The 252,597-nt window shown below is 44.2% G+C and overlaps 3 protein-coding genes across 6 annotated transcripts in view; 2 read left to right on the top strand and 1 right to left on the bottom strand.

Annotated features, from left to right (window-relative positions):
- The window catches only part of PTPN9 (protein tyrosine phosphatase non-receptor type 9), a 40,345-nt gene extending 889 nt beyond the window's left edge, over positions 1-39,456 (top strand). Inside the window, exons 2-13 of the mRNA XM_056572709.1 lie at positions 12,380-12,523; positions 14,014-14,103; positions 16,470-16,606; positions 20,721-20,826; positions 21,228-21,338; positions 21,551-21,873; positions 25,770-25,860; positions 28,007-28,076; positions 29,163-29,241; positions 29,326-29,476; positions 32,279-32,486; positions 32,629-39,456. Coding sequence (XP_056428684.1) covers positions 12,380-12,523; positions 14,014-14,103; positions 16,470-16,606; positions 20,721-20,826; positions 21,228-21,338; positions 21,551-21,873; positions 25,770-25,860; positions 28,007-28,076; positions 29,163-29,241; positions 29,326-29,476; positions 32,279-32,486; positions 32,629-32,795 — 1,677 coding nt within the window. The 3' untranslated portion in view covers positions 32,796-39,456. The remainder of the gene's footprint in view (positions 1-12,379; positions 12,524-14,013; positions 14,104-16,469; positions 16,607-20,720; positions 20,827-21,227; positions 21,339-21,550; positions 21,874-25,769; positions 25,861-28,006; positions 28,077-29,162; positions 29,242-29,325; positions 29,477-32,278; positions 32,487-32,628) is intronic.
- A 54,092-nt stretch (positions 39,457-93,548) lies between these two features.
- Positions 93,549-185,168, top strand: SIN3A (SIN3 transcription regulator family member A). 4 transcript variants are annotated; one of them, XM_056572707.1, is made up of 21 exons: positions 93,549-93,704; positions 114,210-114,421; positions 116,277-116,453; positions 117,140-117,246; positions 118,630-118,909; positions 122,843-123,109; positions 129,912-130,064; positions 130,347-130,505; positions 131,779-131,868; positions 132,157-132,275; positions 132,445-132,655; positions 133,705-133,821; positions 134,699-134,937; positions 135,110-135,293; positions 137,417-137,999; positions 138,712-138,881; positions 162,804-162,977; positions 163,641-163,733; positions 183,060-183,154; positions 183,466-183,664; positions 184,333-185,168. In XM_056572707.1, exons 2-21 carry the CDS (start codon positions 114,242-114,244, stop codon positions 184,561-184,563), a joined length of 3,828 nt encoding a protein of 1,275 aa, XP_056428682.1. In that variant the 5' UTR covers positions 93,549-93,704; positions 114,210-114,241; the 3' UTR covers positions 184,564-185,168. The 4 variants fall into 4 exon arrangements, with proteins under 4 accessions (XP_056428682.1, XP_056428683.1, XP_056428681.1 ...); XM_056572708.1 differs by lacking the exon at positions 93,549-93,704 and adding an exon at positions 94,709-94,860; XM_056572706.1 differs by lacking the exon at positions 93,549-93,704 and adding an exon at positions 94,915-95,028 and having other exon boundaries at positions 131,782-131,868.
- Positions 185,169-193,330: 8,162 nt separating this feature from the next.
- On the bottom strand, positions 193,331-220,056 carry ANXA2 (annexin A2). Its single transcript, XM_056572704.1, has 13 exons — positions 219,934-220,056; positions 209,399-209,457; positions 207,289-207,391; positions 203,677-203,771; positions 203,022-203,135; positions 201,192-201,282; positions 200,059-200,138; positions 199,478-199,537; positions 198,877-198,970; positions 198,675-198,770; positions 196,506-196,564; positions 194,763-194,885; positions 193,331-193,503 (listed from the first exon to the last, which is right to left on the bottom strand). The coding sequence occupies exons 2-13, from the start codon at positions 209,444-209,446 to the stop codon at positions 193,444-193,446; spliced, it is 1,023 nt and encodes a 340-aa protein (XP_056428679.1). The 5' UTR covers positions 209,447-209,457; positions 219,934-220,056; the 3' UTR covers positions 193,331-193,443.
- Between the last annotated feature and the right edge of the window lie 32,541 nt (positions 220,057-252,597).

Genomic DNA, 252,597 nt, shown 5'->3' with positions numbered 1-252,597 from the left:
TGGAGATCTGGTCTGATAGGGTGTGGTCTTGTCAAAGAGAGAGTCCGTATAAGAAACTCTAATGCAGTGGTCTTCAAACTGTGACCCTCCAGATGTTGCAAAACTACAACTCCCAGAATGCCCGGACAGCCGTTTGCTGTCCGGGCATGCTGGGAGTTGTAGTTTTGCAACATCTGGAGGGCCACAGTTTGAAGACCACTGCTCTAATGTATCTTATTAGAGAAAAATGCCTCTTTCTATACCATAGCCACTTCTCTTCCCACTTGCACCAATCACTCACCCTCAATTCCCTGCAATATCCACCTTAATGGTCTATTCACACGTACAGTATTCTGCACAGATTTGATGCGCAGGACTTCAAGCTGTGTTCAGTTTACATTGAAATCTGCTGCAGAAAATCCTGCGCATCAAATCTGTGCAGAATAAGGGACGTGTGAATAGACCATTAAAGGGGTACTCCGTCGCTTAGACATCTTATCCCCTATCCAAAGGATAGGGGATAAGATGCCTGATTGCGGGGGTCCCACCGCTGGGGACCCCTGTGATCATGAACGCAGCACCCCCGTTAAAATCAGTCCCCGGAGCATGTTCGCTCCGGGTCTCGGGTCTGATTACCGGCGACCACAGGGCAGGCGGCGTGTGACGTCACGCTCCGCCCCTCAATGTAAGCCTATGGGAGGGGGCGGCAGGAGGGCAACAACCAAGCAGCAGGACCGCTACCTCCGCCTTTGTGCAAGGAGGAGCACTACCAGAGCCCTGCAAAATGACCTCCAGCAGACCACAAATGTGCATGTGTCCACTCAAACGGTCAGAAACAGACTCTATGAGGGCCTGACATCCACAGGGGGAGGTTGTGGATGCAGGACGTTTGGCATTTGCCAGAGAACACCAAGATTGGCAAATTCGCCACTGGCACCCTGTGCTCTTCACTGATGAAAGCCGGTTCACACTGAGTACATGTGAGGCTGGGTTCACATCACGTTTTCAGCTATACGGGACCGCCGGTATGTAATTCAGTTTAATGAGCCGACCAGAGAGAAAAGCTGACTCAAGTCGGCTCACTTTTGGCCCGTATGCGGTTCTCCCACCGGGTTTTAGCTCCCCCCCAGCCATATGTGGTCCCTTAGGGCTGAAAACTTGATGTGAACCCAGCCTGAAAGAGTCTGGAGATGCCGTGGAGAACGTTCTGCTGCCAGCAACATCCTCCAGCATGACCGGTTTGGCGGTGGGTCAGTAATGGTTTGGGGTGGCATTTCTTTGGGGGGCCGCACAGCCCTCCATGTGCTTCCCAGAGGTAGCCTGACTGCCATTAGGTACCGAGATGAGATCCTCAGACCCCTTGTGAGACCATATGCTGGTGCGGTTGGCCCTGGGTTCCTCCTAATGCAAGACAATGCTAGACCTCATGTGGCTGGAGTGTGTCAGCAGTTCCTGCAAGAGGAAGGCATTGATGCTATGGACTGGCCCACCCATTCCCAAGATCTGAATCTGATTGAGCACCTGGTCTGATTGAGCATCTGGGACATCATGTCTTGTTCCATCCACCAGCGCCACATTGCACCACAGACTATCCAGGAGTTGACGGATGCTTTAGTCCAGGTCTGGGAGGACATCCCTCAGGAGACCATCCACCACCTCATCAGGAGCATGCCCAGGTGTTGTAGGGAAGTCATATGGGCACGTGGAGGCCGCACACACTACTGAGCCTCATTTTGACTTTGAGGACATTACATCAAAGTTGGATCAGCCTGTAGTGTGGTTTTTCACTTTTTGAGTGTGACTCCATATCCAGACCTCCATGGGTTGATAAATTTGATTTCCATTGATAATTTTTGTGTGATTTTGTTGTCAACACATTCAACTATTTAAAGATGAAAGTATTTCATACTATTAGTTCATTCATTCAGATCTAGGATGTGTTATCTTAGTGTTCCCTTTATTTTTTTTTTTTTTTGAGCAGTGTATTAAAGTTTAGTTAGGTGAGTTACTCTTTAACTTAAAGCACTCAGATGCAACCAGTGGTCCCATGCTCTGGCAAATAACATCCAAAAAAAGTTAGCTGTACTATGTGTCAGCTTGACAATGTATGTTTTTGATAACATTTTTGTTAAAGGGGTATTCCACTGGAAAACATATTTTTTTTTTAAAATCATCTGGTGCCAGAAAGTTAAACAGATAAAATTGACAGCGGTGTCAGCAGAGAGCACTGTGGTCAGACAGAAAGGAAATTCAAAAAGAAAAGAACTTCCTGTGGATCATAACAGCATCTTGTAAGTACTGGAAGGATTAAGATTTTTTTAATAGAAATAATTTACATAATCCCCGCGTTATAGATCGGGAGCGGACTCATGATGTACACGTACGTCATGGGTCCTTAAGAGGTTAAAGGGGTACTCCTGTGGAAAACTTTTTTTTTAAATCAACCGGTGCCAGAAAGTTAAACCGATTTGTAAATCACTTCTATAAAAAAAATCTTAATCCTTCCAGTACTTTTTATGGGCTGTATACTAAAGAGAAATCCAAAAAGAAATGCATTTCCTGTGATGTCCTGACCACAGTGCTCTCTGCTGATCTCTGCTGTCCATTTTAGGAACTGGAGAAAATCCCCATAGCAAACATATGCTTCTCTGGACAGTTCTTAAATGGACAACAGAGGTCAGCAGAGAGCACTGTGGTCAGGACATCACAGGAAATGCATTTATTTTTGGATTTCTCTTTAGTATACAGCCCATAAAAAGTACTGGAAGGATTAAGATTTTTTAATAGAAGTGATTTACAAATCGGTTTAACTTTCTGGCACCAGTTGATTTAAAAAAAAAAAAAGTTTTCCAGTGGAGTACCCCTTTAATGCTGTCAGTATTTTTTTTTGGGGGGGGGGGAGGGGGGTGTCCAAGGACAAGTCAAAAGTTTTGATTGGTAGGAGTCTGAACTCTCAGACCGCGACCAATCTGTGCACGCCTCTTTTTCCGTCTCGCTGCATGAGACAAGCCCAGACTGATCAAAACATTTTTTAATAACAATGACACTTTAAGGCTATGATCTATAGAAATATAAAAAGAAGAGCCCTAGATCAAAGGCTGTTAGGAATCTCAATTTTGTATTTGCAGTTACTGCTTGGATTCACCTATAGCATAAATCCAATAATTTCATTATAGGGAATCTGTCATCAGTATCACCCACAGGGTTATAGTGTGTGTAACACAGATGAAAATCCTACTTCTTGATCTTCTGTTCATGGCTATATTCTTTGGTAATCCCAGCCTTCTGGATATGGTAAATAGCCTACTTGGTGCACAGTGGCTTCTTCATTGTAACACCTCCTCCCTCTGTGTTGAGCCTGCGATGTTGCAGAATGGAGCTCCACTCTGCAGCATAACTTCTGTCCTCCTCATGCACAATAGCCAAAGCATTGCAAGCTTATCACAAAGGGAGGCCAGCATGTACAGATCTTCAAAGCACTGGACAACACCGTGCTAGGGGGCTAATTACCATATACAGAAGACCAGGGATTACCGAAAAATGGAGCCACGAACAGATCGATAAATATAATTTTCATCAGTGTAACCAGCACTATAACTCTGTACTAACAGGTTGGTTTTGTTGACAGATTCCCTTTAATATATACTCGCTAAACCTGAGCTCCTTTGTATCTGCTAATACAGAAAATCTTTCTTGCATGGGCATATCATGTCACTATAGACCAGGTGGGAAATACATCTGGTTAGCAGAACTAGTTGTTAAAGGGAACCTGTCACCTTTTTAATTTTGCCCCAATGAAATAGATTTATGCAGCGGAAGTCGGTATACTATGACTTTCTCTGAAATGCTCTGGCCATTCAGAGAAATCCTAGTTTTAGGGTACGTTCACACGCGCAGATTTTTTTGCGGGATTTCCGCTGCGTATTTGAAAGTGAGCGGGCTCTTCTCGGCTGTCCGCAGCAGTTTTCCGCGGCGGAATTTACGCTGCGGAAAATCCGCCACAGTCCCTACTGACTTCAATGGGGCTTGCGGCGGATTTTCTGCTGTTTACATTCCGCTGCGGAAAATCAGCTGTGAACAGCCGAGAAGAGCCCGCCCACTTTCAAATACGCAGCGGAAAACCCGCAAAAAAAATTTGCGCGTGTGAACGTACCCTTAGGCTAAGTTTCTACTTGTTTTTTTGTCCTGCAATTTTTGGGTTGAAAAAAATGCATGGAAAAAAAAGCCTGAAAAAATGCCAATGCAATTTCCTGCGTCTGGCGTTTTTTCTGGCGTTTTTTCATCTGTGTGGAAATTGCACGTTGGCATTTTTTTTTGGTACCCAAAATTTGTGGGGTACCAAAAAAGGATGCAGTAGTGATGGGAAAAATATGTATTTAACGAAATTTTTATTTTTTATAACAAAATTTTAATACATTTTTAATAAAGTGTCTGTGTTTCACTTTTTTTCTCTATTTAAATTTTTTTAGGTAGTACAACTACTCCCAGCATGGAACAGACTGTTCCATGATGGGAGTAATAGTACCTGTACTAATAGACATATCGCCCTGGATGTCAGTCGTGACACCCGATGCGATCGTGCATAATATAGCAGAGATGCGGAGCGGCAGTGCCGGAGATCGCTGTGACATATGCATACATCCAATTGTGCGAACGTGTCGGATGATTGGACGTATGTATACGTCCTATAGCTGGAAGGGGTTAAAACTTCAAAACTTTATTCAGGCTTTATTAAAAAGCTAAATAATAATAAATGTGGATAAAAAAAACATAACTGAAACTTACATGTTGTTGCTTTTTTTTTTTTTTTCTACTTTTATTATTATTTGCCTTTATTACATAAGTCTGAATAAAGTTTTGAAGTTCTAATATCATTTGTTGGGAGCTGGAGGATCATTTTGTGTCTCCACAAACATATAAAGAAGCAGCAACCTGACTATACAATTTATTTATGTTTGGTTCTAGTGATCAAAGAATTGTCCTACACTGGGTTGATCATATCTGTTCCCCCATTTGTAACCATTCCAGTTAGAATTGTATTTAAGAGAGATGTTCTTAACATTCGTTCTGTCACATGTCTGATGAAGGGATCTAATAGCGCTTAAAAGCTTGCAATCTATATCCTCTGTTAGCCAATAAAGGTATCATCACTACTTGTCTCCTATATTTCGTAGCAGCTTGTGCTACTCTTCACATGGCAAAATAAAAATATTGCGTCCACAGACCTACAAAGTAATGTATTATTTCTCTCTGTGCCATCATCACTATGAAACTGTATCAGCAGTTTACTAGCGATGTTCCAGGTTACAGTTTCCCTTTCATAGCAACATCTGCATGGAGCTTGTATGTTCCTGCTTTACTTGTTCACAAGGGGTAAAAGCAAGTCACTATTCATTACTCTTCTCCCTTCCCAATCTTCCTTGTTTTTTAATGTATATAGTTATTTCCTTTGGTTTTATGTCTGTGTGGTGACCCACGGTGATGGCGGGACCAGGGAGTGTAGCGGTGTAGGTTGAGGGGGCAAGATGGTATTAACCCCAGGGGCAAGGTGTTATTAAACCCTAATGTTCATGATGCCAAAGTGGTTTTTGGGTTCCAGAACCACACGAACGGTATCTCAGCTATTCCAATGGCTAGGCAGTGGAAGAAGAGTCCACAACCAAGTTATGGTTTAACAGAGGCTTTACTGATTTAAGACACGTGTTATTATCTTCACAGCTAGGCCAGAATCCCAGAGAGGTGGTCAGGAACACAGAAGGACCTCGCAGCATGCTGGGACCAATTATACTTGTAATAGACTTTAGATAGTTGACTTGAGGCTTGACTAGACTGTAGATGTGACTTGAGGCTTGACTAGACTGTAGATAGTGACAGCAGACACAGACCTGACTTACTGGAATGACTGTAGATTTGAGGCCTTCCAAGTACTGGACACGAACACTGAGATCTCTGGTGTTTGCTGGTCTCAGTAAAGTGAAGAGAATTGTAATGGCCGCCCCCTTATATTGAGGAGGGGGGGGCTGAACCAAGACCCATTGGTCAAGCTACGGGTCATGTTAAACTGGTGCCCTCTGGGTAACATTTGAAACATAATCATAACATGTGACATTTCACAGGTCCTTTAGACATTTACTGGAGTCCTCCAAAGGTCCTTTGTACTTACTATACATTGACATACTGACTATAATCCTATTACATTAAATAACACTATAACAGCAGGGGAGACACTGCAGGAGAGCCCCAGGTCACCGAGGGACTCAACATGACAGGGCCTAAGTGTAGTGCAGGACCATGTAGTGCATTACATCTGCTTGTGTGGAGGAGGTGGGAGGTCGATATTGCTGTGATATTGGCGCCGACATATTCTCTTTCAATTGGTTAGTTGTTCGTGGCAACATGGGTTCTATGTTATCCACATAAACCTTTTAATTGTTTATAACGTCATGCTATGCTTTCCGTGTTATCGTTATGTGACATAAAATTTGTGAAAAACCAATAAAAGTTTAAAAAAAGAAAGTTTCCCTTTCATGGCAACATCTGCATGGAGCTTGTATGTTCCTGCTTTACTTGCCTCACAAGGGGTAAAAGCAAGTCACTATTCATTACTCATGCAGCACTTACCTACCACAGTGACCTGCATCTCCCATTTCAGAAACTTCTGGTCACGCACTTTTCTTCCCTTCTTCATGCTTCCGAGATAAGAGCTGCCCGCTTAGCCAATCATTGACTGATGTGGGACACTGCTGCGGCCAGTGATTGGCTAAGTGGGCATTTCCCATTTTTAGTTTTACAACATGCCCGGCAAAATGGGAAAAAAACTAAAATAATATATATTATGCCAGAATACGATTTTAAGTGTCCATAATCTCCTACAATCTTTCCTCATGAGTGCTTGCAGAAGAGGAATTAAGCAAGAGCTCCACGATTGACAGGGACTTGTGATTGGTTACATTTGTAGGTGCCTGCTTCTGATAGTGTAGATTAGTTGGTATATAGAATACAATAGGTGAATCGATTTCCTCTTCCTTAACCCCTTAAGGACGAGCGCCGTAAATGTACGACGCTGCTATGCGTCACTTAGCGCACAGCACCGTACATTTACGGTGATCACCACGTCTCCAGACACGGTGATCAGGCCAGGATTGCTGCTGTTATCTTACAGGAGCCATCCCAGCATATTGCCCAGGGGGGTCCTGAGACCCTTCCCTAGTCGGCGATCGCCGTGATTCGTCCGTCAATTCAGACCGGCGAATCACACTGTTTTTTCGGGCAAGTCGGTTCTCTGGTGACTTGGGATAGGAGTGGGGTGGCAGGGGTGCCACCTCCTGCTATGCCCTGCGATTGGCAGGGGGGGGAGGGTGTTAAAGTTGAGATCCCCCGCTCTGCCCACACCTGGAAGGGCCAGATGTTACAGAACTACAACTCCCAGCATGCCTGGACTGTCCTGTCTGTGCATGCTGGGAGTTGTAGTTTTGCAACATCGAGAGGGCCACAGTTTGGAGACCACTGTGCAGTGGTCTCCAAACGGTGCCCTTCCAGATGTTGCAAAACTACAACTCTCAGCATGCCCACACAGTCCAGGCATGCTGGGAGTTGTAGTTCTGTAACATCTGGCCCTTTAGATGTTGCAGAACTACAACTCCCAGCATGCCTGGAAAGTCTAGGCATGCTAAGAGTTGTAGTTTTGCAACATCTGGAAGGGCACAGTTTGGAGACCACTATACAGTGGAGTCCAAACTGTAACCTTCCAGATGTTGCAAAACTACAATTCAAAGCATGCTTATACAGTCCAGGCATGCTGAGAGTTGTAGTTCTGCAACATCTGGCCCTTCAGATGTTGCCGAACTACAAATCTCAGCGTGCCTGGGCATGCTGAAAGTTGTAGTTTGGCAACATCTGGAAGGCCACAGTTTGGAGACCACTACACAGTGGTCTCCAAACTGTTCTCCTCCAGTTGTTGCATAACTACAACTCCCAGCATGCCCCCAACATGAGGCACACTGGTTGGGAAACATTGTCTGTTTCCTAACTCAGTGTTTCCCACCCCTTGTGCCTCCAGCCGTTGCAAAACTACAACTCCCAGCATGCACTGACAACAGCTGGAGGTTTGCCCCCACCCCCATGTGAATCTACGGGTACATTCAAACGGACAGGGTTTTACAGCGAGTTTCCCGCTTTAAGTTTGAGCTGCGGCAAATTTTATGCTGCAGCCCAAACTCCCAGCGGGAAACTCACTATAAACCCCCACCCGTGTGAGTGTACCCTAAAAACACTACACTACACTACACCTACACAAAATAAAGAATTAAACACTACATATACACTACACACCCTTACACTGTCACGCCCCCCCCCCCCTAATAAAAGTTAAAAAATGTCTCGTACGGCACTGTTTCCAAAACGGAGCCTCCAGCTGTTGTAAAATAACAACTGCCAGTGTTGCCGGACAACCATTGACTGTCCAGGCATGCTGGGAATTTTGCAACAGCATGAGGCACCACTGCTGTAGGGTATTTTTGGTGGTTTAAGCAAGCGCCATGCTTGCATCCGGGTCCACCCCTATGCAAAACCCTAATTTAGGCCTCAAATGTGCATGGCGCTCTCACTCCGGAGCCCTGTAGTATTTCAAGGCAACAGTTTAAGGCCACATATGGGGCATTTCCGTACTCAGGAGAAATTGTGCAACACAATTTGGGTTGCTTTTTCTCCTTTTACCCCTTATGAAAAGGTAAAATTAGGGTCTACACCAGCATGTTAGTGTAAAAAAAATAAAAAAATAAAATATATATATATATATATATATATATATTACACTAACATGCTGGTGTTGCCCCATACTTTTTGTTTTCATAAGAGGTAAAAGGAAAAAATGACCCCCAAAATTTATAACACAATTTCTCCTGAATTCGGAAATACAGGGCTCAGTGGTGAGAGCGTGCTATGTACATTTGAGGCCTAAACTGGTGATTTGCACAGGGGTGGCTGCTAGTCACAGCGGTTCTAACTTAAAAGTAAAAAAGAAAACACCCACATGTGGAAACTACACCCCTCACGGATCGTAACAAGGAGTATAGTGAGCCTTAAACACCCCACAAGTGTTTGACAAATTTTCGCTAAAGTTGGAAGACGTGAAAATGAAAAATTTGATTTTTTTCACAAAAATGCTGGTGTTACCCCAAAGTTTTCTTTTTCACATGTTACCCCAAAATTTGTAACCCCATTTCTTCTAAGTAAGGAAATACCCCTAAAGTGCTCTGTGGGCGCACTACAGGGCTCAGAAGAGAATGAGCACCATTGGGCTTTAGGAGAGAGAATTTGGCTGGAATTGAAGGCCATGTGCATTTACAAAGCCCCCATGCTGCCAGAACAGTGGACCCCCCCACATGTGACCCCATTTTGGAAACTACACCCCTCACGGAATGTAACAAGGGGTGCAGCGAGCGTTTACACCCCACAGGTGTCTGACTGATTTTTGGAACAGTGGTCCAGGAAATTTGCACAGCCCACTGTTCCAAATGCTCACTGCACCCCTCATTACATTACGTGAGGGGTGTAGTTTCCAAAATGGGGTCACATGTAGGGGAGGGTCTACTGTTCTGGAAGCACTGGGGCTTTGTAAAGGCACATGGCCCCCGACTTCTATTCCAACCAAATTCTGTCTCCAAAAGCTCAATTGCACTCCTTCTCTTCTGAGCCCTGTAGTGCACCCACAGAGCACTTTACATCCACATATGAGGTATTTCCATACTCGGAATAAATGGGGTTACAAATTTTGTGGGGCTTTTTCTCATATTACCCCTTGTAAAAATGAAAAATTATTTTCACGTCCAACTTTAGTAAAAATTTGTCAAACAACTGTTGGGTGTTAAGGCTCATTGTACCCCTTGTTACGTTTCTTGAGGGGTGTAGTTTCCCAAATAGTGTGCCCTTCTGAGCCCTCTAGTGCACTCACACTCACTTACTCGAGAGAACTGGGGTTACACATTTTGGGGGACATTTTCACCTATCCCTTGTGAAAAGGAAAAATTAGGGGTAATATCTTCATTTTATTGAAAAAAATAAAATTTTTCATTTTCACATCCCACTTGCACGAAAGTTCGTCAATCACCTGTGAGGTTTTAAGGTTCACTATACCCCTTTTTACGTCCCTTGAGGGGTGTCGTTTCCCAAATAGCATCCCATGTGAGTGCTTTTTGTTGTTCTGGCACCATGGGGGCTTCCTAAAAGCGACATGCCCCCTAAAAACCTAAAATTTCAGCAAAATTTGCTCTCCAAAATCCCATTGTTGCTCCTTCCCTTCTGCACCCGCAGATTACTATACATCCACACACAAGGTATTCCCATACTCGAGAGAAATTAGGTTACAAATTTTGGGGGGCTTTTTCTCCTTTTACTCCTTGTAGAAAAAAAATATGGGTCTACAAGAACATGTTTGTGTAAAAAATGAAGATTTTGAATTTTCGCCTCTATTTTGCTGCTATTCTTGTGAAACACCTAAAGGATTAACAAACTTTCTGAATGTCATTTTTAATACTTTGGGGGGTTTCTATGATTGGGTCCCTTATGAGGGATTTCTTACAGAAATACCCCTCAAATCCACTTCAAACTTAACTAGCCCCTGAAAAATTCAGATTTAGAGTTTTTCGTGAAATTTTGGAAAATTGCTGCTATACTTTTGAAGTCCTCTAGTTCAAAAAGTAAGAACATGTCCACATGATGCCAACATAATAGACATATTGTATATGTGAATCAATAAATAATTTATTTATGTCGTATTTATTTCCTTACAAGCAGAAAATTTCAAAGTTCGAAAAATGTGAAATTTTAAAAAATTTCATGAAATTTTGGAATTTTTCATCAAGAAATGATGCAAGTATAGACAAAATTTTACCATTAACCTAAAGTAGAATATGTCACGAAAAAATAATCTCTGAATCAAATTCATAAATTAAAGCATCCTAGAGTTATTAATGCTTAAAGTGACAGTGATATTTTCAAAAAACTGCTGCATCCCTTAAGGTCAAAGTGGGCTGCATCCAGGGGTTATCCAGGAAAAAACTTTATTTATTTAATTTTTTTTAAATATCAACTGGCTCCAGAAAGTTAAACAGATTTGTAAATTACTTCTATTAAAAAATCTTAATCCTTTCATTACTTATGAGCTTCTGAAGTTGAGTTGTTCTTTTCTGTCTAAGTGCTCTCTGATGACACGTGTCTCGGGAACCGCCCAGTTTAGAAGAGGTTTGCTATGGGGGATTTGCTTCTAAACTGGGCGGTTCCCGAGACACGTGTCATCAGAGAGCACTTAGACAGAAAAGAACAACTCAACTTCAGAAGCTCATAAGTACTGAAAGGATTAAGATTTTTTAATTGAAGTAATTTACAAATCTGTTTAACTTTCTGGAGCCAGTTGATATATATATAAAAAAGTTTTTTCCTGGATAACCCCTTTAAGGGGTTAATGTATAAGGGTACGTTTACACGTACAGAATCTGCTGCATATTTTTGCTACATATTTTCTGCAGCAGATTTTGCTACCCATTAAGGTTAATAGGTAGCAAAATCTACTACGCAAAATATGCAGCAAAAATATGCAGCAGGTCCTGTACGTGTGAACGTACCCTAAAAACGAATGTAAAGTAAGAGCGGTGGGTGTTACCTAAAAGTTTTTACATTTTCAAAAATATAAAAGTTGATATGACATTTGACCGGTTGATAGAAGCTACATCTTGAGTTGACTGTTCCGCCTTTTTATACAAAAGGAATCATTAGAATTTTTATTTTTATTTTTTTTTGCATTTGTACCACTTCTACATAGGGTTTAAAAGTCACAAATTAAGGTTTATACCTCTAGCCACTTTTAAAAAGGAAATGTGGGCAGGGTTTAGTGATCTGCACTTAATTAATTAGTCACTTTTACTCCAATTTACAGTAGTTGTTGTGTATTAACCATCATTTGTAATAAATCTGTCCCAAAGTCTTACATTTATGACTTTGCAGTCAAGTTACAGCAAAATCTTGATATTTTTGACAATGTCTGCATATGAGGTACAGATGCCAGTTTTATATGACTATATGTAAATATTGTTTTTGTCCTTCTGTTCTTGTTATGGGCAAATAATGTCTTTTCTATGCATGCACCATCCGCTGTCTGTCAATCTTCAACCATAATACCTATTCCTGTCACCGAATATCACTTGGCACCTCACTATTCTGCCAATTAATCATCTACTCCAGTGCATCATGCCATTCAGCCAGTAGCATATATAGACAACATGCTGTTTATCCCTCGTTGTCACTATTTATGCCTCTATTTCCCAGCATTGTTTACTGTGTGCTGTAGAACTCCCAGGCCTTCCCAGTCTCGGATATTTTTACTCACCCGTGTTTTTTTTCCCAGGCCACTCAGCGGTTCCTGCACGAGATGAATGCCTGGACTTCCTTTCACTCTGTGCCCCCTCTCTCCTGGGACGTTGCTGTGAAGTTTCTAATGGCAAGAAAATTTGATGTCGTCCGAGCAATTGAACTTTTCCACTCGTACAGGGTAAAAGATTGAATGTGAAATGTTTATTTCTTAATATTTATTCTTCACATTATATTCCATATATACATTTCATGTCAAATTACTGTGTTATTATCCTGTTTTAAATAGTTTTTATAAAATTTTTAAGATAATACCAAAAATATTCAAACATAGAGGAAAAAATGACAAAGAGAATATGTTTTACAAGTAATTTCTCATTATGCTTTTCTTGGGTTTTCTATAGGTTTCTTATTTATAGTCTCTTTGTAGTAACTTACTACACAGATGGTATGCCATGCTGGTATATTAATGAACTAAACTATTCTGTGTGTTTCTATAAAACTGTGTTAGGCTGCATGCACACCACGTTTTGTACATACGGGTGCCGGATCTGGCGGGGGGAGGGGCAAACCGGGCGCTCCCGTATCCCAGCCGAACCAGCCCGTGACTCCATTTACTTTAATGAGCCTACCGGAGTCAAACAGTGACTCCGGTCGGCTCAGTTTTGACCCGTATCCGGTTTCGGACCGGACCTAAAACCGTAGTATACTGCGGTTTTAGGTCCTGTCAGGAAACCGCATACAGGTCAAAACTGAGCAGAACGGAGTCACCGTTTGACTCCGGTTGGCTCATTAAAGTAAATGGAGTCACGGGTTGATTCGGCTGGGGTACGGGAGCGCCCGGTTTGCACCCCCCCCCCCCCAGATGAACGGCACCCATATGTACAAAACGGGGTGCCGTTCTCCTGGGGGGGAAAAAAAAAGTTTTGTGTACAATGACTGTATGATGTGTATATATTTTAGTGATCCAGACTTACAACCTGTATTATAGTCCAGATCTACTTTCCTGGTTTCTGTTAGTTGTACAAAAAATTGTGGTCGCCAATCTGTGGTCCTGGCTGTCAGGGCATACTGGAATTTGTGGTTTTGTAACATCTGGAGGGTCACAGATTGAAGACCTATGTGCTAAAACAAAACTGTTGACCTGGAGATGGAGAAGACAATTGCTTATGGTCATTGACTGGACTGGAGAAATAATAGGTAATAATTATATTTAATTGTACAGTGCCAACAGATTCCGCTGCGACCCCAACAGATACCTAAACCAACAATGCTCTGCTTTTTGGTGTGTGCATTTATATGGGAATGGTGCCCTCTGGAACCGATCAGGCGTGGTGCGGAGAGAGGAGCTGCCCAGGCCAGTGGTAGGGTGGCCAGTCAGTCCTGCATTGAGAATGGCACATCTATGGAGGGGGTGGGAAGGATAAAAAATTAACAAGAATATTATGGATTGGTTGGGAAATGAGTTTAAGGGCAATAAAATGAATAATGAGCCATTGGATATCCTGAACTTCAGGGGCCAAGGTCAATCGGGCAAATTTCTAGTAGTTTATCTACCATTTGCAGACCCACATCTGCTAACAGAAAAGAACACAGTATTGTTGTATATTGCATGTCAATGTTATAAAGTGTTTTTTTTTTTTTCATAATGACTATATTTGTGTCTTCCAGGAGACACGTCAGAGAGAAGGGATTGTAAGACTAAACCCACTGAAGGAGCCACTGCTGTCTGAGTTGCTAAGTGGAAAGTTTACTGTGCTGGTGAGGCATTTTTTTTGTTCTTCTTTTTTTTTCTTTGTTTTATTGAACAATAAAAAAATCAGTAAAAAACTTGGTGGAACGCCCCAACAAATGTGCACCGATAGAAAATTTGTGACTACAGTATCTCACTTAGGGAAGCAGGTTACGTTTAACCCCTTAACAACACAGGACGTAAATGTAAGTCCTGGTGCGGTGGTACTTAACGCACCAGGACATACATGACCGTGAGCATCGGAGCGATGCTCGGGTCATGCGCGGCAGGTCTCGGCTGCTGCTAGCATCCAGGGACCCGCTGGTAATGACCGACATCCGTGATCGTACGGATGTCTGCCATTCACCCCTCAGATGCTGTGGTCAATACAGATCACGGCATCTGCGGCAGTGCGGCACTTAATGTGGATGATCGGATCGCCCACAGCGTTGCCGTGGGGGTCCGATCATCCATAATGGCGGACGGAGGTCCCCTCATCTGCCTCAGTCTGTCTTTCGGTGTCTCCTGCTCTGGTCTGAGATTGAGCAGACCAGAGCAGTAGATAGCCGATAATACTGATCAGTGCTATGCCCTATTAATAGCACTGAACAGTATTAGCAATCAACTGATTACTATAAATAGTCGGACTATTAAAGTGTAAAATAAATAAATAAATAAATGAAAAAAAGTGAAAAAATTTAGAAAAATTCCTTTCCCAATAAAAATCTAAATTGTCCCTTTTTCCCCATTTTACCCCCAAAAAGTGAATAAAAAAATAAATTTTAATACATATTTGGTATCGCCGCGTGCGTAAATATCTGAACTATTAAAATATAATGTTTACGATCCCGTATGGTGAACTGCGTGAACGTAAAAAAAAAAAAAAAAAAAGTTCAAAATTGCTGCTTTTTTTTATAACATTTTATTTAAAAAAAATTGATAAATGTATTAGAAGTTTTACATATGCAAATGTGGTATCAATAAAAAGTACAGATCATGGTGCATAAATTGAGCCCTCATACTGCCGCTTATCCGAAAAAATAAGTTATCGGTCAGCAAAATAGAGGGATTTTAAACGTACTAATTTGGTTAAAAAGTTTGTGATTTATTTAAAGCGGTACAATAATAGGAAAGTATGTTATAATGGGTATCATTATAATTGTTCTGACCCACAGAATAAAGAAAACACGTCTATTTTACCATAAAGTGTACAGAGGGAAAACAAAACCTTCCAAAATGTGCAAAATTGCGGTTTTCTTATCAATTTCCCTACACAATTAGTATTTTTTTGGTTATGCCATACATTTCATGGTAAAATGAGTGATGTCATTACAAATGAATACTAGTCACGGAAAAAACAAGCCCTCATACTAGTCTGTGGATGAAAATATAAAAGAGTTATGATTTTTAGAAGACGAGGAGGAAAAAACGAAAACGTAAAAATAAAATAGTTGAGTCGTTAAGTTCCAAATGGGCTGAGTCCTTAAGGGGTCAAAGGTAGTACATACATTCCGGACATATTCTGGATAAGGGCATCAAACAGCAGAGAATAAAGAAATAACCATGTGTGAACAAACAGGAGGCAGAAGTGCATCTCAACACTATCCTGACATTATTACACTTAAAGGAGGGTCCCTAGTCCCATCATGTAGTACATGTTACGTTTAACGGCTGTATCTGATTACGCCTAGGGGAGGAGGCGGGCCAGCAAAGCATCCCTAGCTGCTCGGAAGGCAGACACTGTGTACTGAGTGATGGCGAAGGAACACCAGGTCCCCCACACCTTGTTGAATTTCCCGGGGCACCCTCTGTGTTTAAACACCTTCTGCTTGAAATAAATCACTGTATTCACCAGTCACCTCCATGCAGATAAAGTGGAGGGGGCGTAGGTCCATCCACCTCAAAGTTATAGTTTTCCGTGCCAGGAACAAAGCTTTCCTCATAAATATTCTAGTGTGCTTTTCCATTGGCATGGACATGGACAGAACAAAAATCAGCACCATTATAACATCACTCCAAAATGAGGACACAAATGGGCAGCTCCACATGAGGTGGCAGAAGTCCACCCTTGGAGAATAACAGCGATGACATGTGTTCACTGACAATCTACCCATACGGCAAAATCTAAGGGGGGAGGTTGCTGCTGTGTATGACATATAACTAAATAATGTTATTGTTGGCAGCAGGGGAGACTGTAGTATGAGATTACATCACTCCACTCTTTCTCAGATATAGCTTACATTGTTAGGGGAACCCGGGGGTGTTTGGTGACATTAGATGTGTAGAGGTGCCCCTAGGTGAGACTTACTTTTAACATGAGCTACAAATCTTTGCTTAAGTGATGCTTAAATCATGTTAAGATGAAATTGATATATTTTGCCACTCTTTCCATTAGAGTGTACGGGCCCCTACTGGAGCCTCCATTGCGATCTTCACTGCTAAACTTCACCACCCAGCAAGAAAGAACAGTAGAGAGGTGCAGCACACCGTACTCCAGGCTCTCTTCTACCTGTTGGACCGTGCTGTGGAGAGGTAAGAGAACCAACAGTAAACACACCAGATAGTACCGTACATTAGTTCTGCTCTATACACAAAACAGCTCGTGTTTGCTAATGGGAAAATTGCAGGGTATTCATAATCCCAACAGAGGAGATCCTACAAGCTGTCCAGTAGATAGAAATTGGGACCGTGAAGTTTTCACATGTTCACATGGGCCTGCTTTAGCCTCCTAAGACTGACTTTGCTGGGGGCAGCAGTGGAATGATATTGAGAGAATGTTCTTGGACTACTTATCCAAGAAGTAATGTGCTAAGCTGCCACCCGACTTATGTTACTTTCAGGAGGCAGACATATAAACTACAAAGATGGCCCCATTTCTGAACAAAGTGACCACATAATTAATTTAGGGTAAATTTACACAGGAGAGTACTACTGCAGGTTTACCTGTGGGTTTGTGCAGGAACGTATCCACAGTGGAATACAGTAGCAGGCATTTAATAGCATATAAAGGTCATTCACATGCTGCAGCAATTGCCAAATGACAATTGAACTGTGGTGCTAATTTTAAACTCCCAACATATTGATTTCTATTGTGAATTTGCACCATGTTTCATCCTTCTCAAAGTAGCCAGGTTGATATTTGCAGGTAAAGTATGCACCAAAATCCACATGCCTGCCACATACCGACCTGTCCGTATATAGTGTCTGTTGTATTTCAAAATAAAATACCTATTACAAAGAAATGGAGTGTCTCAGCTGGACCACGCTTTCTCACAATAAAGGGGTATTCCACTGGCCAGCGTTCGGAGGTAAATGTTCCGAACGCTGTTTTCGCACTGCGGGGGTCGGCTACGCCCCTCGTGACATCGCGGTCACACCCCCAATGCAAGCCTATGGGAGGGGGCGTGACGCTTGCATTGGGGGGGGCCTGAGGGGCGTGGCCGACCGCCGCAACATGAAAACAGCGTTTGGAACATTTACTTCAGAACGCTGGCCAGTGGAATACCCCTTTAAGGTTGTAGGTCAGGTTGCACAGTATTCAGTCAAATGTTATAGCTGAGATAAGCATAAGGTGAAATCCTGTACTACACAGTGTCCATTGAAAGGAATAGTCTTTCCTATAATGCATGGTCACATTGGGTCTACAGAGCAGGAGGCACTTGTTTATGTTTCCATAACCCAGACTGGACAACAATAAGGCATTCCCTTTATGAGATTTATCTGTATTCAGACATGCACTTATGATTTTTCCGGTCATGCTTACAAAAAATGTTAGAACAATTTTTCATATAAGAGATTTACAATGTAAATGCCCCCTTATAACTGCTGCATAGTTTTTCAAGACCTATTAGGTGTTCAAATTGAAAGAAAATGGACACATATGAAAAAGTGAATAGGTGGAGCTAGTAGACATAATCAGAGTAATCTTCTGTCAATCCATTGTAGGTGGTAATACATAAGGCTAGTCTGGCTTTAAAAGGAAAGCTGGTAAAGAGTACAGAACCCCTAGAGAATTCTGATGAGTTGGGAACTTAAAGGGGTATTCCAGGCCAAAACTTTTTTTATATATATATCAACTGGCTCCGGAAAGTTGAACAGATTTGTAAATTACTTCTATTAAAAAATCTTAATCCTTCCTATAGTTATTAGCTTCTGAAGTTTTCTGTCTAACTGCTCAATGATGATGTCACATCCCGGGAGCTGTGCATGATGGGAGAATATCCCCATAGGAACTGCACAGCTTCCGGGACATGAGTCATCAGAGAGCAGTTAGACAGAAAACAACAACTCAACTTCAGAAGCTAATAACTATTGGAAGGATTAAGATTTTTTAATCGAAGTAATTTTATAAATCTGTTTAACTTTCCGGAGCCAGTTGATATATAATAAAAAGTTTTGGCCTGGAATACCCCTTTAAGCAAAACACACAGAAAAAATTCAGAAGCAGCACATTATAAACAATATGATGATATAACATCGGCAAAGCAAAATATATCTATTGGATCAACCTGAAATTATGTGTGTGCGAAATTATACCAAAAGGCTGAAAAACATGGGTGCAAATAGGCAATTGGCATGATAGGGCTAGCCACCAGGATTCCAGACATACCTTTTTTTTTTTTTTTAATCCGTATACTAATTAGTCCATTAGAACATCTCAAATAATGTATATCACAATTCATATTAGCATATTAACATCATTATGTCCACTTAGCCTGAAAATTAAGTACCAAGTACTCTACTCCAAAAGCATTGTACACCCAAAAAGAATGTAGAGCTTACACTTGATTGCATCTAAAAAACCTAAATTGTATAAAACATAATTTAAAATACAAATGAGATTTCACAGACAGGGTTCACCAATATAAAGACATGAAGCTTAGGGCCCAGTATTATTGTATTGTACATGGCATTATACCATAAATTTCTAGACTATCGATAGTTCACCAAAGGTATAGGATATCTTGTGCAACAGTACACCAATTATTCTATGCTAGATGTGGGATTTTATGTGGCCAATATGCCCTCAGTGTGAAAAGTATCCCTTCTTAAATCCTGGCTGGCCCACTGAACTTTGATCCTACTAGTATATTTACCAAATGCATGGATACCCATGAATCCTAAATGTGCTCACCCATTGTACTGGTTGCCGCACTGCTCCACTACCCCTCCGGATTTAGGAAGGGATACTTTTCACACTGATGGCATATTGGCCACATAGAATCCCACATCTAGCATAGGATAATGTACTGTTGCACAAGATATCCTATACCTTTGGTGAACTAGCGATCGTCTTGGAACTTATTGTATTGTACATAGCATTATACCATAATACTGGGCCCTAAGCTCCATGTCTTCATATTGGTGAACCCTGTCTGTGAAATCTCATTTGTATTTTAAATGATGTTTACTAAAAAAAATTATTTTTTTTAGATGCAATCAAGTGTGAGCTCTAGATTCTTTTTGGGTGTACAATACCTTCTTTATCAGCATAGTCCTTCCCAGTGCCGAAATATAAGCTTTTTTGTTATCCGGCTTAAAAGCTCAGGGGAAATTCCCCAGCATGGCAAAAGCCCAGGTAAGTCCAGCCTATGTCCTCTTCATCACTGCCCCATGGTCCCCTTGCATCCACTTACCCAATTTGGCTGACATATAGATAAAGAGGACATGGGCTGGACCTGGACTTTTGCCATGATGGAGAATGGCCCCGGGCATGTGACCCTTATTTGCATAATAACAAAAAGGCATATGTCTTGCCACTTAAAAGGACTATGGAGATAAAAAAGGGTGTGCCCAGGACAAGATGACTTGCCCTATCTATCTATGTGCTTTTCACATCCCTAATTTCTAGCTGATAGGTCCCCTTTAAATTAATATAGCTAACTTGCCCCTCTATACATTTAATGTATTAATAACAAGAGTAATATCAATAAATGAGTATATTTATTGTGTCAAAGAACAATCCGTAAATCTAACGGGTCTAAATGTGTAATTTAAATAACAAAACACAAAGCCTGGAAGTAGATGTACTGTATATGTGTGTATGTTTACTGAATATATTGTTTTTGAGGTCTTCAGGTAAAAAGTCAAGTGTGTGGTGTACAAGACTGAAATGTAACTGTCAAACTAAAGGAAACACTAACCTAAACTAATACAGAAATATACCACCTCAACTTCCCATCAAAACAATATTACGTCTATTAGCATAGCTTTTATAGATGTATCATTATAGGTGTATTTATTGGGGACCATTCTTTCCTAAATCATTTGCATGTTGTGTTTGTTCACTTTTGTAGTTATTGAACTTAAAAAGATCTTCCATGGGGGATGCTACCTTTCTTTTAGATCTCAGTGACCAATTACATCTGTTAAACCCTTTATCGTGTCAGCTAAAGAATAGGCATACACCTAATCTTCTGTATAATAATGGGATGTCAATGGCCAAGGATGCCCCAAATGTACTAAAGTGTTTTCTTTATTTGATACTTACGTAAAAGTTTTGATGTAACATAATGTCATGCCAGCACACAGCTCACTCTCTTCCTATTGGTACTTACAACCTGAGGATATGGGTGATTAGTGTTACAATATCCGAGTGCTACATGTTTGTTCAGTTCTAGACTAGCATAGTGCACTCTCGCTGCAGTGTCGACACACAGAGAAATGGCCTGGTGTTTATCTATGATATGGGGGGCAGTCAGTACAGCAACTTTGAGCTGGAATTAAGCAAGAAGATCTTGAGCCTGCTGAGGGTGAGTGTATTCTTCATTCATCCATTTGCCCTGCTAAACACATCCTTATTCCAAATCCAAGCTAGGACGCCCTTTCATCCACATTTTCCATAAAGTATGAAAGCTTTTGCTAGTTTTAGCATTTGGCCCATCCGAACTATCTGTAAAAGAATGGACATTTCCTACAGGTCACATTGTTCCAATCCCCAATGAACTGTGAGAACATTTTCAGTAACTTCAAACCCATGTTGTAGCTCACATATTTTAAACATATTTTCCACTGACGGAAATATTGAATCTTCTAAAACAAAGTTCTAAAAGCTTTACATAATCCTAGTTAATTTGCCCAAACCCAAAATGCAGTCATAAACATATATATTCTTGTTGTTTGTTTGTGAGCAATGTCTGTGTTCTTATGTTAGGGTGCATTTCCTGCTCGGCTTAAGAAAGTCCTGATTGTTTCTCCTCCAGTCTGGTTCAGAGTTCCATATTCTATTATCAGTCTACTACTTAAAGAGAAGTTAAGAGAGAGGGTAAGTCTACTATATTGGGGTACACTTCCAAACAACATTCACCCACATTTCACAGTACATCTACAAATTTCTAATATTTTGTCTTTTATGAGAGTTTGGGAAATGTTTATTATTATTATTTTTTTTTTTTTTACAAAATCTCCTCCAACTTAAAGCTTTATGTATTCCTTGCATCCTTTTGTACATAACTAACAATATGTTTCATCCTTTAGGTGCACATGGTGAGCATGGGTGAACTTCTTGAGCACTTGCCTGCACAGTGTCTTCCTGAGTCTCTAGGTGGCTTACTTCCATGGGATCCTGGTTCATGGAACTGCCTTCTCCTCCCTGCCCGTGCCGGAAAACCAGATCCTCTGGATGAGGTGGTACTGGTGCTGGCAGATGGGCAAAACGGGAGTGTACATAAACCAATGGCAGGAAGCATGACTTTGTCTGAGCTGAAGGAACATACCAGCTCTTTAGGGAGACGTGGAATTTATGATGAATATGAAGCTATAAGAAATGAGCAACCAGAGGGGACATTCTCAGCTTCAATGTAAGCACGAAGAAGGTCTGCTATACAGCAGGTGAAATAAATATTGAACACTTCACAATTTTTATCACTAAATATATTTCTAAAGGTGCCTTGACATTTTCACCAAATGTTGGTAACAAACCATATATATGTGAAACCAAGTAAGTAATCCATATATACAAATAAACCAAAACAAATAAGTTCAGCAATAAGGTTATGTATAATAACGTGAAATGACACAGGGAAATTTTTTTGAATTATTTAAAAGGAGGTGCAAAAAGACACGGAAAGCCAAGACAACAGCTGAAATCTATCAGTAATTAAAAAGCAATTAAGCCCCTTGTCAGTGCTTATTAATATCAGCTGGTTCAGTCCCAACTGATGGCCACAAAAAGGTCTTATTGCCAAGGTGTCACATAAGACACATCTCATAATCATTAAAAATAAAGAGCTGGGTAAAAATAAAGACCTTTGCAACCTAATTGTTGCAAAACCTAACACTGGTGTTGGTTACAGGTGCATTTATAAGATTCTAAATGTTCCGTGAGTACTGTTGGGGCCATAATAAGTAAGAGAACAGACAATCATTTTACTATAAATTTGCCTCGACCAGGTGCTCCTTACAAGATTTCTGACAGAGCCAAGGGCCACTTGTGAAGAGCTTTAAAGGGGTTATCCAGGAATAGAAAAACAGAGCTAATTTCTTTAAAATATGCTCCCCCTCTGTCTCCAGGTTGGGAGTGGTATTACAACTTGGCTCCATTAAAGGAAACTGTCAGCAAGTTCACCCACACTAAACTCAGTACATTGGGTTATAGTGTGGGTGAACAGGAGTCTGTAACATGCTCACTTACTTAGTAAAGTTTTGTTTAGGGCAAGTTTGTGTCCTCTAAAGTGTCTGCCATCCATCCCGGTTTTGCATGCAGCAGGTGGGTCCCCCGCCGGCAATCTCACTTTGGGTTCCGGAGGCAGGCGCCCAATTCCCCCCCCCCCCCCTTGTTGCATATTAATTTCTTGTTTCTCCACGTTCTAATGACGTGGCGTTAACCACCCCTCCAGAGCGCTGCGATCTGGCTTCAGTGCGCATGCACGGTTTTGTTTTACACGGCTCTCTGTCCTGATGACGTGAGAGCTGTGCGTCTCCAGAATCTCTGCGCCGTGAAACTGCACATGCGCTCTGAAGCCAGATCGCAGCGCTCAGAGGGGCGGATAACTCCACGTCATTAGGACGTGGAGAAACAAGAAATGAATATGCAACAAGGGGGCGGGATTATGGCACCTGCCTCCGGAACCCAAAGTGAGATTGCCGGCGGGGGACCGCCTGCTGCGTGCAAAACCAGGATGGATGGTGGACATTTTAGAGGATGCAAACTCGCCCTAAACAAAACTCTACTAAGTGAGCACATGTTACAGACTCCTGTTCACCCACACTATAACCCAATGTGCTGTGTTTAGTGTGGGTGAACTTGCTGACAGTTTTCCTTTAACTTCAAACTGAGCTGCAGAACCACACCCAACCTGGAGACAGACAGGGAGCTTTTTTTGAAAGAAATTGGCTCTTTTTTCTATTCCTTGATAACCCCTTTAAAAAGATCTGGATTTAACAGATACTGTTGTCTCAAAGAAAATAGTAAGTAATTTACTTACTAGAGATGTGCGAAGTTACAGTGATTTGATTCGTCACAAACCTCGCGGCTCGGCGGTTGCTGACTTTAGCCTGCATAAACTAGTTCAGCTTTCAGGTGCTCCGGTGGGCTGAAAAAGGTGGATACAGTCCTAGGAGAGAGTCTCCTAGGACTGTATCCACCTTTTCCAGCCCACTGGAGCACCTGAAAGCTGAACTAATTTATGCGGGCTAAAGTCAGCAACTGCCGAGCCGAGAAGTTCGTGACGAATCGAATCACTGTAACTTCGCTCATGTCTAGCACTTACTATGGCCTGTTTTCTCGCTCACCACACAAGATTTAATTGCTGAATAAAAAGCATGTTCAAGTTCATTTAAAGTTTGCTGCACAACATTTGAAAAAGCCAGTGAAATACTGTGAGAATATAGTGTGGTCAGATGAGTGCAAAATTTGGATGCCATAATCCACACTATGTTTGGAGGAGAAATGGCACTGCACATCACCCTAAATACATCATACCAATAGTGAAGTTTGGAGGTGTAAACATCATGGTGGGGGGCGGCTTTTCAGCAAATGGTACTTGCAAACTTCACATAATTGAAGGATAAAAGGGCAAATTTACTGAGACATTTGTGACAATTATTTGCTGCCATCTACCAGGATAATGGAGATGAAACAAAGGTGAATAAGAACACAACCAATGAAACTCTCAAATTGATTCCACAAAAGAAAATAAAGCTGCTAGAATTGCCCAGCCAGTCACTTGACTTGAATCCCATTGAAAATTTTTGGAAAGAACTGAAGATCATGATTCATAGAAGAGGCCATTCTTGTGTGGAAGAATGAGCCAAAATCAAACCAGAGCAACGCATGCGCCTAGTTTCTCCATACAGTAGGCACCTTGTAGCTGTCATTACCAACAAAGCCTTTTCTAGAAAGTCTTAAATAAATACCAGGACGCGTGTTCAATACTTTTTCCCGGTGTCATTCCACATTATTACACATAACTTTAAGTTCTGAGCTTTTGTTTTGAATTCTTTGTATGTATGGGTTACTTGTGGTGTTACCAACATTTAATGAAAATTTCATGTCGATAGCACCTCTGGAAGTATAGTGACTTGTACAATACTTATTTCACCCGCTTTTATATATGAGGTCCATCTATATGTTTATATATAAAGTAAGGACCATTCACATATTAAGTATGTGGCCTTGTTGGGCAAAATGAATATTTAGAAGTATAGTGGTGTGGTGAACCTTCTGACAGGTCAATTTTATTAAAACTGTATTTGGAGAGCAGAAAGGACTACAGAGAGCACAATCACATGCAGAAGTCCATATATTACAATCCAATACAACAGTTCTCAGTATTTTTCAGTGGCTGTAGCTGTAATGTATTTTGTTACTGACAGGGTGTGAAACTAAATAAAGAATGAAGTGTAGTAATCCAATAATGTAGATAGAAAAGATTATAGAAAAGCTTGCACTCACCGTCTTCTTAGCTTTTCATGGCACCAACATTCTGTGTGGCAGGGAGATATTCCGATGTGGGCGATCAGAGGCTAACAGCCGTTTTCGCACTCAGCCGTGTGCTTCTTCTGGCCTCAGAGGCTGGAAGAAGCACACGGCCTACATGACTACTTAGCCCAGAATGAGCAGAGATTGACATAAATAAATAACAGGTTATACTAAAACTAGTCCCACAAAATTATATGAACCTGCTCAGCTCCTGCTGTTTTATAAAATAATGGCCCTGATTTTCTTGGAGTGGAGTATAGTTTTCTTTGTGGGTTTTAATCCCCTATAAGTATTTTTCCACAGTATTTACTAAGGTTATCCTACGTTTTGCACTTTTCTCAACATTTTGCTTTTTTTAAACATGCTCTGGTCTGCAGGGTTTTCCTCTGCTCAAATCCGCCATATTTTCTGTGGAAACCTTAGTAAATATTTTGGGATTTTTTTTAAATGTCGGGGCCACACCGATATTGGCACAAGTATATTGGGGGAGATTTATCAAAACTTGTGAGAGGAAAAGTGAGCACTTGCCTATAGCAATCAGATTGACTAATTTGTTTTTAAATTGGCCTCTGAAAACAGCGATCTTATTGGTGTCTATGGGCAGCTGCTCCACTTTTCCTCTGCACAGTTTTGATAAATGTCCCCAACTGTGTTTCTACAAAATCCTGCGCAAATTTTCCATCATGTCCAATAGTAACACAGGATATCACGCTTGTATCTTTGGAATTCAGTTTTTTCTTTTCTATATAACAACTCCCTCTGCTCTGTTTATAGGGCTGTCGTGAATCGGGATCGGAATCGTTATGGAGATGTTCCTTGTCTAGACCAAACAAGAGTCAAATTAAAACGTGTCAACTGGCATGACGTAAATATCAGTTGTTGTTTAAAAGCAAGCTTGTGATCGTAGATGGAGATTTAGGTTTTGTCTTTTACTGATTGGAGAAAAATGTACAATATAATTTATTATACAGTTTTTTTTTTCTTTATTAGTATAGTATGTACTGGTGTGGTCAAAGAAAGTGAGATCACTTTGATCATAAAATCTATTTTAAATAAAAATGGGACAGATGCAGGGACTACTGCTGGAATACTGTAATATATATATATATATATATATATATATATATATATATATATATATATATATTTTTTTTTTTTTTTTTTGCATTGAGCTTGACTGCACGAGGTACAGTTTAAAGACTTGGCCTGCTTTAGGGAGGTGTACAGTAGGCACTTAAATTTTTTTTTTTCCAAGATTACAAATTATCTCCTGTTGAAGGTGGGGGAGGCTCAGCACACAAAGGTGTGTTTGCCAGGAGCACTTTGCCATCCAGCATCTTTTCCTGCTTATTCCTGCCATAAAATGTGGCTTATGATCACCAGAAGTCGCAAAAGGGACTCTTAGGTCTTGGTCGTGCTGTCTGTCTTCCCCCACTCCCCAACAATGGCAGTGGAAACTCCATGCTTCTTGTCCTTTGGTCCTCCAAAACTTAAAACAGACTCTTGAAAAGTACTTTACACTGAATGCCACAAAAGGTATTACTCTTTGTACTGGTGAAACATGGTGCTTGTTTCAAAATGGAGAGAGAATTTAAACTTACACAGTTACTCTGTGAACATTCCTCCACTGAAGATGTACAGTTGGCCCTCTTTAAAATAGAAGACTGCTTGCTCTCTCCTAATGGAATGGGCAAAGCTACTCTCGCCAGATGTTAGCGACACTTTTATGAATATTGCAATAAATGTGGCAGGTCACTGGCTTGGTCACTCTGTGCTCAGCAAGATCAGTCTTATATCTCTGCCATTTCCTCCTCTTCTTAAACACGTCTTCATCTTTCTGAGGCTATAGGGGGAGATTTATCAAAACCAGTGCAAAGGAAAAGTTGCCCATAGCAACCAATCAGATCGCTTCTTTTGTTTTGCAGAGGCCTTGTTAAAAATGAAAGAAGGGATCTGATTGGTTGCTATGGGCAACTGGGCAATTTTTCCTCTGCACAGGTTTTGATAAATCTTCCCCATTGTCTGTGAATTTTGGAACTTCTATCCCTCTTCTATATGCTCTTACTTGTGCTTATCAGGGTTGCCTACTTTCACTAAAGTGGATGTTGAGAAGTTGGAGTCCCCTCTCTTGCAAGCAGAATTATGCCAGGCCATTACTCAGATGGGGAAGGCACCAGGAGCGGACGGTCCTTTCCTTCCATTCCGTAAAGCAACGCTTGATACACGGAGTCCCCACTTCCTATCTGCATTTAATTATGTGGCATAGGGACTTCCTCTTCACTTAGAAGGACAGTATACAATGTGCCAACTACCATCCGATTTCCTTCCTTAATGTTGATTTACAGCTTTTCTCCAAGATACTGGCACTAGACTGTCCACACTCTTTAGATCTGTCATTTACTCTGAAAAGCAGGGTTTATAATTGGGTAGGATGTCTGGCACAAAATTACCAGGGAGGTTAACCTACCTAGTGAACAATAGCTTTTAGTCATTGGATAACCCCTTTAACATCACCTAGTTTGCCTCATTCATTGCATTATGAAAACCCTATTGTTTCTAGCACACCCATGAGAGATGGTTTGCTTCTAGCACCCAATTCTCAAATGCACTGATAATTCTAGAGTTCAATGTGAGTAATGGTATGTAATTAACAGCATGTCCACTATAAGCTTGGCTTGTCTACATGTAACAACATATTTAGCTGTTAATATGATTAATGAAGAGTAAGTAGTAAAACAACAAAATTAAAGGGGTATTCCAGAACAGTACCTAAATTTCCCCGTACATGGAGAAAAGTCGACACACCCTCTCCATGCATTGTCTATGGGAGTGCCAGAGACAGCAGAGTGTGATCAGACACTTATCCTCTATACTGTGTATAGGGGATAAGTTCTCAAACGCTGGATAACCCCTTTACACTTGAAGAACCAAATATTATATGAGCTATACTATAATAAAAAGGTGTACTCCAAGCTTGCATATGATCTGATATGGATACCTTTATCTTTTAGCGCTCAGACTATATAAATGCCAGTTTTATGGATGGATACTTACAGAAGAACATGTACATTGGCACACAAGGTAATAAATAAAATGTCTTGTATTAATGTCAATTAGAGATGGTTAGCTGTGCTATGTGTAAACCTACAATCACAAATACATCAATATCTCCATGTAATGGCCTTCTACATGGTGCCTGTTGACAGACCTCCATAATATGGGCTCCTCCTTGCTCTGGCTAATAGAGTAGGTAATATGGAACAGGATTGTCCTGATGGCACATCTTTGTTTGGTAATTTAACCCCTTAAGGATGCTTGTTTTTTGCACCACCAATTGTACTTTGTAATAACATTACTAATTTTACCATCAAATCTACAGTGAAACAATAAAAAATTATTTGCAAAATGTAAAAAAAAAAAAATTAAAAATCACCATTTTGTCAATTTTTGGGGCTTCAGTGTCTACGCAGTGCACTTTTATTAGGAAGGGGGGTATTAACATTTATTAACTTTTTTATTTATTTATTTTTACAAATTTTTATTCATTATTTTAAGTTCACATAGGGGGCTATAACACGAAATCTTGCTATTGCATACACCATTGATTATTGTTATCAGCGCTTCAGCAGCCTGCACTTTTAAAACTGCCGATTGGATGACCAGAGGCAGGTAGTGACCCTCTGCCCATCCACTGAGCTGATCAGGACACTATGAATTCACCGTGGTGGTCCTGATCAGCTAACGCATTTAGACTTTGACTGCGGCATCTATAGGGGTAACTCTGGACATGAATGGGGATGTTAGGCATTAGCCACAGGTCTATGCAGAGAAATGGACGGATCTCTCAGACGGCCAGTGCAATGCCCTTTGCTTCCCTGGCTAATAACTCACAATCGCAACAAGTCTCAGGAGTGAGACCTGTTATGATCAACCACTTCTGGCATCTCTCATTGATATGTCAAAAGTTGTTTCTAATGACAGTAACATTTTAAATCTGTGTCAAATTTATTAAACAGCCTTAGCCAATGCGGTAATTCTGGTGTATACTGTGTAAGAATGAAATAGCTTTAGTAAATCTGGGCTTAAATGCCTGGACTAGGGAATAGGTAGGATATGTTTCTGTGCTCTAACAAAACTAATATTATATAAATGTTTGTTTTCCTCCAGGACCTATGGAAAATACATTTCAGGATTTTTGGCAAATGGTTTGGGAGCAGAATGTGTTGGTTATTGTTATGACAACACGGTGAGTTATTAAAAATGGTGTTTAGGAGCTTTCTGAATATTTTTGCCTTGAATTTGATTTTCTTAATCTCCATTTACTGAACAGAGTTGAGGAGGGTGGTCATCGAAAATGTGGTCAGTATTGGCCTTTGTCACCAGGATCTATAGCTTGCTTTGGTACTGTGACCCTCACAAACAAAGCAGCTGAGAACCACCAACATTACAGAAAGACTACTCTGGACATAAGCATTCGCCAGGTATTACCTTTTTATCTTGAGAATTTTATTATCTAATAGATTTGTGTAATTTGGTTTGTAGTCGTATACTATGAGTACAAATATGGTGTCACAAAATAAGATTGTTTTTTACTAAATTAGTGTACAAAAGTGTAAAAACATTATTAAATATTTTTTATTAGCCAAAAACACAAAACACACATATATAGGGGTATAATAAATGATGAAGTTGGTTAGTACTGACACTGTGTTACCCTCAAAAAATTGTTATAGGCACCATATATTGCGACTCCCTACATTGAAATTAGCCAGAAAGAGAAAATTGGAGTCACTAAATCATTTTAAAAAAAAAATATTTATTGGTATGCATTAACCCCTTAACGACAATGGACGTAAATGTACGTCATGGTGACGTGGTACTTAGCTCACCATGACGTACATTTATGCGCCGACATGATCGCGAGCACCGGAGCGGTGCTCGTGTCATGCCCGGCAGGTCCCAGCTGCTATCAGCAGCCAGGGACCCGCCGGTAATGGCGGACATCCACGATCGCGCGGATGTCTGCCATTAACCCCTCCGATGCAGTGATCAATACAGATCACGGCATCTGCGGCAGTGCGGTACTTTGGACGGATGATCGGATCGCCCGCAGCGCTGCCACGGGGATCCGATCATCCAGCATGGCGGCCGGAGGTCCCCTCACCTGGCTCCGGCCGTCTCCCGGGGTCTTCTGCTCTGGTCTGAGATCGAGCAAACCAGAGCAGAAGATCACCGATAATACTGAGCAGTGCTGTGTCCTATACATAGCACTGCACAGTATAAGCAATCAACTGATTGCAATGAAAAGTCCCCTATGGGGACATAAAAAGTGTAAAAAAAAAATGTAAAGTAAAAAAGTTAAAAAATTTGAAAAATCCCCTCCCCCAATAAAAAATTAAAACGTCCGTTTTTCCAATTTTACCCCCAAAAAAGCGTAAAAAAAATAATGAATACACATATTTGGTATCGCTGCGTGCGTAAAAGTCTGTACTATTAAAATATATTGTTAATTATCCCGTACGGTGAACGGCGTAAACGTAAAAATTTTTTAAAAAGTCCTAAATTGTTGCTTTTTTGTCACATTTTATTCAAAAAAAATTTATACAAAATTTATAAAAAGTAAAACCTAAGCAAAAGTGATACTGATAAAATCTACAGATCATGGCGCAAGAAATGAGCCCTCATATCGCCCCATATACAGAAAAATGAGAAAGCTATAGGTGGTCAAAATAGGGCAATTTCAAACATACAAATTTTGTTAAAATGGTTTGAGATTTTTTTTAAGCGATACAGTTATAGAAAAGAATATAATCATGGGTATCCTTTTAATTGTATTGACCCACAGAATAAAGAAAACATGTCATTTTAACCAGAAAGTGTACAGCGTGAAAACAAAACCTTCCAAAATTTGCTAAATTGCGGTTTTCTTTTCAATTTTCCCACATAAATAATATTTGTTTGGTTACACCGTACATTTTATGGTAAAATAAGTGATGTAATTGCAAAGTACAATTGGTGACACAAAAAAAACAGCCCTCACATGGGTCTGTGGATGGAAATATAAGAGAGTTATGATTTTTAGAAGGCCAGGAGGAAAAAACGAAAATGCAAAAATAAAATTGGTCTGGTTCTTAAAGCCAAAATGGGCCTGGTCCTTAAGGGGTTAAAAATACTGAATATGTTAAAAGAGAAAACGGCATCAACAAAAAAATCTAGCGACATCACCGGTACATCTGCCAAACATGAGATGGTAGTAGTGGGTGTATATTAACCACAAAAGTGCATATAAACGTATATAGATCGCAGCAAATGGTACACAATGTAAACTGCATGAAATAGCTACACAAAGATACCCACAAGAGAGGTGGGTATCTTTGTGTAGCTATTCCATGCACTGATGCAGTGTGTTGTGATACAATGCTTGATGGCACTTTATGCATATGGCACTTTACTTTATCATGTACTGTAAATGATTGTAGTTTACATTGTGTACCGTTTGCTGCTATCTATATACGTTTATATGCTCTTTTGTGATTAATATACCCACTACTACCATCTCATGTCTGGCAGATGTACCGGTGATGTCGCTGGATTTTTTTTTGTTGATGCTGTTTTCTCTTTTAACATATTCAGTATTTTTAATGCATACCAATAAATATATATATATATTTTTAAATGATTTCGTGACTCCAATTTTCTCTTTCTGGCTATAAATATTTTTAATGTGTAGCCTTTTTATTTGTTTTTATTTATTTCTCCTTTAGTAATTAACTCATTTTATGTGTATATCTAATGTAAATTTATTTTAGTGATGAGAATATATAAAGGGGTTGTCCGGTGAAAGACACCTTATCCTCTATGCACAGGATAGGGAATTGTGGGGTCTGACTGCTGGGACCCCCGCGATCACCAGAACTGGACCCTGGCTGTCTGAGAGAACTGGGTGTTGCACTCGGGTCTGTTCGGTGCTGCCATACAAATACATTTAGTGTGTGTCTGGTCCCATTCTATTCTATGGAGAGGGGATAAAGCTGTCTTTCACTGGACAACCCTTTTACATGAGCGAATGTATTATGGATGCAAGTCTTGGACTGACCCATGTGTCTGACAGATGTATGATGTGAGATACAGTCAGGACTTGCATCCATAGATTGCATATAATATGCTTGTGTAAAAGCAGCCTAATATTGTGTATGTGAAACCTTTTATTTAAATTATAGCATCATTTATTTTAATCTTTCCTGATAAAAACATGAATTCTTTTCTAATATCTCATGGTTCAGGGTCGAGAGAAGAGGCAGATCAGTCATCTGCAGTTCCTAAGCTGGCCAGACTTTGGGGTTCCCAGTTCTGCTGCTGCTCTTATCAATTTCAGAGATGCTGTAAAGAAGGAACAGAAAAAATTGGTCAATGAGTTAGGAAACCAATGGAAAGGTTCTGCAGGTGGTCCCCCAATTGTGGTACATTGCAGTGCAGGAATCGGAAGGACAGGTACTGGGCCAAAATACAGTGGATGATGGCAGGATTGATTGGAAATACATTTTTAAAATTGCATGCGTAACAAAAGTAAAGCCCTAGCACATGTAAGCACAACAAAGTAAAATTAACATTGAATGTTATTATTACCCTCCAGGTACTTTCTGTACGCTGGATATCTGCTTGTCCCAAATAGAAGATGTGGACACCTTGAACATTCAGCAAACAGTCAGAAGAATGCGGAAACAGAGAGCATTGAGTATACAGACTCCGGAGCAGTACTACTTCTGCCACATGGCCATCTTAGAACATTTTGGCAGCTGACATAATTACCCTGCCCTACCCACTGGTGCCACTTCGTGTTAAAGAATCAAGGACCAACATTAGGGGCCAAAGGCCTTAATTACCTATGGGTGCTGCAAAGGCAGATGGGGAATCCCAGTTTATGGCTCCTATGTAAAGCAATAATATTATGCTATTTGTTTTCAGGAATCACACAGTATAATACTCCAGGCACTTTCACTTGTTACAGACATACTAAATAAGTATCTAAAACCGATTACAAATAGCGCTGTTCCATAATCATTACACTATAATCAATGAATACATGGATATTAGTCAAAATATAAAAAATATATGCATGTGAACATCTGATCTATCATACACAAACAGATACTGTACACATAAATTTACACACAACAATGACCTACCCATGTACCCATGACCATTATCATTCCAGTTATCGTACTGCTTGCATTACACACAAATATGAAGTATACAGTACTATTCAACTTATACTTGATGTGTATACCACACAGTGGACTGCTCTCTTTTTACTTTATTTCAGAGATTTCCTAATATCCATGGTCTTGGGTTAGAAGCTGAAAATTTGACCACCATTCCTTATCTGAAGCACGACAATAATACTGTACCTCAAACACTTAACAATCTTCTCAGCTAAAGTGCCATCTCACGCTGTGTGAATTGTCTTGGCTGGAAATATCACACAATGTTTTTTACTTGTGTACCATAATCCAATGGGACCAATCACATAGAAAAGAGTATGATATGCGAAATGATAAGGTATGGCAAATATAAAGTAGTAATGGAGATATAGACAGGTTTGTTTTTTTATTCAGGGTTATGAATGTGATGAAAGTCCTTTCTAGCAAAATGGCCTGCACTGTTCTGTTAGCAGTCTAGGATGAACAGAAGCATTAGCAGATATATGTGTATATAAATGTACAGACCTTTGTCTTGTTTCTGATTTCTTTACTTGTGAAATGTGACTTTTCTTAACTGGAAATGGGTGGAGATGGGAAATAACAATCATTTATTATCATTGCAACACCAAAATGAAATGCTAAAATATTGTAAACAATATGTTCACTACAAGAAATATTTGTTGTTTGTTAAAGAATTCCACCTTGACAATGTAATATGGTTAGTATATGAAAGGTTGTTTTGTACTTTATATAGAATATTTAAAAATGAATGGTTAGCAGTGAAATCCCTGCCTGTTTATAGTCAAAGATACTTACTGTATTTTATGGATATCTTTTTATTTGTATTCCCCATGAAATAACAGTTCTGGAGCATCTTTTCTTAACACTCAGCATTTTGCAATGATGTAATTATTCCAGTTAATGACAACTCTGTGTCACTATTACCCTTGTCAATAGGATGCTTTTGTACACAGTCAGATGCTGTAAACGTTGACTTGATAGTATTAAAGGAGTATTCCAGGTTTATACATCTTATCCCCTATCCAAAGCATGATGATGATTGCAGGGGTTCCGCTATGATCTCGGGCCGGGCGCTGCCTCAGAGATGGGGAAGTGACGTCATGGCCACGCCCCTAGTGATGTCACGCAACGCGCCTGCCATTCAGGTCTATGGGAGGGCGCGTGACAGCCGTCATGTCCCCTCCCAAAGACATGAATGGAGGGAACGTGGTGTGACGTCACTAGGGGGTGGGGGCGCGGTGTCACATCACTAGGGGTGTCGGCATGATATCATGTCCCCGTCTTGGAGGCAGCGCCCGGCACAGAATGCCGGGGGGCTGCACTGAGATCATGGGGGTCCCCAGCGGCGGATAGGGGATAAGATGTATAAAAGGACATTTTTTTTCTCACCGTAAAATCTCTTTCTCGTAGATTTCATTGGGGAAACAGACACTGATGGGACACAGGCACTGATGGGTATATGCTCTTGCCACTAGGAGGCGCTGACTCTTGGGGAAAAAAAAGTCTGGAAGTGAGGTAATCAGTTTTATCACAAAGCAGTAGGAGAAGCCAACAAGAGATATGTCCGAAGGACCCTAGAAAGGAATCCCAGGATGGGACGTACCAAAGCAGTCCCTGGGGTGGGAAATAACCGCCAGAGAAGGGGAAAGAGTCCGGAGACTGAACCCCATACACCTGCAAGGCTTGCTGGCGAGACCCTCAGCCGAGAGATAACCGGGGCCGGGAAACTGAGCATCTGGAAGCTCCACCACCCATGGAGAAGGGCAAGTAAGCCAATAGGAAGAGACCGGAGATCAAAAGTCTGCAGAGAAACATAAAAAAAAAAAAAAGTGTCTCAGAGGCACGATGGGCCATAACCATCCAGGAAGGATAGAGGAAACCAATTCCAATGAAACTAAGGAACCAGACGGAGGACTAGCCCGACTGGTAAACACAGAGAAAAAGGGGGGCAACAAGAGAACCCCATCAAGCCAATTGAAGAGAATTTGGCGAGAAAACGCCAGGGAGATCAGCATATGCCAGGAAGAAGGCGAGCATGGAAAATGGAGACCAGAAACCTCTGGAAAAGAAAAGGAAGAGAGACTAAACCGTCCCGAGAGACATGATGCATCTAACCGATGACCCGGACTGACAAGCTTCAGGTTCCAGATCACCATCTCAGGGTTACCGCTAGAACCTGGGAGGAAGAGCGGACCCAGAGTGTGACAGAGCCAGAACAGCAGTAAAAAGCCCAGCGAGGGAACGACGTCCACGCATAGGGTCAAGTTGAACCGACAGGCAAAACCTGGCTGACCTGACAGCCCTCTGTGCTGGGAGTACATGGATCCCGAAGGAGAAGGAAGTAAACCGGACGGACAAGTACCTGAACATCCTGAGAAGAGCATCCCAGAATACCGGAGCGACCGGACGTGGGAATTGGAGGCTCACAGTTCTCCTGGAAGCCACAAACCTATGTGAGCATTCCCATCTTCAGTGGAAAGCCCCAGGAGACGTACTGCCATGTCGGGATAACACGTAATGTGACTGAGAGAGACTGCCCCACAAAGGAGATTGCGGAGAAGAACTGGACAGGAGTGTCACGCATGCCCGAGACCACCACATTACAAAGGCCCCAAGAAAGGTGAAAACCATCCAAGAGATCAAGGCACGTCACTGCTGCCTAGGAGGGGGTCCCAATGCATAAAAAAAAAACCCGCCCTCGCAAACACGAGTGAGGAAGGGATGGACAAGGATAACAAACCTTGGACCCAGCGGACCAAACAGATGAGAAGACTCCAAAACAACAGCCCAGTCAGGGCAGGAATAGAGAGGGAGACAGAGGGAGCTCAGCTGAGACTCCCAGGGTCAGGGCACATGAAGGTCACCGCAGAAGACTGGTGTGTCAGTGCCGCACAACTGACACCGTTAAATGGAAGGATGGACACACCCATCAAGGGAGTCCCCACCAGGAAAGAGGAGAGCAAAGGCAGAAACCATACAACAGATGGTGGCCAGACCGGCTATGGCCGAATCACACAAGACTTTTAAACTCCCCCAGCAGAGGAGAGTGTCCTGGCGGAGGTAACCAGAAAATGGGCAAAGTGCTAGGCTGCAATAGTAGGCAGTGAACACAGGAACATAGACGGCAAAATCCCCCTAATTGATCTTAGCCTAGCAGGGACCCAGGTAGATACTCCACCCATGAGGGTGGGGGGGAGAGAGAGAGAGAGAGCTCCATACTGGCAGTTTCTCATTGGAGGGAGAACCAAGAGGCAGTCATGGGTAACTCCGACATTGCCCGTGCCGAGCCCCCTAATCTCTGCACACCCCATGTAAGGGGGATTAGCAATGGTACACCAGGTACCATATGAGCATGCTAAACACCTCCCCATGGTAATGGGAGAACATACTGGGTGACGACATAAAACCCAGGAACTCTGTGAAAACATACAGCGGAATGGAGAAGTCCTCTGTGTCCTGGAGGGATCTGAACCCAGGACACGTGACAGGCAAAAATGTTACTATGAATGCAAGTAAGGTGCATATGTATCAGCATAAAGCAGAAGCCGACAGCATCCCCGGACCGGATAAACGATATAGCAAAGGAATGTCCAGCGCCAAGTGCGGTAAAAAGACAGATATTTTATTGTAGGATCAGCGGATACAAACTTGCATCAGGCAGGAGCCAACGCGTTTCAGACCATGACAGGTCCTTAGTCATGGCATTTTATATATACACACACACACACGCACATTTTATTTCCATGACTACAAGGGCAAGGAGAAGATCCGTGCTAATGACAGCGTCAGCAGGTCTGCTCCTCCCCTAAACACTCCCACTTGCCCCGCTGCCGGAGGGTGTGTGTCGGGGCTGAGACCCTTGTAGCGCGCGCACACACAAGGGGACCAGCAGGAGGGAGGGAATAGAATGACAACCCCTTGAGACCTGGACCACCGCCATTCTGGTTTGGGCTTTCTGGGAGGGGGGGGGGGGGTCATACTTACCCGAAGACTACAGATACTCACCCTGAAGTCTTCAACCAGCTTATGGCCACGCTGCATCATACCAGGCTAAGATAGCAGGGGCAGTGGGGGACGGTTGGCAGGAAGGGCTCCCAGACCTGTGTTTTGCCTCTTACTGACACTAGCTTACCTCACTTCCAGCGGGCGGGTATTTTACTTTTTTTTTTTTTCCTAGTGTCAGCGCCTCCTAGGGGCAAGAGCATATACCCATCAGTGGCTGTGTCCCCCAATGAAGAGCGACAGAGAAACCGGAATACCCCTTTAAAGTGTGTAGGGACATGCCCCCTTTGAAAAGAGCCCTAGGTGAGTCTCTGCTAAAAAGGCCAATATTGCCCCATGTAATAGGCCTAGTGATCAGCCAACAAAGGAGTAAATGGCTGATCGTATTGTTTATGCAGGCCTAAACATCACTCAGCCATACGTTGCCTTATGTAACCAGTAGATGTGTGGTCGACAATGAAAGTGAAGGGCCACATGAACCATCTAGAAATAATTTGTGCTCCTGAATGAGGAATGCAACTGTTTACTAAAACAGACATGGCAAAAGACAGGTGCTTTTTAGGAAGTACTGTAGCATACAACTTACAATTTGTGCAGCAGTACTGCCAGTTCCTCTGTGCTTCAGCCCTTGAACCATCAGGTTCCTCATGTTGGCTTGCAAATGTCATGATGGCTTGCAAATAAAAACTACTATGATGCCAGTTTGTGCATGCTCACAGATGTCTGCACAAAGCTGTTGTAAATATTAGCACAATCTTGGCATACAAACGTCACAACACACAAACCAACAACAAACACACCAATTCTGCAGCCAATATGAGTGGAGATAGCGCTGCTTATGATGTGCCAGCATAGTCAGCCGAGTTAGATTAAAAGGGAATCTATCAGCAGGGTGGATCTAACCTGCTGGTATGATCGAATAGAGCTTGTGACACTGACTGCACAGGTGCCTTTCTTTTTCGTCTCTGTTGCACCGTTTTGGAGAAAACTTTATTAATAACAATATATTAATTAGATATTATTATTGCTATTAATACGGTTTTCTTAACGTCACAACAAAGACAGAGAAGAAAGGAACCAGTGTGATCAGTGTCACAGGTTGTATTAGAGGATACCAGGAGGTTACTCTAGGCGATCCTGCTGATAGATTCCCTTTGAACCTAACCACACTCCATTATATAGCTGGCCATTGCCACTGTAATTCTATAAGACTTTTTTTTGCTGTAACGTGTTATAGTGAAATAGTCACAGCCGTCACGCCCCCTCACATAGACTTACATTGAGGGGGGCGAGGCGTGATATCATGAGGGGGCAGGGCTATGACATCACGATCTCCCATCACCGGCACCAGCATTCGGAACAGTTTGTTCCAAACGCTGAGCAGCGGACTACCCCTTTAAGACTTGCATGTCCAATATGATTTACTAAGAAGTATTTTTGTAGAATTGTGAACCTGTGAGGATGCAGTTTTCAGTGGTCATTGCTCAGTGTTTTAACATTGACCAAGAAGGATGCTCCTTGTTCCAAAAGTGCACGATATAAACATACATTGATTTCACTATTTTGTTTAAATACACTATGTAAATAATAAAATATTGTATATTTTCATATATTAACCATCTTTCAGTTGTATTATATGGTGAATCATTCCAAAAGAATAAGTTGGATATGTTTTATCAAATGCTTTTATGGGATTTTGTATAATTATTATAGTGTTACCTTTAAATAAAATTGTTAAATGAATGTTTAGCTGGAATTCATGGAAATTCATTCCTTAGTGCTAGTGCACACAACCTCCATATTTTACTAGTACCAGAAATAACAATAGAATGGATCTTCTCCAGTGTGTTACTTTTATCAGTATTATGTGATCTTGTACAATTAAAATGTATATTTTCATGTTTGTAATATTTTTAAATGGCCTTTCTGGTGGATTGTTAGGTGTGTAGTATTACTGAACATTTAATACTACATACTGTAAGTTATTATACAAACATTACCTGTAAATTGTGAGGCTGAAAATGTTCTTGATTTTGGCTGCGCAAACATCACATTCTCTTACAAATGACTAGTCTTTTATTATCTCTGCTTCCTTACAAAAATTGTTGTATTTCCCCCCCCCCAAGAAAAAAGTAGATATTTGATGGTGTGCCTATATTGTCTTCATTCAAGTTATTTCCAGATGTTCAAGATGTAGTGCCTTTTTGATCTGTCATAATAAAATATACCTTGCCATTGTTTTGCAGCATGTTTCTTTTTTATTTTATTTTTAACTGTCATTTTTATTAAAGGTTTTTCAAGTACACAAATCCAAAAACTAAGCAAAAACTGAAAATGGCAACAAAGGGGCCATAGCCCAATACAATCTGTGAAATACAGTAGAAATACAGGGGGCTAAGCCCAATCACATCTAGCTTGAACCAATGACAAGCAGGCAGTAGGTAAAGCCATGGCAAGATAATAAAGGCATTAAGAATCGCGGAAGGTCTCCATTACCAAAATATGGCGTACCGGGAACTACCACAGTAATTTGTGAAGTGCCGAAGTAGGCGTGTTACCACACAACAACCATTTCAGACATAGAGGATTTAAGATCCACATACAAGGAAAGGGAAAGGGGAACAAACAGTAGACAGACAGACAGACACCCAACAATCACAAAAGGCAGGGTGGAAAGGGAGCAAAGAAAAAGGGAGAGAAAAGGGAAGAAAAGAGAGAGAGGAGATCAGTGAAACGATCCCAGGACTCCCAGACCGAGAGAAACAGTGGAACAGAGTTATTGAGGGAGGCCGTGAAGGATTCTAGAGAACGAATCTCTCTCTAATACGAGCCAACAGGCCCATATGCCTGAGGAGACCAGAGGAGGGAGAGAGGGTGTATGGGGGCTAACCAAAGTTTTTCCAGTTCCATCCAGCGGCTATATGCATGGTAAGAACACCTTGCCGCAAGATGGCGTAGATGGGCAGCCCAATAGTATTTAATGACCTCAGGGACTGCTAAACCTTCCCACGCCCTGCTAGCCATCATAGTCATAGGTAGGCAATGCCTCTTCCCATCCCAAATTAAACGAAAAATGGCTGGCTGAAGGGAACGTAGAGCGGACAACTGCACCCGGACTCTCTATACAGGTTAGGGAGAGAAAGCAAGGGTCAGGAGAGCGTGAGAAGAACGTCATCTGCGAACAAGCAGATCTTAAACTCTCTGTCATGCAAAGAGATGCCAGCAATGTCCAGGTCCCCCCAAATCATGGCAGCCAGAGGTTCAATGCAAAGCGCAAAAACCAGAGGGGACAGCAGACATCCCTGACGGGTGCCATTGGACAAAGGGAAAGTCAAAGAGGCAGCATGAGGAAGTTTGGGAGAAGAGTAGAGTCCCCGCAGTGCAGTCAAGAAATTGCCCGTAATACCAAATTTCTGGAGGGTGGCGAATACAAATGGCCACCCCAATCTATCAAATGCCTTTTCAGCATCTAGGTTCAGGAGCAGTGCCTCCTTGGATCTCCGATTGACCAAGTCCACAAGATCTATAACCCTCCTCGCGTTGTCTCCGCCCTGACGGCAAGGGATAAACCCAACCTGGTCCTTATGGACAAGGGAGAGGAGAAAGGCACAAAGTCTAACCGCCAACACCTTAGTGAACAGTTTTGAAGGGCAATAGGTCGGTAACTAGAGCAATCATGGTGATCCTTACCAGGTTTAGGTATCAAGGTAATCAAAGAGTGTAAGAAGGACTGTGGGATCGCCTCCCCTCCCATGAAAGAGTTAAAAAGGGGGACAAGTTAGGCACAAGGACAGAGGAAAAGGTTTTATAGTACAGGTACCTAAAGCCGTCCAGGCCAGGGGAACAACCAGCAGGCAGGGATTTGAGAACCTCCGACAGCTCTTCCCCCGTGATGGGTGCATTGAGAACCTCCCGATCAGCCCTCGACAGAGTGGGTAGGCCGCATCTGGAGAGATAAGAGTCAAGAGTTGCTGCTCATTCCTCTGGATCGGACGGAGCTGAGAGGGAAGAGAGTAAAGTTTGGTATAATAGTCAACAAAGAGGCGAGAGATATCAGCAGAGTGGTAATGAAGAGTACCAGAAGAGTCTTTCAAAGCAGAGGGGGATTGAGCAACCGCATGGTCACACAGGTGCCTGGCTAACATAGTATGGGCTTTATTGCCTTTCTCATTAAAACATTGTTTAGCGAACAACAATTGCCGCTCCACTTTGTGCAAAGCCAGATCGCCCGAGCGGCCACCAAGCGCCGTAGCAAGGGAAGAGAAGGGGTAGAGAGCAATAGAGCTTCAAGGCGAGAAATCTCTGCGCGGTTTTCCCGGGAGCGAGCCAGAGCATCACGCTTAAGCCTGGAACCCAAATGTTATGATTCGGCTAGCTGGATGTGTATCCTCTGTGTCAGCGAGGGATTGGCGTGGACCGTGTCGGTGGACCGGTTCTAGGGTTGCTACTGGTTTTCACCAGAGCCCGCCGCAAAGCGGGATGGTCTTGCTGCGGCAGTAGCAACCAGGTCGTAACCACCGGCAACGGCTCAACCTCGCTGACTGCTGAGAAGGCGTGGGACAGAAGGACTAGGCAGAAGCAAGGTCAGACGTAGCAGAAGGTCGGGGCAGGCGGCAAGGTTCGTAGTCAATAGTAATAGCAGGAGGTCAGGAACACAGTAATGGTAAACACAGTAGTAGCTTTCTCTAGGCACTAAGGCAACAAGATCCGGCAAGGAAGTGCAGGGGAAGTGAGGTTATATGGACAGGGGGCAGGTGGAAGCTAATCAGACTGACTGGGCCAGGCACCAATCATTGGTGCACTGGCCCTTTAAATCTTAGAGAGCTGGCGCGCGCGCGCCAGGACGTGACAGCCGGGGACCGGGACAGGTGAGTGACTTGGGATGCAATTCGCGAGCGGGCGCGTCCGCTATGCGAATCGCATCCCCGCCGGCAGTCAGTGCAGCGCTCCCGGTCAGCGGGTCTGACCGGGGCGCTGCAGAGAGAGGAACGCCGCGAGCGCTCCGGGGAGAAGCAGGGACCCGGAGCGCTCGGCGTAACACCAAAGCTATACAGTGACCATGGACAATGGACTTATGGGCCTCCCAGAGGATCGCCTGAGGAGAGACCAAGCCCTCATTAGTAGTGAAGTATTCAGTGAGACAGTTCTGAATCGACTCCCGGGAAGGCAAGGATTTAAGGAGGTAATCATTTAGTCGCCAGTGGCAGGAACGAATAGAGGAAGGGGAGGAGGAGAAGGAAAGAAGAACAGGACAGTGATCAGACCAGGAAATGGGGTCAAGAGAAGCCGCAGAGAGCATGCGCACCATAGGGAGGTTCCCAAAGAAATAATCAATGCGTGTATGCAGTTTATGGGGATGAGAATAAAAACAAAGGAGCGCTCAGTAGGGTGATTGATCCACCATAGATCATATAATGATGAAACACGGATGAGCCGTCGGAAAATGGAGGCCAAGCGCAGCTGAGCAGGCGTAGGAGGTGTACCATGAAGAGAATGAAGTCCCCCCCTTAACAGGCAAGCAGAGGAAGAAAGCTTATGGAGCCTAGCAAGCACTCTATGCAGGAAAGGGATTAGAGAAGTGTTGGGAGCATAAACATTACAGAGTAATAGTGGGACCCCACCTAGAACTCCCTCAAAAATAACAAAACGCCCCTGGGGATCAAGAAAGGAAGAAGAGACTTGTAATGGGCAGGCCCTGGAGACCAAGATGGCCTCCCCAGCAGTTTTCCTGTCAGAAACGGCAGAGTACGCCTGGGGAAAGAGATGATGAAGGAATTGGAAGGATCCGGAATGGTCAAAGTGCGTCTCCTGAAGGAAAACTATATCGGCACGCTGCCCAACTAACTCCCTTTGTAACAAGTGCCTCTTAGAGGGAGAGTTCAGTCCCTTAACAAGGAGACTCACCTAACTATGGTGGATAAAGGGAGAAGATAGAAAGCTTATGTAAAAGCATACTAACAGGAGTGGCCAGAAGGGTCTCCAGGCAGCAACAGAGGGGCATCCTGAGAGCCTGGGTCACAAGGAGAGGCAGCAGAGGAGAACCACCTAAAGCAGGAGAGGAGCGAAAAAGAGAGGGAGACAAGAAGAGTCATAGGGGTGCACAAACTGACAAAGAACAGACAGGACAGCAAAAAACAAATAAAATACAACAGTTAGTAAGAAAGTAAACATTGACCAATAAGCCAATGCGGAGGCCAAGACCACCGAAGCGGACCATGGACCAAGGCATGAGCAGTCCATTGCCAGGGCCTCGAGGGGGATTATGGAAGAACACCACCAAGGGAGAACCACCGGAAGAGCAAGCTTCCTACTCCAAGACCACAGCAAAGGAACACATGAAAACAAAAACCATTGGTGACCAAAAAATGCAACAACACTGTAATACAGGGAACAATTAGCTATAACGCCGAAGCACACGAAAGGGGGGGGCACCCCTCCCTCCAGAGAAAATCTAGAGACCACAAAAGTCCAGAATCAAGGACATCTGAGGAAGGACATATGGGTGCTTTCCGCATCCTAAGGGGGAGCTCGAGGAGGGACCCCCAAGACCTTAGGGGAGGACTTCCTCTAGGATCCAGCCTGGCGGGGCCGGACAGGCTGCCACACAGGGGGCAGAGGAGGAGGAGGGGGGGAGACCATCAGATCCCAGTCCGTCATCTTAGGGCCCGGCAGCTCCAGGGTAGAACAGAAGGCCTGAAGGTCTGAAAAGGAGCGTAGAACAGCGGAGGGTCCATCCCAGTGTGTGTGCAGCCCAAACGGAAAGGTCCATCTATACGGCACATGATGAGAGCGAAGGACCTCCAGGAGAGGTTGCAGCAGCTGTCTCTTCCAGAGAGTTAACCAGGAGAGATCTTGGTAGAGTTGAATAGGGGCTCAGTCAAAGTCAAAATTTGGCAGGGATCTGGCTTTGGCCATGATGGTCTCCTTAACTTGGAAATCGTGCACACAACAGATGACGTCCCGTGGAGTGCCTGTGGCGGATTTAGGGTGTAGCGCAATATGGGCTCTTTCCAGTTTAATCCTGTGAGAGGCGGGTTCGCCAAGTATAAGATTAAAGATGGCCTCCAAAGTAACAGAAAGGTCCTCCTCACAGGTAGCCTCTGGCAGACCTCTCACCCTGATATTATTACGCCTCCCTCTATTATCTAGGTACTCCACATGAGTATGTAGATGCCCGAGAAAGTCCTTTTGAAAAGCAATAGTAGAATGCAGCTGGACAATGTAGGCTCTAGTATGATCGTGGGCATCCTCCAAGCCATCCACCCGGTCAGAAACATGCTGGAGATTTTGGCGCATGGAGGAGACCTGGCATGCATTCCTAATTTCTGCAATCAGGGAGTGGAAGTCATCCTTGGTTGGAATTTGGGAAAGGAGTTGGCCTAAATCAGGGAATGTAGAAGAAGGCAGCAACAAATCCGGGCAGGTCAGGAGCCGCATCCCACGGTGTAGAGGCAGGTGCCGATCCAGAGGTCACAGTAGGCCCAGGGGGTGGGCGAGGGGTCCCCGGAGAAGACATGTGGAAGGCGCCAGAGGGAAACACTGTGGGCTGCCTACACCTCTGCGGCTTGGGGGAGGGAGAGGGAGTGTAACAGGCAGGGAGGGGATCCAAGGTGGCAGGCGAGGCAGTTGCCGGAGTAACAGTAGCAGTCATCACCTGAAAGGGTAGTCCGGCAGGACTGAGCTCAGGGCCTTGGGCTAGAGTCTCTGTGGAGGAGGGAGTCTGCCAATGTTTCACTAAGGAGGCCCAGGATGCAGCCTCAGGAGGCTTACTAGGAGGGGGAGAGGAGTAAGCCACGCGGGAGGAGACCAGAGCAGCACTGGGCAGAGCAGCAGGCCTGTGGATGAGCCCCCTGTATCACTCACCGCACTGTCCAGCGGCACGGGAGGCAGATGAGAGCCCTCGGCAGAGAGCATCGCAGCAGGGAGAAGCTCCGGTCCTTGCGCAGCAGTGCGATCCACAGACGGTTGGGGCTGGAGAAGGAGACGGGGCGGCAGAGGTCTTTGGCGGCAGGAGTGAGGGTCCCTCCTCAGACCCCAGCAGCGGAGGGCAGCAGGCAGGTGAGTCCTTAGTGGACTGTGGAATGCAGCAGCTGGAGCGGGATCTCAGGCCCAGCACGGGCCCTGTAATGGCGGGCAGTGAGGAGGGCGCAGAGGCAGGAGGCAGCTGTAGGAAGCGCTGTATGCCTCCGGAGGTAGGAAAAATCAGCCAGGCTGGAGCGGAGGGGTGCTTAGACCTGCGGGAGCTCTTCCCCATGAGAAAGCTGGGTCACCAGGGGTTATTTAAAGATGATGTGTGGCCAGTGGAGCAGGAGCACACTCAACACGCGGCCATCTTTGTCGGCGTCAAGCCACGCCCCCCCTGCAGTATGTTTCATTCCATGTTTAATTCTATAAACCACTGATATACTGTACGGAATATCATGTAAGGGTACAGTCACATGTACTATGTGTTGCAGATTTGATCTGTGTAAGTCAAAGTAACCGCATGCATGCCGCCACACTTTCATTCTCTGTGGGAGCTGTTGAAAAGAGCCAAATGCTGTATTCCACTCTCTTCAGCTGCCCATAGACAATAATTGGAGCAATGGTATACATGCTTGACTTCCTATTTCATTTATAACAAAGACTTGGGGCCCTGTTCTGGAGACTGAGAGGGTTCTCAGAGATCGGCCCCCCTGCAATCTGACATTTATCCCCTTTCCTGTGAATTCTGAATAAGAAATTTTAGGTTGCGATACCCCTGTATGCACTGTGCAGCATAGAGCTGTGCCCAGGGATGACTGTAATGCACATTTGTTGTTGGGGATGTGCAGGGCTGGAGGCTCAATTGCAGCTCCCTGTGGAGCACTACATGGGGCAAGATACTGATTTCACCCCAGTCAGTCAAGACCTTGCTCTAGTATCTCTTTAACCTGAGGAAGTTCCATGCCATATTATTTGTCAGGACAAATAGAATCTCCTCTGATTTAAAATTTGTGTAGAAAAAAAAATGAAGTACTGTATGATAGACTGTAAGAATTTCTATTCAGATGCCTTTCTCGTTAAGAACAGAGAATTTACCTGGTACTAAGCAATATGCCTATGTAAACAATGTGGGCTCTGCAGCCCCTTTATATTGCTGATTGGTGAGGGTCCTGTGAGTTTAGTCTTATAAATCATACATTGCCCCATTAATTTTATGCATCTCCTCATAAAGCAGTGTGGTCGATTTTCGTTTGTTTCCTAGCAGCCTCCTAATAATGTTGTTTTACATGTATCATGCTGCAGTTCTCAGGCCCTGATTTAGTCCTCTGAACAATAAAGGTTATTCCACCATTAGTAACTAATTACCAACAACACTTTATTGCATAAATGATTGTACTAACATTGGAATATGGGTTTGTGAGACAGAACTTGGTTTTCCTGGTTTAAGATGCAATTTATTTATTTTTTGCTACCTGTTCCAAATTTCCTTGGAAACACACATTTGACTTTCTTTCCAGCCATATGTAGCAAAACATCTATTACTGTGTTTAGTGGGATCAGTAGAAAACTTTGGGTAGAAGTTGTGGATTTTCAAAAGATTTTTTTTATTGTAATAATTTTGTCAAAATGGGTGTGGGCTTATTCTATTAGTATATAGTCTTATTCTTAGTATATTTTTTGCTATAAAAGTGACTAAACTGAGGCAAGATCATCTCTTAAAGAGTACCTGTCATCAAACCTTATTTTCTAAACTAACTCAGATTATATTCCCTAACTACTCCTAACACCTACTCCTTAAGGGTACGTTCACACGTACGCAGATTTGATGCGCAGGATTTGATTTCTGCTGCAGATTTCAATGTAAACTAAATGACTGGACACAGCTTCTAATCTACAGTTACAAATCCTGCTCATCAAATCTGCTCAGGATCCTGTACGTGTGAACATACCCTAAAAAAAAATTCCGAACTTTTAAAAGCTCTGTATCCAACTTGTCCCCTTGCTTACATTGTGTGAGCTCCCGGCAGGAGAAAGTGGGCATTCCCCAGCAGGGGCGACTTCATTGAAGCCAGCGCGGGAGCTGTGCCTCTCCACACCCCGCACGTACTTCTGTCTCCTGCCAGGCCGGGAGGAGACCAAACTAACTGTTTTGACTTGCAGGAAGGAACAGAACAGATCCACCTAGTGACCATTTTTTCATTCACATTAAAAACCTATAAAGGTTAAATGGGCATTCTCATTTAAAACCAGTTTTTGCTATTGCTCTCATTGTGGTAAATAAAAAAAACTTTCTAACGTACGTTGTTTAAAAAAAATGAAGTTTTCTATGTTTTAATTGTGTTTAAAAAAGCTGCCACTAGGTGTTTCCCTACTTGCCCAGAGCACATTTCCCCCCATCTCTTGCACAGACTGTGGAATCCTGCTGGCCTAGCAGAAGTCCAAAATCAGTAAATGCAGTCTGGAGTGCTGGGAGGGGGGGAGGGGTGCAGTCTTAGCCAATCATAGCTCATCTCACACACTGAACTGCTCTGGGCTGTGTGTAGCAGAGTGAGGGAGGAAGCTCTCCCCTGTATGGCTTCAGATGATGTCATGCCTGCTGAGCAATATCCAGGTAGAAAACTGAAAAATAATTAAAATAAAGGCATAGGGTGGTTTATCATGATAGGGGCAGTGAACTGGGAGGATTATAAAATATAACAAATAATGAGAGGTTCCCCTTAAGAATTTTAACAGCAAGTAAATAGCAAAGTGTCTTCTAATTACATAAGGAACAATATACTAAAAGTTTAGTTTGGTAACAGGTACTCTATAATGCGGTTTGACATACTATTATGTCATGGTGGTGTAAAGCTAGTATGATTGCAGCTGATACCTGCCATCAGCGTATCAAGTGATTTTCAACATGAAGAAAAAACTATATATATAAAGACCAATTCGACCCTCCTTTTTCATTTTTTTTTTTTAACAAAGTGAAAATTAAAAATTAAATCACACAATCAGGCTAAACACCTAAAAACCTCCCTATGCCCTCCTCACCCTGCATCATTTTTACATAGTAAAGTCTACCTAGGGAGGGAGCTTTGTGTTGCTGTTATGACTAAGTAAAAAAAGATTAACGTTAATGTGACTGGGTTGGCCCAGTAAAGATTTTTGCACAATCAGAAAAATAGATGGGAGAACAGCACTGTCGTTTATTGGCAGGGATCACAAGTAAAATACAATCCACAGAGAAAGAGGTCCTCTTCTTCTGATTCAATGGTCCACTGGGCGGTACAGTCCCAGCCCCCATCCAGGCATGAGCTGTGTCCCTTCTATGTGCAGATCTGCCATGACAATATAATTCCTCTTTTCCCTGTCCATAGACTAGTTGGCTTAAGTCATATATGGAATATTCAGAATATTTCATAAAAATAATCTGGAAGTGATGCATTGTCACAGTTAGAAATCAATGTTTCCCTACCAACGAAAAGATCATACATTAGGGAGGGTTCTCAAGACAGACCACCCAAAGCAGTCCTTTCTGAACTCTGGAAGTCTAACCTATAATGTTTGACAAAGGTTAAGTGGGAGCTCCAGGAAGCTGCCCCACAAAACTGTTCCAAGAGAATCTGGCACCTCTCTGCCCAGGAACTAAAGCAGCAGCTGAGAGTTTCCTTGAGCCAACATCTTGGGGTTGGTTTCAAAGCCTTTAGACATTTTGTTTTTTCTTGAGAAAAGGATCAGAAGATGTTCATGTCTTCGAAATTGTTCTATTAGGATAGATATTTAGACATCTTACAAGGTCCAGGGAGTGAAGAGCTTGTTCTTTCTCATCAGTATGATCTGGGTAGAAGGCATGGAGTTAAATTAACTTATTAATATTCCTAAAAGTGGGTACATTAGGAGAGAAGGAAGGTAGATGCTTTTAGTAATACCCCTTAGACAAACAATGTTTGTACTGCTCATATGCTAAAAATGTCGGAAACTCTCCAATCCCCTTTGTTAATCTTTTAGCGAAGAGGAATGTTGTTTTGAGGTCAAACATTTTCCCTGACCTTTCCAATGGTTTCAAGGTCATTAAGACCACCAACAAATCCCACTTAGGAACAGGCCTGATGATAGAAGGCTTTATTCTTTTAGAGCCATTAGGAATCTCTTCACTAGAGGATCCTGAGAAATTGGCCTACCTAGAAAGGCTCACATGGCTGTAGTCTGGACTTTTAGGGTGGGAAGGACTTAAGCCTTTATCAAGCCCCTCCTGCAGAAAACCTAAAACAGAATTCAATAATCGATCGGAAGCATCCACAGGCTTATCTTGGCACCATGTTAAAAAAAAAAAAAATCTGTTTAACCCCTTCCTGCCCCAGGACGTATGCATACGTCCAAGTTGCTAGCTTGTTAGCGCAACTGGACGTATGCATATGTCCTAGTGATCTCCTGCTCTGCAGGAGTTCGCCAGCGGGACCAAGCTGTCAATCACAGCCGGGGTCCCACCGCAGCTGCCAAGACAGGGATCGCGACGGTCTCGGCAGCATTAACCCCATAGATGCCGTGATCAGTTGTGATCACGGAATATATAGGGTTGACAGGCGGAGGGGGCTCTCCCTGTCCACCAACGGTGATCCAGCGATGGGATCCAGTTAGCTTCCGTAGGAGCAGGAGGCTAGCTGATTGCCTCCTGTCTGCCTAGTATGGCAGCCTGTCAGGTACAGCCATAGGCATAGATGTACTGCAGCATAGTATAATAGGTAAAAAGTGAAAGTAAAAAAAGAAAAAGGTTTTAACCCCTTAACGACGCAGGACGTAAATGTATGTCCTGGTGAGCTGGTACTTAACGCACCAGGACGTACATTTACGTCCTATGCATAACCGTGAGCATCGGAGCGATGCTCGCGTCATGCGTGGCAGGTCCCAGCTGCTGATAGCAGCCAGGGACCCGCCCGTAATGGCGGACATCCGCAATCGTGTGAATGTCCGCCATTAACCCCTCAGATGCCGTGATCAATACAGATCACGGTATTTGAAGCATCGGGGACATTAAAATGGATGATCGGATGACCCGCATCGCTCCCATGGCGATCCGATCATCCAGCATGGCAGCTGGAGGTCCCCTCACCTGCCTCCGCTGCCTTCCACGGGTCTTCTGCTCTGGTCTGCGATCGAGCAGAGCAGAAGATGACTAATAACACTGATAAAAGTAAAAAAAAAAAAAAAAAAAGTTAAAATGTGAAAAACCCCATCCCCCAATAAAAACCTAAATTGTCCCATTTTCCCTATTTCACCCCCAAAAAGTGTAAAAATAAAAATGTTATATACATATTTGGTATCGCCGCTTGCATATATATCCCAACTATTAAAATAAAATGTTAATGATACCGTACGGTGAACGGCATGAACGTAAAAGTCCAAAATATAACATTTTATTCCCAAAATTTTTTATAAAAATCATATTAACCCCTTAAGTACGTAGCCCATTTGGGCCTTAAGGACGCAGACAATTTTATTTTTACGTTTTAATTTTTTCCTCCTCGCCTTCAAAAAATTATAACTCTTTTATATTTTCATCCTAAGACTAGTATGAGGGCTTGTTTTTTGCGCGACCAGTTGTCCGTTGTAATGACATCACTCACTTTACCATAAAATGTATGGTGCAACCAAAAACATACTATTTGTGTGGGGAAATTAAAAAGAAAACCGCAATTTTTCTAATTTTGGAAGGTTTCGTTTTCATGCCGTACAATTTACGGTAAAAATTACATGTGTTCTTTATTCTTTGGGTCAATACGATTAAAATGATATTCATGATAATGTACTTTTCTATTACTGTTTAACCAAATTAGTATGTTTAAAATCCCCCTATTTTGAAGACCTATAACTTTTTCAGTTTTCCGTATAAGCGGTGGTATGAGGGATCATTTTTTGTGCCGTGATCTATGATTTTGCTTATATAAAACTTTTAATGCTTTTTTTTATAAAAAATTTTTGGAGGAAAAAACGAAAATGGGCTGAGTCCTTAAAGGAAAACTGTCACATATTTTCTCCCGCACTATCCACCGGTATTGGTGGATAGTGCGGGAGATGCTGATTAAAATGAGCCCCACCTTGGTCTGATCCGCGCCGCCGTTCGCCCGCACTTGTAGTTTTAATCTCTGTGTATATCCGGCTGTAAATGGCAAAGGCGGTGCTTCTGCGGGCTAACTGACACTGACGTCAGCGCCGCTCATGAATATTCATCCTTCCTGTTCTCCCTCTCTTCGCCGCTCCTAACCAGAGAGGGAGAACAGGAAGGATGAATATTCATGAGCGGCGCTGACGTCAGTGTCAGTTAGCCCGCAGAAGCACCGCCTTTGCCATTTACAGCCGGATATACACAGAGATTAAAACTACAAGTGCGGGCGAACGGCGGCGCGGATCAGACCAAGGTAGGGCTCGTTTTAATCAGCGTCTCCCGCACTATCCACCAATACCGGTGGATAGTGCGGGAGAAAATATGTGACAGTTTTCCTTTAAAGGGTAGCTCCCACCATCCCTTTTTTTCCCCTCTCTGTCCCTGCCTATTTCCCATCTATCCCTAACCCCCTCCCTGCCTATTTTTTTTTTTTAACTATATAAAAAATGCAGTTTTGTCTGCCTGGTAGTGTGCTCGCTACCAGGCAGACTTCTCCAGCAGGCGTGACGGCCTGCTGGGGCTGACTTCCGCCGTTAGTTCATCTACACAGGGTGCCTCCAGCTGTTTCACCACTACAACTCCCAGCTTGCCCTGACATCTATTGGCTGTCAGGGCATGCTGGGAGTTGTAGTGGGGAAAAACTGGAGGCACCCTGTGTTAAAAACAATACATGGCCGCGGCGCAACCCGAACCCCGCTACCCCTCCCCTGAACCCCGCTACCCCTCCCCTGAACCCCGCTACTCGAACACCCCACCCCCCAGACATACCAGGACAGTGCAGCGACGGCAGGCGGGGCTGGCGTGCAAGGCCAGGGAGCAGGGGAGCCAATGCGCGCTTCTTCTGTTCTCAGCGCTCGCTCCCGCCTGTTTGATTGACAGGCGGGAGCGAGCACCGCAGTGAGTGAATTCCGACTCATTGCCAGGCTTCAATGAGCCGAAATTCACTAGGGACGTCACTGCCGAATGCATTCGGCCACTAGGAGGGCGACCCCCTAGTGGCCGAATTTAAAAGTGATTTTAACCACTTAAGGACCTAGGGCGTATGAATACGCCTTGACGTCCTGGTACTTAAGGACCCAGGGCGTATCCATACGCCCGTGGGAATTTCGGTCCCCGCCGCGCGCCGGGCGGGGACCGGACCGGGATGCCTGCTGATATCGTTCAGCAGGCATCCCGTGCAAATGCCCAGGGGGGTCATTAGACCCCCCCATGTCGGCGATCGCGGCAGATAGTTGGTGAATTCACACTAACGATCTGCCGCGATTCGGGTCATACGGGTCACGTGTGACCCGCTGACCCGAAGATACAAGGTGATCGGGGGTGTAAAATACACCCCCTATCACCCACTGTATCTATGGGGAGGTGGCGATTTCCGGCGGGGGAGGGGTTAACCGCATCTTCTTGCAGCTCTGCCCGTTAGCTGAGTTCAGTCAGCGGGCAAAGCTGCTCGAAGGTGCCAGGGACCCCCCCCCCCCCCCTGTGAGGATTGGAGCCCCCTCAGGACCGACAATCCCCCATAGAGCAGGGACAGAAAAACCCCCAGGGAAAGGTAGGAAAAAATAGTGTAAAACAGTAAAATAAAAGTAAAAAAAAAAATCTTGGCCAGGTCCAATGAATGGTACGCCGTCAGTGCAGCCGAAATGAGGACATTTTGGGGCCTCGTGCTGCACATGGGCCTGGTCAAAAAGCCAAGTGTCAGGTAGTACTGGAGCGGGGACGTCCTATACCAGACCCCGCTGTACAGTATGACCATGGCACGGAAGCAGTCCGAGGCCATTCGGAAATGCCTGCATTATGCAGATAATGTGGCATGTCCACCCCGAAGTGATCCCACCTATGACCGGCTTTACAAAGTGAGGCCGGTCATTCATCACTTTGGAGCCAAATTTTTGGAGGCCTATATACCGCTTAGGGAGCTCTCTGTAGATGAGTCTCTCATCAGTTTTAAAGGGAGACTCCTCTTCCGCCAGTATATTGCCTCGAAGCGGGCACGATATGGCGTGAAGCTCTATAAACTTTGTGAGAGTACCTCCGGGTACACTTTCAAGTTTAGGGTGTATGAGGGACGAGATTCCCGTATTGAACCCCCATATTGTTCCCCCACTCTGGGTGTTAGCGGGAAAATCGTTTGGGACCTTATGTACCCATTGCTGGATAAGGGTTGCCATGTGTACGTGGACAACTTTTATACCAGCATCCCTCTCTTCACATCCCCTGCCGCCAGATCGACGTCCGCTTGTGGGACCGTGCGGAAGAATCAGAGAGGCCTCCCTCTAAATTTTGTTCAGACACCTATGCCCAAGGGTGAGTCCCGTGCCCTTACCCATGAAAACCTGTTGCTGGTCAAGTATAAGGATAAGAGGGATGTTCTTATGCTGACCACTATTCATGGTAACGGCAGCTCACCTGTCCGTGTGTGAGGTACCACAACAACGGTCCTCAAGCCCGATTGTATTCTGGACTACAATCGGTATATGGGGGGAGTTGATCTTTCTGATCAAATCCTGAAGCCATATAACGCCATGCGGAAAACACGTGTATGGTACAAGAAAGTTGCGGTCTACTTGGAACAGGTTGCCATGTACAACTCTTTTGTACTGTACCAGAACGCTGGCAATACAGGGACATACCTTCAGTTCCAAGAAGAAGTCCTAAAGGTCCTGATCTTTGCTGACCGGGAAAGAGCAGGCCGGACTTCCCAAGGAACTGAAGTTATAAGTGCCAGGATCGTCCCAGGCCAACACTTTCCAGGTGAGGTCCCCCACACTGGAAAGAAGGGACGATCCCAGAAAAAATGCAGTGTGTGTAACAGGAGGGGGATTCGGAAGGACACCACCTATCAATGTGACACTTGCCCTGATCATCCGGGCCTCTGCATTAAAAACTGCTTCAGGGAGTATCACACTTCCATGCAGTACTACATTTTCCCTTTTCATTTTAATTTTCCATAATTTGACCCCAATGTACCAAGTACATTCCAGAGTACATTCCAAGTTTTAACCCCATAAAACCACTAAATTGCCCAAAAAACTCTCATAAAAAAAAAAAAAAAACTGATAAGACCTCTGGGGGTATTTTTTTCTCTGGGTCATGGGTCTCTGAGTCACTATCATCGGGGACTTTTTATGTTGCCTCAAATGCGCAGCGCTCGCTCTCCACCTGAGCGGGGTGCGCATTTGAGGCAACAGGTTAGGGACGGCCACACACATCACATTCCCAGAATGATGATTCAGAGTAGAGGGTTTGGGGTGGGCATATTTTTTAGTTTTGGCTATGCTCTGGGTCATCATTCTGGGAACATAACCTGTTTTATCCTTTTATGTCCCACTGTACCCCTTGTTAGTTATTAGTGTACCCCATATAATGCCCCTTTAGGGGGGGGGGTCCCACTGTTCTGGCTCCATAGGCAGAAGCTCAAGGCCTCTGACTGCCCTCCTGTTCCTCCGTGACCAGTGTGCACCCGGAGATCCGTTTTACGCTCAGATATGAGGTATGTCCTTTTTCCAAAGAAATGTATTTACAAATGTAATTTTTTTTTTGCTTTTCTGGCAGTAAATGCGACATGCCCCCCCCCCCCCCCCCCATTTCAGCAAAATTAGCAAATGTGACTCCTTCTCTGAGCATTGTAGCGCTCCTGCAGTGCATTTGACGTCCACTTATGGGGTACCTCCATACTCAGAAGAGATGGGGGTTACAAATTTTGGGGGGTATTTTCTGCTATTAACCCTTGCAAAAATGTGACATTTTGGGGGAAACACACATTTTAGTGAAAAAAATATATATATTTTTTACATATGCAAAAGTCGTGAAACCCCTGTGGGGTATTAAGGCTCACTTTATTCCTTGTTACATTCCTCAAGGGGTCTAGTTTCCAAAATGGTATGCCATGTGTTTTTTTTTTTTGTTGCTGTTCTGGCACCATAAGGGTTCCTAAATGCGACATGCTCCCCGAGCAAAATTTGCTCTCAAAAAGCCAAATATGACTCCTTCTCTTCTGAGCATTGTAGTTTGCCCGTAGTGCACTTCAGGTCAACTTATGGGGTACCTCCATACTCAGAAGAGATGGGGTTACAAATTTTGGGGGGTATTTTCTGCTATTAACCCTTGCAAAAATGTGAAATTTGGGGGGAAACACACATTTTAGTGAAAAAAATATTTTTATTTTTTTACATATGCAAAAGTCGTAAAACCCCTGTGGGGTATTAAGGCTCACTTTATTCCTTGTTACGTTCCTCAAGGGGTCTAGTTTCCAAAATGGTATGCCATGTGTTTTTTTTTTGCTGTTCTGGTACCATAGGGCTTCCTAAATGTGACATGCCCCCCAAAAACCATTTCAGAAAAACTCACTCTCCAAAATGCCACTGTTGCTCCTTCCCTTATGAGCCCTCTACTGCGCCCGCCGAACACTTGACATACACATATGAGGTATTTCCTTACTCGAGAGAAATTGGGCTACACATTTTATGAAAATTTCTCTCTTTTTACCCTGGTAAAAATGCAAAAACTGGGTTTACAAGAACATGCGAGTGTAAAAAATGAAGATTTTGAATTTTCTCCTTCAACTTGCGGCTATTCCTGTGAAACACCAAAAGGGTTAACAAACCTTTTGAATGTCATTTTGAATACTTTGAGGGGTGCAGTTTTTATAATGGGGTCATTTATGGGGTATTTTTAATAAGAAGGCCCCTCAAATCCACTTCTAAACAGAACTGGTCCCTGAAAAAATCCGATTTTGAAAATTTTGTGAAAAATTGGAAAATTGCTGCTGAATTTTGAAGCCCTCTGATGTCTTTCAAAAGTAAAAACTTGTCAACTTTATGATGCAAACATAAAGTAGACATATGGTATATGTGAATCAATATATAATTTATTTGGAATATTCATTTTCCTTATAAGCAGAGAGCTTCAAAGTTAAAAAAATGCAAAATTTTTAATTTTTTCATCAAATTTTTGAATTTTTCACCAAGAAATGATACAAGTATTGACAAAATTTTACTGCTAACATAAAGTAGAATATGTCACGAAAAAACAATCTCGGAATCAGAATGAAAGGTAAAAGCATCCCAGAGTTATTAATGCTTGAAGTGACAGTGGTCAGATGTTAAAAAAATGGCCGGGTCCTTAAGGTATATTTGGGCTGGGTCCTTAAGGGGTTAAACTGTTTTAAAATCACTTTTTTAAATTAAAGTATATAAGAGATATGTTGTAGTACTTAAGTACTACAACATATCATTTTTTTATTTCATGACAGTGCCCATTTAAGGGGTTAAATAAAGTGTAAAAAAAGATTACAAAATTTCACAATAAAACCATATACTGTCATCCCAAAAAAAAAAAAACACCCAAACCTATACATAGTAGGTATTGTCATGTCCATCATGACTTGTACAATAAATTGATAATTGTATTTATTCCGCACGGTGAATGCCATAAAAGAAAAAATAAATAAATAATAATAATAAAAAAATTGGTTCAAAACATGGAGAAAAAAAGATCAAAAGGCAGCATGAATCACAAAAAATGGTACCAATAAAAAGTACAGCTTTTCCTGCAAAAAATAAGCCCTCACACAATGGTGTTGGATGACAAATAAAAAAGTTATGGCTGGCAGAACATGACAACAAAAAAGGGGAAAAATAATATAAAAAAGCTATATAAATTGGGTATCGCCATAATCGTACCGACCCACAGAATAAAACAAATTTTTAGAGTGAATTCCATTAACCCCTTAAGGACCATGGACGTACGCGTACGTCTAAGCTCCCTGGTAGTTAAGGACCAAGGACGTATGCGTACGTCCGCGAGGATTTCGGTCCCTGCTGGGCGGGGACTGGACTGGGGTGAAATCGATCAGCAGGAACCCCGCGCAAATGCCCAGGGGGTCATCAGACCCCCCCATGTCGGCGATCGCAGCAAATCGCCGGTGAAGTCTATGGTGAACCGGAATATAATGGGGATTGCGGTTGCGAGGTAGCAGGGGTGCAACCCCTCCTATCCCTGCTATTGGTCGTATAGACGCCATCGGGACGGGGGACGGGGGGGATAACTTTAGGTTTCCCCATTCTGCCCACCCACAATAGGCGGGGCAGGACGGGGAAACCGACGGGGACCAGCGCCGGAGTCCACTTACTGCGGCGGAGGCAACAATCAGCGGTGGGGATCGCTGGCAGCAGAGGACGGCGATGCGGCTCCCTGGATCCTACGGAAGCAGGTGAATTGCCTAGCAACGTCTGGAGGGCTACAGTTTGAGACCTGTAAACTGTAGCCCTCCAGATGTTGCAAAACTACAACTCCCAGCATGCTCAGACAGCTGTTTGGGCATGCTAGGATTTATAGTTTTGCAACAGCTGGAGGGTCACAGTTTGGAGATCACTGTGCAGAGATCTGTAAACTGTAGCCCTCCAGATGTTGCAAAACTACAACTCCCAGCATGCTCAGACAGCTGTTTGGGCATGCTAGGATTTATAGTTTTGCAACAGCTGGAGGGTCACAGTTTGGAGATCACTGTGCAGTGATCTCTAAACTGTAGCCCTCTAGATCTTGCAAAACTACAACTCCTAGCATGCTGACACAGCAGTTTGCTGTCTGGGCATGCCGGGATTTGTAGTTTTGCAACATCTGGAGGGCCACAGTGTGGAGATCACTGTGCAGTGGTCTCTAAACTGTAGCCCTCCAGATGTTGCAAAACTGCAAATCCCAGAATGCCCAAACAGCTGTCTCAGCATGCTGGGAGTTGTAGTTGCATACCTCCAGCTGTTGCATAACTACATCTCCCAGCATGCCCTTTGGCGATCAGTACTTCCTGGGAGTTGTAGTTTTGCAACAGCTGGAGGCACACTGGTTGGAAAATACTGAGTTAGGTAACCAGTGTGCCTCCAGCTGTTGCAAAAGTACAACTCCCAGCATGCATGGTATGTCAGTACATGCTGGGAGTTGTAGTTTTGAAACAGCTGGAGGTTTGCCCACCCCATGTGAATGTACAGGGTACATTCACACAGGCGAGTTTACAGTAAGTTTCCTGCTTGAAATTTTTCGCAGCATCGCAAACTCCTAGAGGGAAACTCACCGTAAACGCCCGCCAGTGCGAATGTACCCTAAAAAGACTACACTACACTAACACATAATAAAAGGACTACACTAACACATAATAAAAGGTAAAACACTACATATACACCTCTTACACTGTCCCCCCCCCCCCCTAATAAAAATGAAAAAGTATAGTACGGCAGTGTTTCCAATACGGAGCCTCCAGCTGTTGCAAAACAACAACTCCCAGCATTTCCAGACAGCCACTGACTGTTCAGGCATGCTGGGAGTTTAGCAACAGCTGGAGGCACCCTGTTTGGGAATCACTGGCGTAGAATAACCCTATGTCCACCCTTATGCAATCCCTAATTTAGTCCTCAAATGCGCATGGTGCTCTCTCACTTCGGAGCCCTGTCGTATTTCAAGTAAACAGTTTAAGGCCACATATGGGGTATTTCCGTACTCGGGAGAAATTGCACTACAAATTTTGGGGGGCTTTTTCTCCTTTTACCCCTTATGAAAAGGAAAAGTTTGGGGCTACACCAGCCTGTTAGTGTAAAAAATAAAAAAAATTACACTAACATGCTGGTGCTGTCCCATACTTTTTATTTTCACAAGCGGTAAAAGGGAAAAAAGACCCCCAAAATTTGTAAAGCAATTTCTCCTGAGTACGGAAATACTCCATATGTGGGCGTAAAATGCTCTGCAGACGCACAACAAGGCTCAGGATTGGGAGCACACTATGTACATTTGAGGCCTAAATTGGTGATTTGCACAGGGGTGGCTCTGAGTGGTTCTGACATAAACACAAAAAAATAAATACCGTATTTATTGGGGTATACCACGCACCGGCCTATAACACGCACCCTCATTTTACCAAGGATATTTGGGTAAAAAAAGTTTTTTACCCAAATATCCATGATAAAATGAGGGTGCGTGTGTGCGCGTGTATACCCCGATATACCCCCAGGAAAGGCAGGGGGAGAGAGGCCGTCGCTGCCCGCTTCTCTCCCCCTGCCTTTCCTGGGGTCTAGAGCGCTGTTGTCGGCCCTTTTCACCCCCTGGCTATCGGCGCCGCTGCCCGTTCTGTCCCCCTGACTATCGGTGCCGGCGCCGATAGCCAGGGGGAGAGAAGGGGCAGCGGCACCCATTGCCGGCGCCGCTGCCCCGTTGCCTCCCCCCATCCCCGGTGGCATAATTACCTGAGTCCGGTCCGCGCTGCTCCAGGCCTCCGTCGTGCGTCCCCAGCGTCGTTGCTATGCATGGCGCGGCGCTCTGACGTCATGCACCGCGCCGTTCAGCGCATAGCAATGACGCCGGGGACGCACGACGGAGGCCTGGAGCAGCGCGGATCGGACTCAGGTAATTATGCCACCGGGGATGGGGGGAGGCAACAGGGCAGCGGCGCCGGCAATGGGTGCCGCTGCCCCTTCTCTCCCCCTGGCTGTCGGCGCCGGCACCGATAGTCAGGGGGACAGAACGGGCAGCGGCGCCGATAGCCAGGGGGAGAGAAGGGCCGGCAGCAGGGCTCTAGACCCCAGGAAAGGCAGGGGGAGAGAAGCGGGCAGCGACGGCCTCTCTCCCCCTGCCTTTCCTGGGGGTGTATCGGCGTATAACACGCACACAGACTTTAGGCTAAAAATTTTGGCCTAAAAAGTGCGTGTTATACGCCGATAAATACGGTACCCACATGTGACCCCATTTTGCAAACTACACCCCTTACAGAACGTAACAAGGGGTATAGTGAGCCTTAACACCCCACAGGTGTTTGATGAATTTTCGTTAAAGTTGGATGGGAAAATGAAAAAAAAAATTTTTTCACTAAAAGTCTGGCGTTACTCTAAAATTTTCATTTTCACAAGGGAAAATAGGAAGAAAGCCCCACAAAATTTGTAACCCCATATGTGGATGTAAAGTGCTCTGCGGGTGCACTACAATGCTCAGAAGAGAAGGAGCGCCATTGGGCTTTTGAAGAGAAAATTTGTCCGAAATTGAAGGCCACATGTGTTTACAAAGCCCCCATAGTGCCGGAACAATGGACCCCCCCCCCCACATGTGACCCCATTTTGGAAACTACACCCCTCACGGAATGTAATAAGGGGTACAGTGAGCATTTACGCCCCACAGGTGTCTGACAGATTTTTTGAACAGTGGTCCATGCAAATGAAAAATGTAATTTTTCATTTGCTCAGCCCACTGTTCCATAGATCTGTCAAACGTCAGTGGGGTGTAAATGCTGGCAAAAACCAGCATTTTAGTGAAAACATTTTTTTTTCTCATTTACACATCCAACTTTAACAAAAAAGCTCCCTGTACCCCTTGTTACGTTCCTTGAGGGGTGTAGTTTCCAAAAGAGTATACCATGTGCTTTTTTGCTGTTCTGGCACCATAGGGGCTTCCTAAATGCAACATGCCCCCCAAAAACCATTTCAGTAAAATTTGCTTTCCAAAAGCCAAATGTGACTCCTTCTCTTCTGAGCATTGTAGTTCGCCCGCAGAACATTTTACGTCCTAACATGGGGTGTTTCCATACTCAGAAGAGATGAGTTTACAAATTGTGGGGGCATTTTCTCCCATTACCCTGCACTTAACTGCACTTTAGTGAAATAAAAAAAAATAATAATTTACACATCCGACTTTAACGAAAAGTCGTCAAACACCTGTAGGGTGTTATGGCTCAATGGATCCCTTGTTACGTGCCTTGAGGGGTGTAGTTTCCAAAATAGTATGCCATGTGGGGTTTTTCTGCTGTTCCGGCACCACAGGGGCTTCCTCCCTCTCCAAAATCCCATTGTCGCTCCTTCCCTTCTGAGCCCTCTACTGCACCCGCCGAACACTTGAAATACACATATAAGGTATTTCCTTACTCGAAAGAAATTTGGTTACAAATTTTGAGAGGATTTTTTCTCCTTTTACCCCTTGTAAAAATTCAAAAACTGGGTCTACAAGAACATGCGAGCGTAAAAAAATTAAGATTTAGAATTTTCTCCTTCACTTTGCTGCTATCCCTGTGAAACACCTAAAGGGTTAACAAACTTACTGAATGTCATTTTGAATACTTTGAGGGGTGCTTTCTGGGGTATTTCTAATAAGAAGGCCCTTCAAATCCACTTCAAACCTGAACTGGTCCAAGAAAAATTCAGATTTTGAAAATTTTGTGGAAAATTGCTGCTGAAATTTGAAGCCCTCTGATGTCTTCCAAAAGTAAAATCATGTCAACTTTATGATGCAAACATAAAGTAGACATATTGTATTTGTGAATCAAAATATAATTTATTTGGAATGTCTATTTTCCTTACAAGCAGAGAGCTTCAAAGTTAGAAAAATGCTAAATTTTCTATTTTTTCGCCAGAAATTTTCTAATTTTTCACAATAAATGCTGCATGAATCAAAAAAGATTTACCACTTATATGAAGTACAATATGTCATGAGAAAACAATCTCAGAATCGCGTCACTAAGTAAAAGCATGTCAGAGGTATTACCACTTATAGAGATACAGGACAGATTAAAAATTTTTGCTTGGTCATTAAAGCAGTACTCTGGTGCAGAGTATTCCTGCTCCGTCCTGCCCGGGCTGCAAAAAAATGAAAATAAACCATCTCTCACCTTCCTGGGTTCCCGCGGAGCGCTACTACAGCTGATTGGTCCTCTGGTCCATCCTGTTCATGTTTCCGTGTGTAACGAAGCGTCACATGGCGCTCAGCCTATCGCCGGCAGCCGCAATGTTCCGCCTCGGCCGGCGATAGGCTGAGCGCCATGTGACGCTTCGTTACTCACGGAAGTATGAAGAAGATGGACCGGAGGACCGATCAGCTGTAGTGGCGCTCCGCGGGAACCCAGGAAGGTGAGTGATGGTTTATTTTCTTTTTTTTTTTTTGCAGCCCGGGCAGGACGGAGCAGGAATACTCTGCACCAGAGTACTCCTTTAAAGGAGAACTCCGGTGGAAACAAGTAGAAAACAAATTTTTTCAATCAACTGGTACCTGAAAGTTAAACAGATTTGTACATTACTTCTATTAAAAAATTATCCTTTCAGTACCACTGTATAAAACAGAGAAAATTGTGAATTTCATTTGTCTGACAACAGTGCTCTCTGCGGACACCTCTGTCCGTGTCAGGAACTGTCCAGATCCTCCTCTGGACAGTTCCTGACACGGACTGAGGTGTCAGCAGAGAGCACTGTTGTCACGCTGGAAAGAACTTCACAAATTGTAGTATATCTGTAGTATACAGCATCTGATAAGTAATAGAAGGGTTAAGATTTTTAAATAGAAGTGATTTACAAATCTGTTTGACTTTCTTGCACCAGTTGATTTGAAAAAAAAAAATTTCCACTGGAGTTCCCCTTTTAAAGGGGTACTCCACTGCTGAGGGGTTTCCATGTATATTGTGAATTTCAGGGAGTTGTGCTTACCTACACATTTTAGATGGTCTGTTGTCTTTGTAGCTGTTCTTTTGTGACCTCTTTGTTGGTAGCCAGAAGTTTGGGATTCTCACTGCTTTCTGTTGACTGGCGATTCTTCTAGCCTGTTTCATGGCGGCCATGTTGTGAGCGACACGTCACTTACTCAGCGTGTGACGTTTTCTGCTGCACCTCCTTCTGGCTGCTGCTCTGCCCTACTCCTCCATGAATATGGTAATCACATTCGCACATTTTTTTTTTTTTTTTTTTATTGAGTCATCGGTTGTGGCAGTCATTGGCTAATGATCAGCCAATAGCTGTTCAGAATGGACTCAGCAGCCCCTATCTTCTTACTTGTTGTGTGCATGTCCGTTCCTTGCTGTGTAGCATCCTTAGCAACTGACTTACTTCTGAGCAGACTCCTGCTCTGCTGAGGGACTACTACTACTCCCATCATGGAACAGACTTGTTTCCATGATGGGAGTAGTAGTTCCCCGGCTGCTGGAGTCTGTCGGCTGGGGAGGCTACATTAGTGTTTGTACTACTATCCCCATTATGGAACAGAGTCTGTTCCATGTTGGGGGGTAGTAGTACAGGGGCCGAGGGATTGATCACTTCTGACACCCGATACGATCAGCATTTATAAAGCAGGGGAGCGGGCGGCATGCTCCGCTCCTCTGCGATGTATATACTAATGTGTAAACTTTCATTTTTAAATCCCCCGGCAGGAGCCCTAAATGGCCGGTACCGAGGAGCCATTCAGGGCTCCCAGCTGTCTTTTTATACTACTACTGTGTAAACCCTAAATTTATGCCCCTGTGCATATTTATAATTTATTGGCCCCAGTGTGCATAAGTTTATCCCCCTCTCCATTGTCCATATCCCTCCAGTGGTCTTATTCCCCTTCTGCTTGCTGCTCCTCATCTTCTAGGAGTAGGGCAGCAGCAGGGACATGTTGGGCAGATCATGCTGCCCACTCCCCTGCTTTATAACTGCTGATCGCATCAGGTGTCAGAAGTGAGACCCAGTGCGATCAATCCCTCAGCCTCTGTACTACTACCCCCAACATGAAAGACTGTTCCATGATGGGGGTAGTAGTACAATCACTAATGTAGCCTCCCCAGCCGACAGCAGACTCCCGCAGCCGTGGGAACTACTACTCCCATGATGGAAACAAGCCTGTTCCATGATGGGAGTAGTAGTAGTCCCTCAGCACAGCAGGAGTCTGCTCAGAAGTAAGTTGCTAAGGATGCTACACAGCAAGGAACGGACATGCTCACAACAAGTAAGAAGATAGGGGCTGCGGAGTCCGTTCTGAACAGCTATTGGCTGATCATTAGCCAATGACTGCCACAACTGGTGACTCGATAAAAAAATGTAAAAAATGTGCGAATGTGATTACCATATTCATGGAGGGGTATCCGGGAGGAGGTGCAGCATAAAACGTCACACACGTTGAGTAAGTGACGTGGCGCTCACAACATGGCCGCCATGAAGCAGGTTAGAGGAATCGCCAGTCAACAGCAAGCAGTGAGAATCACAAACTTCTGGCCACCAACAATGAGGTCACAAAAGAACAGCTACAAAGACAACAGACCATCCAAAATGTTCAGGTAAGCACAACTCCCTGCAAGGCACAATATACATAGAAAACCCTCAGCAGTGGAGTACCCCTTTAAAGGTAATAACATGCAGCATCCTTAAGGGGTTAATGCGAGCATATGCCCTCTTGGTATGAGTCGGCCCTTGAATGGAAGAGAGTCCCCAAATCTCCTGGAAATGGGAAGGAATATGTAGGCCACTGCTAATGGACAAAGCATTCACTGTCAAAGGTTTTTGTTCCAGAGCAAAATGTCCTCACTTTGGCATTGAACCTTGTTGCATTAGGATCGAGCTCTGGCATTTCCTTTTTCTGAGTGATATGATGGAACACTTCTGGATTTATGGACCATTCCCCTGGAATACTTTAGGCTAAGACCGTCTGACTCAATGTTCAGAGATCCAGAATGTGGACTGGAGATAGATGGGTCAGGTTTTTCCACTGCTCAATTCAAGATCAATCCCACTTCCTTAAGAAGAGGTTGAGATGTCGTGTCTCCCGGTTTATATAACAGACTTGTCACCGGTGGCGTTGCTAGGGTTGGTGTCCCCCTGTGTGGTAGAGAATGGTGTCACCTGCCACACACACCATACCCTCTAAATATAATACTACCATACACTGCGCTCTGAATATAATACTACCACACACTGTACCCTCTGAATATAACCTTGCCATACAGTGCACCCTCTGAATACATTACCACAACAGCAGTAGCACCCCTCAACATCCGGTAGCTGATGCTATTACCACAGGAGGGGGGGGGGGTTTGCTGGTGTAAGATGGGGGTGCTACTGCTGGGGTGGGGGTTGCTGGTGGATGATGAGGGTGCTACTGCCCCCCTCCCTTTGGCAGTAGCACCCCCATCATCCATCGGCAGGATCATCCTCCTGGCAGTAAACCCCCCTAATCCACCAGCAGGATCTGCTGATGGGGGTGCTACTGCTGGGGTGAGGGGCTTTGCTGGTGGATGAGGAGGATGCTACTGCCAGGGTGGGAAGCATTAGGTGGGCAGCAGTTGTTCCACATTAGGTAGCATGGATTCCCCACATTAGGAAGCAGTTTCCCCACATTAGGTAGCAGGTTTCCCACATTAGGTAGCAGGTTCCCCACGTTAGGTAGCATAGTACCCCCTCCGACACACAGAGACAGACATACTCACCTGGCCTGCGCAGCGCTTCTCTCCGCCGGCGGCCCATGAGTGATGTCACTGCGCAGTTCTGCAGAAACAGGGTGCTGAGTGGCATGGTGTCACCCCAGCTGAAGACGGAGAGGGGGTGTAGCGCGGACACAGCTGGGCACAGCTGAAGACCAGAGGGGGGTGGGGGTGGACAGTGTGATAAGCGGCATGGTGTCACCCCATCGGGCTGGAGTCACCCGGTGCAGCCCACACCCCCCGCACCCCGGTCGCTACGACACTGTTGTCACATTGTCAGATCAGACCTGGATGCCATACTCCCTAATCTGAGTAGCAAAATGTATTAGAGCCCAATGGATGGCTCTCAGCATCCTTAAATTGGGGGACATTAGTATCTTTGCCCAGCACTGGTATGTGATCCAGATGGCTCCCCATCCTATCATTGTCCCCTAAAGCTAGATTATAGATAAAAGTATTCGGGACAGAGTGCACTTCTTGCTGTCCAAGGGTTCAGCCACAAGTCCCATCTGGCTGCAGTGGAAAGTGCTATGGTCTAAGGCTACTTTGACACTGCCGCTGGGCTCCGCCACAAACGTTAAGGCTCTTTTTTTTTTTTTTTGCCTTAAACGCCCGTTATTGTGACGGAGCCCAATGGGAGGCATAACTAGCACAGAGGATCCCATTCACTTGAATGGGATTCTCTGACGTCTATTATGGCGGCCGTTAGTCTGCCGGAAGCTAGCGGGAGTAAAGGCGTCGCCAGCACAAATTTTCTTCTGCTATCTTCTGATGGCCGTCACACTGACGGGCACTAACTGCAGTGTGAAAGGAGCCTTAGCAGCCAGTTTGACCTGTTGTGCATCACAGAGGAACTGAGTGGCTTTCCAACTGCGATTTATAGTTATACCATTTGTTGTACATTACAATTATTCCTGGAGGTTTTACTTACACTCTGAAATGTGTTGCATCTGTTTGTTTTATTGTATTTTATCTTTTTTTAAATGGATATTAATTGAAGCCCGCTAGTGGGACTTGATACACTTTTCATGGTGGAGATCTACATCAAATGGTTTTCATTAATTCAAGTCACTTACTATAACTTACGTTATGCTATATTGTTTACCACTGGTGTATTTTATTTCATTGATCCTCTGAGCGCTGGTTCTGTGTTCTTTTATTTTTATTAAACATTAACAAGAGTATGTGTCGTGCACTACAATGGCTCCTGCACTCACCGTTCTACCGCCGGCTTCACACTCCGATCGTGGACATCCCAGACGCGGCTGCAGCGACTGCGTGGGGCGCTCGGAGTTTGGTGGGAGGCCAGCTCTAGGAAGAGTCCTGGTTGTTCCAAACTTGGAGGCCTCTGTGCTCTTGGGAGCTTTCAGTGCGGCAAAAAATGTTTGTATCCTTTTGCAGGTCTGTGCCTGCAAGCAATCCTGTTTCCCAGTTTAACAGGCAGTTCTTTCCCCCTCATAGCTTGTTTTTTGCTCTGTTATGCATTATCAGCTATAAGACCTGATCCTTTGTTAACACATTTTATTTGAGGTACTGTTGCTGTACCATGATTTTCTGAAATCATTTTAAAAAAATTGCACAATTTTACAATTATTATGCAAATCACTGTAAACTGTGCCATATTTACCACAATTTAGGTCACTTGCCATAAAAATGCGCACTGTGCCAAGACAGCACAGCAAATAAAATTCAATATGTGAGAACATAGCCTTATATAAACAGTGCTGTGTCTATCGAAACCATGTTCAATCAACTAGATTTGCTACAGATGGACACCAAACGAGGTGTAGAAACCTCTCAAAGAGAAAAGAGAGACCCTCTAAATTTCAAGTGTTGTAGCAAGGGGACTAAATACTTATGTCAATGTGAATTGATTTTTATTACTTTATAATAAATTTGAAACATTTCTAAAATTCTGCTTTCGCATTTTAATTATGGGGTATTGAGTGCAGATTGAAAACTTGAAATGTCAAACAATGCATAGTAATTTTTAGTCTTTGAAATGGCTATAAGCCTAACATTTCTTTTTTTCCCTTTTACATTAGACCAGATACACACTCATTGGCTACTTAATTAGTTACACCTTGCTAGTACTGGGTTGAACCCCCTTTGGCCATCATTCTATGAGGCATGCTTTTTACAAGGTGCTGGAAATATGCCTTCAAGATTTATGTCCATATGGACATGATGGTATCACGCAGTTGCTGCAGATTTGTCGGCAGCACATCTGAGATGGGAATCTCCCGTTCCCCCACATTCCCCCTCTATTGGATTGAGATCTGGTGACTGGGGAGGCCATTGGAGTACAGTGAAATCACTGTAATGTTCAGGTAACTAGTTTGATATGATGTGAGCTTTTGTGACACGTTGCCTTATCCTGCTGGAAGTAGTCATCAGATGGGTACTCTGTGGTCATATTTTGGCGTGCTTGTGCAAATTGTAGCTTGTTTCCTGTTCTTAGGTGATAGGAGTAAGATCTAGTGTGATCTGCTGCTGCTGCTGCTGCTGTAGCCCATCTGCTTCAAGGTTCGACATGATAAGCATTCAGAGATGGTATTCTGCATACCTTAGTTGTAATGACTGGTTATTTGAGTTATTGTTGCCTTTCTGTCATCTGAATCCAATCTGCCCATTCTCCTCTGACATCAACAAGGCACTCTCGTCGCCCAACTGCCACTCACTGGATATTTTCTTTTTTGGATCATTTTCTGTAAACTTTAGAGATGGTTGTCATTGAAAATCCCAGTAGATCAGCAGTTTCTAAAATACTCAGATTAGCTTGTCTGGCACCAACAACCGTGCCCTTTCTTTGAACTTCAGCAAGTTGCCTTGCCCACATCTACATGGAAAAGGTCTCTAAGCCTCTGCCTGACACCTTTGGTGGCAGCTTATGCATGTTCAGTGGAGACCCACTACCGATGTTCTTAGCTGACAGGGGTACCATCTAGTATGGTCTTCTGCTGCTGTAGTCCATCTGCTTCAAGGTTTGACATGTTAAAGGGGTACTTCGCCACTGGACATGTTGTCCCCTATCCAAAGGATGGGGGATAACATGTCTGATCGCGGGAGTCCGGCCACTGGTGACCCCTGTGAACTCTGCAGCGGCACCCCAGTCATCTGGTACACAGAACGAACTCTGCTCCATGCTGCCACACCCCCTCAATTCATGTCTGTGGGAGGAGGCGTGACGGCTGTGTATTAGCCGTCATGCCCCCTTCCATAGACCTGAATGGAGGGGGTGTGGCATCTCGATCATGGAAGCCCCAGGCTGCAACGCCAACATGGAGATCGTGTGGGGTCCCCTCGGCCAGACCGCCGCAATCAAACATGTTATCCCCTATCCTTTTGGTTATTCCCCTATTATTTGTGGGGCAAAATTGAAAAAAAATGCAATTTTGTAACTTTTGGGGGCTTCCGATTCTTACGCAGTGCATTTTTCGGTAGAAATCACACCTTATCTTTATTCTGTAGGTCCATACAATTAAAATGATATCCAAGTTATATAGGTGTGATTTTGTTTTGCCCACTGCCTCACCTCCCCACCTCCTATGTTCACCAACTACCTCAATAAATACACTATCTTGCTCAAGTACAAGTGTATGAGGTTAGTGCTCCAACACTTTCTTCTTATGCGAGTTCATGATTTTGTTTTACTTTTGTTAAAAAATTACTTTTTGCAAGAAAATTTGTTTGTTTAAAAATGTCCTTCTGACCCCTAAAACCTTTTTTTTATTTTTCTGTATATGGGGATATGTGAGGGCTCATTTTTTGCACCGTGATCTGTAGTTTTTATCAATACATTTTAGTTTTGATGGGAATTTTTTATGGCTTTTTATAAATTTTTTAGGATATACAATGTGACCAAAAATACCCAATTTTAGACGTACGCCAGTGACCGTGCAGTTTAATTAACATTATATGTTTTATTTTTGTTTACATATATATATATATATATATATATATATATATATATATATATATATATATATATATATATATATAACTTTTATTAGGGAAGGGGTTAATTTACATTTATTAACTTTTTACACTTTTTTACATAGAGGACTATTTCATGCAATCCTTGGATTGCATACACTGAGAGAAATTTCAGAAAATGTGACCTGCACAACATTTATCAAATGCCCTGCAACCATTTAATAAATTTGGTGCTCCTGCACATTATCAGCACACAAAAAAAGGTGTAGAAAAATGCTTCACTTACACTACAATAATAAATGCCGGCCAATATGTCTTAAAGGACTGAAATCCTGCAGTGCCTGCAAGGTCCTCCTGCTCAACAATGCACATGTACAGGCCCAGCTGAAGTTTGCCAATGAACCTCTGAATGACTCAAAGGTTCAGTTGCAAAGTATCTTTAGACAATTGACTGTAGGTAACTTTACTAAAGCACATTTATACTAATTTACATATATGTATGTTATGTCCATCTAATTTTACTAACTTTGCTTTTGGAAATAACCACTTTAACCCCTTAAGGACCAATATTTTTTCCGCTTTTGCATTTTCGTTTTTTGCTCCTTACCTTTAAAAAATCATAACTCTTTCAATTTTGCACCTAAAAATTCATATGATGGCTTATTTTTTGCGCCACCAATTCTTCTTTGTAATGACCTCAGTCATTTTACCCAAAAATGTACGGTGAAATGGAAAAAAAATCATTGTGAGACAAAATTGAAAAAAAAAAACGCAGTTTTGTAACTTTTGGGGGCTTCCGTTTCTACGTAGTACATTTTTTGGTAAAAATGACACCTGATTTTTATTCTGTAGGTCCATACGATTAAAATGATACCCTACTTATATAGGTTTGATTTTGTTGGACTTCTGGAAAAAAATCATAACTTCATGCAGGAAAATTAATACGTTTAAAATTGTAATTTCTGACCCCTATAACTTTTTTATTTTTCCGCGTATGGGGCGGTATGAGGGCTCATTTTTTGCGCCGTGATCTGAAGTTTTTATCGGTACCATTTTTGCATTGATAGGACTTATTGATTCATTTTTTCATGATATAAAAAGTGACCAAAAATGCACTATTTTGGACTTTGGAATTTTTTTGCACGCACGCAATTGACCGTGCGGTTTAATTAATTATATATATTTTTATAATTCGGACATTTCCGCACGCGGCGATACCATATATGTTTATTTTTATTTACCCTGTGTTTTTTTTTATGGGAAAAGGGGGGTGATTCAAACTTTTAATAGGGAAGGGGTTGAATGATCTTTATTCACTTTTTTTTCCCACTTTTTTTTTGCAGTGTTATAGCTCCCATAGGGACCTATAACACTGCACACACTGATCTTTCACATTGATCACTGGTTTCTCATAAGAAACCAGTGATCGATGATTCTGCCACTTGACTGCTGTCACGATTCGGCAGGCTGGAGGTGGATCCTCTGTGTCAGAGAGGGATTGGCGTGGACCGTGTCGGTGGACCGGTTCTAAGTAGCTACTGGTTTTCACCAGAGCCCGCCGCAAAGCGGGATGGTCTTGCAGCGGCGGTAGCAACCAGGTCGTATCCACCGGCAACGGCTCAACCTCTCTGACTGCTGAGATAGGCATGGTACAAGGGATAAGGCAAGAGCAAGGTCGGACGTAGCAGAAGGTCAGGGCAGGCAGCAAGGATCGTAGTCAGGGGCAACGGCAGGAGGTCTGGAACACAGGCTAGGAACACTCAAGGAAAGGCTTTCTCTGGCACAAGGGCAACAAGATCCGGCAAGGGAGTGCAGGGGAAGTGAGGTATAAGTAGGGAGTGCACAGGTGGAAACTAATCAGGAAGATTGGGCCAGGCACCATCATTGGTGCACTGGCCCTTTAAATTGCTGAGACCCGGCGCGCGCGCGCCCTAAGGAGCGGGGCCGCGCGCACAGGGACAACACAGACGGGGAACGGGTCAGGTACGGGACTTGGGATGCGATTCGCGAGCGGGCGCCGCGAGCGCTCCGGGGAGGAGCAGGGACCCGGAGCGCTCGGCGTAACAGTACCCCCCCCCCCCTTGGGTCTCCCCCTCTTTTTGGGACCTGAAAATTCTTTAATCCGGAAGACGTCTGAGGACCCGGAGACAGGAGTAGCTTCCTCTAGGCACTTCACTTCAAAGGGTCCAAGATAACGTGGTCCCAGATAAAAACTGGGGACACGGAAGCGGATATACTTGGCGGAGAGCCACACAAAAACAGGAGGAGCTCTTCTTTTTTTTTTCGGCCTGCTTCTTCACCCGGGATGAGGCTAGTATGAGGGATTGTAGAGTCTTTTTCCAGACGGTGGCGAAGCCCCGGGAAACCTCATCAACAGCGGGCACACAAGAAGGCGTGGGAGTGGGGAGGGAGGGAAGAGGGTGAAGCTTGGCACGGGGTAGAGTGTTAACAAGACGGGGGCTGTGAGGAGGAGACACAGCATAGTCCAGATAGGCCTTGGGGAGACCAGGTAAAGGAGGAGACACAGAGGTTTGAGTGACGGGACTGGGAGCAGACGTGAGGCATTTTCTGTGGCAAGAAGCACCCCAGCTCTTGATCTCCCCGGTGGTCCAGACAAGGGTAGAAGAGTGGCGTTGGAGCCATGGCAGACCGAGGAGGACTTCAGAGGAGCATTTGGGCAAAACAATAAGTTAAATTTTTTCGAGATGCAGTTCTATGCTCATGAGCAGGGGTTCTGTGCGGTAACGCACAGTGCAGTATAGACGTAAATCTTTCTTTCTGCGGCGAGTCCTCTCTTCAGGGGTCAGGCGAGACCGATCCACTTGCATAGCCTCCTCGGCGGGAGGCACAGGGGTAGATTGCAAAGGATACTGTGAGAGAGGTGCTCCGAGCGGTGTGGCCCATGGAAGGGCCTTCCCCGGCAGGAGACCACGGCAGAGTCTAGAGTCCCCATCAAATTTGTCCGGCAGGGACAAGCGGGGGTTAGGAGCAGCCGCTCGCTGCGGAGGAGTTGCAGGAGCCGGCGGAGGAGATGGTTGTTGCTGCTGTGTCTGTGACTGAAGTTGCTGTATCTGCGGTAGCAGCTGCTGTATCTGTGACTGAAGTTGCTGTGTCACGGTGGTCAAGTACGACAGCTGGTGATTTCGTTGGGCGATCATTAGGGATTGCTGGGCGATCACCGTGGAAATGTCGTCAAGACTTGACAGCGGCACCTCAGCGGAATCCATGGCCGGATCTACTGTCACGATTCGGCAGGCTGGAGGTGGATCCTCTGTGTCAGAGAGGGATTGGCGTGGACCGTGTCGGTGGACCGGTTCTAAGTAGCTACTGGTTTTCACCAGAGCCCGCCGCAAAGCGGGATGGTCTTGCAGCGGCGGTAGCAACCTGGTCGTATCCACCGGCAACGGCTCAACCTCTCTGACTGCTGAGATAGGCATGGTACAAGGGATAAGGCAAGAGCAAGGTCGGACGTAGCAGAAGGTCAGGGCAGGCAGCAAGGATCGTAGTCAGGGGCAACAGCAGGAGGTCTGGAACACAGGCTAGGAACACTCAAGGAAAGGCTTTTTCTGGCACAAGGGCAACAAGATCCGGCAAGGGAGTGCAGGGGAAGTGAGGTATAAGTAGGGAGTGCACAGGTGGAAACTAATCAGGAAGATTGGGCCAGGCCCCATCATTGGTGCACTGGCCCTTTAAATTGCTGAGACCTGGCGCGCGCGCGCGCCCTAAGGAGCGGGGCCGCGCGCGCAGGGACAACACAGATGGGGAACGGGTCAGGTACGGGACTTGGGATGCGATTCGCGAGCGGGCGCGTCCCGCTATGCGAATCGCATCCCCGCCGGCAATGACAGTGCAGCGCTCCCGGTCAGCGGGTCTGACCGGGGCGCTGCAGAGAGAGGGACGCCGCGAGCGCTCCGGGGAGGAGCAGGGACCCGGAGCGCTCGGCGTAACAACTGCTCATGCCTGGATCTCAGGCACTGAGCAGTCATTCGGCGATCGGACAGCAAGGAGGCAGGTAGGGACCCACTGAGCTAACCGGCACACTTTCACTTTCGACGCGGCGTTCAACTTTGAACTCCGTGTCTAAAGGGTTAATAGCGCGTGGCACTGCGATCAATGCCGCGCGCTATTAGCCACGGGTCCGGGCCCGACCCGCTATGACGCGGGCACACGCCGTAGCCCCGCGTTATAGATTGGGAGCGGACACATGACGTTCCAGTACGTCATGTGTCCTTAAGGGGTTAAAAGGGGTTGTCTCAACTAACCTCCAACCTGTTTGTGGCCACCAGAGGTGGTCAGGAAAGCCAGAAGCAGCTGATGCAGTGAAACTGTGTAATTTGCCTTAATCAAACCTTTGGCTATATAGTCTTGTGAGCTACTCCTATTCAAGTCAATGGGAGTTGCACATAAAGGCCAGTCTTTTGCACCACCAATTGTCCTTTGTTATTATATCATTTTACTACCAAATCTACAGTGAAACAAAAAAAAAAAAAAAAATATATATATATATATATATATATATATATATATATATATATATTTATTTATTTGGGGGGCAAAATTAAACAACAAATGCTATTTTGTCACTTTTGGGGCTTTCTTTCTATGCAGAACACTTGACAAAAATGACACATTATCTTTACTCAATTGGTTCATACGATTAAATTTTACTTTATTTTACTACTTTTAAAAAATTATAACTTTCTGTACGAAAAGGACTTTTTTGACCCCTATTACTTTTTATTTTTCCATATACAAGGATGTATGAGGGCTCATTTTTCAAAGTCTGTATTTTGTATGGGTACCATTTTTGTTTTGATGAGATTTTTTGATCATTTTCATTCATTTTGTTCTGGTATATAAAATGACCAAAAAATACACAAATCTAGACTTTGGTATTTTTTATGCTTAAGCCATTTACCATATAATGTTATATTTTAACACGTTAAGGACTAAGGGCGTACAGGTATGCCCTGGGTCCTGGTGCTTAATCTCTTAAGGACCAAGGGCGTACCTGTATGCCCTGAGTCCACTCCCATTCTATAACGTGGGCCACAGCACTATTAACCCTTTAGATGCAGCGATCAAAGTTGAATGCCACGTCTAAAGTGAAAGTAAATCATTACCGGTTAGCTCAGGGGCTGTTCGGGATGTCTGCGGCAAAATCGTGCCATCCCGAACAGCTGTGAAACAGCAGGAGGGTCCCTTACCTTACCTCGTGGTGTGCGATCGCCGAATGACTGCTCAGTGCCTGAGATCCAGGCAAGAGCAGTCAAGCTGCAGAATCCTATGAGAAACCATTGATCAATGTAAAAGATCAGTGTGCAGTGTTATAGTCCCATATGGGAGCTATAACAATGCAAAAAAAAAAAAAAAAAGTGAAAAAGTTAATAAAGATCATTTAACCCCTTCCCTAATAAAAGTTTGAATCACCCCCCTTTTCCCATTAAAAAAAACCTGTGTAAATAAAAATAAACATATGTGGTATCGCCACATGTGGAAATGTCCGAATTATATAAATATATCATTAATTAAACCGCACGGTCAATGGCGTAAGTGGAAAAAAATTCCAAAATCCAAAATATCGTATTTTTGGTCACTTTTTATATCATGAAAAAATGAATAAATAGCGATCAAAAAGTCAGATCAATACAATGGTACCGCTAAAAACTTCAGAACATGGCGCAAAAAATGAGCCCTCATACCACCCCATACGCAGAAAAATGAAAATGTTATAGGGGTCAGAAGATGACAATTTTAAACGTATACATTTTTCTGCATGTGGTTATGATTCTTTTCAGAAGTACGACAAAATCAAACCTATATAAGTAGGTATCATTTTAATCGTATGGACCAACAGAATAAAGATAAGGTGTCATGTACGGTATAGAAACAGAAGCCCCCAAAAGTTACAAAATGGCGTTGTTTTTTTTTCAATTTTGTCTCAAAATTATTTTTCTTCCCATTTCGCCGTAGATTTTTGGGTAAAATTACTGATGTCATTACAAAGTAGAATTGGTGACGCAAAAAATAAGCCATCATATAGATTTTTAGGTGCAAAATTGAAAGAGTTATGATTTTTTTAATGGGAAGGAGGAAAAAATGAAAGTGCAAAAACGGAAAAAAAAACCTGGTTCTTAAGGGGTTAAAGGGGTACTCCCGTGGAAACTTTTTTCTCCTAAATCAACTGGGGCCAGAAAGTTAAACAGATTTGTAAATCACTTCTATTAAAAAAATATGAATCCTTCCAGTACTTTTTAGGGGCTGTATACTAAAGAGAAATCCGAAAAATAAATTAATTTCCTGTGATGTCATGACCACAGTGCTCTCTGCTGACCTCTGCTGTCCATTTTAGGAACTGTCCAGAACAGGAGAAAATACCCATAGCCAACATATGCTGCTCTGGACAGTTCCTAAAATGGACAGCAGAGAGCACTGTGGTCAGGACATCACAGGAAATGCATTTCTTTTTGGATTTCTCTTTAGTATACAGCCCCTAAAAAGTACTGGAAGGATTAAGATTTTTTAATAGAAGTGATTTACAAATCTGTTTGACTTTCTGGCACCAGTTGTTAAAAAAAAAAAAAAAAAGTTTTCCACGGGAGTACCCCTTTAACCCCTTAACCCCTTAAGGACACATGACGTTCTCATACGTCTCCATTTCCGAGTCCTTAAGGACACATGACGTATGAGAACGTCATGTGTTTTACCGGCCCCCCGCAACCATCTGGAGCGGAGCCGGTCCCCGATGCCTGCTGAAATCGTTCAGCAGGCATCGGGGCATATCGCCCAGGGGGGTCATTATGACCCCCCATGTCGGCGATGGCCGCAGATCGCTGGACAATTCAGTCCAGCGATCTGCGGCGGATTCCGGGTCAATCGGGTCTCCAGTGAGCCGGTGACCCGGAATTATTGGCTGATCGGGGCCGTCAGAGACGGCCCCGAACAGCCAGAGCCAGCAGGGGTGAGGTGGCACTGGTGCCACCTTACGATCGCCCTGATTCGTCGGCCGGATTACCGGCCGACCAATCAGGGCGCCTGCTGCGGGTGTCACTCCCGCACCCGCTCCGCCCCTCTTCCGGAGGACGTGAGCAGGTGCGGGACGTGCACCCCGGGTGCTGGGGACCCCGATCCCCGGCGCCCCTGTTGGGATCGGGGCCCCAGGAGCAGCGGCGGCGGCGGCGGAGACGACGAGGGACTGACCTGTGCGGCGAAGATCGTTGGAGGTGAGTGACAGCCTCCTGCTGTTGCTTAGCAACAGCTCCCAGCATGCAAAAAGGGCATGCTGGGAGCTGTAGTTATGCAACAGCAGGAGGCAGACCACCACAACTCCCAGCATGCCCTTATGGGCATGCTGGGACTTGTAGTTTTGCAACAGCTGGAGGCACATTCTTTCTATGGAAAAGTGTACCTTCAGCTGTTGTGTAACTACAACCCCCAGCTTGCACAATCAGCTAAAGTGCATGCTGGGAGTTGTAGTGGTGCATCTGGTGGTTGCATAACTACAACTCCCAGCATGCCCGTTGGCTGTCGGTGACTGCTGAGAGTTGTAGTTTCGCAACAGCTGAAGGCACACTGAGTTAAGTAGCAAACCAGTGTGTCTCCAGCTGTTGCATAACTACAATCCCCAGCCAAAGTAGTATGCCTCCAGCTGTTGCATAACTACAACACCCAGCATGCCCTTCCGCTGTCCGTACATGCTGGGGGTTGTAGCTTTTGCAACAGCTGAAGGCACACTGGTTGCAAAACACTGAGTTTGTTACCAAACTCGGTGTTTCACAACCAGTGCGCCTCCAGCTGTTGCAAAACTACAACTCCCAGCATGCACTGATAGACCGTACATGCTGGGAGTTGTAGTTTTGCAACAGCTGGATTCCCCCCCCCCCCCCAATGTGAACGTACAGGGTACACTCACATGGGCGGAGGATTACAGTAAGTATCCGGCTGCAAGTTTGAGCTGCGTCAAATTTTCTGCCGTAGCTCAAACTGCCAGCGAGAAACTACTGTGAACCCCCGCCCGTGCGAATGTACCCTAAAAACACTACACTACACTAACACAAAATAAAATAAAAAGTAAAAAACACTACATATACACATACCCCTATACAACCCCCCTCCCCAATAAAAATGAAAAACGTCTGGGACGCCACTGTTTCGAAAACGGAGCCTCCAGCTGTTGCAAAACAACTACTCCCAGTATTGCCAGATAGCCGTTGACTGTCCAGGCATGCTGGGAGTTTTACAACAGCTGGAGGCACCCTGTTTGGGAATCACTGGCGTAGAATACCCCTATGTCCACCCCTATGCAAGTCCCTAATTTAGGCCTCAAATGCGCATGGCGCTCTCACTTTGGAGCCCTGTCGTATTTCAAGGCAACAGTTTAGGGCCACATATGGGGTATCGCCGTACTCGGGAGAAATTGGGCTTCAAATTTTGGGGGGTATTTTCTGCTATTACCCTTTTAAAAAATTAAAAAATTTTGGGAAAACAAGCATTTTAGGTAAAAAAAATATATATTTTTTTACATATGCAAAAGTCGTGAAACACCTGTAGGGCATTAAGGTTCACGTTACCCCTTGTTACGTTCCCCGAGGGGTCTAGTTTCCAAAATGGTATGCCATGTGGTTTTTTTTTGCTGTTCTGGCACCATAGGGGCTTCCTAAATGCGGCATGCCCCCAGAGCAAAATTTGCTTTCAAAAAGCCAAATGTGACTCCTTCTCTTCTGAGACCTGTAGTGCACCAGCAGAGAACTTTTCACCCCCATGCGAGGTGTTTTCTGTATCGGGAGAAATTGGGCTTCAAATTTTGGGGGGTATTTTCTGCTATTACCCTTTTTAAAAATGTAAAATTTTTGGGAAACCAAGCATTTTAGGTAAAAAAAATATATATTTTTTTTACATATGCAAAAGTCGTGAATCACCTGTAGGGTATTAAGGTGCACTTTACCCCTTGTTACGTTCCCTGAGGGGTCTAGTTTCCAAAATGGTATGCCATGTTTTTTTTTTTGCTGTCCTGGCACCATAGGGGCTTCCTAAATGCGGCATGCCCCCCAAAAACCATTTGTCGCTCCTTCCCTTCTGAGCCCTCTACTGCGCCCGCCGAACAATTAACATAGACATATGAGGTATGTGCTTACTCGAGAGAAATTGGGTTTCAAATACAAGTAAAAATTTTCTCCTTTTTATCCCTTGCAAAAATTCAAAAATTGGGTCTACAAGAACATGCGAGTGTAAAAAATGAAGATTTTGAATTTTCTCCTTCACTTTGCTGCTATTCCTGTGAAACACCTAAAGGGTTAATACACTTACTGAATGTTTTTTTGAATACTTTAGGGGGTGTAGTTTTTATAATGGGGTCTTTTATGGGGTATTTCTAATATGAAGACCCTTCAAATCCACTTCAAAACTGAACTGGTCCCTGAAAAATAGTGAGTTTGAAAATTTTGTGAAAAATTTCAAAATTGCTGCTGAACTTTGAAGCCCTATGGAGTCTTCCAAAAGTAAAAACTCAGAAATTTTATGATGCAAACATAAAGTAGACATATTGTATATGTGAACCCAAAAAATATATATTTTGAATATCCATTTTACTTACAAGCAGAGAGCTTCAAAGTTAGAAAAATGCAAAATTTTCATTTTTTTCATCAAATTTTGGGATTTTTCACCAAGAAAGGATGCAAGTTACCATAAAATTTTACCACTAAGTTAAAGTAGAATATGTCACGAAAAAACAATCTCGGAATCAGAATGATAACTAAAAGCATTCCAGAGTTATTAATGTTTAAAGTGACAGTGGTCAGAATTGCAAAAAACGCTCCGGTCCTTAAGGTATAAAATGGCCTGGTCCTTAAGGGGTTAAGGACTCAGGGTTTTTTCGTTTTTGCATTTTCGTTTTTTCCTCCTTACCTTTTAAAAATCATAACCCTTTCAATTTTCCACCTAAAAATCCATATTATGGCTTATTTTTTGCGTCGCCAATTCTACTTTGCAGTGACATTAGTCATTTTACCCAAAAATGCACAGCGAAAGTAAAAAAAAAAAATCATTGTGCGACAAAATCGAAAAAAATACGCCATTTTGTAACTTTTGGGGGCTTCCGTTTCTACGCAGTGCATATTTCAGTAAAAATTACACCTTATTATTATTCTGTAGGTCCATACGGTTAAAATGATACCCTACTTATATAGGTTTGATTTTGTCGCACTTCTGGAAAAAATCATAACTGCATGCAGGAAAATTTATACGTTTAAAAATGTCATCTTCTGACCCCTATAACTTTTTTATGGGGGCTCATTTTTTGCACCGTGATCTGAAGTTTTTATCGGTATGATTTTTGTTTTGATCGGACTTTTTGATCACTTTTTATTCATTTTTTAATGGTATAAAAAGTGACCAAAATACGCTTTTTTGGACTTTGGAATTTTTTTGAGCGTACGCCATTGACCGTGCGGTTTAATTAATAATATATTTTTATAGTTCGGACATTTATGCACGCGGCGATACCACATATGTTTATTTATTTATTTTTTTACACTGTTTTATTTTTTTTATGGGAAAAGGGGGGTGATTCAAACTTTTATTAGGGAAGGGGTTAAATGACCTTTATTAACACTTTTTTTTAACATTTTTTTTGCAGTGTTATAGGTCCCATAGGGACCTATAACACTGCACACACTGATCTCTCATCCTGATCACAGGCGTGTATTAACACGCCTGTGATCAGTGTTATCGGTGCTTGACTGCTCCTGTCTGGATCTCAGGCACGGAGCAGTCATTCGTCGATCGGACACCGAGGAGGCAGGTAAGGGCCCTCCCGGTGTCCGGTCAGCTGTTCGGGACGCCGCGATTTCACCGTGGCGGTCCCGAACAGCCCGACTGAGCAGCCGGGTCACTTTCACTTTAGAAGCGGCGGTCAGCTTTGACCGCCACTTCTAAAGGGTTAATACCGCACATCGCCGCGATCGGCGATGTGTGGTATTAGCCGCGGGTACCGGCCGTTGATGAGCGCCGGGACCGACGCGATATGATGCAGGATCGCGGCGCGATCCCGCTTCATATCGCGGGAGTCGGCGCAGGACGTAAATATACGTCCTGCGTCGTTAAGGACCAAGGGCGTACCTGTGCGCCCTGCTCCTGTTACCGGAGATTGAAGCGTGCTCACGAGCTAAGCACGCTTCATACCCGGTGGGCCAGGACCTACAGTTAATACCGGGCATCGCTGATCGTGCCGATGCCCAGCATTAACCCTTTAGACACCGCAATCAGAGTTGATCGTGGCAACTAAATACGGGGCCATAGACCCTTATCCCCTAGGCAGAATAGGGGATAAATGTCAGATCGCGGAGGTCCAAACGCTGGGACCCCCCCGCAATCTCCTCTACAGGGCCCTGGATCTGCCGCGGCTCTCCCGTGCAGGAGGCTCTCTATGAGAGAGGCAGATATGCAACGTTCGTGCATCCACGTTGAGCTGTGAGGTTGACAACATGCGCATTAGCTGCGGTAATGCTGGGTTCCCGTACGGGAGATTGCTGGGGGTTGCAGCGGTCTGATCCCCCGCAATTTGACACTTAACGCCTATCCTGCGCATAAGTGTCTATGGCTGCAGTATTCCTTTAACCCCTTTACCTTTTAGACTGTTTTGACCTTAGTGACCAAGGCAAATTTTTATATGACATGCGTCCACTTATTTGGTAATAACTTTGGAATGCTTTTACTTATAAAAGCGCTTCTGAGACTGTTTTCCATGACATTTTGTACTTTACATTAGTAGCAAATTTTGATTGATATTCAGCGTTTTTGGTGAAAAACTCCCAAATTTTTTGGGAAAAAAAAAGCATTATTCTAAATTTTACATTTTCTGCTCGTACGACAAATAGTCATGCCGCACCAAATTACTGATTAATTCACATCAACAATATGTCTACTCTATCCATTTGATAAACATTCTTTTACTTTTTTAGAATGTTAGAAGGTTTATAAATTTAGCAGCAATTTTCCTGATTTTCAAGAAAATTTCAAAATCTGATTTTTCAGGGACCAGTGCAGTTCTCAGGTGGATTTGAGAGGCCTGTATGTTAGATACCGCCATAAATCACCCCACTTTAAAAACTGCACCCCTTGCAGTAGTCATAATGACATTAAATACGTTTATTAACCCTTTAGGCGTTTCACAGAAATATAAGCAAAGTGGAGGCGGAATATTAAAATTAATTTTTTTTGCAGATTTTCCACTTTAATCAATTTTTTCTGCAACAGAGTAGGTGTTGACAGAAAAATGCAACTTAAGATTTATTCATTGAATTCTGACAAATTTAGAAATATCCCATATGTGATCTTTGTACGTTACGACTCACACACGGACCTCAGACATGAAGGCGTGCTGTGTGAATTTTGAGGCCTACATTTAGTTTAGGATATGTTGTTGGTATCATACAAAGTTGCAGAGGTCTTGGGAGTGCAAAAATATTTTTGGGAGACAAGTTTACACTTATTGGTACCATTCTGGGTACATGTGACACTGATTGTTTATTTTTAATTACCGTATAACACGCACTTTTTAGGCTAAAATTTTTAGCCTAAAGTCTATGTGTGTGTTATACGCCAATACACCCCCAGGAAAGGCAGGGGGAGAGAGGCCGTTGCTGCCCGCTTCTCTCCCCCTGCCTTTCCTGGGGTCTAGAGCCCTGCTGCCGGCCCTTCTCTCCCCCTGGCTATCGGCGCCGCTGCCCGTTCTGTCCCCCTGACTATCGGTGCCGGCTCCCCATTGCCGGCGCCGATAGCCAGGGGGAGAGAAGCGGCGCCGACAGCCAGGGGGAGAGAAGGGGCAGCGGCACCCATTGCCGGCGCCGCTGCCCCGTTGCCTCCCTCCATCCCCGGGGGCATAATTACCTGTTGCCGAGGTCGGGTCCGTGCTGCTGCAGGCCTCCGGCGTGCGTCCCCTGCGTCGTTGCTATGCACGGCGCGGCGCACTGACGTCATGCGCCGCGCCGTGCAGCGCATAGCAACAACACAGGGGACGCACGCCGGAGGCCTGCAGCAGCGCCAATCCGACCCCGGCAACAGGTAATTATGCCACCGGGGATGGGGGGAGTCAATGGGGCAGCGGCGCCGGCAATGGGTGCCGCTGCCCCTTCTCTCCCCCTGGCTGTCGGCGCCGCTTCTCTCCCCCTGGCTATCGGCGCCGGCAATGGGTCGCCGGCACTGATAGTCAGGGGGACAGAACGGGCAGAGGCGCCGATAGCCAGGGGGAGAGAAGGGCCGGCAGCAGGGCTCTAGACCCCAGGAAAGGCAGGCGACGGCCTCCCTCCCCCTGCCTTTCCTGGGGGTGTATCGGGGTATACACGCGCACACACGCACCCTCATTTTACCATGGATATTTGGGTAAAAAACTTTTTTTACCCAAATATCCTTGGTAAAATGAGGGTGCGTGTTATAGGCCGGTGCGTGGTATACCCCGATAAATACGGTAGGTGATATACATTTTAAAAAACTGTATTCTGCAGATGTTTTTCAGAATTTTTTTAGGTCGTTCGTCATGTGGTATAAATGACATGTTAACTTTACTCTGCAGGTTGATACAATTATGGTGATACCAAATTTAATATTTTTATATTTTAGTACATTTATACCAGAAAAACTATTTTTGTAAAAATCATGTTTGTAAGTCGCCATGTTCTGAGAGCCATAACTTTATTTTTTCACCTCTTTTTGGGTGTATAATATAATTTTATTATTTTTCCATATATTTTATTATTTTTTCCCTCCCTTTTTTTATTTTTTCACGTTTAAATACTTTACTTTTTCTTTTACTATCACACTGAAATATGCTTATGCCTGTCAATTTTACACTGATAGGTATAGTAGATCAGATCAGACTCTACCTTGGGTAGAGGCTGATCAGTTTCTGTTACCATGACAACAGAGGCCATTGTCAGGCCTCTGGTTGCCATGGCAACCATCGGCACTCTGCTTTCACTTTGCAGAGTGCCGATTCGGAACAGAGGGAGCTCCCTCCCTCTGTAACCCTAGTAGATGCTGCGGTCACTGTGACTGCAGAGTCTATAGGGTTAACTCAGGATTGGAGCACAGGATCGGCACTGTGACTGTTTAAAATCATCAGGTACATGTACGTGGTGATGCAACAAGTCAGCCTTAATTACCGACTGGGCCAACTTCGCTGTCAGTTACCGGCTCTACCGTAGGGACGGGCTGCACCTCAATGTGGAGGGTGCAGCTGTTTGGGGAGAAGATGGCTAGAAGGGTGGAGGGGTGTTTAAACTAGGGACTGGGGGGGGGGAGGGAACCTACAACATAGAGGGGGAAGATAGTGTAGATAGAGAGAGGGGACTTATAAATGTACCTGGGGGTGGAGCGGAGGGAGGGGTTAGAATATTTAATAGGGATAGGCTTCAAAGGAAGAAAAAACATACACCTTTGAATTGCATGTTGACTAATGCCAGAAGGCTGTCCAATAAAACAGAGGAACTGGAGTGGTTGATGTCTGAGGAGAATTATGACATAGTGGGTATAACAGAGACTTGGTTGGACGATAGCTGTGACTGGGCGGTCAACGTACAGGGTTATAGTCTATTCAGGAAGGATCGGACAAAACGGAAAGGGGGAGGAATTTGTCTGTATGTGAAATAGGCCGCACTGTGAAATAGGCCGCACTGAAGGTCGCACTGCGGGAGGATATATGGGAGGGAAAAGAGAATGTGGAGACATTATGGGTAGAAATATATGGAGATAAAAATTTAAAAAATCCTGATAGGGGTTTGCTATAAGCCACCAAACATAATGGAAGAGGCAGAAGATCAATTACTGAGGCAAATAAACAAGGCAGCAAATCAAAATGAGGTGATAATAATGGGAGACTTTAACTATCCTGATATAAATTGGGAGACTAAGTCCTGTGAATCTCATAAAGGAAACAGGTTTCTGACTATAGCTAAAGACAATTATCTGTCCCAAATGGTGCAGGGCCCGACCAGAGGGGGCGCCCTACTGGACTTAATATTAACCAACAGACCTGACAGAGTAACTAATATGCAAGTAGAAGGATAGCTAGGAAATAGTGATCCTAATATAATACATTATAACTTATTCTTCAATAAGGGAATCTCTCGTGGGGCCACAAAAACGATGGACTTTAGGAAGGCAAAGTTCGATCAACTCAGAGAAGCCCTTAAAGGGGTTCTCCGGTGCATACACATCTTATCCCCTATCCCAGCTGCGGATAGGGGATAAGATGTGTAAGCACCGGAGAACCCCTTTAACAATATAAAATGGGATAATGTCCTCAAAAACAAGAATATTGACACCAAATGGGAGACTTTTAGGAATATCTTAAATTCTCACTGTAAGATGTGTATACCTTATGGGAATAAAAGGGTCAGAAATACAAGAAAACCAAGATGGATGAAAAAAAAAATGACAAAAATAAAGCATTTAAACTGCTAAAACAGGACGGCAGTGAAGAAGCATTAAAAAGCTGTAGAGAAAAATGTAAAATATGTAAAAAAAACTGATAAAAGCTGCAAAAATAGAAACAGAAAGACTCATTGCCAAAGAGAGTAAAACCAACCCCAAAATGTTCTTTAACTATATAAATAGCAAAAAGATCAAAAATGAAAGTGTGGGCCCTTTAAAAAAATGATGAGGAACAAATTATAAACGGGGATCAGGAAAAAGCAAATATATTAAACAAATTCTTCTCCATTGTGTTCACTGAGGAAAATGAAATGCCAGGTGAAATACAGTAAGATAAGGTAAACTCCCCAGTACAGGTCACCTGTCTAACCCAGGAAGAAGTACAGTGCCGCCTACAAAAAATCTAAATAGACAAATCACCAGGTCCAGATGGCACCCACCCCTGTGTTCTAAAGGAATTAAGTAATGTAATAGACAGACCCCTATTTTTAATATTCAGGGACTCTATAGTAACAGAGACTGTTTCCCAGGACTGGCGCATGGCAAGGTGACCCTGGGAACTATAGACCTGTTAATTTAACCTCTGCTGTATGTAAATTGTTTGAGGGTTTTCTAAGGGATGCAATTCTGGAGTATCTTAATAAAAATAAAGGTGCATATGCAAAGAGAAGCAAGGACTGGCACTACAGGGCTAAGCGACTGACACAGCGCAGACAAATGGACACAAGCTGACACAGACGAGCCTACAGCGGAGGTGCTCCATCCAAAACTAGAAGCAACATGGAGCAAAGGAAGCAAGACAGGAGACGGCACTCACCGCGTTCAGTAGGTTTATTCCATCACAGAGAGGGTATTACGGGTAGCAGGCGGGGGAGGTGGGTGGAGGGTGGTGAAGCCGGTTGAAGGAGTAGATTACTCCGATCTCCACCATACTTCGGGGGCATCACTCTTTCAAGTCCTTAGAAACTTAATTCAGCACAGTCTCCATTGTGTGCATGTCTCATGTGGGAAATCAGACCAGGAGCCCCAGACACAGTCCGGACGGAGCGGACATGCTCCCGGTACCTGGTCTGGAGCTGTCTGGTCGTCTGGCCCACATGAAACATGCCACAAGGGCAGGTAAGCACATAAACTACAAATGTAGATCTGCACGTAATTAACTGGTTGACACATATGTCAATGCCCCTTATCCTAAGATTTCTACCCGTAGACATGCGGGAACAGGGAGGACAGGATCTGCAGATAAAATTTCCTTTTAAGTCATTCTTAGTTAGCCAGGAGGACCCAGATGAACTAGGGCCTATAGTGTTCTTCTTTAGTTTATCACCCAGTGTCTGATTTTTTTCTAAAAGTAATCAAGGGTAGGTATTGGTTAATCTCATGTAAATCAGGATCAGCATCCACTATGAACCAATGGCGGCGAATCGCGTTCACCACCTGTTGGTTCATATTAGAATTGGCCATGGAGAAAGTAAACCTTCTGGGAGAAAGATTATGTTCCCTATTACTATGTAATAGAATGGATCTCTCTAGTGTTTTTACACGATTAAGGGCTTCATCTATGAGGGTCTCAGGGTATTGCCTAGCTAGTAGCCTTAGTTTGAGTTCCTGGGCTTGTACTTCAAAGGTTTCAGGGGTGCTATTGATTCTTTTTAATCGAAGAAATTGAGAGTATGGAATACTCTTTCACATGGTGTGGGTGAGAACTGCAAAAATGGAGTCATGAGTTACGTGCAGTAGGTTTACGGTACCCCTCCGTCCTGAGGGAGTCACCCTCTGCCTTTAACCTGACATCCAAAAAATCAAATTCGCAGCCCCCATACACAGCAGTGAAAAGCATATTTTCTTTATTACTGTTGTTTAGATAGGACACAAATTCAGAGAAGACAGCCTCGGTGGAGTCCCACACGACCAATTGACGTATCGTACAAAAAGTTTAATGAAGAAACGGATTGGACTGAGAAAAGACATATCTCCGTTCTAGGATAGTGAGGAAAATATTGGCATATGGACAGGAGACCGGAGTGCCCATGGCCGGCTTCCCCACCCTCCACCCACCTCCCCCGCCTGCTACCCGTAATACTCTCTCTGTGATTGAATAAAACTACTGAACGCGGTGAGTGCCGTCTCCTGTCTTGCTTCCTTTGCTTAATAAAAATAAATGTATGACCCCCATATCAGCATGGCTTTATGAGGGATCGGTCCTGTCAAACTAACCTGATCAGCTTTTATGAGAAGGTGAGCTCCAGAATGGACCAGGGCCAATCATTGGATGTCGTATATCTGGATTTTTCCAAAGCATTTGGTACGGTGCTACATAAAACGTTGGTGCATAAAATGAGAAGGATAAGGCTGGGGAGAATGTGTGCAAGTGGGTAAGTAACTGGCTCAGTGATGGGAAACGGAGGGTGGTTATTCATGGTACTTATTCTGATTGGGTGATTGTTACTAGTGTGGTACCACAGGGGTCCGTCTTGGGTCCTGTTCTATTTAATATATTTATTAATGACCTTGTAGAGGGGTTGAATAGTAAAGTAGCAATTAGAGATGAGCGAACTTACAGTAAATTCGATTTGTCACGAACTTCTCGGCTCTGCAGTTGATACTTTAGTCTGCATAAATTAGTTCCGCTTTCAGGTGCTCCCGTGGGCTGGAAAAGGTGGATACAGTCCTAGGAGACTCATTCCTAGGACTTTATCCACCTTTTCCAGCCCACGGGAGCACCTGAAAGCGGAACTAATTTATGCAGGATAAGTCAGCAACTGCCGAGCCGAGAAGTTTGTGACAAATCGAATTTACTGTAAGTTCGCTCATCTCTAGTAGCAATCTTTGCAGATGATACTAAACTCTGTAAAGCGGTAAACACTATAGAGGACAGTGCACTGTTACAAATGGATCTGGATAGGTTGGAGGTTTGTGTTGGGAAGAGGCAGATGAGGTTCAACACTGATAAATGTAAGTTAATACACATGGGGAAGAAAAATCCGGGCTGGGATTATGTATTAAATGGGAGCACACTTGGGGAGACTGACATGGAAAAGGATTTAGGAGTCTTAGTTAATAGTAAATTTAGCTGCAGTGACCAGTGTCGGGCAGCTGCTGCCAAGGCAAATAAAATCATGGGGTGCATCAATAGGGGCATAGATGCCCACGAGAAGGAAATAATTCTATCACTGTACAAATCACTAGTCAAACCACACATAGAATACTGTTTACAGTACTGGGCACCAGTGTACAAGAAAGATATAGTGGAGCTGGAGAGGGTTCAAAGACGGGCAACCAGGATAATACGGGGAATGGGAGGACTACAGTACCCAGAAAGATTATCAGAATTAGGGTTATTTAGTTTAGAAAAAAGAAGGCTTAGGGGAGACCTAATAACTATGTATAAATATATCAGGGGACCGTACAGAGATATCTCCCATGATCTATTTATACCCAGGACTGTATCTATAACAAGGGGGCATCCTCTCTGTTTAGAGGAAAGAAGGTTTCTAAACCAGCACAGACGGGGTTCTTTACTGTAAGAGCAGTGAGACTGTAGAATTCTCTGCCTGAGGAGGTGGTCATGGTGAACTCTGTAAGAGGGTTCAAAAAGGGGCCTGGATGCATTTTTTGGAGAATAACATTACAGGTTATGGATTCTAGGTCTATAGGGACAGAAGGTTGATCCAGGGATTTATTCTGATGCCATATTTGGAGTCGGGAAGGAATTTTTACCTCTAGTAAGAAGATTTTTTGCCTTCCTCTGGATCAACTCAGTAGGGACTTATTAAGGTTATAAGTTGAACTTGATGGACTTGTGTCTTGGACGACAGCCCTATCCTATCCATAGGGCTGTCGTCCAAGACCAGAGTCCATCAAGTTCAACCTAAAAATAAAAAAAGTGTGAAAAAAAAAAAAGTTAAGATCATTTAACCCCTTCCCTAATAAAAGTTTGAATCACCCCCCTTTTTCCCATTAAAAAAAAAAAAACTGTAAATATAAAACATGTGGTATCGCTGCGTGCGGCGTGCGGAAATGTCCGAATTATAAAAATTTGTTAACACAATGGCCCTCATTTACTATTCTAAACCCGACCTCTTTTGTCGGGTTTTTTTGTCGCATATTTGTCTGCGCCATGTCGCAGACATCGTGCGCCAGTCTGCGACACAATATTTTTTCCCGACGGACCCGATGTGGATTCTCCCAAACCCGAAAAAGGGGCGTAACCCGACATTTCTGAGCTTTCCCACGTATTTATTAAGGTTTCCAACCCGAATTTGTTGTATTGTTGTGGATTTTTTACCCGAGAGCTCAGAGGAGTTGGAAACCAAAACCAACAAAACCCACGTGCGACAAACAGGATGCGACATAATAATAAATACCAGGGGAAAAAAGCAGTCGGGTAAGAAAGCAAGATAGACTTACAACCTGATTTTCTTAGTAAATGAGGGCCAATGTCAATGGCGTACGCGCAAAAAATTCTAAAGTCCAAAATAGCGTAAAATAAAAGGCGATCTAAAGGTCTGATCAATACAAAACTTGTACCACTAAAAACTTCAAGATATTAATTTTCCTGCATGTAGTTATTTTTTGCCAGAAGGATGACAAAATCAAACCTATATAAGTAGGGTATCATTTTAACCATATGGACCTAAAGAATAAAGGTAAGGTGTCATTTTTACCGAAAAATTTACTGCGTAGAAATGGAAGCCCCCAAAATTTACAAAATGGTGTTTTCTCTTCAATTTTGGTGCACGCTGATTTTTTTTTCCCGTTTCACTGAAGATTTTTGGGTAAAATTACCTTACAAAGTAGAATTGGTGGCGCAAAAAAAAATAAGCCATCATATGGATTTTTAGGTGCCAAATTGAAAGAATTAGGATTTTTTTTTTTAAAGGTAAGGAGGAAAAAAACAAAGTACAAAAACTGAAAGTCCTTAAGGGGTTAAAGCTGACCACGACTGCTGCATGCCAACTATTAAAGACAGCCCCCAGCTTCTGAAATCAGCTGGGGTCCCCAGGTATGTAACAGGCTTGAGTCAGGAGCCCACTGCATACACCCTGAGCGGCACCATGACAGACTAGATCCGTTACATGTAGCATAGAGGTTACATTTTCAGCCAAAATAACAATGTTTCAGTTATCAGTTTGCATCATTTTTTACACCATTTACTGTGTCAGGCTGACATGTTATCTTGATTCTTTAGGTTGGTACATTAACAACAATAACCTATTTTTATAGTTTCCCTCGTGTTACAAGAATAAAAACTTTTTCCAAAAAATTTTAAATTGCCATTTTCTGACCCCTATAATATTTAATATGAAGTTGTTTTTGGCTCATTTTATGCATCATACTATGTGTTGCTTATCAATTTCATTTCTATTGATCAGACTTTTTGATTGCTTTTTATTCCATTTTCTTCTGGGATGTGACATGATAAAAAAAAAAAAAACTATTCTGGAATTTAGTATTTTTTTGTTTGCTCTATTCACCATGCGGGTTTTAACCCCTAAACGACGCAGGACGTATATTTACGTCCTGCGCCGGCTCCCGCGATATGAAGCGGGGTCATGCTGCGACCCCGCATCACATTGCGTTGGTCCCGGCGCTCATCAACAGCCGGGAACTGCCGCTAATTCCACACATCGCCGATGGCTGCAATGTGCGGTATTAACCCTTTAGAGGCGGCGGTCAAAGCTGACCGCCGCTTCTAAAGTGAAAGTGAAACTATCCCGGCTAGTCAGTCGGGCTGTTCGGGACCGCCGCGGTGAAATCGCGCCGTCCCGAACAGCTTACAGGACACCGGGAGGGCCCTTACCTGCCTCCTTGGTGTCCAATCGACGAATGACTGCTCCGTGCCTGAGATCCAGGCAGGAGCAGTCAAGCGCCGATAACACTGATCACAGGCGTGTTAATACACGCCTGTGATCAGGATGAGAGATCAGTGTGTGCAGTGTTATAGGTCCCTATGGGACCTATAATACTGCAAAAAAAAAAGGGAAAAAAAAAAAAGTGTTAAAGGTCATTTAACCCCTTCACTAATAAAAGTTTGAATAACCCCCCCTTTTCCCATAAAAAAAATAAGTGTAAATAAAGAAAAAAAATGTGGAATCGCCGCGTGCGTAAATGTCCGGACTATAAAAATATATCATTAATTAAACCGCACGGTCAATGGCGTATGCACAAAAAAAATCCAAAGTCCAAAAAAGCTTATTTTTGGTCACTTTTTATACCATTAAAAAATTAATAAAAAGTGATCAAAAAGTCCGATCAAAACAAAAATCATACCGATCACGGCGCAAAAAATTAGTCCTCATACCACCCTGTATGTGGAAAAATGAAAAAGTTATAGGGGTCAGAAAATTACATTTTTAAACGTATAAATTTTCCTGCATGTAGTTATGATTTTTTCCAGAAGTATGACAAAATCAAACCTAGGGTATCATTTTAACCGTATGGACCTACAGAATAATGATAAGGTGTCATTTTTACCGAAATATGCACTGCGTAGAAACGGAAGCCGCCAAAAGCTACAAAATGGCGTTTTTTCTTCGATTTTGTCGCACAATGATTTCTTTTTTCCGTTTCGCCGTGAATTTTTGGTTAAAATGACTGTCACTCCAAAGTAGAATTGGCGACGCAAAAAAATAAGCCATAATATGGATTTTTAGGTGGAAAATTGAAAGGGTTATGATTTTTAAAAGGTAAGGAGGAAAAAACAAAAGTGCAAAAACTGAAAAACCCTGAGTCTTTAAGGGGTTAATACAGCCTTTTAGATGCCATTGTGAACTTTGACAGTGGCATATTTTAATATGCCACTGTAATAAAAAAAAAAAAAAAAAAAAAAGACCACTTGGGGGCCCCATACCATCCAGAACATAATCCTGTCCGGCTGCAGCACAGGCTGGGACAGTAACTAAGGGCAGGACTGGCACTCAGACCCAGCACAGCAGATTGGGGCAGAAGTGAATGCATGGCGAGTCTTGCCTCAGACACATCCTTTCCTGAGCAGTGGATGTCAGAATGAGTGAGCAGCAGAACAGAGGGATTTGTGAGTCAAGTACATAAACATAAAAATTGCATGTAAAGAATATGCATGACCTAGTGAGTAACCTATAGTAGCATTATTTTCTCTGTGATGACAGGTACAGTTTAATTTTTAATAAGTGGATTTCCACCAAACGCCATTATAGGCAGCTTATACCTAAATAACATGAGCTATAATTCATTCTTGGAAGAATATTCAGGCACTCACGGTTGGATGGTTCATTCTTAGTGTCTTTATTCCAAATGTTCTGTAATATTCATAGCTTTATGAGATGGTATAACCGGCATTACATCCATGCTAGCAGAGGTCTGATCGCACTCGTTGAGAGGGGTCTGACGCAATGTTTCGGGGGTACACTGCATGAGTAAGGGAGCGTTCCCCCGAAACATTGCATCAGACCCTGATGGTTCCCAACTTGTGCGATCAGACCTCTGCTAGCATGGATGTAATACTGGTTATACCATCTCATGCAGCTATGAGTATTACAGAACATTCGGAATAAAGAGAATGAAATATCCAACCGTGAGTGCCTGAATATCCTTCCAAGAATTATAGCTCACGTTTTTAGGTATAAGGTACAGTTTAATAGCTGCAAGAGTTGAGTTGATCGCCATGTGCCAGTTATTAGTGTCAGCCCCCCCCCCCGACTACTGAAATCAGCAGAGGGCCACTGGGTATGAAACAGGTTCCCACTCTATATGCTGTTACTTAACCCAAATATACTTCCAGGGGCGGGAAAAAGTTAAAAGCTTTGTACCCATCTTTGTAAAAATTGTTTTTGGGTCCAACAATGGGTTCTGACTGCGGCCAGTGAGGCCACACTCCTTTCTGCTGTTTGTAGGCAGCTGGGCTGCAGGTCACATGATCTGGCCACACTTCCTGGTTCTTTTTCCAGCTTCTGAGCATGCTCAGTTAGTCAAGCTGCCAGACTGAAGGAAAAAAACCTGATGCCCACTGAACACCCTCCGGTCTCTCTTCCGTCACCATAGACATACAACGTCTACTTATCCCCTAGCTCAGTGCTCTCCAAAGCTGTTGCAAAACTACAATTCTCAGCATGCCCAGACAGCCTTCGACATGCTGGGAGTTGTAGTTCTGTCACAGCTGTAGACACACTAGTCTCCCCTATGCTGTGGACAAGGCAGCAGGGTCTCTGCACAGCAGCGAGGCCAGCTAGTCCCCATGGAAGCGGTTACATGAGGTAATCCGTACAGAAGAGTATAAGATGCGCGCACACTACTATCAGAGCCCGGCTACGTGCTGAGCCCCTATGATCCGCACACCAGCCCCCTCCACACATACTCCCCTTCCTCCTCCAGAAGCCCTCTCTGCGCTCCTTTCTTATACCAAGTAAACACCACCCGGGGGCGTGTCTCTCATGAGGGGGCGTGTTCTCAGCTTTACTCCTCGTCTTCTCGGTCACACATCACGCCCAGCACTCCGGATAACAACCACTAGCTATACAAGGAGGCGGGTCATTGCGCTTGATCGACGTAGCCTAGTAGGCGGGGCATCCCTTTTTCATTCCATTGACGGCCATTTTCCGCTTGCGCCTGCTCATTAGAGCCTAGGCACGGGGGCGGGGCCTGTAACTCCGCCCACCCCTCCGTCGCTGAGCGCTTTGTCTCGGTAATGTATTGGTTATTCCCCTTGATGGGCGTTTGTAGGTGACCAATAAGCTATCGCGCACGGTGGCGCCCTGTGCTGGGTGTCGGAGGCGGGATTTCCCCGTGACAGAGAGAAACGGGTGGACGTTTACCGGAGACCGGAACCGTGCGGCTAATCGTTGAGTGAGGTAAGATGCACGGTGCGGCCCGGGGAGTAGAGGGCAGATTAGGTGAAGGGCGGCTCCGGTACGCGTGGAGAGCTGCTGGGAATACTCGTGGGGTCTGCAAGGTGGCAAATGCTCTGGTGGCGGCGGCGCTCTGCGAGGAGACGTGCCCGGGCTGTGGGGATACGGACGGGCTGCTGTGGAGTAGAGATGGGGGCGGGCGGCCAGGAGGACGACGATAATGATGATGCTGCGGAGGAGGGTGACCGGGGCTCCACTACTATACTGTGCGGAGGCCGGGACAGCTGCGATCGGATGTCCTGTATCGGTCCCCGGTATGTGTACAGCGGGCAGCCTGAGGTGTGCTCCAGCACATGGGGACACAGCTGCAGCCCGCTACTGCCTCCATATGCTGGCCAGAGGACCGGGACCAGCGACATGTCTGCCACTTAATACCGGGCGCCACATGTGCACTCCGTCCCGCACACCATCCCCTTCATCCTCCGCGCATTGTGTAGACGGGGCTCAGCGCACACAGCTGACGCCTCTACCGGCCCAGGCAGTACACGATACACCCGCCTCTCTCCCCAGGTCACCCCGGCAGCTGGAGCTCCTCTAGTCTGTCGCTGCCGCCACCATCACCACCCACTGCTGTTCTCCGGCCTGGGCTCCCTTTTTTACCATGTAAACACGACATAAAGAGGCGTGTCCTTACTAGGGGGCGTTTTTAGAGGCATAACTACATAGGAGGCGTGTATAAAAGAGGCGTGACCATTAAGGGGCGTATCTCTTACCTATTCTCCCTTGCGCTTTTTGAGGCCGCGCCCATCTCTTTGCATGGTAACCAATAGCAGTGCAAAGGGGAGGTGTTATATCGGTGATTGACGTAGAGGGAGGGCGGGACATTCCTTTTCATTCCATTGACGGCCATTTTCCGTTCGCGCTTGCCTTGTATCGCCTGTATCTTGGGGGCGTGGTCTGTAGCTCCGCCCTTGATCCGTCCCAAGTGGTTTTACGCCTGCAGCTGATTGGTTAGTTTGCGTGATGGACGTTTCTGCCTATCCAATAGGCTGTCGCGTCCAGTACAAGGTGTCGGAGGCGGGATTTCCCCCCCTGTGACAGAGGAGGACGGGTGGACGGTTACCGGAGACCGGAACAGAGCGGATAATCCTGCTGTTAGGTACAATAGGCTGTGAGATGTGTTGCTGGATGGACGTACTCACCGGGGTGGGAGCTGCTGGGGGCGGGACAGGAATCCGCTCTGACCTGTTCCTTGTTGAGGATCGGCGGCGGGTTGAAATCGCCTCACTTATGGGTGATGTCCCGACAGGGAGAACACCGGGCAGAGGTGATGGCGGGGCCCGGATAGGACATTGTATTTCCTTCCCATGTCACTCCGGGGTACGAGAGAGGTCCTAGAGAGATTAGGAGGGGGTCACCGTGCTGCTGCCCCCATAGAGGTGCCTGTAGGTGGGTGCTGGGTGAGTTCTGAAGTGATCCCATGTGAGGAGCAGTGTGATCAGGACAGGTCGGCTGAGAAGGTTCCCTGTGTTATCCCCAATATCTGGCTCCCCAGCTATTGAAATTACAACTCCCACTATGCGCACACACATCCATCGGCTGTCCAGGCATGATGGAGGTTTTTAGCTTTGTAGCAGCTGAAGAGCCACATGTTGGAACACTGTTGTATCTGGCGATTCCTGACATGGGACTGCTGGAGCATTCCTGACATGGGACTGCTGGAGCACCATGTAGTGTGGGGGCCTGGTAGGAGACCTGCAGGATTAGACCACAGAAAAGTCCTTGACTCGTCCTCATGTTCTTGTAGTAACTGATCACCTGCACTTACCTGCTGGTCCTGCCTGTTAGTGCGGGGGGGCGCTGATCACAATATTGGCTACCTTACTTTCCAAGGTGCCAATCTTCATAGACCAGTGTTTCCCAACCAGGGTGCCCCCGGCTGTTGCAAGACTACAACTCCCAGCATGCCCAGACAGCCTTTGTAGTTTTGCAACAGCTGGAGGCACCCTGGTTGGAAAACACTGGTATATAATATGTAAATGAGGCTTGTGGTGTGTTCTCTAGACCTGAGGTACATCGGTTCTTCTAATTCACACTCCCTATTATAAATATTCTTACTCTCCCTCTTCTGCACATAGCTGCTGCGATCCAGCACTGATCTCAGTATGGCCGGTCCAGACTATCACCATCTCAATAGCTGCTACATGTAGAAGAAGAAACGTATTCATATTTCTTTGGGGTAAGGCCTTGGGATTACCAGAAAGAACAAGTGCCCCTTGAGGCTAGGGAGCACCCCCAGTGCCCCTTGAGGCTAGGGAGCACCCCCAGTGCCCCTTGAGGCTAGGGAGCACCCCCAGTGCCCCTTGAGGCTAGGGAGCACCCCCAGTGCCCCTTGAGGCTAGGGAGCACCCCCAGTGCCCCTTGAGGCTAGGGAGCACCCCCAGTGCCCCTTGAGGCTAGGGAGCACCCCCAGTGCCCCTTGAGGCTAGGGAGCACCCCCCAGTGCCCCTTGAGGCTAGGGAGCACCCCCCAGTGCCCCTTGAGGCTAGGGAGCACCCCCCAGTGCCCCTTGAGGCTAGGGAGCACCCCCCAGTGCCCCTTGAGGCTAGGGAGCACCCCCCAGTGCCCCTTGAGGCTAGGGAGCACCCCCCAGTGCCCCTTGAGGCTAGGGAGCACCCCCCAGTGCCCCTTGAGGCTAGGGAGCACCCCCCAGTGCCCCTTGAGGCTAGGGAGCACCCCCCAGTGCCCCTTGAGGCTAGGGAGCACCCCCCAGTGCCCCTTGAGGCTAGGGAGCACCCCCCAGTGCCCCTTGAGGCTAGGGAGCACCCCCCAGTGCCCCTTGAGGCTAGGGAGCACCCCCCAGTGCCCCTTGAGGCTAGGGAGCACCCCCCAGTGCACCAAGAGCCTCCTTTTAGCTATACCGTTTTTTTTGTTGCAATATAGAAACAGCGGCATGTAGAAAGATGAGGTAAAACACGGTTTTGATCAGTGTTACTGCATGAATGGGCTGTATCAGCTGGTAAGTGTGGATGACACTGCTATCAGTCCCATTTTAAAGGGATTTCTATTTTGGATCATCTCTAAGTTGCCTTTACCTCACAATTATGCCCTCCGTGGCACGTGTTGGCATCCTGTCAAAATAGGATGTGGATGTATAGGTTCACATGGCACAAATATAGTCACCTAGTAAGCAACACAAAACACTAATAAATGGGCACTCTCATTAAAATGAATTTTTGCTAATGTACTTTGTTAAAAAAAAAGTTTTCTGTTTTATTTGTATTTTAAAAGAGCTGCCAATAGGTGTCTCCCTACTTGTCCAGAGCACATTTCCCCCATCCCTTGCACAGACTTTGGACTCCTACTGGCAGCAGTCCAAAAGCAGGGAATGCTGAGGGGTGTGTGTGTGCATCCTTATCCAATCAGAGCTCATCTTACACTGAACTGCTCTGGGCTGTGTGTAGCAGAGTGAGGGAGGAAGTTCTCCCCTGTATGGCTTCAGATGATGTTACTTCTGCTGGGGAACGCCCCTTCCCAGTCTGTGAATCTGACTGAGACTGAGCAGAAAATACAGAACAATATAAATAATACATAAAAATAAAGACAGGAGGTGGTTTATCATGATGGGGGCAGTGAACTGTGAGGATTGCACAATTTAACCAGATCATGACAGGTACTCTAAAAGTCTGAATATGACCTGAACATCCTCACTAGCTACTCCTGTTGGGCCCACTGAAGTCAGTGGGGCCTGCGCCTGTTTGTGTACAGGAGCATGTGGATGTCCAACTTTAGGGTTCCCTGATTCTATAGACCATTAAAAAGTTACTCTGTGGGAAGTCAACCTATTCCCGGCAGTCAGGTAGCTTACGGTATGTGCCTGAAACTTTGTTGCTAATTTCTAACTTTTGGTTTGTTTTCTATTAAGAGATAAATTGACATATACACATTTTCTGAGCCTGGCTACTAAAAATTAAATCTAAGGCTATGTTCACACGGGGAAATGTCCACACGGAAAATCTCTGTGCAGACATTCCCCTGAATATGGAATGTGCCATCTCATAGATGGCAATGCATTCCGTGCACTGTCCGCAGAAGGAATAGACATGACTATTTTCTGTGGACACCTGAATTTGAATTTCCGTGCCAGATGTTTCTTGTGTGGAAATTCTGCTATGTGAACAGTGCAGAGGAATCCTATTGAAATCAATGGGACCCTGCTGCTGCAGAATCTATGTACGGAATTCCACACGGAAATTCTGCCTGTGAACATAGACTATTTATTCCCGGTTAGGTAATGTAGTCATTTGCTTACTCAGATCTCTATGGCAAGTCAAATGATATTGGAGCTTGGTCCCTTTCAAGTGAATGGGACTGAGCTGCAGTACCAGTCACAGCCACTAGTAAGAGTATGGCGCTGTGATTGGTAAACAATCAGCTGATGGCCAGGGCTGCTATGAGTAGGGCATATACTGACTGATCTGTCTCTTGTTGTCTTTGTTGTGTGCTTTAACACTTTGTATACCTATACCCACAGTCACAAAGTTGATCAGGAAAATGCTTTGCCATCATCTTGGTGTTGTACAGGCTTTGGTAATCCTCCTAGTGTCACCTATATAGCACATTCTCAATTGGAAATCTGTCACAGTATTGAGACCTATGTTTTTCAACCAGGGTGCACAACTACAACTTCCAGCATGCCAAAGGCTGCCCGGGCATGCTGGGAGTTGTAGTTGAGCAACAGCTGGAGGCACCCTGATTAGGAAACAATTTAGACTTTTGCCCACCCTCCAGTCATTTCTAAGTAATGTCGGAAGACACTAGAGGCTTCTCGCTTCAGCCCATTCACAGGACCTTCCTTTGACATAATGGGACTTTGATTCCACAAGGATTCATTCCTGGCTGATTTTACACATGGAAATTCTGCTTGAATCTGCTTCAATTTACTTGTGTGCGGTGGGTTTTGCTTGGACAAGTAGAAGAGATTATGCTGTGTGACATTACACTGCTTTATAGACTAGTTACATGTAGACTGGCTGCTCTACAAAGGAATTGGGGGAGATTTATCACCCCCCCCCCCCCAGAAGAAATGTTGCAGAGTTTCCCATAGCAACCAAACTGCTTCTTTCATAAAAAAAAAAAAAAAAAAATTGGTTGGTTGCTATGGCGATCAGTATCTTTTGCACTAGGCAAGTTTTGATAAATCTCCCCCATGAACCTCATTGTAGTCCAGAGCTACCGTATATACTTGAGTATTAGCTGACCCGAATATAAGCAGAGTCCCCTACTTTCACCCCCAAAACCTGAGAAAACGTATTGACTCGAATATAAGCCCTGGGGGGGTGGGGGAAATACATCATCCCCCCCCCCCCCCCTGTCATCATCCATCCTGTACGGCAGCATCAATGCAGCATCACTAGTCGGATGGTCCCTGCAGCGAAGCTGGATGCCAAGGCCTCAAACCCCCCCCCCCTCAAGGGTATTTTTTTTTTTTACTTGAGTATAAGCCGAGGGGGGCATTTTCAGCACGAAAAATTGTGCTGAAAAACTCTGCTTATACTAGAGTATATACGGTATGTTATATTTATTTCACATCAGTTTAATGCTGCAGTGTGAGGATGGCATGGCTTAAAGGGGTTGTCCAGTGGAAACTGTTAATTTACTATTGTCCTCGGATTTATCAAAACCTGTGTAGAGGAAAAGTTGCCCATAGCAACCAATCAGATCTCTTCTTTCATTTTTCACAGGCCTCTTTTAAAATGAAAGAAGCGATCTGGTTGCTATGGGCTAACTGCACCACTCGTCCTCTGCACAGGTTTTGATAAATTTCTGCCACTAAGGGTGGGTTCACACTACGTTTTGTCCCATACGGGAGCGCATACGGCAGGAGGGAGCTAAAAGCTCGCGCTCCCGTATGTAACCGTATGCGCTCCCGTATGCCATTCACTTCAATGAGCCGACCGGAGTGAAACGTTCGGTCCGGTCGGCTCATTTTTGCGCCGTATGCGCTTTTACAACCGGACCTAAAACCGTGGTCGACAACGGTTTTAGGTCCGGTTGTAAAAGCGCATACGGCGCAAAAATGAGCCGACCGGACCGAACGTTTCACTCCGGTCGGCTCATTGAAGTGAATGGCATACGGGAGCGCATACGGTTACATACGGGAGCGCGAGCTTTTAGCTCCCTCCTGCCGTATGCGCTCCCGTATGGGACAAAACGTAGTGTGAACCCACCCTAACTCCCGTCCTGCCATTCCATCGTAGCTCCGAGATCTGTTCACCAATAGCCTGCTTCATCAGAGCCTACCGGAGCTGTAGAAGGTACCTCACAGCTCTAATCTGCCAATCATTGGCCGCAGCAGTGTCCCACCTCAGCTAGTGATCGGCGAGCGTCTCTGTCCGTTCCCCTATGCTCTACAGATTAGGGGAAAGTGGTCTCAGTACTGGAGCCATGGGGGAGTGGGGACAATAGTAAATTAACAGTTTCCACTGGATAACCCTTTTAAGTGCTGCCAGGCTACCATTTTCCCTCTCTGAGCTGATCAGCTGATACATGACAGTCTGGTTAGGCTGTATTCACACCACGATTCGGTGACCGGATCCGGCTGGGAGATGTGAAAACCTGGCACTCCTATATCATAGCCGGACCCGGCCCCGTCTGGAGTCAGATGATTCCATTTGCCTCATTTTTGCCCCATATCCAGTTTTGCGACCGGACTGAAAACCGTGGTATACAGTGCTTATTTTCGTTTTTAAAAAAAAACTTGAAAAGATGAATTATGGAAGATGTTCTTTTATAATTATAAATATTAATAAAAGAATCCTTGCAAGTTATTTCAATCGCCTGCAGACAAGCAGATCCTGGAAGACAATTCAAATACTAAGGGGGAGATTTATCAAGACCTGTCCAGAGGAAAAGTTGCTGAGTTGCCCATAGCAACCAATCAGATCGCTTCTTTCATTTTACAGAAACCATTTCAGAAATGAAAGAAGTGATCTGATTGGTTGTCATGGGCAACTCTTCCTCTGGACAGGTTTTGATAAATCTCCCTATAAGAATACAGTTTTTAAAGCTGTGCACTATGCATTTCTGTCTCTAGGGGCACTGCAGGAAAAGCCTTCATTTTATTTTGGTTGTGGCTGGGCTCGGGGCTCCATCTTGTTGGTATTACAGTAGTTGTTTCTGTCCTCTCAGATCGGCCTTAATAGACATTCATTTATCACATTCCTATTAAAGGGGAAAACATTTTTTTTTATAAATCAACTGGCTCCAGAAAGTTAAACAGACTTGTAAATTACTTCTTTTTAAAAATCTTAATCCTTCCAGTACTTATCAGCTGCTGTATACTACAGAGGAATTTCTTTTCTTTTTGAATTTCTTTTCAATCTGACCACAGTGCTCTCTGCTGACACCTCTGTCCATGTCAGGAACTGTCCAGAGCAGGATATGTTTGCTATGGGAATTTGCTCCTGCTCTGGACAGTTCCTGACATGGACAGAGGTGCCAGCAGAGAGCACTTTGGTCAGAGAGTAAAGAAATGTAAATAGAAAATAACTTAAATAGCAGCTGATAAGTACTGGAAGGATTAATATTCTTAAATAGAAGTAATTTACAAATCTGTTAAACTTTCTGGCACCAGTTGATTTAAAGGAGTAGTCCAGTCCTGAAAAACCTATCCCCTTTCCTAAGGATAGGGCATAAGTATCAGATCGCGGGGGGTCCAACCGCTGGGGCCACCCCCCGCGATCTCCTGTACGGGGCCCAGGCAGCCTGCGGGAAGGGGGCGTGTTGACCACCGCACAAAGTGGCGGCTGACACTCCCCCTCAATACAACTCTATGGCAGAGCTGGAGCGCTGCCTTCTGCAATCTCCGGCTCTGCCATAGAGTTGTATTGAGGGGGAGTGTCAGCCGCCACTTTGTGTAGTGGTCAACATACCCCCTTCCTGCAGGCTGCCTGGGCCCCGTACAGGAGATCACGGGGGGCACCAGCGGTTGGACCCTCCACGATCTGATACTTATGCCCTATACTTAGGATAGGGGATACGTTTTTCAGGACTGGACTACCCCTTTAATGTTCTCCCTCATGACAGATAATGTTTTCGGAGTCTGGCTGACTAGGAAATTGGTTTTATTTACCCCGGAATTTAAATTATTTTTAATTTGTAAATTTACTCTCCGTTTTTTTTTTTCCTCAGAAAATTTTGTTTTTCCCCCAGATAGAAGCAGGAAAAAAAAAATGCTCTTTTCAAAGGCTTCAAAATGTTTTATAATTTTAAATCTCTAGCTGTTTAACATCCAGACCTCAGTGGAGGCATGGGGTGGCTCATCCCTAGTAACCAGCCTTGCACTTAAAGGGGTACTCCAGCCCCAAGACATCTTATCCCCTATCCAAATTGGGCCCAAGGGGGGCAGGAGTAGGGCTCAGGAGGCTGTAAGTATTCAGCTAAGGAGTGAATATCGGGGGGGGTCATAAATTAGGCTTAAGGCTAGGTTCAGACTACTGAATTTCCACCGGAATTTTTGCTTTGAAATTTCCGGCAGAAATTCCGCTTACTATAATGTATAGTGTAGTGAATGGTTTTCCGGCGCAGGCGGAACTCGGAATCTCCGGGCGGAAATTTTCTGCCCGGAGATTCCGTAGTCTGAACCTAGCCTGAGGAGATGTAAATTACGCTTGGGGTGTCAATATATGGCTGAGGTGGTGGGATTAGGTTTAGGTGGGTATAAATATGAGGCTAAGGGAGTGAATTGGGGTGGGGGGAGGCTTGAGACATGTAAAAACAACATTGGAATAAGGACCCCTGAGGCTACAAAATAACATAGTTTTAGTTTTTTCAATACACCTTCAGTGTATTATGTGAAATACAACAAAAAATATAAATATTGGTATGATACTGCTGATGCTGTGTGTGGTAGGCAGAACAGACACAACCGCTAAGTTTAGAAATCCCTAAATACACCCAATAGGTGCTGTACAGCCTCTGTGCCAGTGTGTCACACCCACTGACTGCATTGCCCACTCATGCTTTTCATCTGTGTATATAGGTGTGTGTGTGTGTGTGTTATATATATATATATATATATATATATATATATATATATATATATATATAATTACAGTGTTTGCTGTATTTATGTCTGTAAAATCATCAAAAAATGCACCGATTGGGCACCGTAATTTCAGACATCTACATTACGTGACCTTGATAAATATTCTGGTAAAAGGTGTTCACTCGTGGGGCTCTCACACACGCACAAAGTCTCCTTACCACAGAGCGAAGCTGCGTGCAATGTGCTGCACTTCTGCAGTGTGCTTTTTGGTGACATGGCTAATACAGTACCTGTGCTAACACCCTAAGGGTACATTCACATGTTCATTACTCATTAGTGAAGGGTAGTGAAAATTGCAAGTTACCAATGTGTAAACATACCTTATTGGTCCACTGTAGAAAGCCTATAAGGAGTGTCTAGTGGAGAATGTAGTGTGTTAAAGGGGTACTCCCCTGGAAAACTTTTTTTTTTTTTTTTTTCTAAATAAACTGGTGCCAGAAAGTTAAACAGATTTGGAAACGACTTCTATTAACCACTTAGGAACTACAGGTATGTCCTTGAGTCCCGCTAACTGGGTTTAAACCGTTCTCACAAGCGGAGAACGGGTTAAACCCCGTGGGTCCCGGTTGTTACGGTCAGCCAGGATACATGGCTAACTGAACAGTAACTTTAATGCTTTAGACGCCGCGATCCAAGTTGGACACAGCATCTAAACTGAAAATAAAACTATCCCGGTAGCTCAGTGGAGCTGATCGGGACTATCGCGACAGAATCACAATGTCCCGATCAGCTTATTGGACGACGTGAGGGTCCTCACCTGCCTCCTCCTCATCTGATCGGCGATCTACTGCTCCATACCATTACATGGTGTAGCCTCCTAAGGGGGGGCTAAAAAAAAAAAAAATTGGTAAAAAATAAGAGAATGTGAATAAGCTCCCCCAATAAAATCACCCCTTTTCCTTTTTTTTTACATTTTTAAATAAAATAATGTAATAAAAAATGTAAATGGCCAAACTATTAAAGTATAAGGCATATATAAACCACACGGTCGATGGCATACACGTAAAATAAAATACTAAAGTTCTGAAATACAAAAAATAAGTCCAAAATTTTGAATTTTTGGTCACTTCATATACCATAAAAATATTAATAAAAAGCGATTAAAAAGGCCCATCAAAACAATAATGGTACTAATAAAAACTACAGACCACGGCACAAAAAATAAGCCCTCATAGAGCCCCATATATGGGAAAAATAAAAAGTTATAGGGGGTCAGAAGATGTCAATTTTAAACATACTAATTTTGGTGCATGTAGTTATAATTTTTTTTTAAATAGTAAAATAAATAAAACCTACATCTTATCCCCTATCCTTTAGATTGGGGATAAGATGTCTAGGGGCAGAGTACCCCTTTAAGGACTCAGCCCATTTTCACTTTAAAGGGGTTATCCAGGAAAAAAAAAAAATTTTATATGTCAACTGGCTGCAGAAAGTTAAACAGATTTGTAAATTACTTGTATTAAAAAATCTTAATCCTTTCAGTACTTATGAGCTTCTGAAGTTAAGGTTGTTCTTTTCTGTCTATGTGCTCTCTGACGACACGTGTCTCGGGAAACGCCCAGTTTAGAAGCAAATCCCCATAGCAAACCTCTTCTAAACTGGGCGTTTCCCGAGACAGGTGTCGTCAGAGAGCACATAGACAGAAAAGAACAACCTTAACTTCAGAAGCTCATAAGTACTGAAAGGATTAAGATTTTTTAATACAAGTAATTTACAAATCTGTTTAACTTTCTGCAGCCAGTTGACATATAAAAATTTTTTTTTTTCCTGGATAACCCCTTTAAAGTGAAAATGGGCTGAGTCCTTAAAGGGGTACTCCGCCCCTAGACATCTTATCCCCAATCTAAAGGATAGGGGATAAGATGTCAGATCGCCGTGGTCCCACTGCTGGGGACCCCCGGGATTGCCGCTGCAGCACCCCGCTGTCATTACTGCACAGAGAGAGTTCGCTCTGTGCGTAATGACGGGCGATACAGGGGACGGAGCAGCGTGATGTCATGGCTCCGCCCCTCGTGACATCACGGCCCGCCCCTTAATACAAGTCTATGGCAGGGCGTGACGACCGCCACGCCTCCTCTCATAGACTCATATTGAGGGGGTGGGCCGTGACGTCATGAGGGGCGGAGCCGTGACGTAACGATGCTCCGGCCCCTGTACTGCCCGTCGTTACGTGCAGAGCGAACTCTCTCTGTGCAGTAATGACAGCGGGGTGCTGCAGCGGCAATCCCGGGGGTCCCCAGCAGCGGGAACGCGGCGATCTGACATCTTATCCCCTATCCTTTGGATAGGGGATAAGATGTCTAGGGGCGGAGTACCCCTTTAAGGGGTTAAAAAAAATCTTAATCCTTCCAGTATTTATAAACTGCTGTATACTCCACAGGAAGTTATTTTCTTTTTGAATTTCCTTTCTGTCTAACCACAGTGCTCTCTGCTGACACCTCTGTTCATGTCAGAAACTGTCCAGAGCAGGAGAGGTTTGCTATGGGTATGTCCATTTTAGGAACTGTCGAGAGTAGGAGCTAATCCTCATAGAAAACCTATCCTGCTCTGGACAGTGACTGACATGGACAGAGGTGTCAGCAGAGAGCATTGTGGTCAGACAGAAAAGAAATTCAGAAAGAAAAGAACTTCCTGTGGAGCATACAGCAGCATACAAGTACTGGAAGGGATAGGATTTTTAAATAGAAGTAATTTACAAATCTTTTTAACTTTCTGGCACCAGTTGATTTTTAAAAAGAAAAAAAAGTTTTCCAGTGGAGTACCCCTTTAAGGTGCGTTACACACCGCTATGTGACAGTTTATTTTTTTTTGTTTTGTTTTTTTTGCCAAATGATCCAGCAGTTGGGAGATGTGTAAATTCTTTCTTTTATATTTCTCTTTCCTTAAAAATGTATAAATTTCTGTCCTTTCTTTCTATAATGTAAGTCCCTGGGAAACGGAGGGCATATAGCAGCATTCTACGACTGTCTGCATGCGGGTGGTGGTAGTTTTGCAATGGCTGGTGGCACTGTCTGGTTAGGAAACGCTGCCATAGAGCTCCTACCTCCAGACCTGCTGTGTGGGCTCTTTTTCCATAAGAAGTCTGTAAAGGTAAACTGCGTTGGTTACTATTTCCTACAGTGTTTTTTCAAGGTATTGTCATTAATGGGGGTAAAAAAAAAATGCATATGTCTAAGGGTGTGTTCACACTGCGTTTTTGTCTTCGCTTAATGTATATGTAAATGAATGCTGCTATATGCCATTCCTTTTCCATTGACTTACATTATAAATAGAGATGAGCGAACTTACAGTAAACTCGATTCGTCACGAACTTCTCGGCTCGGCAGTTGATGACTTATCCTGTATAAATGATTTCAGCTTTCAGGTGCTCTGGTGGGCTGGAAAAGGTGGATACAGTCCTAGGAAAGAGTCTCCTAGGACTGTATCCACCTTTTCCAGCCCACCAAAGCACCGGAAAGCTGAACTAATTTATGCAGGATAAGTCATCAACTGCCGAGCCGAGAAGTTCGTGACGAATCAAATTCACTGTAAGTTCGCTCACCTCCAGTTATAAAGGACAGAAACCTTTTTTTATTGGCATACACCAGTGTTTCCCAACCAGGGTGCCTCCAGCTGTTGCAAAACTACAACTCCCAGCATGCTCGGACAGCCTTTGGCTGTCCGAGCATGCTGGGAGTTGTAGTTTTGCAACAGCTGGAGGCACCCTGGTTGGGAAACGCTGGCATACACAATAACGTATATATTTTTATTAGCGTACACAATAAAGTAGTTGACTAAGTTTTTGCCTGCAGCAAAATTAAACGTACTATGACAGGAACAAAGTAAAAAATGCAGTGTAAACCCAGCCTAATTTTACGACCATATCCCTTCCTCTCAGAAGACTTACTCCTGAACCGCGCATGTTCTGGATGCCATTTTCAATGTTTTATAAACCAAATAAAGAAGAGCAAGAGCTGTGCTGCCTTTTTCTCCATCCAGAACTCTTTAGCTGTGGTTCTAGACCCCAACCTGTACTTCACTGCTCTTCTATAGGTGATACATCCCAATGACACTGGGTTCACCTGTAACCACCAGGGGGCCCATAACACAAAGGGGCAAATCTTTCCATTATAGTTTTCCTCTTTACTCCTGGTTTTGGCTCTAAATACTGATGTAAAATGCTAGTGGAGGAGATTTATCAAAATATGTGCAGAGGAAAATCTAGTTTCCCATAGGAACCTATCAGATCGCTACTTTTATTTTTCAGATGCCTTTTTTTTTTTTTTTAAATCGACAGTTGTCCACAGCAACCAATCAGATCGCTACTTTTATTTTTCAGATGCCTCTTTTTTTCTTTTTTTTTTTAAATCAAAGAAGCGATCTGATTGGTTGCTGTGGACAACTGTCGATTTAAAAAATAAATAAGTAAATAAAAAAAAGGCATCTGACAAAAGTAGCAATCTGATTGGTTGCTGTGGACAACTGTCAACTCTTCCTCTTCACAGGTTTTGATAAATCTTCCAAATGCATGTAAACCCAACCTTGGGGTCTATTGAGCTTGTTGAGAAGCTTTTTATTCAGAATTTTTTTTTTTTTTAACTCCTTTAAAGGGGTACTCCACCCGTAGACATCTTATCCCCTATCCAAAGAATACAGGATAAAATGTCTGATCGTGGGGACCCCTGCGATCTTTGTGCAGCCCCCGACATTCGTTTAGAACGCTGAGTGCGGGTGGCAGTGGTCGCGACATCATGCCGCAACCCCTCAATGCAAGTCTATGGGAGGGGGCGTGGTGTCCATGCCCCCTACCATAAACTTGCATTGAGGGGTGTGACGTTATGTCACGAGGGGTGTGGCTGTGACATCACGACCCCTGCTGCCCACTCCAAGCGTTCGGAACAAAATGTTCCAAGCGCCGTGGCAGCGGATTACCCCTTTAAGGACACAGCCCACTTTTAATTTTAACATTTTGGTTTTTCTCTCCTCACCTTTGAAGAGTCTTAAAAGGGTATTCCAGGCAAAACCTTTTTTCTATATATCAACTTGCTCCGGAAAGTTAAACAGATTTGTAAATTACTTCTATTAAAAAATCTTAATCCTTCCAATAGTTATTAGCTTCTGAAGTTTTCTGTCTAACTGCTCAATGATGATGTCATGTCCTGGGAGCTGTGCATGATGGGAGAATATCCCCATATGAACTGCACAGCTCCCGGGACGTGAGTCATCAGAGAGCAGTTAGACAGAAAACAACAACTCAACTTCAGAAGCTAATAACTATTGGAAGGATTAAGATTTTTTAATAGAAGTAATTTACAAATCTGTTTAACTTTCCGGAGCCAGTTGATGTATAAAAAAAAAAAAGTTTTGGCCTGGAATACCCCTTTAAGACTTATTTTTCCATCCACAGACCAATATGAGGGCTTGTTTTTCTGTGCTGTGTAATGACACCTTTCATTGTGTCATAAAATATACAGCAAAGCCAAATACTATATAATTTGGGGGGGGGGGGAATTGAAAAACCCCAATGTTAATTTTTTTTATAAAAATATTTTTATTTTTTTTATGCAGTGCACTTTACAGTAAAAGTTACATGTTGTTTCTCTTTTCTATGGGTCAATATGTTTAACACAATACCCATGGTTACATAATTCTTGTATTATTGTACTGCTTTAATAAACTCACTTTTTTACAAAAAAAGTGTGAACATTTTTGCCTTATTCTGGCACCTATAAATTTATCATATTTCATATTAAGGGCTAAATGAAGTAAAAAAAAAAAAAATTTGCGCCATGATCTGTAGTTATCAGTACCATTTTTGATTTAAGATGGGACTTTTTTGATCACTTATTTTAAAAATTATATGCTGTGATCAAAAATTAGCAATTCTAACTTTTTGGGTTGGAGTTTTATGTTTATGCCATTTACCAACTAGGGTCACTAATGTTATATTAGTTTGGACACTTCAGCATGCGACGATACAGATTTGTTTTATTTTTTTTTTATTTGAAAAATGGAAGAAGGGGTATCTTAATTTGTGTTAGAAGAGTTGGTTTTTATATTAAAAAAAATTAAATAAATATATATACAAACTTTTTACGTCTCCATAAGGGAGTTTTACTTGCAATCTTCAGATTGCATAGCATTATTACGTTTTATTAGGGAGCTAGTGTGCACTGGCAAATTGCACATGGGACCTGCATGGAGCAGGTTGGGTCCAACGGGCCTGTAAACCATCAGACACCCGCATATATGTTGTGGGGGAGCAGATCAGGCTAGGGAGACTGTCACTGCGGCTTTTAAGTGGTCACTATTGATCGTGGCACTTAAGGGGTAAAATGACTCCTATTGGCCGGATTGTGAATATCCATTTACTGTAAGTACACAGGTACTAATAGCAGGAGCTGCTCTCACTTTGTTGTTGGACCACTACTCGACATAAATGTACGTCCTGGAGCGTTAAGTACCAGGACATACATTTACCCCCATTGTTGTTAAGGGGTCAAAACTTATTGTCCTCAGTGGTTTAGGTGCGCCATTTCACATGACGTGGTAGGTTTGGTTAGCCATGCCATCAGGTACGTTTACACACTGGAAATTCCACAGTAGAATTCCACTCAGTGAACAGTACCATCAGTGTGAATGGGTCTTCTGCAAGACCCGTTCACACTGCGAAATTTCAGCGACGGACAATTCCGCCGCTGAAATTGTCCCGTGCAAAAAAAAGAACATGTTCATTCTTTGCGCGGAATTCCGTGAGCACTGCATAGCCGTCAATGGTGACGGCACAGTGCCCCACGGTCCTACCGCCGAAGTATTTTCGGCAGCGGCCGCCTGACTGAATCGGAGCGGCGATTCCACAGTGTGAACATACCCTTAGACAGAATAGTGGTTGTAAATGGCCCTGAAATCTCATTCCTCCTGACCTGATACAAACCCTACATTGATTTCACTACTAGTGTATTCAGATGGGGAACACAGCAATCAGATATCTTCTCCCCCATCCTTTGGATAGAGGATAAGATTTCTAAGAGCGGAGTACCCCTTTAACCCCTTGGGGACCAAGACCATTTTGACCCTTAGGACCAGAGCATTTTTTGCACATCTGACCACTGTCACTTTAAACATTAATAACTCTGGGATGCTTGTACTTATGAATTTGATTGAGATTGGTGTTTTTTTTCAAGACATATTCTCTTTTATGTTAGTGGTAAATTTCCATCGATACTTGCATAATTTCTTGGTGAAAAATTTGAAAATTTCATGAAAAATTTGAAAATTTTGCATTTTTATAACTTTGAAGCTCTCTGCTTGTAAGGAAAATAGACATTTCAAATAAATGATATTGATTCACATGTACAATATGTCTACTTTATGTTGGCATCATAACGTTGACATGTTTTTTACTTTTTAAAGACATTAAAGGGCTTCAAAGTTCAGCAATTTTCACATTTTTCAAGTAAATTAGAAAATCTGAGTTTTTCAGGGACCAGTTCAGTTTTGAAGTGAATTTGAGGGTCTTTATGAAAATTGCACCCCTCAACGTATTCAAAATGATATTCAGAAAGTTTAACCTTTTGGGTGTTTCACAGGAATAGCAGCAAAGTGGAGGCAAAAATTCTAAATCTTCATTTTTTTTTTTACACTAACCTGTTCTTGTAGACCCATATATTTTTTTAAAGGGGTAAAAGGAGAAAAATCCCCCCAAAATTTGTAACCCCATTTCTCTTGAGTAAGGAAATACCTCATATGTGGATGTAAAGTGTTCTGTGGGCGCACTAGAAGGCTCAGAAGGGAAGGAGGGACAATGGGATTTTGGAGAGCGAATTTTGCTGAAATGGCTTGTGGGGGGCATGTCACATTTAGGAAGCCCCTATGGTGCCAGAACAGCGAAAAACACCCCACATGGTATACTATTTGGGAAACTACACCCCTCAAGCAATGTAACAAGGGGTACAGTGAGCCTTAACACCCCACAGGTTTTTGACAAATTTTCAATAAAGTTGGACGTGAAAATGGAAACATTTGATTTTTTCCACTAAAATTCTTGTTACCCCAAATTTTTCATGAGGGGTAATAGATGAAAATTTTGCCCAAAATTTGTAACCCCATTCTCTTGAGTAAGGAAATACCTCATATGTGGATGTAAAGTGATCCGCGGGTGCACTAGAGGGCTCAGAAGGGAAGGAGTCACATTTGGCTTTTAGAAAGTGAATTTTGCTGAAATGTTTTTTGCGGGGCATTTCTCATTTAGGAAGCCCCCATGGTGCCAGAACAGAGAAAAATACTCCACATGGCACACTACTACGGAAACTAAACACCTCAAGGAACGTAACAAGGGGTGCAGTGAGCATTTACACCCCACTGGGGTTTGATAGATCTTTGTAACGGTTTGCTGTGCAAATGAAAAATAAAATTTTTCATTTTCACTGACCACTGTTCCAAAAATCTGGTGTTAAGGCTCATTATACCCCTTATTACATTCTGTGAGGGGTGTAGTTTACAAAATGGGGTCACATGTGGGTATTTATTGTCTTGCGTTTATGTCAGAACCGCTGTAAAATCAGCCACCCCCTGTGCAAATCACCAGTTTAGGCCTCAAATGTACATGGTGCGCTCTCACTCCTGAGCCTTGTTGTGCGCCCGCAGAGCATTTTACGTCCACACATGGGGTATTTCCATACATGGGAGAAATTGTGTTACAAATTTTGGGGGTCTTTTTTTTTTTTTTTTTTTTTTTTTTTTCCTTTTTACCTTTTAAGAAAATGAAAAGTATGGGGCAACACCAGCATGTTAGTGTAAAAAATTTACACTAACAGGCTGTTGTAGACCCCAACTTTTCCTTTTCATAAGGGGTAAAAGGAGAAAAAGCCACCAAAAATCTGTAGCGTAATTTCTCCCGAGTACGGAAATACCCCATATGTGGCCCTAAACTGTTGCCTTGAAATACGACAGGGCTCTGAAGTGAGAGAGCGCCATGCGCATTTGAGGCCTAAATTAGGGATTTTCATAAGGGTGTACCCGGATGCAAGCGTTACACTTGCCTCCTCCACCAAAAATACTGTACGTCAGTTTTTTCCAAGCAGGGTGCCTCCAGCTTTTGCAAAACTCCCAACATGCCTGGACAGTCAGTGGCTGTCCGGCAATACTGGCAGTTATTTTGCAACAGCTGGAGGCTCCGTTTTGGAAGAACTGACGTACAAGACTTTTTTAATTTTTACTGGGGTGGGGGAGACGACAGTGTAAGGGTGTAGTGTATATGTAGTGTTTTACTCTTTATTTCGGGTTAGTGTAGTGTTTTTAGGGTACAGTCACATGGGTGGAGGTTTACAGTGAGTTTCCCACTGCAGCAGAAAATTTGCCGCATCTCAAACTTGATGCGGGAAACTTGCTGTAAACCCCTGCCCGTGTGAAACTACAACTCCCAGCATGCACTGACAGACCGCGCATGCTGGGAGTTGTAGTTATGAGACTCCTAGATGCAGCAGTGAAGATCACTTTACAGCGATCTTCACAGCTGCATCTAACACCGCCTCTGCCACTTGCCTGCTGCCCGCCTCCTGTCAGCTCCTGCCGCCTCCCTGTGTTCCCGTGCCGCTGGTCCCCGCCGCATTCATCGCCGCCATCTTTCCCCCGCTCTGCCCCGACATCCAGGGGCAGGCAGATCGGGGGGAAATGAACGTCCCGCCCCTGCCCTGCGATTGGCCGCATTGGCCAATCGCAGGGGATAGGAGGAGGTGGCACACCTGCCACGTCGCTCCTATCCTTTAGGATGATCGGGGAGGTCTCTGACAGCTCCGATCATCCCTATTTTCCGGGCTATCGGATCAACAGAGACCCGATCAGCCCGGAATAGCCGCGAATCGCCGCTCTGAATTGATCGGTGATTTGCAGCGATCGACGACAAATGGGGGGGGGGTCATTTGCACGAGATGCCTGCTGAATGATTTCAGCAGGCATCCCGTCCGATCCCCGCGGGGATCGAAATTCCCACCGGCGCACAGGTACGCCCTTGGTCCTTAAGTACCAGGACGCAAGGGCGTATCCATACGCCCGTAGTACCAGACAGGTTAAACTTCCCCAATGTTGGTAGATACACGGTAGAAGTTATTTGTTAGCTAATGCTGGTCCACACTTAAGTTCTTGCATGTATACACACACATACAAGGTATTTATATTCATCTTGCACTTGGTAAAATAATATGTAAAACTCACCATTTTATTGACTTGATCTTTACTTATTGACTTGACGTTCTTGTAAGGAGATATGAAGATCACCTCTGCGGGTGTATCCTTTCAGATTTCCAGTAGGGCTGGGCGGTATACCGGTTCATACCGAATACCAAATTTTTGGGCTGCACGCTATGAATTTTCCCCCATACGCAATAATGGTTGGGCCCCTCCCCCTTGGGAATGTATTATCTGCCCAGCGCAGCGCTGTCCCCACATCTGGGAACTAACCCTATGTTACCCGCCAGCGCTGTTCTGCCCCCCCCAAAATTAATGATCAGCCCAGCGGGGCACTACTCAAGCACTTCCCTCTTCCTCTTTGTTGGGGGCCGCCGGGTGCTGGAACTCACTGTACGCCAGTGGTCTCCAACCTGCGGACCTCCAGCTGTTGCAAAACTACAACTCCCAGCATGCCCGGACAGTCAACGGCTGTCCGGGCATGCTTTGAGTTGTAGTTTTGCAACAGCTGGAGGTCCACAGGTTTGAGACCACTGCTGTACGCTGTATCCCTATGCCCGGGCTGCAAAAGATACAGAAAATAAACTTTTAACTTACCCACCTAGGAAGCACGCTGGGGATGGGGGGAGGACAGCCGTCAGCCTATCACCGGCCGGAGCGATGCCCCGCCCTGGCTAGTGATAGGCTGAGCCCACTGTCATGTAAGAAGCCGGCTTCTACAGCGTACAGCAGTGGTCTCAAACCTGCAGACCTCCAGCTGCTGCAAAACTACAACTCCCAGCATGCCCGGACAGCGTTGGCTGTCCGGGCATGCTGGGAGTTGTAGTTTTGCAACAACTGGAGGTCCGCAGGTTGGAGACCACTGGCGTACAGTGAGTTCCATCGCCGGCGGCCCCAACAAAAAGGAGGAGGGCAGTGCTTGACATCTGTGAGTAGTACCCCGCTGGGCTGATCATTAATTGAGGGGAGCCGAACACCGCGCGCGGGTCACATGATTGGGGGGGGAGCCGAACACCGCGCGCGGGTCACATGATTGGGGGGGGAGCCGAACACCGCGCGCGGGTCACATGATTGGGGGGTTGAAAATACCGTTATATACCGTGGAACCGCCGTAAGTAAAAAAAAATAAATAAATACTGTGATACACACATTTGGTCAAACCGCCCAGCCCTAGTTTCCAGTTAAGCTCACCTCTAGGTAACGCTCTTAGTAATGCTTCTTTTACCTCTTTGCAGGGAAATCACTGGCACCCGACTATGTTTTCAGGATGAAGCGGAGACTGGATGACCCGGAGCCAGCACCATACCCACCCCAGGCACGGCGTATCACTGAACCATTTCCCCATCAACACCGTGTCCTTGCTCCAGCTCCCCCTGCTTATGAATCACAGTCTGATGCCATGCAGCCCGCAGCGGGCATCCAGTATTCTGTGACACCTGGATATCAGGTAAAAATTTCTGTATTCCGTTGAGCTTTAATAATATTGTTGCCTTTTGAGGTACACTTTCTATTTTGGAATGTTTACACAACACTTTGGGGGGAAAAAAAAAGCAAGGACATCGCTCCATATTGTAATAAAACCAAGATAAGCAGGCAATGAATAATGTTATCCCGCTTACTACAGTAAGTTGTGCAACCCATACACAACAATAGTAAAGGTGTGTAAGAAAACAAGGATGGGGTCTGCAGCCTTCCTGACCTGGATGATACAGTAAACCAGTGTTTCCCACAGGGCTGTGGAGTCGGTAGACAAATGTTCCGACTCCTCTGTATTAATATGCGAATGTATTTTATACATTCCTTGAAGGAAAGAAAGGCAACATACCTGTCATTACCACAGGACTACTGGCTGGGAAGCCAACAAACAGTCTACTGTATTGAACAGTTTGTGTGCTGATCTGCTGCTGAAGACAGGGCAGTGGGAGGATCAAGGAAGGGGCATTTATTATAAAACATGATTTCCCTAGTAGAATCCCATTGTGCGTTGTGTGCCATATAGTAAAGCACATGAAAAGCATGCTTCTTCACAGTCACTTAATGTGTTCGTTTTGTGGTTACGTGAGGCACTGCATGCATTGGTCTTTATTCTTATAGTAGAGAAGTCATTAATTGTAACTTTTTGTGAATTGGGACATTTAAACTTGCTTTTTTTTTTATTTTTTATTCCAATCTAAATTTAGTCGGAGTCGGTGCATTGTTTGCCGACTCAGACTCCAGGTACCCAAAATTTTGTCCGCCTCCGATTCCACAGCCCTGGTTTCCCAACCAGGGTGCCTCCAGCTGTTGCAAAACTACAACTCCCAGCATGCCCGGACAGCCAACGGCTGTCCGGGCATGCTGGGAGTTTTAGTTTTGCAACAGCTGGAGGCACCCTGGTTGGGAAACAATGCAGTAAACATAGTGCACACTTCATAGGAATAGACAGGAGTTCACTGGCGCTGATGAATACCACCACATAAGTTGAAGGAGCAGCTTTATTGGACCATCATGTAATGCATTTCACTGAGCAATGGCAGCTTCATCAGGCATAGCATGAGTAACAAGGTTGTGCAATATAGTCAGCTTTTAACCCTTTGCAGGTATAACAATTAACTACTTACATACAGAATACATGTTAAAATCAACATACACATTCATAAATATAATATATTATAGCATTGAAAAAAGTTATTTTTTTAAATGGGCACTGTCAGATACAAAAACTTTTTAGATGTTGTACATTTGGCAAAACATTAACCTTTCTAATATACTTCATAAGAAAATAGTATTTCCTGTTTTTTTTTAAATAGAAATCATGACTTATAAAATCATGGCTTTGTCCAAGCTGAAGCAAAGGCATGGACAAAGTCCAGTAAGGGTGGGTTCACATTATGTTTTGGCCATATGGGGACCAGCTGGGGGATGGGAAAACTGGGAACTCCCGGATCCCAGCAGCACCCTGCCCCCATCTCCTTCATTTGAATGAGTCAACTGGATGTATGTGAGGAGTTAATTTATAGCTACAAAGGGTTAAAATCTGACTGTATATTGCACTACCTTGTTACACCTGCTATGCCTGATGAAGCTGTCAATTCCTGTCCATTCCTATGAAGTGTCTTGTGTTTACATAACACTTTGGAACTTTACATTATGATGGGTTAGGTTATATATATTAATATACATTACAGAAACAAATTTAATGTAATTTTATAAAAGTAAAGTCTGCAAAGTTCTCTGGAGCTTGTAGCCAAAAGCTTTTACCGCTCACACTTATGCCAGTGGTGAATTTATAGGTTGTTTGACTTGCTTGTTATTCATTTCAGGTTTCAACAGTGCCTCAAAGTTCTGGCAGCCATGGACAAGCGGCTCTGGCAGCAGTACATGGAGCTCATCATCACAGCACCCCTGTGCCAGGCCATGGGGGCCCTGGGGTTCCAAGTCATACTCATTCAACCCCACCAGCTGCACCTGCACAGGGTCAGCAGTTCCAGAGACTAAAGGTACAAACAGTCAAAATAGTGGTACATTGCAAAATTTGCTTAAATTAGCACTATCATTAAAACTAATTTTTGCTATTGCACTCCTTATGGTAAATAAAAAATCTTTCTAATTTACTTTGTTTAAAAAATGAAGTTTTCTTTGTTTTATTTGTGTTTAAAAAAAAAAAAAAAAAAACTGCCACTAGGTGTCTCCCTACTCTTGCACATTTTCCCCCAGCTCTTGCACAGACTTTGGACTCCTGCAGGCCTGGCGGAAGTCTAAAGTCAGGAAATACAGTCAGGAGTGCTTGGGGGGGGGGGGGGGGGGGGGTTATGGGGTTCCACCTTAGCCAATCATAGCTCATCTCACACACTGAACTGCTCTGGGCTGTGTGTAGCAGAGTGAGGGAGGAAGTTCTCCCCTGTATGTCTTCAGATGATGTCACACCTGCTGGGTAACACCCCTTCCCAGTCTGTGAATCTGACTGAGACCGAGCAGAAAATACAGAGCAATATATAGGTAGAAAACTAACAAATAATAAAAATAAAGGCAGGGGGTGGTTTATCGTGATGGGGCAATGAACTTGGACAATTATATAATTTTAACAAGATCATGACAGGTACTCTTTAATGTGATGTGAAATGTTAGGTAAGTTTGCACCTTCAATGGACCTGAAAAATAATATACAGATTTTGTTTTCTTTCAGGTGGAAGATGCACTTTCTTACCTGGATCAGGTTAAACTGCAGTTTGGCAGCCAGCCCCAGGTTTACAATGATTTCCTCGACATTATGAAGGAGTTCAAATCTCAGAGGTAAATGGATCACAAAATCCATTTCAAACATTCTGCTTAAGCTGCTATGTAGACTGCAGGAAGAGTAGAAGTGCAATAGTCTTATGACTAATACAAAGGGTGTCTGACACTTAAAGCTGGAAAACTCTAAAATGCTGAGCAGAGAAGATCTGTTCTTTTCAAATGTGTTAAAATCTTCATTGTGAGCCCGATGAAGAGATCTAAGTGTGGATGAAGACTTGCAGTTAGCGAGTAGAAGGCAACTATAAACCTGTAGATTTTCTCTCCGTAGTGAACATGTATAGAAACTGAAAAGTCCATAGAATGTAGAATTGGCTTCTTATGTTTTATTGGCATGCTTATTTATTTTTTTATTTTTTTAAAGGTGTGTGTGTGTGTATATGTGTGTATATATATATATATATATATATATATATATATATATATATATATATATATATATATATATATATATATATATATATTATGTATGTGTGTGTGTGTATATACACCGTATTTATCGGGGTATACCACGCACCGGCCTATAACACACACCCTCATTTTACCAAGGATATTTGGGTAAAAATTTTTTTTTTACCCAAATATCCATGGTAAAATGAGGGTGCGTGTGTGTGCGTGTGTGTGCATGCGTATACCTCGATACACCTCCAGGAAAGGCAGGGGGAGAGAGGCCGTCGCTGCCCGCTTCTCTCCCCCTGCCTTTCCTGGGGTCTAGAGCCCTGCTGCCGCCGCTTCTCTCCCGCTGGCTATCAGCGCTGTTCTCTCCCCCCTGACTATCGGTGCCGGCGCCCCATTGCCAGCGCCGATAGCCAGGGGGAGAGAAGCGGCGCCAGCAATGGGGCAGCGCTGCCGACAGACAGGGGGAGAGAAGGGGCAGCGGCACCCATAGGGTCCGCGCTGCTTCAGGCCTCCGGTGTGCGCCCCATGCGTCGTTGCTATGCGCTGCATGGAGCGGCGCAATGACGTCACTCGGGGAGAGAACGGGCAGCGGCCCCGATAGCCAGGAGGAGAGAAGAGCCGACAGCAGGGCTCTAGACCCCAGGGCAGGCAGGGGCAGAGAAGCCGGCAGCGCTGGCGGTCTCTGCACCTGCAAAGCCGCTGCAGTTCATTGATTTAAAGCGCCCACTTTAAATCATTGAACGGCAGCGGCTTATCGGCGTATAACACGCAGGTAGACTTTAGGCTAAAAATTTTAGCCTAAAAAGTGCGTGTTATACGCCGATAAATACGGGGTGTGTGTGTGTGTGTGTGTGTATATGTATGTATATGTGTATATATATAATATATATATATATATATATATATATATATATATATATATATATATATATTAAAATTATGAATAAATTATAATTTTTTTTTTCTTTTTAATGCTCTCTCTAGTATTGACACTCCAGGGGTCATCAGTCGGGTTTCCCAGCTTTTCAAAGGCCATCCTGACCTCATCATGGGTTTTAATACATTTTTACCACCTGGTTATAAAATAGAGGTGCAAACAAATGACTTGGTGAATGTCACAACACCTGGGCAGGTCCATCAAATCACTACCCATGGTCTTCAACCCCCCATCCCGCAGGTTCCTCCACCTTCACAACCGTCCACACAGACTGCCCCTCCACCAGTGCACCCAACTCCTCCACCAGCCCCAGCAAAAATTAGCAAGGTAAGTGTGATATATGACCTCACCTTTTTTAGGATTCTCTTAGTCATCATCTGTGTTCTTGAAATAAACTAAACTCCCTCAAGTGAGGGGAAAGGCTCTTTACCTGAGAAATTTCAGCTCGACTGACATATCCTGCACATCGCCACAGCCACTTGATCTAGCATTCTGGGTGGGTTTAAGTTCTTGTCTTGTACATATCACAGTTTTTAATACTTAATGATGTGTCAGAAGATAGTTTAAATTAATGGCACTTAAAAAAAATGTTTAGGTTAATTGGACTTAATTCTTCAGCATACATTTTATTGTGTTTACAAACTTGATCTGCTGCAGATTTCAGCAGTTTTTATGTTGATTAAATCTACCGCTGATTAGTGTGAACATGCCCTTAACCCCTTAAGGACCAGGCGTTTTTTGTTTTTTGCACTTTCGTTTTTTCCTCCTTACCTTTAAAAAATAACTCAATTTCAATTTTGCACCTAAAAATCTGTATTATGGCATATATTTTTTGCGCCACCAATTCTACTTTGTAATGACATCAGTCATTGTACCCAAAAATCTACGGCGAAACGGAAAAAAATGATAATTGTGCAACAAAATTGAGAAAAAAATTCCATTTTGTAACTTTTGGGGGCTTCAGTTTCTACGTAGTACATTTTTTGTTAAAAAGGACACCTTTTCTTTATTCTCTAGGTCCATACGGTTAAAATGATACCCTACTTATATAGGTTTGACTTTGTATTATTACTACTGAAAAAAAATCATAAATACATGCAGCAAAATGTATACGTTTAAAGATGTCATTTTCTGAGCAATATAACTTTTTTATTTTTCCATGTTCAGGGGCCTATGAGGACTCATTTTTTGCGCCGTGATCTGAAGTTTTTGCCGGTACCATTTTTGCATTGATCGAACTTTTTGATCACTTTTTATTAATCTTTTCATGATATAAAAAGTGACCAAAAATAAGCTATTTTGGACTTTGGAATTTTTTTGCGCGTACGCCATTTTTTGCACGTTCGCCGGTTTAAAAAGCGGTATATTTTTATAATTCGGGCATTTCCGCACGCGGCGATACCACATATGTTTATTTTTATTTACACAGTTTTTTTTTTTTTTTTTTTTTATTCTTAAAAATGCCAGGTGATTCAAACTTTTATTAGGGGAAGGGATCATTGAAAGGCTTAATGATTTTTTTTTACACTTTTCTTATGCCATATTATAGCCCCCAGGGGGGGCTATAGCATTGCATGTACTGATCTTTACCACTGATTGATGCATCTCCATAGGAATGCATCAATCAGTGTTTTCGGCGATTGAATGCTCAAGCCTGGGTCTCAACCGGACTGCAGGAAGGAAGGTAAGAGACCTTCCTCCTGTAGTACAGCTGTTCGGGATGCCGCGGCGATCCAGAACAGCTCCCTGAGCTAACCGGCACATTTTACTTTCACGTTTAGCCGCGCGGCTCAGCTTTGAGCACGCAGCTAAAGGGTTAATAGGGCGCGGCACCACGATCAGTGTAGTGCGCTATTAGCGGCGGGTCCCTGCTTCACTATGACGCCGGGCCCGTCATGATATGATGCGGGGTTACCGTGTAACCCCGCATTATATCACAGGAGCCGGACTAGGGCCGTAAAGTGCTATAGAATAACAGCTGTATGGAAGATTTTTCAGTTGGCCAATGTGCGGTTGTGAGAGACAGTCATACACCCAAAAAGCAGAAATGTTGTATTGTTTCTGCCTTAAAAGGGTACTCCGCACCATTAGACATCTTATCACCTATGCAAAGGATAGGGGATAAGATGTCAGATCGCCGGGGTCCCGCTGTTTTGGGCCCCCGGGATCTCGGCTGCTGCACCCACCTGTATGGCTGCCACCTCACACCGGGAACGCTGGAGGCTTCGGAGATCGACCACAATAGCGGACGAGCGCGACGTCACGACTCCGCCTCGTGTGATGTCATGCCCCGCCCCCTCAATGCAAGTCTATGGGAGGTGCGTTACGGACCTCCCATAGACTTGCATTGAGGGGGCGGGGCGTGAAGTCACACGGGGCGGAGTCGTGATGTCACTTTCGTCCGCCATTGTGGTCGGGCTCCGATTCCTCCAGCGTTCCCGGTGTGAGGTGGCAGCCGTACAGGTGGGTGCAGCAGCTGAGATCCCGGGGGCCCACAGCAGCGGGACCCCGGAAATCTGACATCTTATCCCCTATCCTTTGGATAGGGGATAAGATGTCTAGGGGTGTGGAGTTACCCTTTAATGCTTGCTACATAAACAATACTATATATACAATTAAGACAATGGCACTGCTGCCTCTTGGTGTTCTTGATCATGTAATTGTTGGGAGACTGCTGGGTCTGAGTATACCGTGCTCACACCTTTATTGTACATTTACGGCACAGCTATGAAGCAGGCTATGAAGCAGCGCTGAATTCATAACAGGAGAGTTCCAGCTGCTGTCACGCTGTTGTCCACCATTAACCCTTTAGATGCTGTGAACAATGCAGATCTTACCATCACTAGGGAAAATGTCCGATGGCAGTGGGTTTCTGGGGCTCATCAGACTGTGGGGTCGAAGGAGAGCAATTGTGGCTGGAGGTATCTTACCCTCCTCTGACAAATAGGATCTGCAGTCTTGTGCAGTTTGTCTAGGCAGGCTGTACAAAAAGATTGCTAGTACTGATCAGTACTGTGTTACTACATAGTACTGAACAGTACATTGCAATACAATAATTGCTTATAATAGTTCCCTCCCTAGTTCCCACATGTTTGTGTGCAAACATGATTACCGTATATACTCGAGTATAAGCCGACCCGAGTATAAGCCGAGACCCCTAATTTCAACCCAAAATCCCAGGAAAAGTTATTGACTCGAGTATAAGCCTAGAAATAGAGGCGTTGCCTTGACAATGACGCAGAAGTACGTTGGCAATGAACGCACCTCTGCGTCGTTGTCACGGCAACGTGACTATTCTGAGGCCGGGCCCGAAGCGCTTAGAAGAGGCCTCCCCGGTGAAGATAGCAGCCCGGAACCAGTATCCCACCGGACCACCTCCTCACCGGACAGCCCTGCAGGACCGGACCAGCGCCGAGCGGAGGTGAGTACTCAGAACTAAAGGGGGTGAGAGGGGGCTGGATGATGTTGAAGGCCGCAGTGGTCTTCAACCTGCGGACCTCCGGAGGTTTCAAAACTACAACTCCCAGCAAGCCCGGACAGCCGATGGCTGCCCGGGCTTGCTGGGAGTTGTAGTTTTGAAACCTCTGGAGGTCCGCAGGTTGAAGACCACTGCGGGTGGGGGAGTTCACTCGAGTATAAGCCGAGGGGGGTGTTTTCAGCACGAAAAATCGTGCTGAAAAACTCTGCTTATACTCGAGTATATACGGTAAATGCCCAAATGTGCAAAGGTGGATGTCCGTGTGCGAGTGCATTTACAAGAGCCCAAATGTATGCCATATGTGACGGAGGGTACAGCAATAGAGAGTCCTGCACTGTATGCCATATGTGACGGAGGGCACAGCAATAGAGAGTCCTGCACACTTCTCACTCCCATTAATCTGGCACTGATCTGTATAATCTTTCTAGAAGTTTCTGGACATGGTGTGCCCATTGCTTTATGGGGGGTCAGAAACAGTAGCAGATAGTGTTTATTTAAGGGTTAAATTGGGACATCTGGATGCTTTGTTTCTAAAGCATAAATATCAGTAGAATTCCCATGATCCCACCTGTGATAGTATTGGGCCCTGAAACAAGACATTGTACCATCATGTTGTAACCATTTTGCCCATTAACTATCTGCAGGGTTAAGTCATGTATGTACCCTGTGGTTAAAGATAAAAAAGGTTGTTACATTAATGCTGTCTTTTGTATAACTGACTTATTTTATTTTGTTTGCACTTCTGTGACATTATAGTGTGGTGATTGTCTTTCTGTTCACAGCCGGTGCCATCACAGGCACATACACCAACAAATCAACAGAGCACACCAATTCAGTACCCATCTCCTCGTTCACCACCAGCACAGCCGCACACGCCAGGACCGTTGGCACATCCCACCCCAACAGCTACTGCAGCTACTCCAACCATGCAAAATAACCAGCCAGTGGAGTTCAACCATGCCATTAATTATGTGAACAAAATAAAGAATCGCTTCCAGGGCCAACCTGACATTTACAAAGCCTTCCTCGAGATCCTGCACACCTACCAGGTTAGCATGTGCAGATTGATTTGTAATCGTCGCATATTTCACAAATGACTATGTGGTAGACAAGATGTACAACACTAATGGCCCTGCATGGCAGACACAATAGTTATTCCCTTCTCTATCATCTTGGAGGTGCAATGATAGCACAACAGATATTAATGAAAACTATTGTAGGCCGCTTTCACATATAGTATTTTGTATCTGTAGTTGCTAACCAAAACCGATGTGTGTCCAAAACACAGAAGAGATACAGATCTATCCATTATAGCTCTTTAATGGGCACTTTGAGATAGAAAAAACTTTTTATATGTTGTACATCTTGGCAAAACATTAACTTTTCTAATATACTTAAAATTTAATTTCCTTTTTATAGAAAGCATGGCTTTGTCCAAGCTGAAGCACAGGCATGGGCAAAGTCCAGTAAGTGAGGGTGGGCTAGCACTACTCTGTCTGATAGTATGCCTCTGTGCTCTCTCCTGTCTGATAGTATTCCTCTGTGCTCTCTCCTGTCTGATAGCACTCCTCTGTGCACTCTCCTGTCTGATAGGACTCTTCTGTGCTCTCTCCTGTCTGATAGGACTCCTCTGTGCTCTCTCCTGTCTGATAGGACTCCTCTGTGCTCTCTCCTGTCTGATAGGACTCCTCTGTGCTCTCTCCTGTCTGATAGGACTCCTCTGTGCTCTCTCCTGTCTGATAGCACTCCTCTGTGCTCTCTCCTGTCTGATAGCACTCCTCTGTGCTCTCTCCTGTCTGATAGCACTCCTCTGTGCTCTCTCCTGTCTGATAGCACTCCTCTGTGCTCTCTCCTGTCTGATAGCACTCCTCTGTGCTCTCTCCTGTCTGATAGCACTCCTCTGTGCTCTCTCCTGTCTGATAGCACTCCTCTGTGCTCTCTCCTGTCTGATAGCACTCCTCTGTGCTCTCTCCTGTCTGATAGCACTCCTCTGTGCTCTCTCCTGTCTGATAGCACTCCTCTGTGCTCTCTCCTGTCTGATAGCACTCCTCTGTGCTCTCTCCTGTCTGATAGCACTCCTCTGTGCTCTCTCCTGTCTGATAGCACTCCTCTGTGCTCTCTCCTGTCTGATAGCACTCCTCTGTGCTCTCTCCTGTCTGATAGCACTCATCTGTGCTCTCTCCTGTCTGATAGCACTCATCTGTGCTCTCTCCTGTCTGATGGGACTCCCCTGCGCTCTCTCCTGACCTATCAGACAGAGGAGTGCTAGCTCACCCTCACTTACTGGACTATGCCTGTGCTTCATCTTAAACAAAGCCATGATTTCTCGGTCAATCTTCATTGGGGGACACCTATACTGATGGGTATATGCTCTTGCCACTATGAGGCGCTGACACTAGGAAAAAAAAGTCAGCTCCTCCCTGACAGGATATACCCGCCCACTGGAAGTGAGGTAATCAGTTTTAGCTAGTGTCAGTAGGAGGCAAGACACAGGTCTGGGAGCTCTCCAGACCTGGTCTTTTTTTTCTTCTTATTTTCTAGAAAGGGCGGTTAAGTTAGGTTTTTATCTCCCTTTTGTTTGCCTATTTTCAGGTGGGGGTTCAGGAGCATGGCGCTAGCTGTTTCCCCCCCCCCCCCATATGCGACTGAGGCACAGGCATAGAGTATGTACTGTGAACCCCTTCTCGCCAATGGCCAGAGCCTGGAGGTTGTACCCTGGGTCCGGGTCCCCCCACTGCCCCTGCTCGCCCCGCTATCTTAGCCTGGTATGATGCAGCGGGGCCATAAGCTGGTTGAAGATGCCTGGGTGAGGATAAGAAGATGGCGTCTGCAGATGAGTATGTCCCCCCTCCCCCCCTTCCTCTTAACTTGCACAGGGGGGGATGGGCTATGTTTTTGCATACTGGATCCTTGGGAGGACAGCCGCCGGCCTTTTTGCAGCGGCCTCCGCAGGAGTTCCTTTCCGGCTCACCTCTGAACAGCCTTGCTGCTCCTCTGTTCCATACTTCCCCCACTGCGGGGGTTGGCAGCGCTCTGGGTGTTCAGCCGGCATAGTTCAGGGGGTTATGGCGGCACATGGCTCCGCACTACTTCTCCCCCTGAGCCAGTGCGCTAACCAGAGGCCAGGCAGCGCCTCCTCTTAAGATTCAGGGGGTTATGGCGGCAGTAGCTCAGTCCTTCTTCCTCTGAACAACGTGTCATGCAGTTCCACCTCTCAAGGTTCGCCCGCCCCACGGGTCTTACTGCGATCGGCTTACCCGCGGCTGTGCTGAGGTACGCCTCCAGCAGTGTTAGCTCAGCCCCTCCACCATTGCGGGGTCGGCGGCGCTTTGTAGTCTGCGTGGCTCCGTGGTGTCCCTGAGCTCCAGCCCGGCGGGAGCTCTTCCAGCGCGGCCCGCTCATTACCTGGTCTCTGAGCTGTGCGGTGCTGCGCTTTTATGCTCACTTTTCCTGGCCGTCTCCGCTGCTAGGGCTCCCATGGGTGCATTTCCTTTGTGTCCCTGCAGGAGGGGAATGGTTAGAGTGTATTTGCCCATCTAACTTGGGGACTGCATCAGCACAGGGCGCTTAGCTCCCTTCGCTTCCTTTCCATGTGTTTTTATTTAACACAAAAAAAAAACTCTGCTGCTGGTCACGCAGAACATTTAGTGGCGTTTGGCGCCCTCTTGTGGCCAATGAGTAAATTGTGCCCTTATTTTCCATTTCTACTTGTGACATCCATTTACTATTACAGCCTTGGCCTGTAATATCTGTTCTTTTCAGCTTAATATCTGTTGTGGGTTGTTTTATTCTTTCTGTCTCCCTGTACGGGCTCAGACATGGCAATTTACTCTGAGTTGGTTGAGGTAGGCCTCTGGCATACCTAATTTCGGCAGGGTTCTCACTCTGTCAGGTTGTATATGTGATCCGCCGTGGCGGGTCCTTGTCAGGGATTTCACCAGCGTTACTGTCAGTGACTGTTCTGTCCCGCTGAGCGCCATGACATGTCTGTCATGTCCGCCGGTCACCCATTGGGGTTTCTTAGCTTGTGCATACCATTCTCCCTGCTCCACAGGCTGCCGCATCTGCAGCTAGCGCCCCGGGTCCCCACGCCCAGTGCATGGTCTCCCTGGAAGTGTTCCTGTGTGGGCATGGACTGGACCTAATATTATGACGGACAGTAGTCTCATCTGTCTCTCATTTCACAGCTGCTGCATTTGCTGCTGGTTGCGGTACCCCACTACTAGTGCGAGTTGTCCGATGGAGTGATCCGTTGTCTACTATGGACCCATACCAGTAGGCCAGACAGTGGTCTGTATGGTTTTCTCTGCCGCCTGTCGCTTATCCAAGGAGCTGATGTATCTGCGTCTGGAGTTCTGGTAGCTCGCTGCTAGGGAGCGATGTCTGTAGGGGTAACCTGGCGTATTCTCATGGACCCTCTGCAGGGCGAAGGGGATACAATCCACGGCTCCTCAGCCTCCCCCGATCTCCCAGGGAACGGGGTTTCTATCCATGGAGTCTAGGCCTCCCACAGCCGTCAAAGGGGCACTCATCCCGTTAGACCGCTGTCTGCACGGTCTCGCCGCCGTCCGTCTCCCATCTCAGGGCTACAGCGTGCTTTGCTGGGGTTTTATCTGCAGGTATGAGGGACTGATGCCAGTAAGCCAGACATTGTCTGCATGGTCTCCTGTTCCACTGGGTCGCCCATCAGATCGGCCACACTCCTGTGCCCCATTTCCTGTGGCAGGGTTCGAAGGAGTGACTCTGTGTGTTAAGGAATCCTCTCCAGTCAGAAGTTCAGGTATCCCACTGCCAAGGAGTTGTTCTGAGCGAGTCACCGCTTGTTGCTCCAAGGGCCCTATACATTGTGCCAAAGGCTGGTTCGCAGGGTTCCCTACCTTACCAGGTCCCTCTCTACATGCCTGCTGCTCCCACGGCTGAAGGCTGGTAACCCACTTTCGGTGTGTGGCTCTGAATGCGGGACCTGTTGTGGCTATGGTCCTTTTGCCAGATTGCCAGACACTGTCTGCATGGTTTTCTAATCCACCTGGTCTCCTCCCCCATTCCTGCCACTCCCACAACTGCAGTCCGGTGACTCCCTACCGTGTGAAACTCCACATAGTGTCTCTCTGTAGGTTCATTGGACCATTATGCCTGTCAGTCAGACTGTGTCTGCATTGTTCCCACTCCAAATACATCCTTCATCTCTTGCATCTGCGATGGCAGTCCTGGTGTGTAATACCATTAGGAAATGGGGTGTGGGCATCTCCTGCAGGTTCCAAGGCCTTTCACAGCCACAGCAGTACTCTGTTTCCCACTACTCCTGAGGTAACACTGTCCCTACATCTGCTAAGGCCCCCTGCACATGTTTGGTGGGGTGTGCCTCGGGCCTTTCTGTGGTCTTGTTTCCACAGGTCTGCGGCGGTTGAGCACCTCGGTTCTGGCATGGGGTTTGGTGCGCCCCCCCCCCCCCCCCCATGTCTCCAGGTATCCTCCCTGGGTTCCTGCGCAGGCTGGCTCAGGCGTCCGCTCTGTTGCCTTAGATGGAGCCTTCTCTCTGTTCCCACTATATAGGTGAGGTATCTGGCTGGGCCCTTGTTTTTTGGCTGTGAGCATTCTGATGAGCTTTTTGGTTTCTGTACTTGTGTGCTTACAGCCCACAACTGCTGTCTGGCTCTCTTTCTGTTTCTTGGTTGTCTACTGCTGCTCATGCATCCTTGGCACTCTCCTCTGTTGGCGGAGTTTATGCTATCGTGTTTGGCCTGATGACAGCCGGTCTAGCACCGTCTGTTGTTTGGGCCCTCCCTTTGCTCTCCTCCTCCCTCGGTGCGAGGAAAGTGTGTTCATCCTTCCCCTTGACAGTGTTCTCCACAATCCCATTCGTGGGGCGTTTTTTCTGTACCGCACTTTTTCTTGTCTTGACACGGAAGTTTGTCACTCGGAGCATTTCGCGGACGTTGGGGTTTACTTCCCTTCGGGTATAAGTCTTCCAGGAGACTCAGGAACCTCCAATTCCCATATCGGCCGCTACGATGTTCTGGGATACTCCTTTTCAGGGTCTTCCGCTCTTTTTTTTTTTTTTTTTTCTTTTTTTTTTTTCCGGCCGTTTATTCTTCCGTTTAAGTCTTCCTGGTAACTCGGGAACCTCCAGTTCCCATGTCTGTCGGGATGTCCTTTTCAGGGTGTTCCGCTCCTTTTTGCCTATTCTTCCTTCCACCTTCTTCGGGGGTCCTTGTACTCCTGAGATGAAGGGCGTTCTGGTCATCTGTATTCTATCAGTCGAGTTACTTTAGTCTCCCGGGTGCTTGCGGCAGGCCCCTGGGATAGGGGTTTTGGGTCTGCAGATGTTCCGGTCATTGATGTTATGCACCAGGCTTCTCTAGAGCTGGTTTCAGTCTCATTCCTTTTTCTGGTCTCCACCTTCTGTGCTCTCCTTCTGCTCAGGCATGCTCTGTTCTCCGGCATTTTTTCACCATGGTCTCTTGAATCGGTTGACTCTGGATGGGGTTCTCGTGCCCTTTTCCATTTTTGTTTTCCAGTCGGGCTAGACCTTTGTCTGGTTCTGTGTTCTTTGGCGTTGTGTTCCTACATTCTCCAGGGTGGTTCTGGCTCCATCTGGCTTACTAGTCGACCTTTTCTTGTATCTATATGGGCTGTAGATTTAGAGTCTCTGCGAAGCACAGTCCCTTCCTTGGCATCCTAGTCCATCTCCATGGCCGGAGGATCTTCTGGGAGCTCAGTTTATTGGCCTCGGTTATCTCTGGCCTGGGGTCTCATCCGCAGGCCTTATGGACGAGTGGGTTTGGTCTTGGGACTGATCCCCTTTTGCTAATGGTTGTTCTTCCCACCCTAAGGGACTGCTTTGGTACGTCCCATCAGTATAGGTGTCCCTCAATGAAGAGCGACCGAGAAAATATATATATTTTTTCTTTTCTTTTCTTTTTTTTTTTTTCTCGCCGTAAAATCTTTCTTGTAGACTTCATTGGGGACACCGCACCCTCCCATTTCTTCATTATTTTTTTATTTTTTTTTTGTCCGGATATCCTTTTCCGGTTATTGTGTTTTTGTTTTGTTTTTATTTTTATCCGGGATTCTTTTCCATGGTCCTTCGGACATATTTCTTTTCTCCTACTGCTTTGTGACAAAACTGATTAACTTACTTCTAGTGGGCGGGTATATTCTGCCAGGGAGGAGCTGACTTTTTTTTTCCTAGTGTCAGCGCCTCCTAGTGGCAAGAGCATATACCCACCAGTATAGGTGTCCCCCCAATGAAAGCTCCGAGAGAGAGATTTTACGGGGAGTACAAAAAATCTTCTTTTTATAAGCCATGATTTCTGTAAAAAGGAAAGAACATTTTTTTAATGAGGTATCCAAATGTTTTGCCAAGATGTAAAACATATAAAAAGTTTTTAAATCTGACAGCGCCCATTTAAGTGTAGGTCTGCATACAAGCTTTAGAAACAAAGCAATAGGACATTTTTAAACAACCAGCAGATCTGATGTAAAGTTGTTTTATTTTGGTTACAAAGGGGGGGAGGGGGCACAACACTTTTTAATGTTGTCTTAAAATGTTAGCACTGAAAAGGAAAGATCCTAGTACTAACCATAAAAACAGTTCATAAAACTGCAAATAGTGTGTAATGTACAGGGTAGTAGGAAAGTGCAAAATAGTAGAATGTGAAGGGAAAGGAAATGTGTAATCCGCATAGAAAAGCGGGGGAAAAGCCCCATAAACAATATGAGAAGTGTAATCTGTATAAATGATTGCACAATACAGACCACACGATACAGACCCCAAAAAGAATACAAGTAGTTTTATATTTTGGTGGCTACATTTTACCTGCAATATATAAATGCTGCTTCTTTTTTTAGAAGGAACAACGTAATGCCAAGGAAGCAGGGGGAAATTATACTCCTGCTCTAACAGAGCAAGAGGTCTATGCCCAGGTTGCTCGGCTCTTCAAGAACCAGGAAGATCTCTTGTCAGAATTTGGGCAGTTCCTGCCTGATGCCAATAGCTCAGTGGTAAGTTGTTTTAAAATCATTGTTTGTGTTTGGCGTTTGTATCATATTCTGCAGGTGTAATCTTGTCAGGGTTCATGCTTTCTGTGTATTTTCCTGATGTTTAAAAAGACTTTTCAGGAAAAGTACAGGGTAAGGACAGAAGCCTGCCTAAAAGAAGATTGAATGTGGAACCTGGCCACAAAGCATCATTCATTTCAGGACCACTTAATACCTTTTTACATGTACATTTGTATTCATTCGTTTATGTAGTTATGTATTTTTTTACATTTTTTCATTTCAAAGCTTTTAAGTAAAACCACAGCAGAGAAGGTTGAGTCAGTGAGAAATGACCATGGGGGCACTGTGAAAAAACCTCAGTTGAACAATAAACAGCAGAGGCCCAGCCAGAACGGTTGTCAGATACGGCGACATTCAGGACCCGGAGCTACTCCACCAGTTAAGGTGAGTCAAGTGAAATGAAACCTATTCAGATAACATTTTTATTTTATTTTTTATTTTTACATGTTTATCGAATTTTCAAAGAATGGTTTCCACATCTTGGCAAGTCATGGCTATACATCGCCACTGTAACCAAGAAAAAGTGATGATTGGGGAAGGGAAGACATAAGGCAAGAATGGGGTGGAGTGCTAGAAAGGATCAGTATTGAACATCAGGCATCAAAGTGCACTTACTATATTAAATTGGTTGTACAGTATGCTACCGATCAGTGAACATTTTCATCAATACTATATATAGAATGAACAGAAGTAATGGTTGAAAGTGACATTGAAAGTTTTTGCCATTAAGATGTTTTCAAGTAGGGACCAGGTATCAAAAATATAAGTCCAGTACTCTAATTCCCCCCTTAAAACCTGGTGTTCACCTCTATTACATGTTCTTTTAAAAATACATTCATCACACTTTGATACATCACACTTTGATTAATTCTCAAGTAGGCTCTAGTTCATAAAAAAAAAAAAAAGGATACCAAGGGAGAAAAAGTTTAATTTCCAGAGGTATGAAGCCTTTAATACCATAGGAACTGTGAATCTGTGGAACAGTCTACCTCGGAAACTGCCCACAGTCGAGTACTTCAAGGACTATTTCAACGCAAAATAATTTATCCCCTATCCAAAGGATAGGGGATAAGTTATAGATTGTGGGGGGTCCGATCGCTGGGGCCCCCCAGGATCTCCTGGATGGGGCTGCGGCAGTCTGCAGGAAGTGAAGTTTCGTCCCCAGCAGAAAGCCGCGGCAGACACGCCCCCTCCATGTATCTCTCTGAGGTACATGGAGGGGGCGTGTCGGCTGCCGTGTCATGCGGGGACGGAACGCCCCCTATCCAGCATACTGCTGCAGCCCGGTCCAGGAGATCCTGGGGGGCCCCAGCGATCTATAACTTATCCCCTTGCCTTAGGATAGGGGATAAGTTATATTGCACTACAGTTGTCCTTTAAAAAAAATCAGGATTAGACAAATTTTTTGAAAAAATAAATAAAATAAACATTTGTGCATATGTAGAATAATGATTTTGAGTTTGAAGGTTACTGATACTCCTTTTTTGCGTCCTCATTGTCTCCTCTTCCTTGGTGGAACTTACTGTACTGTACTAACTATGTAATGTCAATCACAAAAGTTCAACATTGGCAACCTCCAGCACTGTGCTGAGTTTTTTAAGATCAGTATTTAATTTTTTTGTGGTTGTTCCTAGTTGACTTTATTCTCTTTCAATAGAAGAAACCAAAAATCCTTATTCCAAAGGACCAGTCCTTGACAGATCCAAACAAACATGGAGCTGGAGCAGAGTCTCAATTCTTTGATAAGGTGACTATGGTTGTCATATACTTATTGTTATACAAGCTTGAGTTTCCTTTTCTTTGTATTTATTTATTTTTTCTGGTACAGATGTAGATTATTCTGAAATGTTATTTACAGACTTTATTTGGTTTGTTGGTTTTCAGTAGTTAGATTTGATCACAAAAGATAAAACGGAGAACCATTTGATTGAGGTCTTTCAATACTGTGTTAAAACAACATTTGTACAACCTTATTGAAAACCTATATAATATATAGCTTCTTGATAAGAGTTTCATTGTAATCTACCTTTCATAGGTCCGTAAAGCACTGAGGAGTGCGGAGGCATATGATAACTTCTTACGATGTCTGGTCATCTTTAACCAGGAGGTTATCTCTCGGTCAGAACTAGTGCAGTTGGTGTCCCCTTTTCTTGCGTAAGTCTCTTACTTACTTAGCATTCCTAGAAATTGCTCAGTTTAAGTTTTAAATTTGCATTAAAGTGAAAAGGCCGGAGTGGTAACTTACTTCATACTAAGAATTTTTTATTGTCTTATGATGACTTTGTCCTAAATCCTGCAATTTGTTTAATAATTTTATTAACAGCAAGTTTCCTGAGTTGTTCACCTGGTTCAAGAACTTTTTGGGTTACAAGGAATCTTCACATATGGAAAGCTTCCCAAAGGAAAGGAATACAGAAGGTATCGCAATGGAAATTGATTATGCTTCATGTAAACGCTTAGGATCCAGTTACAGAGCACTACCCAAAAGCTTCCAGCAGCCCAAATGCACAGGACGAACCCCGCTTTGCAAAGAGGTAAATGGGCACAGAAAGTTAACTTTGTTTTAATAAGTTGGTAGCAAAAGCACTGGTTAGTGTTCAGCAAACTTTGATAATCTCATGTGAACGTGTTGCACAGTGACAGTGCTTTACTGAGGCCAGATGTTGTTGGTGTTGTTTGTACAACCAACATGGGAAAAGAAAAAACTTTCCCTTGTCACAGATTAATAGTCTGTTAATCTTTATTTTTATAATACCAACATATTAGAGTAGAGCTTTGCGCTTCATAGAGCAGTAATGCCATGTTATTTAGCCCATAGATTACACAAGAAATTTAAAGTGTCCCTGTCATTTAAATGAAATCCGTCACCAATGTCACCTGCACTAACCTATCGGTACCAACAGGTGACACTGATGACAACTGTACTTACTAGAGCCCTGCGTTGGGATTGGGATCCCGCGGGACCCAACCCAAAACCTGCGGGTGGTCAGAAGGCTACTGGCGGGCAATCGGGCAACTATGACTGGGGGTCCCGCAAAATCCAGCAGCAGACTCAGTGATTTGGCAGCAGCAGTCTCCTGTTCCTCCTAACTGTCTCCTCCCCCCGCCGCCGTAGTGCACGGTTACAAATGGATCTGGATAGGTTGGAGGTTTGGGCTGGGAAGTGGCAGATGAGGTTCAACACTGATAAATGTAAGGTTATGCACATGGGGAAGAATAATCCAGGCTGGGATTATGTATTAACTGGGAGAACACTTGGGACAACTATAGAGATCCACTATAAAGGTATCCGGAGGGTTTACCTCTGTTTCCCTGGTGTCCATGGCTCTGTCATTGATAGAGCCTAGTCCAGCCAGGCTCTATCAATGGATTGCAGAGATCAATGGAGAGGAATGATTCCTCCTAAAAGTCTAATAAAGTGTGTTTAAAAAAAAAAAAAAAAGTTTTAATAAAAGTTTTAAAAGGCAAACATAAACCCCTTCCATGCTAAAAGTTCAAATCACCCCCTTTTACTATATAAAACATGTAAGCTTATTTTAATATTGATTGCAAAGAGATGACCTTTACCTGCCTCATTCCACAGGTCCTAAACGATACCTGGGTTTCCTTTCCTTCTTGGTCAGAAGATTCTACGTTTGTCAGTTCTAAAAAGACTCAGTATGAGGAGCACATTTATCGTTGTGAAGATGAGCGGTTTGAGGTAGGCCACAGTCCTTGTTACACAGCTTTTCTTTTGAAGTAGAAGCCCTTTTCATGCACCTGTAAGGTTTTTGGTGCAGTCAATCAAGTGAAAACTGATTTACTACTTTTTTGGGGGTACAATAGCACCCACTATTTTTTTTACACTTTCACTACCTTAAGGCACTTTGGATGTAAGAATGTCTTGTATTTTTAAGTAGCTGGCTGGACTGTATCTTATTTTCATCTCTGTTATGTAAACAGCATAGTCCTCAGCTACGCCATTTACACAACTTCGATTAATTCAGTAGGGGTTATGCAAATTGTTGTAATACAGCTGGGTTACATAGTTACATAGTTAGCATGGTTGAAAAAAGACACACGTCCATAAAGTCCAACCAGGGAATTAAAGTGAAGGGTGCAATGGGACAAGGGGAAGGGATGCAGCCCTACAATTCTGCATAAGCATTAATGTTATTATGTTCCAGGAATGTATCTAACCCTGTTTTAAAGCTGTTAATTGTTCCTGCTGTGACCAGTTCCTGAAGTAGACCGTTCCATAAATTCACAGTCCTCACGGTAAAGAAGGTGTGTCGCCCCTTTAGACTAAACCTTGAGTTGACTATTTTTGACTATTTTTTTTTTTTTAGTTTTCTCAGTCATTTGCGGCAGCTGCAAACAGGCCAGAGTGGACTGGGAAGCCATGTTTGGGTCATCAGGAATACCCCTCTAAGGCAGAGTTCACACTACTGGTGCATTTTTGCTCTTTTTTCCAGCATGGAATCCCATTGAAAGCAATGGAAGCAAAATCCATGCAGTTTTCCATTTTTTGAGGTGTGAAAAAGCTCTGTGCACAATATTATAGATTTGGCCTCTGATATTGGTTTAATTTGCTACAGCTTGATGTTGTGCTGGAGACCAATCTGGCTACTATTCGTGTTCTGGAGACAATTCAGAAGAAGCTCTCACGATTATCTGCAGAGGACCAGGCCAAGTTTCGTTTAGACAACACTTTAGGGGGAACATCAGAAGTCATCCACCGCAAAGCTCTGCAAAGGATATATGCCGACAAGGCTGCCGATATTATTGATGGCCTGAAAAAAAACCCAGCTGTTGCCGTTCCAATTGTGTTGAAAAGGTGCGTGTTGTATTAAATTGCATATAACAGAACCATGCTTTAAACATTCTGTATATTGCGGGTACCTAATGTTGTGTCGTATTTATTTTTATTATAAAAATTCTATCCACTGCTCATGTGTTTTCTGAGGCTTATCATTTATTTATTTTTTCTCTTTTCATATCTTATCCAGGTTGAAAATGAAGGAAGAGGAATGGAGGGAAGCTCAGCGAGGCTTTAATAAGATTTGGAGAGAACAGAATGAAAAGTACTACCTAAAGTCACTAGACCACCAGGGTATAAACTATAAACAAATAGACACAAAAGTCCTTCGCTCTAAAAGCCTTCTTAATGAGATTGAGAGCATCTATGATGAGGTTAGTATCCTGCTATCACAGGTGGGATGTGTCTGTATGAATCCTAAATCCTTCAGCAATATTCACTGTATAGATAGGTAAATGTATAGAAACTTCTCTTCACCATTATCTTATTAATATACTTTCATATTTAAAGTAGAATGCATGAATGTGTCGTATTCAGGGTGACTCAAAAAGGATGGTGCAAAATTATAGCCTCAGTATTCATAGAGAAGCAGGAAATGCTAGCAGAATGCTTGGATGTATAGGGAGAGGTATAAGCAGTAGAAAGAGAAGTGCTCATGCCACTGGACAGAACACTGGTGAGACCTCACCTATCATCTATCTCCAGAAGGATATAGATACTCTAGAGAGAGTTCAGAGAATAGCTACTAAACTAGTACACGGATTGCAGGATAAAACTTACCAGGAAAGGTTAAAGGACCTTAACATGTATAGCTTGGAAGAAAGAGACAGAGGGGATATGATAGAGACTTTTAAATACATAAAGGGAATCAACATGGTAAAGGAGGAGAGCATATTTAAAAGAAGAAAAACTACCACAAGAGGACATTGTTTTAAATTAAAGGTTTATGCAGTAATATCAAGAAGTATTACTTTACTGAGAGAGTAGTGGATGCATGGAATAGCCTTCCTGTAGAAGTGGGATCTGCAAATACAGTGAAGGAGTTTAAGCATGCATGGGATAGGCATAAGGGTATCCTTCATAGAAGATAGGGCCAGGGACTATTGATAGGATTCAGATTATTGGGCAGACTAGATGGGCCAAATGGTTCTCATCTGCCGACACATTCTATGTTTCTATAAGTCAGAAAACATAACACAAATGTAATAACCTGACAAGACACAGGATCTGTACACATCCTATCTATACACTACAAATGTTAAGTGACTTCCATTAATGATACGGCAGCTGTCTGGGCAATCCAGTTATGTCCAGGCACGTAACAGTATATCCTCTTATATGGACGCCACTGTTTGTGATGAAATGTCTGTGGCTCGGATGACAGGTACACGGTGTCCTTGATGTAGCTTCATAGAAAACTGGAATCTGAGTTGTAGATGGGCGTTTTAGGGCTTTAGTTCTCTGAACCAATTTTCATGCCATTGTCCGTCTCAGGCTGGGTTCACACTACGTTTTTGCCATACTGTTTTCAATCCGTTTTTTTCTAAAGAAAACCGTATGGGCAAAAAACCGGATGGAACAATATGGAGAAAAGTAAACCGTATGCGTTTTTAAACAGTATACTGTTTTTAAAAGTGCATACAGTTCCGTCAGTTTTTATAGAAAAAAAAAAACCTATACCTTTTTGAAAATTTTGTCCATTTTTAATGGGAGGGGTCTTGGGTGGGGATTTTAGGATGCAAATGCGCATGTACAAAGTAAAAACGTATACGTTTTTCCCGTATGGAATCGTATACATGTGCGTTTCCCATTGACGTCCATGTTAAAAAAAAACAAAAAAACTTAAGCGGTTGCAGTACGGTTTTTAAACCGGAGACAAAATCGTGGTCAACCACGGTTTTGACTCCGGTTTAAAAACCATACTGCAACCGCATACGTTTTTTTTTTTTTTTTTTAACATGGACGTCAATGGGAAACGCACATGTATACGGTTCCATACAGGAAAAACGTATACGTTTTTACTTTGCACATGTGCATTTGAATCCTAAAGTCCCCTCCCATTAAAAATGGACAAAATTTTCAAAAAGGTATGTTTTTTTTTTTTTCTATAAAAACGGACGGAACTGTATGAACTTTTAAAAACAGTATACTGTTTAAAAACGGATACGGTTTACTTTTTCCTATACTGTTCCATTCGTTTTTTTGCCAAACGGTTTTCTTTAGAAAAACTGATTGAAAACAGTATGGCAAAAACGTAGTGTGAACCCAGCCTCAGATGGATTGATAAATCTGGGCCAATAAGTGACAAATACAGTCTGATTTGCCCATAGCAACCAATCACAGCTCAGGTTTCATTTTACCAGAGCAGTTTGAGAAATGAAAGCTGAGCTGTGATGGTTTTTGTTTCGGATGAATAAATCTGGGCCATTGTGTTCTTGGTCTTTGGATTATTAAGTGGTTATGGAAATTTCCTATAACATCTTTGTATTTTACACAGAGACAAGAGCAAGCGTCAGAAGACAATACGGGCGTCCCAACAGGACCTCATCTCACGCTGACCTATGAGGACAAACAGATTCTAGAGGATGCTGCATCTCTCATTATCCACCATGTGAAGAGACAGACTGGTATACAAAAGGAGGACAAGTACAAGATTAAACAAATTATATACCATTTCATCCCAGATCTGCTTTTCTCCCAGCGAGGAGAGTTGTCTGATGTGGAGGAGGAAGAGGAGGAGGAGGCTGCTGAAACAGAAGATGGAGTTAACAAGAAACACAATGGGGTGGGGGGAGCTGGGGCTAGTAGCCCACCAAAAACTAAGTTGATGTTTGCAAACACTGCAGCGCAGAAGTTTAGGGGCATGGAGGACGCCTACAACTTGTTCTATGTGAACAATAACTGGTACATTTTTCTGCGACTGCACCAGATACTCTGCTCTCGCCTCTTGCGTATTTACAACCAAGCAGAAAAGCAAGTGGAGGAGGAGATGAGGGAAAGGGAGTGGGAAAGAGAGGTGCTGGGCCTAAAGAGGGACAAGAATGACAGTCCAGCCATCCAGCTTCGGCTCAAAGAGCCAAGTAAGTATACCGTCATATCTGGTGGAAGGTTGAAGTTTTACTTGTTCTTGTTTGGCGATTCCTGTGTTTTCCAACCAGGGTGCCTCCAGATGTTGCAAAACTACTACTCCCAGCATGCCCGGACAGCATTCTGCAGCCTTTGGCTGTCCAGGCATGCTGGGAGCTGTAGTTTTGCAACACCTGGAGGCACCCTGGTTGGGAAACACTGGTCTATTCCATGTCTTATCCACTTTCTTTATTATTGCACTTTCTTCTTACATGCATTCTAGATAAATATAAAAGGCAATGGAGGAGGAGGTTTATAAAACTGTAAAATACATTTTGCAACCAAGACACAGCTTTCATTTCTAATAGTGCTCTGAAAGCTGCTATATGATTGGTTACTGTGGACACAGACCGTTTTCATGAGTCTGCTCCATTGTTTCTAACATCCAGTTCCCTTCCATATGCATTTCTTACCTTTCTAATTATTTGAGCCTATATTCATGTTTTTTCTAAAACCTTATGCCAGTGTTTCCCAACCAGGGGGCCTCCAGCTGTTGCAAAACTACAACTCCCAGCATGCCTGGACAGCCGAAGGCTGTCCAGGCATGCTGGGAGTTGTAGTTTTGCAACAGCTGGAGGCCCCCTGGTTGGGAAACACTTCCTTATGCACTAGGTTTAGTAAAGATTTCTTGTGCTTGTACTTATGTCTGTTTTCTCTACGGCACAGTGGATATAGAGGCTGTGGATTATTATCCAGCATTCCTAGACATGGTTCGTAACCTGCTGGACGGGAATATGGATTCGAACCAATATGAAGACTCCCTGCGGGAGATGTTCACCATCCATGCCTTTATTGCTTTTACTATGGACAAGCTGATACAGAGCATAGTCAGGCAGGTGAGTTGTGATGCGGAGAAGCAGGTTATTGCTTCACTTGCAATGTAAACTGATCTTCAAGGAAATAAGCTAAATTAGTATCTTATTATCCAAGCCCTGGCAGTATAAAGAGCTGCTACTTACTGTGAAATCAATGGCTGGGATGTCCCTGTGTAACCTGCCAGTAGTGTATTTCTAATATTCTGACACCTAGTGGCAAATATAAAAACTGCAGATTATGATGACACAAGCCAGAAAGGCTTAAGGGATGTAAAATATAGCCACTTATGGCTTTACTCCTTTTAAGACCAAGGGAAGTTGAGAAACACCACGCCGTCGTCTCATTTGGGAGTGACAATCCGCTAAAATTCTGATTCACTGGTATAGCGTGAAACATGTATCTAAAATAAACCTCCCAGAGTTGTTGTAATATATTCAGTTAGGGTACGGTACCTATGTTATAATCCCTGCTGCCAAACCAGGGTTTGGGAAACTGTTCTTGTATCCACTGCTTTTATTCTTTGTTCTGGATAGTTTATTGTGAAGGATGCTCTATTGTACTCAGAAAATATGGTTAAAGGGGTACTCCAGTGATAATTTTTTTTTTATTTTTTTTTTTTTTAATCAACTGGTGAAAGAACGTTAAACAGATTTTGTAAACTATTTCTATTTAAAAATCTTAAACCTTCCATTACTTATCAGCTGCTGTATACTACAGAGGAAGTTATTTTTCTTTTTAAATTTCTTTCCAGTCTGACCACAATGCTCTCTATTGACACCTTTGTCTGTCTCAGGAACTGTCCAGAGCAGGATAGATTTGCTCCTGTTCTTGACAGTTCCTGAGACAGACGGACAGGTGTCAGCAGAAAGCATTGTGGTCAGACTGGAAAGAAATTTAAAAAGAAAAATAGCTTCCTCTGTAGTATACAGCAGCTGATAAGTACTGGAAGGATTAAGATATTTAAATAGAAGTAATTTAAGAATCTGTTCTGGCACCAGAATAAATAAATAAAATAGTTTTTCACTGGAGTATCCCTTTTAAGCAAGGGCACCCATTTGTATTTACTTCTAGAAGAGTTTTCTGGGACTTTCTCATTGATTGCCTCAGATCAGGAAGCAGACTGCTCAGACTGTGGTTGCTTGGGAAAATCACTCCAGTTTCTTTCTCAGATTGATAAATCAGGGCCATTGCATAGTGGCCAAGCTTGTTTACTGCAGTTCAGCTCCTGTGTACTTAATTGCAGGTAAACAGTAAGCATAAGGAACACGTGGGTGCTACCTATTTACTACAACTGGCATTTGCTGCCACCAGTTGTCATTGGAGAGAACACGGTTTATAGCCGCCTGACTCACTAGGAGGCACTCTTAAAGAGTAGCTCCCACCATCCTTTTTTTTTTTTTCTGTCCCTGCCTATTGTCCATCCATCCCTAACCCCCTCCCTGCCTTTATTTTTTTTTTTACTATATTAAAGGAGTACTCTGGAGCAAAGTTATTTTATGGCATTGCGCAGCTAGCACTAAGTTATATAATAAAGTCAATTACCTCAGTAGTCTCGCTTGCACGCATCCCCAAATTTTCCGATATCCGGAAGTACAGCCTGTCTGCCAGAATAATGAATTTCGTACCCCGTGTGTTCAGCTGACCGTGGACATCTTGGTAACGAAACGTCGCCGCTCTCATAGTCTTCTCCTCTGTAAGCCTGCCCCCTCACCGCAATCCAGTCACTCCCATCCTTTGCATATTCATATAGTCTTCGTTTTCACAGCCGTCATTGGCTGTGCAAACGCGTTAGAATATCCTCCGCCTATCAGTGCGATCCGGCCACGCGTGCGCACATACATCTCCCTGGGACCGGACATGTGACAATTGTAGTCCAATGATATCCCTGATAGTTACGCTAGCATAACTAACAGGGATATTCTACAAACGACTTAGTAACTTTTCTAGCGTAGCCTCAATTCAGAGCGCATGCGTGTGCTCTCATTGCTATATCTCCGCTGGGAGCCAAGTGCAGCGGCGGAGCTCCCTTTCATTGATGCTGGGGAATGGAGGAGGAGGGAGACAAAGATGATAGGGGTATGTTTAGGGGTATGGGCGGTAGCAGGGGGAGTTTTTATTAAAATTATTAGGTAAGAGAGAGCAGGGGAGAGGGGAGGGGAGGGGTTGAGGAGGAGGGAGGCACGGAGGGACAGGAAATTTGTAGCAATGCAGCATGGGGGATGATGATGATTTTTACGTCATCCTCCACACCACCATAACCAGGAAGTGCCAGAAAATACAGGGCCCCTCAGTGGGAGAATGGCTGAACCGATTTCAGAAATAAGTACATGCACAGAGAGGTACAGCCATGGGCAACATTTGGGGGGTATACATTTTTAAATCAGAGTACTCCTTTAAAAATGGCTTTTTGTCTGTCTAGTAGTATGCTCACTTACCAGGCAGACTTCCCCAGCAGGCACAACGTCACTGATACCTGCTGGGGGGACCGACCTCCGCCCTTAGTACATCTATACAGGGTGCCTCCAGCGGTTTCACCATAACAACTCCCAGCTTGCCCTGACCTCTATTGGCTGTCAGAGCATGCTGGGAGTTGTACTGGTGAAACAGCTGGAGGCACCCTGTGTTGAAAACAATCTTTGTTACAGCCTATACCCCGAACCCCGCCGCGCAACCCGCTCTACCCGTCCCCCGCCACACAACCCGCTCCCCCCCCCCAAAAAAAATAAAAATAAAAAATCACTTACCGAAATGCAGGGGTGCAGGACAGTCCTGCAGCAGCAGCGGCGCACATCTGCCAGGAGGCAGGGCTGGCGTCCGAGGCCTGGGAGCCAATTCACGCATCCTCTGTGCTCTCAGCGCTCACTCCCGCCTGTCTGATTGACAGGCAGGGAGCGAGCGCAGGCTGACTGAATTAGGATCGATTGCCCGGCCGGCAATTCGTGACATCACGGCAGGCTGCAGCCGGCCACTAGGAGGGAGACCCCTAGTGGCCGGTTTTCAAATATAAAATAAACTATTAGAAAAAAAAAAAAAATTATGAAAGTATATTAGAGATGTTGTAGTACATATAAAAAGGAAAAAAAAGGTTGGCGACACTGTTCATTTAAGCAATTGTGGCATCTAGGCAATTACAGTGGGTGGTGGCAACTCTACATTGCAGTTGTGGGGCACTGAAAGGGGCTCTGACACAGTTGCATGCCCGTACTCCCTCGATCGTAGTACATCCTGCAAAAAATAATGCCCCATATGGCTCTGTAGACAGAATAGGGGTCAGATAATGGCAGTTCAAAGCATTTTCAGGTGTTAAAAACATAACGAAAACCATGTGATTCCGGCATTGTTTTGTAATTGTTCTGCCCAGCAGAATGTTTTTTACATTTCTCCTTACACACACCATGTTGTACCAAACCAAAAAGAGAAAAAACATTATTATAATTTTATTTTTAAATGTCAAAATGAGTTTGAATAAAGGAATCACAATATGGAAAAAAAGGTATCAGCGACCCTGCTCTCAACAGACAAAATGCATGTACATGTCAATATCTCTGCATTATAGGAGCACAGGGGAAGGTTGTTAATTAAAGTGGGGAGTGAATAAATAAAACGTAACACTTACTATGTTTAAAAAATAAAAGAAGTATTCTGCAAATGAGCAGAGACCAGACTCAAACAACAAATACAGGGCACAGATGAGTCCAGGTATCCCATCTGATGTCCAAAATTTAAAAAAAGGTATTGAATATTACCACCTAAATAGTGCGGCCTACAATGACCTTAGAGTACATATTGTCTCACAATACAAAATTTCTCGACAACATATCTAATTTCAAGGTTTCTCCATGGTATATCTTAGTTGCAAGGTTTCTCGACGCGTTTCTGCCAAAATGTCGGCTTCCTCAGGGGAAACCCTTGCAAAGTAGCTATCAGAAAACTTAATAGCGCATTGACAATATAGATCAAATATAATATGAATATTATATTGCAGACAGCAGAGAAGCTGGGATCGTGGCTCCCTGCTGTACGCAGGTTTGCACATCACTGTATCAACTGAGTACCGGACTACTTAACTGTCTGTCTAAATAAGAAAAACCCTATATGTACTTGATGCCCTGCGGTTAAATCCTATAGCAACATGGTCTAAATGTATCAGAATGCTTGACATTATAACAGGGCTGTGGAGTCGGTAGATAAATTTCTCTATTGGCTCCATTGGGGGACACAGACAGTGGGGTGTATCTTGCTGTCTCTAGGAGGTGACACTATGGTGCTAAAAAAAAAAATTCAGCTCCTCCTGGCAGGATACACCCGCCTTCAGGCTCTGAGCTAGTCAGTTTAAGCTTAGTGTCTGAAGGAGGTGGACGTGGTCTGGATTGCTCCAGACCAGGTCTTCTGATTTTTTTGTTTTCCTAGTTAGGGACGTGTTAGTTTTTTATTCCTTTTCTTTTCTGTTTTCAAGTGGGGACTCAAGGACTGCGGTTCCCCGTCTCCCCATTGCGAGCAGGGGGCACATACATTGTGTATATGCGCTGTTAACCCCCCCCCCCCTCGCCAACAGCCAGCGCTTGGGTTGGTACCTCATGGGTCCGGGTCCCCCTATTTCTCCCCCCCACGTCATCTGGACACAAACATCGCTCCTCCAGAGGACGTTCTCTGAGTCGCCGCTTTGCCACGCCAGAGCCGCGTACTCGGTCAGGGTCGCCCCCTCCAGGACTGCCTCTACTCTCTCATTCCCCTGGTGGACGAGGCTTCCGAGTCGGCATCTGACTCAGAGGACCGCCCGGACTCAGTTGCAACGGTGAACTCATTGGTGACAGCCCAAAGAGACACCTTTAACTTAGAGGACCCAGGATCTTCGGATGTCAATCCAGGAGTATCCTTTCATCGTGCTAAGCCAGCACCTCAAAAGTTCAGCTCTCGCGCTGACTTTGACGACATTCTGGAAACCGCATGGAAACATCCAGACAAGAGGTTCCCGGGAATCAAGACAATTCAAGAACGTTATCCATTTGACAAGGTCTTTGTCACTAAGGGAGTTTCCCCTCCCTCAGTGGATCCACCAATTTCCTGGATCTCTAAGGCGACTACACTGCCTCTGGCAGATGCCGCTGCCTTCAAGGATCCCACGGATAAGAAGCAGCTGTCTCTTCTCTTCTTCCTCGACATGGGTGTCCAAGGGCCTGTCGGAGTGGTGCCAAAAGCTCCATCAGGATATCTTAGCAGGATTCCCCCCCCCCCCCGGAGGATCTGTCTGCTCTGGCTCTCCAATGCTCTAAAGCTGGGGATTTTCTGTGCGCAGCTTCCATTCAGGCAGCTGGTTGTTCTGCCTTTGCTGTGGGTCACCTAGCGGCTCTCTGCCGCTTTATGTGGCTTAAAGCTTGGAATGCGGATGCTGCTTCCAAAAGGTCTCTCACTGGGCTTCCCTTTACGGGTGGCCGTCTTTTTGGCAAACGCCTTGATGAGATTATCTCCGAGGCAACGGGGGGTAAGAGTTCCTTGTTACCTCAAAATAAGACTTCCCAAAGGAGGTCCTTCTCCTTTCGGACCTCTGGCTCCAACAAAGGGTCCGGGCAGGCGCCCTCGCGGGACAAGAAGGCTCCCTCGTTCCGGGCTCGCCCGTCTTTGAAGTCGGACTCCAACCGGTCCGGCCGTTTTGCGCCCAAATCAGGCAACCGCAAGCCCACTTCTGCATGAAGTGAGGCCCCCACCCACGGTTTCTTCTCGGGTGGGAGGTCGTCTCTTGCTTTTTCGAGACATTTGGACCTCTCACATTCAAGACTCTTGGGTCAGGGGCATCCTTTCCGAGGGATCGCTTTTTTTGCTCCCGGGCCCCCCGGTCTCCTCCTCTGGCGAAGCAGTTTCGAGCGGCTCTCCAGTCTCTGCTTCTCCAGGGGGTTATTGTTCCTGTTCCTCCAGGGGAATGGTTTCGGGGTTTCTATTCAAATCTTTTTGTGGTCCCTAAGAAGGACTGTTCTGTGGGCCCAATTTTGGACCTCAAGCGTCTCGACAATCATCTTCTCATCCGCCACTTCCGAATGGAATCTCTCCGTTCGGTGGTGGCGTTCCTAGAACAAGGGGATTTCCTTTCATCGGTGGACATTAAGGATGCCTACCTCCATGTGCCAATATTTCCAGGCCATCATCTGTTCCTCCGCTTTGCGGTACCGGAGGGGCACTTTCAATTTGTAGCCCTCCCCTTCGGTCTAGCCACGGCTCCTCGGGTCTTTACAAAGGTCCTTGCGCCGGTGATGGGCCTGTTACGGTCGAGGGGAATCTCGGTGATACCCTATCTGGACGACCTTCTCATCAAGGCTCCAACCAGAGCCCAGACTCTGTAGAATCTGGACGTCACTCTCCACACTCTGACTCTCTTCGGGTGGATGGTCAACCAGGACAAGTCAGTCCTTTCGTCCTACCCAGTCTCTAACCTTCCTGGGACTTTGCTTCGACACAGCCTCTGCCCGAATTCGGACAAACGTCTGGCGCTCCGGTCGAGGGTCCGCTCCCTTCGGACCCAGGTATCAGTCTCCATCCGCACTTGTATGGAAGTCCTGGGTCGGATGGTGGCAACTATGGAGGCCATACCTTTTGCCCAGTTTCATTAGCGCCCCCTTCAACTGGCGATTCTCTCCCGATGGAACAGGTCTCCTCTGTCCCTCGATCGTCAGATTGTTCTCCCTCGCAGGGTCCATCAGTCTCTGCTCTGGTGGCTCCGCTCCCCCTTCTTCTCCTAGGGCGGTCGTTTCTTCCCTTCACTGGCAGGTTGTTACAACGGATGCCAGTCTGTCGGGCTGGGGCGGCGTGTTCAGGGATTGGACCGTTCAGGGATTCTGGTCTCCCCAGGAGACCCTTCTTCCGATAAACATATTGGAATTTCGGGCAATTCTTCTTTGTCTTCTTCATTGGGAGTCCCATCTTCAGTCCCGTCCTGTCCGCGTTCATTCGGACAATGCCACGGCCGTGGCGTACATGAATCGTCAGGGCGGCACTCTCAGCTCGGCAGCCATGGCCGAGGTGACCAAGATTCTCTCCTGGGCTGAGAGCAAGGTTCCGGCCATTTTGGCGATTCACATCCCGGGGGTGCTCAACTGGGAAGCGGACTTCCTTAGTCGGTCCTCACCCGACCCCGGCGAGTGGTCTCTACATCCAGAGGTCTTCGCGCAACTCTGCGACTTCTGGGGCAACCCTTCGCGTCCCGGCACAATCGGAAGATCCTTCCGTTTGTGTCCAAGTCCCAGGACCCTCAGGCTCTGGCCGTGGATGCCCTAGTGATTCCTTGGGCGGGGTTTGCCCTACCCTATCTGTTCCCTCCTCTTCCGCTCCTTCCCAGGGTGCTGAGGAAGCTCAAGGCAGAGGACGTCCCCGCCATTCTGGTAGCTCCAGATTGGCCCCGAAGGTCGTGGTACGCCGACGTAGTCAGGCTCCTGGACGACACTCCACTGCGCCTTCCGCTCCATCAGGACCTGCTCTCTCAGGGTCCTCTTTGCCACCCCAATTTACATTCGCTGCATTTGACAGCGTGGCGGTTGAGACCGCGGTTTTGAGGGCCCGCAGGTTCTCTTCCCAAGTCATTCGCACCATGCTCAAGGCTCGTAAGCCCTCCTCCACAAGGATTTACCACCGTATTTGGAGGTCTTATTTTCGTTGGTGTGAAGCACAGGACTTCTCCCCGGTGACCTTCTCTGTTCCTCGTCTTCTCTCCTTTTTGCAGTTGGGGTTGGAACTGGGGTTGTCTCTCAGTTCCCTTAAGGGTCAGGTTTCGGCCCTTACTGTTCTTTTCCAGCGGCCCCTGGCTTCTAATCCTCATGTCCGGACCTTCCTGCAAGGAGGGGCGCACGCTGTTCCTCCTTATCGGTCACACTCTCCTCCTTTGGGACTTGAATTTGGTTCTGAGTGCCCTCCAGTGTGCACCCTTTGAGCCCCTTAGAGAGGGGTCTCTCCACCTCCTTTCTTGGAAAGTGGCGTTTCTGGTGGCTATCACCTCCATCCGGAGGGTGTCTGAATTGGCAGCCCTTTCCTGCCGTTCTCCGTTTCTGGTGATCCACCAGGACAAGGTTGTTTTCCGGCCAGACCCTTCCTTTTTACCTAAGGTGGTCCCGGCCTTTCATCTCAATGAGGATATTGTCCTCCCGTCATTTTGCCGGCTCCTTCTCATCCTAAGGAGCGCTTACTGCACAAGCTGGACATGGTTCGGGCTGTTCGGTCTTATCTCTCCATCACTTATTCGTTTTGTCAGTGTGATTCCTTTTTCTTCCTTACGGAAGGTCGTCGCAAGGGACAACCTGCTTCCAAGGCCACCATTTCTAGGTGGATTTGGTCCGCCATTTCGGAAGCCTATCGCTGTAAGGGGAAGATTCCTCCTTTCAGGGTTGTGGCTCATTTCACACGTTCTGTTGGCATCCTGGGCTCTCCAGAATAGGGCCTCACAGATTTGCAAGGCGGCTACCTGGTCGTCTTTGCACACTTTCTCAAGGTTTTACCGGGTTCATACTTTCGCATCGGCTGATGCTAACCTGGGGCGTAAAGTGTTGCAGGCGGCAGTGGATCGGCCGTCTGCCTGATTACTTATCTGCCCACCCAAGGGACGGCTTTGGTACGTCCCACTGTCTGTGTCCCCCAATGGAGCCAATAGAGAAAAGGAGATTTTTTAGCACTTACCGTAAAATCTCTTTCTCGAAGGATCCATTGGGGGACACAGTTCCCGCTCTTTTTGGGTTTTTCCTTGGTTCTCTGTCCGAGGGTGTGTTCAGTTATGTTTTTTTTCTTCTGGTTCTCGGACAGTTTTGGGTTTTTCCTTGACCTATTGGTCTCCTCCTATTGCTCTGGAACTTAAACTGACTAGCTCAGAGCCTGAAGGCTGCTGTATCCTGCCGGGAGGAGCTGACTTTTTTTTTTTTATCACCATAGTGTCACACCTCCTAGAGACAGCAAGATACACCCCACGGTCTGTGTCCCCCAATGGATCCTTCGAGAAAGATATTTTACGGTAAGTGTTAAAAAAAATCTCCTTGTTAAGCAGTTTTCTGTACTTCCGACTCCTCTATATTAATATCCGAATGTATTTTATACTCCCATAGACTTGTATTGAGGGGGCTGGCTGTTACATCACGAGGGGCGGAGCCGTGACGTAACTATGCTCCGGCCCCTGTATCGCCTGTTATTACGCACAGAGCGAACTCTCTCTGTGCAGTAATGATAGTGCGGTGCCGCAGCGCCAATCCTGGGGGTCCCCAGAAGCGGGACCCCGGCGATCTGACATCTTATCCCATATCCTTTGGATAGGGGATAAGATGTCTAGGGGCGGAGTACCCCTTTAAGCTAACAATCGAGTTTACAAGTTTTTATAGCCTTAGCTGAATGGCAGCAGTTTTTCCAATGGTTTACAGCTTCAATCTTGAACTATTGGCCCTCCATTCCCTTCACTTATACAAGTGTCTCTAGTCCTGCAAAAAACTTATTTACTTAATCCCTTATCAGTGAGAGGCTAGGTTACCCATGGGTTCCCTGTAACAGCAGAACACAACACTATGGAAAGTATAAGTATTGCCGCTCCTAATTGTGCGTTGCGTGCCATATAGTAAAGCACATGAAAAGCATGCTTCTTCACGGTCATTTAACGTGTTCATTTTACGGTTACGTGAGGCATTGCATGCATTGGTCTTTATTCTTAAAGTAGAGAAGTCATTAATTATAACTTTTTGTGAATTGGGACATTTAAACTTGCTTTTTCTCGGTCGCTCTTCATTGGGGGACACCTAACTGATGGGTATATGCTCCTGCCACTAGGAGGCGCTGACACTAGTAAAGAAACACGTCGACTCCTCCCTGGCAAGATATACCCGCCCGCCTGCAGTGAGGCAACCAGTTTTAGCTAGTGTCACTTAGGAGGTAGACACACAGGTCTGGAGCTCTCCAGACCTGGTCTTTTTTTATTATTTCCCAGTAAGGGCTGTTTAGTCAGGTTCTTTACTCCTTTTTGTTTCCCTTTTTCAGGTTGGCGCATGGCGCTACCTGTTCCCCCATATGCGGCTAAGGGGCTTGGGACATTGACGAAGATTCCAATGCACAGTCAACCCCTTCCCGCCAACGGCCAGCGCCTGGGGTTGCACCGTGGGTCCAGGTCCCCCTATTTTCCCTGCTCGTCTTGGGCTGTAGCAGCATGACGTGATGCAGGTGACTAAAATGCCATCTGAAGACATCTTAGGTGAGTATGTGAAGATAGGTAAGTATGTAAAGATGGTCGGGTAAGTATATCCCCCTCCCTCTCCCCTAGCAGTACGAGCAGTTGACCTTCGCTATTTTATTCATGCAGCCTCGACTGCATCTATGGGCTCAGGGGGGGGCCTGCCTTTTGACTTACGGATCGTCCTGCTGACTGGAGCCGTCCCCCCTCCATCCGATATGCGGTTCAGGCAGGGGTGCGTTCCGGGGCACTCGGTTGGCGGGAGTTCGGGGAACTATGGCAGCACATAGCTCCGCCCTTCTTCCTGCGCGAGCCGATGGGTTTGACTGCTCCTCTCCAAGGGCGCTCTGCGCCCCATGTTCCCTTCTAGCACTCGGAACTTCGGTGCCAGCGGAGTTTAGCTCCACCCCCTCCGCCCTTTCTGGAGGGGGCGCCACTTTGTACACTGGCTTCCCTGAGCTGCGGCCCGGCGGGAGCTTCTCCTGTCCGGCCGCTTTCGGTTTCACTTATCTGGCACCAGCGGTGCCTTCCAGCGGAGTTTAGCTCCACCCCCTCCACCTCTTCCGGAGGCGGCAGGGTTTTGTTCACCGGCCTCCCGAAGCTGCAGCCCGGCGGGAGCTTCTCCTGTCCGGGCCGCTTTCCTTTTCACTTATCTGGCACCAGCGGTGCCTTCCAGCTGCATTTAGCTCCGCCCCCTCCACCTGTTCGGGAGGCGGTGGCGTTTTATTCACCGGCCTCCCGAAGCTGCGGCCCGGTGGGAGCTTCTCCTGTCCGGGCTGCTTCTATTAGCCTCGGAGCTATGCGGCTTAGCAGACGCTTCCCGAGGCTGCCAGCTGATAGCGGGAGTTAGGACAATGGTGTCATTGATGCACTGTTATTAAAAAAATAAATAAAAAATCCTGCAGCTTTTTAGACATTTTGGTGTAGTCTGGACACCCTCTTGTGGCCAATCCTTGCATTGCCTTATATTTGGTTTACTTTTCAATGTTCATGCCTACGATCCTTCCTAGAGTCACTCATCTAGCAGCTGAAGTACCTGCGGCTGGCCCACCGGCGCCTCTCTACTGTGCGAGGTGTCCGATGGACTGATTCACCCATACCTGTGGGCCGGCACAACTGGTGGGTGTGATATATGAAGGACTTTCCCGATATGTCTTCAGGACCCATACCAGTGCACCAGTCAGTGGTCTGCATGGTTTTCCTCTTCCGCACGTCTCACGGCTGATGTCTCTGTTGCTGCAGTTCCGATACCCCACTGCTGAGTGCGGTATCTGGACAACTGACCCATGTTTCTTCAGGACCCATACCAGTAAGCCAGACAGTGGTCTGCGTGATTTCCTCTGCCATTTCTCATACGTCTCATGGCGGAGATGCCTGTGACTGCAGTTCCGATACCCCACTGCTGAGTGCGGTATCTGGAGGACTGACTGATGTTTCTTCAGGACCCATACCAGTAAGCCAGACAGTGGTCTGCATGGTTTCCTCATTTCTCACGTGTCTTATGGCTGAGATGCCTGTGGCTGCAGTTCCGATACTCCATGGCTGAGTGCGGTATACGGAGAACTGACCTGATGTGCCTTCCGGGCCCATACCAGTAGGCCAGACGGTGGTCTGCATGGTTTCCTCTGCTGTTTATCACACGTTTCACGGCTGAGGTGTCTGGGGTTGCAGTTCCGATACCCACTGCTGGGTGCGGTATAGGGAGAACTGACCCAATGTGCCTTAAGGACCTTAAGGCTTCTTGCAACATCTTCTTGGACCATCCCTGTCAGCCAGGCGGTAGTCCGGATGGTTTCCTACATCGCCGGTCACATGATTCACCACTGATGAATCTGCGTCTGGAGTTCCGGTTCCTCACTACTGAGCGAGGTACCGATGGTATGTATGGTTGTCTTCTGTAGATCCATGCCAGTAGGCCAGACGATGGTCTGCATAGTTGGCTACACCCCCTGTCATACTTCTACCGGCTGCTGTTCTGAGGCTGGTGTTCCAGTCCCTCTCTACCGGGTAGGTACCAATGGGATACACCGCCTGTCATACATCACATGGCTGATGTCTCTGCCCCTGGGGTTCTGGTTCCTCACTACTCGACAAAGTGCCGAGGGTATGATGGTTGTCTGGTCAAGCAGTGATCTGCATGGTTGCTGCACCATCTGTCAATCTTCAGACGGCTTATGTATCTTATGTATCTGCAGCTTGGGTTCCGGTGCCTCATTGCTGGTGAGGTGCCGATGAGATGCACTCGTCTGCTTGGTTGTCTTCACCACCTGTCCTGCATCAACCACCTGGTGTCTCTACCTTTTCGGTTCCCCACTATTTTGTGAGGCGCCCATCGGTGTGTTCCTTTCTCTGCTATGGTCCCATACCAGTGAGCCAGGCAGTGGTCTGTATGGTTGACTGCACCACCTGTCATACATCACACGCCTGATGTATCTGAGGCTGGAGTTCCGGTGCCTCACTGCTGAGTGAGGTGCCAATAACATGATTCGTCTTCTATGATCATATACCTGTAAGCCAGGTAGTGGTCTGCTTGGTTTCCTGCGCCACTTGTTACACATCACATCTCCGGTGTTTCTGCGATGGTGGCTAGTTTTCCAATACCCCACTGTTGTGTCCATAGCAAATCAGATAATCAGATTTTCTTTTTAAGAGGCCTATTCAAAAATTGCCTTTCATCAAGCATACAAAATAAGTGGAACAACTTCATATAAATATACACAGACCAACAGTCTGTATGTAGTGCCTCTAATTATGGTCTATGGCTATACATTTTACATTTATTTTTTGCTAGTCTGATGCCCTTTTCTTACAAGACACAATCGTGTATAGCAGTGTTTCCCAACCAGTGTGCCTCCAGCTGTTGCAAAACTACAACTCCCAGCATGCCTGGACAGCCAAAAGCTGTATAGGATAGGTATTCGGGTAGACATGTTAAAGCCAAATTATTGCTCACATGTCCTTGTTCTGCTATTTGGTGCACACTGATGTGGGTAGAGTATCACATAGAGGTAGCTATAGGAGAGGAATTATACAGAGCATACTGCATATGCACGCTATATTGACCCATGTGCAGTAGACACTAATGGTCGTAGAAAGGGCACTGCAGGGGTGTGGAAATTTAATAAACTACTTGACGATTCATTTGTCCAGATACACAAAATTAATTTAACCAAAATAGTCTGTTAAAAAAAAAAAAGGGCTTTATTAGTCTGTTTTTGCACTTTCTTTTTTCCCCTCTTTTCCCCTATAATCATTACTCTTTTTTTATTTTTCTACCTACAGACCGATATGAGGGCTTGTGTCAGTAGGAGGCAGACACAGGTCTGCAGGTCTCCAGACCTGGTCCTTTCCTTTTGTTATTTTCTGGATAGGGATGTATAGTTAGGTTTTACCTAATTGCTCATGACAGCACCCTTGGAGAGGACCTCCCACCACAGGACAGGAAACCTGGGAACATAAAAAGGGACACGCCTCTCCACACCTCAGTTCAGGTTTCCTTTCCTGTGGTAGGAGGCCTAGGAGCTGTCTCCATACCTCTCCAGGGGCTGCAGGTCCTCCGGTAGTGGGGCTCCCTGTCCGGCAGAAGTCTCCTCTGGGGAACAGCCGTAAGCCTGCCTGGGGGTCCTCCAGTGGGGTCCCGATAGCCCTGCATCTCCGTCCTTTCCCCGAGAAGTCCGGTACATTTAATTTGGATAAAAGTATCAAGCAAATAATTGATAAGAAATGGGAAAATCCTGGGAAGAAATCTTTTTTTTTTCCCCCCCTAAACTCCTTTAAAAGCAAGTACCCCTTTGAGGAGTCATTCACAAAGTCATGGGATAGAGCCCCGTTAATATATGCCCCAGTGGCTAAAATGACTAAGAAATTCGCCTTGCCTTTTGAAGATCTAGGAACTCTGTCTGACCCAATGGACAAAAAAGCCGAGTTCTTTAACCCCTTAAGGACGCAGGACGTAAATGTACGTCCTGGTGAGGTGGTACTTAACGCACCAGGACGTACATTTACGTCCTATGCATAACCGCGGGCATCGGAGCGATGCCCGTGTCATGCGCGGCTGATCCCGGCTGCTGATCGCAGCCAGGGACCCGCCGGCAATGGCCGACGCCCGCGATCTCGCGGGCGTCCGCCATTAACCCCTCAGGTGCCGGGATAAATACAGATCCCGGCATCTGCGGCAGTTCGCGATTTAAATGAACGATTGGATCGCCCGCAGCGCTGCTGCGGGGATCTGATCATTCATAACGCCGCACGGAGGTCCCCTCACCTTCCTCCGTGCGGCTCCCGGCGTCTCCTGCTCTGGTCTGTGATCGAGCAGACCAGAGCAGGAGATGACCGATAATACTGATCTGTTCTATGTCCTATACATAGAACAGATCAGTATTAGCAATCATGGTATTGCTATGAATAGTCCCCTATGGGACTATTCAAGTGTAAAAAAAAAAATGTAAAAGTAAAAGTAAAAAAAAAGTGAAAAATCCCCTCCCCCAATAAAAAAGTAAAACGTCCGTTTTTTCCTATTTTACCCCCAAAAAGCGTAAAAAACATTTTTTATAGACATATTTGGTATCGCCGCGTGCGTAAATGTCCGAACTATTAAAATAAAATGTTAATGATCCCGTACGGTGAACGGCGTGAACGAAAAAAAATAAAAATGTCCAAAATTCCTACTTTTTTAATACATTTTATTAAAAAAAAATATAAAAAATGTATTAAAAGTTTTTTATATGCAAATGTGGTATCAAAAAAAGTACAGATCATGGCGCAAAAAATGAGCCCCCATACCGCCGCTTATACGTAAAAATAAAAAAGTTAGAGGTCATCAAAATAAAGGGATTATAAACGTACTAATTTGGTTAAAAAGTTTGTGATTTTTTTTAAGCGCAACAATAATATAAAAGTATATAATAATGGGTATCATTTTAATCGTATTGACCCTCAGAATAAAGAACACACGTCATTGTTACCATAAATTGTACGGCGTGAAAACAAAACCTTCCAAAATTAGCAAAATTGCGTTTTTCGTTTTCATTTCCCCACAAAAATAGTGTTTTTTGGTTGCGCCATACATTTTATGATATAATGAGTGATGTCATTACAAAGGACAACTGGTCGCGCAAAAAACAAGCCCTCATACTAGTCTGTAGATGAAAATATAAAAGAGTTATGATTTTTAGAAGGCGAGGAGGAAAAAATGAAAACGTAAAAATTAAATTGTCTGAGTCCTTAAGGCCAAAATGGGCTGAGTCCTTAAGGGGTTAACAAAAAGATCTGGGAGGCGCCACAGCTTCTATCAGAACCAATGTAGCTGCTACATGTGTCGCTCGCTCCCTAAGAGTCTGGCTTTCACAATTACAATCCCATCTTGTTAATCAGATTCCTAGAGAAGATATCTTAGAATCATTACCCATAATTTCCAAGGCAGTAGATTTTTTGGCAGACTCTTCGGTAGATTCTGTAAGATTGGGTGCCAGAGCAGCTGCTTTATCTAATTCTTCTAGGAGAGCCACATGGCTTAGGCAATGGAAGGGTGATGTGGGCTCAAAAGGCAAACTATGTTCCATCCCTAGTATTGGAGATTGCCTTTTTGGTCCCGTCTTAGACAAAGTACTTGAGAAGGCTTCTAATAGGAAGAAAGGATTTCCCAGGGTCGTGCCCTTGATTCCTTTTGTAGCAAAAAACAATCCAGAAAGCCTAATCAATCAGAAGTTTCAGGACAATAGGAAATTTAACCCCTTAACGACGCAGGACGTATATTTACATCTTGCGCCGGCTCCCAAGATATGAAGCGGGATCGCGCCGCGATCCTGCATCATATCGCGTCGGTCCCGGCGCTCATCAACGGCCGGGACCCGCGGCTAATACCACACATCGCCGATCGCGGCGATGTGCGGTATTAACCCTTAAGCGGCGGTCAAAGCTGACCGCCGCTTCTAAAGTGAAACTGAAAGTGACCCGGCTGTTCGGGACCGCCGCGGTGAAATCGCGGCGTCCCGAACAGCTGATAGGACACCGGGAGGGCCCTTAGCTGCCTCCTCGGTGTCCGATCGACGAATGACTGCTCCGTGCCTGAGATCCAGGCAGGAGCAGTCAAGCGCCGATAATGCTGATCACAGGCGTGTTAATACACGCCAGTGATCAGCATAGGAGATCAGTGTGTGCAGTGTTATAGGTCCCTATGGGACCTATAACACTGCAAAAAAAAGTTAAAAAAAAGTGTTAATAAAGGTCATTTAACCCCTTCCCTAATAAAAGTTTGAATCACCCCCCTTTTCCCATAAAAAAAATAAAACAGTGTAAAAAATAAATAAACATATGTGGTATCGCCGTGTGCGTAAATGTCCGAACTATAAAAATATATCATTAATTAAACCGCACGGTCAATGGCGTACGCGCAAAAAAATTCCAAAGTCAAAAAAGCGTATTTTGGTCACTTTTTATACCATTAAAAAAATGAATAAAAAGTGATCAAAAAGTCCGATCAAAACAAAAATCATACCGATAAAAACTTCAGATCACGGCGCAAAAAATTAGTCCTCATACTGCCCCGTACATGGAAAAATAAAAAAGTTATAGGGGTCAGAAGATGACATTTTTAAACGTATAAATTTTCCTGCATGTAGTTACGATTTTTTCCAGAAGTGCGACAAAATCAAACCTATATAAGTAGGGTATCATTTTAACCGTATGGACCTACAGAATAATAAGGTGTAATTTTTACCGAAATATGCACTGCGTAGAAACGGAAGCCCCCAAAAGTTACAAAATTGCGTTTTTTTTCCGATTTTGTCTCACAATGATTTTTTTTCCATTTCGACGTGCATTTTTTGGGTAAAATGACTGTCACTGCAAAGTAGAATTGGCGACGCAAAAAATAAGCCATAATATGGATTTTTAGGTGGAAAATTGAAAGGGTTTTGATTTTTAAAAGGTAAGGAGGAAAAAACTAAAGTGCAAAAACGGAAAAACCCTGAGTCCTTAAGGGGTTAAAGTCCCTAGTTTAAAGGTAGAGGTTTCCTCTTCAATCTCAACAAAGTCTAGTTCCAAAGATCCCAAACAACGATGGCTTTCTCCCAGTGGGACGGTGTCTGTCCAGGTTTGTGGGGGCCTGGAAGAAAGTTTCTTCCAGCCCCTAGGTTCTATACACCATGAGATCGGGTCTCCTTCTGGAGTTCCAGTCTTTTCTTCCAGACAGATTCTTCCCCACTGGGATAGTGAGAGATTCCCTAAAACAAGAGGCCATGATAACAGAAATAAAATCTCTCTTGCTCAAAAAAGTCCTGGTTCCAGTCCCCTAGGGGGAGGAGGGGAGGGGATTTTATTCCCCTCTCTTCTTAGATGATGGCGGAGGTGGCAGCTTTCATAAGAACCTAAAACTTCCTGTTAGTTTCATATCTGGACGATTTGCTGATTGTATCAGACTCCTCAGAAACCCTTAATTTGCACATTCAGGTAGTTTGCTCCAATACTGAAAGATCTAGGTTGAATATGAATCTAAAAAAGTCAAACTTAACCCCTTCCAGGCAGTGCGTTTTCTTAGGCATCCTTCTGGATTCAATATCTCAGCTCCCTCTCCTGCCTCTAGCCAAACAGATCCTCATCAAGGACAGAGTAGAAATTATTTTCTGGTCTCAGGGAAGCAATGTCAGTACTAGGTCTGATGACTTCTTGTATTGTAGCAGTGAGATGAATGGGCTCAGTACAGATCCAGGATATTGTCATACAGATATCCTTCAGAAGTGGGATGGCAATCCCTCGTCACTAAACCAAAAATGTTCCCTTTCGTCAAAAGCAAGGGTCTCCTTGATATGGTGGATGAACCCCAACAACCTATCTCAAGGGGTACCTTGGTCTCCCTGGTCGGTCGCCAGTCCTTGGGGTTGAGGTGCTTCCTGTGGCCAGCTGCTCCTTCAAGGCAGATGGTTTCCTCTGATGAATCAGTCAAGTTACAAAGAGCTTTATGCAGTTTTCCAGGCAATATATTTGCCTATTCCTCAAATTCAAGGGAAGCTGTAGACGTGTTGGTGATCCCCTGGTCGCCCTTTGCTCTTCCCTCTCTCTTTCCTCCTCTTCCGCCTTCTACTCAGGGTCGCGAGGAAGCTCAAGGCGGAAGGCATCTCAGCAATTCTTGTCGCTCCGGATTGGCCCAGGCGAGCTTGGTACGCTGACATCATTCGTCTTGTTGCAGACGTACCACTGAGTCTCCCGGATCGTCCCGATCTCTCCCAGGGACCCCTCTGCCACCCAAATTCACTGCCACTGCGTTTGACGGCGTGGCGGTTGAAACCACGGTTCTGAGGGCTCAGTGTTATCCGCACAATGATCCGGGCTCGCAAACCCCCCCCTCTGCCAGGATTTATCACCAGACCCTTCTACTGCTTTGGGACTAAACTGATTAGCTAAGAGTCAGTAGGCGGGCTATATCCTGCTGGGAGGGGCCGACTTCTTTTTTTCTGTTGCCTATTGGCAGCAAGATATACCCACGATTCCTGTGTCCCCCAATGGATCCTCCTAGAAAGATATTACTGTCAGTATAAAAAAATCTACTTTTTACTAATAACATATGCTCTGAAACGAAGAGAAAAAAAATTATTTGAGGTGAAATTGCAATTTTTTTTTTTTTTTTTTTTTACGCCATTCACCTTGTCTTTCTTACATGGTAATTTCATACTTTAGGTCGCCCTGATTACAGCAGTACCAAATTTGTTTAGTTTGTCATTTTTTACTAATTTAAAATTCAAAATTTTAAATTTTTTTTTACGCCTATAACATTATTTTCCCGCATACTGGGCTGTATGAGGGCAATTTTTTTTTTGCGCCGCAATCTGTTTTATCTGTACAATTTTGGTATTTAGCTGACTTTTTAATCGCTTTCTTACTTTATTTTTTTTTTTTTTTTTGGGATATGATGTTACACAGTTCTGTGGTTTGGGATTTATTTTTACTGTGGTGTGGTTGTTTTTATTGTGTTATTATGAATTGTGATAGATCAGTGGAGATGACAGATGCTGGTGAAGACCTCGGGACTTGCGGTGATATTTTATGTTATTGCATTCTGGCGCTTTTTTGTTTATGATTACCTAGTAATATAAACATGATTGTTTCTGTGGTTACGCCATTTAGCTTATGTTAAAACAATGGTAAACACGAAAAGGTGTGTTTTGTAATTAATTGAAATGATTTGCACTTGGTAATGACTGTTGGTCTGTGTATATTTATCTGAAGTTGTTTCCCTTATTTTGTATGCTTGATACATTGATAAACATTGCTTTATGTAACCAATAAATTTTAGCTCTTTTCCACCGAAGCCTCCATTTTGGTGCTGTGGCTTTTGTCTCTTCTTTGGATTTGTATCCGGACTGGCCGTCTAGATGATTACGTGCACATTGGATGGATACAGTGCTGTTCTCTATTCCTTTGTTGCACTCATAAGAAATAATACATTTCTCTCTTCTAAAGAGTAAACTTTAGCCCCTTAAGGACCAGGCCCATTTTGGCCTTAATGGGGTACTCCACTCCCCAGCATTCGGAACATTTAGTTCCAAATGCTAGAGGCAGGCTTTGGTGGTCACCACGCCTCTTGTGACATCAATCCATGGGACATCACTCGAATCCAAGTCTATGGGAAAGGGCGTGACTCACCTCCATCCTCATATTTACCTCCTGCTGTGCCGGCACCTGCCTGCTGGAGGTCCCATTACTGTCCGGGTGTTGCTCTGGTCCGCGACTCTGCCGGGGTTAGGTGTCGGCGACATATGCTGCTGCCGCCGGGGGTCCGCTGCACTGGGCTCTCTCATGCTATGTTGGGCTGCTGGAGGCTGGCTGCGGTAGCTGTCGGGGGGTCTCCGGTGTCTGAGCGTGACTGCACGAGGGGCGTGGCAACCACCGAAGCCCGCACCCAGCGATAGGAACTAAATGTTCCGAACGCTGGGGAGTGGAGTACCCCTTTAACTTAGCTCCGGTCCCCTTACCTAGCTCCGGCCGTCTCCCGGGGTCTTCTGCTCTGGTCTGCGATCGAGCAGACCAGAGCAGAAGATCACTGATAATACTGAGCAGTGCTGTGTCCTATGCATAGCACTGAACAGTATTGGCAATCCAAGGATTGCTATAGATAGTCCCCTATGGGGACATTAAAAAGTGTAAAAAAAATAATAAAAGTTGAAAAATGTAAAAATAAAAAGTGAAAAAAAAGGTGAAAAATCCCCTCCCCCCCCCAATAAAAATGAAAATTGTCAGTTTTTCCCATTTTACCCCAAAAAAGCTTAATTTTTTAAAAAATAAACATATTTGGTATTGCCACGTGCGTAAATGTCCGAACTATCAAAATATTATGTTAATGATCCCGTATGGGGAATGGTGTAAAATTAAAGTCCAAAAATGATGTTTTTTTTGTCACATTTTATTCAAAAAAAAATTTGTAAAAAAATGATCTAAAAGATTTATACATGCATATGTGGTCTCTAAAAAAAAAAAAAGTACAGATGACGGCGCAAAAAATGAGCCCTCATACCTCCCTATATACGGAAAAATGAAAAAGTTATAGGTGGTCAAAATAGGGCGATTTTAGATTACTGATTTTGTGCAAAAAGTTTGATTTTTTTTTTTTTTAAGTGGTACAAAAATATAAAAGTATCTAGCCATGGGTATCATTTTAATCCTATTGACCCACAGAATTAAGAACACTTGTCATTTTTTACCATAAAGTGTACAGCGTGAAAATGAAACCCTCCAAAATTTTGGTTTTCATTTAAATTTCCTCCCTAAAAAAGATGTTTTTTGGGTTCGCAGTACATTTTATGGTAAAATGAGGTTTCATTACAAAGTACAATTGGTCACACAAAAAACAAGCCCTTATATGGGTCTGTAGATGGAAATATAAAAGAGTTATGGATTTTAGAAGGCGAGGTGGAAAAAAAGAAAAACGCAAAAATAAAATTGGCCTGGTCCTTAAGGTGAAAATGGGCTTGGTCATTATGGGGTTAAGGACCAGGCCAATTTTATTTTTGCATGTTCGTTTTTTCCTCCTCACCTTCTAAATATCAAAGCTTTTATATTTTCATACAGACTCATATGAGGGCTTGTTTTTTGTCTCATCAATTTTACCTTGTAATGAAATCACTCCTTTTACCATAAAATGTACAGCTCAACCAAAAAAATATTATTTATGTGGGGAAATTGAAAAGAAAACCACAATTTATAAAATGTTGGAAGGTTCTGTTTTTACGCTGTACACTTTACGGTAAAAATGACATGTTTTTATTCTGTGGGTCAATGTGATTAAAATGATACCCATGTTATATGCTTTTTTTTTTAAATAGTTGTAGCGCTTAAAAAAAAAAATTTAGTATGTTTAAAATACCTCTATTTCGATCACCTATAACTGTAGGTATGAGGGCAAATTTTTTGCGCTGTGATCTTGAATTTATTATTGGTACCACTTTTGCTTATATTTCACTTTTTTCATACATTTTTTTTTTATCTTTTTTTTTATCTTTTTTTTTTTTTTTTTGAATAAAATGTGACAAAAGAGCAGCAATTTTGGACTTTTTAAAACTTGGTTTTATTTTTTACACTTTTTATGTCCCCATAGGGGACTATTGCTATCAATCATTTGATAGCACTATTCATAGCACTGATCAGTATTAGCATAGCACTATCGGCTCTCGTCTGCTTGATCTCAGACCAGAATAGAAAAGACACCAGGAGACTGCCGGAGGCAGGTGAGGGGACCTGAGGGGTTAATGGCGGACATCAGCATGATCGCTGATGTACGCCATTACCAGCGGGTCCCTGGCTGCTAACAGCAGCTGGGACCTGCCGTGCATGATGCGAGTATTGGTACGGTGCTTTCTGTCATTGCATGGCGTAAATATATGTCATGGTGTGCTAAGTACCACCTCCCCATGATGTACATTTACGTCCATTGTCGTTAAGGGGTTAAAGGGACCTGCCAGTAATGGTCGACATTCGCGATCGCGCGGGTGTCTGCCATTAACCCCTCAGATGCTGTGATCAATACAGATCACGGCATCTGCTGCTCTGCAGTTACTAAAATGGATGATCGAATCGCCCGCGGCGATCCGATCATCCAGACGGAGGTCCCCTCACCTGCCTCTGCTGCCTTACATGGGTCTTCTTCTCTGGTCTTAGATCGAGCAGACCAGAGCAGAAGATGACCGATAACACTGATCAGTGTAGATCCGAACTATTAAAATATAATGTTAATGATACCGTACGGAGAATGGCATGAATGTAAAAAAAAAGTCCACAATTGTTGCTTTTTTTATAACATTTTATTCCAAAAGAAAATAAAAAATGTATTAAAGGTTTTAGATGCAAATATGGTATCAATGAAAAGTACAGATCACGGCGCAAAAAATTAGCCCTCCGCTTAGGAAAAATGAAAAAGTTATAGGTCATTAAAATAGGGGGATTTTAAACGTACTAATTTGGTTAAAAAGTTTGCGTTTTTTTTTTTTGTTTTTTTTTTTAGCGCAACAATAATAGAAAAGTATGTTATCATAGGTATCATTTTAATCGTATTGACCCAAAGAATAAAGAACACATGTCATTTTTACCGTAAATTTTACGGCGTAAAAACGAAACCTTCCAAAATTTGCTAAACTGAGGTTTTCTTTTTAATTTCCCCACACAAATAGTATTTTTTTTGTTGCGCCATACATTTTATGGTAAAATGAGTGATGGCATTACAAAGGACAACTGGTCGCGCAAAAAACAAGCCCTCATACTAGTCTGTGGATGAAAATATAAGAGTTATGATTTTTAGAAGGCGAGGAGGAAAAAACTAAAATGTAAAAGTCCTTATACAACATTGTACAGGGGACGAGTTGAGCAGTTGCCCATAGCAACAAATCTTTGCTACTTTCATTTTTTAAAAGGTCACTGAAAAATGCACAAGTTTTAGTAAATCTCCTTACTAGTTGTCTGGCATTTGAGCAAAAAGTTACAGAACTGGGGTTTATCTGATATGGATATAATGAAATTATATGTACAATTCATTCAATCCATTTGTTGTGGCAGGAAGGGTTATAACGTGTCTCTTGCACTTTTTGCTGATTTCTCCTGGTTTGGCTATTTTCACACCCAAAAAACGTCTTTTTTTATTTTTGCCTTTAACGTCCATTATCGGGACAGGGCACAATGGATCCCATTGACTATAATGGGGTCAGTCGTCCGGTATTGTTTTTGTAGCGGGAGAAAGACGTCACAAGCAATGATTTTTCTCCTGCTATTCTCCCCTCCTTTTCTAATGTCCACTGCCTGCCGGTTCACCATGGCGGTGTGATGGGGGACGGACTATAACTATGGGGACAGATATATATAACACTAACAGTATCTAACTAACTATGTTTATCTTCACTAAGTTTGCAAATAACTTGACATCAGTATTTATATTTGTGTAGTAAAAAAAAATAAAGTGATTTTAAGTGTTGATTAAAATGTGTCTGTATCAAGAGAAAACGCTCAGTATAGTCTTCAGACTTCTGCCTAGCTATGCAGGTAAGAGCTGCTATACATGTGTAAATTATTGTACGACTTATTTTGGGATAATAGCTGGGGAACAAAGCATTTCATAAATGGATTCCCTAATGCTTCTGAAAAATAGGTGTAAGATCTTAAATGATCGTTTCCCATACCTGTCATCACTGCATTAGACAGAAGTACCAATGTGAGACGTGTGTAGGATTTTTGTCTAGTTTCTGTTATGTGACTTGTATATTTGTTCTTTTTCTTTCATCTGTAGCTCCAGCACATAGTCAGTGATGAAATCTGTGTACAGGTGACGGATCTCTACCTCTCTGAGAGTAGCTGCAATGCTACAGGGGGTCTCCTTGCTACCCAAGCGTCTCGTTCCCTGGGTGAGGCCAACTACCAGCGAAAGGCTGAACAGCTGATGGCAGATGAGAACTGTTTCAAGGTGAGCAACATGTTACCCTGACATTGAAAGGTTCTTCTCATTTTTTCTTTTCAACTAAAAACCAGTATCGCTTCAAGAGTCTACATTAAAGGGGTACTCTGCCCCAAGACATCTTATCCCCTAATCAAAGGGATAGGGGATAAGATGTCTGATCGCGGGGGTCCCGGCGCTGGGGACCCCTGTGATCTCTTCTGCAGCGCCCCTGCAGCTGCACAGAGCGAGCATCGAGCGAGGATCACTCTGTGCAGCTGAAAAACAGGGGTGCTGCAGGAGAGATCGCGGGGGTCCCCAGCGCCAGGACCCCCACAATCAGGCATCTTATCCCCTATCCTTTGATTAGGGGATAAGATGTCTTAGGGTAGAGTACCTCTTAAAGTTACTTGTATAGTTATCATAAACCAGTTCTATAGGAAGTATCAAACATCAAATTGGCGACTCCTTTTAACATAGATATGTGTATAGGAAACTGAGATTATGTTGTGTCCATTCATTTTTTATATATATATATATATATATATATATATCTATCTATCTATCTCTATCTTTATCTTCTATATTAGAGATTTAAAAATCAAGAAATAAAATGTACCAATTACCACTAAACTCCTTAAATCCTACTATGTTTCATCCTTTCACTCTTGTTTCTTTTTTCCCTTTGTACAGTTGATGTTTTTCCAGAGTTGTGGACAGGTCCAAATAACAATTGAACTGCTGGACACTGAGGAAGAAAACTCAGATGACCCAGCGGAGACCGAGGTAAGCCCTACTCGTTCCTGAGGGGCTCTCGGTTACCGCCACCATAGGCAGGACCCCGACCTCCAGGACCTTTTGGGGAAAGGGTCACGGGGGGATATGTGTGAAAACACCTAGAAAATCGCCTTCTGAGATCAAATCACAGCCCACCCCGGTCAAACAAAACCTGCAGTGTGTGTATCTGATTTTTATATATCTGTACAGAATGTTACCAATCTGTGGTTTGTTACAGAATCCAGAGAATACTTAAATTCCAAAATATTTAAAACATTTTGGACTCAGAATCCAATTGTAATATAATAAACTTGTTTTATCGATCCAGGGTGACTTAGTGATTTGTTCTGTTTTTGTTTTATTTTCCGCTGTCTTCTCCCATTGAATCTTTCCATAATGATGCCATTCTTCATGCTCACTTTCTTCCTGAGTCACTAACCTCTAAGCCACGCTCCTTGTTTCCTCCTATACTGTTCATGTGGCAAATGAAGAAGCTGTGTAAAGAAGAGCTAACTACTTCCTAGCAAAGACCTTTTCTTCTTCTAGTATTGTGTTTTCCACAGACCCAATGTTCACTGACCTTTATTGGTAATCTTCAGATGTTTCTAGTATTTAGATTAAATTCTCATATTCCAGTTTATGTAAAGACATATTGAATAGCTGTGTAAATAGCATTAAAGGGGTACTCTGATGGAAAACATTATTTTTTTTAATTTTATTTTTTTTAAATAAACTGGTGCCAGAAAGTTACACATTTGTAAATTACTTCTATTAAAAAATCTTAATCCTCCCAGTACTTTTCAGCTGCTGTATGCTCCACAGGAAGTTCTTTTCTGTCTGACCACAGTGCACTCTGCTGACACCTCTGTCCATGTCAGGAACTGTCCAGAGCTGGAGAGGTTTGCTATAGGGATTTGCTCCTACTATGGACAGAGGTGTCAGCAGAGAGTACTGTGGTCAGGCAGAAAAGAAATTCAATAAGAAATGAACTTCCTGTGGTGCATACAGCAGGTGAGAAGTACTGGAAGGATTAAGATTTTTTTAATAGAAGTAATTTACAAATCTGTTTAAAGGAGAACTGTAGTGCAATATAACTTATCCCCTATCTGAAGGATAGGGTATAAGTTATAGATCGCGGGGGTCCCCCGGGATCTCCTGGACAGGGCAGCGGCAGTATGCTGGAAAGGGGGCGTTCCGTCCCTGCATGACGTGGCAGCCAACATGCCCCCTCCATGTACCCCATAGAGATACATGGAGGGGGAGTGTCTGCCGCGGCTTTCTGCTGGGGACGAAACTTCACTTCCTCCAGACTGCCGCGTCCCTGTCTAGGAGATCGCGGGGGACCCCCCGCGATCTATAACTTATACCCTATCCTTTGGATAGGGGATAAGTTATTTTGCGCTGGAATACTCCTTTAACTTTCTGGCACCAGTAGATTAAAAAAAAAATATAAATTCCACTGGAGTACCCCTTTAATTGTCTTCTACTGATCTGAAGTTGCAGAACTGCTGGTTGTCATAGGGATCTGCCAACAAGATAGCAGACAGACTTTTGCAGCACTGTACTGCACTGCATTCTGGGAAATCTTTTTTTTTTTTGTTTTTTTTTTTTAATCTGTTGATGTTAATTTATTGTATAGGGTGAGACGACTAACCTAAGAAGGCACATTTCCACTAAACCACAAAGTTTTGGAGGTTTGAGTGTAGCAGCTTTTACAGTTGCATGTATGTATGTACGTTTGTATGCATGAATGTATGTATGACAAGACGCAGGGGTTAGTACAAGACTAAACACCTAAAATAACATACTTCTAAGAAGAAAATGATACCGCATGTGTGGTGTACAAATCAGGATTTTATGGAGTCCTACTTAAAGTTGTACAGGGCTTTATTCTTTTAGACCTCCTTATTTATTGCAAGGTCCTAAGATCTGTGATCCTAAAACCTTACTATGTATTTTGGCTGTAAGAAGTCCAAAATTCAGAGGTTGTTCTACCTGTATGACTTTTAATGTGACCCAATAAAATCTTAGTATCAAGACTCGGCTCAGAAGATCCCGATGTCTGCACACACATTGTGAGGGTCTCTGATGCAGTGTTTCCCAACCAGTGTGCCTCCAGCTGTTGCAAAACTACAACTCCCAGCATGCTGGGAGTTGTAGTTTTGCAACAGCTAGAGGCACACTGGTTGGGAAACACTGCTCTGATGATGAGGATGTGTATTAGATTGTTTATTAGATTGAGGATTTTTATAAGATAGAAAAGTTCAACTATTTATGTAGCCCTTAACAGGTTTTTAACTTAAAGGGGTACTCCGTGGAAAACATTGTTTTTTATTTTATTTTTTTAAATCAACTCGTGCCAAAAAGTTAAACAGATTTGTAAATTACTTCTATTAAAAAAATCTTAATCATTCCAGTACTACTTAGCTGCTGAATACTACAGAGGAAATTATTTTCTTCTTTAATTTCGTTTTTCTGACCACAGTGCTCTCTGCTGACACCTCTGTCCATGTCAGGAACTGTACAGAGCAGGGGAAAATTCCCCGTAGCAAACATATGCTGCTCTGGACAGTTCCTAAAATGGACAGAGGTGTCAGCAGAGAGCACTGTGCTTGTGACAGAAAAGAATTCCAAAAAGAAAAGAATTACCCATGTAGTTAACAGCAGCTAATAAGTACTGGAAGGATTAATATTTTTTATAGAAGTAATTTACAAATCTGTTTAGATTTTTGGCACAGGTTGATTAAAATAAATAAATAAATAAAAGTTTTCCACTGGAGTACCCCTTTAAGCCAACATTTTATCCCTCCAATGAAATAAAAGAAGACTAGATTATATTTAGAAATAATCAATAGGAACGTATTGATGGAAAATCCAAGAGCTTCTATTATAACATTTGGCGTACTGGATTGCTTGGACAATAAATAGAAGGTACATTGTTTCCATTTAAAAGTATGTTCTCACGGTGTGTATACACTGTAGATTTTATGCTTTGTTTAACTATTTACTTATGTTTATTTTACGCAGCATAAAATCGGCAGCGTATACAATATGTGAACAGGCCCCTAATATCAACTGTGCCTGTACCGTCTGTATAGTTTATGGGGTTTGTGTGTGGAGGGGGTCTTATTATCAACTTTGTTAATTGATATTGGTTAAGCACAGACATAAGCCATGGATAGGGGCGTATGAAACCTACTACTTCAAGCACCGAAAAAATAAACTGCTTAAGAAACTCTGCACAAAAATCATACTCCTTTTTTATTTTTTTTTGCCCAATGAAGGTGGTGACTGACACACAGCTTCTCCTGCTTATTCTTATAGGTCTCTATTAGAAAGTTTTTGCCACCTAATACTTTAGTATGTGAATTGTATTCCATAATGATCTCAGTCCCCATTCTAGTAGTGACTGCGCAGTGGGAATCCATACTCAGTCTTTGAGTTTTCTGGAGTTGGCCTCTGTTTAGCATACGGTGTGCCACCCTAGTGAATTGTCCATTACTCTGTGGATTCTCTATACCTCTATTATGATGAGTAAACCATAGCGAATTGAAGATATTACAGGAACTGCAGCTGTTCTCCTATTGACACAAGGAACGCCAGACACTGTCTGCAAACAGTCACTTCTTCCTTATCCTTAAAGTTAAAACTGTTTCCTAGTTTCCTTCTTTAGTAAATGTATCTGCAAACAGGAGTGCAAAGCCTGTAAGAGCTGTCCTGTTGGCATTGGGAAGGTCTCTTCTTGGTAGATTTCATTACTGGCTTATAGCACCATTTACATTTGTGATGGAGCTCTAGAATCCTGCACAGCTTCTGTACCTAATTCTGGAGGGTCTTAGATCTGGTAACATGTGAGATAAGACATTGGTTATAGAGAAGAATGCTACAGCGTGAACTGGCTGAATAGATAGTACACACTATAGTAAACAAACACCTGATAGAAAAATTATATTCATTTTTATTGTAAACATTAGAGATGAGCAAACTTACAGTAAATTCGATTGGTCACGAACTTCTCTGCTCGGCAGTTGATGACTTTTCCTGCATAAATTAGTTCAGCTTTCCGGTGCTCCGGTGGGCTGGAGACTCTCTTGGGACTGTATCCACCTTTTCCAGCCCACCGGAGCACCTGGAGGCTGAACTAATTTACGCAGGATAAGTAATCAACTGCCGAGCGGAGAGGTTCGTGACGAATCGAATTTACTTTAAGTTCGCTCATCTCTAGTAAACATGTTAAAAATGACATGTAAATGGCCACAATATGGAAGTTTGAGGCTAACATAGAAACTGCTACATCGTGTAAACTCTTGCTACCCATATATAGGAATAAAGTGCATATAGTAGCTCATTGTGCTCTAATTAAATACCTGGAAACACTGACACTGTACTATAAATGTAAACATGGTAAGAAAATAGCTCACATAACAGTGATTATTGTACAAGATACTCCCCAATAGGAGGGATTAGTGCTCACTAATGTAATACTTCGGCTCCCTCCACACCACTGTTTTTGACCGTTAGGTGACATCCGTTAGGAAGATAGTGGTAGAAAAATGTGTGCATGACACGTCTTTTTCTCCCGCTATCGTTACAGGACTTATAGCGAACGTTAGGGGAATCCCATTGAAGTCAATGGGATCCTCTTTGCCCATTATAACTCCCGTTTTGCTTTGTTACAATAACTGACGTTAATGGCAGACAAAGTAGGGAAAAATAAAAAGAGCCATTAACGTCCCTTTGTAACGGAGCAACAGTGTAGTGTGAAAGGAGCCTAACAATAATACCAACCGTAAGAGTAAACCAATGTACACATATGCAGATCAGGTAAATACAATGGCAGCAATAGATAAATATAAGCTTCTCACCCATGTGGGATAGCAGTCTGTGCCCCGACCCCTATGATAGTTTCGGGTTCCCTTTCTCAAGAGTGTTCCTCTTGAGAAAGGGAAACCGAAAAGATCGTAGGGGTCGGGGTAGAGACTGCGATCTTTATTATCTATTGCTGCCATTGTATTTATATGTGTACATTAGTTTACTCTTGCTGTGGGTATTAGTATTACATTAGTGAGCACTGATCCCTCCTATTGGGGAGTATCTTGTATAATAATCACTGTTATGTGAGCTATTTTCTTACCATGTTTACATTATTTATAGTACAGTGTCAGTGTTTCCAGGTATTTAATTAGAGCACAATGTTACTATATGCACTTTATTCCTATATATGGGTAGTAAAAGAGTTTACACGATGTAGCAGTTTCTATGTTAACCCCCTTTTTGTATTGGCAAACTTCCACAGCACTTATCCATATTGTGGCCATTTACATGTTATTTTTAACATGTTTATAATAAAGATGATATGAATTTTTATATCAGGTGGTGTTTTTTTCCCTCTCTCCTCTACATGTATTATCTGATTTGTCAGGATCTCCCCTGTGTGATATACAGGATTTCTGCATCCCCTCAGGTGTGTCATGACACAAGGGAGACTTTGGGACACACTACTAGAACTTGTATACTTACTATTAAACACTAGTACAAGGCTACCTTAATATTCTGGCATGCATTCAGCACGAAGGGTAAGGCCTTATATGTAGTGCAACCATAGTGGCCAAAATCTTTACCAGTACTAGAGAGCAGTATGGTTGTGGAATGCCAACATTTTACCTGCAAACACTGGACAGAAGTGATCTCTGCTGGCTAAAGACCCATTTACCACCGGTCGATTATCAAACCTTCAGGCTCACGCATCGGTTGATCACATGGGTTGTGTGGGCCCTATGTGGTAACATGTTCTCCTGTGTAAGCGGGTTGTACTGCCGACAGTGATGGAAGTGAAGGGCCACACAACTATCCATCATTTTATACCACCATCACTCCCAATAATTGAGCTGTCTAAAGGACCCTTTTAAGCACCCATTGACTCGTACATAGTTGGTGCATGTTTTGGGCTGCTGCCTGTGTATTTTTGGTCAGTTTTTTTTAGCCAAAAGCAGAAGTGGGTTCAAAACAAAGAAAAAGGTGAAAGTCTTTCATCATAGTTTTTCTTTGTCTGCATCACTCCTGCTTTCAGATACACATACTGACAAATACTGAGGCCTTACCCCTAAGACTGTGTTCACCTATTGGCACACTTTTGGACTTGGCTTGGGTCAAATGGCAAAATGTAGCAAAAAGTCTAATATGCAATGAATACGAGAACAAGTGCTATTGAGTTCAGCATTACAGTACACTTGTTTAGCAAAATAAAATGTCCTTAAAATCCTGTGTTCAAAATGTCATATTTCCCCTCCTATAAAGTGATGGCATATTGTTAACATATGATGATTTGGAGTCCAACCTCTGGGACCTACAGTGATCCCAAGAATAAAAGGGCTTCAGTACTGACTCCGCAAATAGCTGCAGCCTCTTGGTTCTCGGGATTGTGGGACTCCATGGAGTTGGGTCATTGTAGACCAGAAACTGATGGACTATCTTAGTAATGCCCACAACTATATATGTCACAATTGCTCCCTTCTATAGTTCTTAGACATGCATTAGGTTTAGAAATTTTCGAAAATGTTAGTTTATTTTTACTAATAGTTTTAGTTTAGTAATGCAGAGGGTGGTGATTTATTGATTTCTATTGGCACACAGCATATATTAACCGTCAAGATAAACAATACGATACCAGACCTATATTAGGCTGGAATCACACATGCAGTTAAAAAAATATATAAATGTAATTCACTTTGGCATTCACTCCTGGGTTTGGCAAAAAAAATAAAAAAAAATGCATCAAAAACTCAGTGTGATTTCAGCCATCTACTTCCCTTTAAAGGTATACTCTGCTGGAAAACATTTTATTTTTTTTAAATCAACTGGTGCCAGAAAGTTAAACACGTTTGTAAATTAAGAAAGAACTCCATCTGGCAGTGAAGGTATGGATTAAAAGACTTGTCTTTATTGATAAACAGCAGTTCACATACAGATAGATGGTCTGACGCGTTTCGCCCTATGCAGGGCTTAATCGTAGACTCGGAGTCTACGATTAAGCCCTGTATAGGGTGAAACCCGTCAGACCATCTATCTGTATGTGAACTGCTGTTTATTAATAAAGACAAGCCTTTTAATCCATACCTTCACTGCCAGATGGAGTTCTTTCTTAGTATCCAGAGTTGCCGAGGGCGGTACTGGCTGGTCCGCAGCACAGGTGTGGAGGATATTCAACGCTAGTGTGAGCGGTATCCAAGTTTCCCTTTGACGTTTTTAAATTACTTTTATTAAAAAATCTTAATCCTTCTAGTACTAATTGACTGCTGTATGCTACACAGGAAGTTATTTTCTTTTTGAATTTCCTTTCGGTCTGACCACAGTGCTCTCTGCTGACACCTCTGTCCATGTCAGGAACTGTCCAGAGTAGGAGAAAATCCCCATAGCAAACCCATCCTGCTCTGGACAGTTCTTAAAATGGCCAGAGGTGTCAGCAGAGAGCACTGTGGTGTGGGGTTTTGAAAAGCACTTCCTGTGGAGCATACAGAAGCTGATACTGGGAGGATTAAGAATTTTTAATAGAAGTCATTTACAAATCTGTTTTCAACTTTTTCATCAGTTCATAAAAAAAAAAAAAAAAAACTAAAGGTTTTCCAGTGGAGTGCCCCTTTAAATCCACTGCTGTCTACATGTCAGCTAGCTCTGTGATGCTAGAATCACACATTTGACCTTCAGCAATGGAGATAAAACCGGTACATACCAATTTAGTTTCACTAGAGAATCACTTGAATAACCTTTTACACCTTGCAAGCTGCATGCAAAACCCCACAGAAAAGCTTTGATGATATTGATGCTCTCCGCAGCACGATGGGGTAAATCTGCTGTTTTACATTGCTTGACCATCCAAAGCTGTATATCTCATGATTTTTAAAGGGGTACTCCCTTGGAAAACTTTTTTTTTTTTTTTTTTTTCTTTTTTTTAATCAACTGTTGCCAGAAAGTTAAACAGATTTGTAAATCACTTCTATTAAAAAAATCTTAATCCTTCCAGTACTTTTTAGGGGCTGTATACTAAAGAGAAATCCAAAAAAGAAATGCATTTCCTCTGATGTCATGACCACAGTGCTCTCTGCTGACCATTTTAGGAACTGTCCAGAGCAGGAGAAAAACCCCATAGCAAACATGCTGCTCTGGACAGTTCCTAAAATGGACAGCAGAGGTCAGCAGAGAGCACTGTGGTCGTGACATCAGAGGAAATGCATTTCTTTTTTGGATTTCTCTTTAGTATACAGCCCCTAAAAAGTACTGGAAGGATTAAGATTTTTTAATAGAAGTGATTTACAAATCTGTTTAACTTTCTGGCACCAGTTGATTAAAAAGAAATTTTTTCCACGGGCGTGCCCCTTTAATGGAACCTGGAAAGTGTTTTTCACATCTTTGAGTAAGCTGTGAAAAGCTGCTTAGGAGTAAAATAAAAAAAAAAGTACCGTAACTAAGAAAAGCATTTCTGGTCCTTATTTTAATATATCCTATATATTAGTATATTGCAGTGTTTCCAAACCATGGTGCCTCCAGATGTTGCAAAACTACAACTCCCAGCATGCCTGGACAGCCAAAGGCTGTCCAGGCATGCTGGGAGTTGTAGTTTTGCAACAGCTGGCGTCACCCTGGTTGGGAAACACTTGATATTGTAACATTTTGTAGACACAGAGATGGGTTTTCTTTTCCTGTGTAAGTTAGTTACTCCTTATGTAAAAAAGTTTTGAACCTCTCTTACATGAAGGAAGTTTTGATTTGCTGTTTTGCTGGGTTTAGTTGGCCCTATAAAGCACCAGATCAAAACATTGGATGCAACAGATCTAGACTGCTGCGTTCTGTTTCCATTCTCAGTAGCCCCAGATTTAAGTGTACAGGCCCAAAGTTTCCCAAACATTAACGAATATCTCTATCAGTCATGACATGCTTTCCCCTTGAACATTGTCAGCCTTACAGCTTCTACAGCAACAGAATTACCATAATAAACCGAATAGATGTGAAGAGCCACAATACACCCTTCTACCCCTAACTCTGAATTGGAGGCTGGACATCACTATGATGTAACTGGAGGAAAGCTGCTTACCCCAGGCTTCCCGATGTGCACCGGAAGCAGATCTTTGCAGAAGAGTTTCACCGGTCATCCACCCTCCATTTAATGGGGGTAGCAGCATTCTTAATTTCTAAAAAAAATAAAGTGCATGCAAAGTGTCCATGCAAAATCTTACAAAATGTGCATTTTATTTTACGATATGAAAGGCTATTAGATTCATGTTGAAAGTTAAATGGGCACTGCCACTTTTGGCATGCCAGAGGTTTTTGATCGGTCGGGGTCCCGACACTCAGACCCCAAGCGATCGCTTGAAGTAGCCGGAAGAAGAATGTGCTAAGACAATTTCACAATGTGTTGTCTCTGGCAGTGTGAAGCCCGTTATTTTAGGATTCAGAATAGCTGCAGAAAAAAAATAGTGCTTGCACTGTTTTTTCTCCGGCTATACTCTCTGAAAATAACGGCACCCGATGGACCCCATTGACTATAATGGGTCCATCGGGACCCGTTATTGGTCGTTATGACCCGTCAAAATTACATCTGTCAAACTGGAAAAAAAAAAAGGTATTTGACGGGGTCTAAGTCTAAGGGATTGTTTTGGTCAGCTGCGCTCTTCCCCAGCTCTGTCTAGTGATTGGTCAGGGTCTGTACTTTTGACATGTCTTAGAGATATGATTGGAAGTAGTCTTAGCACTGATAAATGAAAGGAACACTTTAAAATCCTATAACTTTAATAGGAGGCATTTTTAGTGCAGAAACTTTTAATTGGGGCTCTTCATAATACACTTTACTACCCCACTTTTTTTTTTCCCTTCTAAATCAATAAGAATACAGGCTTGCTAACCCCCCCTCAATGGCATCTTCTGACATTTTACTATATGCCAAGGTATGTTCTCTAGATTTCATTGCTGTGTAGGATGGTAGAAGCATAGGTCGAAACAACTCTGGATATGTAGGGGAAACAAAAGTTTTAATCAATTGTTTTTGGCCTTGTTCACACTGCAGAATTTCGGAGCAGATTCTGGCGAAACAATTCAGCTCAAATTCCATTGCAGCAGTTCCAATGTTTTTAATGGAATTCTGCTGCATCGTTCACACAGAAGAATTCCCAAGCTGGAAACATCTGGGATGGAAATTTAAATTCCAACCTCTGCCAAAAGAATTAAGGTCTATGGAGAGGGCACATTTTCGAGCGGTCCTAGCACAGACACATGACTTGGCACCTCCTGTGGAATGTCGGGCCGGAAAAGTTCCGTACAGACGCTCTGCAAAAATGACAGTGTGCACATAGCCTTATGATGCCAACTCTTTTGCAACTGATGCCAACCTGGTGATCTGACTTCAAAAGCTGTGACCATGCATGTGCACAAAAATCTCCATTTTGATAAAGCCGTCTGCTCTGTCTTTTTTTTTTTTTTTTAGTGGTCTTGAGAGAAGGGCAACCTCCTCTGTAATTTCCACATGCCCTACTCTTTAAAGGGGTACTCCACTAGAAAAAAAAAATTTGGTCGCTCTTCATTGGGGGACACCTATACTGATGGGTATATGCTCATGCTACTAGGAGGCGCTGACACTGGGAAAAATGGGTATGGTGGCATATGGCTTTGCCCTTCTTCTCCCCCCCCCCCCCCCCCCTACACCCTGCTGTGTGAGGTGTCCAAAGGAATGACCCGTTGTCTACCATGGACCCATACCAGTAAGCCACACAGTGATCTGCATGGTTTCCTCTGCTGCCTGTCACACGGGTGATGTATCTGTTGCTGTACCCCACTGCTGTGCGTGGTATACAAAGTGATCCAGCGTGTCCTACGGACCCTATACAGGATGATGGGGATGCGCTCCATGGCTCCTCAGTCCCCCCCCCCCCCCCCCCCGATCTCCCAGGGGGTGGGGGCACAGTTTCTATCCATGGCTCCTAGGCCACCCCGACCTCCCAGCTATGACTTGGGGCACAGTGATCGCCTATCTGACTGTTCCCCTTTTGCCAGCACCTGGAGGTTTATCTGTTCAGCCAGGGTGTTGTCTGCACGGTTTCTACCGCCATCAGTCTCTGATCTCAGGGCTGCCGCGTGCATGGCCAGGTTTCCCGTACCTCACTGCTGGGGTGAGGGATCTGGATGAGGGTCCCTGCAGGTACATGGGACTGCTGCCAGTCCTTTGTCTGCTGGATCTCCTACACCGTCGGGTCACCCGTTGGATAGGCCACACTTCAGTATCCCACTTCTGTAAGAGGTTTCGAAGGAGTGACCCTGTGCTTTCAGGAATCCTATACCAGTTGGCCAGACGGTTGTCTGCATGCTTACTACTATGTCAGGCCAACTACTATACACCTTCCACACCGTGGACAGTAGTTCAGGTATCCTACTGCCAAGGCATGATTCCTAGTGAGTCACCCCATGTTGCTCCATGGGCCCTATATAATGCTCCACATACTGGTTTGCAGGGTTCCCTACTTAACCAGGTCCCTCTCTACATGTCTGCTGCTCTCAGACTGAAGGCTGGTAACCCACTTTCAGGGTGGGGTTCTGTATGCTGGACACAGTGTGGCCATGTCCCTATGCCAGATTGCCATACTGTCATATTACTCCACCAGATCACATCCCCAATTCCTGCCGCTAACGGGGCTGCAGTCCGATGCCTCACTTTCCATGTGACGTTCCACAAAGTGTGCCTCTATTGGTTCAGGGATCCTCTTCTACCTGTAAGTCAGACTGTGTCTGCATGATTCCTGCTCCACATACATACTTCATCTCTTGCATCTGCGCCTGCAGTCCTGGTGTGTGGCACCATTAGGAGATGGGTTGTGGGTTTTTCCTGCAGGTTTCATGGACCTTCACGGCAACAAAAACACTTTCTGTTCCCCTTTCTAAGGTTGCAACGTTGGTCTGCTAGGGGTATATCTTCCATATTGCCGGTCTGTTGGATGTCTGCGGTTTTCTTCATGTCTGCAGTCTTGGTATCCCACTACTTTTGTGCAGTACCCATGTCTGCATCTCTACATATGCTGAGGCCTCTGCACGTGTAGAGTCCACCTTCCTTCTGTTCGGTGGGGTGTGCAGTGGTTGAGCACCTCCCAGTGCCTCCAGGTATCTTTCCTGTGTTCCTTTACAGGATGGCTCAGGCGCCTGCTCTGTTGCCTTATTCTTCGCCCGAAGTGGCTCTCAACGCGGTAGGTTGTGTGTGCTTCTTACTTGCATTCGTAGTAACGTCTTGTATTTTTGTCTAGCTCCAGTGTGCAGGATTCTGATCCCTCTGGTGACACAAGTTGGCTCCTCCATACCGCAACGGGTTGTCGCTGGGGGCTACGTCCACCCGGTACTTTGTCCCGTGGCTGTGGGGCGGCATTTCCCTGCTCCTACAGTGCCTGGTGCACTTTGACAATCCCAGTTCCACAGGGGGTATGAGGATCAGGGAGCTTGGCATTGTCAGTACCTGAGTTTCATCTTGACCACCCCTTGTTTCCCCTCCACTATGGGGACTATTTGGTTGAGCACTTTCTGCTGCCATAGATGGAGCCCATCTCTCTCTTCCCACTATATAGGTGGGGTACCTGGCTGGGCCCTTGTTTTTGGCTGAGAGCAATCAACAGAGCTTTTTGCTGTCTATGTTTGTGTGCTTACTGCCCATCATTGCAGCCTAGCTCTCTTTCAGTTTCTTGGTTATCTACTGCTGCTCACGCAGCCTTGGCACTCTCCTCTGTTGAAGAAGTCTATGTAATCATGTATGGTCGGCAACAACCGGTCTAGCCATAGCCTGTTGTTTGGGTCCTACCATTGCTCTCCTCCTCCCTCAGCACAATCTCCTGAAAGGGTGTCTTCTTCCTTCCCTTTTCACAGGGTCAGTTGCGCTGCACTGACTCCATAGTCTTCTGGAGTAACCTTCCTGTGCTCGGAACCGGAGTCCCATCTGGGTTTCCTTTTGTTTACCCCTCTGTTCCCGTTGTGGCGGGATGTTTCTTCGGAGTGCTCTAGCTCCGCTCGAACCGCTGGGGTCCAAGACCGGTTAGTCTCCTTGTCTTGGACATTGCCCTAGGATGCTGTGGCATGCCTTCTTTTCAGGCGGCTTTCCTGATTCTTTGGGCCTTGGTGATGGTTGAGGTTTCGGGCATGTATAGTGATCCTGCCCAGACTTCTCTGCGATCCCATTTGTGGGGCGGTTTTTCTGGACCGCACTTCTTCATGTCTCGACATGGAAGTTTGTCGCCCGGAGCGTTTTTGCGGTCGTTGGGTTTATTTACCCTTCAGGTGTAAGTCTTCCAGGTGACTCAGGCATTTCCAGTTTCCATGTCTGTCGCTCCGGTGTTCCTGATTGCCCCCTTTTAAGGGCATTCCGCTCCTTTCCTCCTTCGCTGTCCATGTACTCCCAAGATGGAGGGTGTTCTGGTCATCCGGATTCCACCAGTCGAGCTACGGTCTCCTTCCAGGTGCTCACGGCGGGCTCCTGGGACAGGGATTTTGTGTCTGCAGCTGTTCAGGTCTTTGTTCTCATACACCAGACCTCTCTAGAGCTGGTTTCCGTCTTTCTTTTCTCACTATATGGCCTGTGTGTCTTGAGTCTCTACAGAGGATTGTCCCTTCCTTTAGCATCCTTGTCCATCTCCTTGGACAGGGGATCTTCCGGGAGCTCAGTTCCTGGGCCTTGGTTGTCTCTGCCCGGGATCTCGTCCGCAGGCCTTGCGGACACGTGAGTTTGGTCTCTGGACTGATTCCCTTTCTCTGGTGGTTGTTTTTCCCCCACCCTAGGGGACTACTTTGGTATGTCCCATCAGTATAGGTGTCCCCCAATGAAGAGCAAACGAGAAAAGGAGATTTTTTTTTGGACTCACTAAAATTTTTTCTTGTAGCCTTCATTGGGGGACACCGCACCCACCCATTTCTTCAATTTTTGGCCGGATGATCTTTTCTGGTTGTTGTGTATTTTTTTTTTTTTTTTTTTTTTTTAATCCGGGATTCTTTTCTTGGGCCCTTCGGACTTGTTCTTTGTTGGCTTCTCCTACTGCTTTGTGACAAAACTGATTACCTCACTTCCAGTGGGCGGGTATATCGAGACGACTTTTTTTTTTTGCTAGCGTCAGCGCGTCCTAGTTTCAAGAGCATATACTCATCAGTAAGGTGTCCCCAATAAAGAAGAGAGATTTTACAGTTAGTACAAAAAAAATCTCCTTTTTAAAATCAACTGGTGCCAGAACATTAAACAGATTTGTAAATTAATTCTATAAAAAAAATAAAAAAATCTTTCTTTCCAGTACTTATCAGCTGCTGTATGATCCACAGAGAGTTTTTCTTTTTTTAATTTCCTTTCTGCCTGACTACAGTGCTCTCTGCTGACACCTCTGTCCATTTTAGGAACTGTCGAGTAGGAGCAAATCCCATAGAAAACCTATCCTGCTCTGGACAGTTCCTGACATGGACAGAGGTGTCAGCAGAGAGCACTGTGGTCAGACAGAAAAGAACTTCAAAATGAAAAGAACTTTCTATGGATTATACAGCAGCTAAGTACTGGAAGGATTATGATTTTTTTAATAGAAGTAATTTGCAAATCTGTTTTAACTTTCTGGCAACAGTTGACTTATAAAGACCTTAAAGCGTACCCGTCAGATCCAACAAAAAAACATTTTTATTAATATATCACTCAGTACCTAATCCTGACCATGTACAGTGGTCCCTCAACATACGATGGTAATCCGTTCCAAATGAACTATTGTTTGTTGAAACCATCGTATGTTGAGGGATCTGTGCAATGTAAAGTATAGGAAGCTGTACTCACCTGTCCCCGCCGCACCGGACCGTCACCGCTGCCCTGGATGTCGCCCCCCATCGCTGTCACCACGTCCCTGTGATGTCTCTGCTGCCCGGGATCGTTGCTCTCACGTCGCCGTCATCACGTCACTACGCATGCTGCTCCTATTGCATGACAGGATGGCGTGCACGGCGACGTGATGATGACGATGGAGAGCGCCGGCAATGGAGTGAATCCCGAAGAGGACGCTCCGGAGCCCCGAGGAGAGGTAGGAGACCATCACTGGAGCACACGGGGCACCGTAAACGGCTATCCGGCGGCAACTGAAGCAGTCAGCGCTGCCGGATAGCAGTTTATGCGATGGCCCCGACATACAAAAGCATCGTATGTTGATGCTGCCTTCAACATGCAATGGCCTCTGAGAAGCCATCGCATGTTGAAATTATCGTATGTCGGGGCCATTGTAGGTTGGGGGGGTCACTGTACATCTAATTTTTATGTATCTTGCACCTTTTATTTTTTTTAATTACACTTTTAATTTAGCTCACTAGTATGAATTCCTCTCAAAGGGAGGGGGCGTGGCCTCACAGTGCAGATCTCCGCCCCCTCCCTCAGTATGCTTTCTGCTCACATCTCCCATAGCATTAGCAAAACTACAACTCCCAGCTTGTCCTCACTGACAGTAGCGGGACAGAAGCTGACAGTGGGAGGATATTTCCTCTAGCTGTGAGCCCTGCGCTCAAAGCTGTCAATCAAGGAAGTGTGACCATGACATGGGCGATGACTCATGGACAAAGCAGGACTAGTATGTGTCCAAGCAGGCAGGGGGGGGCAGTTGTTTGACTGACTGGCTTTTTCAGTTTGAAATACTGAAAATTTTCTTATGAAAGCAATTGCAAAACCTATTGGTTATACATGCTTTACCACATATCAAAAGTTTTTGTATCTGACAGTGCCCATTTAAAAAAAATAAAAAAAAAGTTTTCCACCCCAGTACCCCTTTAATATGGGTTGTATTCCCAAGGGCCTGTTTACATAATGTTTGAAATATCCTGAATATTAATAAGCTGTCTTAAAAACAGGATCCTTCTACCTTTTTATAGTTGTCATAGTTTATAGTAGGGATCGACCGATATAGTTTTTTTAGGGCCGATACCGATAATCTGTGGAGGTTAGGGCCAATAGCCGATAACTTATACCGATATTCCTGTATAAATTATCTGCTATTTCTTTTCCTATATCCTTAGTCCAATCACCGCCGCTGCCCCATTACCTCCCCGTCCCCGGTTTTAGAATTACCGGGGTCCGCGCTACTTCTTGTTCCGGCGGCGTCCTGAGCTGTCACTGTGTGCACTGACGGTGACGTCGCGTTGAGGACATCACTCATCATTGCACAGCGTAACGCAGGAGCCAGAATTAGCGCGGACCCCGGGAACAGGTAATTATAAAACCGGGGATGGGGGAGGCAATGGGGCAGTGGTGGGGGGGCCATTATCGGATTATCGGCAAGGTAGTTGCCGATAACGTCCAAAATCATGAATATCGTCCGATAATATCGGCCAAACCGATAATTGGTCGATCCCTAGTTTAAAGCATCACTGTCATTTGGAAAAACGATTTTGACATGTTGTCCAGGCATTTCGAAAGCTTAAATTGCACTGGGTATCAGTCCTGAGACCTGGTGTGGTCACGAGTTACAGGTGGGTGAATTGTGCAGCAGCGTGCACCTCCCTCCTAAATGGCGCCCAAATCTGACTCGTTTACTGTAGACTCTAAGGCAGTGAGTTGGCCGGGGAGTGAAGAGCGCTGTCGCGCAATTCACAGGGTTATGACTCACGGTCTCTGCGTATCGGAGGACTGAAACTACATGTTAAGTTTTTCCAAATAAAACTGATGCTTTAAACATGCTGTTTGATAGTAGTTAACCAGATGTTGTCTCTTAGTTAATAGACCGCTATACATTATTATTATACTAATTTTCGATACCTATGGCAGCTTTTACTTGCCACATACAAATTCTTTTAATACTGATGATAAATGTTGAAGGTGGTCCTAATGCTGGAGCCCTCACTGATCAGGAGAATGGGGATCCTTTACCCTTGCCAGTTGAATGGAGCTGCGGTCAAGCATGTACACTAGCACACACAATTCTATAGTTACCGGACTGCTGTACTATAGACTTTAGATGACGCAGCATTGGTCGCTGCTCTGTGTACCACTGTTCTCTTCACTTTTTTGGGGTTCCAGCATTCAGACCATCACCAGTCAGAATCTTACAAGCTTTTCTGTGGACAGGTGATAGGTTTTGATAATGGAAAAGCTCCTTTTAAAGCATTACGGTCATTTAAAAAACTTTTGACATGTCGTCCAGATAATAAGCCGCATGGCAGCGTGTGCTTTACTTCCCGGTCAGCCACTTGATCTTACTTTTGTCACTTCATAGTAGGGATCGACCGATATCGATTTTTTTTTTTTAGGGCAGATACCGATAATCTGTGACCTTTCAGGCCGATAGCCGATAACTTATACCGATATTTCAGTATAAGTTATAAGCTGTTCCCCACCACCCACCCGACCACTCAGAAGCCGCTGAAGATCAATGATTTAAAGAGGGTGCTTTAAATCAATGAACTGCAGCGGCTTTTGCGGGGCCGCCACCGCCTGCTTCTCTCCCCCTGCCTGTCCAGGGTTCCTCCCAAGTCCAACCGCCGCTGCTGCCCCATTGCCTCCCCCATCCCCGGTTTTATAATTACCTGTTCCCGGGGTCTGCACTACTTTTGGCTCTGGCGGTGTCCTGGGCTGTCACTGTGCGCACTGATGGTGACGTCGCGTTGAGGACGTCACTCGTCATTGCGCTGCGCAGCACGCCGCAGGAGCCTGAAGTAGCGCGGACCCCAGGAACAGGTAATTATAAAACTGGGGATGGGGGAGGCAATGGGGCAGCGTCGACGGACTCTGGCTGGGGTGGGGGCCGACACATTATCGGCAAGGTAATTGCCGATACCGATAATGTCCAAAATCGTGAATATTGGCCGATAATATCAGCCAAACTGATAATCGGTCGATCCCTACTTCATAGACCAGTGTTTCCCAACCAAGGTGCCTCCAGCTGTTGCAAAACTACAACTCCCAGCATGCCCGGATTCCCGGTTGGGAAACACTGTCATAGACTAATGCAGTGAAAGAGTTGGATTCCAACGACAGCCGGGAAGTCAAGAGAGCACTAAGACCCGGTTTGATCTAAGTCTAGATGACAAGTCAGAAGTATTTTTAAATGACCGTATTTTAAGCATTTCAGCCAATGCACAGATCCTTTTCTAGAGGCCAAGTGTATGTGGCTGGATAGCTGAGGGTTGTCTGGTAATAAAATCAGTAAATCTTCATAAGAACTAGAGGCATCACAGATCAGGTTATATGGTGTAACATATTGTGGGAATGGAAGCTACAGTGAGAGATTATTTGGGTGTAGTTGTGTTCTCCCCGATCACTTTCACGCTACAGGGTCTTGTGTACTGTAGTGATGCTTAGGCTGGGTTTATGCAAGGGTGATACTAGTGCATTTTTACTTTGGCAGACTGTGGGTCTGGTGACAGGTAAAGAGCTGTTATATTGGATCAATAAACACACAACCGGGCCAGTTTCTGTGTAGGTGCTCATGTTATAATGGCTTTGCTGTGCATTGTCTATAATGCCATGTTTAAAGGGGTACTTTGGTGGAAAACTTTTTTATTTTTAATCAACTGGTGCCAGAAAGTTAAACAGATTTGTAAAGTACTTCTATTAAAAAAAAAATCTTAATCCTTCCAGTACTTATTAGCTGCTGAATACTACAGAGGAAATTATTTTCTTTTTGGAACACAGAGCTCTCTGCTGACATCATGAGCTCAGTGCTCTCTGCTGACATCTCTGTCCATTTTAAGAACTGTCCAGAGTAGGAGAAAATCCCCATAGCAAACATATGCTGCTCTGGACAGTTCCTAAAATGGACAGAGGTGTCAGCAGGTGGTCATGATGTCAGCAGAGAGCACTGTGGTCAGACAGAAAAGAAATCCAAAAAGAAAAGCATTTCCTCTGTAGTATTCAGCAGCTAATAGGTACTGGAAGGATTCAGATTTTTTAATAGAAGTAATTTACATATCTGTTAAACCTTCCTGCACGAGTTGATTTAAAAACAAAAAAATGTTTTCCACCGGAGTACCCCTTTAAACATTGTGGTCTGGTGTTTTCTAGCTGCACAAAAAGAAAAGAAAAATAAACACTTAAAGGAAAACAAACACATTACTACGTGCCGTTTTGCCACGAATGTGGTTACAATTTTTGTTGAAGGAATAGCAAACTAGGCTGCGCTGCTTTATAAAGTTATCTGGATGCTGTGATTTTTCCTCTTAAAAACCACAGCAAAGTCTGAACTGAACCTAAGTGTAAGCATCTTGCTGCTGCTGCCTCGCTGTCCAGTTCTTCTCTCATTGTCTGCTTTCCTGTTATGGATCTTGGCGTTCTGGGCTCTGGGACTAATTCTGCACAAATTGTCTTCTTTCTTTAAGCGCTGGTCGGATTATGTGGAAAGATACATGAACTGTGACTCTACTTCCCCAGAGCTGAGAGAGCATCTTGCACAGAAACCTGTTTTCTTACCCAGGTGAGCTCATCATCTGATACCTGTGCCGACACTATCCCTGGTTTTAGTCAGTAACCACATTTGCCTTCTTTCTTGTAGGTTTATTTTTCCTTTTAGTCTCTACCACCTCTGTTGGGAAGCTATTCCAGTATTCTTATCTTCACATTTAGTCTGACCACTCCACTCTTGAGCTGCATCTTGTATGAATTTTGTCTAACTTTTGAGGGTGTTTTTTTTTTCCCCACCACAGATCGAACGTGGATTCAAAAGCATTAAACTTCTAAACATGGTGTATGTAACGTGTATGTTACCAGTGCTTTATTGTTACACAGGAACCTGCGCAGAATCCGGAAGTGCCAGCGAGGCCGAGAACAACAGGAGAAGGAAGGGAATGGAAAGCGCACACTAGAGAATCTAGAGAGTCTGGACAAGCTACAGTGCAAATTCAAGCTGAATTCTTACAAGATGGTATACGTCATCAAATCTGAGGACTACATGTACCGTCGCACCGCCTTATTGAGGGCACAGCAGGTTTGTATGTATGTTGGTGTAATAGTAGAAGAGGTGTTTACAGGACAGTTTGGGGCATTTATCAAAAGTGAACTTGGTTTTTGTTCACTTTAGATAAAAAAAAAAAGTTGCGAGGAAAGTGGCATCCGTGTGCCAAATGTATCAAATGGCGCACAAATGTTTATGAATGCCCACTGAACTAACCTCTCTGGTTAAATGTCGCAGAGCAGTGGCGGGCCGTGCCACAAGTGTATTAAAAGTAGCACCACCCTTAATACAATTGTCGCACGGAGTAATATAGGGCAGGGTTGAATTGCCCTGTGATTTCTTTCTATATCTGGTCCGGTCGACTTTTTTCGCAGAAAAGTTCCACATGATAAATTAGTGACCACTGCACAAAGTTATCTAAAACAGATCACTTTGTGGTCATAAAAATTAAACAGTCTAAATGAAATATCGCAGGAAAAGTCCCATGGGATCAGCCTGCGACTTTTCCTGCTTCAAATTTAGACAAAAGAAGCTATCAAAATTGTTTGATAAATTCCCCTCATAGTGTCTTAGCTTAGCAAAAAAAAATATATATATATATATAGATATGATTGCGATTATTTTTGGTGTATTGTCTATTTAGCGCTTGTTTAAACATCTTAAGATTTAACATGGAGTCTGTTGCATTGTGTTTCTTTTAGTCCCATGAACGGGTCAGCAAACGACTGCACCAGCGCTTCCAAACATGGCTGAGCAAGTGGAATCTGGAACACGTGAGCCGGGAGATGGCAGCTGATACTAGAAAGTGGCTGATGGGAGAGGGGGTTGAGGGTATGGTGCCCTGTGCCACCACCCGGGACTCTGAGATCCTCCATTTTGTGGATATAAGCAAGTACCGAGTAAAATATGGACCAGCCTTTAAAACCCCGTAAAAGGATGAGACATGCAGCCATTCCTCTCTGGAGTGACTTGTTTGAAGTATAAAATGTTTTGTCTATACCAGCAGGATCATTTACAGAAGCATGGGTGGACCCTTTGCCCTCACTCGGAGGGTAAATTTAGCTCTCTTGTTGCCAGAAGAGTTGCCGCAAGCCCCTCTGGTAGAAAATTGGGTTTAGGGTTACCAAGAATCTCCTGCCAATCCCTTACCAGTTAGTCTTAGCAGACCTCTTCTCACCCGTGGTATGTAAATACAAGTGTGTAAATACCGTTAACAAAGGTTCAGCTCCTGTTCTTTCCATTATTTTATAGCGAGTGCCATCTTAGTTTAACCTTCTGTTACCTATTTTTGTAACATAGTGATTGGGGGGAACATCTGGAAACCACAACCTCCTTTATTACTGTTTCTACCAAAGGGAGTCTATTGAGAGTGTGGTTTATATATAGAACTACAGTATACCTGTCAGAAAACTGCCCCAACCCCCTCATTACTGTATCTCGTCCATGTGAGTGTTACATTTATCTTTTACTCTTCTGTCCTTTATTCTGCCCCCTTTTTTTTTTAAACTGTGTAAATAAAGAAAAGGTTTGGTATGACTATGTTTTTGATGAAAGAAGACACAATAATTCAGGTGTTTTTTCTATTCTTTGTGCTTTGTACTTACAAGACAGGTGAAGAACCATATAGTCAACCACTGTTTCTTTAGGAACACTAAACATCAGTAAGTTGAATATTTTAAAAAGAAATATTTTTGTGGATTAATTTTTATTTTTGTCTGTCTTGTCTATATAAAATGGATTATGAATTATTGCAGTTGTTATATTGGCAATCAGATGTCAGTCTAAGAAAGTACATTCCAGAATTGTAAAGAAAGCCAGTAGTCACATGCAGTGATATCCTTTTTGTTAGGCAGTACAGTAGACCTGCCCATACATTCCACCTACTACTGAGCCCTGTATCAGCAATTTAAGGCCCCTTTTAGACCTACTAAAAGGCTATTTAGCCCTTTAAAGTATGATTGTTGGCCACACATCTCGTTTATGTAGGACTTTTACCGACGATGAGGATTTTACTGAAAAGATGCGATACTACAAAAGATGCGTTCAGCCTATGAACAAGCGTTTTCTCATTCATCAGCTGTCATACAGGCCATTTGTTGGGAACAAACATTCCTATGAACACTCTTTTCACCTGATAATCTGCCCATGTAAAGGTCAGCAAACATTTTTCTCCAGTCCACCTCAATGCCCCAAAATCCTTGTGTTTCCAATTGTTGAGGGGGGTAAGCTCCTGCCAAACTTTTCTGATGCTGGCTTATCTCCCTGAGAACAAAAGGACTAATAGTTTTGATTCCAGCTGCCTTACTATTTACACAGTTCCCTTGCTATCGACTGTCTTTTGTGATCAGATAAAGAGTAAGAAGGACATCATACACATTAAATGATCAACAGATCCCATTAAAATCAGCTGGTTTTGCTAACACCTACCTAATGTGTATGGCTAGCATAAATGGCCACTGTAGTTTCAAAAAAAACGCCCTGAAGTTTGATACCCTATGTGCTTTCTAACATATTTGTAAAGCACTTTACAAAAAATGACTCAGAGAAAAACAGCTCTAAATTCTTGGCCGCTAGGTATCTCACTTCTCCGCTGCTAGAGATGGAATTCTGTGAGCAGCAGTTTGCAGAGACCAGGACGTGAGAAAGGTAAATCAAGACTTCCCTCATGTCTTAACCACCAATAAAATTCTGGGCAACTGTCTCTTGTGTAAACACTTGTGTTTTTACTATGCACACAGTGCTGCAGGTTACTACTCAGGGCTGCTTTTGTGATAGAATGTTGCAGTGATCCTTTCAGCTTGAATATTGCTTTGTAAATCCAGTAAATCAACAACCCCCTCTTACCACATGCCATACTGTAAATCAATCAAAGCACAGTGGCAGTCTTTTCAGTCTATATGCTCTCATGTAGTTGGTCAGAGTAAGGAAAAGGAAGTCCATGTGTGAGTACTGCTGGCAAAAAGCTCCGCTCTAGCCCTGCCCTCTGAAATGGAGACAATGAGAAATAGCTGTGCACCATAGATGATGATAGAGCAAAAGATGCAAAAAATTTTCACCTAGCATGAAATTGGCTGATCGGCACTACCAATGTTTCATTTTGTTCCAACCTCCCCTGTGTCTCGGTTTGGCTTTGGCAGGCTCAGGTGCAGCCTTGGCTGGTCAAATGAGTGACTCAGCTCCATGGCGGGGTGTCACTCATAAGAAGTTCCGTCAGTCACCACTAGAGATGAGCGAAGTTACAGTGATTCGATTCGTCACGAACTTCTCGGCTTGGCAGTTGCTGACTTTAGCCTGCATAAATTAGTTCAGCTTTCAGGTGCTCCGGTGGGCTGAAATAGGTGGATACAGTCTTAAGGGAGACTCTTTCCTAGGACTGTATGCACCTTTTCCAGCCCACAGGAGCACCTGAAAGCTGAACTAATTTATGCGGGCTAAAGTCAGCAACTGCCAAGCCGAGAAGTTTGTGACAAATTGAATTACTGTAACTTCGCTCATCTCTATTCACAGCTGCTCACTGATTTAAACTTGCTGTGGCACAGCCAGTGGCCAATTAAGAACAGTGCGGGAGATTTATCAAAACCTGCGTAGGGGAAGAGTGGTGCAGTTACCCATAGTAACCAATCAAATTGCTTCTTTCAAAAATAAAAGCAATCTGGTTGCTATGGGCAACTGCACAGGTTTTGATAAATGTCCCCCAGTGACGGCTGGCTGCTGCAGGACAGGACATCCCGTGCCACCCATGGGGACTGCCACCAATACACTGCGTTGCGGCACTCAGTTTGGAAAGCATTGACCTACAGAATAAAGAGAGCATGTCATTTTAAAGCGTTACTATCGTTTTAGCAGGATGCTATCTCATTGCCTGAGACAAGTGCTGATACTGCCTGATGTTTCATCCCGGCCACCAGCCAAAAAGATAGTAACGATTTAAGCGTGAAACAAAAATCCCCAATTTCGCCCTACATATATAATCAATGGAGCTTTGCTGTAGATTTTGTGGTAAAATGTGATGTCATTACAACGTACAGTTGGTTCCGCAAAGAACAAGCCCTCATATGGGTGTGTAAAGTAAAAGAATTCTGGCTTTTAAAAGGCAAGGAGAAAGAAAATTTAAATTGCTGTGTCATTAAGAGGTTAAAACATTTTTAATGTTCATTTTTCTGGTGCACCCGTAAAGAAGCCTATGGCAAAAAGAAAAGGATATGTTATAAAAAAAAAAAATACAATACTGACCATAACACTTTTACTGGTCACTATCGCCCTTTAATAATTTGCTGACAATGCAGTTCCTTGGCGTTCTACCATAAAAGAGGAATTTTTTCAGTTTATAGTAACTTCTGTCTATCCCAGAATTATGTATTATGGGCTAATTTGTTGCAATGTAAAATTTGCGACTTTAGGTTTTCACAAGAAATCCAGGTGAGTTGTTATTCGCAGATTTTTAGTAACGTTAATGCAGTGGTAATGGATTTATTATTAGCAACTTGTTGCAGATTTTGTCACAATGCCCTCAATTTGTCCCAAGTTCTACAAAACTGGCTGTGGACAGTATTTGTAAAAAAGTCACACATTTTGGCGCAAACAGGTTAAAAGGTCCCAGAAAAGTTGAAGAGGAGGAACCATACAAAGTAGTGCACTAAGTGTCTGTTCCAAAAAAAAAAAGTGTACCATCACCGTATTTATCACACACCTTGCACAATTTAATAAATTTGGCACACATACACATAACCACCATACAGAATAAAGGTGTATAAAAATCATTCACCTGCACTACTCTTCATAAATCCTCCACATGTCTGATCCCATGTAATGCAACGGAAAACTGTCGTTTTCAATGTATTCCCTAAAGGGGTTATCCATTGGATTGGAAGGACAGCTGATTTCTTCAAACACAGCACCACCCATGTCCTCAGGCTGTGTGTGGTATTGCAGGTCAGGTCCATTAACATGAAAAGAACCAGGTTGTAATACCACACACAACCCAAAGCCATGGGTGGTGCTGTTTTCTAGAAAAAATGAGCTTTGTTTTCTATACCAATTGTATATTAGATAATTCAGAGAGAATGGTCAAGCATGACTTGTATTGGATGGGCTTCTTTCTGGAGTTTAGTAAGATTACAAGGCAAATATACCTTGTCAAAAAAAAAAAAAAAAAAAAAAACACCTAAAGGGTTCCTTACATTATTTTTGAGTTCTTTAAACCATTTTGTAGTTTCTGGTGACCTGTTTCAATCTCTGTTTTTATTGACTACCTGCACTTTTTCCTGAATAGTCAGAGGACAAAAAAAGTGTGGGAGTATATGAGGCTGAGGAAGTGTGAGTAGATGAGGCTGAGGAAGTGTGAACCAAGCTCAGAGGGTGTGAGTATATGAGGCTGAGGAAGTGTGAATCTGGCTCAGGGGGTGTGAGTAGATGAGGCTGAGGAAGTGTGAATCTGGCTCGGGGTGTGAGTAGATGAGGCTAAGGAAGTGTGAATCAGGCTCAGGGGGTGTGAGTAGATGAGGCTGAGGAAGTGTGAATCAGGCTCAGGGGGTGTGAGTAGATGAGGCTGAGGAAGTGTGAATCAGGCTCAGGGGGTGTGAGTATATGAGGCTGAGGGCAGGAATCAGGCTCAGGGGTGTGTGAGTATATGAGGCTGAGGAAGTGTGAATCAGGCTCAGGGGGTGTGTGAGTAGATGAGGCTGAGGAAGTGTGAATCAGGCTCAGGGGGTGTGAGTAGATGAGGCTGAGGAAGTGTGAATCTGGCTCAGGGGGTGTGAGTAGATGAGGCTGAGGAAGTGTGAATCTGGCTCAGGGGGTGTGAGTAGATGAGGCTGAGGAAGTGTGAATCTGGCTCAGGGGGTGTGAGTAGATGAGGCTGAGGAAGTGTGAATCTGGCTCAGGGGGTGTGAGTAGATGAGGCTGAGGGCAGGAATCAGGCTTGGGGTGTGAGTATATGAGGCTGAGGGCAGGAATCGGGCTCAGGGGGGTGTGAGTAGATGAGGCTGAGGGCAGGAATCGGGCTCAGGGGGGTGTGAGTAGATGAGGCTGAGGGCAGGAATCGGGCTCAGGGGGTGTGAGTAGATGAGGCTGAGGAAGTTTGAATCACGCTTGGGGTGTGAGTATATGAGGCTGAGGGCAGGAATCAGGCTTAGGGGGTGTGAGTAGATGAGGCTGAGGAAGTGTGAATCAGGCTCAGGCTGAGGAAGTGTGAATCAGGCTCAGGGGGTGTGAGTAGATGAGGCTGAGGAAGTGTGAATCAGGCTCAGGGGGTGTGAGTATATGAGGCTGAGGGCAGGAATCAGGCTCAGGGGTGTGTGAGTATATGAGGCTGAGGAAGTGTGAATCAGGCTCAGGGGGTGTGTGAGTAGATGAGGCTGAGGAAGTGTGAATCAGGCTCAGGGGGTGTGAGTAGATGAGGCTGAGGAAGTGTGAATCTGGCTCAGGGGGTGTGAGTAGATGAGGCTGAGGAAGTGTGAATCTGGCTCAGGGGGTGTGAGTAGATGAGGCTGAGGAAGTGTGAATCTGGCTCAGGGGGTGTGAGTAGATGAGGCTGAGGGCAGGAATCAGGCTCAGGGGGGTGTGAGTAGATGAGGCTGAGGAAGTGTGAATCAGGCTCAGGCTGAGGAAGTGTGAATCAGGCTCAGGGGGTGTGAGTAGATGAGGCTGAGGAAGTGTGAATCAGGCTCAGGGGGTGTGAGTATATGAGGCTGAGGGCAGGAATCAGGCTCAGGGGTGTGTGAGTAGATGAGGCTGAGGAAGTGTGAATCAGGCTCAGGGGGTGTGTGAGTAGATGAGGCTGAGGAAGTGTGAATCTGGCTCGGGGTGTGAGTAGATGAGGCTGAGGAAGTGTGAATCTGGCTCAGGGGGTGTGAGTAGATGAGGCTGAGGAAGTGTGAATCTGGCTCAGGGGGTGTGAGTAGATGAGGCTGAGGGCAGGAATCAGGCTCAGGGGGGTGTGAGTAGATGAGGCTGAGGGCAGGAATCAGGCTCAGGGGGGTGTGAGTAGATGAGGCTGAGGGCAGGAATCGGGCTCAGGGGGGTGTGAGTAGATGAGGCTGAGGGCAGGAATCTGGCTCAGGGGGTGTGAGTAGATGAGGCTGAGGAAGTTTGAATCACGCTTGGGGTGTGAGTATATGAGGCTGAGGGCAGGAATCAGGCTCAGGGGGTGTGAGTAGATGAGGCTGAGGAAGTTTGAATCAGGCTCAGGGGGTGTGAGTATATGAGGCTGAGGGCAGGAATCGGGCTCAGGGTGGTGTGAGTAGATGGAGGCTGAGGGCAGGAATCAGGCTCAGGGGGTGTGAGTATATGAGACTGAGGGCAGGAATCGGGCTCAGGGGGTGTGAGTATATGAGGCTCGGGTGAGGATAGCAGCTGAGCGGGTGTTAAGGCACAAGGGGTGTGAATTGGGTTTAGGATTTGTAAATATGAGCCACAGGGTGTGAATCGACACTCAGGACTACAAAAATTATTTGCAAACACTAATTTATCAATCTGTCGGAGACAATGTGGTTTAGTACTTTCTTAGTTTTGTTTCTTAAAATGAGCTGTGATTGGTTGTTAAGTGTCTGAGACAAATATCAGACACATTTGACATATTGATAAATTAGTGTTTTGAGACAAAAATATGTTGATATTGTCAGACAGACAGCACCCAATCACAGCTCAATTTGTCTCAGGCAGATTGCTATATCTGGGCCTAAGTGGTGGTAATATGTGCTCAATTTTTGTTATGTTTTGGATAGAAACACCAGCTTAAAAATTCTACAGTACCCTGTTCAGTTCCTGTTTGACCATTTAGTATCATGAACACGCCTATAAATATGGTGCTTCTCTTCCCCAGGCCATCTACACTTCTCCATCAGTGAATGCCAGTAATAACCACAAAGTGATTGTTCTTTGCCACAACCCATGTCCCACTAATGTCATCATTTCTGCTCGGTGATACTTAACCTCCTTCAGATTTTCTTGGTACTGTGGTCCTCCATCCCATGTTGGGACAGCCCCTCAGCAGCCGCTTACATACAATTTTCTGTTTCAGTAGCACATAAAGAGGAGCTTAACAGTCTCAGGATGGCAACAGTATAGTGACAGAAACAAAAATCTGTTTATTTGCTGTCATGGTTTTACTTTAGACTTTATTAAGAATATTACTCCAGAGAGTCAGTAGACCTACGCTGGTTTCCAATCTTTCCTTAGTACTTCTTGGTACCATCTCCTATAAGCAATGCGCACCTGTCTACATGATGTCATTCATACAGACTGGGTCACCTGTTTCTGTTGCTTCTTGTCCACATCTGGAGCCCTTATGCTCATTTTAGATGCTATTGGCAGTTGTCAAGAACCGGTATGGGCTCTGACCAGTCTACGGCTACATAACTCCAAACACAAACATTACTCTAACATTGCGATCAGAGTTACAGGTAGGTAAAGTACGTGGCAGCACCTACCTCTTCTATGTACTCAATCAGCACCAAGGCAAAGCTTAGTACATTAATTAGGGTAATGATAAAATATGTAAAAAAAAACAAAACAAGTAAAATAACAAATAGCTATTGTATGGCACTAAAAACAACACATTTCTGGTCCATACTGAACCCTTTATCAGGTAAGTACAAGTACCATACTGCCGGTCTAATGAGCCTAAGTGACTGGATTGTTGGGATCTATGGCAGACCTGGGAGACACAGTAGTCCATTTATAATTCAGGGATGCTGATGGACTGGCAGGCATAATGTTTTATCATATGATGGTTAAAAGACGGTAATTATGTCATAAAAGAATCCTCATATGCATGAAGGAGCTAAAGACTTTATCAACATAAAAATAAATGACCCAACTCTGGAGATGCTTGCACAAAAAGACCTCAATAAAATAGAATGGGTTTAAAGGGATACTCCGGTCCTAAGACATCTTATCCCCTATACAAAAGATAGGGGATAAGATGTCTGACCGCTGGAGTCCCTTCACTGGGGACCCCCACAATCTTGCATTCAGCACCCACCTCGGGGAGCTGTACGCCGCGCTGCCAGAGATGTCACAACTCCGCCCCCGTGGTCGTCACACGGCAGATTCTGAGCTGGCAGCGCGGCGTGCAGCTCCCAGAGGTGGGTGCTGAATGCAAGATTGCGGGGGTCCCCAGCGACAGGACCCCCGTGGTCAGACATCTTATCCCCTATCCTTTGGATAAGGGATAAGATGTCTTAGGGCCGGAGTACCCCTTTAAAGGTGAGCAACAAAAATGGTGAAAAGTCTAAGGCATAAAACTTTTCATGAGAGTCTTAAGATACGCTGACATATTAAGGTTTTTATTGCAATCATTGAATTGAAAGCCAGGAATATGGATTTGTGATCTGTTCCTGGCTTTTTATTCAATAATTGCAATAAAAAACTTGAATATGTGAACACCCGTTCAAAAAAAACTCAATTTGTATAGAAAAAAGGGAAAAGGAGGGTATAATCGAAACCTTGAAATATGGAAAAGTTGTAACGATAAAGAACATAGACATTTTCAGTTTTTTTCTGTTTGTTTTTTCATCCTTGCATTCCAAGAGCAATAACTTTATTTTTCTGTCAACCAAGTCGTATAAAGGCTTCCTTCTAATACATCTCAAAAGAGTTTAACATGGTTGTATACAACTGTACACAGTAGGTAAATAAAACAAAACCTGGACACAAAGTACAGAAAAAATATATATTTAAATGGCAGGCATTGTATTGGTCATTACACTGTATAGAACAGAAAGCGACTGGGGATTACAGGCCATTGGAAGCTCTGTGCAGACTTCTGTTTTAGGACAAGCAGTAAGGCAGATGGGAGGATTTTTAGGAGCTCAGTCATCACCACCACATAGGTTTAGCAGGGCACGCTGATAGTCTCCTTTTGTGTCTTGCTGTAAGAAAAAAAAAAAGGAAGAAGCTGAATATCAAGAATTAATTATGTGTTTAAAGACAATTTCATATTTCATCATGAAATTACTCCTACATGTTACTATTCATTCTTTATCTTAAAGGGAATAGAAAACAGTGGACTCCAGTTTTGTAAACATAAAAAAGAAACTACTCACCTACACCTATTCCCCACAGCTGCCTTAGTGACTGCTCCTGATCCCTGCTTTGTCTGACATGTCCACTCAGCCAATCACAGGCTATAGGGGAGACCAGCCTCTGCTAGTGATTGGCTGAGCAGGCAAGGACACCATATCAGAGGAAGAAGCAGAGAGTATAAAAGGGGTGGGAGTCAGCAGCTGTGGGGGAATAGGGGCAGGTGAAGCACCCAAAGTCCACTATAAAACATTTCCTATCCCTAGAATACTTCCTTAAATCATCATAAAGCCTGTCTTGGTACCCAGTTTTAATAAATCTGATCCTTGTCAAAGGGGAGATCAAAAGTTGTATACTAGGATCTTAACTAGTGTTGCTCGCGAATATTCGCAATTCGAATATTATTCGCGAATATCGCATATTCGTGAATTTCGCGAATATAGCGCTATATATTCGTAATTACGAATATTCGTTTTTGTTTTTTTTCTTCACAGTACACATCACAGTGATCACCCCTCTCTGCTTCCAGCTTGTGTGGTGTAAAGAAGGCTCTAATACTACTGTGTGAGACTGGCGTGCGGAAATTCGCATATGCGAAAATTAGCATATGCTAATTTCCGCGTATGCTAATTTTGTATATGTTAATTTTCACATATGTTAATTTTCACATACGCAAATTTTCGCATATGTGAAAATAAAACGAGAATATAACAAATATGCGAATATATGACGAATATTTGTCCATATATTCGCGAATTCGAATATGGCCTATGCCGCTCAACACTAATCTTAACCAACTCCATTTATTTTTTTTGCTCTATGCCTCTAGCCATGTTAGTTACAGGTCTAATGTGGTACACAAGGGACCTGCACATAAATCCAGCAGATTCAACCATGATGTGTGTACTAGTCGTATGAAAAACTGATAACTTTTAAGGTTCCCATTAATAACAGTGTAAACATTCCATTAAAAAAGACAAAAATCAAAACCTAAAAAAAATTTAAATATAACTTGGCTACATAGATATCTTGCCACACCCTCGAAACAAAAACCTGTAGAATTGAATGATATTAGATGACAGATCAGCAGATGCATCATCACACTTACGCCAATGAAGTAAGACAGAGATTTGCCATATTTCTTCTTGAATTCTGCTCTAATTTTCAGCATGTCCACTTCACTTCGAGAAACCATATTCCGGATCAACACTTTATCCTTTGTTCCTTTGCCCTGATTTAAAAGAGCATCAATCAATGAATAAATATATATAAATAAAATGATTTAGTGATAAATATTGAAAACACTGCATTGATCACTTGTTTTATTTTTATTTTTTTGGCAAACCCTTTCTCATCTTTAACTTGTATTCAAGCTCTATCTAGTGGAGAAACTGGTTAACTAAAGAATTCATAGGTCTCGTTCACATTGCCGCCAGACTCCGCTATTCAGAGTTCTGTCAGCAATCCGGCCAGAAGGACGGGAGTGTAGTGGAGAAAAAAAAATAGTGTAAGCACTATTTTTTTCTCCGTTAAATTCCTGTAAAATTACCGGATCACTGACAGGCCCCATGCAAGTGGATGGGGTCCGTCAGGACCCAATAGTAGCCGTTTGCATCCGACTCGCTTTAGGGTCCGATCTGCTCCCCCAAAAAAAGGGGGATAAGATGTCTGATCGCTGGGGGCCCCTGCGATCTCTCCCGCAACAACCCCGTATATCAGCAGCACGGAGCTATGTTTGCTGTAAAATTACCGGATCACTGACAGGCCCCATGCAAGTGGATGGGGTCCGTCGGGACCCAATAATAGCCCTTTACATCCGACTCGTTTTAGGCTCCGATCTGCTCCCCCCAAAAAAAGAGGGATAAGATGTCTGATCGCTGGGGCCCCCTGCGATCTCTCCCGCAGCAACCCTGTATATCAGCAGCACGGAGCTATGTTTGCTCTGTGGCTTATGACAGGTGATACAGGGGCCAGGGTATCGTGACGCCTCATGATGTCACACCCCGCCCCCTCAATGCAAGTCTATGGGAAGGGGCATGGTGGCTGTCATGCCCCCTCCCATAGGCTTGCATTGAGGGGGTGGGGCAGTGACATCACGATACCCCCGCCCTTGTATTGCCTGTCATCAGCCACGAAGCAAACATAGCTCCGTGCTGCTGATATACGGCAGTACTGCAGGAGAGATTGCGGGGGTCCCCAGCAGCGAAACCCCGTGATCAGACATCTTATCCCCTATCTTTTGGACAGGGGATAAGATGTCTAGGGGTGGAGTACCCCTTTAACGGGTTGGATGCGAACGGCAATTATATGAGAAAAAAAGACCTCAGTTATATCACCAGTATGTAAACATTGTCAGGAATAACAGTAACAGATCCTGAAAACGCCTTGCAGCCATTTCATATACAGTATAGACAGCAGAAGGGATCATAGATGTCACTGGAGGATTAACGTAGGATTAGATGGAAATAATCATGGCACCACAGCACCTATAGATTGCTGCATTGTAAAGAAAACAACATAATGCTCTATAGCAGTGGTCTTCAACCTGCGGACCTCCAGATGTTGCAAAACTACAACTCCCAGCATGCCCGGACAGCCAACGGCTGTCCGGGCATGCTGGGAATTGTAGTTTTGCAACATCTGGAGGTCTGCAGGTTGAAGACCACTGCTCTATAGGGTGATGGATCCTTACAATAAAAACTGTCTTTACAATCACTTGTTCCTGCCTGGTATTTATTAGCCCCCGCCACAAGCTATTCTATATACATGCTCTACAGCATTTGGTATTGACATATATTAAAATGTTCAATGTCTGTCGTTTGTCATGGAAAAAAAATCATAAATATTTTACCTTCATGGAGTCGTACAATCTTTCAGCAAAATAGAGTGGTTTGTTCTGAATACATTGAACTGAAATGGGAACACAGTAAGACATATGTTAAATAGTGCTGGATAAAGCTGACATGTCAGGAAAAGGTTAAGACATGCAATGGAACACGATTTTAGGTATCTGCTTTTATAAAGATGTATGTGATCAAGAAAGTAAAGTAGATTTGTTAAGCCTCAGCAATACAACTCATGGCGAAAGAATATTATATGTCGGGTTTCTGTCATACACAATACAGATGGTTGTAAACTACAGGTAATGCTATACAGGGCCTGTCCTTAATATTCCTAGGCCCAACACAAAAAATGTGATAATTATACAGTCAGCAGGTGTGAATGTTGTACATGGAGGGGCATGTCTTCCTAGTACACACCCCCTCTAAATTTATATACAGTCATGGCCGTAAATGTTGGCACCCCTGAAATCTTTCTAGAAAATGAAGTATTTCTCACAAAGGATTGCAGTAAGGTTGGGTTCCCATTACGTTTTCCCCCAGAAAAAAGCAAATTGGACATAATGTCACACCAAACTCCAAAAATGGGCTGGACAAAATGATTGGCACCCTTTCAAAATTGTGGGAAAATAAGATTGTTTCAAGCATGTGATGCTCCTTTAAACTCACCTGGGGAAAGTAACAGGTGTGGGCAATATAAAAATCACACCTGAAAGCAGATAAAAAGGAGAGAAGTTCACTTAGTCTTTGAATTGTGCATCTGTGTGTGCCACACTAAGCATGCACAACAGAAAGAGGAGAAGAGAACTGTCTGCGGACTTGGGAACCAAAATTGTGGGAAAATATCAACAATCTCAAGGTTACAAGTCCATCCAGAGATCTAGATTTGCCTTTGTCCACAGTGCGCAACATTATCAAGAAGTTTGCAACCCATGGCACTGTAGCTAATCTTCCTGGGCGTGGACGGAAGAGAAAAATTTATGAAGGGTGTCAAAATGCAGGATAGTCCAGATGGTGGATAAGCAGCCCCAAACAAGTTCCAAAGATATTCAAGCTGTGCTGCAGGCTCAGGGAGCATCAGTGTCAGCGCAAACTATCCATTGACATTTAAATTAAATTAAATGCTATGGCAGGAGACCTAGGAGGACCCCAATGCTGACACAGAGACATAAAAAAGCAAGACTACATTTTGCCAAAATGAAGTAAGCTAAAATCCTTCTGGGAAAACGTCTTGTGGACAGATGAGACCAAGGTAGAGCTTTTTGGTAAATTCCGAAAATGGAATGAGGGCTACAAAGAAAAGAACACAGTACCTACAGTGAAATATGGTGGAGGCTCAATGATGTTTTGGGGTTGTTTTGCTGCCTCTGGCACTGGGTGCCTTGAATGTGTGCAAGGCATCATGAAATCTGAGGATTACCAACAGATTTTGGGTCCCACTGTACAGCCCAGTGTCAGAAAGCTGGGTTTGCGTCTGAGATCTTGGGTTTTCCAGCAGGACAATAACCGCCCAACAAATGTCAAAAAGCACCCAGAAATGGATGGCAACAAAGTGCTGGAGAGTTCTGAAGTGGCCAGCAATGAGTCCAGATCTAAATCCCATTGACACCTGTGGAGAGATCTTAAAATTGCTGTTGGGAAAAGGCGCCCTTCCAATAAGAGACATGGAAGGGTGGTCCAACATTCCGGCTGAGAGGTGTAAGAAGCTTATTAATGGTTATAGGAAGCGACTGATTTCAGTTATTTTTTCCAAAGGGTGTGCAACCAAATATTAAGTTAAGGGTGCCAATAATTTTGTCCAGCCCATTTTTGGAGTTTGGTGTGACATTATGTCCTTTTTTACCTCCCTTTTTTTGTTTAGTTCCAATACACACAAAAGGAATAAACATGTGTATAGCAAAACATGTGTTACTGCAATCCTTTTCTGTGAGAAATACTTCATTTTCTTGAAAAATATTAGTGGTGTCAACATTTACAACCATGACTGTATAGTCTTCATTGAGGGTGGAAGATAAGGGTTTACACACCAGCTAAAATAGTAGACAGAAGAGAAAGAGAAACCTTGGAGAACAGCTCAAACAGGCTGGAGAAAGAAAGGAGAGCAGATACAAGGCAGTCTGCAGGGGAGGGTTAGAAAAGATATGTACGAGTATAGAGGGGAAACAAGCAATAACACTTACCCAGATTGAGGAAAGCATTCTCCAGGTCACCCTTCACTTCTTTCTTAATGCTCTCTTGCATGTCATATGGACTGTAGCTCTTGTACCTCTCAAAGACTGAAATATGGAATGGAGTGCACATTTAGTAACGTAAATATCACCAGCTGAAGTGCAAGATCAGGATCTAGATAACCATTACATACGTAAACAAATAGCCTCATACCTTTCTGTAGATGTGGAATGCTTCTTTCAGTCATGATTGAAATCCATTTACTGACATCTGTTCCCTTCTTCTTAACTCCAGCCTCGTACAGTTCCTGTAGTACATGGAGTGTGGTTTTAGTTTCTCTTTTTGCTCTTTAGGCTGGGTTCACACATTGCATTTTGGTAGTATTTTAGGAAAACCAGCAGTGTGTTCAAAAAACAGAAAAAGCTGCAACTCTTTACACAATAGTTTTTTCTCATTAAATCTTTACATTATAGTGCCGGTTCCGCTACTATTTTTGGCTAAAAATACTGACCAAAATACTGTGTGTGAACCCAACCTAATACATTAGAATGTGGTAAGGAATTTACATGGAAGAGCTACATAAATAAAGCATGAAAGCTGCCGATAGATTGGATGGGCAGCTGCCAAGAACGTATCAATGGCAATTGTAATAAACTCTTTTTTAAATCTTTATATGTACTGTAAACCTGTGATATAAAACATAGTGATACATTGTAGAATTTGAACAAGGGGTTTCTATGACAATAATTGCAAAGTGTATAAAGCCTGGGCATAGTGAACGCAGTCATTTTATGCATAGACATAAGCTACTTACTCTGGCGTCCTGGTCAATCTTTTCATAGTCTACTACAGAACTCTCCTCCTGTCTTTTTCCCTGCAGGCATAAAAATGAGGATGAATAAGGACTTATCCAGTAAACGGTAAAGCAGTGGTTACTTCCGCTCTTACACAAACAGTACACAACGTCTTATATAAGAAATAAAATAAACCATTCATTATTATGTGGTCTGTTATAAAAAATAAAACGTATTGATGATATATTAATGTCATGAAACCAGTTTATGATACGAATCTCACGTTAGTTCTTAGCAGGAAATCCTAAACAGATGCAGCAGCGCTCAATGTTTGACTTTAAAGGGAAACTAACAGCGGATTCAATAGCACTAAATCCAATACACAAGGGTTATAGTGCGGATGAATCAGATGTTTATTTATTTATTTATTTTTAAATTAAATTCTCTTTAATTATTTTGTGAGAAAGCACCAAGACATAGGTAGAACTTTCAACACACTCAACAATCTACAGGAAGACTGCGGGTCAGTAGTAGTTACAACATCCACTACTGACCAACAATTGATTTCATTTCCAATAAATTATCTGTCCTATTTCCTTACCTTAGCAAGAGCGACCATTAACTTTCTGAAGTCTCCTGAAGTGTCTGACACAATGTCTTTTTCTAATTCTGTCTTGTATACTGAAGAAGAAACAATGTCATTTGTAATTTAGTTGTAAGAAGCAATTGACACAAACTACTGACGTAATCTCCCTGCTGGATAATGGATCTCCATTCATCATATATTTCCATGGGCCCTAGTATGTACAAATGAGGCCATGTTCACACAGAAAATGTCTGTGCACACACTGCCCGACAGCGGAGCGCCAGCAGGAGATGCCACTGCTTGGAAAGCGCCGTGTCATAGACAGCAATGCATTTCTGTGTGGACTCCAGAGAAAGAATAGATATTATCTTTTCTTTCTACGGACTCTGGAATCGGAAATTCTGCAGTACCCACTGATATCAATGGGACTTTGCGGAATCTCCATGCGGAATTCAGCACAGATATACCATCATGTGAACATACCCTTGCAAAGAAATTTACATATTTATGGGTGGACAAAGAAGTAAAATGGGAAGTAGCTGTAAATAAAACACATAACAATAATGGGATTTTGGTTGTAGTTCTATTGACTAACCTGGCAAGCAGTCTTTAGACAAGTGTTTCCCAGTCAGGGTGCCTCCAGCTGTACTGAAACTACAACTCTCAGCATGCCTGGACAGCCAAAGGCTGTTCAGTCATGCTGGGAGTTGTAGTTTTGGAACAGCTGGAGGCACCCTGACTGGGAAACACTGCTTTACACTAATTTGGTTGGTGGGGGTCTGACTCCCAGCACCCCTGCCGATCAGCGCTCGTACTTACAATCACTATACTACTTGTGGCAGGTGGTGACAGCACTGTTCTGTTCAGGTAAGCCAGCCTACAATGCACGGTGAGTCTAGAAGGTGGCTGTCTGCTAATATTTACACCTATACAAGCTATTTTGTGACAAGGGCCAGCTGTGTACGTTTACACCATAATACCACTAGGGGCTGCAATAACCCCACAATTGAGGGAGATACGATAAAGCAGCCCTGTGGAAAGTGATGTAAGAGCTGAGTGAATGCTGCTTATATAAGGTATGAATGGGTTCATTTGTCTTAAAGGATAAAGCTCTAAACAGATTTTACACTCATCTCACAAGTACTCACATTCTCTGTATGCTGCTTGGATTGCATGTAGTTCCGCATTGTCTCGAGAGCAAATAATTTCAATAAGAGTGTCTTCATCTGTACCAAGGCCCTGCAAGAATATATTATATAAGCCAAGTTTCCACAATGTAGTAGTCATTGCTTGATCATGAGTGTACATTACGGACAGTGGTACCTTTTTCAGAATTCTAAAGTACAGCATTGCCCTTTTAAAACAAAAGGGGCTTATTCCTCATTTGGCAATGGCTGGAGACATGTACAAATTTCTCTTCCACTCTTGTAACTAACTATATATCTACACCCAATGGTGATATATACAGCACAGATACTGTCAAATATCTTAGCAACATTGATTCCAGACTACGTGTGGCAGATTCATACTTGCTGGCGAGCATCAGTACAAGAAACCCTCGCTCTGCAGATCAAACTGCAGAGTTTGCAAAGGGTATTAACAGGGCTGGTGCAAGGATTTTTGCCACCCTAGGTAAAAGCTAATTTTGCCTCCCCCTTGACCCCGCCCATTGTCTCTGCCCTAACACTCCCCACCTTGCTACTAGGGTGACACACTGTAACAAACACCCTCCTCATGTAATTACCTTATTACTGGAGTGACACACTGTAACAAACCTTCTCCTCATGTAATCACCTTACTACTGGTTTCAAACACTAGAACAACCCCCCTTCTTATGCAGTCTTCTTACAACTGGGGTGACACATGTAACAAATTCTGGGGGGGGGGAGGTGCTGACTGTGAGTGTGTGGATTGGATGCTGACTGGCAGAGCAGCGTCCCCCCTCAAGAGGGCGCTCTGAGCGGCTGCCTATTTTGCCTATAGGCAGAGCCGACCCTGGGTATTAATCTATATGTTTCCTTTACCCTTTGGTTCCAACAACTATTCATAATGGATAAACAGAAAATGGCTGTAGGATTTATGAGTTACAACAAAAAGGCTGGAGAAAATAAGTCAAGCTTGCAAAGGTGTTGTCCAGTTTTCTCTCGTGCTCCAAAAGCATAATTTTACTGTAGGTTTACTGCCATTCAATGACACTGCTGAGGCACATGGTGCATAAAAGGTACAAATCCTCTGCTGACTCAATAACTGCAGAATTCCAACCAAACATTAAAATCAACACAAAAACTGTGCCCTGTCTGGAGCTTCATGGCATGGGTTTCCATGGCCAAACAGCTAAATGCAAGCTTTATATCACCAAGAACAATGTCAAGCGTCAGGTGGAATGGTGTAAAGCTACCACTGGACGCTGGAACAGTGGAAACATGTTCTGTAGCGTAATACTTCTCTATCTAGCAGTCTAATGGACATGTCTGGGTTTGGCAAATGCCAGGAGGATGTTACCTGCCTGACTGCATTGTGCCAGCTGTAAAGATTGGTGGAGGTAAATAATGCTATTGGGTTGTTTTTCTGTTTGTGGTCTTGCCCGTTACGTCTAGTGAAGAGAAATCTTAATGCTTGGGGAATACTCTGACCTCAACCATATTGAACATCTTTGGTATGAACTAGAACAGAGATTGCGAGCCAAGCCCTCTCATAGGTGTCAGACCTGATAAATGCTCCAACATCTTGTAAAAAGAGTAGAAGCTGTCATAACTGCAAAGGGGAACCAATTCTATATTACTGCCTTTGAATTTAGAAAAGGAAATCCTAAAAGTGCCTGTAGGTGTAATGTGAGGTGTTCCAATACCTTTTTCCATATAGTGTATAAATAAAGAAAAATAAATAAGTATCCCAATATTACAACTTGTTCTAATAAGTTTCAAAACATATTGGTAAGCAAATATGGAACTAGTTCTAATAACTTGTAGATGACTTGCCTTCATTGCGGATTTCAGTTCTGAAGCGTCATAGAGAGATGGTGTCTTTATAAGTCCAAGTAATAAAGTCTCAAGATGACCAGATAGGACACCTTTCAATGCTGATGGAAGATCCTACAGATGAAGAAAAAGAAACATTTGACCTCTAGAAAATGAAACATGTCTTGAAAGTTTATAAAAACACTGTTTATTAACTAACTGGTCTAAAAACCTGCTAATAACTGTGGATGAATAAACAGAGCAGCCACAACGCTCATGCAAGACCCCAATAAACCAGTATGTGGAGATTCTTCTCTAAAAACTAAAAAGAGCCTTGCCTGAAAGTAGATAAAAAGAAGACCCCCCTACAATAATTCAGCGGGGGAGGGAATGGCAATGTTTTATGAAACAATCCCCTTAGTTAAAGTTCAATATCCATAATTCTAAACTACACCCTATAGGCTGTACAGGCCTAGTACACTCTTGCCTATATTCCCAGATCAAACAACAGGATTAATACTACAGTGGGTGGCAAAGAATCTACAGCTAGTTTCCCTTTAAAATTAATCCTATTAGACTCTAATAAGCCATTATTTGGAGATTATTCTGTAAAAACTGAAAAGAATTAAAAATAAATGGTCAAAGTGTTTCCGAGAAAACATTTTTCAGCAATTACCTTCTTGGTTCTCCTCTGATAGGCAAATGCGATGTCCTGCCTCTGTTCATTGCTGCGGCGTGTTAAAATGTTGATGATTGTTAGTTCATCGCAACCTGAAATACATGAACGTTTTGGGAATGTGATAAATGTATGGTAAAAGGATAGATGAGCGACAATACCCAAATGACCCCCATTGTCTCTTAAAATATTCTCCACTTTAACAATAAGGAAGTGGTAGAGAACATCTTCATAAAACACTCGTCTGTTAGGAAGACAACCGGGCTTTCCCACTTATGGGTAAAATGTGTTCTGCAAGAGTCTAAACTCAAACCGTATTATGGTTACTAACTAAGGCTGGGTTCACATCACGTTTTCCCCGATACAAGAGTGCATACGGCAGGGGAGAGCTAAAACCTTGCGCTCCCGTCTGTAATTCATTTCAATGAGCCGACTGCAGTGAAACGTTCAGTCCGGTCGGCTCATCTTTGCACCGTATGCGCTTTTACAACCGGACCTCAAACCGTGGTTGACCACAGTTTTAGGTCCGGGGAAAAAGCGCATACAGCGCAAAGATGAGCCGACCGGACTGAACGTTTCACTGCGGTCGGCTCATTGAAATGAATTACATACGGAAGCGCATAGAAAGGCATACGGGAGCGCAAGGTTTTAGCTCCCCCCTGCCGTATGCGCTCCCTTATGGGAGAAAATGTGATGTGAACCCGGCCTAAGAAGGGTATGTTTACACACACCCTTCAAGCCACTACCTATTTCTCCTATTGCTTTTAGAATCTCATTTAGAAACATATTTATGTCATCTACTCTGTTCCTTCCATCATTTAAAATGACTTTTCATAATGCTGCCTGAACCAGAAGTCATCGGGGTGGTCCCTGAGGCCTTCTCCCCACCATAGTTAGGCCTCTTCTTGTTTGGTTATGGGGAAAGCAATCTATCCATGAAGGCCAATGGGGCAGGCATCCAGATGACTTGTGGTTCTGTCTGCATGAAAGTGATGATAGGTCTTCCTACATACAGTATAAAAATACAAAATACATTTGAAAATAGACTGGACATTACTGGCTTATTTGCAAGGGCGTAAAGGAAAATAACAGGTTAGCCCACAGACATCATAGGGCAAACAATAATGCATGTTATTTTTAGCTGGAGTGTCTAGTGTATGTGAATTATGCATAGTCAGAGCACTCTGCGCTCACATGTCCTGTACAAAGCAAATAAACACAATTATCCTGAGGCCTAAGAGTATTGATTGCCGCAGATACAGGAACTGCTCCTAATCGGGTTTAACAGAGTAGTCATTAAAGCTAAGCAAGGACATAGACGCCTGCAATGTACGCTCCAAGGAGGGGAGGAAAGACAAGCATTTCTTAGCCTAGAACTGCTACACACCTCTTTTATTTAGGAATGTTCCATAATGGAAAAAAAAATTGTAAAAGTAAAAAAAAACAAGAGGAAATCTGTCCTGCTTCCTCCATTCCTGAAGCTTGTTTAGATCCGCTCAGGTTATTCCTGGCACAGGACCAACATTAGGGTGTAATAAGTTAGGAAGACAATTCATTTTGGATGGATCTCTCGAGGCTTTTAACAATTGCACCTGGTATCCACAGGAAAAAGGGAAATAATGTGGTGGCTACTAAGTTGAATACAAATAATGGAGGGGAAGGGAATAAAGGAAATTTCACAGGCAGAGGAGGATCAGTGATACTGAAGAATATAGGCATGTCTCCCATTGGATACAATAAGAACCCAAGCATACAACATGAAGTCAGATCACATCATGAGGAGTCGGCCTAATGCTGCCGTAATTGCCCACTGGCCCCTGGTATTGCCCATACGGCACAGGTAGGTTTAGTGTTAGGTCCCGTGCCATCTGAGAAACCTTGGCATTGGTGTGCGGGCTCTGGTGTGTCCTTCATATAAAGGATATACTGGCGAATGTCTCAATTTTAACATCAGTATTGAGGGATAGCCAATGTCATTGTATACATCTACCACAGTAGTGCACCTAAATTTCTGTATTGTATTATTCTAATTGTTACACATCCACACCGTCTATCTGGTGTAGGATTCTATTGTGGCACTTGTAGTCCGCTGCAGGCATCCTCCATTGTATGCATTTTTATGCTGGGGATCGCCCTTAGCAATAGACCACAAGGGCAGGATCTGCTCCCCCAGTATAAATGCACAACTACATTTGGGGTTGAGCACCTCCAGCCATTTGAGACCACGTTGTTTGTTGTTGTTTACATTTTATACTTGGAGGTGTATAAACTACACATTTAATGCGCCTTGAACATCTTCCAGGCAGCATTAAGGTTCACCTATGAGGCCATGCACCTATATCAGCCAACTTAGGTGGGGCTTGTAGCCTCTCTCCCTCCTCCCATTGTATGTGTGCTCAGTCACACCGGAGGTAACTGGGAGCAAGCTGTGAGTCGGCCTAATGCTGCAATAATTGCCCACTGGCCCCTGTTTTGCTTATCACGCACAGGTAGGTTTAGTGTTAGGTCCCGTGCCATCTGAGAAACCTTGGCATTGGTGTGCGGGCTCTGGTATGTCCTTCATATAAGGATATACTGGCAAATTTCTCAATTTTAACATCAGTATTGAGGGATAGCCAATGTCATTGTATACATCTACCACAGTAGTGCACCTAAATCTCTGTATTGTATCACATCATGAGGATGTTCCACTATTCTCACACATTGTAAAAGAAAAGAGAAGAAACTGGAAAATCTTGAATAATGAGTTGGAAATATGACAGGATCAGTTTTATAGAGTGGAAAAGGGGTACAAACAACATCCCTAGCTGTAAAGTTACTGCCCTGCAGCCAAGCCACTGACGTAAATAAGAACTGTGTAATACTAAAGTCCCCCTGTAGTGGCGCTGCAGAGATCCTGATCACTTGCTGCCAGATTTCATCACTAAAAAAAGCAGATGGATGAAGGTTTCAGCATTATTATAAGTGAGATGTCATGAGACCTAAATAAAGAGAAGGGAACCCCTTTAATTAAGGAAAAATTTAAATAGTTATCCTTTTATAATATTTTAGTTCCCAAACAGATTTCAAGATGTTAAATTGTTAGTGTCATTTCTAAAAACTTTTGCCATGTCCTGCAGTCAGAGGGTGTACTGAGCTGGAGCATGATGGAGCACTGCCATGCTCTTCTCCCAGCTATATCTAGACCAGTGGTCTTCAACCTGCGGACCTCCAGATGTTGCAAAACTACAACTCCCAGCATGCCCGGACAGCCAATGCTGGGAGTTGTAGTTTTGAAACATCTGGAGGTTCGCAGGTTGAAGACCACTGATCTAGATCAACCAAAACCTTTGACATGTGAAGAGTTTTTACAAATTACAGTAATTCTTTAAAATAGTGAAAAGGGTTTCGAACATGTGCCTCAGAAGGTATCCATGCTGGTAAACAATACTATTGCTTCAGAAAAAAACTGCTAGGGCTATGGTTGCCTTGTCTCCGGCTGTGTGGTAGATTGCTGAAGCACAAATCCTCTCTATGTAATGGTGATCAGGCAAAACCTAGGAGTACAAGGTACCAGATTTCTATGTCAGAGTTTTTCTTATCCTTTTTGTTTTACTAGGTAACGGTACAAACCTTTTGTCTTAATGGCAGTTTCAAGCGTTTGAGCATCTTTATCTGCATCAAAGTTTGTGGAAGGCCTCACAGTACCCAATTGTGACTGGTAGGAGCTGGATTGCTGTAGTGGATAAAGTGGGAATTAGAAGTAGAAATAGCAGATGTGCAAAGAAGATCATTACAATATTATAGGATACCGTATATACTCGAGTATAAGCCGAGTTTTTCAGCACGATTTTTTGTGCTGATAACGCCCCCCTCAGCTTATACTCGAGTGAACTCTCCGCCTGTCAATCCCTTCTCAGTGGTCTTGGACCTGCGGACCTCCAGATGTTGCAAAACTACAACTCCCAGCATGCCCGGACAGCAGTTGGCTGTCCGGGCATGCTGGGAGTTGTAGTTTTGAAACCTCTGGAGCTCCGCAGGTTGGAGACCACTGCGGCCTTCGTCATCATCCAGACCCCCCCCCCCCCTTTAGTTTTCTACTCACCTCCCCTCAGTTGGAAGGAAGGGTGAGCTGGTCCGGGCCATCTATGCTGCAGGGACTGTCCGGTGGGGAGGATTAGTCGCTCTGGGCTGTCCATTTCCACCGGGGGGGCCATCTTCTCCGCGCCTGCCCCGGACTAGTGACATTGCCTTGACGACGCACAGGGACACGCATGAACGTCCCTGTGCGTCGTTGTCAAGGCAACGTCACTAGTCCGGGGCAGGCCCGGAGCGTGGAGAAGAGGGCCCCCCGGTGGAAATGGACCGCCCGGAGCGACTAACCCTCCCCACTGGACGATCCCTGCAGCATAGATGTCCTTCAGAGATTTCAAAACTACAACTCCCAGCATGCCCGGACAGCCGATGGCTGAAGGGATTGACAGAAGGTGATGATGAAGGGGGGGAGGGATGATGACGGGGGTCTGGATGATGATGGGGGGTCTGGATGAAGACATGGGGGGATAATGTATTTCCCACCCTAGGCTTATAGTTGAGTCATTAACTTTTCCTGGGTTTTTGGGGTGAAGTTAGGGGCCTCGGCTTATATTCGGGTCGGCTTATACTCGAGTACAGTAAACCCCCCCCCCCCCCCCCCCGACCTACGATGGCCCCGACATATGATGAAATCGACATACGATGCTTTTATATGTCGGGGCCGTCGCATTAACTGCTATCCGACAGCGCAAAATGCTTAAGCTGCTGTCGGATAGCAGTTTAAGCATCCCGGACAGGTTCGCTCACCTATCCCCGCTGCTCCAGGTCCACTTCGCGATCCTCCGGCGTCTTTCGCATCTCCTCCAGGGTCCGGGCCTCGCTTTCCGACATCGTTATTACGTCACTACACACGCCGTGCCGGCGCAGCAGCGTAATAACGTCACCAGAAAGCAAGGCCCGGACCCTGCAGAAGATGTGGAAGAAGCCGGAGGATCGCGAAGAAGACACCGGAGCAGCGGGACAGCATCGGGAGCCCCTGGGACAGCATCGGGAGCGGTGGGGACCTGGTCCAGAGCGGCGGGGACAGGTGAGTACAGCTTCCTATACTTTACATTGCACGGATCCCTCAACATACGATGGATTCGACAAACGATGGGTCGTTTAGAATGAATTACCATCGTATGTTGAGGGACCACTGTATATACGGTAGGTAAAAGAGTAATATGTATTAAAAATGCCAGTCATTCACTGTTAAGTTATATATATAAATAATAATACTGAGCATGGAAGCTAAGGCTGGGTTCATATATGTCTGGCATCCGGCAGAGGTGAACTCAGCCTAGATCTTGACACAACTGATGACAAGTTGTCATCAGTTGTATGGAATCCAGCGTCCATTGTTTCTGAATGGCAGCAAGCTGCATTCTCCTGTCTGGTGCCCTCCGGCGTGGCCAACCATTCGGCGTCAAAATTGAGATGCTGGATGATTGTGAACTCTTCCATTCAAATGAATGGGATCAGTTCTAGTATCAGTTTCCCTCCGGTGCACGCCAGAGCACAACCGTGTCGGACAACCGATATATGTAAACCCAGCCTTACAGAGTTTCTTTCCACTTTCAGAATAAGGTTTTATAGTTTTTGTTAAAATGGATTTCCCAGTACTTGATCTAACTCCATGTTCCATATTAGCTTATCTCATATAACTCACGTTTCCTTCCAATTTCAGCTTGCCCAGAATTTCATGGATACAAGCCATCGCTATGGACTCTGAAACACAGAAACAAAGCCACATGAACAGTTAACAAAGAAATCTTTAAGAACAGTACAGTAAAATCACATACCATGAAGTACATTATATAGGTAACCCGAAACTCAGCTACCCTTGGAAACCATTTTATTTGTAGATATAATCGGTAGCTGATAATAAAGCTCAATGACTGCTAACACTGGCTATGTAGTTAATGTATTTAATATATAATCTAGGATTATTTTAATAGAAATCTGTTTGCTGCTTTACCTATTTTCCAATGAATGTTTACTTTGTTAAAAAAAAATAATAAAAAAAAAAAGATAATTTCCTGCATACTGTCAAAAAGCAAGTTAATATAAGGATAGTTTTTAAAGGGGTACTCTACTGAAAACATTTTTTTTTAAATCAACTGGTGCCAGAAAGTTAAACAGATTTGTGAATTATTTTTATTAAAAAATCCTTCCAGTACTTTTCAGCTGCTTTATGATCCAAATGAGGTTATTTTTGTTTTGGATTTCCTTTCTGACTGACCACAGTGCTCTCTGCTGACACCTCTGACCATGTCAGGAACTGTCCAGAGTAGGAGCAAATGCCCATAGCAAACCTCTCCTGCTCTGGATAGTTCCTAAAATGGACAGAGGTGTCAGCAGAGAGCACTGTGGTTAGGCTGGAAAGGAAATTCAAAAAGAAAAGAACTTCCTGTGGATCATACAGCAGCTGATATGTACTGAAAGGATTAAGATTTTTTTAATAGAAATAATTTACAAATCTGTTAAACTTTCTGGCACCAGTTGATTTATATTTATTTTTCCCAGTGGCGTACCCCTTTAAGTATAATAAATCCGTAGAGCTGCTTGGGGTAATAATAACTGAACAGGCCCACAGCCCAGTCACACCAGTATTAGAATAGGCTGGGTTCCCACCTCGTGGCTGCCGCATGCACATAACACTACACCCACATGGGGCCACTAATACACATGATTTTGCTGCACCCCCAGCGGGTGTGGTTTCCTCTATGTGTGGCAGCAGCAGTGTATGTTCATGGCTTTATACACTAAGGGGCTATTCACACGTACAGTATTCTGCGCAGATTTGATGCGCAAGTATTCAAGCTGTGTTCAGTTTACATTGAAATCTGCAGCAGAAAATCCTACACATCAAATCTGCACAGAATACTGTACGTGTGAATAGACCCTAAAGGAACAAAAAGATCTTGCAACAGCAGCTTGTTCATGGTTTGTTGGTTACTAGTGATGAGCAGCATTGCCCATATTCGAATTTGCGATATTTTGCGAATATATAGACGAATATTCATCCTATATTCGCGAATTTCGCATATTCGTTATATTCGCATATGCAAATATTCGCATATTTGCATATGTGAATATTCGTGTATTCGAGGATGAAAACAGTGAGGGGGTGGGCAACTTTACTATTGGTTGCTAGGGATGTTGTTGATAACCTCAAGTGAAAAGAAGGAATATGCGCATATGTGGAGAAAAGTGAATGCTTGTAATTTTGAATATATAGCAAATATATTCAAAATATTCGCAATAAAAATTCGAAATGCGAATATTCGCGCCCAACACTATTGGTTACAACCAGCTTTTTGCATACTAAAAAAAGTACAGATTTTTCGGTAACACTAGAGTGCATGTTACTCAATGGTTAAGTGTGATTCCCTCTATTTCTTGTCTGATAGTTTCCAGATGAAGCATGTGAGACAAGAATGTATGTTTATAGGAAGCTCACACCTATCATTAGGGCTGGGCGGTATGACCAAAGGTGTGTATCACTGTATTTTGTAACTTTTGGTGGTTCCAAGGTATATAACCGGTATTTCCTCCTCCCCTCCCCCCCCCAAATTAATTATCATCCCAGCGCTGCCCCCATTGGGGAACTAATCACATGTCACCCGCAAGCACTGCCCTCCTCGTCCTCCTGTTTGTTGCAGGCCGCCGGCGCTGACAACACACTGCAAAAGGTAAACAAAATAAACTCACGCATGTTCCTATGTTGGCCTTACGCTGGGGTCGGGAACGTCGGACAGCCGTCAGCCTATCACCGCAGCGATGTTCCACCTCGGCCGCTGATAGGCTGAGCCCACCGTCATGTAAGGAGCTCTGGCCGGCTTCTTACATGACAGTGCGCTCAACCTATCACCGGCCGGCGGAACATCGCTGCGGTGATAGGCTGACGGCTGTCCGACGTTCCCGTCCCCAGGAAACAAGTGGTACCGGACCAACGGGAGGTGAGTTAAAGTTTTTTTTTGTTTATTTTTTGCAGCCCAGGCATAGGGATACAGCGTACAGTACAGAGTGTCAGCGCCGGCGGCCGCAACAAACAGGAGGACGAGGAGGGAAGCGTTTGCGGGGGACATGTGAATTGTTCCGCGATGGGGACAGCGCAGCGTTGGGCTGATAATTCATCCATTCCCGAGGGGGAGGGGCCAAACCGGTATTGCGGTATGGGGAAAAATTGATATCGTACAGCACAAAAATGTCGGTATTCGGTATGAACCGGTATACCGCCCAGCCCTACGTATCATTGCCTTGTTCAATCTAAATATTAGCTCACACATTTAGAAAAATGTCTGTTGTGGATTTGGCTGCCAATTTACAATGATATATGTCACATTAGGATTTCTGGATGTTGTGGATTTCTGACAAATTTCCAAATGGATTCTAAAAAGGGCCATGTCATTGGTATTGGCATAAGCCAGTGTTTCCCAAGCATGGTGCCTCCAGCTGTTGCAAAACTACAACTCCCAGCATGCCCGGACAGCCAAAGGCTGTCCGGGCATGCTGGGAGTTGTAGTTTTGCAACAGCTGGAGACACCCTGCTTGGGAAATACTGACATAAGCATTGCCCCAAAGTTTTGCCAGACTTCAACAGACAATATTGTGGCCGGCTGCGGTAAACACGGATGTTCTACACAAGGAGAATTATTAGCATAAACCTGTGGGATAGTATCTGGCTGGTAAAATACAAGCCCCCGGCAATAGTGCTACACCCCTCCGCTGAGTAAACACAACCCACACAACATACTAGAATATATCTATGTAGTAGCAGATTCACTAGTCACAATAATGCTATTTTCATCTATGGCAAGAATAATACTGACTGGAAACTAACTAAACAAATCCTTCCACAATGCCGGTGTGTGAACGGGGTTGTGTTCAGGCATGTTAGTGACACGGGTACTGGTTGTAAATGGTGTGTGATGGTGTGTGAACATGCCTGTTAGACAGCTCGCTGCAATTTGCCACAGCGGAGTCTCTGCTTGGGTGTGGTCCAGAGCCATCGCTATAGTCCGTGCTAGTACATCCAGGCTCTTCAGTTAGCAAATGCACAGATGTGATGCAAACGTTAAAGGGGTACTCCAGTGAAAAACTTTTTTTTTTTTTTTTTTTTATAAATCAACTGGTGCCAGAAAGTTAAACAGATTTGTAAATTACTTCTATTAAAAAATCTTAATCCTTCCAGTACTTATTAGCTGCTGAATACTACAGTGGAAATTCTTTTCCGTTTGAAACACAGAGCTGTCTGCTGACATCACGAGCACAGTGCTCTCTGCTGACATCATGAGCACAGTGCTCTCTGCTGACATCTCTGTCCATTTTAGGAACTGTCCAGAGTAGGAGAAAATCCCGATAGCAAACATATGCTGCTCTGGACAGTTCTAGAGTAGGAGAAAATCCCGATAGCAAACATATGCTGCACTGGACAGTTCCTAAAATGGACAGAAATGTCAGCAGAGAGCACTGTGGTCATAATGTCAGCAGAGAGCACTGTGGTCATAATGTCAGCAGAGAGCTCTGTGTTTCAAAAAGAAAATAATTTCCACTGTAGTATTCAGAAGCTAATAAGTACTGGATGGATTAAGATTTTTTAATAGAAGTAATTTACAAATCTGTTTAACTTTCTGGCACCAGTTAATCAAAAAAAAAAAAGTTTTCCATCGGAGTACCCCTTTAAATGTAAAGTGATGAAAATGGAAAATAGAAAACTAAAATAATAGCAAAAACTAAAATAATAGCAAAAGTACTAATAATTAAAGGGGTATTTCAGCCGCCCAAAAACTGAAAGTGAAGCTGGGTTCACATCACATTTTTGCAATACATTTCCCGTATAAGTTTTAAATTTGAAAACCGTAAGGAACCGTATTGAAAACCCATTAAAAACCATATGCCAAAAGATGCATCAGGTTGTGTCCGTTTTGCATCCTGTACGTTTTTTCTGTTTTTTTCCCATACCCAAAACTGTAGCCTACCACGGTTTTTGGTCCAGGTGAAAAACCGTATATGTTTTTTTGTTCCATCTGGTTTTCACCATACGTTTTTTGACTTTGCACAGTTTTTTTCTAAAGTGAAACTTTATTCATAATGGAAAAGTTAAAAACTTATACATTTTTTCTTAAAAAACTGATGCAACCAGGCATAATTTTTTAAACCGAAAATTTTTTAATTTGTACACATTTTGATAGTTTAGTCAGGTTTTGAGGAATCCGTTTTTTATCAAAAACCTGATACGGGAACTGTATTGCAAAAACGTGGTGTGAACCCAGCCTGACTCAGGATAAAATAAAAAAGAAGTGATACTCATCAGCCCCAATCCTCGCAGCTGATTTCTGACATCTCCTGGTACCACAGGTATCTCACTGTCTACCACAGGTTCCTGTGACACATGGACCCCATAAGAACCTCATGATTAAAGGGGTTATCCATGAAAAAACTTTTAATATATATCATCTGGCTCCAGAAGGTTAAACAGATTTGGAAATTACTTCTATAAAAAAATCTTAATCATTTTAGTACTTATGAGCTGCTGAAGTTGAGTTGTTCTTTTCTTTCTAAGTGCTCTCTGATGACACATCTTGGGAACTGTCCAGAGTAGAAGCAAATCCCTATAGCAAACCTATTCTGCTCTGTGCAGTTCCTGAGACAAGCAGAGATGTCAACAGAGAGCACTGTTGCCAGACAGAAAAGAACAACTGAACTTCAGCATCTGATAATTATTGGAAGGATTAAGACTTGTTAATAGAAGTAATATACAAATCTGTTTAACTTTCTTGAGCCAGTTGATATAAAAAAAAAAAAAAGTTTTTTCCTGGAATACCCCTTTAAGTCAGTCAATGATTGGCAGAACAAGCTGTTCATCTGGGATCAATGTGTCACAGAAACTAGTGGTGAACAGTGGTGACCAGAAGAGGTCAGAATACCAGCTACGGGGGATTGGGGCTGATAAGTATCGCTTCTTTTTTATTTTATCCTGAGTCACTTTAAATTTTTTTCTGAGACTGGAATAGTCTGAGATCCCTTTAATTGTGGCAACTTCTGCTGCAATTTCAGATTTCTGTCATTGGATGGTAGGGACCCATTTCAGGTAGCAGCACTGAGCGGCTGGGATTGGAGGATGTCAGAATGGCAGCTGCAGGAGCACTGGGAATGATGAGTCTTTTTATATTTCACCCTGAGTCACTTAAAAAAAATCCTGGACTGGAGCCCACATAGTAGTGGCACTACATAGCAAAAAGCCACCAATTTGTAGATCCCTATAAAAAATGTAAAAAAAAAGTCAACACCTGACTGGGCCCCCAACCTCAGGGCCCCATAGTAGCAGCTGCAATGGCTATACCTTCTCCTCAGATGAAGAGATGTTTATCTGACGATCTTAAAGGGGTTATTCAAGATTAGAAAAACAGCTCCTCAGTTTGCATCCAGTATTACTACTTGGCTCCACTCAGGACTGGTGCAAGGATATTTGACACCCTAGGCATAAGCTCATTTTACTGCCCCCTTGACTCCTCCCACTGACACGCCCCACCTTACTACTGGGGTGACACACTGTAACAAACCTCCTCCTCGTGTAATTTCCTTACTTCTGGTGTGACACATTGTAACAAACTCCCTCCTTATGTAATCCGCTTACTACTGGGGTGACACACTGTAACAAACTCCCTCCTCATGTAATCACCTTACTACTGGGGTGAAAGCTTAACGGCTGTCAGGACCTGGAGGAATAACTCTCTTGCGGAGGGCAGAATAGCACCCCCATCAAGGGGGCGCTCTAGGCAGCTGCCTATTTTGCCAATAGGTGGAGCCCTCCCTGGCTGCAATACCACACACTAACTGAGGACAAAGAGGTGCTGTTTTTTGGATGAAATCAGTTTTATTTTTTACCGGATAACGCATTTAAAATCACTTTTTGTTAGGGAGAAAAAACACCATACAAAGTCCTATTGGCTGCCATGAAGTTTATTTCCTCCTGGTATCTGCCATTTCAGGTTGGGGCTGACTGTCATGTTCTCTAATGGAACTTAAAGGGGTACTCCACTAGAAAACATTTTTGTTAATCGACTGGTGCCAGGAAGTTATACAGATGTGTAAATTACTTTTACATTAAGAATTTGTTTTTACTACTTCCAGTACTTATCAGCCGCTGTATACTACAGAGGAAGTTCTTTTCTTTTTGAATTTCCTTTCTTCCTGACCACAGTGCTCTCTGCTGACACCTCTGTCCATGTCAGGAACTGTCCAGAATAGGAGCAAATCCCCATAGCAAACATCCTACTCTGGACAGTTCCTGACATGAACAGAGGTGTCAGCAGAGAGCACTGTGGTCAGGAAGAAAGGAAATTCAAAAAGAAAAGAACTTCCTCTGTAGTATACAGCAGCTGATAAGTACTGGAAGGAATAAGATATTTTAATAGAAATAATTTACAAATCTGTTTAACTTTCTGACACCAGTTGATTAGAAAAAAACTAAATGTTTTCCAGTGGAGTACCCCTTTAAGCAGAAGCAGAGTTTATTTTCTATTTCCATTGTATGTTGGTGCTTTTTGTCTATAGCTTCAGTGCTGCTCTGGTTTAACTAACCTAAGCCACAGCCTTGTGCATTAATACGAGACGTCTCTGTGAGATACCAAGGCGGCTCATGACTCTGCAGTCTGCAGAGCGTCTCTCCCCAGCAGACTACATAGGAGGGTCCCACAGCTTCAGTAATGCAGAGCGATTTGTTGGTAAAATCCACCCACTCCAGAGAAGTCAGAGCCTGCATCAGGCATGGTGCCAGTTTTTACTCCACCCAAATCATAAATTGCTCTGCCACACCTATCCTCCAAATCCACAGAGCCTTCTCTCATTCTGCAGGGCCTGGCAACGTCAGCCAGCTGTACGCTTCTGACAAATGAACATTTCTAGATATGTATACAGTGAACATAAGAGAATATACACCTTCTACTTCTGACATGATCAGCAGTGGGTGGACGATGGGTTACTTCTTGTAGACATGAGACTTTGCAGGCTGAAGAACTTTACAAGATCTCTTCTAAGCCAGCATGGGGCATCTATGTACAGTGATCCCTCAACTTACAATGGCCTCAACATACAATAGTCTTTTCTGGACCATTTTAAGTTGAAACCAGACTCAACATACAATGTTATGGACAGTCCAGATCTGTGAAACGTGTCAATGAACTGACCAATCAGAATGGTCATTCACTGGTAAAACTCCTGTATTACTGAAGCGTATGCACTGACTGGTGTCTGGTAGTGCCCCCTACAGTACAGGGTGGTACTACATGTTCTGTACTACTCTTTGGACAAGGGTTATCTGCTCCTTGGGACACCAGGTGAGGGCGACTCCGTGTTACTTTTTTTTAGGACATCGCGTGTATTGCACAGGACCCCGAAGAAGCTCCTGTCCTGTACATAGACCAGTGCTTCCCAAGCAGGGTGCCCCCAGCTGTTGCAAAACTACAACTCCCAGCATGCCCGGACAGCCTTTGGCTGTCCGGGCATGCTGGGAGTTGTAGTTTTGCAACAGCTGGAGGCTCCCTGCTTGGGAAATACTGACATAGAGAGTGATTTACAGCTCCCAGAAGATCTTTCTTACTTTTATATGTAAGGACTTGCTATGTCTTTATTAGTTATCTACTTATTTTTCTTTAATCCTCGCTTTTTCCTATTTTTGGATGACATTTTGGTGCCTTTAGAACCAATTACCAGGTTTCCATAGAGATCTGGTCTCAACATACAATGGATTCAACATACAATGGTCTTCCTGGAACCAATTAATATTGTAACTTGAGGGACCACTGTATATACAAATTGCCAGCAGGGTACCTCTGGATGGTATGCCAGTTTGCAGAGCTGGTAAAGGGCTTTTTGTTTTACATTATTGAACCTACAATGCAGCCACTATGGTGCCAAAACAATACAAAACCTACAAGGACACCTCTCATGTATCAGAACAACTTTATTATGTACCAAACAATGCAAAAAAAAAACCCAGAAAACAGCCCACCCTTAAAATGACCCACCCTTTAAGGGTGGGTTCACACTACGCAATTCCTGCGGTATTCTGTGGGCAAAATTACGCTAGCGGAATTACACGCGGTGAACTATTACATCAGTGTGAATAGGTTTCCGCGAGACCCGTCCACACTGAGCAATTTCAGCGGCGCTGAAATTGTTCTGCACAGAGAATGACCCCCTCCAGTGTTTGTCTTGGTGTTCCTCTTATGGGACATCTTTTAGCTTGTTTTTTAGTATGTGATGGTAACTATTTCATAAAATTGATATGTCTATAGCATCACTGATTTCTATTTACTCTTTTTGGGTGCGCAGTACATTACAGTGGTAGCCCCTTTTTTCTTGTTTGGTATACATGTCCTTCGCCCGCTGTGTGCACCCCAGCTGTCATTTACATTTAGCTGAGCCCCCCCACACCTATAGCTGCACAGAGAATGAACATATTCATTCTTTGTGCGGAATTCCGTGAGCACTGCATAGCCGTCAATGGTGAGGGCGCAGTGCTGCGGGGTCCTACCGACGACGGCTGCCAGACTGAATCTCCGCTCGCTGAATTCCACGAGTGGAGATTCAGTGTTCGTTCCATAGTGTGAACGCACCCTAAAATACCTAACGAAGCGCCAGGTGTGCGCGAAGTAGCTACAGCCGTCCTCTCCCATCCTCCCTCTCCCCATCACGCGATCGTGTTTTTGATGGAAATAAAGTATTGAAGATTTTACGCAGCAAAACTGGTCAGTTGCCGCTCCTTCCTATTCTTATTTGTTCGTTGCACCCTAAAATACACTAACCCCAAAAGACAAAAAATGGGAAGCACCGGGACATAATAGAACCCCTACATCACCTCATACACAATAATCATATCAAATGTCGAAAAAACAACAACAAGGCATGTTAGAGTATATAGTGTCAATAGTTCTCACCGGGCTGTGTCATGATGGAGGTATCCGATGCGCCCCACTGACACCCCGAGATTGTTTTTCAATATAAAAATGGAGAGATCTACCTATACTTCGGAAGTCTCCCATAAGGTCTACAGAATTTGGAATTCAGGCACCATGTTCTTAGAAGAAGGTACAAGGACAAAGACAAACCAAGAAAACAGTGACGGGTGGAAAGTCTTCCTGGATAATGTTCTGCCCCATGTGGTCTCCAAACTGTGGCCTTCCAGATGGCATCATCGCTGTTTATGCAGGGTGTAGTCCAGCGGTCTCCAAACTGTGGACCTCTAGATGTTGCAAAACGACAACTCCCAGCATGCCCGGACAGCCGTTGGCTGTCCGGGCATGCTGGGAGTTGTCGTTTTGCAACATCTGGAGGTCCATAGTGTGGCGACCACTGCATTAGTTTAACATATAATACATGGTGGTCTTCATCTTGTGCAAACATTTTATTTGCTCCCTATATAACTAAGATCCTCAGCCATGCCCCCCACCAGCTACGCCCAAGTTCTCAGCACCACTATTCTAGATCCTGATACAATTAATGTCTCCAGTAATGATCAATGTGCTGGTATGTAATGCGGAGTCCTGTACAAAGTGCATGGTACAGGCGGAAACAACCTCACAGCCAGGTATGGGCCGCGCCTGCAGGCTATACCCATAGGATCACACATAAATAAATGAATGAACATGGTACCTGGGTGGGGGAAACCCACAGTGCCAATCCCTAATCCTGTAAGCGCTAGCTGATTCACCAGCCCCACACCCCATGCGCAGTCTTCTTCCCATTCAGTTAATGCCCAGGTTTATGTACATTAGCAGATTATGGCCATATGAGGAGCATACAGTGAGACCACCATAGACATGTGCAGTCTGCAGATGGGGGTCCTAGGATATATATATATATATATATATATAGTGTTTGGAGGCCGACAATAGTTGTTATGGATAATATTAATATGTTATGGACCCCTATGAGAAATCCAATACAGAATAGGCTGATAACAGGAAACAATAGCGCAGTAGATGGCCACAAGTGATGATAGGTAAAGGACCACAGCACAAGGAGCAACTACTCCATCCCTGTGGTGACTTGCTGAGATTTGTAGTGTCTGCTCAGGTAAAGTTATTAAGATATATATGTATCTACAGCAGAACTTCTCTCCCTCCATATGTCCTGGACTATCACTCCCATCATGTCCCGGCCATTGTACATGTGTGTGTGGTGCTCGGACATTACCTGAGGCGCCTGCAGCAGGAGGAGGAGGATGAAGCGGCCGCTGTCCGGGATGGAGGAGCAGTGAGTGCGCTCTGTGTCACCCGGGCGTGGCATTTATCGGGCGGCCACGTTGTAGTGTGCCCCAGCCCTCCCGTACACCCCGTGTGCCCGCCCTCCTCACACCGCCCACACCAGCAGGGCCGCTCCGCTATGTGCCGCGCCCGGACACCTCCTGCACACCTTCTGCCCGGGAAGGTCCTCACAGAGCTCCATAATAGCGCGAATAGTCATAGGTGTATTGTGCCAACATAATGTACCACAGGACCTAGTGATGCCAGGCTTGTATAGGGCGATACAATGTGGCCGCATTGTAACATGTCTATACCTGGTCCGCAGTGTTTCCAAAACTACAACTCCCAGCTTACTGCTTGGGAAACACTGGGGACAAAACTTGTCCTTGAATAAATGGTGTGCACCGCAAGTGTGTGGCCAGAGGTCCAGTTATGGGGGCCCTCAGGATGGTCATAGAGAAGAAATGGCGTGTGCTTTACACTATTCATTCAGGGTGCCCCCTTGGTATCCACCATCCTGTGGATCAGTGTTTCCAAACCAGGGTGCCTCCAGCTGTTGCAAAACTCCCAGCATGCACGGTGTTTCCCAACCAGGAAGCCTCCTGCTGTGGCAAAACTACATCTACCAGTATGCCCAGACTGCCTTTGGCTGTCTAGGCATGCTGGGAGTTGTAGTTTTGCAACAGCTGGAGGTCCCCAGTTTGTAGACCACAGGGGCAGAACATTATCCAGGAAGACTTTACACCTGTCACTGTTCTCTTGGCTTGTCTATGTCCTCCTACCTTCATTCTATGGTGCCTGAATGCCTAATTTTGGGGACCTTATAGGAGACTTTATAAAGTATAGATAGTCAGATCTCTCCATTTTTATATTGGGAAAAAAATGAGGCTGAGGGGGCATGAATCAGGCTTATATTGTTGAAAGGACATATAATCTAATATTTAGTTAGACTGGGCTAGATTTATTTAACCCCTTAAGGACCAGGCCATTTTACACCCTAGGACCCGGCCATTTTTTGCAATTCTGACCACTGTCACTTTAAACATTAATAACTCTGGAATGCTTTTAGTTATCAATCTGATTCCCAGATTGTTTTTTCGTGACATATTCTACTTTAACATAGTGGTAAATTTGTTGGTAACTTGCATCCTTTCTTGGTGAAAAATCCCCAAATTTGATGAAAAATTAGAAAATTTAGCATTTTTCTAACTTTGAAGCTTTCTGCTTGTAAGGAAAATTGATATTCCAAAATATATATTTTTTAATTCACATATACATTATGTCCACTTTATGTATGCATCATAAAATTGACGAGTTTTTACTTTTGGAAGACACCAGAGGGCTTCAAAGTTCAGCAGCAATTTTCCAATTTTTCACAAAATTTTGAAAATCGCTTTTTTTCCGGGACCGGTTCAGGTTTGAAGTGGATTTGAAATACCCCACAAAAGACCCCATTATAAAAACTGCACCCCCCAAAGTATTCAAAATGACATTCAGTCAGCATTTTAACCCTTTAGGTGTTTCACAGGAATAGCAGCAAAGTGAAGGAGAAAATTCACAATCTTCATTTTTTACACTTGCATGTTCATGTAGACCCAATTTTTTAATTTTTATAAGGGGTAAAAGGAGAAAATGTATACTTATATATGTAGCCCAATTTCTCCCGAGTAAGGACATACCTCATATGTCTATGTAAAGTGTTCGGCGGGCGCAGTAGAGGGCTCAGAAGCGACAAGGGGATTTTGGGGAGTATGTTTTTGTGAAATGGTTTTTGGGGGGCAGGTCACCTTTAGGAAGCCCCTATGGTGCCAGAACAGCAAAAAAAAAACACATGGCATACTATTATGGAAACTAGACCCCTTGAGGAACGTAACAAGGAATAAAGTGAGCCTTAATACCCCACAGGGGTTTCACGACTTTTGCATATGTAAAAAATAATAATTTTTCCCACAAAAATGTGTTTCCCCCCAAATTTCACATTTTTGCAAGGGTTAATAGCAGAAAAGACCCCACAAAATTTGTAACCCCATCTCTTCTGAGTATGGAGGTACCCCATAAGTTGACCTGAAGTGCACTGGGTGCGAACTACAATGCTCAGAAAAGAAGGAGTCATATTTGGCTTTTTGAGAGCAAATTTTGCTAGGGGGGCATGTTGCATTTAGGAAGCCCCTATGGTGCCAGGACAGCAAAAAAAAACAACACATGGCATACTATTTTGGAAACTAGACCCCTTGCGGAACGTAACAAGGGTTTCACGACTTTTGCATATGTAAAAAAATAATAATTTTTTTTCACTAAAATGTGTGTTTCCCCCCAAATTTCACATGGGTTAATAGAAGACCCCCAAAAGTTTGTGACCCCATCTCTTCTGAGTAATGAGGTACCCCATATGTGGCCCTAAACTGTTGCCTTGAAATACGACAGGGCTCCAAAGTGAGAGCGCCATGTGCATTTGAGGCCTAAATTAGGGATTTGCATAGGGGTGGACATAGGGGTATTCTACGCCAGTGATTCCCAAACAGGGTGCCTCCAGCTGTTGCAAAACTCCCAGCATGCCTGGACAGTCAACGGCTGTCCGACAATACTGGGAGTTGTTGTTTTGCAACAGCTGGAGGCTCCGTTTTGGAAACAGTGGCGTACCAGATGTTTTTCATTTTTATTGGGGAGAGGAGGGGGGCGAGTTTCCCGCTGGAGTTTGAGCTGCCGCGCAAAATTTGCTGCAACTCAAACTTGCAGCAGTATACTGTAACTGTAACCCCTGCCCGTGGGGGGGGGGGGGGGGCTTGGCGGCAAACCTCCAGCTGTTGCAAAACTACAACTTCCAGCATGCCCTTTGGCTGTCCGTGCATGCTGGGGGTTGTAGTGATGCAAAAGCTGGAGCCCCACTGGTTGCAAAACACTGAGAGTTTGTTACTTAACTCAGTGTTTTGCAACCAGTGTGCCTCCAGCTGTTGCAAAACTACAACTCCCAGCTTGCCAAGACTGTCCAGACAAGCTGGGAGTTGTAGTTCTGCAACATTTGAAGGGCCAGATGTTACAGAACTACAACTCCCAGCATGCCTGGACAGTCTTGGCAAGCTGGGAGTTGTAGTTTTGCAACATCTGGAAGGGCACAGTGGTCCCAAAACTGTGGACCTCCAGATGTTGCAAAACTGCAACTCCCAGCATGCTCAGACGCCAAGGGCTGTCTGGGCATGCTGGGAGTTGTAGTATACAGGGTCCCAATACAGCAATGCATGTCACTTTACGTGCATTGCTGTAAAGGGCCCGACCGCGGCTGAAGAGGAACTCACATTTCGCCGCCGCCGTCTTCACCGCCGGGATCCGGGTCTTCAGGGACGAGGTAAGTACCGGGGCCAGGCCCCAGCACTCCCCCGTCCCCCGCCACGTCCTCCGATCTTCTTCCAGTCCTCCCCGGACTTCCAGGGGCCGGGCAGGGCGGGAGGAAATAACCCCCCCCCCCCCCCCCTGCGATTGGTCGGTTAGCTAACCGACGGATCGCAGGGGATAGGAGGAGGTGACAGGCTTGCCACCTCGCTCCTAGCCTCCAGCATGGTCCTGGCTGTCTGTGACAACCGGGATCATGCAAAATTAGTGGGCGGTCGGGTCCCAGAGACCCGATCAGCCCGGTATCGCCGCAAATCGCTAGCACGATTTCGCCGGCCATTTGCAGCGATCGCCGACATGGGGGGCCGACATGGCCCCCCTCGGCGTTTTCTCCGGATCGTCATGTGTCCTTAAGGGGTTAAAAGAAAGTGGTGTACTCACCAGCCACAATTGCACAATGGTGCCATTCTAAGGGTGCCATCTTCAACCTGAAAATTTCCAATTAGCTCATCTATGATAATACCAACCAATATCCAACCTCCACCTTGGCAGCATCTGTTCATCTAGACCAGGGGTACTCAACTACTTTTAGTGAGGGTCCGCTTTTCCAGGTCTGCCATCCGATGAAGGTCCGAGCTAAACCCTTAGGCCTGGTTCACACTTAACGGCCATAGTGCCATGCCAGAAATAGGCACTGCCTGTTGTGGAACATAATTAGTACTTAATAAGTCATAACCGTTCTCCAACTACCACACATTGTGCCCCTGGTATAATACTGCCACACACTGTTCCCCTCAATATATAATTGCCACACAGTGTGCTCCTGGTATAATACTGTCAAATACTATGCCCCTGATATAATACTGCCACACACCGTGCCCCTGAGTATAATACTGCCACACACACTGTGCCCCTGATTATAATACTGCCACACACCGTGCCCTTGAGTATAATACTGCCACACACCGTGTCCATGATTATAATACTGCCACACACACACACCGTGCCCCTGAGTATAATACTGCCACACACACACCGTGCCCCTGAGTATAATACTGCCACACACACCATGACTGACCCTGAGTATAATACTGCCACACACACACACCATGCCCCTGAGTATAATACTGCCACACACACACCGTGCCCGAGTATAATACTGCCACACACACACCATGCCCCTGAGTATAATACTGCCACACACACACTGTGCCCGAGTATAATACTGAAACACACTGTGCCCCTGAGTATAATACTGCCACACACACACTGTGCCCCTGAGTATAATACTGAAACACACACACCATGCCCCTGAGTATAATACTGCCACACACACACCATGCCCCTGAGTATAATACTGCCACACACACACACCGTGCCCCTGAGTATAATACTGCCACACACACACCATGCCCCTGAGTATAATACTGAAACACACTGTGCCCCTGAGTATAAAACTACCACATGCTGGGCCCCTAAATATTATATTGCCACTTGCTCTCAAGCGAATTATAGCTCTGTGTCCCTCAAAACAATGAATGAGGTGCCCCCCCACCATATGAACTCTCCAGCTGTTGCAAAACTACAACTGCCATCATGCAGACAGAAGAGTATGATGGTAGTTGTAGTTTTGAAACAACTGTAGAGATAAAGGTTGGGAAATTACTGTAATACACAGACTTCCAGGGTAGTGTTGCTCGCGAATATTCGCAATTCGAATATTATTCGCGAATATCGCATATTCGCGAATATAGCGCTATATATTCGTAATTAGGAATATTTGTTTATTTTTTTTTTTTTCTTCACAGCACACATCACAGTGATCACCCCTCTCTGCTTCCAGCTTGTGTGGTGTAAATAAGGCTCTAATACTACTGTGTGAGACTGTCGGACGAAAATTCGCATATGCGAAAATTAGCATATGCAAATTTTCGCATATACGAATTTTCGCGTATGTTAATTTTGTATTTGCTAATTTTCGCATATGTTAATTTTCGAATACGTGAATGTTCGCATATGCGAAAATAAAACGACATTATTACGAATATGCGAATATTCGTCCATATATTCGCGAATTCGAATATGGCCTATGCCGCTCAACACTATTCCAGGGCCGGACTGGGAGCACAAATAGGCCCGGGCATATTAGACTATGCAGTCCTTTTTTTTTTTTTTTACCGTGGTTGACACAGAAGTCAGACGGCAGATGGGAGTTGTAGTTTTGTAACAGCTGTAGAGCCACAGATTGGGGTACAGTGTCACCCATCATCACTGTGGAAATTAAAAGGAGAATACACAATTGTATAATGACTCACAGGAGAAGTCTCCTCTTTTGTCTTTACATCATCGGTTACTTTGTTAGCAGATCTCATCCTCCGTATGACAACAATAATCATTATAACCCTGCCAAACATCAAGACCCCTAAAATAATACTGCCAGACACTGTTTCCTCTGTTTGTCAGAATCCCACCCCTGTACTCCCCCCAGACCCATTTTTCCCCTCCTCCTGCAGACCTCTAAGGGCTTCTTCACACTTGGACATTTAGTCGGTGGAATGTCCACTTGCTGCAGGTGCCACCAAAGCCATTGGTGGTAGGACTGCACGGATGTGCGCCATCTCTATAGATGACAATGCAGTCTGGTGGATTTCCACCAGCAGAATGGACGCCCACCTAAAGAACAAACATGTTTGTTCTTTGGTTGTACGTCCATTCTGCTGGTGGAATTTTCCGCCCCAAAGACCCATTTATCCCCTTCTGCCCTAACACCCCCCAGACTGCAAGCATCATGCTTATTTTCACTTTTATGCCCCCCAGACCTCTTTATTCCCTTCTGCTCTAACACTCCCCCCCCACCCCCCAAGACCCCTAAATCATTCTTATTTTGGCATTCTAACCCAGTCCCAGTCAATGTTTCCATTTATGTGTCTTGTTCAGAAGTGGTCGGGTTTCAGTCTCCCTTACCTTAGCCATGTCTCTGAGCACTGAATACCTCCAGTTTGGAAATATGACAGAACATAATAATGGGTTCCTGGTAGCTTCACGTTTGATTCTACACAAATCTTCAGCACTTAATTTGCATCTTTCTTATTTGCATCCCAGTTGACTATCTGTAACAGAACGATTGATAGTTCTGTGATCATGGCCCAATATGTTAGCAGTTTCATCTTGCTGTTTCCATTCGGCCACTAGGATCACTTACCAGCTGTGCCCTTCTTATTAACACTGAAAAGATTACAGGGAAAGGTGTCCCAGTGTATAGATAACACAGGTACACACAATAGCTGTTGATCACAGATCAGCCTTTATTTGAGAGGTAGTCATGCATACTCCTACAGTATATGGATGATTCTGTAGCACCCATTTAGGGTAGGGTCCCACATAAAGGATCCTCAGCGTATTTTACGCTATGGACCCACCGATGACCAAGCCTAGAGTTTGCCTCTTGCTGTGTCTGTGTGTCTGCTCGTAGCAGCAATCCACTGCTACGAGCACACACACAGGGAATTGCACGTCTGTAGTAAACTGTAGGTGCATCCGAAGTTTACTCACAGACATCATAGCTGCCCCCCCCCCAGCTAGATCCCTGTGAGAACAGACATACAGGAACAGCAGGATGCACACTCTAGGGTCGGTCATTGGCGGATCCTCATTGTAAAATATGCTGCGGACCCTACCCTTATGGAGAATGACCTTCCATAAAAACATTCTCGAAGGTAACAGGAAAACATGGCATCCAATCAACTACGCCATCTCTGAACTCACTTTTTTGGCACATCACAAAAGAGCTTTCATTTGAAAATCCATTAAATCATAAAAGGTTTTCCGACTTTAAAACTTTTTTCACTGCTGGGGATTGTGTTAAAATCAAAAAGTAGCTATTCTCACTAGATTACTTCTTTGTGGCATCCAGCTCCACCACTCCAGTATTCCCAGACGAGTTTAGATTACTTTGCTGCAACAATTATGTGCCTGTATGCCCAACCAATCACTGGCCTGTTGTCTTTTCCCATAGGTTGAACTTGATGGACTCTGGTCTTTTTTTCAACCTCATGAACTTTGTTACTATGTATACTGCTGAGGCCAATGAATGGCTGAACCAATGTCATGACTATATGAGCCTTTATTGCTGCATTAATTAAAAAAGCAGGCGGGAAGAACCAGAGTGGAGGTGATAAGGGAGGTGAAATGCTCCTGCTAATATTAGGTTGGAAAACCCCTTAAAGGGAACCAATCATCAGATTTTACCCTATATAACGCTTGGCAAAGTGTAGGGTAAAATCTTTATTTTCACCATTCCCGGGGGATGCTCCTGCCCCCAGGGATGGTGAAGATATGAAGTTATAAACTATTCACCTGGGCGGGGAGCTCTTCTCGCCTACTCCCGTTCTTCTGCAAGCAGCGACGCCCCCTCCGCTTGATTGATGGGCCGCGTCATCGCTCTGCTCCGTCTGTTCAGTGAGCGGAACAATGACGCGGCCCATCAATCAAGCGGAGGGGGCGTCGCTCCCGGGCGAAGAACGGGAGTAGATGAGAAGAGCTCCCCGCCCAGGTGACTACTTACGGCGGCGGCGGGCACTAGTTTATAACTTCATATCTTCACCATCCCTGGGGGCAGGAGCATCCCCCGGGGATGGTGAGGACAACAATTTTACCCTATATAACGCTTTGCCAAGCATTATATAGGGTAAAATCTGATGATTGGTTCCCTTTAAAGGAAATCTGTCTTCAGTATCACCCACACTTACCTGTGACACAGGCTTGTAGTGCGGGTGATACTAATCAAAGTGATACTTACGGCATTCCGAACCGTCACGCTGTCATTTCTCATTTTCGGTATATGCAAATTAGGTCCTTGGGGCATGGGCGGAGCTACAAACCGAGCTCCTGGCACTCTGACGCCATCTTCGCCTGGACCTGGGAAGTACCCAGGAAGCGGTGCATGCGCCATACATTAACACGGCTGCGCAAGCAGGGATGGGGATTAGGAGTATGGATGAGATGGGCGGAGCACCCGGCCGGTGGAGATGATGTCAGAGTGCCCAGAGCTAGGGTCGTAGCTCTGCCCATGCCCCAAGGACCTTATTTGACGGTTCCGGATGCCGTAAGTATAATTTTGATCATTAGCACCCACACAAGAAGCTTGTATGACAGGTTAGTGCAGGTGATACTGATGACGAAGTTCCTTTAAGACGTTGTAAGTTAAGGCCCTATTACACAGGGGAATATTGGCCCTGTATACTAGGTATAGTGGTCAGATCGAGCAAATGCTTGTTCTTCAACTGAACATCGCTTTGTGTAATAAGTGATGTGCAGCAGACGATGATAGAAGTAAAGGGCCACACAAGCAATCATTCGAGTGACCCTGTCCACCTGATATAAGATCTTACCTTATAGTTATCACAACTTTTCAATGTTTGTGGATTATTCACTTTAAAGTGCACAATGGCTGTTAAAATAAAGTAAAGTAGATATTTAATAGAATTATGCTACTTTTATTACCGAAAGACATCGAGCACAATCCTTTACACTGACTCACACTTATAACTCCAAGATAAAGTAACATTGTTGTTTTTAACAGTGTTGACTTTTTGATTACTTATCACCATCGTCTGCAGACTATTGTAAACCATTTCATACACGTCTGTATTGTGCATGTGGATAAGAGCTGCGAGTACATTCAGCTGCAGCTAAGTTATAGAAAGGTTTCACAGTCATCTTTTTGTAACATTGGTTTATAAAGCTCTAAGAATATGAATATGTTGCTTTATGTTCATAATTTTAAGAAAAACAGACTTTATTATATACCGTATTTAAATTTTTTTCCCCTTTGCAAAGATGTGATGTTCAGCGCTATGTCTTGACCAGTGACTATGGAGGTTGGTTGCGGGCTGTTGTGGTGATACAGTGGGGCAAAAAATTATTTTGTCAACCACCAATTGTGCAAGTTCTCCCACTTAAAAAGACGAGAGGCCTGTAATTTTCATCATAGGTGTACCTCTACTATGAGAGACATATTTGCAAATTATGGTGGAAAAATAAGTATTTGGTCAATAACAAATGTTCTACCCTTTGTTGGCAATGACAGAGGTCAAACATTTTCTGTAAGTCTTCACAAGGTTTTCACACACTGTTGCTGGTATTTTGGCCCATTCCTCCATGCAGATCTCCTCTAGAGCAGTGATGTTTTGGGGCTTTCGCTGGGCAACACAGAATTTCAACTCCCTCCAAAGGTTTTCTATGGGGTTGAGATCTGGAGACTGGCTAGGCCACTCCAGGACCTTGAAATGCTTCTTACGAAGCCACTCCTTTGTTGCCCGGGTGGTGTGTTTGGGATCATTGTCATGCTGAAAGATCCAGCCAGGTTTCATCTTCAAAGCCCTTGCTGATGGAAGGAGGTTTTCGCGCAAAATCTCACGATACATGGCCCCATTCATTCTTTCCTTTACACAGATCAGTCGTCCTGGTCCCTGAAAAAAACAGCCCAAAGCATGATTTTTCCACCCCCATGCTTCAGAGTAGGTATGGTGTTCTTTGGATGCAACTCAGCACTCTTTCTCCTCCAAACAAGAGTTGAGTTTTTACCAAAAAGTTCTACTTTGGTTTCATCTGACCATATGACATTCTCCGAATCCTCTTCTGGATCATACAAATGCTCTCTAGCAAACTTCAGATGGGCTGGACATGTACTGGCTTAAGCAGGGGGACATGTCTGGCACTGTATGGTTTGAGTCCCTGGTGGCGTAGTGTGTTACTGATGGTAGCCTTTGTTACTTTAGTCCCAGCTCTCTGCAGGTCATTCACTAGGTCCCCCCCCCATGTGGTTGTGGGATTTTTGCTCAATGTTCTTGTGATCATTTTGATACCACGGAGTGAGATCTTGTGTGGAGCCCTAGATCGAGGGAGATTATCAGTGGTCTTGTATATCTTCCATTTTCTAATAATTGCTCCCACAGTTTATTTCTTCACACCAAGCTCCTTGCCTATTGCAGATTCAGTCTTCCCAGCCTGGTGTTTCTGGTGTCCTTTGACAGCTCTTTGGTCTTGGCCATAGGGGAGTTTGGAGTGTGACTGTTTGAGGTTGTGGACAGGTGTTTTTTATACTGATAACAAGTTCAAACAGGTGCCATTAATACAGGTAATGAGTGGAGGACAGAGGAGACTCTTAAAGAAGAAGTTACAGGTCTGTGAGAGCCAGAAATCTTGCTTGTTTGTAGGTGATAAAATACTTATTTTCTGCCATAATTTGCAAATAAATTCTTTAAAAATCAGACAATGTGATTTTATGGATTTATTTTGTCGTTATGTCTCTCATAGTTGAGGTATACCAATGATGAAAATTACAGGCCTCTCTCATCTTTTTAAGTGGGAGAACTTGCACAATTGGTGGCTGACTAAATACTTTTTTTTGCCCCACTGTACGTTATTTATAGTCATTTATAGTCACATTACAACTACAGTGATTATTATCTTCTGCGGTATTATGACATGGAGCTGGAGAACACTTTGTTGGCAACAACAAGTTGTATGGGACTGCAGTGACTGGAGCCAATAAAATGGAGGCAAAATATAATGATAAGTAAACTGTAATGTTTTGTTAGATCTTACGACCTATCGTAACTATTTCTAAGCGAGTCCTAAACAGTACATCACATTTTTCATGTTCTCTATTTGTTACATTGAATCTAAATATGTTTAGACTACTTCAAAGCAGCAGGCACCACACATCTCTGAAATGTAAAAATAAAGCAATACTGTCATTCAATTCAACTTTTGTGATATTACACAGGCATGTCAAATGTTTATATTGGTTGTTACAGAGCAAAAGACGACCATAGTACTCGCAAGATGAGGTATAGGAGTAGCTTTATTCCATCACAACACGAATGGCGACGTTTTGGCTACGCAATTGCAGCCATTACAGCAATTGTGTAGCCAAAACGTCGCCAGTCATGTTGTGATGGAATATAGCTACTCCTTTACCTCATCTTGTGAGTACTATGGTTGTCTTTTGCTCTGTATCTCACCTGGCCCTCAAACCGGGGCGGTGTACCTACAGCACCCGAATGCCACCTATACAGAGTGTTGCTGCTTCTCCTTCTACAGTGTATATTGGTTGTTAGATATAGTGTGCATCATTCCCCAGCTTAGCGCTCAATCCAACTGCCTGCAGAAAACGGCTCTTATGGAGCCATAGACTCCACCAGACAGACTGAGTGCCAAACTGGGGAGTGAAGTGCACTGCAGCAATCTTCACCTGCCTATATTTAGGGATGATCCATCTGAACTTCTGACTGACTGTGCAAAAGTTATTGCACTATGCATAGTGGGGCAAAGAGAATAGTAAAACTTGCCTTGCATCTCCCTAACACAGTTGCAAATATTTAAGGCAGTATAGTCATCCATATCTAACGTTATATCAGGAGACCAGTAATGAACAAAAGAGTTTATATAATCACACAGGAAAATAGGATCCCACCCAACGTGATGTTTGTCTGTCCTCTGAAAAACCTCAGACCTACTGATCCTTGAACTGTGTTGTTACACAAGTGCCAAATGGCTGAATTTCTATTGTTTCCCGTCCTGTTTGCTCACTGCCTGGGATAGCCCCAAAGTCTTTTTGTCTAATGTCTGTTACTATTTAGCTTGAAGAGATATTGTAAGACTGATCAGAGGCTAAACTGGGACATTGTTGTTTATCAGAATTCATAAACAGTATGTATATTATTGGGTAGATTAATATATGAAGAGACCGCACTGATTCAACACAGTATATTTATTACTGTGTAACAATAATAATGTAATACAAAATTATAAAAAAAAATATGTCTGAAATATGGCCCCATTATAGGAAATACACCCATTAACAAACTTCACAGAAAAATTTATTTTTTTACTGAAAAGGGTTGTCCAGTGAAAAATAACTTATTCCCTATCCACAAGATAAAGTATAAGTATCTAATTGTAGGGTGTCTGACCTCTGGGACCCATGCGATCTCCAGAATAGGGCCCTGACTGTATACAGCATGACCTCCATTTATTTCTATGAAAATGTTGAAGATACCCGAGTACAGCATTTGGGCATCTCCGGCCAGGGCTGGCCATACAGTGGGTCCCGCATGCTCCATTGTACCCAGATGGCACCTTCACAGGGGCAGCAAATTGCCACCCTGAGAAGATTTTTGACCCCTTCATGACCCATGGCGGTGGCTGCAGGTAATAGCCGTCATGCAGCGATCGCCGCAGCCGACTAATAACCCTTTAGATCACCGCTGTGGTCCAGTGGGGTAGATTGTACAATCGCAGAAGGGCGATCCACTGTAGAGGTAGCCGGAGGGCTTACCAATTGTTCCATGGTGTCCGTGGCTCTGTCATTTATAGAGCCTGGCTGGACCAGGCTTTATCAATGGAGTGCAGGGCACACAGACCAATGGAGTTCAATAGAACTGCATTGATCTGTATGAGGAAGTTTAATAAAGGCCATTTTGACCTTAAAAGGTGTACTCCACTGGGAAAAATGTTTTTTCTAATCAACTGGTGCTAGAAAGTTAAACAGACTTGTAAATTACTTCTATAAAAAAATCTTTATCCTTCCAGTACTTATCAGCTGCTGTATGATCCACAGGAAATTCTTTTCTTTTTGAATTTCCTTTCTGCCTGACCACAGTGCTCTCTGCTGACACCTCTGTCCATTTTAGGAACTGTCCAGAGTAGGAGCAAATCACCAGAGAAAACCGATCATGCTCTGGACAGCCCGGATGATCGGGGCAAGTGTCACATTGAGTGGTGGTGTCCTTCCGTATCCCCCGCTTGTGACACACGCTTCATTTTTTCTAGGATTTTTCTTTCCAGTGTGGGGGACCTCTGGCCTGGGACGGTCCTGGCACCTATATTTCCAGTTCCTTGGGAACTCTGGCCTGCTCTTTCCGGTCAGCAAAGATTGGGACCTTTAGGACTTCCTCCTGGAACTGAATGTATGTCCCTGTGTTGCCAGCGTACTGGGAAAGTACAAGAGTTTTACATGGCAATCTGTACCAAGAAGACTGCAACTTTTTGTACCATACCCATGTTTTCCGCATGGCATTGTATGGCTTGAGGACTTGATCAGAGAGATCAACTCCCCCCATATACTGATTGTAGTCCAGAATACAATCGGGCTTGAGGACCGTTGTTGTGGTACCTCGCACAGGGATGGGTGAGCTGTTGTTACCATGAATTGTGGTCAGGATAAGGACATCCCTCTTATGCTTATACCTGACCAGCAACAGGTTTTCATTGGTAAGGGCACGAGACTCACCCTTGGGCATAGGTGTCTTAACAAAATCTAGAGGGAAGCCTCTCTGGTTCTTCCGCACGGTCCCACAAGAGACCTTGGATCTGACGGTGAGGGATGTGAACAGAGGGATACTGGTAGAAAAGTTATCCACGTAAAGGTGGTAACCCTTATTCAGCAATGGGTGCACAAGGTCCCAAACGATTGTCCTGCTAACACCCAGAGTTGGGGGACATTCGGGGGGGGGGGGGGGGGGGTGTAATACGTGAATCTCGTCCCACATATACTCTAAACTTGTAAGTGTACCCGGAGGTACTCTCACAAAGTTTGTATAGTTTAACACCATACCGTGTCTGTTTCGAGGGAATATACTGGCAGAAGATGAGTCTCCCCTTAAAACTGATAAAAGATCTACAGAGAGCTCCTTGAGGGGTGCGTAGGCCTCCAAAAATTTGGTCCCAAAGTGATCTATGACTTGCCGTATCTTGTACAGCCAGTCATAGGTGGGATCTCCTCGTGGGGGACATGCTGCATTATCAGCGTAATGCAGGCATTTCCGTATGGCCTCGAACAGTCTCCATGTCATGACCATATTGTAGAACGTGTCTGGTTGAGGATGTCCCCGCTCCAGTATTGCATGACACTGTTTTTTTTTGACTAGGCCCATATGCAGCACGAGGCCCCAAAACATCCTCATTTCGGCTGCATTGATGGCGTACCATTCATTGGGCCTAGCCAAAAGCGAATCTGGGTGGTGGGCAATGAACTGTTGGGCGTACAAGTTTGTTTGCTCCACCATCAGATTGACAAAGTCGTCACTGAAAGAAATAACAAAAAATGTCCATTTCAGTGTAGCCGACTACCGTATATACTCGAATATAAGCCGAGGCCACTAATTTCACCCCAAAAACCCAGGAGAAGTTATTGACTCGACTATAAGCCTAGGGTGGGAAATACATCATCCCCCCATGTCATCATCCCCTCCTGTTATCATCCCCCCCCGTCATCATCCAGACACCCATCATTAACACCCCCGTCATTAACACTTTCGTCATTAACACCCCCATCATTAACACCCCCGTCATCATCCCCCTGTCATTATCAACCCCGTCATCATCTCCCCCCTTCATCATCACCTCGTCATCATCACCCTGTCATCATCCCCCCCTTCATCATCACCGCCTGTCAATCCCCTCAGTGGTCTTCAACCTGCAGACCTCCAGATGTTGCAAAACTACAACTCCTAGCATGCCCGGACGGCTGTCCGGGCATGCTGGGAGTTATAGTTTTAAAACATCTGGAGGTCCGTAGGTTGAAGACCACTGCGTGGTCCTTCGTCATCATCCAGACCCCCCCTTTAGTTTTCTACTCACTTCCCCTTGGTGGGAAGGAAGGGTGAGCTAGTCCGGGCCATCTATGCTGCAGGGACTGTCCGGTGGGGAGGGTTAGTCGTTCCGGGCTGTACATTTTCACCGGGAGACCCTCTTCTCCGCTCGCTCCGGGCCGGCCCCGGATTAGTGACGTTGCCTTGACGACGACGCTCAGGGACTTTCATGCGCATGAACGTCCCTGTGCGTCGTCGTCAAGGCAACATCACTAGTCCGGGGCTGGCCCGGAGTGAGCGGAGAAAAGGGCCTCCAGGTGAAGATGTACAGCCCGGAACGACTAACCCTCCCCACCGGACGGTCCCTTGAGCATAGATGGCCCGGATTAGCTAACCCTTCCTTCCCACCAAGTGGAGGTGAGTAGAAAACGAAAGGGGGGGGGGGGGGGTCTGGATGATGACGAAGGCCCGTCCAGTGGTCTTCAACCTGAGGACCTCCAGATGTTTGAAAACTACAACTCCCAGCATGCCTGGACAGCTGATGGCTTGAGTATAAGCCAAGGGGGGTGTTTTCAACAAACTCAGGAATCACCAGCTGATGTCCCTCTTGGGGGCTCCAAACAGGTTCACCGGAAGGGGGCTCTGGTACTCTTGTCTGGGGGGGGTCGGACTCCTATTACGAGCAGCATGGCCGCCGTGCAGGGAACTCATCATAAGAACTAGATGATGAGGAGGATGAGAAAGAACACAGAAAAGTAGGATCTTCCTCGTCCTCTCTGGCAGATTCGGTTAGGCATATGCCTCCTCCACCAAATATGCCCGACGGGCTTGGTGCGAACTGTAATAATGGTGTATGATTAGAAATCACACGCGCCGTTATATTATTCCGTCTACACCACTTGTTCTCTCTGAGAGCAGTGGTCCCGTTCTGGAGATCCTGTGGATAGGGGATAAGTTATTTTTCACTAAACAACCCCTTTATGGTTATGGCGTATGGTAATATCATTATATAAGCAGTAAATACTTGAACATAGAAATGCACTCAGAGAAAGGCTCATAAGTAAAATGAAGCAATATCAATTAATTATTCATATAAGAAGCCAAATCTAGGCAGAGCTGAGCTGTAGGAAGGAGCAAATCCACATACAGCAAAACAGGCACCATCCTGCAGTGTCTGTACTTTTCACAGAATAGTCAGATAGGTGGGAATTTTATTGCTAAATATATTTGCTATATTACACCCCTAAACCTAAAATTCACACTTCATTTAACAATAAAGTTCCCACCCAGATGACTGTTCAGTGAAAAGTTTAGATTGTCAACAAAATTGTAAAATCCCTAAATATTGGGAACAGGGGGAATGTTTCAAAAGTGTATAAAATCATATAAAAACTCTACTTTGTGGACTATCCACAGGCTCCCTTTAAAGAGAACCTTTGGCCACTCTACTTTTATGTCATGAAATAGCTTAGGGTGCCCTGATCACACCCTGTTTTACAGTTTCTTGATACAGCAAACTGTATACTGTATAACCACACCCGTCACCTGATATTCAGTAAAATTAAGTTCGGGATGTAATCAGGGCATCCCCAACTATTTAAAGGGGTACTCCGCTGCCCTGTTTCCGGAGCTCCGCTCCCCAGCTTCCGGAAGTTTATTGTTCCGAACGCTGTGTGCGGGCTTCCGTGTTCAGGGCCGCCCCCTTGTGACGTCACGCCTGCCCCTCAACGAAAGTCTATGGGAAGGGGGAGTGACGGCCGTCGCGCCCCCTTCCCATAGACTTTCGTTGAGGGGGCGGGCGGGCGTGACGTCACGAGGGGGCGGCCCTGAACACGGAAGCCCGCACACAGCATTCGGAACAATAAACTTCCGGACGCTGGGGAGCGGAGCTCCGTAAGCAGGGCAGCGGAGTACCCCTTTAATAAAAAGGGTGCCCTAATGTCCTTAAAGGGGTACTCTGGCCCAAAGACATCTTATCCCCTATCCAAAGGATAGGGAATAAGATGTCTGACCATGGGGGTCCCGCCGCTTGGGGACCCCCCGCAATCTTGTATTCGGAACCCACCTCTTTGAGCTGCAAGCCGAGCTGCCAGCTCACAAACTGCCGGGTGCCGACCATGGCCATCACGGGGACGGAGTCTTGATGTCACGATACTCCGGCCTGTGGTCGGCAACCGGCAGTTTGTGAGCTGGCAGGGTGGCGTGCATGATTACGGGGGTCCCCAGCGGCTGGACCCCCGGGTCATTAGAATTCACACGGTCGATTTTCGGCTATTCCGGGTCATACGGGTCTATGGTGACCCGGAAAATAAGGGGGATCGGGGTTGTCCAAGACACCCACGATCCCCCTGAAGGCATAGGAGTGAGGTGGCAGGGGTGCCACCCCTCCTATCCCTGCTATTGGTCATTTAGAAGCGAAAACCAATAGCAGATCGGGGGCGCGGGGGGGGGGGGGTTAACTTTCAGTTTCCGAGGAGGACCGGTGATCGGCGGCAGCAGAGGATGGCGATGCGGCTCCCTGGATCCTACGAAAGCCGGTGAGTTGCCTAGCAAAATCTGGAGGGCTACAGTCTGAGACCACTATACAGTGGTCTCTAAACTGTAGCCCTCCAGATGTTGCAAAACTACAACTCTCAGCATTCCCATACAGCTGTTTGGGCATGCTGGGATTTGCAGTTTTGCAACAGCTGGAGGGCTACAGTTTGTAGATCACTGTTAAGTGATCTCTAAACTGTGGCCCTCCAGCTGTTGCAAAACTGCAAATCCCAGTATGCCCAAACAGCTGTTTCGGCATGCTGGGAGTTGTAGTTGCGTACCTCCAGCTGTTGCATAACTACATCTCCCAGCATGCCCTTCGGCAATCAGTACATGCTGGGAGTTGTAGTTTTGCAACAGCTGGAGGCTCACTGGTTGGAAAATACTGAGTTAGGTAACAGAACCTAACTGAAGGTTTTCCAACCAGTGTTCATCCAGCTGTTGCAAAAGTACAACTCCTAGCATGCACGGTCTGTCAGTGCATGCTGAGAGATGTAGGCTTGCCCCCCCATGTGAATGTACAGGGTACATTCACACAGGCGGGTTTACAGTGAGTTTCCTGCTTGAAGTTTGAACTGCGGCAGATTTTAAGCCGCAGCGCAAACTCCTAGCGGGAAACTCACTGTAAACCTCCGCCAGTGTGAATGTACCCTAAAAACACTACACTACACTAACACATAATAAAGGGTAAAACACTACATATACACCCCCTTACACTGTCCCCCCCAATAAAATGAAAAACGTATTGTACGGCAGTGTTTCCAAAACAGAGCCTCCAGCTGTTGCAAAACAACAACTCCCAGCATTTCCGGACAGCCACTGACTATCCAGCCATGCTGGGAGTTAAGCAACAGCTGGAGGCACCCTGTTTGGGAATTACTGGCATAGAATACCCCTATGTCCACCCCTATGCAATCCCTAATTTAGTCCGCAAATGCGCATGGCACTTTCTCACTTCGGAGCCCTGTCGTATTTCAAGGAAACAGTTTAGGGTCACATATGGGATATTTCTGTACTCGGAAGAAATTGCACTACAAATTTTTTTTTTTTTTGGGGGGGGGGGGCTTTTTCTCCTTTTAACCCTTATGAAAAGGAAAAGTTGGGGGCTACACCAGCCTGTTAGTGTAAAAAATTTTACACTAACATGCTTGTATTGCCCCATACTTTTTATTTTCACAAGTGGTAAAAGGAAAAAAAGACCCCAAAATTTGTAACAGAATTTCTCCTGAGTACAGAAATACCCCATATGTGGGCGTAAAATGCTCTTCGGACGCACAAAAGGGCTCAGGAGTGAGAGCGCACCATGTACATATGAGGCCTAAATTGGTGATTTGCACATGGGTGACCGATTTTACAGCGGTTCTGACATAAACGCAAAAAAATAAATACCCATATGTGACCACATTTTGGAAACTACACCCCTCACGGAACGTAACAAGGGGTATAGTGAGCCTTAACACCCCACAGGTGTTTAATGAAAATTCTTAAAAGGTGGATGGAAAAATAAATAAAAAAAAATCATTTTCACAAGGGAAAATAGTAAAAAAGCCCCCCAAAATTTGTAACCCCATTACTTCTGAGTAAGTACATACCCAATATGGGGATGTAAAGTGCTCTGCGGGTGAACTACAATGCTCAGAAGAGAAGGAGCGCCATTGGGCTTTTGAAGAGAAAATTTGTCCAGAATTGAAGGCCACGTGTGTTTACAAAGCCCCCATAGTGCCAGAACAATGGACCTCCCCCACATGTGACCCCATTTTGGAAACTACACCCCTCATGTAATGTAATAAGGGGTACATTGAGCATTTACGCCCCACAGGTGTCTGACAGATTTTTGGAACAGTGGTCCGTGAAAATGAAAAATTTAATTTTTCATTGTCACAGCCCACTGTTCCAAAGATCTGTCAAACGCCAGTGGGGTGTAAATGCTCACTGCACCCCTTATCAAATTCTTTGAGGGGTGTAGTTTCCAAAATGGGGTCACATGTGGGGGAGGTCCATTGTTCTGGCACTATGGGGGCTTTGTAAACACACATGGCCCCTGACTTTCATTCCAAACTAACTTTCTTTCCAAAAGCTCAATGGTGCTCCTCCTCTTTTGAGCATTGTAGTGCGCCAGCAGAGCACTTGACGTCCACACACGGGGTATTTCCACACTCAGAAGAAATGGGGTTACAAATTTTGGGGGGCATTTTTTCCTATTACCCCTTGTAAAAATGAAAAATATGGGGAAAAACCATCATTTTAGTGAAAATTTTTTTTTTCATTTACACATCCGACTTTAACAAAAAGTCGTCAAACACCTGTGAGGTATTAAGGCTCACTGTACCCCTTGTTACGTTCCTGAGGGGTATAATTTCCAAAATAGTATGCCATGTGTTTTGTTTTTTTTTTTGCTGTTCTGGCACCATAGGGGCTTCCTAAATGCAACATGCCTCCAAAAACCATTTCTGCAAAATTTGCTTTAAATAAGCCAAATGTGACTCCTTCTCTTCTGAGCATTGTAGTGCGCCCGCAGTGCACTTGACGTCCACACATAGGGTATTTCCGTACTCTCAAAACCATGAATCAATCGAGTTCCTTCTTTTTCAATACATGGAAAAGAAAGCCCATACATTCAGAGCTCCAACCAACTCCACTTGAACCAACTGAATTAAAGGGGTACTCCGGTGCTTACACATCTTATCCCCTATCCAAAGGATAGGGGATAAGATGCCTGATCGCAGGAGTCCCGCAGCTGGGGACCCCCATGATCTTGCACGCGGCACCTCGTTTGTAATCAGTCCCCGGAGCGTGTTCGCTCCGGGTCTGATTAAGGTCGACCGCAGGGTCGGCGGCGTGTGACGTCAATGCAAGCCTACGGGAGGGGGCGTGACGACACACACCGCCGGCCCTGCGGTCGACGGTAATCAGTCCCGGAGCGAACACGCTCCGTGAACTGATTACAAACGGGGTGCTGTGTGCATGATCACGGGCGTCCCCAGCTGCGGGACTCCCGTGATCAGGCATCTTATCCCCTATCCTTTGGATAGTGGATAACATGTGTAAGCACCGGAGTACCCCTTTAAACACGTGTGTAGGGCTATTAAGATGCTAACAGCATGCCAATTTTAAACAGTATTTTTTGTGAGTGAAAATATGCAATAACTCACTTTTATCGGGAAGATTCTTCCAGCTTTATTTTCTTATTTCATATTGCACATAAACGGTCTCGCAGGACTCTGTAAGTTACATTTAGCAGCAACGAATAGCAGCAATGTCTGTACTTTCATCAGTCATGGCACAACATTTCAGGGGCGGACCCCCTTATTCACGTGCTGAATAAGGGGGTCCACCCCTAGTGCACCCGCCGAACACTTGACATACACATATGAGGTATTTCCTTACTCGAGAGAAATTGGGTTACACATTTTATGGTATGTTCACACTGCGGAATCCCCACGGAATTTCGCAAGTGGAATTCTGCGAGTAAAAGTCTGCACAGTGAACATTACCATCAGTGTTAATGGGTCTTCCGCGAGAAATTGTTCCGCACAAAGAAAGAACATGTTCATTCTTTGCGCGGAAGTCCGCGAGCACTGCATAGCCGTCAATGGTGACGGCGCAGTGCCGCGCGGTCCCCACCGCCGGCTGCCAGTCTGAATCTCCGCTCGCTGAATTCAGCGAGCGGAGATTTCGTTCACACACTGTAGTGTGAACATAGCCTTAGGAAGATTTCTCTCCTTTTACCCCTTGTAAAAATTCAAAAACTGGGTCTACAAGAGCATGCCAGTGTAAAAAATGAAGATTTTGAATTTTCTCCTTCAATTTGCTGCTATTCCTGTGAAACACCTAAAGGCTTAACAAACCTTTTGAATGTCATTTTGAATACTTTGAGGGGGTGAAGTTTTTATAATGGGGTAATTTATGTGGTATTTCTAATATGAAAGCCCTTCAAATCCACTTCAAAACTGAACTGGTCCCTGAAGAATTTCGATTTTAAAAATTTTGTGAAAAATTGGAAAATTGCTGCTGAACTTTGAAGCTCTCTGATGTCTTCCAAAAGTAAAAACATGTCAACTTTATGATGCAAACAAGTTTTCCACCGGAGAACTCCTTTAAAGCCATTCACTTGCCACTAGGGTCTATTCCTTATGGATTAATCCACAGCTAACCTACTATAAGTTATAATATTGATGGTATTTCCTGTGTGTGCAATGATTACATTATGTGTACACACCCTTAGGCTACGTTCATACGGCATAATTTCTGCACAGAATTATGCATAAAAATTTGCCATGAATTTATAGGCAATTCACTTCAATGTAATTCCTGTAGCGGAAATTCTGCAGCAGAAATTCTGCTGTGTGAATGGAACAGTGGAATCCCATTGAATTGTATTGGCTATAAATTCATGCAGAATTCCATGCAGAAACTCTGGCGTGTGATTTTAGCCTTATTCTTTAAATCTGAAGGGTGGACTAAAGACTTTACGTGAGAAGTAACAATACTAGTCTACAATATTATACACTGCTCAAAAAAATAAAGGGAACACTTAAACAACATAATGTAACTCTGTAGGAGGACAACAACCCAGCAGCAGGACCGCTACCTCTGCCTTTGTGCAAGGAGGAACACTGCCAGAGCCCTGCAAAATGACCTCCAGCAGGCCACAAATGTGCATGTGTCCACTCAAACGTTCAGAAACAGACTCTATGAGGGTGTTATGAGGGCCCGATGCCCACAGGTGGGGGTTGTGCTTACAGCCCAACACCGTGCAGGACGTTTGGCATTTGCCAGAGAACACAAAGATTGGCAAATTCGCCACTGGCGCCCTGTGCTCTTCACAGATGAAAGCAGGTTCACACTGAGCACATGTGACAGAGTCTAGAGATGCCGTGGAGAACGTTCTGCTGCTTGCAAAATTCTCCAGCATGACCGGTTTGGTGGTTTGTCAGTAATGGTGTGGGGTGGCATTTCTTTGGGGGGCTGCACAGCCCACCATGTGCTTGCCAGAGGTAGCCTGACTGCCATTAGGTACCGAGATGAGATCCTCAGACCCCTTGTTATATATGCTGGTGTGGTTGGCCCTGGGTTCCTCCTAATGCAAGACAATGCTAGACCTCATGTGGCTGGAGTGAGTCAGCAGTTACTGCAAGAGGAAGGCATTGATGCTATGGACTAGCCCGCCCGTACCCAAGATCTGAATCCGATTTAGCACATCTGGGACATCATGTCTCACTCCATCCACCAACGCCACCTTGCACCACAGACTGTCCAGGAGTTGGCAGATGCTTTAGTCCAGGTCTGGGAGGACATCCCTCAGGAGACCATCTGTCACCTCATCAGGAGCATGCCCAGGTGTTGTAGGGAGGTCATACGGGCACGTGGAGGCCGCACACACTACTGAGCCTCACTTTGACTTGTTTTAAGGACATTACATCAAAGTTGGATCAGCCTGTAGTGTGGTTTTCCTCTTTGATTTTGAGTGTGACTCCATATCCAGACCTCCATGGGTTAATAAACTTGATTTCCATTGATAATTTGTGTGTGATTTTGTTGTCAGCCCATTCAACTATGTAAAGACGAAAGTATTTCATATGATTAGTTCATTCATTCAGATCTAGGATGTGTTACCTTAGTGTTCCCTTTAGTTTTTGAGAAGTAATAAGAATTGTTGCCATCAAGTCGCTCTGTAGCAACATGAGGATTCCAACACCCACCACTGAAGCTCATGATAGGAGTCTTGCATTTATAGCTAGCAGCATTACATGGTCATTACTTTGATTTTTAATTATTATTGGAAGAGAGAAAAGGACACATTATAGTAGGCTGCCAAGTCATAGAGGCTTGTTCCTGCAGTAGCAGCAAATCCTCATCTCTATTTGTACCATAATTATAGGAAAGAATTCATTGTATACCAGTCACATGATAAAGTAGTTTTATGTGACATAACCCTCCATTTTCTTCTTATGCCATGTGACTATGATGTGATTGTTCCTTATACATGTCAATAAGGTTTTGACAACAACAGATGGAGGAACTAGAAAGTGATAGTCATACAGAAATTTGCCTTCATTCACTATAGTAAACCTGACATGTTTTGTCGGGATGTGCCCAAGAAAAACCCAACTTACTCTCCCCAAAAAGAGGCGTGGCCATTGGAAAAAGGGGTGTGGTCACCAAAAAGGGGCATGTTCCCAAAGTTTTCACAAAAACCCAACATATTTACTAAGGTTTCAACAGAAAATCTAGTGGATTTCCGCTTAGGAAAACCCTGCAGACCAGAGCATGTGTAAAAAGAGCAAAATGTATCGAAAGTGGAAAATGTAGGGAAACCTTAGTAAATAGGGTGGAAAAAAAATTGTAGGGAATTAAAACCCACAAAGAAACCTACACAACACTCTTAGTAAATCAGGGCCATTGAGTTACATGCTCACCTTGTTCTGTTTCTGTTGATACCATTATAAGGGACACCAGTATTTGGAATTTTGGAACTTTAATGAGTAAATTCTCCCTTTATCAATTGCAAAATACACTTTATTCTGCAAATGATAAAGAGGGAATTTACTCCAGAAACGTGTCTTGCTCATATTTTATAGTTTTTTTAAGCTGTATATGTGTCAATAAACTACATTGATACTTCAGTATATTTGACCCCGGATCCAAAGTGGTAGTGCCATTTGCAGTATAATTTTTCTCTCTCTTGGACTATTGGATTACTGGCTCCTTTTTTGGGGACACCAGGTAAACTACTGCTGGTTTGCAACCTAGGATCATCACAGTACCCCAAATATCGAGCGGTGATAATGGGTGAGAGTTCACGAATTTTAAAGGGGTACTCTGCTGCTCAGCGTTTTGAACAAACTGTTCCGAACGCTGGAGCCGCCATCGGGAGCTCGTGACATCAGCCCCGCCCCTCATGATGTCACGCCCCGCCCCCTCAATGCAAGTCTATGGGAGGGGGCGTGACAGCCATCACGCCCCCTCCCATAGACTTGCATTGAGGGGGCGGGGCGTGACGTCATGAGGTAGCGGGGCTATGATGTCACAAGCTCCCGGCTCCAGTGTTCGGAACAGTTTGTTCCAAATGCTGAGCAGCGGAGTAACCCCTTCAAGGTCTCTCTGCTTTAGGATTACAAGATGGACTAGCAGCTCACTAAGAGATCAAGTTACATGCTGTCTATACATTTCAATAAGGAGGGGAGGAGTAAGGAGCAAAATGGTAGTGAGTTCAGAGACAGAAGCACACAGAAAAGACTGCAAAGAGACTATTCAGGAGCTTACTGCAAGTTATAAATGTCACCACAGGCTTAATTTACATCTCAGACTGCTTACTGCAATATAATGCCCTCCATGCTGCTGCTTCTTAGTGTATATATAGGGGAACAGATGAGCAGGATCACATCTTGTGTATTGAATCCATCATAGACACTGGGCTCCCCATGGCGGCTTATCCTGAAAAGTTACCTAAAACCACATGTATGCTTAACACTGTTACTGTCATTAAAAGCAACATTAGAATCAACTTTTGACATGTTGATGAGACATGTCAAAAGTTGTTGATATCAGCAGGTCTCCCTTTTGAAACCCACTGTGATCGGACTTTATTAGCTGGGAAAGCAGGTGGCATTGTGCTTCACTACCCGGCCGGCCATGAGATCCGTACGTTTCTCTGCACAGATTTCTAAAGAAAAAGACAGATCTCTTGGCTGTTGGGAAATGGAGCGCAGTGTCATCTGCTTCCCTGGCTAATAACGCATGACAGTAGTGGGTCTCAAGAGTGGGACTGGCTGTGATCAACAACTTTTGGCATGCTTGAAGCTGTTTTTAATGGTAGTAACTAGAGATGAGCAAACTTACAGTGATTCGATTTGTCACAAACTTCTCGGCTCGGCAGTTGATGATTTATCCTGCATAAATTAGTTCAGCTTTCAGGTGCTCCGGTCTGGAGACTCTCTCCTAGGACTGTATCCACCTTTTCCAGCCCACCGGAGCACCTGAAAGCTGAACTACTTTATGCAGGCTAAAGTCCGCAACTGCCGAGCCGAGAAGTTCAGGACGAATCGAATCACTGTAACTTCGCTCATCTCTAGTAGTAACCAACACTTTAAGAAATGTTTAAAGAGTACCTGTCATGATCTTGTTAGATTTTATAATCCCACTGCCCCATCATGATAAACCACCCACTGCCTTTATTTTTATTATTTTTTAGTTTTCTACCTTGATATTGCTCTATATTTTCTGCTCAGTCTCAGCCAGATTTACAGACTGGGAAGGGGCGTTCCCCAGCAGGCGTGACATCATCTGAAGCCATACAGGGGAGATCTTCCTCCCTCACTCTGCTACACACAGCCCAGAGCAGTTCAGTGTGTGAGATTAGCTATGATTGGCTGAGGCTGCACACACCCCTCTCAGCACTCCAGACTGCCAGGCCAGCAGGAGTCCAAAGTCTTTGCAAGAGATGGGGGGAATGTGCTCTGGACAAGTAGGGTGACATCTAGTGGCAGCTTGTTTAAACACAAATAAAACAAAGAAAACTTCAGTACATTAGAAATATTTTTTTTATTTACCACAGTGCAATAGCAACAATTTGTTTTAATGAGTGTCCATTTAATAATTCACACAAAGGAATATTGGTTTTCTCTTTGTTTATGCACTTAAAGGGGTACTCCGCCCCTAGACATCTTATACCCTATCCAAAGGATAGGGGATAAGATGTCAGATCGCCGCGGTGCCGCTGCCGGGGAGCCCTGGGATCCCCGCTGCGGCACTGCGCTATCATTACAGTACAGAGCGAGTTCGCTCTGCACGTAATGACGCGCAATACAGCGGCCGGAGCATCGTTACATCACGGCTCCGCCCCTCGTGATGTCACGGCCCGCCCCTTTCAATACAAGGCTATGGGAGGGGGCGCGGCGGTCGTCACGCCCCCTGCCATAGACTTGCATTAAGGGGACGGGCCGTGATGTCACGAGGGGCGGAGCCATGATGTCACGCGGCTCCGTCCCCCTGTATCGCCCGTCATTACGCACAGAGCGAACTCGCTCTGTGCTGTAATGATAGCGCAGTGTTACAGCGGGGATCCCGGGGGTCCTCAGCAGCGGCACCGTGGCGATTTGACATCTTATCCCCTATCCTTTGGATAGGGGATAAGATGTCTAGGGGCAGAGTACCCTTTTAAGGGGGAATTTATCACTGTATGTAGACTATATTTTTGCACTAAATTTGTAGCAGCGTACACTTACGCCCTGCATCCTCTAGGGGTTTATAAATTTGCCACACTTACACTTTACCACAATACAAATTTAAGGTGCAGAAAAATCGTTTGCCTACACCACCCCTGATATATTCCCCCCCTATGTCTGTGCTGGCATGCTGAAATCTGCTACCCCAATATATAGTTTACAGTCCTTTTGTCTGCATTTACCTGCTTCCATTCTAGGAGGAAGGAGTGCTGAACTATGTATATTATAGCAGTGGAGCGCACCATTTACTGTTAACTACTGTCAGATACTGGAGAACTGTATGTTAGATGCTGCACCTGGACCCCAGGAAACAAGAGGTAGGGTCAGACAGTGCTGTGGCTGTATTAACTAGCCATTCACTGGCTGCTTTTGTATCCCAGCGGGCTGCCGCTATACAGCCCTTACTCACTAAACAGAGAAAAGTCCTGCCTGTGTGTTTTCTCTGAGCATTCAGTATAAATATCTGGCATGTGAGTCAGAGGGATATTGAGGGGTGGGGCAGAGAATCCATGGAATTTGATCTGAAAACACACTCCAGTTCTCACCTCTATACAAAACCTTGTTTTATGGTGGAGAAAGATCTGGTAAGCATTCAGGGAATGTCAGCAGTATATGTTTAACCATTTCAGTACACAATAGTATACACCTCTGCCCTATCTTAAACTATTAACACTTCATTAGGGGTTTTTTTTTTCCGCTTGTTTTGCTACTTTTCGCAATTTTAAAAATGAACAGTAAAACATTTTTCTGAAATCAAAAAATAAATATATCCACAACTGCAGAAAAGGGTTGGGGGAGGACTCCTATCTTTCTATATCAGTACATAATTGTGTATTAACTGATGGAGGATTGTACAGCGGTCCCTCAACATACGATGGTAATCCGTTGCAAATGAACCATCGTTTGTTGAAACCATCATATGTTGAGGGATCCGTGCAATGCAAAGTATAGGACAGTGGTCTACAACCTGCGGACCCCCAGATGTTGCAAAACTACAACACCCAGCATGCCCGGACAGCCAACGGCTGTCCGGGCATGCTGGGAGTTGTAGTTTTGCAACATCTGGAGGTCCACAGGTTGAAGACCACTGGTATTGGAGGTTGTCCGCTCGTCACTGCTGCCCTGAATGTTGCCTTCCATCGCTGTCGCCACGTCCCCGGGGTGTCCCCAACGCTCCGGCAAGGCCTCTGCTTCCCCAGCATCCTCGCTCTCCATCGCCGCCACCATGTTGCTACGCACGCTGCTCCAACTGGATGATGGGACGGCGTGCGCAGCGACATTGTGATGACGACGATGGAGAGCGCCGACGATGCAGGGGATCCGGAAGAGGATGCGCCGGAGCCCCGAGGACAGGTAAGTGATCGCCAGCGGACCACACAGGGCACCGTAAATGGCTATCCGGTGGCAGCTGAAGAAGTCTGCGCTGCCGGATAGCCGTTTATGCGATGGCCCCGACATACAAAAGCATCGTATGTTGATGCTGCCTTCAACATGTGAGGAGGCCATCGTATGTTGAAATTATTGTAGGTCGGGGGTCACTGTACACATTAACAATGATAAAGGGTGTACAAAAATATGACGGGATATAATATTTATTTGTCCTCCTTGGTAACATACTGAATGGATGTATGTACTAATAGTGATACAGAAAAAAAAAAGAATTGAAATAAATATTTCAATAGTCCTTTCCTTCACGCAAGCGATTGAGGGCTTTGTCCCTAAAACTGAGGATATAAGTAAGGCCCCTTTCACACTACAGAAATAATCCTATATAAAAAACCTCTGTTATTACGCCCAGCAAAAAGTCCTGAAAACGGCCATCAAAAAATCCCATTCATGTCAAAGGGAATTTTTGAACATCCTTTTGCAACAGGCATGTCCGTTTTTACTAATGTCAGTTAGGCTGCTTTCACACTATAGAAATGTCCATTTTAAAGATCCGTTATAATAACCCGTTAATAAAACTATTAAAAACAGGCGTTAAATGGCTGTAACAAAATCCCATTATAGTCTATGGGATTTATACATTACCCATTTTAACCCGTCATAGCCCGTTATCAATAATGGATGTTATTTTGTGACGATAGAAAGTAACAGGAGAAATAGTGCATGCACCATTTCTCCCAATACTTTCTCCCATCACAAAATAACGTATGTTATTAATAACAGGCTATGACGGGTTAAAATGGGTAATGTATAAATCCCATAGACTATAATGGGATTTTGTAATGGCCGTATGAGATTTTGTAACAGCTGTTTAATGGAAGATTTTAAGGGTTTTCATAATGGAACATTTTAACGGGTCTTTAACCCCTTAAGAACCAGGCACAATTTTATTTTTGCATTTTCGTTTTTTCTTCCTCGCCTTCTAAAAATCATAACTCTCTTATATTTCCAGCTACAGACCCATATGTACGGCGCAACCAAACAAATATTATTTATGTGGGAAAATTGAAAAGAAAAACGCAATTTAGCAAATTTTGAAAGGTTTTGTTTTCACGCTGTACACTTTCTGGTAAAAATGACATATTTTCTTTATTCTGTGGGTCAATACGATTAAAATGATACCCATGTTATATGCTTTTCTATAATTGTACCGCTTAAAAAAAATCTCAAACCATTTTAACAAAATTAGTATGTTTGAAATTGCCCTATTTTGACCACCTATAACTTTCAAATTTTTCTGTATATGGGGTGATATGAGGGCTAATTTTTTGCGTCATGATCTGTAGTTTTTACCAGTATCACTTTTGCTTAGGTTTTACTTTTTATAAATGTTTTCTAAAAAATTTTTGGAATAAAATGTGACAAAAAAGCAGCAATTTTTGACTTTTTTTTTTTAACGTTTACGCCGTTCACCGTACGGGATGATTAACAATATATTTTAATAGTTCAGACTTTTCCACACGCGACGATACCAAATATGTGAATTATTTTTTAAACGCTTTTTGGGGGGTAAAATGGGAAAAATTTACGTTTTACTTTTTTATTGGGGGAGGGGATTTTTTTACTTGACTTTTTTTTACTTTTTTTTTTTTTTTAACACTTTTTATGTCCCCATAGGGGACTATTTATAGCAATCATTTGATTGCCAATACTGTTCAGTGCTCTGTATATGACATAGCACTGATCAGTCTTATCGGTCATCTTCTGCTCTGGTCTGCTCGATCTCAGACCAGAGCAGAAGACCCCGGGAGACGGCCGGAGCCAGGTGAGGGGACCTCCGGCCGCCATGCTGGATGATCGGATCCTCGCGGCAGCGCTGCGGGTGATCCCATCATCCATTCAAAGTGCCGCACTGCCGTGATCTTTATGATCTTTATTGATCACGGCATCTGAGGGGTTATTGGTGGACATGCCCGCGATCGCGGATGTCCGCCATTACCGGCAGGTCCCTGGCTGCTGATAGCGATCGCGATCATGGCGGCGCGTAAATGTCATTAAGGGGTTAAAACAGATGAATTTATAGTGTGAAAGGTGCCTTATTTTTGCTGGCACAAAAGATGGTGCATGCACTAATTTTTGGTCCGGTGCATTGCCATAGAATGAGATTTGCCATAGAATGAGATGGTCCGCCTCCATCACATCCTATTGGCTCACTCTTGTCACGTGACATATTTAAACGTCACGCATCGATGCGCACAGCAGTGTCAGTTTGGCTATCACAGGGAGATGATCTCCTCTCCCTGTGATAGCTGATGCTGCACGGAGCTCTCATGGCCTCTGTGGCCCGACAGAAGTTCACACATGTACGCAGCTCATACGGCTGGCTCATATACATTTACTGTTGATCCACAGCGCTATCGGGATCCTGATGCCCGATGGCGCTGTCATCAGTGTGCGTCCCCGCGAGCGCCCCACGCCCGCAGCTCTACTCCCCGTCCTCCGCACCTCTACTCCCCGTCCCCTGTTAACGCTCAGGGAGCGATCCACAGCGCTATGGGGATTCCTATGCCCGATGGGCGTCCCTGCGAGCGCCCCACGCCCGCAGCTCTACTCCCCGTCCCGTTAACGCTCAGGGAGCGGGGAACAGAAAGTAGAGCATCGGGCGCAGGTAAAGTAGTACTGTGCATGCGCAGCACTACGCAAATAACTTAACCTGCGCCCGATGCTCTACTTTCTGTTCCCCGCTCCCTGAGCGTTAACGGGACGGGGAGTAGAGCTGCGGGGGACGGGGAGTAGAGTTGCGGCCGTGGGGTGCTCACGGGGACGCACACTGATGACAGCGCCATCGGGCATCGGGATCCCGATAGCGCTGTGGATCAACAGTAAATGTATATGAGGCAGCCGTATGAGCTGCGTACATGTGTGAACTTCTGTCGGGCCACAGAGGCCATGAGAGCTCCTCTCCCTGTGATAGCCAAACTGACACTGCTGTGCGCATCGATGCGTGACGTTTAAATATGTCACGTGACAAGAGTGAGCCAATAGGATGTGATGGAGGCGGACCATCTCATTCTATGGCAAATCTCATTCTACGGCAATGCACCGGCAAAAAAAATGGTGAAGAAACGGACGTTAAAATTTAACATTAAAGTCTATGGGAACCGGATGTTAAAAAAAACAGACAAACAAAAAAAAAAAAAAACAACCGTTTTGAGTTGAGTTGTTGTCACGTTTTTTAACATCCGTTTTTTTGTACCAGCTTTACAAAAAAAAGGGTTAAAAACCTGATAAAAAAAACAAACAATGTAACTGGTAATAACGGATGAACAACATCAGATGATGGTCATCAGTTATCATCCATTATTACCAGTTATTGCATCCGTTTTTTTTTTCATCCGGCAGTAAAAAAGCAGAACTATAAGGGGATTGTAGTTAGACACAAAGTTTGAAGCGTAACTCCATGAAGATCCTGCCATTTTGGGCAGTAGAGTAAGGCTAAGTTTCCACTTGTTTTTTTTTCTGGCAGTTTTTGGATATCTGCCACTGCAGTTTTTGAGCCAAAGTCAGAAGTGGATCCATAAGGGAGGAGAAGTGTAAGTCCTTCCTTTATATGTCCTATTCCTTTTGAATACACTTCTGGCTTTAGCTCAAAAACTGCAGTGGCAGTATTCCAAAAACTGCCAGAAAAAAAACCAAGTGGAAACTTAGCCTTATAGAGACAACTGTACGAGGCACATGGAGTTGCATGCCAGGGGCAAGCAAGCAGGAGGGAATGTCATTGCTCTGTTCAATACAAAACATTGGAGACAAAGTGAGTGAGCGGTATATCGTTTTGGGCGGCTGCGTTTGGCTTTCCCATCCCTTCAGGTAGTCCTGCGAATCGCACATTGCAACTCCTTAAGCAGTCCATGTTATCAATTTTGGAAGAATGTTTAGAGTCCAATAATCAACTTTTGTACATACTGGGGAGAAGAAATACTTTGTTCTGCTTCATTTGTTCTTTCATGGAGGTTGTGTATGTCTGTTCTGAGGTGTGCTAAATATGTTGGGAGAGCATTAGTTTTGTGCTGTAAGCATCGTGCAACGTTTAGTAATAGTCGTAAGCACATCAAACATGGAAGAAGGGACATCAGTACACCAGGTAGCACAAACCGTAATCCCATTTCCAGATGCTTTCTCCAGCTTCAGTTATTTGAGACTGCCTAATGGTAACCATAGTAGATCAGATCAATCCAGAGGCAATTATTTAAAGCAAAGAGTATGAAAATGGCAGGTGTAGGTGTATGAATCTAGCGGAAATCTCTCAGCTCTATATCATGCTCAGAGCTCCAGGCTACAACATACATGCCTCCTCCCTCCCCACCCCTCCATGCCTTGACTGACTTACAGGGCTTGTCTTTCAGCACTAATGACCCGTATGCGGTTTCCTGACCGGACCTAAAACCGTAGTTTACTATAAACATTGCAAAATATGAAGGGACAGATGTTACAGAACTACAACTCCCAGCATGCCTGAGCAGTCTAGGCATGCTGAGAGTTGTA

Source organism: Hyla sarda, chromosome 4, assembly GCF_029499605.1.
Source record: "Hyla sarda isolate aHylSar1 chromosome 4, aHylSar1.hap1, whole genome shotgun sequence".
Taxonomy (NCBI): domain Eukaryota; kingdom Metazoa; phylum Chordata; class Amphibia; order Anura; family Hylidae; genus Hyla; species Hyla sarda.
This window is presented reverse-complemented; position numbering and strand designations above follow the sequence as displayed.

Bases quoted from the DNA above. Each gene is read 5' to 3' on its own strand.
- ANXA2 (XM_056572704.1), bottom strand. From the start codon at position 209,446: ATGGCTTGTATCCATGAAATTCTGGGCAAGCTGAAATTGGAAGGAAAC. The intron at 203,772-207,288 runs GTTTGTACCGTT...CATGTATTTCAG, and splicing joins AACTGCCATTAAGACAAAAG to GTTGCGATGAACTAACAATC. The intron at 198,771-198,876 runs GTATGAGGCTAT...TCCATATTTCAG, and splicing joins CATTCCACATCTACAGAAAG to TCTTTGAGAGGTACAAGAGC.
- SIN3A (XM_056572705.1), top strand. From the start codon at position 94,992: ATGGGTGATGTCCCGACAGGGAGAACACCGGGCAGAG. The intron at 130,065-130,346 runs GTAAGTTGTTTT...TTCATTTCAAAG, and splicing joins CTGATGCCAATAGCTCAGTG to CTTTTAAGTAAAACCACAGC. The intron at 130,506-131,778 runs GTGAGTCAAGTG...CTCTTTCAATAG, and splicing joins GAGCTACTCCACCAGTTAAG to AAGAAACCAAAAATCCTTAT.